The 288,358-nt window shown below is 38.2% G+C and overlaps 1 protein-coding gene and 1 long non-coding RNA gene across 2 annotated transcripts; one reads left to right on the top strand and one right to left on the bottom strand.

The window, feature by feature from the left end:
* Positions 1-51,959: 51,959 nt before the first annotated feature.
* PDZRN3 (PDZ domain containing ring finger 3) lies at positions 51,960-200,873 on the bottom strand. The gene is made up of 10 exons (XM_085300053.1): positions 199,902-200,873; positions 193,658-193,744; positions 192,320-192,427; positions 69,215-69,468; positions 66,645-66,732; positions 58,902-59,000; positions 57,244-57,306; positions 56,260-56,361; positions 55,322-55,438; positions 51,960-54,402 (listed from the first exon to the last, which is right to left on the bottom strand). Exons 1-10 carry the CDS (start codon positions 200,610-200,612, stop codon positions 52,852-52,854), a joined length of 3,180 nt encoding a protein of 1,059 aa, XP_085156179.1. The 5' UTR covers positions 200,613-200,873; the 3' UTR covers positions 51,960-52,851.
* Positions 200,874-201,639: 766 nt separating this feature from the next.
* LOC146598584 (uncharacterized) lies at positions 201,640-213,087 on the top strand. The gene is made up of 3 exons (XR_014895245.1): positions 201,640-201,855; positions 209,612-209,747; positions 212,232-213,087. It is a non-coding gene; the product is annotated as an uncharacterized LOC146598584 (long non-coding RNA).
* Positions 213,088-288,358: the final 75,271 nt, after the last annotated feature.

Raw genomic sequence — 288,358 nt, 5'->3', positions numbered from 1 at the left:
TGAAACAGGTTTATGCTTTGCTCATATCTCCATTGTTCTCACAAGAAATAGCATCCCTTTTTTGTATGTCAGTACCATGAGTAGATCTTTTGAAGACTGTGGAGCATATGGATTAGGAATCTTCATTTTGTATAAAGCTGCCATGCCATAAATTCAGAAGGCAATACAAGATAAATCAGCTGTACCATCATATGGAAGATTTCATGATATATTTTTCCTCATACAAGATGTCTGTCATACCTACCTCTTAAAATGAAGACTGGTGAATAATGGCTTAGCCAAGCAATAAATACATAATGTAGTGCCACCTTTGAACCTTGTAGCTTGTGTGTAGGTCAAAGATTRTATGGGTTGTAATCATGATTTATGCTTTCAGTCTCATGATGTTTTTAGACCATTTCTGCTTGTCTGAGAGTATGACTTTAATTCTTTAATTAGTCTATTTATTCTTAGGAGGCCACAGTGATTCTTTTGATGCTGCTACAAAATATACTTCCTATGKATATAAAATAATTTGAACTTTGTGTATAAGAATCATTGTGTTCAATCGGGCAAGTGTATTTACAAAAATGTTAATAAATATATATCTATGGATGTTTCTATGTTAAGGTTTTTTAAAATAAATCTTTAATCTTTATCTTATTGGTGGTAATAGGCTTAGCAATTGTCTTTCTTTTACAAATAATGTAAACTTATTTCCTAGTTGCTGCAGAACAATAATTACACAAAGAAAGCTTGACAGCTTCCTAATTCGTTTATCTAGTACTAGCTGATCTGAAACTTAAGCTTAACTGATGAATGATCTCTATGTATCTCATAGCTTCCAAGCCTAATGTTATTTGATGTCAAAGCACATCAATCAACCTTTTAGCATAACTTGACAAAATAATTTGATAGTGGCAAATGTTTATTTTAATGTATCTCTGGCTTCTGTTGATTCTTTGCTGTTCCTGAGGCACAAACTTACCTAGCTTATGTTGGAGAGCTGTCTGACTTGATATGTGCAGTAAACATTCTCATTTAATGCCACACTTCCTTCTTTCMGTCTTTTGGCTTGTGTGCAATTGCTTTGTTGCCAGTAAAGGAAACTTAACAAGTACTTTGAAGTCGTTCAGTCTACTTCATACAAAGCTGTATTTTTACTGCTTTTAGGCTGAGCAGCTAGATTTAGTGGAGTGAGTAAATCCTCCCTTCTGCTGCAAACCAGCTCCATAACTTCTATTCAAACACTGCAAATAAATGACCAAAATAGAAGTCAGTCTTCTTTATTCTGAAATTTGAAGCTATAGGTTCTATGTAGCAATAGAGTGCTCTTGCCGTAACTGATTCCTTGAAGGACCCTTCAGTGTGTAGCTTTCACAGTGTGCCTTATGCTGGCTGATTGGGCAGTTGAGATTCTTGCTCTTTGTCGAGTCCCTGGGAATATCTGAGGTTGGCTGAATGGTAAAAATAAACAGTGAGGCAGCAGCCAAGAGGATCAGTGTATACTTTCTTTACTGTTATGCTCTTGTAGATGCATCACTCCAGAGGCGAATGACAGATGCRTTCTCTTCCTTCCTCTTAAAGTTTGTGCTTGTTGATATATTTCCACAAATGTATATTCATCTTGTGCAATTGCAGTAGGTAACTAAAAGCCTAAGGCTTCATCTCATTAGACTTTTCTATCTGAGTTGCTAGGGTGAAGGAGGAGGATGCTGTCTGAGAGGGATGGTGTAGTATGTGCAGCCTTCCTCTGAATGCACCAAGGGGCTGGATGGCACAGAAGGAAGCTAGACTGTTAGCCTCACCCTGCCATACTGTGGTTGTATTGACGCACAGTATCTGGCGTACGAGTTAAGTTTCTAACCTGCTACCTTTAAAATACATGAACAAAAGGTTTCAAAGCTATGCTGTTGTCTATTACTGTTGATATTTCAATCCAGTAGGAACTATATTAATTAAATTCATTTCCACTTTGTGTTTCAGTTTTAATTGTCTGCATAATGCCATTAACCGTCTGGGAGCTAAAGTGTGGCCCATCKGAAGGAAAACCTCAGAACAACAACGATCAAATGTAAGTGGTGCTGAACATATACAGTTAACAATCAAGCATAATTGCAAGGCATAGTAGTAGGATTAGATGACTATATTCCAGCCCCAGGGCATTGTGGCAGATGTAACATAAAGTCTAATAAACTATAAGTCCTTGTTGCCACTATTACTATATAAAAGTAATAATAACGCTGTGAGAGTGAAAACATCCATCAAAAGCTGACAAATCTGACACAGATTATACATACACACATGCGTATACTAAGGATGCTAGTTAAATCTGATGGAACTGCTAATAAAAATTCTTTGATGGTCTTAATGGAACATCATTTTGTGCTTATTAAACCTTTCACATGAGATTATTTGTAAGAAAAAAATCATTTGAGCATTGCTGGAAAAGGTGGTTGTAATTGCAAAAGTTAATAGCAACATGTTGCCTGATAAATCATAGGTACAATAGCTGTATTCAGAGAGGAGCTTATATGCTGAAACTTTAAACGTAGTGAATATACATGCTTATTTTTAGTAAGAAAAGCGCAGCCTCTGTGTTATGTATTGCACAAAGAAACCCTGCTAGACAAATGAAGTGACTCTTGTTTCAGACTGTGGGTGGCCCAGTTGCAATTGTGTGGGTTTTTTTTTTTCTTCTTAAGCACCATAAAAAGAACACATGTATGGGTTATAAAGAGTTTGTGTATGTGCATGTTTTTTTTTTTTTTTTTTTTTTTTTTTTTTTATAAAAAGCCGCAAAACAAATACCAAGAGTATGTTACTTTGAGCTGACCTGACTATCACTGCTGTTACAGTCCCATGAGTGCCTCATTCAGGGGGCTGACTTCTTTACAGGATAGAGCACTGCCTTATGATTTAGGAAGACATGACAGCTCTGGCTGTAGCCTCATGAGCCTTGTTATCTTTCTCCCTCCTCTAAAATACCTACTGATGTTAAATGTTCTAAGATACTGGTGACAACAAGTATTTGGGGAAGAAAAAGCTGTGTGCATAATTCATTTTCTACAGCAAGACTCAGCAAATGCCAGATATCCTACTTACATAAGAAAAGCAATGATGTCAGCAAGTTGCGTGTTACATATGAATTTAAAATAYTAGTGTGAATTTCAGCAAGCCCGTGATTCAACTGTGTACATGTAGCTATTCTTCAGCTGCATGTATCCTCCACTTAAACTGAACACAGCTTTGGGATTCAGCTTGCAGGTCAGTGTCTAATGCCACATGTATATTCCTGGCTTGAATTTTGGAACTGTGAAATGTAAATGCAGTGGAAACTGAAAGTGGATTAGTTCAGTTGGGCTTTTATTGGGGCCTACTACATTAAAAAAATGCTCAATTTTCAAAGATTCTATGCAAGAAACTTACTTTCTTTTCTCTCTCTTCCGCCCCTCCCCCCCCGCCCCGTATATAAAATGAAGATGGCTATTGGAGCATTCATTCTGTGACTACCTATATTAATTAGGTAGTCACCTTGCAGAATATTCTTTAATGTTATACATCCCGTTTGGGAGGTGGAGTCAGAGAGAGAGCCGAGTCCTTCTGAAACTGATCTCTGGTTATAACTCAAGGCTTCTCTACTGAAAGTGTTCAGAATTCTGGGTCTGTGTTTGAGTCTGTCCTTTGTGCCTAACACTAGGAACTATGGAGAAATGCATATTAGTTGGTATTACTTAAATTTCTGACAACATCCAAAATATACAAATGTGCTTCCCAACTCTACAAGGTGATATACAGCCAAAGCAAAGATTGTGGTTGTTCATGTTCTTTCTTAAGTGTTCCATATTTATCTTACTAGACATATGTTTTTATTGGTCATTTGGCTACAAATACAAGTGTCAAGTTCTGTTCTTTTTTCCTCCCAAATGTGTGATATACTCACAATTTCCAAAGAGGGAGGGTTTGTTTATGTTGCACTGTTCAGCTGGAAGAGCTAATATATTAAACATTTTCCCCAAGGATAACTGGTCTTTAATTAACTTTTTTCCCATAGGTCTATAATATAGCATTATACAATATTTGGTCAGTACCCTGCTCTTCTACTCCTGTGTAGGGCTTATTGGTTCTCATTTCCTGGGGGAGAATTATGAGTGCAGACAGGAAGAATACATCAAATGAAAAGTTAATTGTGTTTAGGCTGGGGGTGGGAGAGAAACAAGAATGAGACTTCCATTCTGTTCCTCTGTAGTAAGATAAGCTAAATACAGTTTTGTAGGCCACTGACCTAGGAAAACAGGAAGAAAATTAGCCCATTCACAGAAAGGAAAAAATATTACAACAATATGCAAGCACTCACAGAAAAGTTCATAATTGAGCTTGAAAGCAGGCTTATGGAGCTAAGAACATGCTAGTGATTTCTTCCTCAGGAAGGACTAAAATGCTGGCTACTTCCCTAAGGCTGCAGTGATTTGTGCTATGATATCCCAATTCTGCTGTACACAAAAGTAGAGGTGATAGGTGGTGTAAAGGAACTTAGTGCCTTGTGGGTTTATCAGAAATTATTGCAGTGTTCTTGATGCTCAGGCTGTGTGCAGCTTCATGACAAACCCTTGGCTGGCATGAATTCTTTTGGGAGAAACCAAGTGGGGTACATTTGAGACTAGATTGCAAGCCACTTCTCACTGTTACGAGTGCTCCAGACCCAGCTACATGGCTTACTTGTGCAAAATCTGTTTTGTGCAAGGACATGAGTTCCCAAGTGGATGATAACATGAGAAACAGCAGCTGTTTCATAGCAGGTTTTCCAATATCCTTCTCATTTGAGATGTCCTCATTGCTTATAAGATATTTTTGTTGGAAAATCTCCAACTGTCAGCAGCAATTTACCTAGAAAGGGTCTGTTCTTTTCTTCCCTAATATGGTTAATTAGGCTTTTTGAAACCTGGTCTTCACATATCTGCTTGACTTGTGGAAGGTTATTACTCCCCTGGTTTCAGTGAGATAGTTCTAGACTTTCCTTTAGGTTTAAGGATTTGTATGATCCAAAATGTTGTGAAACTTAACGGGATTAAAAAAAATGCATGGCTTCTGCTTAGTTCTGTGCTTTCTATCCAAAACGCCTGAAATCTTCCCTACCACTAGAATTTCAGGACAGCTGTAGTCCAGGTTTATCTGAAACTTGACCATAGTTTCCTCAAAGATTCACAAACCAGAATGAACCTGACTTGAGTGTTAGGTTTGTCTAGATCTTATCACACACATTTTACTTAGCTGTTTTTGAGACCTGAACAGTAGAGAGGCCAGCTCTGAAGAGGCAGAGCTTCATTAGCTTCTAATAAACAGAGCATGGAACAAGACAAAAGAGAGTAGGGAGAGAGACAGAACCAAAATGCTACTGCATGATAATTCACTTAAAAAATTTTGATTTAAATGCTACCACAGTCTGTAAAGTGCACAGACTAGTATTCATTGAATAAGACCTGCTCAAGACCCTTCACAGTAGTGAGCATGTGTGTGCGCTTGTAAATCAAAATAATTAACTGATGTGCTGGGATCTAATGTGCCAACTGCACATGGCAAGCTACATCACCATTGTGACTTTATTATTATTTGGATGGCTGTAGCCTCTAGAGATCCTAATTGATGTTTCATTGCACTGTTCACACTTAATTAAAAAAAAATCAACTCCTTTCCCATGAGTTCAGTCTGCTGTCCAGATTTTACAAATACCTGCATGTGCTTACTGAGAGTAACCTTGCTGGAAAATTGGTGAGATAAGTTATACAAAAAAATTTCAACGTATCATAAACTCAGACTGAGGAGTATTTCTGTGACCACATTGCCATTGCTGTAAGGCTGGTATTGCTGCTGTTTAACCAAGACAGGCTGTTAGTAAATGTGTGTTAGCATTGTTAGTGTATAACATTCCTTGTCATAGAAAATCTGAGAAGCCGTGCCCTATATTCCCTTTATATTTGGGTACACTGTTCACATGGCATTCTGTTAACACTGTAAAATGACAGGATGTGGCTGACACTAGTTAACACAATGAAAGTGATCCTTGCCCAGGAGTTTTGATWTACAATCCAGATAAATAAAAATAGCTTTCTTCAAATAGCCTGTTAGTGCTCTTTGAAGAAGTAAAAACTTTTTCTTATTTTTTTAAGTACAGAAATTTTCATGTCCCTTAGTAGTTTTTGTTCCTAGCATGCACAGATGAAGTACTAAAATCCATTAAATTTTCTTCCAAGTCAATGGAATTATTGAGATTCAGGTACACAGATACTGCTGTGCCTCACTTTGACAGCTATGTCAATAATACCAAGACAAGATTTTGACTGAGACACCCGGACTTCTTGTACAGAACACATTTAAGTTCACTTAGAAATAATATTTTTCATTGGAGTGAATGAAGTTAGCAGTTTTCTTGGGTATTTGTTATAGGACAGTGCTTTTCTCTGAAGTCAGGCATTACAGAGGGTGCCATTTTATACTTTTCTTTGCAAATTGCTTTTTTCCAAAGCCTAAACAAGAATGTAAAATTGCTGTTACAATTCTAATCTCTCTAACAGTGCATTATAACAATCTCCCCTGATAGCAGATCATTAACCATAATTAAAATAACTGGCAATGGTTTGATGATGAGCTATAAAGGGGTGTCTGTAACTACCTTCTCAGCCTTCAGTTCTTTCAACAGGGCACTGTTAGAATTCAATATCACTGTATAAAATTCAATATCAGCACAACTGAAGTGTCCACTTTGAGTAAAACGAAATAAAGATGTTYGTAGCTTATCTTCATTTATGAAGAGATCTTGAAAGTCGTTGTATATTTTTTGCTGATATTTCATTTTTTATTTTTTAAACAGTTTTTTTTAGTGTAGCTGGAGAAGATATATTTGAGTACAGATCTACATGAGTGATGAGAAAAGTCTTACACATTCTTTGATTCATGATGACCCATAATTTACCATGTTGATGATTCTATTACCATACATATACATTTCTTACAGGGTAAGCGTGGGATACAGATAGTGGAGATACAGTACAGTAGTACCTAGACTTTTATCTTTCTTCCAGTTGTTGGATGTYGTGGGTGCCATAAAAACTATCCCTGAAAGAGATCTAGTTAGAATGTGATGTCTTCTTGCACCAGGCTATGTAAAAAAACATTTGGCAATATCAATGATTGGTGCTAGGTGGTCATTTGGTTTATCTACATGTCATAGGTGTAATCATAAAGTAAGGATTGCATGGAAGGAATAAATAAATAAAATGTTGTTCTTGTGTGTGTACTTTCTAGGGAATGGAATGAACTACTTCAGTTACTTTCATTAGCAGTGGTGGGAAGGCAAAGATACAGTTGCGTATTTTTGATTGTCACTGCTGCAGAACTCATCCAAACCAAAGGAAATTTGTTTAGGTCATAGAAGAATCTTGAGCTGTGTTACATGGGATATTGTTGCTTGGGCTAACAACAGGGCAAATCCACCTTTCAACAAGATAGTTTTATTGATCAGTCTTAATGCTTTGTAGAATTTGCTAGTGGCCAATGTTAAAATCCTGGTGAACACTAATTATTAAATATGTTCCTTCTCTTACTGGAGATTTAAAGCTCCTAATAAGAGAGCACCTAAGTCTTTGGTGAAATGTATGATGCCAAGCGTCAGTTCTACAGAAATCCATTATAGGATGAAGATTCATGCTGTGGTGCAAATGGTACTTGAAGTCTCTCACTATATATGCGCCCATCTGTAGCTAAATATCCCTCTGGAAACTGGCAGTTCAATTTTTACTCTTGTGTTGCAGCTTATTCCATCTGTCACTGATGCTTCAGTAGTTACTGAGCGATACATCCAAAATAGTAAGGACCTGAATCTTTTCTGCCTGGTTTAGAACTTGTCACAACTCTTCTGACTTCTAAATTTGGGACCTACCTGAAAATAATGGTAACTGAGGAGAGAGGGGTTGCCCTCTGCTAGGAATCTTCATGGGTCCTAAACTTGATTCAGTGAAATAGTTCTCTGAAAGCAGTAGAGCTATTGTTAGTACGTAAAGGAGTTCATATGTGGGTCCATGTAAGCTCCCCCACTCCCTGCCCCCAAAGATTTTGAATATTAAGAATTTAAAACATCTGAATCTCTCCTTCTCTCAGATCTAGTAAAATGTGAAGACTTTTATGTTGTGGCACACTGCTGTTTTAATAAAACTTCTTCTTCAGAAGACCTCAGGAAGCAGAAGAAATACTTTCAGTCTAATTTATGTTCTATTAGGTATAGTATTTGTGCATGCATTGAATTTCYTTTTAAAGAATAATAATTTAAATCTGAAGGAAACACTGGAGTTTCACCCATTCCAAATTGGTTTTGTTTTTTAAAGTAAGCTGTCAGTGACACTTATTCCTGTACATGTAAGACAATGAAGAAATCTGTGTTTCTTTGATAGATATAGAAGAGCACTTTTCTAATGTTAGTAGCTACCACGTTCCACAGCAATGCTTACATTCTCAATCCTTTAACAACGTTAAGTTATATAGTTAGAAAAACTGGCTGTGACTGAGTTCAGAATTACTTAAATCTTGCCTTGTCAAATTTCTTCTTCTGACTTAGAAAATCCGCACAGCTCTTTCTTTGGTTGTTTTCTAAAATCTAGACTTGACAGGCTTTTCTTTAAAATAGCAAAATAGGAGCAACTTGTGCTTCTAAAGAAACTCTTGAAGAGCAAGAAAAGTAGGATGAGCTGGGAATGAGAAGGACAATTTTTGCTGAAGAGATGTGTGGMAAAAACTTTGGATGAATCCTGACACATCAAGGCATTCATAAGTAACGATATTTGCCAATGCAACACGCCACGCATTAAGGAAGCAGGAAAACCAGTAATAGGTCCACAGATTGGGAATGAAGAGTCAATCTGTTAGGAGGAGACAGAGAAAATTTTTGTTAACATACTGGAAAACACCAGGGAAGTCATGCACTATAATCTTTTGAGAAGGTTAAAAGGAGTACTAATAGCTAATGAAGAAAGGGTTTATGTGGTCAAACTCTCATTGCTCAGCCCTGGAGGGCAGGACAGACAAACCAAAGAATATTCTTTGCCATCACAGAGCATAGAATGTGCCTGTGCTACCATTTTTCTTCTTTAGTGGCTAGACGTCATTCAAAATATTTCTGTGACAGGAAACTATGAACAGGTACACTGTATGAAGAGGTTATCAGTAGAAGAGAAAAGAAGGGACTGAGCAAGTTTAAGATTCTTTATCTAGTGTCTCAAGTCTTTCTCAAGGATCTGTCTAAATCTAGGTGTGGAAGTCATTCAGAGATGGATGAGTTTTAGTGATTTCAGATTAGGAAAGCATTTGAGATTTTTAATGGTCTTCTGTGTGTAAAATCATTAAAGGGAAAATTCAGGAGCACTTGATTTTTGCATGAGTAAAATTTCTCCCAAAATTAAAATTCTTCCCTCTTGATCACTTTTGTGAAGGATGCTGCTTAGCTCCTGCACTGACAGATGTCATTACTGTGACCACATACTGAAATGTGGAGAGTGGAGCTCCACAAGCAATTAAACAAAATTACTGGATAGAATAATGAGTGATTTAACTGTCTCAAGATCTTTGGTGTGGTCCAGTTACAGAAAGTGGAGCAAGCATGGCCAGCAATTATTTGCAAGTAATTACTATTCAGTTTGTTAGAATAATGCAATGCCAGTGGCTGAGTTGGGTCAAGAACCATTTTATTATCCCTCACACTCCCTTTTAATTCCTCAGAGAGGAAGGGAATATAGTCAAAAGAAGATATTTTCTGAATTTGGTATGTTGTACCATCAATGAATACCACTTTTCTATATTATTAATTTCTGTATCACATGCTATTGGGCTTCTACCCTTTGAATGGAGAAGGAGCCGCTGAAGTACTTCCAGCTTGTGCTTGAAAAAAATCCTTGATAATATTGTGTGTAATGAACACAAGACAAAATCTTTGTCTTGCTGAAATTAAAATTAGTGTCTTAATAGCTTACTCTTAAATGCTTGTTCTTTTAGCTTTGCTTTAATATTGCTCTTTGCCTTCTAGAAGTTTTCAGATCCACTTTTTGTCCCTTCTTCCAYAAAAAGGTAGCTCCTAGAAACACAACTCTGTCTGACTAAAGAGGATTGAGAAACGTCTTTTAACTGTGCCATATACTTTTASATTGCACAGCAGAATTCATTGTAATGAAAGCTGAGTTACTCATATTCTTTATTTCAGTTTCAATATTACCCAAAAGACAGAAAATACTTTGTGTCCACCAATGTTCATTTCAGTTTCTGATTTATAAACTGTCACATCAGCAATTCGTTTTTTGTTTTCTGTTTACACTTAAAATACATTTTTTGTTTGTTTGTTTTCTGTTTCAGCGATAGGCACATCAAAGAGGTTTCGTATTTTTTGTTTGGTCTTTTCTATAAGAGCTTCTAGTAACATGGCTCTTACTCTGAGTTATCTCAAGTTGACAAGTCTTGAAGTTATGCATTTTGTGTTTTTTTTTCTTTCTCCTCTCCTTTTCTTTCTCTTGAATAGAAGATCTCCAGTCATTCAAGTGATAGACATCTTGTCCACCTGCAAACAAACCTTCACTTCCCGCCTATTCCCCTAATGCAAAGCTGTTCTTCCCTGTAGCAACTCCTTTAGCAGTGSTTATGGCCTTCCATTAGGCAGATGGGCAGGATGCCTCTGTGCCTTTCCCAAATGYGCTACTGGCAGGAGTAAAGCCATGAGGTGTCAGGATGGTCTACTTGAGCTCCCCAGAGACAAAGAATGTCCTTTTCATTATGTCATGTCTGTAGAAAGATGCTACTTCTAAAGTGTTTATAGGTTTTCAACCCTGAATATTTTCAGTTCCTGCTGTGAAAATTGATTACTTTGGATGACCAAATGCCATTCTTCCGGTAAGAATTTCTGAAAGATTTTTCTGTTTGGTATGAGATCATTCTAAGTTGTGTCACTGTGCTAGTACTGTGTATTGCAGTGCCAGAGGGTGGCTAAATTTCCCAGAGTCTTTTCCACTGTTAATGATACAGTCGTTCCTTGGTTGGACTTGGCAGAGAGGCATCAACACTGGTGATATATAAAAACAAATAAAGTAGGATGAGGAAATATGTGGATTTTAAGGCGAGACTGATAATTGTCGTATTTGGTAAGATTATGAAGACTGGTGATGTTTCATCTCTGCTTTGTGTGGCACTCACAAGCTACAAGGGTCTYCTTTCTGTTACCCACAGAGTGCTGATGAATGCATAATTACATATGAAGGGTGTTCCTCCTATGGGCATGTGAGAAAACAGTTTTAGCTGCTSTTACTTAATGTTGGGTAGAGCTTTACTCTCCAAGAGATTTCTTATTAGCACATTTTACTTAATTTGCTCTTCATTGCCAATTTGTTCTCCTGCAATTACTCCAGCAAATTGTAGCTTGAAATTTGCTAAAAGCATTTGCTGTAAGCATCTCTATACTGAGTGTTGCACAATTAACACAGAAACAACACAAAAGCTGATGTGAACGCAGGGCAATTTTATTGCAAGATAGTGTCTGCTGGATTGCATGTTTTCTTTACTGATCACATTATCTTAATTCACATCTTTAATATATTTTAGCTAATTTTAGTAATGTCTTGAATGAAAACTTAGCAAATATCTTCAATATGTGAGTATGAAATCGAAGGTCACTGAGTTCCAAATCCAATCTGTGGATGAAAAATTCAAGAGTACTTAAATTATATTGACTTTTAAGTAGATTTAGGCTTTTAAATACAAAATCACTTCTCAAAACAGTTGAAGTTCCCAAGCCACTCAAATGATTTGGAAAATTATGTTTGTAATAGGTCAGCTCAAAACTCCTCATCTAAGTAGTGTAAAAAAATTTAAATCTGGACAGTACTGTCGGTGAAGACATATTCCCTTTTATGACTTTAAAGCAGAATGAGGACTGATATTTTCAAAAATGTTTGAGATGATCAAATCCCTCTGAAATTCTGTAGAAGTTGAGTACACTAAGCTCTCAGGTATCTGGAAAAACGTGATCTACTGGTAACTATTGCTTTATTGCTGTTCATAATTCAGTTGCTATTTTAACAAATTCAGCCATGTTAGAAGACACACTGATGTTGAAGAAGCTTTGCCTCGGTAAAATGATTGTCACATTGTACTTCAATGTCACTGACAGTGAGGTAGGAAAGAGAGGTCTGACATGGAGTGGATGKTAGTGCTGTGTTTTAATAGTGTTTTCAAACCTTTCAGGTGATTTAGTTTCTGTGTGGCAGAGTAGAGTGTGGGAATGGAGCCAATGTAATTAAGAAGCTCCAATGTTGTATTTTTTACCTAATCATCTGATTCAGCTGTCATTTCAGAGCTGTTATAGCCTACAAACTTACTTCATCATTGCTTTTTTTTTTTTTGAATGTCACTTGCAACTGTATCATCTTTTTCTGTTATCTTCTGACCTGTTTGTGGAAAAAATGCTTTTTTTATGCTGGCTTTCAATATCAGTCTTCGATGTGATCGCTATAGTACAGCTGCCATGGATGGCTTTCATGCTAGCAGTCTCTGAAAAGCACAGAATTTCAAAAGGCATGAATATCTGTCTCTGTACCTTCACATCAGGCTCAGCAAAGCTGCTTGTTTAGGTACAGAGAAGAATGAATTTTAGAAAAAGATTGAATTATTGCTATTTTTTTTTTCTGTAATGGTAATGACAACGTGAACTACATTATCCATCTGTCTTCTATCTAGGGTCATTTTTCCTCTATTAATAAGGAGTAAATAAACAATTAGTCTTACATCCCTCTTCTAGATTCTGACTACACTCTATTTTGAGGCTACGCATCCATGCAGATGGATCATTCAGACAATTCAGTCTTTCATAATTTTTCCCATTAGTTACACTCTGTGCAACTAGCATGATGTTGGATGTTGTTTCCTCCATCAAAAAAGAATTACGGAAGTGTAAAATTCAAACAAGGGGAAAAGGAGATGCTGAGAACTTTTCATGGAGAGAATATTGCAGGCATGTTTTACTGAGAGGTGTCAAATGCAGTAGCATGTTCTGGTTCAATGCATAGTCTTAACTTCATGAATAAAGTGTCTCTAAAATCTGACCTGACTGTAGATCCCACATGCTCATAATTCTGGCCTTAGCTCATCCCTAGGAGATGCTCAGTGCAAGGCCTTGTGGTTACACTACCTTGGAGATGACTGTTTAGATTGTGGTTCTATGGGAGGATGTATATGAGATTCTTGTYTGATGGAGCACTTCAGAGAAAAGAAACTAGAACTGAAAAGGGGGTTCAGAAATAAACTGTTTCCTTGAAACTGACTGGCTGGTGGCTTGCTGGGTAGCCTCTGTTCTTGCAGCTGCATTCACCTAACAATCTTCCATGATCTCATCGAGGAAGAGTTTGCATGAGAAAGCAAACCATACAATGCTAGGTTTGCATCCAGAGGAGCACACACGCGTTGGTTTGATATGTAAAGGCTATTCGTTGTCCAACTGCAGTGTGTTGCAGTAAAGGAGGTAATCTAAAAAGAGAAGCAGGAATTCTGCAGGGAAGAGGGGGGAAAGAAAAAAGAAAGAAAAAAAAAATTGAAGCCTCTTAAAGCCTTGACCAAAGTGCATTTTTAAAACGAAAGAATTTTAAAATGAAAGGGCTGCAGGTAGTTTGGGAGGTTGTTACTTTTTGTCAAATATTTTGTTTTGCTGTTCACTAGTTAGGTTCCTTTCCTCCTAGGAGGATTTCTATTCCTCTTGAAGAGAAATGACAGATGTGCCCTCCTTGTCTCTGCAACAGTATCTTCAAGCCTTGGAGAGATTTTTTTGATTACAGCAGCTACTACAAAGTAGCCAAATCTTTACTCCTCAGCTTTCTATTCCCTTATGTTCTTTCCTGTGTCTTCCTGTGCTAGTACTGTGTGTTTTGCAATAGAGTATTCCTGATTTTACTGGTGTCTGACCCATGTAGAACTTGCTGTTTCCTGGAGCTATGTGGCATATTTTGCCTTTTCATAGACATACTCTACTCTGCATTTTTTTTTTTTTTTAAAAAAAAGGACCAAGGTTGTGCACCCTGTGTTTGAAGCAAACGATGTGGTCATACTTGGTTTTGTGAACATTCATTCCATAGTGAAGTGCAGAGCAAATTAGATGACTGCTTGTCTTAGAAGGGCTATGTCTTGGCAACAAAATGTACAGAGTTACGAACAGGTATGGGAAAAATTACAACCTTCTAGAAATACGAAAATATATGTTTGCATCTCATCCAAAAGGATGGATTTACACAGGGGGAAAAATACATGGCTTCTCTTCAGTCTATACTTGTAAGCTTCTAATATAGCCTATCATGGGGAAACACATTTATAATAGTGCAGGTAATTAAACACTGAAACAATTAAGCAGTGTAGTCACTTGAGGGCTTTAAATCAAGACTGGAAGTTTTTTTTTTTGAATAATGTGCCATGGCTTGACTGGGGATTATGGGCTTGGAACAGAAATTATTGGAAGTTCTCTGAATTAGTCTGAATTAGACTAATAAGTGGCAATAGCAATCCCATCAGTTTTTGGCTATGTGACTATAATGTTGTGATGTAGCTACAGAGGTATAAAATGTGCATGTGTAACATCTTGTATTTAAAAAAAAATAGCAATGCACATTTGATTCCAGAATGGATATGTCATATGGGCGGTGWTATTTTTTCCAAGTCAGATATATTATCTTTGTGACTCAGCAATATGAGATGTTCATGGAAAATATAGCTAAAGAATACAGAGAATATAGCGCATCTCGATGGGGAATTAGGTCAGAATTTTCCCTTGTTTGTCTTAGATAATGTATAATATGACCATTCAGTTGATGGATGAATGTAGAGTGAGCAGAGTTTGAGTAACTTAACAGTCAAGGAGCAATGATGGCACTGCAATGATCCATGAGTATTAAATCTTTCATTTAATTGTGCTATGAGTTGCAGGGGAAAAACACAAACAAAGAAGCCAGATAAGGTATGAGAGTCATTGTKTTTGTGTTAGTAGTAAAGGAGGGCCTTTGCGCTATGTTCGTGAGATGTGCAAGAGTGCTTACCTGCACATGTGTGTAGATAGATGTTTTGCTGTCTGTATGTAAAGAGTATCTTCGTATTTCATGTGACTTGTGGAATGCTGAGAGCAGAAATCCTGTGGCCTGTGAAGTACAGAGAGGTTGCATCTGATGAACCTGAGCTGTGGTTAGTGGTAAACAGAAGTAATGCTACATATACCTCCTGCTTCCCCCTCCCCCCTTTCCTAGGTGTCTATTACTGGCAGTTGTAGCAAACTAAGTGGATTCTTGGTCTGACCCATTATGGCCATTCCTATGTAACACTGATATCCTTTGTTCATTTTAAACCAAAGTTTTGGAAGGTCCTCAGTCAGTCACAGGATTAGACCACACTAGCAGAATATGCCAAGACCTTATTTGTAATAAAGAACAACTTTTCCTTCTCTTTCTCAAAGTAACAAAGGCATTGCTGAGCCTAGTCAAAGAGATTGTCTGCCTTTCCTTCTTTCATTGTGCTTTGTCATTGCCAAATAACCTTGGGCAGTGCGATTTCTCTGGGGAGAGCAAGATAATACATGTAATCAAAGCCCCAGGGATGCAACAGAAGAACAGATATAGTGCAATTAAATGGCTGTAATGTGTCTGTCCAGGCTTTTACTTGCAAAAGGGGTTTGTTTATCTTTTCTAGGTGTTAAACTAGCCAGCCTTAGACTCTGCATTGGGTTTCTGTATCTGATTGCTTTTCCCTGAAATTCCTGGGGAAGGCTCAGATCCAGAGCCTTCAGACCTCAGGGTCAGCTTTAGCTGAGCATTGCAGCGGAGGTCTGATGTGCAGAATGCAGAAAATGTGCAGCTTTGTAAGCACCACATACACCTGTATAGGGTCTACACCAAAATAATTCCAACTAGTAGCCTTATGCCAGTTATACGGAAGACTACAGAAACATAAATTGAATGACTCGTGGTTAATTCAGTAAGTAGGATGGCACTGAATCAAGCAATCAACCTCTTGTGAGGAATTAGTGCAACTGAACAGTGTTCTCTGCTTGAATTTGGCTGAAGGACACTGGCCTTTTTATTTATTTAATCAAAGATTTTCTGGCTGGGTATTTGGCAAAGACAGAATGGAAGTGCTGTGAGCCAGATATGTGTCACAGTCCATCTGCAGAACTTTGTGTGCCAGTTGCTTTTCTTAGGCTGGGTTGTTGGAAGAGATGAGACATGAACATAAGCCTCCCTTTACTTCCTCTCATTGATCTTTCATCTGCTCTGGTTGTTCCAAGGGATTTCTCTGTAAGGTTCAGACCTTCAGGCCCTGCCTCAGACTGTTGTAGGTGTTGTTTCAAACATTTGTGACCATTTGTTTTTCAAATAATCACATTTTCATGCTGAAAGAGAGTTTGCAAACTTAGAGCTCTAATACTGGCATCTTATTTGCAAGTCTCTCCTGCAGATGAAGTTGGCCTTTTTCACTATAACCTAATGTTGAAAAGCATGGTAGAGGTGGGAAAAATGCACAAAAATTGCCATATTTTAAAATTGGTTAATTAAATGTAAGTTGAAAAACAGAATACATCTGTTATATGTGACAAAGAAGCAAAGAACTTGGAAGTTAAATGCTTTATCATTCTGCCCTCACTGGAGATGGTAGAACTGTGCTTTAGGTTGCATATGAAACGTGTGATCAGACCCTGATGTAATGGGATGATACTTCTTTGTAAAATATCCATGTCTTTTTGTTCTATGAGAAAGCTGCTCCAAAATAATGGTGCAAAATGTGTGAAGTAGGCTGATTGAGGGGGTTGGGGATTTAGCTAATTTCTCCTAGCACCATCACTGTGTTGTCTGCTACCCTTGTTTCTTAGTTACCGGGTGAAATAAGGACTGTTCCTGATCCTGTATTTCTGGAGCCATTAATTAAAATTTGGTGATTTCAATGTCTATAAAATGTAATAAAACAAATAAAACATCTCTGCAAGTTATTTTTGTTCAAATGCATTATGGGCAATCTAGTGTCCTCTAGATTATTACAGTTGGAAATATTTAAGTGATCWAATTTCCTTTTCATTAGTTATGCTGCTTACTTCCCAATTTAAATGAGAAGSAAAACTAAGCTGTTTCACCTTTGTTTTTATTAGTTTACTGATACCTTCTTGYCCTTAGAAATTTATGAAAGTGAATGTTATGCAGGGCAGTGTTTAATCCAATAAAAAATTTTGCGTTGGTCTTTGGGAAAGAAGTTTGAAAATGTGTCTGTTAGAATTAGGTCTTGTGGTTTGTTTACTTTTACAGTCCTGAATGCTAAGCTGTAATGATAATTTTATAGAATATTTCATGTATTTTTTAATTCTCTTGGCTAAAAAATAAGCTCGAAAAGAGAGCTTGTAACATTTAAAATATTCATTGTAGCTGAATGGATGTCTTGCATAAACTTTTCTGGGGGGGGGGGGAGTGTAATTTTTAAATGAAAAATTTATATGATTGTTAAAGAACAAAGCCTGTAAATTGTTAGTGTTTTTTTTCTAATAAGCCACTTTTATTTTTTAGAATTGTCATGATTTCAAAGAGATGTCTCTTGCTTAACATAGAGCAGTCAATTACTGATCGGCAAAATTCAGTGGGGTGTGTAATGAGGGGTGAAGACAATACGGATGCAGATCTACYGAACAGTTGCTTTGTCACAGTTGGTAGGCTGTGTTGCAGGTGCATTTTATTAATGAGGGTTAATTTGTCTCATATTTTAATCTGACAGTAGCTGGCATTGTTGTTATGTAGGGTTTTTTAAAAAAGGTAAAAATGTAAATTTTCTATGTAAGATTGAGTATTTGGTTTCAAGTAACCTGTTAGTGCTAGGTATTAACTGAAGTTACTCAGAGCTATTCTGTTGCTCAGATTTTTATGAAAGAAAAGACATTTTGGTTGTTTTGACAAATCAAAGCAAGAGGGGAGCACTGAGAGAGAGCTAGAAACAGACCTGGGCTTGAATCCTATAGAAAATAGTAAAATGGTCTTGTAGTAATGTTCTGCTCTAGCATGTGTTCTGCAATGTTAAAACATGCTGTTCAGTTCAAGAAAATGTCAGGTTGGGACACAACTTTCCTACAATTTCTCCGGTTGTGAGGTGTGGAAAGTATTCTGCTCTTTAATGAACATATTTCAAACAAAACAGGTACAGCTGCTCCCAAAGGAGGAAGCTGTCAAACTGACCAAACTTCTTGAATTGGCAAAAACAAGCTTTACAGATTTTTCACTTGGATACCACTTATTTGTTGCTGGTTAATAAGATACACTTGTGAGAAGAAATACACGGTCCTGCTAGGTAGCCTACTGTCTCACTAAAACCAGAAGTGTTTGCATGAATATGAGCTAATAGCCTGCCTTAGATTTAAGGAGATTGCCCTATAAAAGTTACTTTGTAAAGGAAAAGAAGAACTATACTGAGCACAGGANAAAAAAAAAAAAAAAAAAAAAAAAAAAAAAAAAAAAGCTGGGTTTTCTGTAGTTGCTCATTAAACATCATGTGTAAATTATCCATTGTTAACCTACTGTACTTCATAGCCTTTCAGATCTCATATGCCTTTTGTATTGATTTGTTTTCATCCAGTATCAGCTCTCATGAATGCAAGATGCTGAAGAACAGGGTTGGAAATCAATTCCATCCTCCTAAAATATTACCTCTATGCCAGAGACTTCTGCTTCAGGGAATCTAGTTCAATATCCTATCTTACACTCATATAGATTACTTCTTTAGCTTCCTTTTATCTGGAATGTGCAAAAGGGATATTCCTATTGTTGTAAAGTAAATAACACCAAAAATCAATCTATGAAAAGGAGTCTTGATATCTCTGGCAAYTGGCAAAGGAATTTAAAGCTTTTTCTCTCGCTTGATATCTGAGTCTGATGAATAATAACTAAAACTCACCATTGCTATGATATTTATACAACAGGCTGATGACTTTAGTTTAGTCCCTAGTAGATACTCATGGAGTAAATGGCAGCATAACCTCTGGCATCTGAGTTGAAGTCAGCGAAGAAGCCCAAAAAAAAAAAAAAAAAAAATCAATGAAGATATATTAAGCTGTTTCTCACACTTCAGATGCAGCTCCTCTAGTTCAGCAAATTGATGGCACAGAATGGTATGTTTCCACTGGCATTTCTCATGTTAATACAATTGCATGGATACAGAATTGCTCAGGATTTCCATGTTAAAAAGCCACTTATCTCATTCAATTGCTAAGTTCACTTTAGAAATAAATATTAGTAATAAAGTTGCTTAGGTAATAGAATAAAGCTAGGTTAGAATGACAGTTTATCAAGAGATTGCTTGTTATGTGTCTCTGCTGGTGAGGTAGTTTTACAGAAGGATAACATTCTGGGAAATTGCAAATATCCACTGCATCTTGCTAAGGGGTGCACTGAATTCATTTGGCAGGCTTTTTGAAATTTTGTTTTACTTAAGAGCTGTTACTGAAAAATATCCTACAGTTATCTTAGTGGTCTGGTTTGTACAATACCTTTACTGTATATATCCATACCTGCATGTGTGCGTGCTTTCCGTCAGTCAGATTTATGGTTAGTCTTACTTAGGGGCTTGTGCGCCAGTCTGAATTAGCCAGCTAACTCCTCAGTTCTGCAGAAGAATCCAAAAAGATTCCTTAGCAGAGTCGGAACTTGTATGACGGCTAGGTATAAAGGGAGTTTTGATCACGGTGAAGGGACTATGGTAAAGGAAATAGGTTTAACAGTAGTGAGATTTTGAAAATTAAAGTATTTCAGTACCACTATTTTTCAAGGAGGTTCATGCCTCTGGCTTTAGAGCTCCACTTCCTCCCCACATACACTGTTTCCCACAGTGATTCTATGGCCTGTAAGGCCACAGTTTTAAAATTTAGAAACATTTGAGGAAGGCAAGTATAAAGATACTTGATTTTAAGCAAGAAGTACTGGTCAATCCAAACTTAATTTAAAAACACAGTAGAACAAGATAGCCATGCAGCAGTAATATTTATAATGAGTTAAGAACAATAAATTATTATAGCTGTGATTGTAGCTGTGATGTGCCAGATATAAATGAGGAGATGAGAGTTGTCGGTAACACACACTGGAGTGGGCTGCAGAGACCAGCAGTAAGAAAGCAAAGTCTGGGCTCAGAGCAGCTCAGGGCTTGGCAGCAGTGTGACTGCGTTTTGTGACAGCTCTCTAGCTTGAGTACTTTCTTGTGATTATGCTGCTTCTAGTTCAAGARTTAGGTGATGTGGGTTTTTCATAACTTGCTTTTCTTTGGGATAAGCATGCCTAGGTTTCACATGAAGAATCAGCAACTTTACAGAAGCTAGTTTTGTAGAATCACAAGTATAGTGTTAGGTTTCTTTATATCTGTCTAGTAAGAGTAATGATAAACCCAGATCTCACTTCTGACTGAAATCAGATATCAACCACTACTCCCCTGCAGCACTGGGGATGCTGACAGTAATTTTAAAAAGCTTATCTATAGAAGTTGGAGCATAGCACAGGTTATGGTGAGGTTGCTGCTCAAGGTGGTACTGGTCTTCTAAATAAAATACAAATGCTATGCTTCTGAGTGTAAACAGTTCTCAAACATAAGTGGGGTAACTCAAGTTTCTCACTTAATTTCACCTGATTTTGAGGAAAGAGGTTTACTTCATAGTCTGAGATACATCTCCTGTCTTTCATTTTTGGATGTAAAACCTCACTTCAGTGTAGCTGTATTTTTAAGAGGGATGCTCTTGAAGCATTGTTGAATATGTGTATATATAAAAGTTGATGCTTTAGATACTATGTTTAGCCTTAGTGTGTTATGTAACTCATTTTTGAGCTRCATATTCTTTATTTTGATCAAACTTCTGTTAAACTTGCTTATAAATAGTGATTTTAGTGGAAAGTTTCCAGCGCTTATTTGATGCATGCTTAGTAGAAGCTATTGCACACTGGACTGCCGTACTGCTCATATTCTAGCTTATTTTGATTAAATGTAGAGTCCAGATTTATCTTTAAACAAAGCTCTGTCTTTTTGAATTACAACCTACTTAGCAGTTTTCTTTACCTCCTCATTTGTTGGAAGCGCAGATGTAGTTTAGTAAATAATGGCAATATTTTCTGTAATCAGACACCTGTCTATCCCATTACAGCTGTCAGTTGTCACATTTTTCATCCCTTATAGGGAAAGTGTTGGCACGGCAATGCAAGAAAATATAAAAAAAGCAAACCCTAATCCTTTTGTTAACTCTTTAGTGGAAAGTGTGCTAACTAGCTGATCAAACTGCACTTTGAAAATTTTCATAAACATAAGGTTACAGTGTAAGATACTTCAATTATGTTTGGAAGTACCTTCAAATTTAATTTCACATGCTTATACAAAATTAAATTTCTAAAGGCTCGTGACCCTTCTGTGAAATAAAGCACAGTAGCTGCTGTTCTGCAGCAGAGTTGGAATCCACAGATTTGTGCATGCACAGAGCATGTCATCTGGCCTGTCAGTTATGGGTTGGCCAGTGGCGAGCAATCAGTGCGAGAACACAACAAGATTGCATTGCTGTCCGAGATCAGTGGTGCTGTGCTSCTTCCCACAGCCAAGATATTACTCTGGTTCTTACAAAAGTAAAAGAAAAAAGGGAGGGGGAAGCCCACCCAAAACAATAATAAACCAGGCTCTAATTTTACTTCCTTAGAAAAAAAGAGGGAAGGGTAGAGAGGCAATCTTATAGATGTGTTCATTTATATGTTTTTTTTTCCCAGACTTTATTATGCATTCAAAAAATAGACTATAGCTCTGGTGTAAATGAAGGTTAATAGGGCTTTGTGCTTTGGTGTTTGTTAAAGCTCTTATARTCACCGTATTCATAAATGGATCATCATCTGTAGTAGCCTGTTTCCCCTCCTACCTCCTCTCCCCTTTTTATCTGCTTAGAGAAAGGGAGTATGTGATTTTTAACCCAATCATTTTTATTGTTGAGAATAGAATTTTATATACCAATCTGAGGCTTATGCTCCTTCCTGTAAACAATATGCTTCTGTAACACTTTATTCCCAGCGCTTTTGAGGACTTTAACATGCGAGGTACTCAGCRACTACTGTTCCTATTTGAGTTGAAGGGCTGAGCACCATATGATGGGTTTACATTAAAATGATATTTAAACTGAAAATGATTGGTTTTTTAATGTTTGAAGGTGCTTGTTTTGAATCATGCCAGCCTGAATTATAAATAGACCATTTTTGTAGGGTTGTTTGTCCTAAACGATAACTGTTATTATGGCTAACATATCAAGATTTCCTTGGACAACCTCTTCATCCATTCAGAAGTTTTCTCTGACTGGAATTAGAGTACGTATTTCTACCTGGCCCAGGATTTGTGGGTATCTGGAAGCCCAGTCAGAATTTCTGGAGATGTCTGCAGGAGCTGTGCAGTGGGTATGAAATTCTGGAGTTACTTCACGTGTGCTATATAGCTCATGTGCAAATAAGTCTGTGTAGATAAAACCAAATAGAAATACAGCAGTCCTTACTGATCTCCAGTGGCCCACCAGTATCTACTATGCAAAAAAACTGCTTCAGAAGGAGTGACTGACTAAATAGGAGTCTGCCTTATGGTTATGGCAGTCATCTGACATAGAAGACCTGTTCAAGTCCTTCGAAATAGGATTAGAGAGATCTGGGGGTTTTATTACAACAAATAAAAAAAAATCCACAACAACCTTCTCACCTCCTGTCCCCAGCTTCATTCCCATCCAAACTGCAGAAATTGTCACATGGCAAGAAAATAACTTCCTTTTGAGTTCCAGGCAATCCTGCATTGTAGTTTACTTACCTCAGACCCCCTCTGCATTTGTACTCTTGCTCAGACATAAACTGTAAGCTGTTGAGCAACAAAGACTGTCCTTTGTTGTTCACCTGTACAGTGTGAATGCAGTAGGAATTGGTATTTAGTTGGAATATTCCTGACTAGCTATTCTCAGGGTAGTCATAGGTCCATTTGAGCCTTGCTGTTGTAATGTGACTCTTTTTGTCTTTTGAATTTCTGTAAACAAGAGCTGTATTTTGGTTGATGTGGATTTTGGTGATGTGGTGATGTGGTGGATTGTACACAATGTTTTTCAGAAGTGTAGTACTCTGCAGTTTCATGCATTGTAAGAGGACAACTCTTACCTAGCTTTACYTCATTGAATGCAGTAGGTGCAACTAAGATCATAAATCTCTTAGATGGCAAAACATAAAATTTACATGGAAGATCTATCTATCCTGTTCTAACTGATTAAAAAAAAAATAAAGGAAAAAGAAAAGGGCCACTGGTGGGTAGTAAATTAAGATGCAGCATAAAAGTTTTACCTGGAGGTGCTAAATCATTTGACCATATCAGGCTTATAGGACAGTCTTTGTTAATAACTACAGTGCTGGGTAATAACTACAGTGCTGGGTTGTCTGCCATTGCATTAGTGAAGAACACAAGGGAAAGTCAGTATTTGCTGAGCCTTTCCTGTATAAGTAATGGCTTTTGCAGATCCTCGTGGATTGTGCTACTTTTGTCATTTTTGTGATTACACTGTTTCATCAGGATGTTATCAAAGTGTTGGGCAGTAAGGCAGTGTTTAACAGCAAGGCAGTATAGGAGATGAGTGGGCAAAGAAGGGCTTTCTTCATGTTGGAGAGAGGTGGAGTGCTTTTTGATTAGATTTCCATATGTAAGAAATCACTGAACTGCATAAATGGATAGTTTACCTGTGTATCTGAGCCTTTATGATAAAGGCTATTCTGAACTCTGTGCTGGGTATCTTCTGGATGATTTTTGTTTTGTTTTGTTTTGTTAGGTTCTCTAACTTTGCAGACATATGTTAAAGAGGGGAGTATTAGTGCCTAATAGGCTCTTTTCCTTCAGTTATAACCAGTGTCACAAGGCAAGTCCCTAATCTCTTGCTGTATGTGTAAATGCACAGGTGCATGTGTATACAACACACTGTTAATGACTGCAAGTTTGACTGTCAGTAATTTGGTTATATTTATCTCTGTTCATTTTTAAAATTGAGTTGTAGCATTTCCCCATGTGGCTCTGTTGAAATCCTCACTGCAACACACACTTTTTCTGTTGAGCCCAGGCTGTGTGTGTGAAAATAAAGCAGGTGGTGAGCATGCTGTGAGTTGGAGGGTTTAGGCAAAGGATAGATGATATGTCTATCCTTTGCCTAATGTCATCGACATTTTAAGCTTTCTCCCTTATTTTCTTTCAGTGGAAAACCAGATGAACCCTAAAAGTAATATGGCTGAAAATCTCTTTACATCAGTTCATTGATGCACTTTTTCTAATATTTTACACAGGAGTTCTTGTTAGAACTAAAGTACAGGTTTCCTCTGTRAAACAGTACTGTGTATTTGGAGATTATCTAACTACTATATATAGAGACCAAATGTTTTAAGGTGCAGTTGGACTATAGAAATTGAAAAGGGTTAAGCCGGGTATTTGTTGAAATGTAATGCAGAATGGCCCATGCAGAATAGAAGAGCTCTTCTGCATAGCATTACACTGTGACTAAAAAGCTGTACAAGAAGCTGACTGGAAGTCCAGACTTCTACTGAGTTAGCTACTGTTTGCTGAGCTAATTTAATCCTGATTATCAAAATAACCCACAGCACTGAAATCAAAAGGGGGTGGGATTAGGCCAGATCTTGAGTACCTTTTGCAAAGCACCTCACTGCTGAACTCTCAGTGCCTTCATYCACCTGTGACAAGAGAAGCATTGTGCTATTTGACATACTGGTTTCTTTGAAACATATATTTGGATAGTGTGTTTCAGAGCAGTAACATGTAGAGRAGACATGGCAGATTCATTCCAGTCATCACAGTAGACAAATTATTCCAATTTTGGTGCATATGAGTCTTCAAGGTAACTTGTGCAGGTTATTTTAATTGATTCAGAAAGTAATGGAGCAAATCAGGCCTTTGAATAATTATCTGCCAAAGGAAAGAAGACTGGAAATCAATGGAATGGCTGGGTCCCGTGCCATATTCTGTCTCTACGAAGTACCAAAATGACATTAATAACGAATGCTGTTTTGGGATCATAGGATGAAACTCTGGTCCAGCAATAAGAGAAACTGCACCAACAGTGCAGAGTGTCATAGTTGTCTGTAAGACTCTGTTAGATGCTGCTCCTGAGGAGGAATCAGGCAGCCAGCTGCCATTAGGAGCTTTCTTGTTGTTGCAAGTGTGAAGAAATAGTGAGATCCCTTTGCTGCTGATCAGAGAGGTGAGAGCTATTGGAGCACTGCATGGGAGATGTTAGGAATGGAGCAGGAGGGTGATCCTTCTGGGGTTGCAACTTGGGCTACATCCAAACATGGGCTAAAGTGAGACATAAACATAGTTTGTCAAAAATATGGCTGAGGTTCTAGCACACAAATTTCCGCTTAATTTGAGATTGGCAGCAGATTCTACCAGGAGGAGAGTTTCACTTGAGATCAATATGAAAGAGTCAGATTGCTTTGAAGGCCTCTTACTGCAGAGGAGGTAACTTCAAGAAAGCATCTGCTTGAAATGTCTTATTCAAAAAAAATTACAGCACAGGTAGATTTTATATATATACATATATAAAGTAGTGTATCCAGAGTTTCCGTTTTTTAGATCAAATTTTATTTTTTAAAGAAAAATATTATAAAAGTTTGACTTTTAAGAAATGCTAACTTTTTCCTTGCTTGTGTGGAAGGGGAAGATGAGAGATACAGAGAATGAAATTGTTCCAGCAGTACAAGATTTTCTCTTCCCCTTTCTTAAGATCCTACATGCTCCTGTTTTTCTCAGGAAAGGTAATGCCTCATGTTGGCTGCTTTTGTGATGCAAAATCAAGGGGAAAGAAATAAACACAAAGTAACCAGTCAGTGCCAGATCGGGATRATCATGTCACTCTGTGTTATCACCTTTCCTGGAAAACAAAAACAGTCAAGGTAAGATTGTCCTTGGCAGRCTAATTCATCTGTGGCATCCAGTTGAATTCTTACTGACATCTCCAGCAGCAAGGTCAGCGTTTCAGATCAGACACAGACATAAAGTAGCAATGCCAAGTGATGGCAGGTATTTTTCAAGCAGTGGCAGCTGGAGGGCTCTTTGCCCTCCTTTGGCAGTTGAGCTGGTCCCCCTAGAGAGTTTTGTAGGGCTGGAAAGTGGACAGGCTGCTTTAAGGCTGGCTGACTGGTGTTAACACCTGGAGCTCTATTTTGCTTTGCTTCCCTCTTTAAATAGACTAATATTAGTGTTGTAGCTGCATTTTTGTGTCTGCTAGCATGATTACAAAGAATGATCTGTCAACATTTTCAGGAGAAGGTGTTATTTTTGTGCATTTACTACTCAGCAATAAAACCTTGCTTCAAGCAGGAACGTGAAATACTAGTGCTTAGTAGTGGTGTTAATATTTATATGTGGTCTTTTGTAACAATGGCTTAACAATTTAAAAGTGATTTCGTGTTAACTCCCTTCTAACTGCAGTTTAGGAGGTTGCTTTTCTTACAGACTATACAGCTAACTGGTATATTTTGTTGCAAGCATGATAGTATATGTACAGAGAACAGTCTTCTCTGAATAATCAAAAATTATGGATACCAGCAATCATGGGAACAACTAACAATTCAGTGCTAAAACTTCTTACAGTTTTCATTATTTCCTGGTTGTGGCTAAATGACGATCCTTTGTGAAAAGAAATTAAAGACATGCTCCATGGAATAAATCCCTTGCCACTCTCTTGTATTACTGCAGTGAGAAATTTGGCTGAGGCTTCTATTGCAGTTGCTTCTTCTGAGAACTTAACAAAAGGTCTGTGTACTTAAAGCCTTCAGTTTGCATCAGGTTCTCCAAGTTGGTAATATTGATTGTGTGTCTTTTCATGTCAAAACTGGAGACTTATTAAAAAAAACAAACTGATTTTTCTACGACTTCTGCTGTTTTGAAGAAAATGGCAGCAGTCAATCTTTAAAGAGAGTCTTCTTTTGTACAAGATTACTGATTGTACAGAGATCTGTCAGGCAGAATCTTAGCTGTTCTCCACTGCAGCTGTGAGAATTCAAACCAGCAAAGGAGTGCCCTGGAAGATGCTTTCTGCAGCCAAGGGAGTCTTGCAAGCATAAGGAGTTTCTCCAAGCATGACCATTATTTCAGATGATTACTAGTCATGCCTGAATTTCAAGTACAGTAAGATTTGGGCGAGATGGTGACTGGTTAATACTAGTGCTATGGTTGAAACTGAGACCTATGATACTGGGTAATACATGTTTAGAGGAAAAGCTCAACTCATAAGTTGTCTCACTGACCAATTGCAGTCAATGGATATTTTAAGATTTTTGAACTGTGATGAGGCAGTATATTTCCAATAACCCATAACCAAAGATGCTTTGGAGAACCATGAAGTTAGGCAGTGGTCTCTCTTTGCTCTCCCTGGGCAGTAATGCTGAATAACAACACACTGCTAATGACTTGCTTTACSTAGACCATCCTGGTAGTACTTCCAGTGGTTGCAGCAACACTGGGAAAACTTGTTCATCTCCTAGAAATCTGAAGGGTTAACACAATTTCTTGAAAAGGGGGTGTCTCTTAGGTTACAATTATAGATAACCTCAGAACTGTACAGAAACCTGTTTCTGTGGTCATACATTTTCTAATAGAGAAGTGGCTTCTAAAGAGATGCGCAACTTGCAGGTTGATTTTGATGGGAACACCTGTACAGACACACACCTGGAGTAAGTTGGGCTTTTGGAGGCTACTCTGCAGTTATATGGCCTTCACCAAATTTAGGGCAGCAGAAAGTGTCTTGCATCCCTGTTTTTTATTTTTATTATATATATTTTTTTTCTGTACTGCTTGGCTCATCCCTTTCTCTTTACCCTTTTCTTGTAGTAAATCYTGCTCTTGGTGACAGCCATGGTAATTGCTTTATGTAGGATAAAAGTCTTCCATTCTCTTGCTCTATTTTTATAGTATGCAACCTTCTACAGCTAAGTTTAAAAGGACAGAAAAATTCATGGTGTTTGCAATAAGAGCATGTTTTATGCTTGCCTGGTGCTAAAGCAGAGAGGATACTGCCCTGTTATGGAAATGTCAGGGGCATAGGCCTGCATCTAAGACAATAAATGTTTCTTTTATTTCTTGCTCCATTTTATGCTGGTTGCTATTAATTTTAAACTTTCTTTGGCATTTGCAGCAATAAAAAGGGCAAAAATCCTGAGGCTTTATTCTTCTGCGAATGAGACAAGTCGTCAAACTTCAAATGAGACTTATGCCCATCCTGCTCTCAGAAATGTCTGGGAGCACTTACAAATAYATGTCTTCAGGCTGAAAATATCATCTGTTAGTGATGAACTCTTATGGATCGTATCCCATAAAGATTTTTGTATAATGAATTTAGACATTTGCCTCTATTCATCTGTCTTTCAAACTCCTGTTTGATACTGGCTAACTGATCATAGTGCTGCTTTGCAATTTTTACCCACAGTCCCCTGTGATGTGCAGCAGTTAGAGTGGGTCTGTGGCCACAGCCCCGGTGATTTTGTGTAACCTGGTGCAGAGGATGTGCCTTCAACATGTAATCTGATATGGGAGGGACATGTTCTTTGTGTCTTGTAACTTGCAACGTCCTGATTTTCCCATTTCTGCCAGAGCTGTGGACTCTCCATGTTACAGGAAATGTGATGATGCAGGATTCAGCTCCATTCTGCGTTTTGATGAAGTAAAGTTTTTCACTTTAAACTTGGCCCGACTGACACAGCAACCTCAGAATGGGTGGGGAAGTCTTTGTTTTGAATTTTGCTCRCTTCTACGTTGTTGTGGAGGCATTTTCCAAACTCATAGTGGCTTTGGTGTTCATATCACAAGAAATGTGATCCAAAAAAAATGAACTGTGACTTCAATCTCTGCATTATAATTTGGAGATAAGCAGTTCTGTAACACTATTTCCTGTGATAAAGCTCCTCTCAAGGACATTTTTCGTCTACTGCTCCTGGTTATGTGTCATACAAAGACAAATGAGTGAAGCTGAAATTTTAGTTTGTCATGTGTCTTCATAGTATTCATTCATGTGTTCTCTGTAGGATTGGTTCCACAACATTTTTGGTGTGGATTGACTCTTGTATGCCTGGATTCCAAAGATTTTACAATTTGAGGTCAAACTAAGGAATATGCAGTGCTTGGCAGTGACACATAGGGCTGGAAAGATAAATCCGATTGTATTCTACTACAAGACAATTTTCAGTCTTTAATCACTGGAATATTGATCGGAAGATTTGGCCCAATATTTCCCTATTTAGCTGTACTGTTTGGTTACTAGACTGCAGCAGCAAGCCACAGTTTTGTCATGTTAATGAAAGACATCTCACAGCAAATTCTGCTATAGGATACAGTCTAAACAATGAAGAAATAACAGTTTCTTGGCTGAGCAAAGGCTGTTCATGAAATTGGGCTTCCTGGAATGAAAGGGGCTTTGTATTCATCTCCCACGAGTACATGATAGACTGTTCTTTTCGCTGAGTGAATCCCTGTACTCCTCAGGGCTTGGCACAGTTTAGGTTTTCCATGAACCCACTCTTTCACCTGCAATGTAGGCACAGTTTCAAATGCTGTAAGTCTCTAAAGAACACCACCTTCAGTAACTGCGAGTGAGACCCAATTCCATGTTCTTCATCCTCTACTACTGTAGTAATTGCAACCCTGTATAAGTAAGTAATAACACTACAATTATAGCAGTGCCAAAGAGCATGATTTTATTGTAGAAATTTTCAGGAGACATTTAAGCAAGATGCTGCTATATTACATAGGGGAAAGGGGGAGTGAAACATTTCCATTCTGTTCTGTATAAATAATCCAAAGAAATGCACGTCTTCTTTGCTGTAATATCAGAAAGAAGATTTATATGTGAAATAAATATTCGTAAATCTCTTTAAGGATGCCTAAATTATTTATGGTTGTTTTAGTTTGGTTTGCATGCCATATTGCTCTCTTCTGTTAAGCAGTTTTTACACCATCAGGCTTTTCACATTAATCACTGCAGTGTGTGCTCAGTTAACCCAGCTGAAGAGCCATCTATTACTTTCCAGCAGCTACAGCCAAATGATCTAATTTCTCTTGGTTGTTTTATCTAATGGTTTATAAACCTGTGGCTGTTGTTACACTAGCAAAGATACGTTTTGATATATCACATTCTGTTTGCCATTTTCCCTTCTCCTTTCTTGGAAAAAGTCATGATTAAAATGGGATTTTCTTTCATGGGAGCATACTACATGGCAATTACTCCATGAAATTGAATTTAAACTCATGAACTTAAAATTCATAAATATTGGAGTACAAAAGCTGGCTTGATTAAAGTAGATGTGATTACTCTTTGTCTTCAAAATATGCAGAATATTAGCAGGATTCTGCTTAAAAATAAGCTGTTTGCTGGGACACAACTTTAACCACCATATAAAGAGTTTAATTAGTGCTGGGAAAGTATAGATATCAATGCAGATGATTCTTTTTCAGGTACCTTGACTTTTCACTATTGTGATTTTTAGCATCAATGGAATTAAGAGGAGAGTCAAGTCCATGAGATTTGACTGTCTCAAATTATTAGGATAGAATTCTCTTTGGCTTTAAGGAAATACAATGTGCCAAACTTTGTAAGTTACAACTCCAAGAAGATACTTTGCCATGATCAGTTGGAGCAGACTTTCCATCCATCTCTATTTTAAAGAACAGATTTCTGTTATTAGGAGGAAATGCTGGTTGGTCTTTCACATTTTTTGAAGATAAATGAGTTGTGTTCATTTAACCTAAAAAATAGTAGGCCCAAAGCAACTGGGACTGTTGAAGTCACTGGGAGACCAACAGCATCTCTATCCTTCCCCTTTTCCATTCCTTCAAACTTTGAAGGCATTCTGTATTCATTTATTTCCCGTGACAAAGATGTAATGTGACTGTGAGAAAATAAAGATTTCAAGTATACTAACACTAATAATTAACAGTGAACCAAAATGACACTTTTGACATGAAAATCTTTATCTAACGTATAGATTAAAATGTGGATTATCCGAATGAAATCATCCTTAAGCCTGCTTCACTAAATGGAATTAGGCTCTGTCTTGAATTTATTTTTATTTACGTGTGAATAGATCTCTCTTGTATTGGAGTTTGGATCATAATCCAGACCAGACGAGGCCTGCTTTCTTGGGAGAGAGTCTAAAATCTTACAGAAGTTGCAACCTTTTCTCATTCTAATTGGAAAAAAATCTTGGAAGAGCAATGGCATGGAGTATATTATCAGCACTGAAGTGTGGAGAATGGCATATATGACCTAAGTGGTCTGGGATGAGCTGTGTGGGTTACGTTTCTTAATGTAACCAGTTCAATCACAGCTTCTCTTTTTTTTGTTGTTGTTGCATGAGACCTAGAGGAGGTTTAGTATAACCACAGTGAAGCAGCTGCCAGGGCAGCTATTTGCATGAGGGAGCCTTTCCCTTTTGGCCAGCTGTAACAATTATATGTCTTTCTCTTGACTCAGTCAAGCTTTCTGTGTTTGTTAAGAAAACAGGCTCTGAGATAAAGGCTTTCATTTCTGTAGCTCAGTATTAGCCTTGGCCTTGTTGCAGTGCTACTGCACTCTTCCATGTACACAAACTGTGAGATTTCGGTGCTGCTGACTATGAATCCTAGGTTAGGCTTGGCCTCAGTCCCTAAATCTGATCCTGTCTCACTCAGGCCTTTTCACTGTGCCATTGAAGACTTACAGTATTCTTGCAGCTCTGTTTCTGGCTCTGTGAGACTGTTTTAATATCTTACTGTACTGTATAACTTTTTCCAATATTTTAGATAATGCCTTCTATGAGCTTTCAAGTGCTATGATATCTAGTTTTGGTTTATTACAGTCAATAAATAATGCAGTAATTTATCTATCCGCACACACAACGAGGTACGTAAGATTCCTGTGTATGTGATCTCCTAGAGATGATTAATGGCATAAGACGTGGAAGCAATGTGGATTTAGAATTGTATTTATCTCACAAGTGAAAATGAGTCTATTTTTTGATGATCCCTTGGGGATTTGGGTTACTCGTCTCTGTGAAACAAAACTGTTGGAAAGGATACTGCAGCTGTGGAAGTCCTGTCACTCTTCCCGCAGAAGACAGTACCGATACTCCTTTTTGCCTGTGAAATACAGTTCATAAATGCTACAGTAAAGCTCCTGTGGTGTTAGTTTCTCTCTCACTGTTGAATGGGTTGACTGATAATGAGGTAATCTACAAATACCAAATACCAAATCAAATGCAACTTTTGTTTGAATGAACAACCAAAATGGTCTATTAAAAACACATGAATGCAAAGGTCTGTAAAGTAGGAAAGTCACAGCTCTTCGTTCTCTTACCATTCTTACAAACACATTTTTAGCTTAGGTGCCTTAACTTTCTTCTAAAGGACAGGAACCTTTCTACCTTTAAGGGAAGAAAAAAAAAAAGCACAACAGGAGATGTTCTTCTATAATCTTTGTGGGGAGTTGCTCTAATCCATGAAACACTGCCAAGTGCTCATATACCAAAAGGGCCTAATTATTTCGTGATAGCAGCTCTCCCTAGAGTGGCCTTACTGGTGTTACAAAAAGCACTTATTGTGGAGAAAACCTGTATTTTTGGTTCTGGCAGTTAAGAACGTTGAACAACAGTTGCAACTGAGGTAATGATTCACGGTGGTTAATGCAGATCTTCAGACTTCTCGTTAGCCAGACACAGTTCCTTCTCAAGCCACAGGAWGAGGAAAGGAAATTCTTCAGATAAATACAGGTAAAAGTATAGAGTTTCTTCTAGCACCTCCATGCAAAGAGCAATGTTTGTGCCAGTTCCAAAGAGATATGGTTCATATTTTTCTTCTTGGAGACCAGATTCTGGAGTTCTTTGATCAAAATAGCTGCATCAGTGATCTCTCAGGTTTTTCCAGGCACTCTGAGAATCCTATGCAGGCAGTGAGCATATGGTATGAGGCTGTATAGAGACTGTGTCTTCATCTTGCTAACTGAGAGATCGTGTTGAAAGTCTACATGTGGTAACTGGTGGTGAGCTTGCTGTTTTCTAAAAAGCACACACATAATTACAGTGTTGGATGTTGGATTTGCACAGTCTTCTGCACAGTGCTTTCAGAAATGTATCCTCAGATRTTTATAATACATTATACAAAACTGGGTTCAGCTGTTATTATGCTAGGGGAAAGTTCTACTTTGACAGGCTTGAAAGCACATTTCAAAGCTTCTATTACTCTTCTGGTCAAAGAATTTATATGCATGTTTCCTCAAGTCATTTTGTGTTAATTTCTCAACTATCACTTAAGCAGCARCATGTCATAGTGACTGTCTTTTAACTGTCATCAGAGGAATCACTGTAGTTAAAATTTATTTTTTTAAATATTCTTCAATACAAGGCATAATTAAAAATGAAGAGAAACTAGCAAGCTATGCATGTTTCCATTTTAGTACTGGTATTCCAACCTCCAGAAGGAGAACAAAATATACTTAAATTAAAACAGTGTCTGTCAAAACTAGCGTTAGTGGTAACATCAGAGAGCTGACACTGCTGGAATTAGTGTAACCATTATTAAGAATGCAGTTAGTAGTGGTACTGAGTGGGAATTCTGTAGTTGTGGTGCAAGAGTACACACTGTTTGTCTGAAAGATTTATAATACATATGAAATATAAATAAAAACAGATTTATAGCATGTAGTAGCATAGATGTGATAAGCCTGTTGAAATACTGTTTAAACAGTCAAAACTTAATCAAAGTCAGTCTGGAAGAAACTACTGGAAAGTCCAAACCCTTTTCCTTTTATTCAGCTGAACATTTCCTCTCAGTGCTGTAATGAGGAAGATGGATCATTGCCCATTTAAAAACTTTTCTTTTGAAATAAGCATCTGAATCTGAATATCTTATTTCCTGTTCATTTGTCTCCCAAGATGAATCTCAAAACTTTCACAAATTGGAAAACCTGTTTCATGTAAAATTTGAATTATAACCACAAAGCTGAATGTAATATATAATTGAGGCATAAGTGTAAAATTCAGTTTCAACTTGCGTAATTGCTTTCTGTCAATAGTAATGAAGAAAACTAAAAAACAAAACAAAACCAGTGACCATAAGCAGAAAATAAAACAAACTTTGGTGTTTTGTCTCTTCCAGTCCCAACCATTCTGTGGTCTTAACTATTTTGAGAGTATAAGTGCATTTTTTCCTCTGGTGGCATTAAGGTAGTTTAAGCAGGCTAATGATACCCTCTTCGGCTAAGCCAGGGAAGCGGCAAGTGGCAGTGTGAACACCCGTATGCTTATGCCTTGTTGCATGTGGAACTGTGCCCCCTTCTAGTTTTCAGTAGAAGTAAAATGTCAATATATATCCTAAAATCTATGATGTCATTTATTCTGAATGATTTCAAGTGCCCATTTTTTTACTGAAGAACACTGGGATGAAAAAACTTTGACAGTCTCTAGTGTTCTTTCATTATAATGAAGAGATACRGTGTTGTAATGGAATTAGGCAGAAGTGTTAAGGGATCACTTTCTCTTTTCCCATCTCTACCTTTTGGTAGTTTGCCTGGTGCACTGGGTGCTCTGTAGCATGGGATRTGTATCATCCTGTGTCCACCCTGAGGCTGCATTTAGAGCAGTGCATTGGTCTGCTTCGTTGCTTTTTGTGTTATATAATTCACATGTGTTGGATATTCAGCATTGTGGTTATACTGAATAGTAAATGTTGAATCCGTGAACACTCAAGAACCAAATAAATCTGTACAGGTTTTTTGAGGACCTCATTTTGAATACTCGTGGCAATGAGAACTACATCCCACCACCTGTTTACAGTAGTAGTTTGATCATACACTGGCTTTCCTATTCCTAGTACCAGATCAAAGTCCTTGTGGCTGCGTGAAGCAAAGTGCTTACCTGGTGCAAACTTGCTCTGCTGAGTTGCTCCCAAAGGATGGACAATTCTGTTCAAAATATTTTGTATATTTCATCTTGTTACCCACTCACTGTGCTGGATCAGATCTGTCTGAGAGTAATATCTCCCCAAATGTTTATTTTTTTTTTTCCCAAAAATACAAAGGCCAGCTGCATCCTTCCAAAATTTGCAAACACTTAGGGGGAAAAAAAGGGGGGGGGAGAGAGTGAGAAAATCCATTTATCTCCAGACACCAACTCTCTGTAGTCCATTAATTTATAGGATTGTCCATTAAATGGCTGATTAGCTTTGTGTCCTTTATATAGGCTTCAAGAGTAGCAATCTCTTTAAAGTCTGCAGAGATTTGTGTTTGCTTGTTGTTATCCTTAGTACTTCACTTGATTATTGTTTGTTTGCTTCATTTACTGCCAGCCTAACCATATTGCGTGCTCAGGGATTTGCTAGTCTTCAAAGTATTTAAGAATGACTGCATGCTTGATTTCTTTGTATAAGTGAGATAATGGCTTCATTTCCACCTTTTAAATTCCTCTTCTCCTCCTCCATGTCTCTCTCACTCTCCCTAATTTTTTTAGCTTTGCTCCCTTTCAGGAAGCACTGTGGAGCACTGGTGGCCACCAATGAGGTAGTTGTTTATCAGCGTAATTCTTCTAAAATGATCAGCAAAATCATACACATGCTGACGTGGCCAGGACTTTGTAGGTAGACATTTCCAATAGGCTTCACTTACAGTGAGCTTTCCAGGGAAAAATGAAAGGCTTTTATATTCAGAGACGTTCAGGTACCTATTGGAATAAAATTTAAGGTAAGAAATTTCTTGATATAGACTCCCTGCAGTTTGTCCAACCTTTTCTCTGGTAAGCATCTTCAATTGTTCACAGAGGAAGGATAGATTTTCCCTGCTTTTTGGAGGTTTTCATTGGACCTGGTTGGCTCTTCTGAAATTGTGGACAGTCATGTGCCTCTATGTGAGGCTGGCTCTGTATGTCATTGATGCTTTTGTGCTTTGGCATGTTGTACAAATAGAGAACAGAGCTTTGCCCCATGACCAGGGTACTAGATGCTACGGCAACATGGGTAATAGTGTTGAATGGAAATAAAGAAATTTTGAGTGGAAGTACCTGAATAAGAACCCAGAGCTTTTTGTCTGCTGATCACTACTACCTGCAAAACTATGAGACTTTAGAAAAAAAYGTATGCAGGCTGCATCACCATTGAGTTTCAGCAGAACACTAAGTTTTTTTTTTTAACCCCAATCACCCAAAGTCACAGAGATATCCCACTGTCTGTCAATCATCTTTTCCACTAGAAAAGCAACTTGCAAGACTTTGGACAACTGCTGCCTCTCAGTGCTGATAGCACAGCAATACACTGGTGTTAGAAGCAAATGATTCTATTTGTTTATGGAAAGCTTTCACTGAAGGAATTCTTGGAACTTTTTAACCTTTGCAAAGACAAAAATCAGTGATATACCGTTTTCAGTGGTGGCGGTGGGGGAGACAGAGCTACTTAAGCAAACAAAATTCTCTTCTGCTGGATATTTATTTCCAGATCAAAGAGATTAGGATATAATTGCACATGGTGGTCTTGGTTTGCCTGAGTCATTGTGAAACTGTGGAGGAAGCCAGAGTCCTGTGTGCATCTTTCACTACTATACCTCTGAAGGAGATGGAATTTGGTGTGATGCAGTGATTGTTGATGTTGTTTTTAATAACTAGCTTTAAGGCAGTAACAGGCAGTCAGTGTCAGGCTGATGTATTCTGGTTTGATTTCACAGGCATTACACAGGGGAACAGACTATTTCCCCATCTACCCCTAGAGCTCTTTAGCAACAACAGTAGCAATAATAATAACAATCCGGGTTATTACAAGGAAGAAAAGAAAGAAGAAAACACACCAGCTCTCCTAAAGAGTAGCACAAAGCCATGGCCAAATTCCATAGGGCTGGATGTCTTTGCTCCCAAAGTAAGAGTAGTGTGTGTAGATAACAATATACAACAGTGTTGCATGATGAACGTTTCAGATGTTTAGGAGAAGTAAGTTTACCTTCATTGAAAGAAAAGCAGACTTTTGACCAAAAAGGTCTTCATTTATCCCCTGCCTCATGTAGGAAAATTCATTCTTGCCTGAGCTTCTCATTAGAAGAAATGTTGAGAGAACTTGGATTGCAGTGAGTCACTAATGTACGGGGTTACTACCTGCAAAGAAAGAATGAGTTATTCCATGAAGGGTAGATAAGTCTAACCCTAAGTGATGGGTTGGAGGCTTGATAAAGAGGAATGGAAAATGTTAGTAGAGGGGACTGCTGATGGCTTTTTAATGGGAGAAGGGTCAGTGGCTTGGCAGGAGAATTGATGAACTGCCAGTGCACTGTGCTGCATGTAACACTGAGGCAATGCCATGTACTGTATTTTAAGAGTGTACTGCCTCTCTTTGTGAAATAGCGCAGACTTGCATTTTTAGTTAGGCAAGTCTCAGACTTGCAATCTTATATGGGTTTAGGTCTTTTATTTTCTTTCTTTGTGTTTCTTTTTTTAATCTAAAATGATTAAAAAGGGAACCTTTAGGCTCTTTTTTTTGCTGGAAACCTCAAGAGACCACAGTTTTGGATTTGCTGGGTGGTAATAAGGTATTGTGTTGGTGTGGTGTAAAAAAGAGGAGATTAAAAGAGGAATTCAACAGAGAATAGTGCTTGAGGGAAGAATTGTGCAAATCTTTTGTGCTCTCTTACATATATTTGTGTGAACATTTCATCAGAGCATAAACAGCCGAAATGAAATCTCTCTCTCATCAGATTGGAGGAGGGTGGTAGCATTACAGAAATGTTCAGAAACATTTAGAGTATGTGACCTTATCTTCTCCATTCAGAACCAGATATGAGGATAAGGCTTGTACTGCGGGTATGTAATCCAATGAGTGCTTAGATAGGGGGAAAGAGAGGGAGCCATGGTATTAGAGTGGAGGGAACCAGATGCAGAGCCGTACTTCAAGATTATGGCAGATATGGCAAGTTCTTCTGATTAAGTTCTACAGATATCATCTGCATCTATATCCTGTCATAGGCACAAGATATTTTTATGTTGGTAGTTATTTTTATGCATTGATCTAATTGCAAACTTTTTACCTTAATTTGTCAGGAAGGTGGTTGGCTTGCTTTCTTCAAGGTCTTTCAGGTAATAATTACTGAAAAGTTAAAAGAAACCATATTTTGTGATGAATATGTAGTGGGTATAGCTACACTGTCATCTTGCTTAATGCAGAGGGTGTAAGAAACCATTTGAAGTGTACATACTATTGAGCATGGTCGTTGGTTAGTTAGTGTGTTAACATGTGGACTGTAGTATGATCCAAAGCCCCTAGAAAATCTCTCTGACCATATTTCCACTGCTAGATATTTGCATAGTATGAAATGCAGGTTCTGCCTAAAATAGCCAAAGGAATTTTTCAGAGTAACGGGGGGAGGATCTTTATTTCTTTCTCGTCTTAACCATCTTCATATTCTTCAAAACAGGGCATTAATCAATGAAAACAGAAATTGTTACTCTTAGTGCTGTCAATGTTTATAGTTTTGGGTTTAATAGCAAGGACATAAATATATATATTTTTATTACATTTTCACTATTATTTGTTCATCAACCAGAGTATCTCATGTTATTCTAACTTGTCGGTTGAAGCTATTGAGGTTATGGTTTGTAGTTCACATTGGCATCAAGCAGACAGAGAGCCATAAAAGCGAAAAACCTCTGAGACTGTGATTCAACTGTTAGTCAGTATTGGTCACTTTCTCACTATCCCTATAACAGCAAGTCATGTCTTGGTAAATTGTATTTTTATCCTTCCTTCCTTGTTCTCCCTCCATCCAATTTCTCCTCTTCAGCTTAAGCTAAAGTCATGTTTGCCTTAGCAAGTGCACAAGGATGGCRAAGTAGTATTAAGCAAAGAAAGTCTGCTCATCTGTCAAACAGAAGGAGTGATGTGGTAAAGGCTTAAAGAGATGACTTCAAGCTGTGGTTGCAGTGGTATGTTGTGCTGCCCATCCCAGTGCTGTCTGTGGTAATAAAACTCTGGGGCAGGTATTTATTAGGCCATTTTGCAATGGGAACTCTTAAGAGAGAAACTTGTCACCTCTGTAGATTCAGCACTTTAGGCTGTAGCTCTGTAGATTTCAGGCCTTCAAGGCAAGTGTCCCTGGTTTTCTGCTTATGGACATCTCTCCTAGCTTCACTACTGTCTTGAAAGTGAAAATAGCATGGAGAAAAAGTTTCTTCAAAGTAAAAAATCCTCAAATTTCCTCGAAATAAAACCTCAAAATATTTTGCTAATACAGCTCTGCAGATACAGATGCTAAGTTTCTCCAATGTTTAGAAGACTTTGCTGCTTTGTCTTTGTTATCTGTTGTTACAGAAAGTTTACTGTTAATATGGTGGTTTTGCTCCAAAAATTTGGGTGTCTGTGAATTAGTTAAAATAATGTTAGTGTGAAAACAAAAATCTATTCATAGAGAATATTGAGGTTTCAACAGATTATTTGACTCTTGAAATTGTTTAATGAAATTGCCAGAGGCTTCACTTGAAGTGTCCTATATCCCAGGTAAGTGTCTTAACCATAAACAGTCAGCTCTTTTAAGGTACAAACATTATCTTTTTTCTTATTTTAATCAGAAATGGCACCTTTGACTTGAGAGTGGGCCAATGACTCTCTGTGGGCCAAATTCAGCCACTGCTGCCAACTRTACTGATCCTTGTGGCATTGCTAGGATCTGAAAGGAGTATGTCCTGATGTTTCTACTATAGTGGAAAGAATCTGTATTTAAATGGGCCTGATCCAAAACCCACCAACTCTCATAGGTTTTGAACTAACGTTTAGGAACTTCTAGCTATTTCATACTTCATCTCAGTTTAAATTTCTGTTTAAACACACTATATTCCAGGATATAAATTTACTGAAAAGTAAGAATACTCTTTCATCTTTGTCCATTCAGAACTATTTGGCAGCTGTTAGCAGAGATTTTTTGCTATTTTTTTCCCCCCAGCATTCTGCAAGTAATCCAAGTTTATCTTTGAATAGCCTAATTCTGTGTCAGTGGGTTTGGGATTTATTTCAGTCTCCAGAATTTGTTGTGATTATCAAACACAATAATAATAAAAAAAAAACTTTAAAGAAGAAAGTCTTTCTACAGATCTAATTATATTCTTCTCCAGAGGAGTGGCAGATTTATCCTCGGAACAAGTTTTATTTATATTTCAAATAGAGTGTTATTCTCTCTGAGCTGCTAAGTGTTTGTAATCTCTGCACTTTGGAAGACATGGAACCAGCAGTGAACGTATTTCCTGGTTTTGCTCTCTAGCATTTCACTTTCTTCTTAGTCATCTGAATTGATTCTTTAAGACTCTGACTGCCTTTAGGGACCTTTTTGTATTTGTCCTATTTGCCAGTGCCATCATGATGTGATGACTCTCTTCTGGGTCATACTCCAAGTACATATAGTCCAATCTTTTCTCTCTAATGGTACCATTTTAGGAGATTTTTCTGAAAAGCATATACAAAATAATGCTCTGTCCTTAATTAGCCCTCCCAAGTTCTGACAAATGATAGTTTGGGAACTTCCTGAGCTGACAGACCTGTCTCCTTCATTTGTCTTGTAGTCTTCATTCAGACTTGGATTGTAATTCCCAAGTAATAGTTGTCATCTGGGTGCTTCAGATGTTCAGCATTATTCTGTTTTGTCTTGGTCAAAACTTCTCTCCATCTGTCTGCCTTTCTACAATTTTTGTCTCACTTTCTTGTTAGCCCAACAGCCCTCGTGTTGGTTTTTTGTCATCTTGTTACTGCTCTCTTCCGTGACTAGCTTTTTCTGGGCTTTCAATCAGATACCCTGTAAGCAAACCAAAATTGCTGTAATATAGTAAATAATGCTGTGATGATAGGAAGGTGCACTGTGCTGTGAGGGTAGAAGCTGATGTTTCATCTTATTTTTCTAATAACTGCCCTCTGAAACCTGTTTTTGATTCTGGATTCTCACAGTTGAAGTCTGTGGAAATGTGTCTCTATATAACAATATCAACAGCAGTTTTCAGCAAGATGTTTTTCTATCATAAGGTGTTGATTCCTTAAAACTGAAACTCTGGGTGGGGAAGGGAGGAACAGCTGTTTCACCTTAGCTTTCACTGAATGTTTTTCAGATACAGGAAGGACTTTACACTAGAGAGAGATACTGAGAACTACCTGCCACTAGCCTATGGCTTATGAAGGCAGAAGTTTGAGACTCTGAGTAAGGCACGTGCTACACATCTCAGGCGTGTGCTGCAATCACTCCTCCAGACTGAGGCTTGGTCTGGCTTGTTTTAATTCCTCTATTTTGTATAAATAATTAGATATTATTTGGGCTGAGGGAAGGTGTACAACAGTCCTATGGAGAAGAGGTTCCCAGAACAACTGTTTTAAATCCTTGCTCAGCCCAGCTCTCTCTCTTGTCATATCCTGACTTTGTCTTGACAAGAAAAACACATTCCCTGACATCAGAGGTTGAGTGTGTGTGTGAAATAGTAGCTGTTTCTAGATGGCCCTAAATGGTTACAGCCATCTTCCCAGTACCTATTTGCAACCATTCTTTTGCATGTAATTTAAAGTACATTTTGGAAAAGGTTCTATTATCATGGAGTGTCTTCTGCTAATGATCTACCAAATTGGTTATTTTCAAAGCAAGACCCGAGCTATAATAGTTTCCCCCCATACACACACACCTCTGAAGGGTGCTCAGGACTGTGATGCCATACCCAGCTACTGGGGAAAGGTTCTTCCTGCTGCTGTGGTTTGGCCTTCAGTTCTTTTCTTCCTAATTCTCACCAGTGGTGTTGCTGTGGAATTTGCATTTCGGTACTGTACAGAGTACCATTTGCTTCAAAAGAAACTAGAAACGTCTCAGAAGAGGGATGAAACACCTCTTTGTGTGTCCTGCTATGTGTGATATGTGTCTGGGTCTGATCTGTCAGCAATTCCCTTCTCTTTGCTCCTATCTTAATTGCTGAGAAAAAAGATGGGACCTGAAGTGACTTTGTGAATAACCTGCTGTGGTGCTTCCATATGCATGGTGGTCTATATGAGTAAAAGCCTTTGTGTCAATGTTTGAACAAGCTTGCTTTTGTGGCCCTATGTGTGATGGAGAAGTTTGATTATCTGTGTAGAGAGAMGCAAACAGACATTGACTGGAGCTCTGTAGTCATCCACTGAATGAGAGGACTACAGATATTTTATTCAGCACTAATGTTTTTTTAGCTGGCTGCCTCCTGTCCTGGCTAAATTCCTCTTGACATCTGACCACTAGCTGATAGTCCTGAAGATTTGCTCATCTGCAGTGAGACCTCCCAGAAGACTGTCACTCCTGAGAAAGGACTAACTTTACATTGGCCGAAGATGAGGCTGAATCACTAGTTAAAATGTAGGCCTCATGAAAGACTTACAGGTGCTACCTYTTGCAAATGTCATTATCTTCAGTGGTGTCCCCTGCCAGTGATGGACAGGGATTTTCACATCCTCATGGAACAATGTTCTCTGCTTCTCCCTGGGTGGTCACTTAAAATCTTTTAGCTCTACCACATGATATAGCTTCCCCGGGCATAAACTGCTTTGGAACAGTTCCTCTACTTCGCTGGAAACTGCTTATGACAGATGCTGAACTACATGCCCCCATTTCAGTACATGATCCCGGGCATCTGTAGCTGTGAACATTACAAGTATGGAAGGGTACCTGGTAAAATTCCATTTTTCGGTGCTAATGAGCCCTGAGAAGTAGCCAGCCTTCTCTTAATTCCATAGAATCATAGAATCAGTAGGGTTGGAAGGGACCTTTGGAGATCATCTAGTCCAACCTCCCTGCTCAGCAGGGTCACTCAGAGCATGGTAGACAGGGTTGCATCCAGGCGAGCCTTGAAGATCTCCAGAGAAGGAGACTCCACAAGCTCTCTGGGCAACCTGGTCCAGTGCTACGTCACTCTCACAGGGAAGAAATTCCTCCTCACGGTCAGGCGGAACTTCGGGTGGTTCAATTTCTGCCCATTGCCTCTTGTCCTGTCGCATGGAACAACCAAAAAGAGTTTGGCCCYGTCCCCTTGACACTCTCCCTTCAGGTGCTTAGACACATTGGTAAGATCCCCCCTCAGTCTTCTCCTCCCCAGGCTGAAGAGGCCCAGCTCTCGCAGCCGTTCCTCATAGGGCAGGTGCTCCAGCCCTCTGATCATCTTCTTAGCCCTASGCTGGACTCTCTTCAGCAGCTCCATGTCTCTCTTGTACTGGGGAGCCCAGAGCTGGACACAGTACTTGAGATGAGGCCTCCCTAGGGCTGAGTAGAGGGGCARGATCACTTCCCTCGACCTGCTGGCAACAGTCTTCCCGATGATGTATTTGAAGAAGCCCTTCCTRTTGTCCTTGACATCCCTTGCCAGACTCAATTCCAACAGGCCCTTAGCCTTCCTCGCYGCATTTCTACATACTCTGTCTGCATTCCTATAATTCTYCCAAGTAGCCTGTCCCCTCTTCCACATTCTGTGTATTTTCTTCTTGTGTCTGAATTTGGCCAAGAGCTCCTTGCTCACCCATGCAGGTCTCCTGCCCCTTTTGCTGCACTTCTTACTCACAGAGATGCACTGCTCTTGAGCTTGGAGGAAGTGATGTTTGAATACTAGCCAGAAGTTATGTAAACAGATTTGTTTCAAAGCGGAAGCATTCTAGGGTGTTCTGTGGAAATTGTCACAAAATCAGAGAAAAGGGATTGGAAGAAATCAAAAACATCCTGAGGCAGAATCTAGCAATAGCATTCAAAATCAGATGTCTGTCTAACCATCCCCTATGCCAGATGCTCCACAGCCACCTCAAGTGGGCAGTCTCTTCCAGACCCTCTTTATCTCTCYTGTTAGAAAGATTTTCCTGGTATGCAGCCTAGGTCTTGCTTAAATTTTAAGCCAAGTCCTGGGGAATAGATCATTCTCTTTTGTATTTGAGTATCATAAGCATGTTTCTCTGTTGATTCTCTATCTCTCACTCTCTCTTTCAGATCAAACTTCCTTTTCTGTATTTTTTTGTGGCAATTATAATTATTAGAGTCAGAATTAAGATAACTAATGTGTGGATAGGAAGGAGAAGCTGAATTTGGGTGTTTTTGCTTTCATTGYGAGTAACTTCAAATTGGCCTGTGACGATGCTTCCAACAACAGTGCCCAAGCTCTGCTGGATGTGGCCTTACAGCTCAGTAGTGTCACCAGCTAGTAACTGTCTTTGCATCAGGTAAAGGCTGTCATTGCTGGTAGGGAAAAGAACTACCTCTTTTTTATTTTCTTTTTTATTTAATTATTTTTCTTTTTAATTTATTTTTTTTTAATTAAAAGGCTCTTTTAAGAGCACTCTGGTTTTATCAGTCTTCAGAGGACGAACTCGCATATGCAAGTGCTGTCTGAAGTTGTGAATGTAGTTGGAGTGAAGTTTTTAAATTTGGTTTAAGTGGCTTTTTTTTTTTTTTTTTAAGTATTTTTCAGATGATTTATATGCTTGGTTGCTGACCTTGTAAATATAACTCATGTTGCTGTTTATTTGTAACCAAGGACTGATGTTACTTAAATTGATCATCCAAGAAAGTTTGTGATATGTTTAGAGGGGGTAATCAGAATGCTCAAAGCAAAAAGGAGACTATTATGAGCTAATTTGCTGAGGTCTATTGCCACTGTTGGTGGGTGTSCAGAAAGGGGAACCTGGGTTCAGACTGTGTCTCTTCTTACAGTGGAGAGGAGAAAAATCTAAACTGTATTTCTAAGGCAACCTTGTTGCCTCAGATGTTGGTGATGACTTGAAGTTTAAAGCTGTGCAGGGAACATATAAACCCTTTGGCAGGCACTTCTTATTTCACAGATTTACTGCATTTTGGGCTCCCGTGCCCCTGCTTATGGTGCTAATCTCCATGTTAGGAGACAAAGTGCCAGCTGTGCCGTCTTATTTGTGCTATTTTAGCCACATGGATGTTCACCCATTTAATTTGGAAATATTTCTCTGCAGTCATCAACAGCCACATGCAGGCAACTGAAATTGCCACATTTATTCTGACTTAGTTTTGAAAACGACAGATGCTACATTAGTGTAAAACATAGTGAAAGGGTTTTCTAGCTTTGGTTTTGTTTCCCATTTCTGTAGGACAGTTTGACGTATAAGCTATTAATGCTGATGAGTGAAGCTACTTTTCTCCAACAAGGTCTGCTCCTGCTCCCATAAAGTCAAGCAAAGCTTCCACTAGGGGACTGGTGCCCTTTATGCTTAGGCAAAGGACTTAGAAACTGTACTGGGACCCAGCGAGTAGATGAGTTGGCACATGTGTAAGTAACAAATACACACAGATGTGCTACGTGGTTATTATTACTTTTTCTTAATAATATGACTTTTTCCCCAGCCTGAGTAATGCAAATGAGCAATGCTATTGTGAGCGAGCCCAAAGGTGTTTACCTTTTCTGTCCTCTAGGTACAGCAGGTATTCTGCTTTCAACGTAGATATTTTAAGAAAGCAATAGAAGAACATCTGTCAAGTCTTGCACGTTGTGTGAGCCTGGCTCAGTTGTCTCTCTTCTCATGCTTCCTTGCATTTAGGGCTGTGTTGCAGTATTTTGCAGCATGGTGCTAGAGCCTGGCTTCTGCTTGTGAAGCAGCTGCAGCTGGAGATGTGCTGACCAGCTGTGCTGGGTGCTCAGGGTCATGAGGGAGGAAGGCTGTGCTGCAGCAGCAAGGGCCACTTACCAGCACCCCAGCTCCTAGAGGAGCCTCCAGTACAAGCACTGGCCTGTCACACACCCTGAGGGTCACTTGCATCACCTTTCACAGGACCTGAGATGCTGCCGTCTTTGCATTTGGAAAGACTGTACTTAAGGTGCCTGCATAGAGTACTTGCTTAAGCAGTGCAAGACTAGGACATGAAGGGAAAATAGCTTTGGCTGTTGTGCAGAAGAGAGGTGAAGACTGTGGTGAAGCTGTTGACCCTCCCCTCCCCCCTTTAGTGTTTGCTTCACTGCCGCTTTAGGCTTTGCCCTGAACCAGCATTCTGTGAGACCTTGTTTGTTTGCTTATATAGTGTTTATATAGTGTTTAGCAATTCTAGACAATGTTGTATGTGAGCAGGGGGGTTGGACTAGTTGATCTCCAGGGGTGCCTTTCAACTTGCACTGTTCTGTAATACAGAGACATGACTACAAAGACTTCTGGAAAGAGTAAAGGAAGCAAAACTTTTAGTTGCGTTGTAAAACACTGACAGAAGGAGACTTAGAGGTTATATACGTWTAGCGTCTGTCTTTCRTTATTGCAGAAACCTTTTTGACTTTAGAATTGAAATACTGGAAAAGACTCATTGGATTAGTACCAAACAAACATGCTTGCCTTCTATCTTGAGTTCAGTTTATAGTGAGAAGCCCGTGGAGTTTCTTCTAATGAGAGTTCAAATATAGCAGAGCAGAGAAGCTTTTTCTGGAACAGGTTTGTAAAGTTGGCTTTGATTTTTGTTACATTTGGCATCTGTGCTTGCTGGACCTTATGGCATAACTGAGACTTGTTTCTTGTGGAAATTATTTGGATGTGACCTTGCTACTTTTATTTTGGCTGTTTACCTCAAGCCTTAGRGACTAGTAAATGCTGGATGCTCACATTTAAGTGGAGCTAAGCAGAAATTTGACAAACCTTGGGTCCCTTCAGCTTGCAGCCTTTTGATTCACTTTTTATAAAACGATTAYAGTTGGATTTGCCTTTTTGGGGAGTCTTTGTTTATGGCATTCTAAGCTAACAAAGACCAGCTAAGCCGAGGGATGGATTATCGAAAATCAAAGCTAGCTCCCCTAATAGGGACAATGGAATYCCGCTCGGTCCGAGCCTTGCTGTGACACCTGGGAGGCCCACACTCCAATATGATAAAGTATTTTCTTTGAGGGAAGGTCACCAAAGTTCACTTTTACAGAGGCGTTCTTATTCTCAGTTAATGGGGCTCCCTGTTGCATGGTCTTGCAGTTGCTTAACATAAAAAGGATGGATTGTCAAAGAAATTACTTTTTAAAGTTCCTCCCTGGCAAATTTATCTGAAAGGACAGACCAAGTGTTCTCTCCTGGCCAAATGGAGCAGTCCACAACTCAGCCATCCAAGCTTTCATGCCAATTTGCACTTCCAGTTTAGGATTTGTCAGCATTTTGATTTCACATCTTTGTTTCTGGTCACGTGCTGGCCTTTAGGATTGCATTTTGTGATAGAATCTCATACCTGGATTTCAGAGCAAACTATTTAATCTTTTTATGCTATAGAAATGAAGACATTTCCAATCTCTGAAAGATTTTTTGTAGTCTCAAAAAGCAGATTTATAATTTTAAATGAAATATTATATGCTTATCATATCACACCTGAGGTAATCTAAGTCCTTTTTTGGTCCTCAAGAACTAGATACAAAATCTAAACATTAAAGCAGAGCCAGATTTGGCTTTCTTTTGTGTGCATATGTATGTAATTTCCTGCAAATGTAAGTGATCCCTAGTCATAGCTGGGCCCAGATYCAATTGGAAGACTGGCGATTATTCTTTCTGCTCCCTTTCAGACAGAACTGACTCATTTTCCCCAGAAAGGCGAAAGGTGGGAGTAGAGTGAAAGAATGTTTAACCTAAAGCCAGCATCATCTGCTGGGAGAATTAGGTATGGGCTGTTTGGGCATGTTTGAATTTGATTTTTCGTGTATCAATACAAGTGTTTGGAGAAGATACTGTAGGAATTTAGTTATCTTTTTTCTGATAATTTGATTTGGATTTGGGAGGAGGAGATAAAAATACCAGATGAGATTTTTATTTGTGCTTTAACTCCAGTGGAGCTATAATGATGTTTACARTACTGGCATTGTATTTTTGAAAATTAAAACACTAATTGTAGCTTTATTACCAAGTTATTTTCATCATTAATTGGTTTGATTTAATCTTATCTAAAAAACGTGTATTTAGTAAAATAGACTTGCCTTACTAAGAAAGTACGTGGCAGCTATGTGTGTGCACTAGATGACGGTGTTCAATGGGCAGCCGACTCAAAGAAGTTGATCCCCTATAGGACCACCTCTTGGGCCTGTCCTTGACTCTACCTGCTTTGAGAACCCAGATGCTGAGCATTCTTGAATGCAGCTGAAGGCAGAGACCGTTTTTCAGTGGTGCTTGTCCTGTCACAAGATCTTCCCTTGAATTCCCTGAGATTGCTTGGAGTCTTTCAGCTTATGTCAGTGGGCTTTGGGTCAGGTCTGTGTAATAAAGCCCTTATGCCTGAGCATGAGATCAGCCTAGCTGAACATAATATGTGGCCTCCTTTTTTTTTTTTTTTTTTTTTTAAATAATATATACCAGTATCTTGACTAAACATAGACAGAGTCTCTGCAGTGACCCATTCTGTGTTTTAGATGATATGAAACAGAAATGAGAAGCTTTGTATGTAGAAGCCCCTGAATCTAAGATGACTTTCTTTCATGACAGATGCCTGTTTAAGAAAGCCATCACTCTTCCAGATTAACTCTGGATGGAAGCTCACAGAAGCTGTTCTGATAGAGAAATGAAGCTGTTGGGATGAAACTCTGAGAAGAATCTTTGCTACTTTGTCACAAAAAAAGAATTTACATTTAATAAAATCAGAGGCCTCAGGTTGGCAGTGCAGCATCTGCTATGACATTTTTTGTCTTACCTTTGTTTTTTTGACTTCTCTCTAATTAGTTTATGTTCCAATAAATCCTTAATACAAGGACTATTTTAAAAACAATTGAAAACAAAACAAAAAGAGGACTTTAAATTGCTTGTGGCTTGCTTTTTATGACTTCCAGCCATTTGAGCAATTTTGCTAACAAGTATCCTGTACCCTATTTCCAAAGGCCACTAGCAGATAATTATATTTGGTTAATTTACATTCTTTCAGTTTATAATCCTAATTAGTTCTCCAACCAGTAGTCCCTAGGCGATATGTAGTCTTACCTCATTTTATTTGCCATCCCTAGTGTGCAAGTTTTCTTCTTTTAATTTACAGAAAAATGCTGTTAGGTTTGGTTCAGGGCTTTCCCATTTCGTTGCATATCTAAACTGGGTGATTCCACACTGATTTAAGCCCTGTTTGTAAATCAGTATTTTACATTCTTATAGATCATTCTTTATGTTATGTCTAGGGGATGTTCTGCACTTTAAGGAACTGACCTGGGTTTGACACAGAACCTATTTATATTATAATATCAGGCCACATTCTGCACTAATCTGTGTCCAGGGGGATCCTGTTTAAATCCTTGTTACCCAAAGGTATGCACTGGCATTGGCTGGGCACTGAAGGGTGGGTCTATGTCAGTGTCATACTGCTACATGGCAAAGCCCAAGACAGGGCTGTGTGGCAGTAAGAGTAAATAAAGGCTGTGTGAGGATGTCTGGTGAACTGGAGATAGTCTCTGTAAGGAGACTTGTAAAATTTCCTGGCTGCTTGGCAATAGCTTGTTCCCCCTTCATGTATCTAAGATTCTCTCTTGTACATCCTATTCTGGGCTCACATCACCCACGCCTGACATCACATTTAATAAAGTGGCTAAGGAGGAAGGGAAAAGGAGGAGGATGAATATGAGGACTGCTACTTTTCAGGTTTAAATGAGAAACACTCCTTTTAGCTCCTTCCAGGTTCAAGTGTGCTTCAAAAAAATGCTTGGAATGAGCTTTGTTGTTGGAAGGAGTAGATCTGTAAGTGCTGATACCTGCAGGAGTCTGAGTAACTGGGATTGAAGAGAAGGGTCAGCATCTTGCTGCAGGATAGGACCATGTGCCCAGGCTCTGTGGATGGCTCTGGTGCGCTGAGATGGTGCTCAGCAGCTCAGAGGCCTCAGGTTTCAGGTAAAGCTTGAAGTGAGACAGGAGACAGTCTCCATTGCTGCATGGAGATTTCTTGCATGAGATATCTGTAGGCAACTAGAATAATAATTTCAGTTGTTACTTTATATGCACTGTAGGCACTATAATACAATTTATAGAAAAGCTGTTGGATGAAACGTTTCTTCCTAGGCATCAAAGGCTACCTTTTGGTCTGTTTCATTCCACTGTAATGAGGTCAGTTTGGACTCACACTATGGTAATTTCCAATATTTTATGCAAACGATAAAAGAACAGAAATCTCACCTTTCACCGCTGCATTAAGTATTTTGATAAAGCAATGAAAATAGGATGTGTGATAAGATAGCTAACTGAGAAATGAGAAGCAAAATCTGTAGTTTGCATAACTTTTGCCTGAATTTATGAGATAACCGACGGGTTCTGTGAGCTGATCTTAGTTCACAAATCGTAATATTAAAAGAGACAAGTGATTTTTTTTAAAATGAAAAAATAACAACAAATATTTAGTGACGAAAAACTCAAAAGTGAGAGAATAATTCTTGGCCAATAATTTTATTTCAAAATCTTTAAAAAATAYGAGTTTTATACTGTTGATGCTTTGGTGTAACTTCTACACTTCACACTTTAGTTCCCAGATTATGTTTATGCTGCTATAAACATGCGTATGATGCTATAAGTATTTATATTATTGAACTCTTAAGGAACCATTATCTGTGACGTTATTCTAAAGAAGTCTGTCTTTGAGGTACACCTTGATTATAGTTTTTCCTCATTAGAGCATTTCAAATCCTACTCTAGAATTTCCAGGTGGAATAAAAGATAGCTTAAATGTCTTTTCATGGCTGGTTTATGGATTGCAATGCCACTCTAGTTATTTGCCTATGCGCTGCCTGTATATCTAGATTTCTGAACTTTATCAGAGCCAATAGTATGACATGGCTCAATGTGCCTGTAACTGGGATGAACACAACACAAAATCAAAGTAAAGCAGCTCTGAGACAGAGATAACAAGCATGTTAGTTGAAGGCAAAGTGTTGAGAAAATCATACATTATATTTTTCCTACTTGTACCACTGTGAAGATGGTAATTGTTAGTAATATGTCAGGTGAAATCCTGGCTCTATCAATCAGTAGAAAATCTCTCAAAGACTACAGTAGGGCTAGTATTTTATCCCAGGGAAAAATACTTCTTGAAGATAAATTTACAGAGGTTTATTGACTGAGTGTCCAATTTCAAGGGACAGTGACAATCTGCATCAGCTGAAGATGCGTTTCCGACTATGTAACATGGTTTTCTGTGGAATGTGGCAGGTGTGCTAAATACCAGTTCAGTGCTAATCCACAAATGGATGAGAAGAAATGAAAAATGTTTGCTTCTTGCTAACAGGCAGAATAGGCACTGAGATGCCTTTTAATCTTTCCCCTTCTAGTTTTTCACTTTTACTGGTATTAAGATTATAACTTTTTCTATTCTAGAAGGAAAACTTAGAAGGATTTGGCAGTGAGTCTTTTGTGGGGGTAAGGAAGAAGGGAGAGGGAATGAAGAATTTGGGAACTATTCATAGTGAGTCTACTTCACTATTTATCCAGCATAGTATTCCAGTTTATACCTGAGTGCTTAATTTGAAATAGAAAATAAGAAAATGAGTGAGATAGCTCTTTGACATTCACTTTTTGTCCTTTTCGCCATCTATTTTGTTTTATTTATTTATTGGAATGTAAGACAACACTGAGCTTGAAGTCAAATTTATGTATCACAAAGAAACTATAAACCAGAAAAAAAAAATGTAAGGCCTGTTTCTTTCTCATTTACGGGTTATCTTAAATGTATTGTGAGTTGAAGTAAGATATTCATTGTTTGATTCTGCTTGTCATACTTTTGGTACTTTTCTCTTGCCTATTCTCTCCATGTCTCCTCCTCCCCCCAAAACCTCAGTCCAGAATATTCCCAGAGTCATGATGCGGATTTTCATGTTAATTTTGCTCTCCAATAGACTGTCCAGTCATTCCTTCAGCAAGTGAACTATGCTCTAGAATGAATATGCTAAGTAGTGAAACCAGAAGGAAGTCAAAAGAACTTAAAATAGTGTGAAATATAAAACAATAATTTATTTTACTTCCTTTTACTTGTTAATGTTTGTAGCTAATGATGATTTCATGACACTGCTTTTATAATTCAGTACATTCAAATCTATAAAGCAAACAGTTACTACCATGGGTATTTCAAGTTACACAAACTGTCTTGTATAAACAAATTAACTGTACATGCACATTTTTTCAATAGGTTGCAACATTTGCAAACATGCTTTAAAATCCTTTAAAATTGCAGTATACTGTACTTTGCTTCAGGCTTTTGAGATGAAACCTACATACGTTCTTTAAAAACCTTAAAAAGAAAAATGTTTAAATGTTGATCATAACTCTAAAGACTGCTGTTCTATAAGGTAAAGTAGTATAAGAGAATGGCTCTATCAGGAATTCAATAATTCTGAACTTAAACCTTGAGCTAAATATTGATAAACAGCATTCTGTGTAGAAGTGAACAACAACAAAATAATATCACAAAATACGGTTTCACAAAAAATACATATGTGCAGTTGCTCCTGGTGGGTTTTTTGCTTCTTTTAGGCAAAGAAAAGCATGTGTACTTTTTTGTATGAATATAGATTAAGCAAGTTACCTGTGTAAGTATGATTAATACATTTCTGATATTTAAACACTTTATGTAAAAGGTAAGAAGTAAAAAAGTACAATCAATATTCCAAAAAGTTTTGCTAATATTGCCTTTGAAGGAGATGTGCCGGCTTTCTCTCCACTTTATAATGGAGATCCTGGCACCCATAGTTGTGGAGTTCAGTATTTGAACTATAAACTTGATGACTGTATCTTATATACAAAAAAGCTTGCCACATTGAACGAGGCATTGATTTCTACCCCAATGGTAGTGTTTTATGTACATAATTTAGCAGTGGGTGATTATACAGTAGTCACTGACAGGAAAGAATTGTACACTCGTGTGCCGTCTGGTGACTTTGTTCCGTGGGTTAACAGTTCTTGGATTGTCATCCAATTGTCAAGTATTTTTTTATTCCTTTTCTTCATCATTTTTTTGTGGCTCAGTTCAATGATATTCATCTCTTTCTTTTCTTCTGCACCTTGCTGTTCCTTTAAACAATCTAACCTGCTCTGCATCATAAACTCACGCCTTCTCCTCTGCTCCTTTGCTTTCACTAAATGCTGCTTCCGCTCTTCCTTGCTCCAGTAACGGCCCATCTTCATTTCACTTATGGCATCATCATCAGTTGTCATACCGCTTCGCTCCTCCTTAATCTTTATGGCACGTTCTCTCAGCAACCTGTCCCTGACTGGCCTCTTTGTAATGTAGCGAGTCCCATCGCTTCTGACCTTGACTTTCCATTCCATCCTCGGTTCGCTCTGGCTTGAGTTAAAGTCTTTGCACATGCTCACCAGGCTCATTTGGCTCTGTGCGTATTCCACAGCTGATTTCTGTTGAATCAGCTGCATGTAGCTCTGATAGTGCTGTGCATGGGCAGGGATGTGAGCATGTTTATAGGGAGAATGATGGTATGGGGAGACATATGAGCCAGAAGTTTTTTGACCATGAGTTGGGCTTCTGTTTCCATCACTGCCTTTTCTGTCTTTGCTTTCTAGCTGCTTGCTGAGGTCAGGATCTTTAGGAGAGGAATGGCACTTACCAACACCAGATTCGTGACTCTCTGAGCTAGGAAATAAATTCTTTTGGGAGACATTATGTGCCACTACCCCCTCATTACCTTGACTGTTAATGCCTTCTGCAGTTCTGCGCAGTGAATTGTCAGGGGAAATCTCTAGTGTGAGTGGTGTACTTCGGCAGCTTTCTCCCGTGTTATATGCACTAGAGCTATCCTTGTCAGACTTCTCGGGAAGCTCTGTAATGTCTGAGAGCTCATGTCTGCGAACATCGATGCTTGTATTATAGTTGCGGAACCCGCTGTTATGTAGCATCCAAGGCTCCCGGTACTGCTCTTTCAGCTGCTGCATTTTATGAGCTCTCACAATATTCAGGCACTCGAGTTCGATATTGCGAAGCTCCTCATTTAGCATCTCCAGCTCTCTGTCAACACTTTCTTGGTCACTTTTACTCATATCTAGAGTGCTGTTATGATAATACAGATTGTAAGGGTTAGCAGACTTCACTTGGCACTTCAGTTCCAGAAGTTCCCGGAACCGCTCGCATTCGTCTACAGGGATTCCGAGGAAATCGACGTCTGTGCAGTCGGCTGAGATGAACGACTCATTGCTGAACTGCATATCACCACTTCCTAGGGTGTCGTGGCTGTATGTCAGCTTGTTTTGACTCCCTAAAGTGTTAGAGGAAGTAGTGTGATCATCTGCATTGTTTTCCTGTTCTGAGCTTTCATCGTTCCGAGTGCTATCATCTGTGCGCCCTACACCACTGTCCTTCTCATGTTGGTTAGATAAAATAGTGGCTGTATCTGTGGTACCTCCATCTTCCTCATGCTTCTTCTAACAGCAAAAATAAAATAGAGAAATAGAAATTATTGCAAGGATATAAAATAGCTCAGGGCATTTATTTAAAAGTTTTCTTAATCTGTTACCTATTACATTGTCTGCACCTTTGTCTTGTACTTACATAGAAAGAAAGCTGTATACAAGCATGATTACTGAAAACACAGCACACTATGGATGATCTTTTCAGAAGAACTTGGAGTCTGCTTTTCTGTTATATAGCAACAATGTTAGAAGTCAAACTTTCAGAATGTTTCTTTTCCCATTTCTAAGTGAAAATATATCTTTTCAAAACATGTGGCTCCCACAGAGCAACTTAAACTCTAGACAAAAATCAAAAAACTATTCATGAATTTATGTGATTGCATTGATTGTGGCAGCACAATAGGGAAACCTAGTTGGTATTTGTGTCTCTACATACATTTCACCGTTCAAAAACATTTTTGTCTTTGTCCTCATATACAAATCTTATTTCCCTCAGTTTCCTGACTTGTCCATTTACATTTTGATGTTTTGGAAGGCAGGCTGTTTTCACTATGTGTGTGCGTGTGTGCATACCAAGTAGGATATTTTAGAAGCTAGCCTCCTGCCTGCCTTATCTGCCATATACCTCCCTCATACTTCTCTCAGAGACCACATCAAGAGTGATGGATTTCTAAGAACTCATATTGTAATGGGGTATCAGGGGGCAGGGAGAGAGGAAATTAAAAAGTTAACATTTTAAAATGTTTTAATCCCTGAGATGAAGTTTTCTGTGTGGTCTGTGGACAGAGTCTTGTAGTATCTTGATTTTTTTCATAAAGTCTTTTTGCCTTAATCATTGCTCAGGACACTAAGCTTATTCAGTCAAGCTCAATATTGGAATATTGAGTGCAATGTGATGTTTTGACACCATTGCACAATGGTATGGCAGTACCTGCTGAAGCATGCTGGCAGTAAATTGCATTGCCTGGTGGTGCTGTTCCTCTAACATGTCCATGTGCAAGTCATCCAGAAAATCATTTCTGTCATCATCCATCCATCCTTCATCCAGCTATGTGAAAAGGGAGGGAAAAATAAACAAAATGAAGACTGACGTAAATTGTACTCCTTTGTCGGAAGTAATCAGGAGATCTTAGGAGGTTCCTTCCTCCATGGCAGTGCTGCAGTGTCCTGGGAAGAAGCACAGATCTCCTCTAGGAGTCAATATTGATTGTTTTATTGCCTCGTTTCCCTCTCCATACAGATGCAGATCTCCAATAGCACAGTTAGAAATCCTTTTAAACAAAACTTTTAGCTTCTGTAGTCCTTCATATGAACGAGAAATAGCACTTTCACCCATGGAAGTACCTCTAAGAGTAGAAGCTGGTTTTGTTTGTGTGTATTTTTATTAGTATATATAAAAATACTCCAGAGTATTTCTTCTACAAGAAAATGTTGGGATCTAGTTTAACCTTCTGTTATAGCTGGAAAAGCTTCTTGATAGTATTAATCATGTTTAGAGATGGTATGTAAAAGCCTAAATAATAGGTGTTTCTATGAATGATTAATCAATAGTTATAGGAATTAGAGTTCAGTATGTTGTTTATAGCTATGGCTTGAAACCATTCATAATACCTTGCACTGATGTTTGTTATGGGATTGCAGAATATATTAATCAGTGAGTTTCTTATAAATTGAGCTTTAACTTAAAATGTAATAGAAGTATCGTGATTGCTGAATTCGTTATTTCAGACCGCATATATGTCCTGTCAAACCGTGTAATATGTTTTTAGGTAGATAAAGTTCTTCAAAATGTAGTTATTATTTCCTAGAAAACAGCAACTCTATCTTAATTTAAACTGAAGAGTCTTTTTATTGCTGTTGCTACACTACCTGAATTTCTGGCCTTGCAACAAGTAAGGAGATATTCTTGCTGTCTTCACTGGTGAGAAGGGCCACAGCTTCTTCTCTGTTCTGTACTTCTATGCCATTGATCTTTAAGGAAAAGAGCAACAAAATGAAATCCATTAATGTGGATACTTCTCTCTTAATGGGCTCTACAGAATTGCATGGCTGGATAAATCCCAGTGCACTACAGGCCAGGCACAGTCCCCATTCAAAATTACAGCAGTAGTGTTTAGTTTAGTGTTGGACACATTTGTGGGTTTGGAGATGTGAAACTGTTCTCTATCTGTGGTGGTGATATGCAGGGTTATATAAGAAGAACCTTATTACGAGAACAGAAACTAAAGATGGAGAGTTCTGTAAGAGCAGTATCGAAACAGCTCTGGTGGCTAGGAAGGAACATCCTTGTATGGGGCAGGTGATAACGGGAGCACTCTTCCCAAAGTCTAAATGGGATGGGAACCTCTGCTCATGTTTGTCTCTGCAGTGGATAGGCACTTCTAACAACAACAAAAACCCTGCAGTGTAGTGTTGCATGTGGTAGACTATTTATCCTGGCATACAGGAAAGCTTATTCAGCCTGCTGAACAAGTGTTAACACACTTGTTAATAGAACTGCCTGGAGAGACTTTGCAAACAGAGATAAGTGCTTGGGCCACAATGGAGGGGTCCTGTGGTAGAAGGAAGACTGTATCAAGTTATGTGCTGAAAATCCGTGTGGTCCACCGGTAAAATGCTTAGCCTGCAAGGGTAGGACTAGTACTGCACTTTACCTGGCCACATGTACCAAAGTCTGACTAATGGATACATGGCAGAGGAAAGGGAAATGTCTTCAGAAAGTTAAAAGGAGGTGTATAAGTACCAGTCTGAAGGAATGATTTGTAAGAATGATACCAAAATAAAGACAGTGAATTAAAATGGTTGCAGTGGACTTTGATGTGTTAACAGATTTTCAGACACTTATACACGTACTTGAATAATTCGATCCCCCTCTCGGAGTCGACCGTCTTTTGCAGCAATACTGTTGGGGTCAATCTACAAAATAAGAGAACAGCAAGTGCTTTGCAGGTTTTATGGCTCAGTCTTTTACTTCCTATTGTGAACCCAAAATTTGTAGTATGACCAGTCTTGCAAGTCAGTGTGTCTATCATGGCTGCTAGATCTGTCATTGTTGCTTCTTGCTTGGTGATTAGAGCACTTTTCCTGGTTTATGTAAGAGAATGTGAAATGCAGGTTAAAATGGCTAAGTCAAAGCCAAAACATTTCTTCCTGACATGTGTTTTCAGCAAATACAGGTTTATTATAAAAAAATTATAGTTTAGTATCTTGCTTTAGAACATTGTATTCTAATTGGAGCCTGCAGTTTTCACATAGAACACGGAAAGGATTGTGTCATAAATGATGTATTTTGATGGAAGATTTTAGATATAAGGTTTTCCCCCTAAATTACTATTGCTAAGTTTGAAATGGATCCAAGTGATAAAAAGATTATGTATAAAAAGCTGCATATTTCATGCAAGGAAGCAAAGAGGCAAATGTGCCCCAAATCTTTGCCAAAAAAAAAAAAAAAGTTGACCTTTTTTCATGTATATGGTTTTTGGAATCAATTGAGAACAAAAGTTCAAGGCAGAGTGCATTAAAAATCCTTTGAAAACTTCATCTGAAATTGAATGCCAATAATGTGTTAGGGGAAAAAAAGAACACTAAGTGTTAATACAATGAATGCTATTATCTGTAGAAAAAAWTTTTTTTAAAAAAAAGAGATACTCAAACATTGCAAAATACATACATTTCTTTTACGTGATGAAAAAGAAGCAACATTTCATGTGCCCTTACAAATGAGAAATGAAGTATTTTTGAGTTAAGGCTAAAGGACAACACATACCTTTTGTGTTTGTGTAGACTGAAATAGGTAGTGTAACACTCTAGACTTACGAACAACGAATAAGCACAGAAGTTACAAAGATAAGCTTTTGTGCTGGGTAGTTGTTCACATTCAATACTGGAGAAGATTTTGATTTAACACTGTACTGCCCAGCAGAATAAGGAGCAGGTACTAAGCCTTCTGAAGACTGTGTACTTGAACATATTTTTTTTTCTCCTAAACCGTATTTCTGAAGAAATAAAGAGAACTTTTATTCTTTTCTTTGCCTCTAGCATTGAGAACTGGCACAGTATTTCTTAATGCTGCTGGGAGAGAGTTTTTGATTATGGAAAAATCATGCTGATATGCATCATAACATACTTAAATCACACTTAAATCTGTCAAACTGTAATTATTGAAGAAGAGATATACATGGGAAACACTAGAGGAGAATGATTTATTTCAGAGGTCAGACTTGTCGTTTGATGTGTCCTCCACTGAAATCTAGGAAAGGTTCTGTATACTCCCGTCTGTCTCTGCTCTATCCACCTCCTCATTGAAGTCAGTAAGAACTTGACTTGGATGGATGCAGGATTTCACTCAGTTTGAAGGAAAGGAAAAACAATGAATTTCTCCCAGTTACTGCATTCTGGCTGGTTTGGGAATGTGGTACAAACAGGCAAGGATTTTTTTTTTTTTTTTTTTAATGCCTGATTCTCCTGTTTAAAAGACAAATTATATCCTATGGAAATCAACTCGATCTTACCTCACTCACGTAAATACCAATGTCATCTTCATCATCCGTTCTATAACATACAGTAAGGCCAAGCTTGTCCTGGCTGTTCACTCTGTGTAAATCTACTTCCTGAGGTTAGGAGAGAAGGGGGGGGGGGAAAGGACATTCTCAGTGAGACACTGGTGACTGATGGAAGCAATTTTTCAAATACAATGAAAATATTTTGCTTAAGTGATATACTAGATCTCTTTTCATTTTCCTGCGTAGACTAGGTTAACTTACTGAGCAAAACATGATTATATGCAGACAATCAATAATTGGGGCATTTTTGAGCCTTCAGTCAATATAAAGTCATTTTGAAAATAGACCTTTTATTGATCTTAAGAAGAAAAATTACCTATATTTCATGTAGCGGCAAGACTTCAAATGCTAAAATACTTATAAAGTATGATTTCAGTATTTGCCACAGCTGGTATGTATTTTTCTTTTTTCTGTAAGGAGGAAAAAGTTTGGGATTTTTTTTTTTTTGGGGGGGGAACCCTCTATTACCTGCACTTGTGTAAATTTTGTGAAGAAATGAATTCAGTAATCTAGAAGTGTGACTGAAGATTAATATGTTGTCAGCATAGCATTTGATATTCATAAAATAGAATTTGTACTTCAATATCTTGCAAGGATTTGGTTTGAGCAAGTCATGGTTTATCCTTCTAGTGTCTTTGGTGATCTTATTAGCCTTGAAGCCATTCAAGCTATCTTAAAAATGTGCTCTTTGCCAAAAAGACATGACTTGGGTTGATTTTTTTCTACGTGTGTTGTCCGTTTGTGATAGCAATTGGTATAAAAGAGTTGTAAAATCCATGGAGGTGTCCAGCTGCAGTGCAGAAAGTTCCTGACTGGGACATGGTCGGCATGGCTGTCTCAGCTCTGCCTTGTGGCCTCCCCCGTGGTACCCTGGCAGAGGAGAGCCCCATGCCCCAGAAAGCTCAAAGCCTGCATTCAGCTTCTCACAACTTCGCTGCTCGGTCCTGAGGAGCCTCCCGCAGGGAGAAGGGAGGTTTCTTATAGCTGGACAGAAGAACAGTGGGGTGTTTTACTCCTCTGAAGAGCAGGCTTGGCAGTGAGAGAGTCTTTGCGGCAGTCCCGCTGCTCTGCAGCTAATGGCCAGCAGGATGCAGAGGGGGGCTGCTGCCGCCGAGGGGAATGGGGAGGGTGGGCAAGCGGGGCAGGAGGAGGCATGCTGAGGAGGGGGACGCAGGCCACCTGGGACTCCTCGAGCCCCTGCGCCCCAGGGCAGCCCTGGCTGCGGGCTGGACAAACAGGGCCCCTCTGCTCACAACTGTCCGTTCCCATGTAGAAGTCCTGATAATGTAATTCATTATTTCTCTGTCTCCCTGTTTTGACCTGCACTGTGCCATTTGCAAGGGGCAAGACAATAAAACAAGTGGATATGAATAATTTATTGACATGTCTAGATGACAGCTGCCAAGATCAGCAATGTCTTGTTATTTACTAGTCAACATGTGTAATTTCTTCTTTTTTAAAGAAATTTAGCTGTAAATGTCAGTGACATTTCAGATGGTATTTAAATGGTTTCAATCAATAGTATCCACGGTGAACTGCTGCTTTTTTTTTTCCTCCCCCTTTTGTTACTTAAAGGTTGAACACAGTGATTTAATAGTAGGATTTTAAAAAAGATTTTAAAAGCTTTATGGGCTGTTTAGAGAGGAAATAAGCTCTTCAGTAGAGAAGAAGAGAGAATGTGGACCTGATTTTGATCTCAGTTAACATGGTTAGTCCTTGGGAATGCCACTGAAATCAATGTTTTTATTCTGTATTTAATTGTAGTGGGAAGTGGGGAAAAGGTGGGAATATGTGAATCAGGAGCATAACTTAGACATGGAATGATTCCCCGATTTCCTACGTACTTCAACAAAATGACTTTATGTCCTGAAAAAGGTTTTATATGGTTTACTTATTTGAGAACATGACAGAAAAACAACTTGAAGAAATGATTACCCTAGGTGCTATACCTCATTATATTGTTTGTATCATACTGGCAGTGAAAGCATGGTGGYTTTGGTTGTTATTTAAGTGGATCCTATTTAAGAATAAACACTTGCCAACACCTTTTGGAGGGAAAGGAGGGAGCAAGCGATTAGTTTCATTCTTACCTGTAGCATGTTTTGAATAACAATAGGTATTTTTTTCAACAGTGTACAAGAATGAAGAGCATTATTATGATTAAAAAGAAAAACTATGGGTTTACATTTAGAATGCAGCATCCAAGACATCATCTGTGATATACTGGAAAGTAATCACCTAGTGAATTAAACAGTATATATTTTTAAAGAAAAACAGATATGTATTATTTAACAACACATACACACAAATAAAGCAGAAAAAAGATAAAGCAGACAAAAAAATTTCTGAGCAGGTGTTTAGAACCTGAATTTTTATGAGCAATTAGTTGATGAACTTACCCTTGGGTACCATCCCTCTAGTCCTTGGTAAGAATAGAAGAACTGGGTTTGATGCTATCAAAATATGGTAATTTTGTGTCCTTAAAGATAGGAACAGCTGCTTTCTATGGATCTTTGCATCAATAAAGTTTTAATATTATCATAAAGGTTTGAAATATTTGAGAGAAAAGTGCACAATTCCAGTTGGAGTTGAAGAATCAACTCCAGAATCTTCAAAGCAAAGGTTATTTCCTATGTTCACTGTCGAGTCTGTATGAAGCACAGATACATTAAAAGGAAAAATGCAACAAAAAAGTGGCATCTGCAGGTACAGTTGTTATGGTAACTTGTGTAATTGTACCAAGAATTAAAGTCTAGGAATTAATATTGGCCCAAAGAACTTTGATGGGGTAAGCTAAAGTGCTTACAAAGTCATTGAACTTGCCATTTCTTCCTCCTCTGTCTGGAGCATTATACTTCTGGGTGGCCTGAGGGCACAATCCTGCAAATCAGCGGTGTTTTACATTCCCACTGCAGACAACAGCCACTGCATGCACTACAGTGGCTGGATGGCCTCAAAAGTCCCTGCTAGATGCATATTCTTTCAGACTAGTGTAATATACTATACAATCTTGAGATGAAAGAATATTTAATGCTCATCAGGAGCTCAGATTCTATGGTAATGAACTCTGTATACAATCTTAAGTACGTCCTAAAAGCTATCAGCCACCTCTATTGCAGAAGGGGGATACATTGAAGTTATTCAACACCTGGTCTAGATGTGCAGAAATTAGGTAGGATACCATGGTGGTATCTGTCAAGTGTGGTAATATCAGGGACTGAATCGATACGATAATTGTAAAAATTACCTGTATGATACAATTTTTGCGCACACAAACACTTAGAATCTACTGCTTATTTAGATCAGGTAGAAGTGGCATTTGGGGAGATGTTCAAGAGAAATATATGTTTACTATTACAAAGCAGGGTCAGCACAGGAAAATTGCATGCAAGATTTTTGGCTCCATGCCAAATGGGTAGAGCCAAAGGGAGCTCAAAGAGCAGTTGCTGAAATCCATATGGCATTTGTAGCAACACAACAAGAAATGGATGTGCATTCTGACATTATATCTGCAACCACTCATAATCACAGATTTAGGAGTAAGTGGTAATAGTAAATTAACATCTATAAGCTCAAAAGCTCATTTATTTGCAACAGATCATTGAATTATTCTACTGGTGATTTAAAATCATGGATGCCTGCAAATTTTAAAAATCTGAGTGCTTTCTCTAACAAGAAACAAATGAGCAAGAGAAATCCAAAATGAGCACGTAATTATGAGCAAAAAAGTTCAAACGTTCAGAAAGGATTATACAGAAATGATAGTAAGTGTTCTGTCCTTCTGTTTCTTTCTCTAAAAAGTTGGCGGGTGGAGCGTTCTATGCTGGATTTTGAGATACCTGACCAGTAGATTTTACTTTTCTGCTACTCTCTTAATCATTTCAGCCAGAAAAGAATGTCAGGGAAGTAGATAAAGAAACATTTCCTTTTATGCTGTGTGAGAACTACATTTTTTTTTTGCATAGGTAAAAACAAAACCACCACCTCTCCACATTTTATGGAATARAAGTTTAGGTTTTCTTTCAAAAATTGTTTGCCCTAAAAAATCTCTCTGCAGGTTTCTGTGCCATTCTAGCTCTATGGTGATAATTCTCAGGTGGACCACAGAGACTGGAACTCAGCTTAAGTCGTCAGTGGTGCAGGGAAAGGCTGAGGAAAGCCACCTTTCATCCTGATGAAGACAGACTTAGGATGCCTAAACAAGATAATGTTTACTGATTGCTCCTGATTGAGCCTATTGATTTCCATGTCCCTACCCTTCTTYCAAACAGATTCTTGGAGTAGTAAGTGGGAGTTCTAACCAGGGTAGCAAAGTACTGTAAGTGGGAGAGCTGGAAACTTTCAGTACTGAGATTTTAGTGATGGCTTCCTAAAAGTAGTCCTTTCAAGCTTTGAAGCACAAATTTTGTTGCTTTAYCGTGTTTATTTCCTGCTGATCAGAGGTTGTGGTTTCTTACTAAGGAGCCAGTGAGCACTGTGCCCTGATAGAAGTGGAAGAATTTAGAAAAAGGGGTGGGTTTTTCTTCAAGGGAGATGTCACCTGAAAAGAGCCTCTGGAGGAATATACACACATCCTTTTAAARGGGAGAATAAGTCAAATATTGTTGTATTTAAGAGTGCTTCCCTAGATAGGTAAGTAAATGCTTAATGGGCTAGCACAGATGTGGCTATAGTAAAAAAGGAAATGTTAATAATGATTTCCAGTTTTGAAAATGGAATGAATAGTTAGAGGATAAATTTGAGGTCTTCATTGCAGTTTAGTAACTTAAATGTTTTTTATTGTATGGTTGGAACAGACTAGAAGTATGCACATTCAGTTACCCTGGCTCCGATAAACAGTAACTCTTCGTGTTGAGTGACCCCTTAGGTGTTGTCTATACATATCCTTTCCATCAGTGTTTTGCTAACTGTCCCAGTTGTGAAGCTTTGTTAGCCACCTGCCCAAAGCCAGGGCAAGCTCAGCCTTCAGTGTGTTGGAACTGGCCCTTGCGTGGCAAGGGATGTAATTCAGTCACTTGGAAAATGTTTAGATTTAAAACTGGAGATGGCATGAACTATACCTGATTTCATATCTGAAAGGATAAAAGTAACTAAAAAATGGAAGAAGGGCAAGATATTCAAGTGAAGGCTTCACTCATGTCCAGGTTTGAGGGAGAGTATCGAAAGGGGGATTTTATAGCAATTAACAAACATTTCATTTTGGTTTTCATCTCCAAGCTGTACTTTGTCTCAATTAGTCATTCAGTTCAGCTGACTTCAGTTTAACCCTCTTCTCAGAAAACCAAATCTATATAATGTTTGGGTATGAAATGGTAAGGGCAGAAAGTCAAATGTGAGATAACAAGGCCTCATTTTTGATTCAGAGTTTCCTCCTTTGTAATCTGAGAGAATTAATATACTAAGAAAGCCCTCATTTAGTCTCCATGTCTGACAGCTGGACAGACTTGTTTTTGAATAAACATGTTAATGCATAACACTGCAAGGAGATCCTGGAGTGGCATTCTTCTTCTTTTTTGAACCGGAAATGACTTCTGGCTGGGCCTTTGTGAATAATGAATGTGCTTTTAATTTATAATGAAATAGTGATTCAGGATTTGGCCTCTCTCTCCTTGTGGCATGTAAACTTCAAAAGAAAACTTTTTTTTGGTGGTGATAGTAGTAGTAGTAGTAGGGAATGCATGGTTGCTATCTCTGAGTCATCAATTCTAAGAGAAATGTTGGGAGATGAAGCTGGAAACACAATTTTGATGTCTTGGCAATACTGCCAGCAAAAATTCCTTCCTACAGATATTTACATTAGGAGCTTGTTGTGAACTTGGATATTTCACTGTTTTTTGTATTGTTTACTTGTTACAAGTCACCAGTCAGTCATGGATTATTAAAGTTTAGATGCAGAGCTTCTGATTTAAATTCAAAGCACATTTTCTGGACATGGAAACTCAGAAGGCTGACTTGATGATTTTCGTACTTTGGACATCCCTGCTACAGTCAGTGAAACGGTGCCTTTGTGGTCTTTTAAAATGTATCTATCAAAAGGCAAAGAAAAAAAGCAACTAGTCAGTTGAGTCCCTGTTAGCACTTTGACCTTAGTCTCTACAATTTGAACAAGAATCTTGAGTGGTTTTGAAGAAATACTATTGGGCTACAGAGACTTAGAAATAATGTTCATCTCCCTGCATTACTGAGCTGATCGCCTCTTGCCGTGAAGTACTATATCAATGCCAAAATTATTAATGTTGTGGTTTAAGCCATATTAACGTCCAGCTACTGAAGTGCATGTGCTTAAACCGTTTTCAGCTCAACTAGTTGACCTCCTAATGGAAGCAATATAATTTATCCACAATATTAGATTTCTTAAAAGACAGATTTTGAAAAGACACTGGCAGAAAATACTAATATGCTCTACATCTTCCCTTAAACTGAAATCTGTGTTGTGTGTGTTTTTATTTAGTAAAAAAWAGATGGTCACTCAAGGCCTTGAAGTCTGCTAAACAGCATTTGTTTTACTGGTATTTTGATTCTCTTCTGACTTCAATTTGAGTTTTCTATATGGAAATGAATTATTACCAGATCTACAGAATCTGAAGACAGTTTGCAAACTTTTTAATGGGGATTGAGGCCTTAATCCTGCAACCACTATTATACAAGGGAGCAACTTCATGCTTATTGATGATCAAACTGTGTTCCCATTGAAGATGATGATAAATCTCCCAGTGATTTAAGCAGGGCTACGGACAGGTCAGCAATGCTCCGTTTGACAAATGAAATGTTAGCAGGACCAAGATCTAAGAAATCAGGAGTGTGGGCAAGCTGAAAAGAAACTATTTACTTACTGGTCATCATGARTAGATTGTCTGGATCAGACATCACTGACAACATAATATTGAGATACTTTACTACTATTTATCATAAGCAGTTAAAAATACTTCAGTGGGACTTCTGTTCAGTACTTGCTTAACTATTTTGTAGAACTAAGGCTCACAATTTATATATTATACTCTGAAAGATTGGGAGCAAGTTAATAAAATTAAGAAAGATAAAACTGAAAATGAACTTCTAATAGGATATGAAAGTAGTAAAAACACCCACAGTGTTTAATCATTAGGCAGGAAAACAGACTTACGTGCACTCATGATTGTTTAAACTTTTTTTTATAATCTATAATTTTGTATGCATACATATGTAACTTTTCAGTTATGAAAAAGTGCGGAAGAGCTTAGTATAACACTCGACCTATTTTGATGTTTTCTTGTAAACTTAAAATAGTTCTAAATGATATGATCTAGAATATTTGTTTCTCAGTTGGGGAATATTTAACAGAAAATACAAATTTAAATGCTGACATTTAGTTTTCTACAGCAATTGCATGAAACAGGCCCTGCCACTGACAAAACTGAAAAATTTTTTCAGACTTTCAGAAAATCTAAATCAGGTTAGTTATACTGAATTTAATTGATGAGATTAATAGATTTATTATTTTGTTTGCTGAAGATCTGGCTTGTCACTTCATGGTATGTAGTTATATATATTATTAAAGATATTAGTAATGTTTGTAACCTGCAAAATAACTAAGAAGCAGTATTATTACACATAACTGCTTGAAATGTCTTTTCACATTATACATAGTATAAAGCTTATGACATGTACATGCTAAATTTTGAGTAAATGAAATTATTACTAAACATTAAGTACCTCTAATTCTAACTCATCTCGGTCCATTTCTTGATGAATTCCTCCCATGTAGTCATTTGAGTCATAGTATTCATGCACTGATGGATGACTGGAGGGAAAAAAAAAAGTATGTTTTAGGGTGGCACTCTGTCATATTAATCTATTCCAAGCTTGTAGCAATGCATGATGAAATTATAGATGAACAACCAGACAAAGATATTGCAGGTGGTAAATAATATACAGTATACTGTTTATATCATTAAATGCACTAGGGAAAAAAAATACATGTATTATAAGAACAATCTTAAACATTTGGCATGTGATGATGGATGAGGGACTTATAACGAATCTTAATATTTTAAGATGTAGTGATTTTTTCCAAATGTAAAGCTGACTTGGGGAAAAAGTATATAGAGTGGCAGAGTAGGATAAGGGGTACCAAGTAACGGAGGCTAAGTGGGCAGATGTTTACCAAGGAGCAAGATGAGAGGGAATACTAGACCTGCATTTATTTGTGAGCTCAGATTATTTGCAGGCAAGCAGGCAAAATCACCTTTGTCTACCTGCTTGTTATTTGTTCTTTGCCTTAAAGATAAAAAAAAGTATATCAAATTGCCCCCAAATACTTGGATTTAAATCAACAATATTTTATTGATTGATTTGGTTACAACTGGCTGTGCTTAATGATTTAAATACAGTTTAAAATGCACCACTTTTTAAAATTGCCACTCACTATTGCCATGTTGCTTTCTACACCTTGAGCTCTTGCCCAACTTTATTGCCTATACTTCAGAAGTTCAAGCAGTATAATTCTTTTGTGATCACTCATGTGTATCCTGCAGCTTTGTTTACTTCTGTGGTGAAAGTGAATTCTGTTAACTAGGTACATGTTGCTGTGTAAGTAATAGACTGTTTAAGTAACAACATCTGCTAACTGGCCAAGCTTTCCAAGTTGTTATATGCAGGCTGCATTAAATTGAATGGGATTTGGAGCAGTCACAGGAAGCATTAAGGAAAAAATGAGCTGCACCCAGTAAACCTGCATCATTCTTTGCTTACACGTGCTGAGTAACAGGATACTTAAATACCTGTTTGACTGCCCTTCTATATAGGGATTGTGATTTAGCAAACCATGTCGTTAAGGCCAGCGTCTGCTGCTTCAAAATAAGGCCACTGATGATGTCAGCAGTGGGAATCTATCTAAGGATTTAGGGGCAATATTAAGCCATTTGATAGGACTGAGCTTGCATTACACAGGCATGATGTAACCTAAACAGTTGTTGTCATGAATTAATCTTCTTTGCCACATTTTTCATGTGTTTGATTTCGCAGTTGAAGAGTAGCAGGTAGTTTTTGTCTTAGATATATTGAAAAAGCATCCTGCAGTTGTTGGAGGATATGTAGGACATGCTGTAATGCCTACTGCCTTTTCACTGCCAACAAGACCAAAGTTAGCTTTTTGTCAGGTATATCCACTAAAATGTGTAGCTGTGCTTGAGTTTTGAATGGACTGTGAATAGATGGCAATGCAGTAACATCTGATAGAACTTTTTTTCAAGTAATCGGTATGGAGAGTTGTGAAAGGAGTAGACATTGTACACAGAAACCTGATTCCTTGCCAGATGTGCGAATGCTAATGTGCTAAAGAAGTCACTGAGGAGCCCTACAGAATTAGTGCCTGTTTGTAGTCAAGTTCTATTTCCTCAAGCCGCTGAGAGACACGTCTGGGTACACTGGGAGCATTTGGGTGCTGCCACTCGCAGCTCAGGCTCTCTGGAGAGTCTGTTCCAGAGCTGTGGTGCACAGCCAGGATAGATGCATATCAGCACTGCTTCTCAGCACCTACAGGATCATCTCAAAAATGTGGATTGCTGTGGATAGACCAGGTTTATGGTCTGTCATACACAACAATTGAGACCCTTAGAATCTTTTCTATCCTTTTTCTACTTTGTGAAGATGTGCAGTGAGATTATAGGCAATTTGTATGGATTTCTTGAGGAACTATTTTCCTCTTTAACGGTATGTTAGGGTGTGGGGGAGTGCTAGGAGATAATTGTCATTTCTATTTGTCAGTACAAAAGCATCAAACTACCATTAACAATAATTAAAATCTGTTTCTAAAATATCCATGACAGCACTGGTAAGTAATTTTAGTCCTAGAAAATAATTTATTTGAGTAACATTGCTGCAGGGTTATAATAAAGTAATTAATACACTGGAGCAGAATGTAGCAGCTCTTTAGCATTACACAATTTATGGCAGCCATAAAAAATAAAGTTAAAACATAAGCAACCTAAAGAGGCAGTGAGAGGAATTACAAGCAGTAGTAACTTTATCTATCAAACACCACCAACAAATGAGCTTTATGAGGCCATGTTGTGACTCAGTGGAATAACTCATGTGAGTAATGGCTTGCTGAAGTGAAGAAAAAGTGAAAATAACCTTTTGAGTTATGACTTCAAGACATACAAATAGTGGCAACTTCTGTAAGTACACATTCACCAGACAGTAAGGTAAGTTTATGAGCTACTTCTAACATCCCACACTAAGGAATACGAAGATTTGCAAATGCTCCGTAAACTATTACTTACTCTTCTGATAGGAGGTATGGGTCTAGCACAGAGACGGGTGGAGTAGGTGAACCCATCTTGCTTAGAGCCATGATGTGCTCAAAAGTGATATCTGTCTGTGTGCCCACATCTACCAGCTGAGACTCATGAGAAGGACTGAAGATCTTGGTGCGTGGAGTTCTTCTCAGGACCTGCACCACAATGGGTTCCTTGGCTGTTTTGAAAGCTTCCACTGCCTGCTCATGTGTTGCTTTAGATAAATCCTTCCCATTGACCTGTGTGGAAAAAGAAAGCAAAGCAATGAGAGAAAGTTAATGTAGAGATCATCTGTGTAATTTATCTGCTCATTTACAAGTCTCAACTTCCATCTAAATGTGCATACAGCAAGCCCTAGGAGTTATTTATGCAGTATTATTTATCTGTTTCCTCTTTCACTAGGCTGACATAACAAATCCTGTGTCCTCCTTTTTATTTTAATTGTGAGATTTTACTAGGCTTGTTCTTTGATCTAAAGCACAAATCAGCATCCCATTTGCTTTTTGAAGGTTAGAGATCCCTCAGCCCTTGTACAAACAAATAAAAGTTTTGATTCTTCTATTATTTTCCTATGTTTTCTAAGATTTTTTTTTAATCATTTAACTGTAATACTGATTTCAAGACTATTGGGACAAGATCTGTGAATATACAATGTTGTATTAGTATCTGGTAAATACATTTTCAGCTGAAACATGATGATTGTGCTCAGTCGCTGAAATAAAAAATCGTATCATCAGAATGGACATGGATATCATACAGAGATAGGGACTAGAAATAATGAAGAACCAATTATAGATCTTTCTTCAAAACCACTTTTTGACTATTCCATCCCAAAAATCTAATCACCATTATCTTCCAGTTGAAAGAACATTCATGCAAAACAGAATACCTTTAGTAAACATCAGACGGAGACCCAACCCAGAATTACCAATGCTAGACATGAGAGACTGGGAGATGTGAATCTGACTGATGTGCAGTAGAAGGATTTGAACCCAGATCCCGTATATTCCAAAGGAGCAGTGCAACAGCTCATAGCAGTGAAACAGAAATTAAGCATTCAATTCTAGTGCAAGGTTCATAGTTTCAAATCTTTGGCAAGCAGAGGTGTCTCTCCCTGTCTACARAGTACTTCCAGCCCACTGTGGCTTTACATTTTCACTCCTGATTAACTTCTCTGCTCACAGGATTTCAGAAGAATTCTTCCTTAAGTATCTAATTCAACCCACGGTTTGTGACAGAGATGAGCTAGGACGTTTAGATCTGTGTTCTGTTGCTTATGTTCCTTCAAGTAACTTACCCTTAGCTTACTCAGATAACAAAAAAAAATGTATCTTCAAAGAAATTGTGCATTGTAAAATACTGATGAGTAGTCCTGTACATATATTTATAAATTGAAAGGGCCTTGCTCAATCATTCCCCTCAAGTGTACTGGCAGTATTCTTAGAACTGAAGTGTAAATACTTTCTGTTGTTAAATATCTATAAAACCAAATTTTGAGAGGACCTTTACCAATGGAAGCATCATGCTACTGTTACCATTATCATAATCTTGAGGCAAGTGTTGACTCACATGCTGTGATAAACTCCAAGTCAGGTTTTGAAAGTGCTACTAGCAATGACTCTAAGGGACCATTAGGGGTCCTGATTAAGAATATATTTCTTTTTTATTTACTTTATGAATGATGTCTTATATTGTTCTCTTTCTAGTCAGACAGCTATACAGTTGCAAACCATGTTACTGAATCTATAATCAGAGGTATGAGCTGCACAGTGGAGCACAGTAATGTGGTAACTCCACCACGTTAGCTTCTTGACAATGATTGAAAACTCTAAAATATATCCAGATTATGACGTCTTTACTCTTATTAGATGAACTTAGTTCATGTTGTGATATACCATGTTTAGTAAGTGGAGCATACATATGCTAAAGTAAGAGGAGCAACTTACTTTCTAAAGAGTAGCGTTACTCAGTGCAGTAATGATACCTGAATTTGGCCCTTGGTTAACGTATTGCCCACAGCAAAAAGCAATAAGATGAGTTAACTTGAGTGCAGAATTGACTGAAAACACTAAATTCCTTTTGAATTACCTTGTGCACATAACGCTTATTACACTGTCATCTTAGGTTTATCTTAGAGAGGTGATGACACTGGGGTTTTTTTGATAAGCCAGCTGAGAAAGGAAGGTATTAGCATGACATTTACATTACACAAACAATTGTATTCACTGCAGTTGCTCACAATAATGCACAGTATGTAAAGTTTGGCCTGGTCAAATTAAATATCATTAACTCGCCCAATTGAGCAGATTACTTTAAAACAATTTGTACAGCTGTAAAATTAAGTTCAGTATAATGTTTTATGTGGAAGAAGGAAGTGCTGATTATGTTTCCAGTTTTATTATTTACTACAAATTAAATGTTGCACATTTTACTGTGCGCATCCTATTTTTTTGTGTACAATTAAACTGAGCAAGCAATCAGAATAAAAGAATCCAAATTGCAGCAAGTGTAGTGTTTTCCAGAAATGTACTAAGAATAACTCTTGGGCAACACACTTTTCATATGAACTACTCTCCATACCTTCACACTAAAAAACCTGCTCAGATCATGCAAAGAATACCTTTCCAGTTTATTCCCTAGTGTTACAACTAACTGCCTTTTGGTTTAATTCCCTAAGATGCTTGCTTTCTGCAAAACGCAGGACTGATACCCTCTTTGTGCTTTCATTGTTAATTGTTATAGAAATAATGATAACTTCAAAGTCAGGTGCTACCATGTAGGGAACAGGCAGTAGTTCGAGTGTGTCATAAATCGTCCCTACATTTGCTGTTATTTCTAAGTAGTATCTTGACTAAGGTTTCTACAAGCTGATAATGCAGAAAGAAAAAAAAAAAAAAGGTGTTGTCTAAGATGGCAGAAAGATGTGAGATCAGATTTTAAGATTTGGGAGAAGAATTGGACACAATTTTTTAAAATACCCTTTAAAGCAGGAGAAGTTTTAAATCAAAAAATTCTAGAAGTTCTGGCATTCAAATTTTTGAGACTGGTTGAGACACAGGATTTTTTTGTACTTTTCTATTGCAGTATGAGGCTGTGCCTGCTCAAGTTACCTCTCTGGTGGTAGTGGCAGCAGAACTAGTATGTGTAGGTTTTCAGAAATACACGTTCTTCAGTGGCTTAACTCTGGATGCTGGATAGTGAATTAGATTGTTGAGGAGCAGCTACTCATCTTATTCTGCTTCACTTGTCACAAGAACAGTAACTACAAGGAGAGGGGCAGGAGAACATCTGGGGACAGAGATGTTAAAGTATTGTATGTAACTATATCAGGGCTTGTTTGGTAGAACCTTTCATTTTATGCTGCTGGATCCAAGTCAAAATTGTTCATTTAATTAAGTATTTGTATTAAAATTCTCAACCTGGATGTTTCAGCATACTAGCACTGAGCAAAGCATATTAAGTGAGTAACTCTGGAGGGGAGTTTATATCCGATATGTATAAAGCTTTACATTATGGGTTTGGTAATATGGCAATACTATAGTAAAACAAAAGCATAACTCCCTGTACTATTTTTAGATTGGGGATTTTTTCCTCAGAAGCTTATAATTCTATAAAAGATGGCAGCATCCTCGTAAATCATGTCAGGCGTATAATTCTCTAGATAGCCATTCATACAGTGAATGATCTCGGGGTCTGTCTGTCAGTCTCTTATAGGGGTCTAATTCCTTCACTCAAACTAGTTAGAATCCTTTTAGCTCTGCAGCTTTCTGTCTTGATCCTTAGTCTTGGCCAATGGGGTGGCARTGACTGTAAGACAGCCAGGCCAATTTGAGCTTTTAAGAATTGCACTAACAAGAAAATAACAGAGTTGCACAAAGCTATTAGTATTAACTGTTGAGATTCTGGATGTGGAATCATGAAAGAGTATGCAGTGATGGGAAAACATACTTAGAAATGATTTACAGTAGCTAATATCTGGGCATGCTTATGGAATTACATGCATATAACTGACACCTTTTTCTTCTGGTGAATTGGGATAGCATAATTGGTTACACTCTCCATATGTCAACTAGAGAATTATGAACAAATGTGCACCAGATGATCTGCAATTAGACAGTTTTCCTGTTCTAGAAAACATAGTTACATTGGTGATTCAGAAGAAATGTTGCAAATTATTTTAGAATAAGAATTCAACTTTTTCTAATGATTTGTACTGAGGAATAAAATTAAGATCAATGAAAACATCACTTTAAAACACACTTTAACCAGACAAAAATAATTAGGGGCCATTTTATACTGTTGATTTCAAGAAGGAGCTCCTAAACTGAAGAGAATATATGGATTATATTGTCTAGAAAAAGTTAGATTTTCTTGCTCCATTTTTCAAATGTAAAAAACATGAACATTACAACTGAAAATGGAGAATGCCATTTCAGTGGCTAATCTTGTATCTTGTGCATAGGTGCTGATTAGAAAGTAATTTGTAAAAATTCATGCCATCTTTTTGATAGAAATTAACCCTTCTTGCATTACAGTAATGCAAACCTGAGTCCTAAAGCCACTGCAGTCAGCCTTTAGGATATCATCCTTCCTGCTTTACTCTCTCCCTATTGGTAAGATTTTGTCTAATCAAATGAAGGACTTGAGGCATAAAGGAGCATCCCAAAATTGGATATCTGAAAGTGGAGAATATAAAGAATTTCTTTATTATGGAATTATAATTTATGCTCAGAACTCAAGTGTAGCAATTTGGACTGATTAGAAAAGCCATCTTTAGTCTCACTTTTACTGCTGTAGCTAAAGCTTGTGGAATAGAAATTCATGCAGGTCTCTTCTAGTAGCAGTGATTGTGTTGCAGTAACTGATCTTTTCTTTTTGAAATCTCAAATACTGTGAGTGCTTGGTTAGTTCAAATTATCAAGAACGATTGGACTAGATTGTTTTCAAGTATTTTCTTTTGCCATGTTTAATTCAATTTTAAATAGAAGAAAAAACACATTTCATGTGGACTTCAAATATTTCAGTTCCACATTATTTTCAGCTAGGGGAAGAAAAACTGTTTACTGAATCTTAGACAAAAAGAACATTTCAGAATGATCTGAAACGAAAATAGTGAAAATAYTGTCTGCTCTTCCATTTTAGGTGCTTAGCCACCTAGGGAAATTATACTTTCTTGTCCTCATTCTGTTAAAACTTGCGGTAATTGCTACATTGTTGTGTGTTAAATTCTGAGCACTGACTTGGTTGAATTTCCTTCATGTAGTGTTTTCTATCAGAGCACATCAATATTGTTATTTTCTCTTGTAAAGACATGAGAAAGAGAATGCTACAACATTTGGATAATGAAAAATAGTAAATTTCAAGACTGCTTATGTATAGCAGAACCTATTTGCTTTCTTGTCTAGAAAAGCTAGCCGATATTGGTATTTTATTTCTAAGTAGTAAAAAAAAATCATGCAGAGAAAAAATACATTGGGATGACCTCAGTGGCTTGCTTTTAGTATCCATTAGCACTTTACTTTTGACTCCTTATGAAACTTCAGCAAATAGATTATATTGATAGAGATGCTGTATTGTTATCTGGAAAAGTTACCATAATTGATGAACAGTATTTCCAATGATTAAAAGCCAATAAATATTAGTTTCACATTAAGTAAAAAAAAAAAAAAAAGTTCTCTGTAATCATATGTTTTATTCTAATGCTTCTAATTTGTATTCAGCAAAATTCTTACTTACAGTTACATCTGAAATAACACAGAATAAAAAAATCCATGCATATGAATGCTTCAGAAGACTGCCAAAAATCTGCAAGTATGCATAACTTCTTAAGAACCTTACATGCCATGTGACAGAGACAATAGGATCTTTCATAGGAAAAAAGATGGATAAGTTAGCCTGACCAAAACGTTAAAATGCCTAGCTTTTGGACCTTCTTTTTTTTTATTGGGGATACATTGAATATGGAGAAAGCTGTGGTCAAATTCAAGTTTAAAGAATGAAACCTGACAAAATTTTTGGTGTAGCTAGGCATTAGGCTTAACAAGTGCTTGAGACAGAGGTGAATACTCTTAATTAGGATCTTACAGTAAATAAGCAATGCTTGAATTATTTTTTAACAAAATTTTTGTAATGGTCATGCAGTAGAATAGAACATATATACTGTATGGCACATGTTGTAGTATGTTATACAAAAATAGGCTGCAGAGCACTGTTACATTGTAATTACATCCTGAAATCTATAGAAATGCATGGCACGATACTATCTGGGAGGTCAGTGAATTTTATTTTATTTTTTATTGATTTTTAAGAAGTTTTAAAAAAAGATTTTGAATGAAAACAAAATAGTTGTTTGAGCTTGATTTGATACTCACTGAAGTCACTGGGCATTTTGTCTTTGCAATGCCTTAGTTCAGGTACTGACTGATTAGTGCAATAGTTGAAAACCGAAGCAAAATGTTATGGAGCCAAATCTGCCGTCAGTATTCAATAGACACTGTCAAAGTCTGACAACAGAAAGCAGAATGCTGTCATGGTCCATTAAGGTAAGACATGATAGATGTTTGTAATTGAGAAGAAGAGAGATGAGGCAGTAAGATACAGCAAGGGAGGCCAAGACACAAATCCAAAAGGAGGGCTCCTCCAACATGAAAATGATGTGTTTAAACTCTCACTTTTATCATGTATCATTCATTGATCCTTATTTTGAAAATAAAAATTGTGAGAAAACAAGAGGATTTAATAAAAAAGATGGAAATATGCTATGCTTGGCCAAAAATGGAATCAGCAGATAAACTTCACTCTTTTGAGCTTTAAGTATCAGGTGAAATCTCTACAGGACAGCCTGTGAGGTTTAGTACGCACAGAAGTGACTGGTATAATGTGACAATACCTTAAGATCGGAATGTGAGGGCCATGAGAAAGGCCGGAAAGGTCTGAATACAACCTTGGCAACAGAAAAGCAATAGCATACAATGGGATCTTACTGAATGCAGTTTTGGTAAGACCCAGGGGGATTTTTTAGTTTGTTTTCAGATATTTCTCGCTTTGGTAACTACTTATTAAGTAGGTGGTCATCTTCCACTATTCTGAACCTACATCATCTGGTGTAGGATGCAAGTTTGTTATTCTTACGGTGTATGGGATTCTGCAGTATGAATGGCTGTTAGGGGAAGAGAATGAATGGATGGGTGAATCAGCAAGGTGGAAATGAAGAGAGATAGAAAAGAACTGACGCATTTGGTAGGGTTGTGAAGAATTTGCTCTAATTAGGACAGAGTTTTCCTTATTACTTTATAACGCATGCAAATGTGTAGGATATTGGATGTCCAAAGGCTTTTGTTTCTGTCACAGTTATGTGAAGTGTTTGGCATCCCTCCTTTTGAAGTTATCCTTCCTCTATTAATTCACGATGAGTGTTATCATGAAATTCCTCTTGTGAGGACAGATTTTCTTGTGTTGTTTTATATTGGACCTAATGCTTTTAATTTAAGAATTATTTTACTGAGAGGTGTAGTATCCTTCAACCATTTCTGAGCCAAATGCCACTGTTTAAGATGCCAGTTTTAAGCCAAATCTTCTTGGGCTAAAAGTCAGTATAACTTCACAAGCCTGAGAGTCCTCCAACTACAATGTAAGGGCAAGGGCTGGAACTGCTAAAATCAGTGGGAGCTGCAGCCATGATTGAGATGACAGGTTTATACTGTTTTACTAGAAGACAACTTTGTGTGAGGTATGAAAAAGATATTTTGATAGGATAACAGATAATGTTGTACTACTGCGTATATGTCTTTTTATCATTAGTTGTTGCTTAATCTTTCCTCAAGATAAGCTATAACATGTTGTATTTTTTCTGGGTAGATAGTGAAGTGTAATTAATTGCTACTTGGCTGATGGCAGACACAATTGAGGGTTTTCAGGTATATCAAACTGTGACTCTGGTTTGTGTAGATGAAATTTACTCCTGGCTATCTCCAATCCTTGTTTCCTTTTCCTTCTGATATAAGGTTTGCAGAAAACCCAATATTTGTTCTTCCTGTGATGACAGAATTTACACACCTGGGTTATTTACACAAGAGAGAAGCTTACAGCAACCCATTTCTCAAATGATTCTCTATTTCCCTTGTGCAGTGCCAAGGACTGCATGTATATGGGTCCTGGAGGCCCTGCAGAGGCAATGCAAGAACACTCCAAGAGCGTACGTGAGGAGTATGCACCTATGCGTGTGCAAACAGCGTCTGCAGCAGTACAGATAAAGTAAATCTGGGCATTAACAGCAGTAGTTAACTGGAAAGTTGAGAAAGCAAGAATGACCTGGAACATTAGTGTTTGTTATGTGGGCTTATAATTATTTTGTGTCTTATTTTGCCTAAAGAGTATGTAACAATGTTCATTAAGTTTTGATGATATATTACGAAACTAGAAGGGTTTTTTAGAAGAAAATGATTTTTTCAACTGTCAGATTGGACTGGTTTATTTGAGTTTGCTATCATGAATGGTAAACATTTGTATGCATTGTATAGCTTGTTAGTTCTTCTATGGTTCACAAATCTTGCAGAGGAAAACTTTTTTGCTTAAGAATGAGTAAGAAGCTTTTCTTTGTAGAAAATAATGCAAATCCTTGGGAGTGCACTATAAAAATGCTAGTTCTATTAGACTACAGATGTCTTTATTTAAAACACTCTTTATGGTCTGATACACTTCTTTAGCAAGTTCTTAAGAAATCTGCATATTAAGAAAAAGCAGCGCAACTTTAAAGATTTTATAGAAACTAGAGCAGCAAAAAGCCTATTTAAAGCCTATTTTCTAAACCTCCTTTTCCTCAGGAATTGGGGAAAAGAGGTTCAAAATACACAATTCWTTTTTTCAGTTCTGTCTAATCCCTCTTTTATTTCTGTATGGGCAGTCTCTCTCTTTTTCAAAAACCAGAATTATATTGTTTAGTAATAGACTTTTTCCATGTGTATGCATTTCCCTCTGTCTTGTGAGCCATCTACGACAAAATAGTTAAGACCAAAGAAAAATTCTTTACTTAAGAGCAGCCAATACGTTTGTTCTCTAAAACATTAACTTCTAAACAGAAAATCTTGGGAGAAAGAGCCTTGAAATACAGGAATTTTTATTCTCTTAGTAATTAACACAGTTAGGTATTAACAAAACAGCATCAATACTGTATATAGCATATTGAAAGTTGCCTTCTTTGGGGTGGGTTCTCAGGCACCGCTCTAGTGTATCACAACTCAAAGTGAAACCACAGGGGAATTTTATTAGCTGCTTCAGTGAAAATAGAATTGCACCAATGTAACTGTAAATAATCATGAATTACTAATGAGCAGAGTTTAGTGGGTGAAGTTACCCACTTTCTTTTGTTCTCTGAATTTGCCTGTATGTACAAGTGTGCTTCCTGTATGGCTTCTTAGCCCGCTTCCACCGTGATGTCGCAATGACATGCCGTGCTGTTGCAGAGAGGCAAAAGCTGCATCTGTGTACTGGTCTAGTACAGCAAGTTAGAGCTTTTCCGTGAATAAAAGTTTACTTTTTAAATACTGTGTATTTCTAGATTTATCTTTAAATGCAGAATCCTGTAACAAAGGGTTCTTAGGCAGATAGATGTCTAAATCACTGATGTATTGATGTCCTGAGTTTTCTTTCCTTTTATCATTCTAGCACAACTTAATTGCAGTCAACAGAGCTGTGTACTAATACTCTGTTTCATTTATATCATACGATCACAGGCATAGTATGCAATGAGAGTAAATAGCATCGGAAGATTAAATCTATTTAGCTGAGGTTGTAATATTACATATGTAGGCTCAATTGAAGCAATGTTAAGAAATCAGTTGGTTGCTGAGTCAGGTGAAAGTCCCTGTAGACCAGTAACCTTTCTTCAGCAGTGGTGCTTTGGGAATGGTGTAAGAGGCACACTTGGAGTGAGCTTTCTCCTAGTAACCTGGCTCCAGCAGCTATTCAGCAGCTACTCAAGCAGTTGATAGTCCACACCACACGATAATTAAAGTCAGCATAGTGCAAGTTAGTGTATAGTTCAGGCCTTATAATAACACTGATATTAGTAGTGTATCAGGACCACACTATGCAAAAAAAAAAAAAAAAAAAAAAAAACCCCAAAAAACAACAAAAAAACCCACATTGCAAGGCACCACATTCCCATTTCTGCACTACTGCTCACCTTTTCTAGGTTCTGATTACATCCTCCCACTCCACTCCCTTCTTCCACAAACTGACTCAGTGATGTAAGAGAGGGAAACAGTAATTGTGGACAGCTCTGAAGAAAACTATATTGAGGAGGGTTATTGAAGCTGTTATCGGGAAGGGGTGGAGCAGCTCAGTGCTCTGGAACCCCTCAGCAGTGACAGATTCAGCTGGGATCACTAGCAAGAGGGCCTGCTCCTTCAATGGCTAGCTACCTGGTATCTGTGGAACAGGCTTTGTAATCTTGTGTCAYCTGCTCCTAGGAGAGCAGTAGTGCTTTTCGCTTGAGAACAGAAACTGATCATCTTGGAAGCTGGAGTGTTAGGTAGAAGTCCTGCCACCACCACCTCATTCTGCCCTTCCAGTCCATACTGCTCTATCTAGAATTACCTAGAATTATCTGGAATTTCTGTAATACTTACTTATAGAAGCACCTTAATTTTCCTTTTTTGACTAAAATAGATCGCAGTTATACCAATATGGTCAAGTCTAGTGCAAAGAGCAACTTCTATTGCATGCCTGCAAGCAAGTCTGCCAAATGTAAAAAGACCTTTGTATCAGCTGTGATCTTTAAAGAATGTGAAGATTCGTGTTAAAAGTGATGCTGTATGAGCTAATTCACAAAATCCATGAAAATGTATAGACAAAATATTGTTTTAGTCTACTTGTACAATCCTTAGTCTTTTGGTGAAGCATCTTATTTCTTAAATGTTTCTAAGGAGTCTGATGGTAGGGTTTGAAAAGTATGGTGCTACTGAATGCAATTAAAATTGTGCCTAAGCAGAAAGCCAAGAGGAATTTCAACAATTAGAAATCAAATCAAGAAGCCTCTAGTTCCTGTGCCAGTGGAGAATGTGTCTGATCACCTACAAAATTTTAGTTTCAGATGTATCATCTGATTGAAACAAGTAAGAAAACACTGGCATGATTTTTATCATCTTTCTTTTGAATTAAAGCTTCTAGCTTTTTGCTGAATGATACATTAATAGGAAGGCTTGGCTTCAATAGCCACTGTTTAAAGTAGTGAATACTGTAGTGTGTATGTATGTACATTTTGCATTACTTATTCTCTCATCCTCCTGTGAAATCCTTAACCGACTAGCTGGGTCAGGAGGGCTAGCTGGATCTGTTTACGCTTGCCTACCTAGTCCCTGTAAGAAATGATCCCAGCGTATGTATGAATGCAGAGTTCTCTTGTCCTCATGAAACTGAAGCATGACCTTTTGTTTCATTATTAATGAACACAACAAAACACATTTATTAAATCTGCACTTTTTCATTACTCCATATGTTTCCTTTTTCCCTGCCCATGTCTGACGTGTGACTAAACCACAGAGTGATTGTCCCTCGTGCCTTCTCCCTTGTGACTCCTTGCCACCTGCTTCATAGCATTAAACAGATGTGTAAGTGTAAAGCATTACAAAACCCATCTTTTCAATCATTTATCACTTAAGAATAAAGAAACATATCTAAACAAAGCTGTGCCATGCTTAAGCATTTTATTTGTTCAAAGTAAAGAAGAAAAGCACTATGAATTCTAGGAAGATTATGAAACAGTAAGATATTTCAGCTACACAGTAGGTCAAGTTTTTCATTTATGTTGCAACTGACCATTAGGGATTTTGTTTATTTCGTGTCATATCTTGTTTATGTTCCTTTAACAACCAAAATATTCCTCTAACATGCAATAAAGAGTATCTTCCAGAGAAATTCTAACAGAGGCATTGCATTATTCATTGTCAAGTGAAGAGGAAAATTTCAATTGCCAGTTTTTGGTAAATGTCTAATTAAGAAAGGAGACTTCTGAGCCACAGACAGGCGCCACAATCATTAAAGGGCAGTTTTCTGAAGATTATGAGTCTCCAGTCTGTCAAGCAGAGTTTTTCTACAGCTAAACTAATTCGGCGATAGAAAACTCTGTCTAGAACAAAGCCTTTGGAATTAACATCTTGTTTAAGCAAACACATGCCTACTTTGAAGTGGGTGTGATAGGTTCACAACTGTTATTGAGGTCAAGTTTAATGGTAGCTAAGTGACAGAATATAACTTCAATACTATTCTTAATTCAGCTGCAGTTCAGAAGCTGTGTGGAAACTGTACATACAGGATATTTAAAGTCATACAATGAATTTTACTATACTATAGTTTACTGTACTATATAGTTTACTATAATTGGCACAACCATTTCAGTCTTAGCATTGAAAAATACTGAAATGTAAGCAATTAACTGTATGGTTGCCCAATTAAATTTGAGGGTATGGAAAGCATATATAGAGAGGCAATTATTTTTGTTCCCAAATCTTACAGTTTTGATTAAATTTGTCTTTTAGTTTCATCTGTCCTGAAAGAGGATAAAATAATTGCTCAGTACAGTTTAAGTCTAAAGTCAAACTGTTAAACAGGAGCCTAAATGTTTCCTTGAATCAGTCTTACTATCTGATTACTTTAGCTAGTCTAATTGCTCCAACTGTAAATATGTGAATGGAATTCTATTTGGGAATTTGTGAACAATTTAGTGCAACTGTTTTGTATGTTAGTTCTGGTGAAGGAAGTCTTCAAAACTGCTGCTACTGGAAGTTGTCAATGAAATATAGTATTGGTTAGTTCCCCATCACTACCATTTTCTTGTTATCACACTAATTTGTGTTCTGACCTTGGTGTTTATATAACTTTGCCCACTTAGTAGCTTTTTCTAGTTTAAAGCACAAAACTAGTTTGAACAATATTGTTTTTACCAACACTATCATTTTTACTCCTCTCAGAGGTGTGCCAGGCCACATGTGAGCAGAGCTTTCAGGTTACTAAAATTCTAAAAGGTCATTACATCTACTGTTTATCTATATGTGAACTTCAGTATTTGTGCAAGTTGCCAACTCAACATTCATGGAGGCAGAAAGCTTCTGACCTCAGATCATCTTAAGCAAGGGCAGTGTAAGGAGAGCTTGTTTCTATCCCTATTCTGGAGGGACAATGTGAAGAGGAGAATTAGTCTGTGCTCACTCATCCCATGATCTCTCAGCTGGAAGTGCCAGTTTTGATGGGCTGTTTTTATGATATCTTCCCACTATGAGACTTGGATGAACTCCATCATCTCCACTTGTGTCCCARGCAACAGCTTTGGTCATTGTCCATCCAGTTCAGTGCCACCTGTGATTTAAAATTCTATGTTCTTATTGCCAGAAATATTTAGGAAATCATTTCAGCATGTGCTTACCTCCTGAATTGTATGTAAATATCTGCTTAAAGTAAAATGAGTACTTAGAAAATTTCTTAAATTGAGGTGCTAATCTTTATTTTTTATTTTATAAACCCTAAAAAGCTCCATCTCAGATGACTCATTCTTCTATCACATTCCTTCTATAGACATTACTCTTTATTCCATCAGGAATTTCCCTGCAAGGGGAAAAGCCCTCATTTCTGCTGCTGTTTTTTTCTTTTGAGAGCTGATGATGTAGAAAAAAGCAATACTGGAAAAATGGTCTAAAACACCTTCCCAACTTTGTGGCTTTACCCTTAAGAAAATTCTTCTCCCTCCTCTGTTCACTTCAGAAACTTTAAAATCTTTTGAAGAAAACTTCTGTTTAACTAGGAAAAATCAAATAGCATATAATTATTTATACGCCTCATGAAATTGGGAAATAAACTTCAGGGTGTATTTAGGATGTTATATGCACATGAGGAGTGTGCTGAATACAATTTGTTGTCACAGGTACTACAGAACAAGAATCATGTTGCTGCCACAAGTGCAGTTATCACCAGTGGCACTGTTCTGCATGGAGATTTCAAGTTTCAGTCCTCTTTGTATTTGTAATACAAAGCATTGATATGCACAGCTACAGTACACTTTAATGACTAGGTGTCTTAATTTGCTTTTTATTATGTGATTAAAGGTACAATGAGGTATGTGTTCAACAAGAGGGAAGACCATTGTTCTGCATCATTAAGCTCACAGCAGCGCAAAAAGAAATTGTGGGCAATGTGCCAAAGCCCTTAATGAAGAGGATCTCTTTGAATTATCTATGGATGAGGAAGGGATAAAGCCTGAGCCCTGGTATATTTGATCCTCTTTGTGCTCTCCGTTAGAAGGACTTATGGAGCCAGACGTATCGGACCTTCTGGAACTGTATTTTATTGAAGCATTAATTTCCCAGCCACATTAAAGCTCTTGGTCTAATAGAGCAAGCGCAGTTATGTATTATTATTAACTCTTGCAAGTGCTTTTTGAATTCCTGCATGTTAGAGTCAAGAACTTTTTAAAAATATATATATATTTAATTTTTTTTCCTATTACTTGAAAAGAAAATGGTACTTCATCTCTTTGACTGTTAAATTCTTCCCGATGGCTCTCGATTTATGTAAGGATGCAATTTAATTGTTAAAGCGAGATTTAAATATCTGGACATACTCTGCAGATAATAAGCTACAGAATTCCATCCAACTATCTTCTGAAACAGAGAAATCAAAGTAGTAAGCTGTTAAAATAATTATGCACAATAATTTGTATTTTAGAAAAATTAGAGATCATGGTTGTAAATAACACAGTTTTACTATGTTAGAAATCCCAATTTTATAGGATTACATGCACCTTTTACTTTCATGAAAGTTAAGGGTGTTCCGACTGTGTTTCCTCCAAAGGACTCGCATGCTTGAAACTCATGCGTGATCCTGTGCTCTACACTGTACACATTGCTGAAACAAGGTTGCAGCACTTCCCAGGATGATTTCTAAATCCCATCTACTGCCAGCGATCTGCACCTGCAGTCAGCATTGGAGAATCTAGTAATCTCAGATATCAGTAGGACTGTTCCTGTGACTAATTTTAAGGATATATATTTCAAGAATGGTGTCTTGCATCTGTTAAGAGATGTCAGTGACTTGCAAAGTTTCTCAGTCCTCTTCATTTCACAAGCATTATGCAAGCTTCCTAAACAATTAAAATATTCAGGATTTGTTGCTGTCTCAGTTTGTTCTGGATGTTGCCTTTCTGAATTGATTCACTGATAGGCATCAATCCCAGACTGCATGGAAACTTGGCGACCTGAGGGGCTCAGTAACTATTACAACAGACACTGCTTGATCTGAACAGAGGATTCACTCAGACAATAACCAACACCGAGTCTACTGCTATAGGCAGCATCAGAACCTAGTTCTCAATACAGAGTAACATCCAAGAAGTCTTGTTATCTTTCTCTAATATTCTTCCCATCATGACATACATAGTGCTTAATAAGTGGATAAGAGTTAGTATAAATAGAGTTAGTATAAATAGAGTTAGTATAAATAGAAATGACAGCAAACATGTTGTCCTATTAGTTCTCACAATTTTTTTTTCTTCTACAAAGCAAGAGTGTCCTCAAGGTGAGTGAGAATTAGAAAAACTATGTGATTAAAATTTAATCACCTCCCTATTGGCATAACTAACAAAACACATATTTTATTCACTGTGTTGTCAGCAACATCAGTATCTGAGTTCAAATACAGGTAGTAGCATAACAAACACTGCATGATTTCACTCTTCTGCAATGTTACACAATACCCTCTGCTGGTGAGTGTAAAACATGACAGCGTTCGAATATATCAGTGCATTCAATATCTGTGACACTTTGTGTTACCAGTTCTAAAACATGTTAAGAATGGCAAGCATATATATGTACAGTTGAAAAGCTCTAAATATTTTCTGTTTATCTGCAATGTTAGTACAGTACAATCCCCTTCACGTTTCAGAGGTTAAGCATAAGATATTTTCCTGTGTTTATTTCAAAAGAAGAACAAGTGTATAGCGTAAATATCTGGCCACTACTTTGCATAGTACTTTCCGTCATCCTCTTTTGGTTGAAATCATGTTTTACATGAGACATAGGAGTAAGAAATTCAGAGAGATGTACAACACAGAAGCAAATGCAGAAACGTGGAAATGACATTTTTGTAGTAGAAGTTAGCATTATCACATTTTTAGGAAAATTATCGGGCGATATGAATAGTTAGATGCATAAGTATATGTGAAGTGCTAGTTTTAACCTGCTATCAATTGTAACTATTTGTTACCTGATATGTTTCCACACACAGAGTGCAAAAACTGCCAGAACTAGACATAAACTTACACTGGCAGCAGCAGTCACTTGAGGAGAGCAGTCAAGCTAAATGAATGAACTGCACAGAGAGAACTGTCTATATGTACTTGTAAACAGAGAAAAAACCTGAGCATTAATCATTGCATGTGTCTTTCCTAACTTGTTCAGAGTGTGTGACCAAGCTATGACCCTTGTCAAGAGATTTTTTCTAATACAGACTGGAGAAAATAACCTCCTGTTTCATGACACAAAGGTTTGTAAAAGATTTGACATATAATAACATACGTTTAAATATTTGGTGTTCTGTAAGTGCAAAGGAGTAGGTACATCATTACAACAAAATCATTATGATACACATATCAAATAAGGATATCATATGAAAATTATATGAAAACACTTTCATTTCCAGTTTAAAGCAATTTGTGCTATTTCATTTTCCTTGTCAGTAACAGTGGTCACCAGCCTAAAAGAGAACATTTACTTTTAGAAATGAAATCTAATTGTTTACCTGACAAACTTCATATAGTAATTTGTACTGTTCTTCTTGCTTCTGTAGAGTGCACAAACTGCATCCCATGTTTAAATAACTGGCAGAAATAGTCCTCCTTATTCACCAGTGCAGCCACAGAAATATCTATTAACAAGCATGCATTCAGATATCCTTTGAAATACCTAGGTGAGTCAGCTGAACTGAAACAATTCACGTTAGTGTTGCATGGAGTGTTGCAAAGCAACTGTGCTCTTGTCTTTCGTGCTTTCCCTCTTTCACTCGCAGTACACAACACTCCCTCTACTGCTTTACCCAAGCTGCTGTACTGTGGTCCAGTGTGCACACTATATACTGCTACTCATGCATATTAATCAGTGCTCATTGACTATTCATAACAGACAGCGATACAGAAGCTATAATTGCCAACTATGACAGCTGAAATTCCTCTAATTAACAGGCAAGTGCTTCAGTGGCAGGCATAATAAAAGACACTAACAATTTTGTAAACCATTTTGTAGCAATTACAAATAAACATGGCTACATGTTACTGTGGTCCCTGAGGATAATTCTTAACATATTTAAGCAGCCTAGAAGTACATTTTAAATGTAAGTCATAATAGAATGAATCTACTGGTACAAAGCTCAGCAGTGGCTGTTGCAAAGCTGAGTATGCTGAGTGGCTTTTATTTTTCCCTCATACTATGGTGGCATCTAGGAGCCTTAGTTTTACAGTAGGAGGTGACTACCAGGCACATAAACACAATGTAGAAAGTCCGCCTCTATCCCTGAAAGCCTATGTACAGCCTTAGGACTTGGCTACAAAGCAAAAGAGATGTTAATGGTGAACACATGTGGATTTAGAAAACAACAGTAAAAGAGAGGCCTTGGATTGATATTTATTGATAAGTTTTTAATTAATTTTGCAGCACCTGAAAAATGACCATTTATGCTATTGACTTTCATTGTTTTGTGAAAACTGAGACAGAATTGCATATTACTTGCAAACATCATTTGAAAAATACAAATTTTACCAGATTGCAAAAAAACATAGCATAAGTATGGCATTTATGACTGTTCAATACTTGAGTACCTATATCCACATTGAACCTGTGTTACAAATAAAAGAGTTAAAACATCTGTGAACTGTCCAAACAAACTAGAAAAATACTAGAGTTGTAAGCTTTATGGATATTTTCTGTAGGAAAATATGTGTGGGAATTATTAACTGGCATTAGAGTTTGCATTTAGGATGCTATTTCTAATTGTTGAAGTATCCAGAAAGTGTGCATTTTTATACTTATTTTAATTCATCCTGCTATATAGAAGAGAAGAAATCAGAAGAGCATAAGAATGAGAGAAAAGGTATGATTTTAATATAGGTGTTTCATGGCAGAAGGCCTGTATCTCCTGTTGTGGTTATCTAACTGCTTTCTGACTACTAGCTTAGCAGATTTCTGTGGATGACAATGGAAATTTTGTGCAAGGACCGTGTACAACTTTTATGTTCAAACTCTATTCCAGATATAGGTATCTTGCTGTGGGATAGTCAGCTATTACTACAATTGTACTTGCAATTTGCATTAAAATGATCAGCTATTAAAATACAGCTCAGGCTCTGCAAGTGTTTTAGTATTAGACTTTACTAAATAGAGACCTAAACAGACACTGTGACAAGTAGGGATCCTACTTTCCTGTAATATCTTTATGGGGATTTTTTTAATGGTGAATGCAGTGTCTGTATGGCATTTCTCAGCTGTGCCTAGAGAAGAAAACTTAACTTTAGAGATAGAGCATTTTGATAGAGCAAGCTACCCATTTACAGAAAAGAGAGGGAACCTCTTCAAATTGCTGCTGAATATCCACAAGAGCTGAAAGCAGGTCAGGACTCCAACCCTGCAGCGTGATTGTGATGCTTCCCTGACTAGGAGGTTACCACTGAGATGGTGGAAGAGGAGCTTTTAAGGTTAGAGCAGATCAAAAGTACCTGGTAGCCTGATATCATACTCTTGGCCTCCTACTTTAAAAAACCATCCAGTCTATCTTTCTTTAGATATACCTGTGTTCAACAGCATTCTAAGCACTTCTCCAAAACTGGCTGATAGCCAGTGGCCCTGGATCTTGAGCAATTTGAAAGCTCTAGTGTTCCTTAAAAACAGAAAAGATGATGATGATAATCAATGATAACCAGTAAAATTGTGGAAGAGTTTATGGCTTTGATTAAATGCTTTTTGGTTATGAAATTTGATCAAGYAAATAAATTAAAAAGGCAAATTTTTCAAAGATGTCTGGTTTTTTTTTCATGGAATTAAGTTTATTCTTAAATAGTAGGTGCTGTTTATGCTATATATTATGTATTTACATGATTAATGTAGTTCAATTTTAATCTTAGGATTTTTTTTCAGAAATAGTATGTAGCCAAAAATAATAAAAAATAAAACATAAACATGTGATAGTCTAGTTGCTATTTTAATAGCAATGCACCTTTTTRTTATTTTTCTATATTGATGTAATAGACTATGTGAGCTAATGTTCAATTATACCCAGTAAATGCCACCAAAGCCATAATAATACGGAATATAAGAATGTAAATCTGGCCAGGAGAGTAACTCCAGCAGAACACTGTTGTTTTCATGTAAGAGTGGAGTTCTCCTGTAAATATGATGTTTAAGATTCTTAGCTAATGAAGATTAAGCATATTCCACAGCAAAAAGTGTGGCTTACTGGTGCAGTTGGCTTTGTGGTGATGTTGCTCTAGTGAATAARCTAGCCTGATAGTCAAACGACCATTTATTTCTATGGAGATGTTTTTCATTATTGAAATCCAATTTATATTTCTCTATCCTTTTTATAGGGAGAAATGGTAGCACTATCTCGTGTTAATACAGTCCAGTTTTTTAAGATGCTTTGCCATACTTTTAACATTTGGTATGAAAATATCTATTCTTGGCATTGTCCAAGGCTAATTTTTGGTTTTAGTGGCATATTTCAGCCAGAGTGTTTYAGTCCTTTCCAAGAGCGAGATTAGAGGAAAAAATGCATTGTTTGCCCATGTTAAGAATTTCTGGATATGTTTTCTTTGGAAAGTCTTTAGCATCAACATAATTTGAATCAAGAATTTGAAGTTTGGCACCAGGATGATATGTTTTATCCCTGTGAAATCTGCTAAATTTTTTAGACTTTTAAGCTGTTGTAGTTTGCCTTTTTTCAGTAGTAAGTTGCTACAACTTTTCAGTCTAATTCTTATGAGACTCCTTCTGTGATGAACAAATTCTTCAAAACAGAAAGTATGAAGAGGACCTGCTACTGCAATTGTGTTTCCTAATTGCTGTTTGTGAGATTCAGGAAGTGACATGAAAAACCAAGAGATTTTTTTCATTGTCTTCTCTGTTGGACCCAGACAACATGAAAGAGCCACCTGCAGCTTATAGGATGGGACTGATGTTAACTATGTGATTTTACAGTTGCATTATAATACAAAGACATACTGGGTTAAGCTTTAAGAGACAAGACTAACGTAATACAGGAGTCCTGGAAAACRTGTGGTGTGCACAGTGGAGGGAGAACTGACTTTTTTGGTTTGTCCAGATAAGGCAGCTTGCTACTGCATCTGTCATTTACATTAACCATGTGTAATGCATGGTGTCTATACTATGCCAGAGATAATGAACATAGATGAACAGAGATAATGTGTGTTTAGTGAATGCCTTATATCATGTGCAGTACGAATACAATAGCAGTCCCAGCTGGATGTGGGGAGTACCCAGTGAGCAATCCAAACTGAATGGGAACAGATAGCAAGCCAGCTGACTAGGGGCAATAATAAATAGCTTTTGACTACACAAGGTGCCAGGAAAAGTTTTCATTAGCATTTTTCTAGATTACTTGCCCCTGACTTATTATATGTGACAAGTGTGCAAAAGTCCCTTTCATTGGAGATACTTGGCTGCAACTACTAAGCACTCCCTTTTGTGTCCAAAAGCTAATTTCCAGGGAGTACAAGATGGAATGCATCCCAACCCAGGGCCACCGTCTTGCTCCATCTCTGAGAAGTAGAATGCGCTGGACAGATCCTAGATGATGGCTGGGGGGAAATCTTGTCATAGAGTACAGCTAGTTCAGTTCTGTCTTTGAATTTGTTTTAGTTGCTACTTATGATCTCTCTGCTTTTAACTGTTAGCCTAGCTAAATTTTGCTACTTAAACGTTTGATTTATTTTACCATTAAGCCTAACAGGTGTTGGCAGGTAAGGTACGATGAGACCAACACACTTTGTGCCCTATATATATAGGGGATGCTGAGTCAGAATAAAGAGGGAAGCAAAGCACTTGGGATCATGCGCCCTGGATCACRATTAACGATTAAGGAACTCCTTTGAGAAGTGCTCAGAAGTGCTCTCTGCCAGCTTTGCAAGGGTCAGACTTAAACTGCCAAGCGCTTACTCTTAGACAGCAGTTCCCAACAACAAAAATAAACTCCTGGCCTTTGTGCAAGGAGCAGATGGCATATAGCTACTTCACAGACCTGGGCAAACACCAGACCCTCACACTCAGTGAAGTTTCTAAAGCTTGACTGCTTGACTTTGCAATATTAGTAATGGTTTGGCATTGTTTATTTTGTTTCTTTAAATGTAAGTTGGCTTTCTTAGTATATAATAACTATTTAACACTATTTTTTTTGTACATATACTTAGCAAGTTCTGTTTAAACAAATGATTGCCATTTAAGCAGTGTGATTGTGGAAATGTTTGCTTAATGTATCAGAACTTTGATTACTTTTCCTATTTTTACAAATATTTAAGACTTGAGAGAAACAAAGGCAAGGAAAGAGAACAGCTGTGACTTTGTAAATAATTCTTGCATTTCTGTGTTATATAAACAGGAGTCAGGAAACTGTACAGAGTATGATTACATAGAATGGTGTGAAAGAAAATTGTTTGTGCTATACAACTGTACTTTAAAGTTAGTATTTGGAATTTTTCAAAATGTGTTAGGGAGCTTTTTAATTATAGCTGTTGGGTCTGCTCTATTAAAGCTGGAGTGCCTTTGTGTTGAGAAAGCGTTCGGACTGAGTTCTCTCTCCCTGTTTTTATTTGCAAATTTCCAATGCTACAATCCGTCAAGAGCTATGAAATGTTTGATTGTTAATAATACATTTAATTAGTGTGGATCTACTTTAGAAATACCCTTGTAAAAAGTCCTCTGTCAAATACTTGAAAGCAAACSAGTATTTTGTATGGCAGTGTGCAGGCACAACAATTAAATACATATTTTAAAAATGACAGCAAAGATCCCAATTCTGCAGTTTTTTGTGTAGGGGCATAGCAGTCTGCCTGTATCTTGGAAGCTTCAAGATTAGAGCCAAAATATTTAAACTAAAACATACCACAAGAGAGGATGTGAAAGCAAATGTAAAATGTTGGCTTTATTCCCATCAGTTAATGTTGAAGTCTTGAGATCCTTATTTGCTCCACTTAGCTTCTCTGAAAGAGTTCCAATTCTCAGTAGTAACTTAAATGAAATGATATTTATTGTTAAACCAAGGAAGGAACTGCTCTGTCCTCTAAGCTCTTTAAGGAGTCAGATATCTCTTTAATTTATGCTGCTTGAGAAAGACAGTAATATTATAGGAATATTAGAGCAGCATTATTGTAAGCACTGCAAGACCAGTGCATAGGAGAACTCTATTGTGTTAATTCAGTCTTTTATGAAGCAGAAATGATAAGGTCAGAATAGGGTAAATAATTGTTTAATATGTCACCGAGACCTTCTGATGGAGAGAATTAGGATAAGAGCTGACCCATGGACTACAAAACTCCTCGTGCTGTGGGCTGCYCATCTGGGTGTGTTATAGAAGTGCCAAGAGGTCTTGGTCAAAGAGCAAGACAAAGGGTAATCCCTGAACCAGAGAATCGACATGCTGCATTGCAGTGACATAGTGATGGGAGTGGGTGAAACAGGGTTTTAGCTACTGCGAAAAGCGAATGCACTAATAAAAAAGGAAGGATGCTCTTTCACCTAATGATAAACTCAGTTCTGAAATCACCACCTGCTAGCTGCTATGCTTCAGGCCTACCAATGCCTAAGTGAGGGACCTGAAGGCAGATAGCATTTTAAATGTTGCTCTTTAGCTCAAATCCTTAACGTGCTGTATCCATCCCTTTTCCAATTGGTGACACAGTTGGCCACTAAGAGTCACCTGTGTAAAGATATAAGAGACTGGTAAGGAGATCTGGTAATAAGCTGGCTTTGTGCTCAAAAAGCTTCTTCCATGATAGAAGGAACCTCAGTTTTCTGTCAAGAATGGTCTTTGATTTCTCGATTTTGATTCTGAAACAGCTGAGCTTGTCTCTATAATTTCTTATAGATGATTTAACTAGCTGGTTTCTATTTAAGAAGAGTGCCAAATTTAAGCAAAAGGCACTGTGGTTATTGTTACCACAGTTACAAGAATATAGAATAGAAAATTAGGAATATATAAAGGAAGAAAGTGAATTATGAAAAAGTAAAGACTATGGAGTTGTAYGTTAGTTATGCACTTTTGTCTATAAGATTCATGTGCTCTCAAATCCAAAATTACTTACRGAGCATCTATCCCCATTTTGCTTTTGCTGTGAAATATCACTTGAGAGGGATAAAAACGGTAAGCAAAGACTGCTATGAGTGATGGTTCATTTTAGAATAAAAATGTTTTCTGTAAAAACAATAATACTCTTTTAACAATCTCAGGGCAAGCAAAATGATTCACCATACTTGAATGCTGCATTAAAACTATTGACATAATACTTAATCTTTAAAACTGATAGGCATGTGCCCAAAAGCTAATAAAGTTTGTTCTAATACAAATGAGCAAATAAAATAGTATATCATACTCTGTGATAGCTTTGGATCTGATCATATAACTGTAGCCCAAGGACAAAGAAAATTGAAGTGATTTAGAAAGGTACCCAACAGGATATATCTGTTATTAGCCAGTTTGCTGAAGCAAAACAGTAATGTCAGAAAGATACAGTGGTGTAAAATCCATTTGACTGTGTCCAAATGCTTCTGCTCTTTGACCTTAATGTCTCCAAGATGAACTCCCCTTAGGGTCAGCAGAATAGTACTGAATAATAGATGGCCAGGAACTGCCAAGACCTGCTAAGAAGCACAGTCTTCACTTAGTTTGTATTTCAGCTACTGTATTCTACTATGAATTTTAAGACACTTCTGTTTGAAAAGATACTAACTTTCATTTCATAGWTTTTACTACTCCACATTTAATTTGAAACAGCAAAACATGAATGCTATCTATTTTTCATTAGGTTTTGTATTAACCATCTGATGAAAAGAATGCAAGAGAATATTAAGTATTAATGATAAATGTTTGCCAATGTGGGGAAAAAAGTGATTTATGTGAGTGCCTTTGTATTCATTTCTAGGTTCAGGTGGACAATGGGGAATCTGCTTTCTAATTCTTACCCAGAGCTCCTAAGCAAAAAGTCCCAGATGAGCAGACCTTGAATGAAGTAGGATTTTAAGGCTGTTATGAACAAAGGAAATGTAAGTGTGCATTTTTGTCTTTGAATTTGGGAAAGATATATTCCCACTGAAGATGATTGGCATTAGTTCCAGAACTGTTCTGTGTGTATAATTCTCTGATGGCCTAAAAGAGGCTCCAGCAGTTACTGCAGTACTGTGATAGGCACTGTACACATGAAGCAAGAAGCCACTCTGTTTCAGCAAAAGTACAATCAAAATAGATTAGACATATGGGGAAGAAGAAAACAGCAACAGAGGCACAGGGTGATTCTGACCCTCAGAGGGAGGTGGTGGCTGTGCTGTGAGCTTCATCCATATTTTCCTAGTGTTAATCAAGAAGTAATCTTGAAACTATGTTCTTTCAAATATGTAGGAATACAGAAGACAGCTAAGGTTTTATTGAGTTTTCTAGTGTACTCCTAGATGTCTGTTGTTTGGTGTATAAAATACACTAATGATACAGTGTGGTATTTAGTTTCTATCATATTTACAATATAATCTTATCAGTATTTGAAATTGCAGCTGCACTGGGTTGCTTTCTTGTTTCATTATGAAATCAATACTATTGTGATAACATTGATTTGATAAAAGACAGTCTAAGTGCAGAATCTGTTTCTTAATATAGGAAGGACACTTTTCATGTCTAACTTAGTTCCTTTTGAACAAGGAATTCTAGTTCATTGAGCAAAGTCCACTTTGGAGATCACACAACTCTTATAACCTTGTTTTTTCTACAGTTAATGTTATCTAGCTCTATCTTAAATGGCTTTGGAAGCCACTTCTGCTTGTTTTTAGCACTGGTATTTTTGTGAGGTCCTGTGAATCAATGGTAGGTTACATATTTTACTGGGAAGAAAAAAAGAATTACCTATATAGGTTATTGTATTGGTTAATTACACAGAGTTATTACATATAATTTTGCAATTTCTTCTTTTAAAATACACATTCTGGTAACCAGTACTGATTAAGTAGGTTTGAAATAAATACAGAAGTACAAACTTTCGATACAAGAAATAGGAAAGTACACAGGCAATCAAACACATAGCCTACAAGTGAACATTCCTATTGGAACATACATTTACCCACTAATCTTATTATTTACAGTGAAGCCCCATAACTGCAAGCTTACCATAATGCATAAATTGGATTCAGATTTTCATGCAGACTTTTCTTTTTGTGGCATGGAAGCAGTCTAAGGAAGTTAGTAGTGTATGTATTTCTTCTACTTTCTCTACATATATAGGCCAATATAAGAATTTCACAGAGAGAGTAAAAGTTAGAAGACAAGTATTAATTAATGAGATTATCTATTCATTCACAAAGTAAGTGGTTTGGTACTTTGAAAATATTATTGCATGTCCAGGATTTTTGTCCCAGTGGCAAACTGCAGTAAGACACTGGATTGTAAGAGGCGAAAGCTTTTATGATTTATGGTTTGATTGTAGCTTTGCAGTTTCCTTTCTTTGTGTGTGTTTATTTTAATGCTTTTGCATTGTGGCTTGGCTGTTTTGGGGATGTCAGGTGTAGTTGAGAAATACGTCAATGTCTGAATGAAATTTGTTATCCACTGTGCATCTTTGTTATCCTTTGTTGTTCCCTGAAATGAGAGGGCTGCTGCGGAGTACCATGGTTTCTGTTCAAATTATTTTTGTCTGTTCTGACTATGATGATGATAGATAACTCGTACTTTTTTGTGCATAGTACAGTGCAATGAGTGTACTGGATTGAATGCACAGGTCTAGAGACACAGTCAGTTCATAGCTGGAGAGAAAGAGACTAGATTACTGAGAAATGCACATACAAAAGCATTAAATAATACTTGCACAAATACAGCACTGAAGACAGGGGGTACCTACTTAAAATGTTAACTTGGTTATCAATATGATGATCAACAAAATTTTCAGTTTTATTTATAATCCTTTAATTTTATGGTTATTGCCTGTATTTAGTAAGTTTAAAAACTATCAAGATTAAATTCAAAAGTCTTTGAAATTCAGCTTTCTCTATGCTTTCTTTTTGAGTTCATGTTCATAGCAGAGGACAGAAATCAATATAATTAAAACTTAAAATATTCTCATTTCATGGTGTGGGTAACAAGTGAAACTACAAGTAATGATGTAATCTAACATGTCAAAAAAGAAAATGAAAAGAGGAGACAGAAGGCAGGATGGAGCCAAGGGATGCGATGTGCCATGTCATCTTCTAATTAACTAACTGATCCTTTAAACTGTCAAAATCAGCAAGGAACTCCATGGCCCAATGTCTCATTAATATTCATATTAGGTCACTAGAAGCTATGATTTCAGTCCCAGTGGTTATAGTTAAACATAAAAAAAAAAAAAAAATGGTTAACCAAGGTTTCAGCAGCTTCACATGCATAGGGAAATGAAGGCAGGCCACCCTGCTTTCTGCAGACCTCTGCTGGGGAAAATTCTCTGAGGATGCATATTGATTTCTGAATTATTATAGGGGTTGTATATTGAAAAAACAATTATTTTTCTTCTTGCTATGAGCTTGCCACATTGTTAATCACATTGAGCTCCATGTTGTCAAATGAAAGAAAGATGCATAACATTGTAATACAAGCCCATTTTTAATTTTGTGCAGACCAAATGAATATACAGTTAATAAAACCCTGTCATTTAGAGGAATGGGTGAATTCATTTTGCGTTGTAGGATGCAATTCAGGATGGTTTGTACAAAAATCTGGGGCTCACAAGAAAAATAATCTTTCATAATCTTCTTGTAATACAATTACTCTCTTACGTTTCAGCCTGCCAGTCTTTTCCCACTCCCCCTAAGTAGAGTTTCCTGAAGCTTGGAGTCAAAGCGAGCAGCTGACATTTGGTTTCTCCATTCATTTTCTATTTAATTCTTCATGGCAGGGCAATGCTTTGAGAAACAGTGACCCTCTCCTCTGTGTTACATGTATTCATCTAGGGCCCAGGACAAGTCTGCGACTGGCAGGGATGTGCCAGTGTGCAGTAGAAGATGGGGATAAGGGCATAATTCTGCACCCTGTGAAGTCAAAGTGAGTTTCAGCACTGGCCTTGTAGCAATAACTTCAATCCTATACTATTTTGAGGACAGTTAATCCCATTTTATACTTGCCATTTCTATCTGCACATGGCACAGTGGAAAGCAATATATTATGTAGCACTTTATAGCACTATGATCAGTAAAGGAGTAGTTGAGCTATAAATCATGTGCTGTATACTCGATGAAAAAATAATTAACTGGTTTGACTCTCATTAACATCTTTAATTGATATACTAAAGAAAAAATACCCTGCGTTACCACCCCCCTCTTCTCCACTTTACCCCTCCCTTTACCAGTTTCCTTTGAGATAACTTTTATTTAACAGTTTGACACAAATTTCTCTCCTAGAAAAAATAAGAATTTTAAATAAAAGAAAAAATAATCATCCATTTCAAAAGCTCAGTATAGCTCTGTGCCCTGTGTGTAAGAAGAGGGAGGGGAGGGGATGCTCCTTTTGAAGAGTGAAGGAAGCAGCCGTGCTCCTCCTGCTGTCATACGTTAGCTGTTGCTCTCCTGCGTCCTGCACCTTTCTCCCTGATCATCTCAGCAGATTTATCTTGCTACAAAGTCATGGGACTCTTAAGCATATGTCACTGCAGGGCAGTTTTTAGTAACTTTTTAACTGTCTGCATGGCCTTTCCAAGGGCTTGTGGGCAGGGCCACCTTCCTGAAGTGCCACCACTCAGCTCATCGCAGTATCAGCAGAGAGGGGCAAGGCCCTTGACAGGCCGCTGGCCCCTTTAGAGTGGTGGTGGGGAACTCTTCTTCTCTTCCATAAGGGCAAACTTCATTGAGAAATGAAGGCAGAAACTCTAAAATGCGCATAAAAATGCATGTGATCCACCTATGGAGATCTGTTACTTGCCTGGGCAACTTCTCAGTGCCTGTCCATCCAGAGGAAAATGAATCTCTTTGCAAAGATAGTAACCTAAATATACAGCATTTCATATTTTTTCTGTTGCTTAAGCTCTATTATGTATGAAAGAGAAGCTTAAATAACAAAAAATTAAATATTTTAAACTGTCTAGGTTTAGATTAACAAGCACTGAATTGCCAGATCACAAATCTTGAATATGTTGACTATAAATGTCTACTAGGAGCATATGTTATGGATCAAAGAACACACTGATTAATCCGGCAGAGACAGAAGTCTGTCACTTTGGTCATGGTGGCATGATACCGTGGAAGAGAGTACTAAAGAAGCAAATGAACAGAAACAAATGCTAATGAAAAAAAATAGCTGTAAAAGAAGGCTACCTTCCAAAATACAGTTTTATTAGCTGAAATATTTTCACCCATACATGTATTTTTAATTTAACATTTCCTGTTCTATTTCAAAATCACGGATTTTTAAAAGATAGTTACTAATGCATATCTCTTTGCCAAATTATCCTTAATGTTAAATCTGTTCATCTAAAGGTTTCTAATTTTTCATGTGAAATCTGACTATGTGCAACTATGTACATTGATATATCATTAGGAAAAAAGATCTGGAATCATAGCAATGCTGTATTCAGATCTAGATTGTTTTTCTTGAGTAGTTTTGTGTCATTGYTTTATTTTACATTTCTATCAAACATTCTGGCAGAGCGGTATGTTTTTCACATGCAATTCTACAGAGATTATTCACACCACAATGTTAAAGTAGTAGTTAAAGTTGTAAGTATCTCTTAAATGGTGTCTAAAAATCACTGCGGAAAACAGCTGCTAAATATTTTTTTAGTATTTTACAATATTTTTCCATAAAGTATTGTGCATATAGCCTTTCCTAATGTCTGATAGGTCTTCCCCAATTAAYGTAACCTTCAGAAAACCTTCCACATAGGAACATTTATGCTTCGAATGCTTTCCATTTATTTTAAGCTATCTCTACACTCACGTTTTCTTCCCTTCTGTAGCCGTACTTTAATTTGGTTTTGAATCAGGAAAAAGAAATGACTAGTAAGACTTTACTGAAATCAAGCTTTAATATTGAAAATACTTCTTGTGCATGAGGTACCAAGGCCAATACTCTGTGGGGATCCTCTGCTCATAAACCAGGGGAGTTGTACGCAGATTACGTTCGGATTCTTTGTAGAGACTTGGGTTTCCCATCACTTGCCATTTTGGTTTCCAGAGAGTTTCTGATAAAAGACAGATTCCCAGCTCCGCTCGTCATTCAACAGTGTTTTAGTGCGTGCATTGTGCACGTTGCAAAGATAACTTTCTTTTTCATAATATCCTGTCAATGCATGCAGGTATAGTTGCTGGCTTTATGTATAATTTGTGAATTTGATTTTTAGAAGTTATTCAGTGAATGAGTTTATTAACTTCACGTGTTTTGTACATTTTCTGTCTCACTGGTAAAGTTTCTAAGAAATCTCAGAGGAAGAGTGTATGTGTATTTTATGTTTAGTAATATGCATTGCTAGTATGGAGTGTAGTAAACGTTATCAGAAAATACATGCTTCTACAATTTGACCTGATTTTATTGCAAAATGAGATTATATTTCTGTTTTCTAGAGGAATAAACAATGCTGTGTTAGGTAGATTCCTTTCACAAGCCACTGCTCAGTTATATTTGTCCTCAGCTTGTTCTTCTGCATAATTTAAAAGACAGCTGTCATAGCTACATGCTATCCTGTCTGAAATTTGACATTTGTACAGTGGTAAATAAACCGCCTACTGTGCTCAATACTATAAATGTGAGTGCTCCCAGTTCCCATTAATATCAGTCATAGCTGTGAATAGCCTTGCCAGTGGTGCTCAAAACCTTGCAAGTTCAGTATAAACCAAATACGGCCATGCTTTGAGAAGGGGTTAGAAATGGCAGGTGAGAAAACATGAGACACTGTCATACTGTTTGCAGTGCCTGCTGCTTTGCTCGTTCAGACAGTATCCTGCCTGCCAGGAAACACAGCCCATGAGGCCTCGGCAGCAAATTCCCCGGCCATTGCTGGGTGATCGGGTAACATAACATGCCAGTTGCCTGAGACTAACCCTGGGGAAGCAGTATTTTGCTAATCACATCCTGAAAATGGTTTAGAGGAACATCATTAAGGCAAGAGCTTGAATGGAACAAAATACAATCATGTTATATTAACACATTGAACTGTGACTTCCTTAAGTGAAAGAGTTAAAATTAATTGCATACTAAAGGCTAAGATCGGAGTCCATGTGAATCAGGATCAGGATCACGAGTGACTTATGTTCTGCAAATATACGTATCATTTTGAGAAAAGGCTAACTCTTCCTGTTTAAAAACTTAAAAATACTTTATTAGACTCTGTGATTACAAAACCACATTACATTTTTTAGTCCATTAAAACTGTGAAAGCCTGTTACTTATCATACAATCATGTATTGATTTTAGTTAATCTTTCCTCCGTATGATGATGTTTTCATTTCCTGTGAACATTGCACACTACCAGTAACCAAACACAGAACAGAGAGTGCGCACTGGCCCAACAGTGGAGCTCATTATGAAAATCTATTGTCACTTGGACAGTATTTAGAAGAAAATACCAACATTTTATGAACTCACTATTATTGTAACAGACACGTGAAAGCTGGAGCCAAATAATGATAAGGATGCCTATATAAAAGCTGGAGACGAAGATAATAAGGATAACTGAGCAAACTCTACTGAAAAATTTTTATCTTTTGCAATTAAGTTAGTATCATAGAATTTGATACATCCAAATGTTTTATACAGGACATTGCTTTATGAAAACCACTTCTAAATTGAAGCTAAAAAGACAGTAAACGTTTATTAAAGAAAAAAAGAATGAAAATAAAAGTGGGCCTTGCCCTCCAATAATAATTTGTTATTTGCTAAGTAACAAAGGTAAATACTGTTATTATTCTAACTTTSCCTGCTGTGATTAAAGATGCACAGAGGCAATGATGCATTCGGGCCTTTTCTAATGCACACTTAACTCACAAACGTTTATACAGCTGAGGCTRTCTTAGAAGTGGTTGTAAGACCAGTTATAGGGATTTATGAAATGGAAACTCTTAAGTTGGAACACAGTGCAAAGCCCTAGTATACGTGCTTGACATCATAGGTAATGAATTCCCATAAAGATGAAATTCAGAAATATTTTTGTGGAGTTTGTCAGTCAGGGCTCATTTCATATTCTGGGTTTCTGTTTATTATCACCTGATTGATGAAAATATACAACTTTCTTAAGGCTATTTTCCAAGCCTCTGCATATAAATGATTTTCCTTTCCCTCTGACATTCATGCATTTGAAGATACAAAGCTGTAACAGCAAAAAGATGTTAATCTGCAGAATTCATGAGTTTATCTATTGTTAAGATCATGGAATAATTTTTGCAAAATTTTACAGATTTTTGCAATCTGTGTTCTAAAAAATAATATAATGTAGAATAAAGAATATATATATATTATATAATATAGAATAAGGAATATATATATAAAACAGCTCACTTGTACTTATAGATGGTTTTATACTGAGAAGTGAATCTATTTGCTTTTAGATTGGGTTTTCATTTACATGTAATAGTTCTGAYAGGTTTCCTCCGTAATTTTCCTGTTACCATCCTGTGTATAAATCCTGTTGGGAAATTTCTGCAAGAATTTTAAGCAAAATAGTGTTGGAGAACTATTGACTTCATAATCTATGGAATATAAGTTTGGTGGTTTTCCTTTTGTTTTAATAACAGAGATTTATCTAAAACTCGAGAATGGCAGCATTAGTGTTTTTTCAGCTTACTGTGGTGATTCAGCTTAAAGATGATTTTCATATCCGTGGTCAGAATTAAAGAGATGACTTCTCAGTTCTTCTGCAGAATCTGAATTTGACCTCTTTTAGTTCAGACATCAAGAGGAGCAGTAGAGATATAAGGGAAGACTTACTGGTTCTTGCAACAAACACATCAGCTCTGAACAGTGGGAGGCAAGGATTGCTGTTATAAAGTATATCATAGCCAGAAACTTCCAAAAGGTGGCATGTCAGGTTTTTAAATACCCAGCATGAACACTGCGCCAACAGAATGGGGTTACTATCTCTGTTAAAATATGTCTTGAGGAACCTAAAAAGCCTTTCGCTCATCAGCTATAGTTAATATTGCATCTTTTAGTTGTTAAGTCATTTTTAAAATATGTCCATTTGATTGTGTGCCTTTTAAAATTGACCATTTGTTGCAGAAAGTGTATCAGCAGGAAGAAATAATGTCAATTTTTTTTTCATGCTACTGTGGATATAGCCTTTTGCTTGCTCTAGCAATTACTTGGATCAGACTGCAGSACTTTTATGATTAGCCTGCAAACTTTGCTCCTAGTTGGAAGAGAAAGGATTAATCTTTTCAACTGTCACAGCACATAGCTAGCATTGTACTCTTGGCCATGATGGTAATTTCTTAAATCGCATACTTTGAGTTAAAATCTTGCTCTTGAGTTGCAATATGTGACAAGGATTTAAGTATCTGTTTTGTGTGATTAAGAGTAATTTTGAGCAATTAAAGAAAACAGTTCATTTGTGGCAGGTGGTGGAAAGCTAAAGAAGATAATTACTCTTTTTAGCCATCTGTGTTAACTGCTTTTAGCAGAGTTAAACTGAGATTSACCGCTTTGAAATATGAGGCAAAGTTCCTTTCCCTTAACTACATAATATAATACTGTCTGAAGTCTAATCAGAAAAAAAYGTCATCTCACCCTACTTGCTATGAGGTACCTATTTATTAATTTTATTAAAAATATTAGCGCTCCATGATACAAATTAAAAACTGCTTGTATTAAATACCTTTGAATTATGGTCTCTGAAAAACTATTCACCTTTGATAAATGAGAAGTTTGTCCTGGAAAATCCTGATATATAACGTCAACAACTTCATGATATATACTGTCAACAACTTCGGGATTAAATTTCTATTGGGAAGAAGAAATGTGTCTATACCTTCCATCAAGTGTTACAGCTATGAAATAATCCGGCACCCCTCCCTGAATCTGCTGACAAGCATTAGTGCCTGCACTGCTGCTCCTAACTTAATTAAACGATCAGGAATAATATCACTGTCGTGGTCCCTATACTGTGGAAGTGCTATGAGCAGCTCTAGAAATACTTATTGAGACAAGTGGAAAACACACAACATCAAAGCAAAACAGCAGGCAGGGGAGATCTTTCCTTGTAACAGTAGCTGGAAGAGTGAAGGTACAGCAGTAGATATTCTTCCCTCTTGAAGCAGCTGAAAGCCTTCTTGGGAGCAGAAAAACAATTTTCTTTTCTCTTAGCAGTATAAAGCGTATAATAGAGCACCAACCAGTTAAAGACTGATGCAGGTGGAAAATAACAAGTAAGGTTCTGGCAAAGCACTCATGTCTGAAATAATAACATTTTCCCCCTTTTCTCTATTTTCTGGAAATTGTAAGGAAGCTGGGCCTCATGAATGTAGTCCTTAGCTCAAGTTATACCTTCTCATGTTTTTCACTGTATGTAGTCTGTACTTTCACTTTGAATATTAGGATTTTGGTAAAATTAATGCTTCCTCATGCTACAATCATACAAAGCCATGAACGTTGTATTAGCTGGGTTAGTGTGGAACTACTGTGAAATTTCCCAAATACTCATCATACTTTTGAGCAGTGAAGTATTGGGGCTTGGGCCTTTTATGGTAAACATTATGCTTAATCACCAGTAGGAGTTCTCATGTTCATAGGATGATTCCAGCTAATTATTGCACCTTCCTTACTTTTCAGTGTCAACTACAATTCCTTTAAAAATGAGTAGATTATGTTAAAGAAATTACATTGGACTTTAATGGCTGGAATGATCAATTATAAATTTGAGAATAATATTATGATTTCCTCTCTTACTGGTAATTTTCAAAACCTGAATTTGCATTTAATAGCAGCTCTTGTGTAACGCTGTACTGTAATTATTCTTTAGCAAGGAAAGAAATAGGGCACCCACAAAAATGTTACACAACTGACTCAGGTACAGTTTTGAAGGCACCATGCTGTAAAGGTAGAACAATACTATGATCTGGGGTGGTCTTTAGATAAAACGAATGTTCRAAGTCAGATCTTCAGCAAATAAAACAGACATTATAAATGAGGAACTGAGGATGGGGCTGAGAATGTGATCCACAAAGCTTTAGTTCTTACAAGTTCTTAACAATATTGTTTGTGATGGGTTTTCTGATTGCAGAGAAGTATGGGCTTCTACTCTTGAAACAGCAGCTTTTATTTTGCCAGATATTTTGTCCTTTTCCAGATAGAATTTCTCATCATTTTTGTGACTGCTGATGAGGAAGCAAATGCTCACATGGCTGCTCTGCAGAAATACAGGACTCAGCATCAACTGAGTTGTATTTTCAAGAAGAAAACCCTGAGTTTTCATTCCCTTGCCTTCATTCCTGTGCCTTGTGAGTGACTTTCACAAGTAAAAGGCATGTTCTGTGTTTTTGCCACACTAGAAATAAAATCAGCAAATTCACTGTTAATCTGGAAGTGCAGGATTCATTTACCCAACTGGAGCTACTTAGTGCTATCTGAGATGCCTAAGACACCTACACAACTGGGAAATGGGATTCAGGGCTTAGGAGAGCCTACAGTCCTTTGAAGCAGTATCTGGAAGCCAGTCAAGATACTCCACAGTGCCTAAAATGACAATAAGCTTCCACTTTCAGGCAGCTGAATCTCTGTTTAGGTGCTGTCACTTCTTTGTGATTGAATGGTAGAGCACAATATTTTGTTGTAAAACACTAGTGCCAGGCTCATCAGGCAGTTTGAGTATAAAGTTGAGCAGTGGCCAAATCTAGAGAAATTAAATACACATTTACACATATTAGATATGATTCTGTGTAAAGTTTCTTAATAGGTTTATTTTGCTATGATCCGTAAATTGTTGCAACATTCCGTTAGCTAGTGAGTTGAASTTGTTTGAAACAAAGAAAATATTTGTTACGGAGAAAACATAAATAAKTTGAATTCAAATGAATAGCTTTATGTTTAAATATATAGGACRGTTATTTAAATCTCCTAAGTACACTAGAAATACTGGAACTGGTGTTATGAATTTGTTTTACTGTGCAGCTGTATGTCCTTTCTTGAGCAGAAGATACCTTTYACCTCCTTATTCCCCCTTTGAGCTGTATTCTGGGAGTTTGGTGCAAATGAAAGAAGGGAGTAGGAGGCAGAAATTGTGTAGGAGATCAAAACCCTTCAAATAACTCTTCTAGACACATTTCACACTTTAATTGAATAAATTGTACAGAAAATCCTATGTCTGTAGAATACAACTCCCTAGGTGGTCACAGATACTATATCTGCAGCTGTTTATATCCAAACTAGATAATTTAATGCACTTATATCTTTATATATTAGACAGTGTATTTTAAAATCAAATGGCTATGAATTTTGATTTGGAACAAAGCAGACACCTATGAAGAGACACTCTCTCTCTCCTTGAACCTTACTGTTAATCTCTGAACATTTAAGCAGTATTAAAAATAATGCATTATACTGAGATATAAGCACTGTTTTCAATGAGTGCATAATGTCACTAACATGCCATACATGTACAAAAAAAAAGTGTGTATCATGTCAGTTGGCAAATCAGCTACTGCCTGGTGTTCCCCAAGGGGAGGGATTCATGCACAGGGCTGCCAAAAGAAGGGTCATGATTCAGTTTGGCAGAGCAATAGCCTAGACACATTTTCCTTTAATTGCTTCTTGTCATGTGAGATGAGGTCCTGGGTGACACTGTGGCTAGAATAATACAGAAAATAAATACACTGAATCTCACATATGCCAGAATCCCTAAATGCTCTGTTTATTTTATCGGTGATCATTAAAGATAAAAATAATTAGTGTTTCATTTTATCCCACTTTTTTGCATGATTTCTGCCTGTGTAATCCGCAGTTCGACATGTTAGAGCTACAATATATTAAATCAGGATTAGTTTCCTGGCTAATTTCTAATCTTATAGTCAAGCTGCTTGCACCTCACTTGCAACTTCATCAACACAGGGAAGAAAGGCTAAAGATACTTCTTAAGTCTCTCTGTAAAGCTTGATGGCTAGGTATGTCCTACAGTTTATTCACAGCAGGAAGCAGTGTAATTGTCAGCTCTGTGTTTCTCTCCTAAAGAGCTGTCCTCTGGTGAAGGGAGAGAAAAAAATGCAAACAAGATTTTACAAATTTGGCATATGACAGCTTAACTGCAGTGGCTGAAAATGACTCAGCAGCTACAAAACATCAGACAATATCATTCTGCAGGTAATGAAAGCTCTGTCTTTGAATCTGTTTGTGCAGTGTATAAAGCAGGTGTGCTTTGTCGGTGTATGCTCACAGGTAATGCGGTAATGTGTGATGCTGCCAGCAGGCAGTCTGGGGGTCTGTATATTATTACGGTGATCATGTGGTCTGTTTACTGCACTCAGATCACAGAAAGTGATCTAAGCTGGCTGTTAATGACCTTGGAGGATTCTACTGTCATTAGGGTACCACTGGGTACAGATGTGCCGTGGCCTTTTTTATTTGTCCTCCTCGCACAGAGGAGTGCTGCTTTACCATGGCAATCCTCTTCTGGCCTACAGTTAGTTAAAGACTTTATGGCCAGAGGCAGAATTTATAGCTACTGGACAGCACCGAAGAGAGCAGCCTGGCACTGGGCAGGAACTGGGACTGGGGCAGCAGAAGCAGCTCYTTCACTCAGTTGCTGCTGCATGGTTCACAGAGGATTGCTGTGGGGCAGTAACCTTGGCAGACAGGCAATGTAGGCAAGCAGATGGGATACTTCAGATACAACATGAGTGGAGACCCCAAAATTTGCGTGGGGCCTGGCCATGGTGATCCTGTTCTCCTGAGGACTCCCGGTGAAACAGCACAGAAAGCCCAAGTGCACTAGCTTTCAAGCCGAGCATTTACTAGCAATGAGGGAAAYGTCTTTGTTTCATTTGTTCACAATAAGCTTTCTGATTCCTGTGCAGTTATCATTAAGTGTGTGTCCAGTTTGAAGGCGTCAGCCATTTAATTGTATAAAAGCAAAGGTTTAACCACAAAAGTGCCAGGCACTCCTGCAATTATCATTTATCAGCCAAACAAAATGTCCTCAGGCTATGTATTCATCAAATGTTTATTGATTTAAACTTAGGACATTTTACAGGATTAGGAATTATTCCTTCTGATTTAAATAGTGTTTAGAGGACAGAAATCAAATACAAAATGGTGTATTTATAAAACAACAGATTTTTAAAGAATTGCACAATGAAGGGATTGAAACATGAGCATTTCAAGCAGTTCAGGACTAAAAATTGCGCTTGAGATATAACAACTAAGTATTAAAAATAGTATTGGTCATTTTTCACTTGAAGTGAGATTTTGGACTTCCCAATGATTCTGTTTAGAGTAGAGGATACCAAATTCTCTGAAAATCTTTGTAAGTGTATAAGAATGCAGAAACATGGAGGGCTGCTTTTTCTGCATGTTATTGTTATCTGGTTTTAGCAGTCAAGCTGGTCATAAACATCTGAAAAGGGGAAACTCTTTAGCTTTTAATCCTACAGTGTTTCCAAGTGCAGGCAACAATCATGGATTGGGTATCTGAGCTCTCCTGAAAGTGATACTCGCTACTCAGGAAAGGTGCTGTCTAACTATGAGGAGAATCTTTCTATTCTGGTGAAAACTAATCAGCACAAATATACGTTTGTCAGCATATATTCTTAAATAGAAATGACATACTCTTTTGGGAGAAGAAAGCATTTAAAAACTCTATGTCCATTGTATAGATATAAATATGGATCTGTTTAAATGTATCTGTTTAAATGTATCTCTGAAAGAGCTTAATTACTTCTAACTGATAATCCCCTAAATGTGGAGGTCTGTGATGTGATCTTTGTAAAATGCTCAACACCTGCAAAGTGTGAGCAACTTAACCAAGCCAAGAAGTTCCCTACTTCCAAATACATGTCTAAAGAATTTGATGTTCACTGAAACAGCCTGGGTACATTTGGATGTCCAACCTGCAGCCTTGATCTTCACTGAAGGAAGATTATTTAAGGGGATGTGTTTAGATACTTCTCCTAGAGAAGTATTTTGTTCTCAGGGAATAGAATTATGATAGATGATATAATCATCACATCCCGTAACTTTATGTGCATCCTCAGGAAAGGTCTGTTGATAGTGGTCAAAGTYTGCAAAATGTATACGTTCATACAGTAAAGATATCCCAATGACCAATAATGGTCTTATTAAACCTGAAAAGATATTTAATGTTTTACCTTGGCCTTTGTAGGCTTGTCCTATGAGTAGCTTATAAGAGTGTAACATTTGTTTATAGCTGAAACTTGTGTTGAGAGAAGGGCATCTTGCAACATAATTTGTCAGTGGCTAAAGAGCCTGGGGCTAGGAGTAGACATTTACTTACAGAATCTTTAGACTGTTCTAAACAGGCCTTTGGGACCTTCCTACTGACCAGCCTATAACATGCCCTTCTGTAGCATCTCACTGTGCTATTTCTTTTAATTGACTAACCTCAACACTGGCTGTTCAAAATCACTTTAACCCAAACATGCCCCCGGTCTGAAGCTCCTAATGACCTTCCCCTGGCCCTAAACACATATGGCTGAGACAATGCAAACATCATTTGGAAGATGAGTAAATTCAATAACTCAATTACCACTGCACCAAAATAACGTTTATCAAACTCTGGCCACAGCAGTTTGTATCTTTAGCTCTCTGTTTCAATGGCATGGCATTTGGGGGAAAGTAACTAATCGATTTAGGAATGATTAAATAGAAATTTGTAACACTTGGCATTATTAAACCTTCAATCTTCATTACAACTGCCTGACGATTACATCATGGGCTGTGTAAAATAAATTAACGGTAGCTGGAAACAATTTCATCATAAATAAAGAAAGCAAAGGTATTAGTCTAGTGTTCAATATAAAGCCTAATAAAAATACATATATTGTGAGATGATTAGTAGGCTTGTAAATACTGAGATTTGGAAGAGTTTCAAGACTGAAAAATTTAAAAACCTTAAGCAAAAGGTTGTTTCTAAGATTGAAATGGTTTGCAAAGTCTAATCTATTAGTAGAACTGGGAGGTTGAGGGCTAGAGATGAGAAAGAGGTCATTCTCTGAATCCTCCCCTAAAACAGAAAAAACACTTACTTTACAGAGTGCCTAAAGCCCAAGTTCTTCTCCTGAATGTTCCACACTTTCAACCTTTGCCTGAAGTTCAGTTAGTTTCTAGTTTTGCCTGCTCCCTCAGAGATGTAGGAGATCCTTTCCTTTTCCTTGCTCAGGACCAAAATACTCAACATTTTAAATAAGTTAATTTTTAACTAAAGAAGAGCTTGTAAAAATCTTTCAGCTCTTTTCCTACCAGCTTTATTCAAGCCCTAATCTTTCCACAATCTTCCAGTTGCCCTAAGTCACACTCATCTTCTCTTGCCATCCCAAAACAAATTCAAGTTTTCAACTGTTCTGGTAGTTACTTCTCTGCCATTACTTGCTATTGTACGTGAGGCCCTGGCTTCAACAGACTTTAGCTAGCTTATATTCAGGAACTGCAGGGTCATCTAGGACGCAACTGACTGAACAGATTAAATTTGTATTCTACATCAGCCATGGCATGAAGGATCACATGASAATGCACTGCAGAGCGATTAGGGGCAAGTAAGCCAGAATCTCCTGATGGCACATTGTCTGGTCTTGCGTGGTCATTAGCACTCAGAGACAGAAACAATCTGTAGCTAGCAGAAATTGCCTGCACACTGGAATTCTGTATTTTCATTCTGTTCCTTCTTCTGCACAAGCTTCCCTGTTCTTTTGTTTAATCTTTCTCCTTTTTTGCTGAGTGTCTTTTCTGTTTTTTCCAAAATAGGAAACTTGAAAGATCAATCTAGAAATAAAAATCTGGRGTTCTTCTTGTTTTTTGTTTTAAGATTACAGTTCCATAAGGTTTGTGGATTCAACACTGGGAATGCAAACCATTCTGTGTATAAGATAGTTACGTTTGAAGGATCACTTACTGTTGTTAAATGAAGTCAAAGCATTCTTTAAAAATTTCACTGGCTAGGCTATTAAATAGATACTTTTTGTTTTTGTATCACTACAGTTATGTACTTATTTATAAAGTGCTAAAATGAAGAATTAATTTCATCTATTCTAGAAAGAATGGTGATATGGGGAGAGAGGCATTTAGATGGTTTGGCAGCCATCTCAGAGAATGAAGCTTCCTGGAGACTGTTCAGTTTTGCTGTTTTCAGCAAGATCCCTCTGAGGTATGAAAGGACTTTCTAGGTAGCTGTAAGTCTTATTTGCTCCTCCCTCTCTGGACTGGGCTTGCTTGGTATTAGACAATGCAAGCCAGACAGTTCCAGCATCAAAACTTTAAACTCCAGTGATAAAGATTAGCTCTCTACCTTTATATGCTGGTTCCAAAACTAAAATAGCCTTTTCTTTCCTTTCTTACTACCATCTCTTTCAGGAATTGAAAGTTTACAGTAGAGAAACAGCCACTGAACCTGAGTGTAATTAWAAAGAGTTAACAAATATTTATCTATTTATCAAATAATATTGAGCTATTTAGAAAGGGTTATACAACACAGGAATATTTTCCAAAACATCAAACATTGCCACATCAATGAAAAACAATTTATACCACAATGCTGTTCCTATTAAAACTGCAATGTAAATTTAAGTCACCAAAACCCATTTCTATACCATGACATATAAGAAGTAATAAATCAAAGGTTATTGACAATAATAAATATACTCCATTGCTTAATTTTCAAAATTTGATCAAGAGAACAGATGACTGCCTTAAAATGGCTTAGCCCTATAATTTTATTCTAGTCACAAATATATAGCAAATAYGGCTATTATCTTTGAAATTGTGCTTTTTTAAAGCTGAGAAAATAGGCCATTAAGCAAAAGCAATTAGCATGGGCCATAACCATCCAAGACCCTTTATATATTTTATTATTTGAATAAATTATTGCTAAGTGAATATGGAAGGCAAAAAAAAAAAAAAAAAAGACTCTAGGTATACAGGCAGCATGCTATGGAATGAACCATAGAGTGAATAGCATGACTCTTATTCCTATAAAGTTACAGCACCCATGCCTGCTGCTCCAGGAGGATTCATGAAGATGCATATTTAAGGCTTGAATGCAAAGTGCAGCGTTATTAAACCAAAAGTCGTAAGGTTAAAATCACAATTATGAACTGATTAGTTGTTTTATCCTTGTACAGCACTTGATTATAGTTCTCGCTTGGATTAAAGCTCAAGTTGTTTACTTCCATCAAACCTTGCACACACATGTAGTCAACTCCATGCAAATACATGAAATTAGAGTCCTCAACATAAGCAGTGGGCTTTTTTGTATGAGCTGTTAATGTTTTTCACAAGTGAAATAAGTTGAAATAAGTGAAATTTTACTGACACTAGTCACTATGAGGTTATTTTCTGTCATTATCTTATCCTTTAAAAAACATCTTTAGTATGAAGATAAATAATCTGGAGAGACGGTAGAATGGAAAACTGAAAAAAGCAGAAGTATTAACTTGAATTGTCAAGGAAACATGCAGTGCGCCAAGTGAATACTATTTCACTATCATTAACAGGCTTGTAGTTAAATACACCTTTCCCACTACATAAACAAGTTGTACCATGCCTAACAGCATATATATACAGAAATTTGATGTATACTGAAAAACAGATCTTGAATAATATACCAGGATACTAAATAAAAGTAATGAAAAATCAGGCACTGTACTTTATTAAGTGTAATGTGACAGTAACCTCTAGCTCCCTAGAGTTAGAATTTAACAGTTAACATCTTTAAAATATTTTAAAATGAATGTCTGTCACAGATTTAATATAAAAATATATTTTATGTGCTAAAAATCCTATGCTAATAGAGCAAATCTCAAAGTGAAATCTTTGCCTCATTGAAATCAATGTAAGTATTTTCATTGACTTTTGTGTGTACTGAATTAGCCATAAAATACCTGTTTTCGTAAACTTGATGGGCATGTAATTACAAGAAAATGTCTGAGTGCTTTCTAGAATATTTCCAAAGTGTATTTTAAAAAAATATGGCATATTTGGGTGAAAGTTTGTATAAAGTGTTGCTGACTCTAGTGCAGTTATTACCATGATATACCTTAGAGCATTCACCAGGTGTCCAAAACTCATTTAGATGGGGCACGTGTGTGTGTATGTAGTTCCTTTAGGGAACTAGAGGGCTATATTATAAAACCTCATGCAGATGAATTTGGAAAGTTCTGTCCCCCACGAGTGAGTTTTGATAATCAGCTGTGAAGTTGCATATGTTAAGTACAGCTGTACTGAAAGCCATGAATTGATTGGTAGGTTGGGAACTGGAAAAGATGTTTTGTCTCAAGTTAGTAGTTTGATTTATCCCGGGTCACTGGTTGCTGAAATTTATTCCAGCTGACCGAGCTAGTCAGTGTCCCATGAGAAGTTCATGGGTGGGCCTAGATCAGTGTCTGAGGAAAGTCATTAAAATCCTATAGCAATTAATATCCTTAAAACATATCTAAGATGCTAAATAATTACGAAAGTATTAGCCTGTCTCTCTAAAGCAACAGGTTTCCAAGTTCTATTGAAATAACTTTGGTGAAAGTTTGTTCTATTTCTGGCTGTTTTGTTCTGTACTGTGGCCAAAAACATAGGTTTTGTTTGATAGGAGAGGAAAGTTTATGGCATTTGTCCAGAGATCGGAAGCACATTTCTACACCCATCTCTAGGAGCTTAATCCAAGGCTTTATGAAGTCAATAGAAAGATTTCCATGGACTTCAAATGCCCTGACATCCGGCTCTGGGGAACTCATGTCCGATGAGAACCTGAAGAAAATGAGTCTAAAAACTCTAGAAACTTCCCGTTAGGACATTGTGGTCATAAACGAAACTACATCATGGATTATCTCTACGGCTGATAGGAAGCTAATCTGTGTAATGCAGAGGTTAAGTTACAGAACAAAACATGATCAGTGCCACAGCCTAAGCAGAGTGCTTCCCACTTTATTTCATCAAACCCTATGAGAGAGATCCTTTCTTTCTTTCATTTCCCAGGCAATATTACCTTGACCAGAAACTGTGAAATACACCTTTATCTTCGACAGCCTAGTGAGATGTATTTGCATTAACTGCCCAAGCTAGAATATAAATTTAGAATTCAGTTGGTGGACTGACCGAATTCCCACTTTGCTGTCTATGGTTCTCAGAGTGTGAATATTAGTGATGCAAACAAGAAATATTTCCATGTCCATTGGCTAAGGTTGATCCTATATTCCATTTATATGGGCTGTACCAATATATCATTTATACTGTTTACCTGTGCTACAGGAAAAGTGGATTTTGTATCTGAATCTCTGAATCTTCATTTGACCAACATATTTGCAAGACTTATCCCATGATAACATGGCATCTACTCAGTAATTCAGGCATTGAAAATAACCATTGAGAAGCAAACATCTGTTTTTTAGCTAAGATTGCAAAAGTGCTACAACCAAGACTGAGGGATCAGTAATTGAGCTCAGCTCATAAGCTGTATTCATTTGCATTATTTTAGCTCTCTACCTGGAAGGTGATATAACACTGAGTCCACTCTGACTTTGTAGTTCAGTCCCGTGAAGCTTGAGCTTGGTTATCAGTGACAATAACTGGACATCTTTTCAAATGTTTGACTTTGTTAAGCTTTGTTTAGYTTTTGCAGACATACTAAGACTAGCTACTGATGTACATCCTGCTAGTTTTTCACTAAATTAACTGCAGAATAATTGAGAGCAGATGTAGGGTAATAATGCAACAAACATGATTGTCTTGTTATCAGTTCGCAAGGTAGCCGATCRTCCTTCTATCTTCTTTGTAGAAAGACTTTGAAATGATTATGGCAACAGCAACATATCCCTCAGGCTAAGGCTGCAACAATCTACAGCCATAGGGTAAAGTACACAATATTTAAGATAACAAGAGTTAGGACTCAAACACAGTAAAGATGTTTGAGTTCAGCTCTCTAGACTTCCCAGTTGTACTTTTTATTTTTGTTTATTTTATGGGGAAATAATGTGATGTACAACAGTTAAGCTAATCTAAGATGTTGCAGCTAGATGTGTTTCAGTTGGCAGGATAATAGTAACTTAGTAATAACCTGATACAGCAGAGAATAAAGGCAACCTATGCTCATAAATGTCCAAGTATTTATGGAGGAGGATAAATTTATTCCCAGATTTCACCAGCTGCTACTGAGCAAGTTATCACTATTCTGTTTCAAGTTTTCTCTAGGTATTTGTTGCTGGGGAACTGTGCCTAGAAAGGCTCTTAATCATCTGGGTGCACCATCGTGCTGGGATTAGGATACTGTGTGTTGGTTGCACAGCATCATCCAGTTGTCAGCCATCTGGCTAGCTGACACTATTTTCATTTGATACAAAATGGCCACACCTAATTGTGTCAGTCTAGTGTACGTACGGAAGATGTTAGCACAGTTATTCTGATTATATTTGAGTTCTAAAGATAATATAGTTAAGGGATACCTGTAATCAAAAGTAATCCTTGGGAAAGTGGTAGTGCAGTGTGTTCTCTCTCTCCTTGTACAATTGTTATCCTTTAATGTCTATTGAGAGGGATGTTTGAAGATACAGCATGTGGCAGATGAAGGCAGCACCACAGATACACATTGCATGGGGTATCCCAATCAGTAAAACAGTAAAATTAGAAAAAGAAAATTAGAAAGAGATACAGAAGTAATGACTTTTCTTTGAGTTTCATGTTTCTTCTTCTTTCTGAGCTCTTGTTAAGGTTCTCTCTCAAACGGGAGAAAGGAGAAAAACAGGTCAATCTAGATGTGATGGTGTCAATCCAACTCATTAGGTTGCTACAGTCTACATGCTGATTGTTCATAAGGAACTGATAGCTCAAATGCACCTGCAACTTCACTCTTTCTTTTTAATGTATGTTTACATACGTTACATTACAGGTCTGAGGGCTTCATCTAATGTTGTAATTAAGTGGAGAAAAGCCTAGAGAAACTAGGTGAACTTAATTTTTAAAAAGGAAAAACAAGGGGTTTTAAATGTAATTTTTGTTTTGATGTCTTTGGATTTCTTAAGTGAAAATTTTAAAAGCTGAATTACAAATCTATGAAAAATAGAATTACAGTTTAGTTTAGGTACTAAAACAGCCATACTTGTATGGGTGCAAATGATACCATTCTAACACAATAATCAAATGAGTTTCTCATAAACTGTTCTGTAATCCAATAAAGCAACAGCCTTTTTTTTAAACCTTTATCAATCTCAATCTGTAATATTTACATACATATCACAGATAGGGATGAAAGGGAACTGGAAAAACTGACAAGCAAACTGAGATAAATGAGAAATAACTCATCATTATGGCAAAAAAGCAAAAGGCAGCATTATGTAGAAACTTTTATCAAGTAATTAATGATCTATCTGGGAATAATTACATGTGACTCACTGCTCCCATTTTCTTAAATGAATTTAAAAGCTATTAAATATCCCCTTAACAATAAACAGCATATGAGATACTGCTTTGTAGCTTTTGTCCACAAAATTTTATCTTAATCAGTGAATATGGATAGTCTTGAGGAAGAGCGGGTGAGCAGATACAGCTGCCAGGTAATGAACAATGTGCATGCTTATAAGAAAAAGGCTGAGATAGCAGATAAGAAGATACAACTTTGCATGTTAACAGTATTACTTATATTGTACGATTATAACTAGCAGATGATGTTTTATTACGACTTATATGAGTGAGATGGTCTGTGAAAGCATATCACAAACAATTTGTAGTTGGCATTTCTGACATTGTGAGAATATACAACTTAAACAGGACAGATAAAAAGTATATTTTCTTTCCCTTTTCCTATTCAAACGGATAAAGCATTAATCTGGTGTGTGCATAGTGTGGGTTTAAGGACAGTACTGCATGTAGGYTTTTTACTGAGTGCCCTAAAGACTAAATTATTATGAAAGTGTTAGCTGCAGTTTAAAAATAAAACAGTTCAACTACTACTTTCTGAAGAGCCCAACACCATCAGTACATGCAGGGTATGGAATCAGCCTACTGAACAGATTAAACTGTTCTGGTTATGCAATTCAAGCAGGAAACACTTGGCTTTTGCAGGTTGGCTTAGGTAGTAGGAAAGCATTAAATTGCTTGGGACATCTATAGGCCACCCCCACACACACCCCCCAAAAAAACTCCTGGGAATTTTAAATTTGAACTAATGAAATGAACCATTTTAAGTTTGACTTAATTCATGTTTTTAGTACCAAGTCCTGTATCAGTTGTGTTTCTTCGTGTTTTAGAAAGAGTTTATTCCCATTTTATTTTAAGATTTCGTCCTACTTATCTGTTTAGACCGTGATTGTTCTGGGCCAAAATCTGGATCTTATTCTGTGTTTGCAAAGGCTTGCCTGATAGAGCTATGTTTCAGCTGCATGCTGTAATCATCCATAAAGAATGTAGCAGTCCAGAAGCAGAGTAGCAACAAAAAAAGTCATCCCCGTGGAGCAAAATGAACTCTTAGCGTATACAGTTGTTTCATTTAATGGCTTCAGTTGTTTACTTAACAACTTTAAGTTTTAAGTTGCTAACAACTTTACAGAAATTTCACTTATGCGTCTATTTTTATAAAATTCGTTTACAAGCTAAACATCCCACAGAAAGTAATTCTATCAAAAATTTAAATATTCTATTTCAAACAATACGGCCGTTGCAATGAGATTCCTTTTTTTTTTTTCACCCAAAATACAATTTCACAGTAATATGATAAATGTTACGTGAAATGGTCTAGTGTCATTATTGGTGTTCTGTATGAGAGCTAATGACCTTGCATAAAGCAGACATGAATTATTTTCACATGTCATCCCTGGAGCAGCCTTATGAAAATGCACAGAGTGATTGTATTCTTAGTTCTTCAATTAAACACCACAGAAAAAGTGACTTTGTAGAGTTCTGCCACTTGATTTCATGGGATGATCCCATTCCCAAAAGTGATAGTAACCTACTTTATGCTAAAGGGCAGTATGTGTATCTGTTGTATTTAGCATTTAATTTCAGCTTAGTTAAATTGCCTTTTGATTGGAAAGACTTTTCTTTTACATATCTGAACAAGAACATTCAAAGACATTATTTCATCAAAAAGGAATGAAAAAGACTATTTTTCATCTAAAAATTTACCTCCTCCTTTGTCAGAGGCCACATTCAGGTTTGACTTTTACTAGCACATGTGAAGTATATGAGAGACACAGAAAATTTATGTTTAAAAATGTAAATAAGTAGATCTTGACATGTGAGAAGAAATGTAGCACAGTCTTACTCAATTTTGCAGTTTATTCTGAAACCAACGCATATAATGAAGAAAAGACAGTTTCGGATAGTTAGGCACTTTGAGTTCTACAAATTAAAATTGARGTACCTGTAAACATATCTGTTGTGTAGAGATGCGCTTTAATTGCCATATTTGGATCCAAATCTCATTTTCTAAAGTTATGATGTTCACAGATGTAGTAGTGCTGGTTCAGATCATTTGCTAACATTTCGCTTGAGTTATTAGCTTTATGTAGTAGCTTAAATAACACCCCTGATCTTCCTCAGAAAAGCTATCTGGAACTAGCATGCTGCAGTTAAAGTATTCTCAGCCAATTGAACAGAAACACGGCACAATGGAAGAACATAAACGTAACCCTGTTTGTAAAACTTAGTATTCCCCAGATGCTAGTGTATAAAATTCTCCAATCTTTTTTTTTCCTTCAAAATGAAGATATCTTACACTGAGTAATAAATAAACAACAATTTCATAGTTATTGTTTTAAATGTTTCATATCCTAGAATCTACAAGAGCATGCTAATAAGGAAATTGTTGTATTAAACTTCTTGGGCTTGCTTAATTTGAATGAGAACAGCCATGCTAGGCTGAGTTGATGAAAAGTACTGTGACTGTCATCAGCTTGTGAGATTCTCTGACTCTAGCTGCTGCCTAGGACAACACTCAGTTAAAAACTGTGCTACACTTGAGTTAAGAATTTATGTGGGGATGAATTTGAGATAGGACATTTAAACTGCAGTTAGTATTGAGCAGGCAAGGTCTAAGTGACATGTCACATGTGAGGTTGTGCATGAGTAGTGCAATTCACCTAACCCAACTAACCTTGCCTAAGTCTCCCATCTTCATCTTGAATGCACTTACCCAGTTCTCAGCTGATACAGATCACTGTTTCCAGTGACTTTGAAAATACTCTGCCAGGTTTTGCTAGCCAAGAATTGTATGTTGAATTGCAGTATAAATAAGATAGAAAAAGGATTATTTGATTTTATTTGTACGTTTTTTGTATACATAGCTTAGGAATTATATAGTGCAATTAATGAGTACTTCCTGAGTGCGCGTGCGTGTGTGTATGCGTAAGTATATGTAAGTAATAAAGTAACAATCTTGTGGAATGGTCTCGCCTTTTCTTCCTTCCCAGCATATATGGGAAATACTGTTATGTTTGTATGTTTGTTATATCTGGCTTCAATGTGACTATATAAAAGAGATGCATGTAAAATATGTGTTGACCAAAAGTTAAAGTACCCTGCTCTTTTTTTTTCTTTTTGATCATCTCAACTTTAAATAGCTTTGACTCTGTGTAGTTCTTCCTTTTCATGTAATTTATGGGCTGAAGAAGTGAAAACAACTGTTTTTAGAGAAAAAACTAAAGAATTAAAATTATATTCTCCTTTAGTTTCTTGCTCTTATGCTAGTACATTAATTCCTAAATGGGAGTGTTAATACTTACGATGAACATGCATCCTATAATTGCCCTGCTAAAATAGATAAAGGCTCAAGAGCTTTCAAGACAAAGCAATAAAATGAACTTGAAAATTAGTGTTTTCATTTTGAATGCGAAGTTTTGAGTTGCAAATGAAGATGAGAAGATGAACTCTATTTCCYATTTATGTTACCAGGATTCTCATTAAGTTGCCTCTTCTCTGACCTGTGCAGTTATGATAAAGAAACTCAGGCAAGCAGAGGAAGAACATCCTTGCCTTTTCACAACTAGAACAAGTGTACTGGGGAGCCAGATGGGACCTTTAAAAATTGCCACAATTATATACCTTCCACAGATAGTGGCAAAGACTTTGCAATGGCTTCTTTAAAGTAACACATAAATGAACAGGTTAGCAGACCTTTCTTTTTTATTTTTATTTTTTCTCCTTGCTTGTATTTTGATGTTTGGTGAGTTCTAGGGAAGGGGTAAGGATGGGAAAGAGGTGATGTACTGGAATGTTTTCATTTAAAATGATAAATTTCATACAGCCTAACTAGAAACAGGTTTTTGCTTGATGAAAGGAGTGCTGAATGAATTTTCTTTAAATGCCTATGGTGGCTTTGCTAAGAAGCAACTAATTCTGTCAACTTTATCTAATTAAAACACCAATGTCCTTGCTTATACCACAACCCACRTTATTGCTTCTCTGTTTATAATCCCCTCTTCTTTCCTCATGTGTCTTTCATGTCTCGTAAGCATCTGCCATGCCATCTCCTCCAAATGTATCATTCCTGTTTTTTAGGTCTTCCTCTGCATTGACTCTTCTGTATGTGTAAATGTGATTTTGTATGTCTGCTTCTTAATAGATCAAARAATACCCTTTTCTTTGTTCAGAACAGACATTTCCTGAATTGTTTTACTAGCAATTTTTTCAAAATGTCAGGAAAAGAATGACAAAAATGGACCAAGTGCTTGTGCTCAGTACAGTCTTTTAGATCAGGGACTTAAGAGGGACGTGTTCATGTACATTAGATACTAGCAAGCTGGACATTACCATGTGAAGTGAAAAGACAGTTTAATCTATAGAGATTGACTGAGAATCTTTTAAATCTGGAGTCTRGTGTAGTTTAAATAGGTACTTCCAACCCTCCTCCCCTCCCAATGCCTTCCCCAAAGACCTAGCTTGCTCTTGTATCGGAGAGAGCCTGTGCCAAAAAAAGGTGGTTATTTGAGCAAATCTGGATGACCATGAGAAGGAGAAAGCCTCTTACAGGGAGTCTATCTGAGTATGAGTACAAAAGAAAGGTGGTAAAAGCTGCTTAAAGTAGTGAAAACCACTGTGCTTTACTTGCTTCAAATCCAAAGATAATGCAGGAAGCAAATAACCAATACCAATTTTTAATTTCTCTACAGTATTTTGGACCAAAGCTTTACTTAACTGCACTGGCTGCTGAAAATAGTCATTCAGGAAAACACATTTTGGCACTATAAACRAAGCCTAATTATTTTATTTTACTATGGCATTTAACAAAATTGCCAATGAATAAAACAACTGGCAAAGCTTTAAGATCCATGAGAGTATCCTGCAGAGTAGCAAACAAAACAACGTAGTCACTACTGTGTTATAAAGTACATAATAGACACAGTGGGCCCAATTTTCCAAACTTCATAATAAATTTGAAAAGCCCTGCAGAGTACTTGCTTTTTACTTGTTCCTCTTACTCCTTAACTGAGGCTCATAATTAATTTAAATGGTATAATTCAAGAACAGTTTTTTCATAGTATAGTCAACTTTGTAGACCCTTTTAGATTATGGAAAAGCTTGTTGGAAAATATTTTGCGGTTGTATCTGCCTTGGTCACTTGCACTAAATTTATTATTGCTTACGATATATGTGTTCCACTCATGGATAATCATCGCTCTGTAAACTAGCTTTAAAGCTAGTGCCCTTGCATATAGGGAAGGAGACTACTAATTGTAACACAAAGCCTAGCTTGAGCTGATTTACTTTGATTTTCAGTAGGTTAAATTAGCCTACAGTAAAGGCTAGATTGCTACCTATATAGGTATACCTCTAAACTAACTCGGTTAAATCTATCGCTGTTAACCTCTACGTTGCCCTGTAGTCCCTGTATGACTGCACTGCAGGCGTACACTGAGATCTCACCTAGCAGTTCTTTCCTTGAGATCGTAGATGCACGTTCACAGAGCTATGGGGAAAAGAGAATCTTAGGAGACTGCGTAACTGACAGAGGTGCAGTTCTGGAGCTCCCAGGTATGCAGGAACAAGTTCTCCAAGCATCCAATATAGTATAAGCTGTCCCAAATGGCACAAGAGCAGGCTGGCTTTCTGGGGAGCAGAGCTGTTAAGAAATGATACCCTAATAAGGCCCTTTTCTCTCTCTCCACCACACCCAAATACATGAAGCTTCTATAGGCTTCACTCATGAATTGGCATAGAAATAGATGCTCTGCCCATCTCTCAGGAGAAATGCTGTTTGCCTGGAACAGTGTTTCCTGGCAGCAGTCCTGATTTTGAAAAATGGCTGTTTGCATACAAATCCACACTAGAATGCTAAATGAAAGTTAGGGCTTGTCTAAACTTAAGAAAAATAAGGTATGGTTTCAAGGCAATCAAGATTAAAAGATTTCTGCCTATCAGCTTAACTGTCTTCCCGGACCATGTACAGGCTGTCAATCTGTAACAATTGCAAGCCCAAACCCTGCAAGTGTGGTGGAACAGGAGCTTATAGACAAGAAGTTATTGAAGACCAGCTGATGAATGGTAACTCATTAAGCTGGGGTAATATTATTGCTTTCAGTGCTCTACGTATACAGTTAATCAATTTTCTAGGTGAATGAAACTGAATTAAGGCTGTTTTAATTCCAAATGAGAATGTTGACACAAGCATTTAGTGAAGTTTAACTAATCTATTGAAAGCAAACTTAGATTTGTTTCTCTCAGTAACCATATGTAGATAACTCTGGGAAAGGTTCAGCACAGCTGCTTCAGGCTTAGTACATCTAACTGCACAACTTAACCCAGTCCCCATTCTGTAGAAGTGGAAATCCTGTACCACAAGGCAAGGCTGTAAAACTGAATATCTTAGCTCTTTATTTTCTCAGCTGTGATTGGGTATGTGTTACATATGGCGAATATTTAGGTACTTTTGATCAAGTGGATGATGAACAGAATGAGATAAAACGTCAAATGTATAAAAAGTATATAAGTCATTGTGAATGAAATCAACTTACACATCTACTCTTCAAGTATCRTCAGCATTTTACCCCAGGCTTGTAAGTATGAACAAAACCAAGCTGTTTATAAGAACAGAGCAGACTACATTAAAGAATAGAGCTGCTAAAGATGCCAGAAAACTACATATAGAAAAAAAAACAYCTTCAAATGGAAGTTTTTTATCAGTACTTCGGAAGGCATGTTAGTTTCTAAGTGTTCATCCGTGACCACCCACAGTAATATATGCAGCTTGTCTCTTTTATACAGCAATGAAGCTTATTTCTGAAAGCTTATTTCACCTTGTCTCTTAGATATGGCTTCAAGCTCCTGCCCTTCAATTTATATGTTGAAGATTTACTTCATATCCAAAGGGACTACAGAATTGTTTTATCTTGATAGTAAATGCTTTATTTCTTAACAGAGAGGTAGATGGAAGTAAACCTGAAGTGAAATAATAATAATAAAAAAAAAGTGTAATGTAGAATAGTTGTTGCGTCAAAGAATCGTGTCAAAGAATCCTCAGGAAACAAGGGACAAACCAAGCACTAACATAGCACGCTAGACAGAAGAATATCACACTCAGCCTGGAGACTTAAAAGTAATCCTAGTCTTCTTGAAGTTGATGGGAATTTTGCCACTGACTTAGTGGAGACGGATTTACGCCCACACTGTCTTAAAAGTGAATGCTTAGATGCTGAAGCACATGATGGCAGCCACCCCAGAAAAACACCAACCTGCTGAACCATGTCATGCTCCCTCAATCCAAGACTTGTTCTTAGCTCAAGGACTAAGTTTTTGGCATGATTTTGTACCCACTTTTATTTTATTAGCCTTATGCAGGGATTGCAAATAAGCTAAGTGAGAGAAGTCTTCTAACAAACATGAAATGGAGAGGAGTGAAAGCAATGGCTAAAGGAAATAAAGATCTATTCTGTGCCCTGAAAAATTCAGAACAAAACCAATTAATTAAAACTTTAGTTAATCCCATGAAAAGATACATTTTTGAAAAAATAATAGTATAGTAATAAAATGTAGCTGAACATACTTATCAGCATCTTGATCAAAATATTTTGACTACAGACTGAATTGTTTTTCTCCATCCAGTTCCTTTCTATAGAACCAATTATTTAATTCATCTATACTCTAGTGCACAGAAAAATCTGTTTGGGAATAAATACATTTTTACTGCACTGGCTGTTAAAGAGCTCTGCAAAAAGTGATGGGGCTTAGCCCTGTGACTCACTAATGCATAAGTTATCCCCTCAAATTACATGGTCTTTCTGGTTGGTTAGTATGGATTTGTGCAACAAAAGTATCAAATTATTCTAAGTACTGACCTGCCTCCAGGTAGCAATTATAGTAACAAAAGAAGCAAGCGCCTGAACACAATTGGGTATTTATTTGTGTTATCTCTTACTGTTCATCAATATATCCTGAAATAAACCAAAGAGCAAAGTCCCTAATTAGTTCTAAGCACTGCGCTCTTTCAAATAATAATATATATTTTAAACCACCCACAACAGCTTTAGTGCAGCAGGAGTAAGACTTCTTCATACACACCTATCCTGGCATAGTAGAAGCCCAGGTTTTAAACAGTTTCATAACAATTTTTAAACAAAGTAGACAGATTTTATTAAATAAAAGATCGTATTGTTCTGTGTGAACTGCAAGGCTCTAACTGTGGCCGAAGGAAAGGTTTTCCTGAGAGGAATCCCTTAGCGGATGGGTTGTAGTAAGAAAATCTGGTAAATGCCTTTCAATGCATTTTCTTTAACGCAGTCTCCAAAGATTATGTTTCAAGCAACCTTGTCATTGCTCAGTGTGAAATGGGCCCAAAGGTGAAAGACTAGTACTTCTTTCATCCTCATGGGGTTGCCAACCACTTAGAAAGACTATTCAAGTGATCTCATTAACTAACAACCCTACTTCTAAAGTTCTTTTCAGGTGCCCAGAGAAAGACAGCAATTCCTATTAAACCGTCATAATTTTCTTCTGATATTTTTTTCTTAAAAATAATTCTGCACATTTGGTTGAAAGGTTTTCATGCTTATCTAGTGGCCTGAATTCTGAATATTATAAATTTGGGACTCAGCAACATTTTTGCTATCTATTGATGCTCATTATGCCTATTACTCAGATAAGAAAAGATACTTAATTCAAGAAGATACCTGGAATTTATCTGAAAATGTGTATGAAATAAGCTTACATGTAACTCAACACGGTCATGAGAGGGAGTCATATACTATTGAAGAAAATACTTATTTTTAGATGATACATTACTTTTGGACTTAGTTGTTCCAACTGTGTTCCCTTCTTGCTGTTTTGGATGCTGAAGAATTATCAGTCCTTGTACCTCTCTAGAGCCTTTTGCTGGGAAGCAATGGCATTGATTAAGAAGAGAACTGCTAGTTAGCTACCTGGTCATTCTCTGGCTGGAGAGACTTGACCTTCTGTTGTATCCTAATCTCTAATGTTGCAAACAGGTCCTGATTTTCCTAGAATTAATGGTTACAGACATATTGATCTGGGTGTGAGAAAGGCCACGCTCCCAAAAGCCAGACACACAAAAAAGAAAAATGGAGGAAGTGAAAGGGTTTTACTCTTCCAACTGTTTGTTATGGCTGCTGAACTGCAAAGCGCTAATTCATCATGTCTTTCTAAATTATGTTTCCTATATATAGGGTTGAGGTGGCGACTTAAAATTTGCCTTAGCTACAGTATTCCAGTTTGCAACACCCTAGGTTTTACAAGGCTTGCTATCCTTATAACAATGATAGGATTTAATCACAGAGAATGTCACCTTCATGTTAAAGTGAACCAGATAGTTTTCAGTGTATGTGAGTCAGCAAAGTCCTCTGAGGATAAAGTATGCCCATGGTACTATTCATTGTTTCATACAGAATAAAAAGAAATTAATTCACTGTCCTTTTATACTGGGAATACAATAATGCATGTGATTTCCCGCTTTGAAAATATATTTAATAATCCCATTTAATATTGAGTAAAATATTTCATTGTTTGCCATGACTAATCCATAGATCTGAAAGGAAAATTCCACTTTAAAGTGTAATAGAGCTTCTCTGTTCCTTCACTTTTGAACTAGTACTAACACAATTTTGAAATTAAGTACCAATTTGTGGAGATATTTTGCAGCATGTGTTCCTAGACACTTATCCTGAGTACAGTGAAATAGAGGGTGCTTTGGATAACAAATGCAAATTCTGTTAGCCTAGTAAGACCAGTGCAATCTTCGCTTAGAGAAACCTTCTAATTAAATGAATAAACTTATTCTGAAAGAAGTTCAGTGAAGGATGCAGAATAGGATTATTCTACTCCATCAAGCAGCCTTTTGATGTTTAATGAATCTGCAACACCAGGTAAATTATGGTTTTGTGTTCACTGCATACTTTTTAATGAGATTATAAAGAAAAATCCAATACACATGGGTCAGATATATTTTTATATTTCTGTCTGGAGAGACAACCTCCAGAATGATCATTGAGAAATGCGCAGCTGACTACAGAAAGAACATTTGAATAGACACACTGCTATTAAATCATGTAAACCACATAACTGTTGCTATTTATCGACACCTTTCTGAATCAAACTGCTCATAAAAATAAGAAATATTCATAGTAAAGGATTTTAATAACAAATTCTATTATAATATCTTTAAGGAAACACAATTGTCCCAACCATTTTGATATTTCAGTAAAAATTTTTAAAATAAAATGCTGTATATCAGTGCAACGGGGAAACAGACACGGACGCTCTAGTCTCACGTGACATGGAGCATGTGCCACACCACATGGGGCTACCGGCCCTGCTAGTGTCTCARAATAAATCAGGCATAGTATTTGAATGTCTCAGTTATACCAGTTCTTTCTCAACTTTAAGTCATGTCATACTTTTGTGTATGAAGGTGATATCAGTACAAAAGTGTTTACTGTTTATCTATGACTGCTCTCGGTGACAGCAATAATCAAGCTCTCTTTGACTTAAGTAGGAACCCMGTTAGGCTAAATGGTAAATGTTGTGGAAACGCCCTCCTTGAACAAGCTATGGCACCATTTAGTTTTATGTCTCCCTTGCTCACTAAAGCAGCTCTAAAGGCATTCCAGACCTCCAAGCTACTTCAGGGAAGGTTGCAAAGATTCCTTCTTTCTTCTGAGCAAAAGTTACATTGGCCCATTGTCCAAAATGCTGGTCGATATTCCATCTTAGGCTAGAAATGAACATAAAAATTTCATCACTTTTAATTTTACTTTAAGTAGGAACTGCAATACCTGCAATGCTCAAAGTGGAAGCTTTCATCGTCCCAGAAATGTCAGGCAGAAATGGGCCCCATGAACCATGCTGTATTTAAATCCTTGCCAATGGCAAAATTACTCCTCCACTTTAACAATGTTTCTGGTTGTAAAAAGACAAGTTGTTTGGGGAAGCCTAGATGCACGTCTCAGCTGTCTCCATTATACATTTTAAACAAACTAATACAGCACATGCTCTGTACAAGCCAGGCATCATCTTTAAGTTGATTGCATTAAAGTTCAAAGGAGGGCCAGATTGTATGGAATCATCTTAACACTACAAAAGTCATGTAGCATTTTCTCCTGAGATGATGGCATCTGATGACTCCAACTCTTCAGATGTTTCAGGACATACTGGGAGTTGGGATTGGAGATAGACAAACATAATATTCTCAGGCTCAGATTTTCGGAATTTGAGAAGACTTTCATTTTCATTTCCCTCCAGATCCTCCAGTACTAAAATCAAGACTTGCATGACTGCCACATAACAAAAATTAAGCATTTGTATTCAATAGCTACACTTTTGATAAAAGTTTTGTTATTGAGAAACAGTTCAAATGGTAAAAGCATGTATCATGTAATGAAACTTGAATCCCAGGGAGAAGATTTAACACTCCTTTTCACTGAGACAACAGGAAAACGTGATTACTGAGTTAGGGAATATTGAGTAAGAACCTTTTTTCTAAAAAGAACAAGATTATTATTCAAATGTCTTTCAGACCCCTCTACAGCCCACTCTATCGATTCCTTTGTTGTCAGTGCAGGAGAAAAGCGTTCACAAGATAGGTCTTTACAGTTAGCTAATGTAAATTAATATTACTGTATTAAGGAATTTGACATACTGCAATATTGTCAGAGACACACAGAATTGCAAACAATTTTAAGAAGGAAATGGAAGAAAAATATTTTTATCTCTTATTTTAGAATTGATCAAAAATCAGTTGATGAGTTTTTATTGGCTTTGGTTTGGGCATTAAGAGCTGTGAAGTCATTGAGATTGAGAGCGTGCTCAAGTGTTTTGTTAACAGGGATGGACTGAAGTGTGTATTTTTGTAGTTCAGCTGATGCCTTTGGCTCTCATTATCAAACTCTGACAGATTTAGTTGTGGCAGTTGTTCCTACCCTCATCTATCTGCTTTTCCTTGATGATGATTGCTGCCCTTGTAGTAGGGAGTAGGTGTCTTCACACCAGTCTAGTTCACTCTTGTATTTCATACAAACCTACCCTCATCAGTGCTTTGGGCTCAAATGCCAGACTGTGAACTGAAGCATTTGAAGTGTTGACACATGTCCCATTCTGTCACTCTTCCTAGAGGACCGTGCTGCTGGAAGGCAGTGGTATTAGGTGAACAGCTGGAGGTGGTCACATCTTAAGCCACTGCAGCTAAATCTGCCAAAGCTATCTGTCTGAGCACACGGTGTATATGTATTTAACTTCATGTGTATGGGACCATAGGATTACCAAATTACTGCTTTGAATATATTGCATTAGCCTGCATTTAAAATAAATTAAAAAAATGCAAGTAGCAGCTGGAATATCTGATAAAATAAACTTCAATAAAAAGTTTATTCAATAAAAACATATTGTTAAATGCAATTTAAAGAAAATACAGGGTGCCTAAACTTTGCACATAATTTAATACAATTCTTTGGGAAAAAAATTTAATAGTAGATGTTATCTGCTTACTTGATAAATGGCTCTAACATACAGAGATCTGATATTCATCTGCTTTAAGTCACAGTGATTTCACTGAAGAAAGGGCAGCCATGAAATTCAACAGCAGATGGAAGAGCTGGTTTGCTGTTCACTATTTTTCAGGAAAGTCATAAGATTATGGACAGACTACTTTCTCTCTCCAGGATGCGGAAATATAATATCTCTAGAGATACCGTATTTGCTAACCTGTTATCTACCTTCAAATTCAGTCTGGAAAGTCTTTCCTCTTTTCTAAACTTTTGGTAGAATTTCTGTTCTATAAGCATAGCCTTTCCAAGATTATTGGCATTCTTTAATGTGTTAAATCTGTCCTTCCATGCTTGGCCACAGTTCCTTCCTTTCCAGATTCCTTTTAAACATTTGAAACTTTCTTTTGCTGCTCTTTTCACTCCTCATAGAAATTTCTTTTCCTCTTTTCTTTTGTGAACTAAAACATTTCCTCTACTTTAAATTACCCTTAAGTCTTTCCATTGTGTTTCGACTTTTGACCTTCTCAGTGTAGTGTGTGTGTCTGTGTCCATGTGTGGGAGAGAGAAAACCTATGGGTATGAGTTCAGATCTCAGCAGTGTTTGCTGTATGGTAATATTCATCACCATTGCACATAATATATATTATAAAAGTAAACTGAATTACAGGCAAACTCTTATATGCTAGAACTGAACTGGACTACTACAAGGCAACATGTTCTTCTCATGTTTGTGGTACTCTAATGCCATCTAGTGAAATATATGTAGTAAATATCTCTCACATTTTTGCAGTATTAAAGTGAACTTATTTTAAAATATAATACTGAATATATGTACTGCTGTTCTCTGAGTATAAAAATTCAGTGACAAACTGTTGAGTATAAGATCATATTAAAAAAAATTTTGACTAGTATATTTTCTTAAAATATCCTAGAGCATTGCATTTCCAAGGCACTCAGGTTGCACGTGATTTAACATTCCATTGCAAGTATAAAACCTGATTCTTAAATCTTTGATAAATCCATTCCAAGTAGAAACAAAGGAGCTTTAGTTAACTGTACCTAGTTCGTAGACTAAACATACAACGTGTATAATTGGTCTAAAAAAGCTATTTACACTCTTTGCCATATTTGCAAAGGAATGTGTAAAAGCCTGTTATTTACCTAAAATATTTTCCTGAAATCTTAAATCCCGCACAGCATCTCATTTGTAGCACATGCTCAAAACAGCCTGGAAAAGCAGCTCAGGACCTAATTTCTTCAAATGGGAAATTTCACATTTGACTGACGCGAATGCCCCCCAATACGATACTTTTCTTTRCAGGCTTTTGAAACCAGGTTCATCTGAGTGGTAGTTTGAATTAGGAATTAACTTGCACAGCATGGGCAACCTAATTGTCACTTCATGCCCCAAACTGTACATCTCATGGAGTGGTGGGGTCTGAGGCCATGCAGGGACTGGCATGATGGGAAAGGGCTTTAGACATTACAGTGCAGCAACTGCACGTCCCTTCTCGCAGGGCTCCTTTTGAGTCCGGGTCCAGCCTCACATAATCAAAAGTGTTTTATTTTGTCTTAATACCTGTTTCCATCTTGCTTATATCTCTACCTTTTATGATACGGTACAAAAGTTAAGATTGCAAACCAGCCATACTGTGTAATGTACTATCACAGACGGAGACAACCTCTGCTCAAATCAAGGATTAGATCCAGAATCTTTTGTAGTTAATGAACATATTTTCACTGATCTCAGTGAGGTCTGGAGCAGGTCTGAAAGCAAACATGTTGTATATTAAGTCAAATTTTCTTTTGGATGAAATTTTGGAACTGTTAGTATAGTTCACATTTCAGTTTCCATTGTCCACAACCATATGAACTTAATATTTTACCACAGTTTTTTGTGTAGATTGGAAATCTGATTTTAGTTATTCCTGCTGCTGCCTTATTTCATTTAAGGAAATCCATATTAAATTGTTGGATATATTTACTTGTCCACATTTGTTACTACTTTAGCCTGTCTGCAGTACTATGCAACCTACAATACTTCATTCTCACCATTAATTAAAACTCTTACAAGGTTAACACACCCAGGAAATAGGATTGGTGAGCAAGTATTTTGTAACAGATGAACTCATATAAAATCAAAATGTGATTTAATTAGTTGATAATGGAGCATTAATTACAAAGCTAGTGAAATGAAACACATTGTTATGGGAACACATAATGGAACTATTGAGAAAGAATAGATTTGTTTTTACTAAGTACTTGTCTGCTAAGAAAACCACCTGTGCAAATAACTGGCTCAAATCAGATGACAAGCAGATTTTTTATTGCACAAGAAAGATTTCAGTTTCCATGACAACGCACCTAGGTCAAAACAGCAAATTGTATATTTTTCTACAATAAACATTTCATTCACTCTAACAGGTTTAACATCCAGGTTTATAATGTGTCTAAAATATATTTATTAGCTAGCAATTATTTAATACAGCAGCTTCTGCCCAGTAATTACTGTTCAGTGACTGGGGATTCAGCTCGGAGTGTACGGGATCTGTCCTAAGACTTTTGGCATTTTAAACAAATTCTGTAATGCTGTTTGGCTCGCAGTAACCTACTGTGAGCTCTGGGGAAAACTAAGCACACAGTTTTAATATTATACAAAAGTTTTTATTTAATTGAATTCAAGCATTTATAAAATTATATTAAATTAGGTCATATTCATAAGTTACACACTATTTAACGTTTTACCGGTAATTCCCTGTACCTCTAATTTAATTTTTAATGACATTATTTAAGAAAAAGGTTTCTTGATCTGAGGGCAAATAAGCTTTATTTATAGGGCCTTTTCTCAGGCACAGAATGGAAAGTACAAATGTGTTACTTATTAAGTCCCACGTTGTTACGTGATTGGATGACTAAATCACTGCTTCCCTAGGGTGCCTAAGCCAAAAAGAACTGGAGTCAGCGAAAAGAGAAAAATAGGTGTTCTCATTTCCAATGTTCCAAATCAAAAAAACAATTAGTAAATCTCAGAAATAATGAGGGTTTTTATTCACGAGAGCTGCCTGGAAGCAGYTCTGAACTTCAGCGCTGACCACTTGCGTGAGGTTTGATGGAATTACATCTTACAGCACTGAGCCAAAAAACCAGCATAGCAGTCACACAGCAACTCCTGCTTCCTCTCCATATGGTACCTCCGTATAAGGAGTCTGATCCAAACCCCAATATAGGCAACTTTCTGTAGACTTGACAGGGCCTTGAATCATGCTCTGTTGTCTCCTTGCCTTTTAGGATAATTCCTTTTGATTTGGAATGGAACAATTCTGTGGCAGCTAGCTCCACGCATGCAGACAGGGGGTTTGCCAGCGCTCATGGTCAGTTTGTTCCTGAAGGGAGTCACTCGGCCCCTCCTTGCTGCCACCCAGCTCGCATCTCAGACTCAGTGGCGGGGCAGCTCTGCTGCTCACAAAAGCACGGTACAGGACAGTGCTCRAAACAAAAGCCGAGAGACAAGTCACGTGCTGAAGCAGCCGTTTGCATGCACTCTGCCATTTTGCCATATGAGCAGTGCACAACAAAGCGTGTCAAATCACGCTGACTGAAAATTTCCTATATTGTGTGTAACTCCCCTTCTCCTGGAAATGCACTGCGTTCAGCAGGGCAGGAGGAGGAGGCGCCTCTTCAGAGTCTGACACAAACTCTTCCAGGAGGTTTTTAGCCTGGTTTCCCAGGGAAAGGCAGCTTGTATCCATGTGCTGTCTTCAGCTCCCTCACAATAACTTTTGAACTTGTTGGCTAATTTCTGCCAACCTTGACAGATGGTGAGAAGCCGAAAAGATGCTGGAGTTGTCATGAAAGCTGGCAGGGGGTAGATCCCCACCGAAGGAAAGGAAGGTGGGAACCAGGTGGCCAAGGAGCAGAGGTACCACACTGGGCTAGCCACGGCACATTTTTTTTAATTCTGGGTGGATGTATCATAGGGGCATAAGGCTTGAGGCATTTGTCGTAGAGGGAAACAAAGGATTTAGTGGAAAAGGGGCTTTAATTTATAGAACGCTGGCTTCATTASCTTTTCTGACTATACAACATTTTTTTTTCTTTAATGTCGTTAGCCCAGACTACATTTTAGACCTTCTCCTAGTTCTGATTGTATTTACATTGACATTCTTTGCATCCATTATCAAGAGATCAGATTTTGAAAACAATTATTTCTTTTCATGAAGATTTCTTTCCCTTATTTCAGTTCCAGAAGGGTTCAACATAGATGTAAGACAGAGGTAGGTGCTACAGTCACAGCTTTGGTCTGGAGCTCCAGACAGCACCAGAACAGTGTGAGCCTTGGGGCCAGCTGATTTCTAGTGGCAGTTCTTCATGTAAAATGATTCACTGGATCTTTTCCTACATTATGTAAGCTGGAACTAACAATGCGTTCGTACAAAGCAGAATTGTTTTAACAGCAGTGGACTGGGCAGAGAGGGCTGGACTGTAGTGATAGTTCTAAAAGCGCTGGGCTGAAAAAGCAGGAAGTTGCCTAACAGTATTTTATCTTTGCTTTGGATACTAAAGTGAAATGATTGCCTTCCAATCCATACTTAAAAGGTAAACTGTTGTGTTGTGAGTGAAAAAAATGCAGCTGTATCAAACATCTTTAGTAAGTCTAATTTTTTTGAAATCTCTGAAGATAGTCTGTGTAAGCTGTTTCTTTTTCCTAWACTTTCAGACAACAGACCTTTAGAAAGACCTTCTCTTTTTTCAGTAACAGTAAATACATGAGTACACCTCACACTTTCCTGGGACTTAGGACAAAATCTGAATATAAAATTCTTGGTAAAAGGAATATGTTTTACCTAATACTGCTCCCAATGTTCACTATTCCTAAATGAAGAGCAAACAAGAAATTAAAGCTGGTAAGGTGAGACTGAGAAGGAAGTGGTAAGAGGGGAAAAGATTTCAGATGTGTGATCCAATGCAGTAAAGGGAAACCAGTACAAAACCCCTTTTATCTTGTAAAATAAAAGGTTATCCCTACTGCTTTTATCCACCTATGAGGAGTCCCACTGGCCATTCATATTAGCAGGTTAGGCAACATGAGGTTTCAACCGTTTCTGAGTATTTCAGTTCTTTGCTATTTTAAATAGGAAAAAACCCCTTTCCTTTTATGTCATATCTCAAGATAGTAATGTTCTACTTGAATGAGACACACATTGCCATGACTATTTTAAACAAATCAACTTTAACCTGTAAGTATCTATGAAGACAAAACATTTTTGTGTCCCCACCTCACTGATGGTGTCAACACAAGTACAGAGCAAGGGCCAGCTTATGTTCAGCAAGTAGAAGGCATTGAAGCTTTCCTGCTTTCAGGATCCCCATGCAGTCAGCTGCCTGTTGGAAGCTGGTGGGATGCTGGAATAACTCCAGCACGTTTAAACTTCAGACATGTTGCTTCCCATCCTCAGAGCACATCTTTTCTTTCTTTTTTTTTTTTTTTTTTAGTTTGAACACCCCTTGCACACAGTAAATGACAATAAATGGGGAACTAGTTCATAGAATTAGGTATGCCCTACCCCTACTTCCAATCTCACCCATTTAAACATTGCAGAAACCAAAGCAGAAAGCATGTTCTCTGTCTTTAATTAAAATATATGTACAATATGTTAATTACTGATCAGATATTTTGCAAACCATGTGTCAAATTCTTTGAACATTGACGCATGCAAGTAATCAAAAAAAACCATACGAATATAGGCTTCTGGGACTGGACATCAAATCTTGTAAGAGTCCACTTCACACATTATGGGTCCCTTTATTTAGTTATATTTGCCAAATCTAAAAGAAAGTTGTGATCTACAAGCACGACATATTCTTTTTGTCCTAGAAAACAACTCGCCACTAGATGGCTTCCTAGCAATGAACTTAAACTACAGCTGGTCCTATCACTGCTTTCTACAGTGACCTCAAATCAATAAGGATAAACTGAATCCTGTAGACATGCATTGATAGTTTCAAATAAAAAGTGGTTCTTCCACCTACTGAAAATCTTTCAGATTTTCTTCTGGACACTGGAGCTATATTCAGAGGAAATGTAGTATATAATGTTGACTCAAACACCAGTGAAGGCATCTTTAGGCTAGGAATAATATTGAAAATACAATTTAATACTCTTTTAGAATGATTAGTTATCAAAATTCACTGGACTAACACCATATAAAAGATAACACACTGGATGCGTTGTGCAATTCTGAAAGAAATTAAAAGCCCTCTGAAGAATTGTATTCTAAGAGCCTCAAACTTTTCTTATCTCCATGTGATAGGGACGTTGTAGAATACTTGCAGTTAGTCTATCCTATCCATCTTTGCAATCTCAGTTTTTTTTTTTAGGAATGGAGCTTCCCAATAATTAAATAAACTTCCTGGCTTAGGACTTTGTCAAAGCTTTTTGTACCCTCCTATTCATAGTATGTTTTTTAAAAGATTTGTCTCTGCCTTGGCTTTACCATTGCAGTTTGCWACTGTATTTTGTTGTTTCTTAACGTAGATGGGAGAAACGTAGAACTGTGCCATGCTCTGGGTGGAGCACTTAAGAGGAACTACCTGAAACAGCCAGAGTAGTTGTAGTCAGCAGACATAGCTGTGGAGAAAGGAAGCTTTTCCTGACTTCCACCAAAGTATTCAGGAAGACTCGCAGAACAGAATTTAGCTGGGAACACTATTTCCCTCGAGTGGTCGTGTCTCTCTGAAATGGATCTTCATGTTATTTTTCATGGAGAAGGACTTACATCTCCTTCGGAGACAGTGATAGCAATCTTATAGATAGCCAGCATTTATTTAGGAACATAGACTATTTGCTACTCAGGTAGCTGCTGTGACCACCTCTGTCCTTCCTGCCTCTCTACCTCCAATCCATCGGTAGTGTCCTTTCCTTCAGGATGCAGATTTCACTGTGGCTAATTATACCTCAAAAATAGACTACTGCAATGTGTTTTTCATATACTCCTTTTTTTTGACTATTTGGATGTTACCAGATTGTACCAGAATGTAATCGACAGTTTTCTAAGAAGCAAATCATTTAGTGGTATGCAGATGTTTTGGTAAGGTTTGGTTATTGGTAAATTTTAGTGGAGAGGAGATTAACCKGTATAGCCTTATCTGGAAATGTGAAACAAAGGGAACCAACTTGTCTTCTATACAACAACATAAACGTTCAGGTTGGTGGATGTCTGGTCAGAAGAGAGAGGCTACTGCTTGGCCATGAGTATTCAGCTGGAGAATGTGCTTCCTGGCTGACGTTGCTGTGCCCTGGCAAAGCTCCTTGCTTGCTTCAGACCTTTGAAAGGAGTCAGGTCAATGAAGATACATTGATATTCTTTTCTTTTTATTATAGTGAATTTAGAGTGATGGCCAATGTGTTTTAAAATGGTGCTGTTATACCGCATAAACAAAGCAATATACTCACTCACTAAGTTAAGCAGAAAAGGGCTATCAAGTCATAATTCAGTATTTCCCTGCTGATGCTCATTTCCCGAAGTGGTAAAGGAAACCATTCCTTTGGCTTACTAGTCACCTCAGCCAGCATTTTCAGAAGGTAAACAACTGTCATCAAGGTTGTATTTTCAAAAGAAATGGAATTTGCAAGCAATTAAATGCTCATGAAATCTCCCTGTTGTGATGTGATCACTGAAAGTACAACCCAGTTCTTTTGGAAATCTACAGATTGAGTGATTTACTAGCCCATCTACAGTACCCAGAAATGAGCAAAAACCTGGTTTCCTCTCTGTAAACTAGCTGATAGAAGAGCACACTTTCTAAACATGGCACGCATGTATAATCTTATGGTAAAGCTTTCCATCTGGGGAACATGTCATAGAAGAGTGGATTGTGTCCTTAGATATGTGTCCAGTGGCTTGGCAGACACGCTAGTAATGAAGAAATGTTGCTGCAAAATACTCTAGAGTTCAAGCTCTATAATGACAGGTTTCAGATGTAAGTAAAATTTAATGAAGCTCACAATCACTGTAAACACTGAAGTTTCTAACCTGTGTAACTATGACTGTGTGCGCCCTGGGGAGTTTTTCTGCTCCTGGAGTATGGATGTTCCCACAGCTGAATCTCAAAACAGTGTGTGTGTTGTTTCAGTGCATATTTCTCTATTCCTACTTCCCCTAGTTTCTCCTGGAAGGAGAACTGTGTGTGTGGGCAGAGAGGGGGCCTCAGGACACTRGGGCATTGGCATAGCCTGTTAAGGTTCATCTCTGCTATCAGGAATTGATCTATTGCAATTTCACAGTTCCCTGGGTAAGGAGAAGTATGTAGCTGAAATCTCCTACAAGTATAATGGTAACTAAAATTCTTTCTGGATATGCGGGAAGGGTGTATTTTCCAGCTCACACAGGCTGCCTTAATAGTGTTGAAACACTTTGTTAAGTTGCAACCTACTGAACAGTCCAATACATCCAGCTGGACAGCTTAAAAAAGAACAAACTGAGAGCCAATATATTACCAGAAATCTGCTGTGGAATTACCATCAATATAAATSTCATACAGAAGCACTATATAGAAAAACTCAGTTTCTACTGAGCTCTTCACTTTCCCATTCCATGTTAGTGAAATTTTTTAGAAAACTACGGTGGAGATATTGAAATAAATAAGGGACAACAACAGTTCCTTGTGCATATTAAATTTTCCCAAGTCCATCTTACATATTACATTAGGCAATATCAGCATTTAACAATTTTAACCACTTGCATTTTGAGGGATAAGGCAGAGTAAAAATGTTGCATTGCTACACTTTAAACATATAAAAGCACTCCTCAGTAAACCTATCGTAAGCTAACAGCCATTCCAAACTTCAGACAGGAAACACCTGGTCTACTGTGGTAAAACATCACTGTGAGTGTACTGTACATTTTGGAACAGATCATTTTGAATTGTTAATAAATATTCATCTTATTGCAGTAAAACACTGTATGTCTAGTGCTATAAACATTGGTGGAGCTAAGCTAAATATATGCAATGTTAGTCATCTCGATTTTTCCCCAGAATGAATACTTGACTTCTCCTCCAAGAACATCTAAAATTTTTAAATCTTAAAACCCAAGAAGATAATTCTAATGGATACACAAGTTAAATATCTCATTTTCTGTTATGTTCGTTCCTTTTTAACACATTCTCACGTATTTTTTAAATGGCTCCCCGTAAGATTAACTAAAACATAGTCTTTGTTTTCTTCCTTGGGAAAGGACTCCCAGGATGGCCAACATGCCCCTATAGGTTCATATAGGAATTCATTGTCATTCCTCTACTGGTCTCAATTGGAAAAACAAATCTAGAGATGTCCCTAATTATGTGAAAGCCAAGGGGCAAAATGCAAATTCCATACAAAATCCAAACAGGCCGTTCCTCAAGAGACTGCACGCAACAAACATGGATACAGGATACTTTTGTGATAAAGGATTTCAGACTCGTGCCCTGAATTAGGAAGGATTTTTGAATTTCAGGAACAGAAATTTAGTTGTTGCAAATTAGTCCTGAACTGAGTGAGTCCCCAACCTTCTGCTACAGTATTACTATCTAGCTTGGCAAAAACAAGACAGGTAATATTGGTTGGCCAAACTTGAATATAGGGAATTTTAGTGAAGACCATTAATTAGTTTCTAAAAACAGCTAAAGAACAAACACAGCATTACAGACTTGCAATTAAAATAGCATTCTGAAAGGATCCAAATGTTGAGATACCCGTGACCAGAATATCTGCGTGTTTTGTTCCTTTTTTAGGCAAATTTATTGAAAGCATGCAACACGAATGTGCCTACAATCATTATGTGTGCTTGGGGTTACTTATCTGAAGGAGTTCTGCACTGGAAAATGCTGATACTTCTGAGCTAATGCACAAGGAGGTCTTGGACCCTGCAGAAGACCTTGTACTATCTTGTGGAAGTGCTGGTGCCATGGCCACAGGCACCGTGGCTCACAGACGTGTGAGCCTGGTTGCGCAGGCAGGCAGGCTGTCTGGAGCCGCACGGAGCTGGCCACGGGACCGAGCCGTGGCAGCTCATCCCATGGGGGCCACGGYGGTTTTGGCTGCCAGCTGGGCCCCTGAGGAGGGGCAAGGCTCCTCTGTGTTGGTTGACAAAGCCTTTCAGAAGCTCCTACATTGGAGGCATGTGTGTGAATGGCACAAAGAAGCAAGAAATCTGTAAAACTGTGTAAGCTTTTCTTCTTTCTTAGAAAATTAGGGCTCAGACAGACACGTTCTGGTGGATTTGGCTGTGGTGTAAGATTTTACAGCCACAGCTGCCTGACCCAGCCCTCAGGCAGTTTACAGCCTCAGCTCACAGTGGAGTGCAGTAATTTAAGAGCTGCTTATGGTGGATTTGTGCAGACGTCAGAGCCCAAAGCGCACATGCCCCTTTCGGTGCCCCTGCGGTAGGGGCAGTAACCTTCAACAGAGCAGCAGGTATGGGGAGGGGCGGCTGGGTCTTGAACATCTATGGCTCAGTCTGTTAAGGCTTATCTGTAAGAAGCTTTTTGGAGTTTCAGGGTGAAAGATTATTCCATTGGCTCCTGTGCAGTGACTGGGGACTCCTTCCAGTACATGGTCACTCATGTGCTTTGGTGTCACTCATGTTTGATGGGGGAGGAAGGTGCAGTTCAGACTGGGTTCCAAATCATAAAATGTGTTTGTTAAAGGCAATGAAAAACAAATCTTGTATGCATCCTGCTGTGTATGCTTGCAAGTAAGGTTAATTTTTTACAGATAGCTTGCTCAGGCTTGGGAGCTCTTTCCACGTTTCTCTTGCCTACCTATCTTTATCAAAGCACACTTGCTCATACTATATTTCCATGCCCATAACAGCTTTCATGGTTTAGCTTTAAACATTAAACATTTAGCATTCACCGTTTTTCTGCTAAAATGTATTACCACAGAAAATYAGTATTTTTTCAAGGCATTTTAATACTCAGAAAAACAAGATATCATAAATCTAAAGAAAGAAAAGCTGCTTTCAGTTGAGCAAAAAAATAAATAAAAGGCCAAGTCTGTTGTGCATGTGTGTCAACAGCTTTCAAAGCTGTGATCTGAGCACAAAAAAGCAATCAGAAAAATCATACTGCTCATACAAGAAAAATTTCCCTTGGTGAGAATTCCATAAATACTCAAGCAGCCCTAAAACTTGGCTTCTTGCGTCTGTCTGTAGCTCTATAAAGAAGACTGCTTGTTTCTATTTTCTGAACGTGTTGAAAACTAAAACATGGCAGCTGTAACTCTGCTGTAAAGCTCCCCCAAACAAACACCAAAACAGCTCAGAGCACCTGTTTTGAGCAGACACCAGCTGGGGGAAATACCTCTCCAAAGGGAAGCTATTGGATAATATTTATGAGAACCTAGAAGCAATATCTTATGCTTCTCTGTCCCTTTTACCATAGGTAGGTTATTTATTTTATGCTATTATCACTGTTGTAAAGAGGAGTATTTCCTACTGGTGAGATAAACGATGTAAGCAGAAACAGAAATTTCAGCCTCGGTAGTTACTGCTGTTATGTAGGAACAGCAACAGGAGAAGCCCCAGACCCCTCTGGAGCAGGAGATCCCTGTGCCGGTGACAGTTTGGCTGCACGGTGAGCTTATGCCAGTGCGGTGCGTGTTTTAGGCTGAGCAGACTCCAGTTCTATCAGTTTCCATGCCATGCCACAAAACATGATGTTAAGTGGGCAGAGGTTAGTTCAAGAGGAGGCAGGAATCCACTGCTAAGAATCAGTTCTTTTAGGATCTATCGCTTTGGCTGGACACTGTAGATTTCTTCACTTGGTCTAGATAAGTAGCCTAGCTTATTTTATTTGTGTTTGCCTCTAGAGGGTATGGTACCTGGAATAACCAACATTTCAGGGAGAACTAGGCAGTTGTTCATAGACTCCTAACCCTGGAGGCAAACAAGGTAGATTTTTAAATAACAATCATTCACACTACAGAAAATACCGTGGTAGAGGAGAATACAAAACTAGAAATTGTGTATGTTGAGCTGAACTGGTTGCTATGACGGTCAGAATAGCCAATAATATAATACCTTTAATAACTGGAATCGTACTTCAAGTACATCTGTTTCAAAAATGGCCTTTGAACCATCTTATTCTTTTGTGATGTATAGTAGTGATTCTTTTTCTAACTACTGAAGTGGTACAGGTAAGTAATGTCATAAACTCCTCTTGCCCATCTCTATCTGTTGGCAGTGCCGGAGGAAAGCCACCTGGTTGGTGTACACAAAACTCCCTATCTACTTGTCCTCCATACAGTCTTTTAGCTGTTGCCGGATTAAACTTCCTGTTTTGAGTTGACACAAATAAACTTCCAAAATTGCAGACACTTTGAAAGATAATTATGTTCAATAGATACTAATATTTCCATGAGTAATCAGGCAGCCAGGTATTAAATTAATAAAGAATATAAACAGTGTCAGATACTGAAAGTCTTCAAATAAATTGTTATAATGATGGTTCACTATCTTGAAAAGGTGCATGTAAAGCATACTCRGGAAGCTTCTAAAATATTTTTTATCAGCATTGCCTATGAACTAGTAGAGTAGAATAACTAAAGCAGATATCAAGCAAACTGAAAGGGACACTCAGATTAAAGATGAATGCAGAAGGATAGAAGGGCTTCTCAAATGGATGAGATCCTGTTCCCCAAGCCATCTGAACTGAAGCAATTTTCATGAAATAAGCAGATTGTAGGCTGACATGAAGATTATTTTGGAACGGAAGATTAGCTTAATCCCTTTTGAATTGATGATAATCTTCATTATCATTTTGGTCAGCTCCAGCCTCTAACCAGTAAAGAAAGAGAAGCTTCTGCAAATATAAGACCACTTAACTCCCCAGTTCACTATTGCTGACTGTCACCAGTGTTGAGTATTCCTGTTTCTAATCTGCTGTATAAAAATCCTTCCATGGGCATTAAGGTGACTCCACCACACTACAGACGTTCATGCAGAGACTGATCTTTTTCTCTGTAATGTTCAAAACACTAGTGGTCTTACTTGATATCTTGAGACCTTTCATTTTAGAATTTATTCCAGCTGGACTGCAGAGCTAGATTCGTATTTCCTTCATAGGCTTTCCCCACACTGCAGTGTTGAGAAAAAGCTCAGACTGTTCAAAAGCTCTTCTGGTCTCATGAATGGCTTGTTTGTATGGGTGGTTTTGCCACCAGTCTTGGTACTATGAACAGTCTCACTGTTACTGTTTAACTACAGTAAATCAGTTAAAGACTAACTGTGGTGTTCCAGAGAAATATTTTATTTCAAGCAATGAGACTGGCCTACAGTAATGTATCTGACTTCCAGACTGGAAAGACTAAAAGGAACAATAATTTTGAACATAACAGCATTTTTGGTGATTTATATGTTCACAGAGTAAGGAGGATGAAGACTTTATGCTTTAATCAAGCTAAGATGCCAATATATCTTACTTTTCAAATACTCAGCTGGCAGTGGGTCTAAAAAATTCAGTAAAATGGTATTTTTAATGAAAGATTTCACTGTTTATTTCTCTAGCTAAATAGTTACACATAAAACAACTAAAAGCATGCATTATTAAGGGAACTCCTAAATGACCAGTTCAAACAGGCAAAACATGATAACTGCACTGGAAACCAGATCCCGCTTGGCGGATGTTAGGGTAAAGCCTTTCCAGTAAGCTCTCCAGATTCTAAACTACAACATTTCATTTTCCTGAAGCCTCTCAAGTATGACCATGTGGATTTTCAGTGGCAGAAATACCCTGCTCACAGCTGATGTTTTGTCAAGCTGTTTTCTTCCCAAAGCCAAGTCAGGAGAAAATGCATAAATATTCTTAGAAACAGGTCACTTATTTTCCAACTGACATACTTTTTTATTCAATGATTTTCCCTCTATTTTCCCCACAATACAGAGCCAATACTGTTATATGGAAAGCAGTTTACATGAGAAAATTGAACTGGTTAAAATTTTTTTAGCAAAACTTAAGCAAAAACCTATGTGGACATTCTTTTGTTTGAAGATTGGATCTAATGTAAAAAGAATGAGGAAAGGATTAAATTGAACCAAAGGAGAAAGTTGAATTTTTAAGTTGGAGTTTGGCACCAGTTATCTGAACTTCTTTAAAATCAGATTCAAATTATGTCGAGGTGTCTTCTTCATGTAGATAAACCCTTAAATTCTTTAACATTTTTGGATTCTACACTGCCTGCGACCAGTCTGACTAGTTGTATGTATAGAGAGGTGGTAACTTTGTTTTGCGTTATGCTCCATGTGAATAATTCCAGAAAACACATAGACATAAACCAGTGTGAAATGAAAATGAATCCAGTCTGATACATAGTATGTAAGAGGAAAAGGAAAATTATTGATGCAAAATATCAGAGAAAATTAGATTTAAATCCCTATATGAACAGAACAAATTTCTAAGTCTGATTTAATATATGTTAATGCATATATGTTAATGCATTTTCTGTTTTAGAAAAGCATATGACAATTTTGTACAGAATTTTGTTTTAATTATTAGTGTGTGAAAACAGAATCCAGGAGGTGATCACAGTAAGTTTGAAGCTTTGCTCTGATTAACAAATTAGCCAGTTCTAAACAGATCAAGTAACAGTCAGAAAAACCAATGACCCTTGAAAGCAGGCTTAAACTTTCATTGGGCCACTTATTACAGACCAGTTGCTTTGGATGCAAACAATGTCAGGTGTGCCTCCGTGGACCAGAAAATCTCTTTATTAAAAAATGAAAGAGCATTTGGTTTTCACTAGTCACTTTGAAGTAATGGCAGTTATTCTTAATAAGAGGGATTTTCAAGACCCAAAGAGTCTGTATTTAAAAAGAGATTGCTTTCACTGGCTTAGTCCAATTTAATTAATTCAGATTTATAAGTACAAGATCTACATTAGTGGCATTTGTAATAGGAAATGCAAAACTAAAAAAGAGTTTGTAATCAACTGAAATTTATAGAAAGGGGCCAGTATTTTAAAAAGCCAACATATCAGAAAATATGCTGTTGTTAAATGCTGAATAATTCATTTTTCGTAGTAGGTGAGACCTTCCCAAAATTTTTGCCAACTGCCATCTGGCTCTAAACTGATTTTCGTGTGAACCTTCTTGCACTCCAGTGGTCATTGAGTTGGGCAAAGGCAGCAAAGGCACTCTGAATACTAAATAAGATTTTTTTTTTCCTTCTTTGGTTTAAATGTGTTCCTTTTCATCTCAAATTTTCAAATGCCAAATACTTCAGCTTCTATTCTGTATCAACATGTGCTATATGTCAGAAAGAGGAATGATTCTGGTGTAAATTAATATAATTGAGGACCCGTGTGGTGTATTTTCTGCTCAAAGGTGTGTTTTGCTTGACACATTGAGAGAGTAATTTTTTCATCTAAACAAATATATTGCCGTATAGCTCTGGAAGTCCAGAATGCCCTTCTCCAAGAATTTGAAAGTGACCAGTAAATATCATAACTGGGGAAGGGCATCATCTAACAGATCTACCAACATTAAAGCTGAAAACGTATCCAGTGTTCATTTTTAGGGCTCACCAATTACCCTATAATAGGTAACATGGTAAAATCTGTAAATTTATCAATGGTACTGCTTAGAGACAAGGTTATAGAACATATTTTCTCAACCTACAGGTTTAAAGCTGCTACAGAATTTCAGTTCCAAAGTATGATCTAGTCTAGCTTGGGAATTTTCATATGGAGGCTGTTAATGCATCTGGTTGATTTGTTTCTAATCAGCCAATGTGGATTTTAAAAATTTATTTCCTTGGAAAGTTTAGCTGATATTTTCAAGGAAAACAATAAAGAAAATTCAGCTTTGACATRCACATTTTTTTGCTTATACAACAAAAAATGTTGCTTTCAAGTCTGTGGTGTTCCAGAGACACTGGGGAACAGAACTATCTTTTCATGCCAAAATATGCATTTCTGCCCTAAGTGGATTATTTAAAGAACTCTGTCCTGTTAAATTAAATCTTCAGTTCATCAGTTCATAAATGGAAATTGTCAGTATCAATTAAAAACATTAGAAATAAACACAAAATTTTCTTGCAGATCTATTTGTTTTTATCAGCTACGGAAATGACCTAAGGGAATCTAAATTTTCAGTGAGTCAGATCTCTACCCAAGCAGGGAGAGAGAGGCGAGGAAGCAGGTTTCCCAACCTCGCTGCAGCAGACAGCTGCTTAAAATTCATCTTACTGCGTAGGCTGTGGCCCACTTTGGTGGGACCCAGTTCTCTGGCTTCTCCTTCTGTGTTTTCCTTTGGCTTCAGCGTCAGAGTCTGTTGGTTTCCTGGCCTGTGTCAAATCCCAAATCCCATTCTTGTCTGGATATTTGTCTTTCTACTGGTTGCCCTCCAGTCTCAGCTTACGGCTGTAATTAATGGATTTGATACCCATCTTACTTCATCCCTAACATTTTCTGGACTGTTGAAATACAGTCCTTAGAAACTTTTCTTAACATAAATTTGTTCAATACCTGGCTGCAAAATATGTGTTAAGTAGAACTTCCATCCCTTTTACATGTAACATGAAATAAATAGAGAGGTTCCCAAATCAAAAGTGTTTCTAAGACTGCATGTAGGGGAAAATATGATGTTTTGCACACTGTAAGTATTAGAACTTCAAACATCTCACTTCACATGTGGGTTGTGGTGGCCTATTGCTTTGGGAGGTAAGGTCACCAGAAGTTCCTGCTGGGCTTGGCAGTCTGCACCCCAGAGGTGTTGCAGCTGAAGAGCTCACAGTCTCTCTTATGAACTGGAGATTGCTCTGTTAGGGGACAGTGACTGCAATAAGAAAGAAAGAAGCAGGCTGGCTAGAACCATGCTGCAAAGGTTTACCTGTCATATGTGGTGTGCCAATAACTGAAAGCTCTGTTTGCAGGAGCCTGGGACTGGCTAGGCCAGGAACAGGAGGAGTGAACAAAGGGATGCAAGAATCATTGGAAAAGCAGCTATAGGGAAACGAACTCCTTGAGATCCCAGAGAGACAGAAGGCAATGGTGGGAGAGATTTGGGGGAACATATGGCTCCTTTTTCAAGCAGTCCATCATTGCTGTACTTCTGCCATGAAGATCTGATGTGCTGCTTAGCAAATCATTCAGAATGAACTTTTCACGAGTGGCCACAAGCTGAACACTCATTAGTTTGTTAATGCCCCGTTTGAGACACCTGTTCTGACTGGTTGGCCGAAGTGCTGGAGTCCCACAACTTCATCTTCCGTTAGTGTCCCTGCTCTAAATATTCAAAGTGATTATATAACACTAAATACTCTGGAAGATCAGGTCGGAGGCTTAAGACCTGTCAAATCTGGCCTGTTACCCAACAAGGATGACCTTTCTTTTTGTAGTTCAGATTCCTGCCTCTTAATATCATCTCACCTTGGACTGAGGAAGATTAATTAATGCTTGTGTAAAAGACACAAAAGGGATAACCATGACAAAGTTAGTAATTCTGTATTGAAAGCAGAGTTCAAACTGAGTCAACAAGTAAATCATGCAAAACACTAACTGAACAGTAAGGACAACACAAAGTATTGAATAGCCRCGCTTTCTAGTCAGCACTGTCAATCCTGTGCATTAACTGGAGATTTGGGGGCAAGTACTCTGTGATTGTAGGTATAAAGACAAGAATATGCAGCTACGCTGAGTGTTGAGCCTTGAAATCTACAATTTAACAATCTTTCARTGTGATTTGTGTGTGTAATGTGCAATATATAAATGTATATGCGAAGATCCTTGGTACATAGCACATTGTGTAGCTTCTTGCTGTTTGCTTTAGAAATTCCTGACTGCCCAACTGATTCAGACCCGTACACACAATCACCCTTAACAAATTGCTCTTGCTGATAATCAAGGTTGCAAGGGCCAAAGTCAAAGTTCAGCTCTTTCTGTGGCAGGGGCCTCCCCCAAGCCCCAGAGCAGCGTGTGATGCAGGAGGGCTCTGCACTGCCGGCTGCTGTTAAAGGCTGCGTTAGGTCATGCTTCGCTGGAAGTCAACTGGGACACTTGCTTATGTGAGGGGCTAGTTTAAAGCTCCTGTTAGTTAATCCCTCAAATGGCCCTAGTGACTGCTTGCATGAAAACTACCTAATATTTTTTTCTGCAGTTCACAGGAAACTGCCCATGTAATTGTAAAAGCCTGCAAGAGCATACAAAAATGAAATTGAAATGGAAACACACATAGGAAGAATATGGACATTTTAGTTCCATGATTTCCAGACAAGCTTCAAGTGACTATTTAACAAGAACTATACAAAGCATTAGGACAGTATAGATTATATCTGTATTATAGTTGGGGTAGTGCTACAAAGCTAGGGGAAAAGGCTAATCTGATTTTCAAAGCTTTTTTTTTTTTTTTCCTTAGTGAAGTTTTTATATTCCCTAAGGAAAGCTGTCATGCCTAAGCAGATTATAGGGTAGTACCTGATACTTTTATTATTGTCTTTTCAGGAAGAAGCTAATATTCAACATGAAACAATACTTTCTCCTTCAAGCTTTTTAAAATTGCATGTTAAATGCGACATTTGTAATTCCCACCTCAGCAGTGATGGTCACATTTGCATGTATTAAAGGGTAAAATATTTGGTAGCTTGGAAACAGCTTTCCCATCAGTGTACTAGCCTTTGCTGATGTTTTAGGTGTTTATGCTGCCTGGAAAGGTAGGTTAGGTGCCTTAACTTGGGGATCTGGATTTCATTAGACAGCAAGGAGCTTCATTAGCTCAGTTTTGCAGCATCTGAGATCTGGTTTTAGATCTGAAGTAGAATTGGCCATAGCCATGATGATACCCCTTTTCTTCTAAAAAGTATCAGAGTTTTCTGTACTTTGTCTCCTCTGAAGCAGCACTCCACATGATTGGGTGTTTTTCTGCTTTTAACATCAGTAATTTCGGATATTTTTTTTTCTGTACAGATAAGCTTGTTCTTTGTGTCACCATTTCTTAAAATGACCAGGAACAAGCACACTCTATTCTCATATTTCAATCCTCTAGTTAATCCAATCACTTTTCACTGCTAAACTTGAAGTTACAAGTGATTACAGGATAAATATGCTGCTGTACTTTACATTCTTTGAAATTCTCTCTCTGCTTTCTTATTATTTCAATCAGTGGAACTATGCAGCGAGTGAGTAAAGTAGTACAAACCAAGAGGCGTGATTATCTGCTTCATAAGCTTCAAAATAGTGGTCTGTCCACTTTTCATCTCTTGTTTCTTAATTCTTACACAGGCTTGCTTCTATTGTGGGGATCTTCCATCAGATCTGACACAGAATGTCAGAAAAATATGTGTTTTGAAGTGATATATGCTGCAATTATTCTCCTCACCGAGATTTTAAGATTTAATGCTAAAGCACTACCACCAATGTAAGTCACACATGCCTGTTCAGGGTTGCTGTGCAGGCTGGTGTACTTTACAGTTTTTAGGCAAGCAGATTCTCTTGATTTCAGCAGAACTCTGATGTACGTTGATGTTTTAATCCCAAAACCTTTTCACAGACACTATAGTGCAGTTTTTGAATGTTGCTGTACTCCTTCACAGTGGAATGAATGGTTGGCTTAGCGACATGGGGATATTTGAAATTCGCTTAGAATCTGTGCCCTTAAACTGTTTCTGGTATTTTGATGCAAGCTTGGAAAATTTACAACTTGCTTATTCATACTTATTTGTAAATGGTCCAGAGAAACAAGCCAACCTCTTACCAACACATTGGCCATTATTTTTAAAGTGTGAAAATATGACAGCGTGTTTTTGCAACTTAAAATATTTTTATATCTTAGTAGAAAATGACTTTGACAATGGAAATATTTGTTGATGAAATGCAATTCTTACTTTCTATGCTAGCAGTATTTTTTCCTTCAAAGTGCAACCTAAGAGTGTATAAAATCTGTGCAGATTAGAAATAGCATTTTTTTGTTCTAAGGAAATTTTCTTACTACCGCTCAGATGCTTTGTACTACATGACTGCATTTACCTATTGCATAAATAACTATAAATGAAGACTTCTGAAAGCATACAGGCACATTACTGTGATTAGAAGGTAAAATAATGGTACTTTTYGTTATTTTTTCTTTATAATCAGTTCTTCAAACAAAATCGTATGGAAAGCAAATCTGATCCACATTTTGTTTATCCAGAACTGTTTATGATATTTGATTACTCTTCAAGAAGTCCAAACTGTGAATTTATATTTTCTCTTTCACCCGGACAAGGCTACAAGTAAATATTAGATGACTTCAGAGGAACTTAGCATGTAATAATAAAGTGGACCAAAAATGTAGCCAGTTGACTAACTAGACAAATAAACARTACCCATAACTTCACAGATCTTTAATTGGAATAAGAAAGTAAACAGTCAAGCAGCTTTCAAACAAATTAAACTAAATAATGTGAAAAATGAGAAGTCTCATTTAGTTTAATTATGAAGGAAAAGAGAAAACCAAACAAAAGCAATTGGACAGATCTTATGGTGTCAGTGTTCTTATTCTATTGAACAAAAATATATAAGGATTTACAATAAATAAAACTGTACTGCATAATTTTTTTTAACTGACCATATTTTTTCAGCGTACTGATGACATGATGATAGCTTTTCAAGGCTTTGCTGTAAATGACGTTCTTCTGCATTTTACTAACGAAATGGTAAATAGTTGTAGTATTTCATCTCTATAAATGAATCTCTATGAATTTACATTTTGGCTGTGTTTTATTCTTTACCATTACTTACATGGAAATACATCCATGACTACTTGTTGTAAAGGAATAGGTTTACATTTCTACGTAAATATGTACTCTTTATGTATCTCATGATTTACTCTCATTAGCTATATACTAAATCACGTTAGATGTGAGACTAAGAATGTTGATTCTGGAATGCAACAGTTACACATGGTTGACTGGCCTCTTTACTAAGGTTTATAGTGTAGTTTTGTAGTCCATAATATAGGCAATTTTTGCGATATAACACCACTGCTAATAAAATTGTTACATAAGGCCACTACTAAATAATGAAATCACTACTACATTTGATTTCCCTATTAAATTCTGTGTAGCACTAAATGTTGTTATAGAGTTTGTTATTAATGTGACTAACCTCAAAATTGCTGCCAACACCTGAAACACAGAATTTCTTTGAAGAAGTTGGAATCAAATGACATAATGCTTTGCACCTTAATACACATTACAAAATCAGGGTAAGACTCCTAATAATTATGTGAGATTCCCAGTAAAGCACGTACTGCACTGGAATGGCGCAGAGGACGGAAGAGTGGGCCCACTTGCCAAATGAACTCAGGCACCTCTTTCATGGGGTTCCACCGCGCAGAGAAAGACGTTAGACTGCCACGTGTTTCTGGATTAACTCAGTTAAGCAATTTATTTTTACCTTTCAAGTGTGTGTGAAATGCAAGGAAGTACCCTGATTGTGAAGATTTATTTTTAAACTTTCATTTATTTCCATTAAGGATAGTGTAGGAGCTCCATAAAAAATGCCAGAGACACTGCCAGTGTTCCCAAATGCAAAGATGCCGTGACGTTTGGGGGACAGCCGATTCACACCACATTACTGCTTCTAGCCCCAGACCGAATGCATGAAGGATGACAAATAAATTTTTAGTTATAAGCAAAACAAAAGCTAACTGTAGAAATACAGTTACTCTCCARCATCATAATAAGGGAACTCTGAAAAAAAATAGAAGCTTATTGGAGTAATAAACTCCATAAACAACTGCTTTTGTTTTTCTAAAAGAAAACATAGTAACTTTAGTACAGTTCTGCCTTAATGAATCTTCACTGTGACCTCAGGTTTCAATTTTAACAATTTGATGTTAATCTTATTAGTTTAAGATCAAAGAAAAATGATTCACTGGCAGGGTTAAATGGAGCAACATTGAAGGATTTATAAAAGTAAGGCCAATACCCACATCAGTCCTTCTATTTTAATTAAATTTATGTTTTTTCTAAGTATTGCTGGCAGGAATTCATGCACAGAGGCCTAAGTCAAAGTAGCTTACTTTAACTCAAGGCCATTTTTTCACTTACTCTGACTGCATTTTAAGGTTGCCATTTTAAAGTATTTAGCTTAATTTCCTACTTTTGAAAGTGAGAGCCTTTTCAGCARCTCTTTAAGTAATTACTATATTCCTTTTATATGACTAAAGTCAAGGAGTTCTCATTACTGTGGTTGACAATAACGTATTTTGACCTTCTGAATAGTTCATTCTGGTAGAAGACATCTGTGATAGCATGTATGTGCAGCAAATCTATATGGAGCTTCTTTCTGGGAATTCCCAGGCCTTCATTTAAAGGCACGAACCAATCTACAGTATAAAGGACAATAACCCAAGTTCTCATAAAAACTTTGTTTCCGTTTCTGTGGTTGCTTTATCAGTGTCCAGAAAAGGTTGATAATGCAACTGCTGTTCAGATTTGTGTCTGACTGAAAACATTTGAGCTACTGGCACTGGTAAACCTTGTAGAGGCTTGCACACAGAAGTCGAGTCCTCCACAGAAAACATTCCTCAAGAAAAGATCACCCATAGAATTTTACCTTGTTCTTGCAGACACTCTGTGGGGGAGGCAGCTATTATAGGAAAATCAGGCTGCACTCAGGCTGGGTGGGGAAAGCAAACAGGGGAACCAAATTTGGAAATATCTGAAAGATACCTGAGTATATAAAGCCATCACTGGTGTCTCCAATTAAGTTTACTCACCTTCTACTCCTTGCAAATTTACACTGCCTGGCCCTGACAAATATCTGTTCTTTTGAATTCACAAGATATGCACCTGCCTAAGTGCAAGTTATGCACTTGCAAGTTCTTGCTATTTCTGTAATTTTTTTTCCACTTTTGGATATCTAAAAACTTCAATCTCATTCTATACAATGGCTTGAATAAATGCTGAAGGACCTCTTTTGCAATTTTTATTGTGTCTTTGATCACCTTGAGATGAAGGACAGTTTCCGTTGCTCTTACATGAGTCTCCTTAACTTTTATGCAGTATAGTACATGATGTAAGATTGTCCTAAGACAAAAAGAAGAGAGCTCCAGTGRTAAAATACCCAATCAATGTCAGTTCTTCCACCTTTGTGGAAATCATGGGATAAACAGTTAACTTAGGCCATTCATTTGTGTGTCTGTATGTGTATATGTAATATATAAAGTTAATTAAAAACAGCTGTGACTGCTAAAGTGTAACATTACTGAACATGACAAGTATTTGTCATGACTTCAAAATGCAAATGTGCTTTTTGACTTGTTATGGAAGTATTGCTTGCCAGACATTTCTAAATACAGCCCAGGAGACTGGATTTACATCTTCCTCCTCTTAACCCTTCTGTTAATCACTTCCCTTCTAATTCCACCTTTTTTCAATGTGTGTGGCTTGAGCAAAGCCTCTTCTCTAATTGTTTTCTAAATTGGCAAGAGGACAGTACAGGGTGTGACCCTCCTCCAGCTCTTTACACAGAATTGTATTCTCTTGTGCCCCATTTTCCTGTGAGCTCTCCCACATCTCTGCTGAAGTAGCCAAGCTTCATATAAATCATATAAGCAGTCAGATTCCTATTTCACATCTGTCTCTTCCTACAGCAATCAGATCCATAAAATGAGTTGTCATCATGGTATTTGATAATATTTGAAGCCAGAGGTACTGTATCTTCAAGTCTGGAAGTGAATGGGTTCCCTCCTTTTAGCTACAAATGATCGAGTAATTCAGTGCACTACACTAGCAATAGCAGTAAGAGGAGCTGATGAGAATTTCAGAGGAGCAGAAATAGCACCAGGCAAAAAGAAGGCAAGGTAATTATAGCAGAAATACTGGAATAAAAGGTTCCTCAAAATGTTTCTCTTTGTTAGGGATTTGTCTTTGCTGAATTCACTGATTGAAGGTGTATCACAGTTTACCTAAGCAGCTAAAAATGCTTTCTAGCACACCAGTGCACAATGGGATGTGTACGTTCACACAGCACACGTGCACATTACTGTTACTTAGGAGATACACTGCATCATACTGTTGTATGAGAATGCTGCCCCTATGCAATATTATCTTGTGTGCTTAGAAGAGACTCTGGAAAAAAAGTGTGCTTAAACTACAGTCAATAATTGTGTTCTTCAAGACCAGTTTTGTAAAATAAAACTTACATTATATATTAGCCTGACATTATTACTTTTGCCTTAATTCTTTTCTGTTTGTTAAACACAAATGTTTATGCCGCTCCTTATTTGACAGTAAGCTAGTCTGACAGCTTTTGGCGTACACTGATTTTTTAATAACTACCATCCATTGGCATACATTTACTTCTTTAATAAGTACCATCCACTGAGAACACATACCATAGATATAAAACAATTTTATTAAATTAAGCAGAGGCACAAATCATTAAAATTATTTTCTTACTAATAAAAGGCAAATGTTTACATTTATTAACACTATATTGAGTTCAAACTATACAAACTAATAGGCTATTTTGTAATACCTCCCCCAACCAGTGTTTATGGTTATGCAGAGTATGAGTTTAAAACACAGCATTTTCATACCAAGCGTAGCATTTTCCACATTTTGATGGTTCCTAACTGTACTGGTCTTAATGCGATTCAGCAGCAGCTGCCTATTCTACATCACTTGCTCCGTGTCCCACTGGGGTTCTGGGGAGAGATGTCAGCCTAAACATCTGTCCCTTACCAGTTCCATGGACATGCTCTGCTTCTGACCATGGGTATCACRTTTTACCTACAGCGAGGTGTACGCGCTCAGCAGCACCAGGTCCTGACGGTGCTCTGCTGCCTGTACTCCTGCTTATGTCTCCAGATAATGCAGTTCATTGTCTCAGGGGCTGAAATGAACTGCCAGCAGCAGCAAACCAGCATGAGCTGTGCTGTGCTGCAAGCCTAACTGCCTGGGAACGAGTCTCTGACCTACCAAGAACTGCTGACTGCTTTCCCCAAAACTAATTCAGCTTCTCTGGCCAATCCTTTGTTCCTCTTTGCCACCATCAGCCAAGAGGCCAACTGCTGATTGCTAGGTTTAACTGCTTTCTGACTGTGTTAGTCTAGTTTTACTAGACTACTCTGGTAAACGTGTTTGTTGTAATCTAGCTCCATGTAGGAAAAAAAAAGTGARTTCTACCTCGTGTCATATAAACACAGATAAGCACAAAGGCCGTGCAACATCTCAGATCTTTTAGCGTAAGTGTTTTGCTACATTTCCCCACTGTAGGTTTTCTGTAGCTGTATTGCAGTGACCACATAGACAGCTCTTATTTGTTAGGTATGGGAAGCAGAGACTTCAAATTCCCTTGTCGTCTATGCGCACACACTGGACAGGCTTCATTCATACCATGGTTGTCTGGTCTTTTGCACATATACGATTATTTCTTACTGGCACATCCCAGTACCTTCAGAAATCAGGCATCATGCTGCGAAACAGCTGTGTGCTCTGAATCATAATATATGTGGTCATTCAAAATATGTCCAGTGTGTAGCACTCACGTATGCTGCTGATGGTACTCCAATATGGGAGATGTTTTACAAAAGTCCTAAGTATTTTTAGTATCTCCTACTGCATTTTTCTTCTGCTGTGTGTGTATTTCTTTTGGGTAACAAAGTATCCAGTTAGTATATACATATATATATATAGTTTGAGGTAATCAGAATATCAGATTTATCTGTATGCTCTTGTGCAATTGCAATATTATGTCAACTATCTATTTGGTGTATCTGGAAATCTTTCTGACTTCTCAGATGGCTTTAATTTTCTGGAGTAATTTTGATAAGGTGAAATGCAAAGCCTGGAAAATAAACTACTGACATTGCAATGACACAGATAGATAGATACGAAATTTTTGCTTATTATTCTGATGTGAAAAGTTACAAAATGTGGGTTTATTATCTCTCGGAAGTCCTGTATGATGTGAAACTTCAGCACTGCACATATATCTTCTGCAAGATACATTTATTCTGGAAATGATGGTCTTTTAGCAAGAGCCACTTAGTTCTCTCRAAAGATGTAGCATTCCCAGGACTGTGTACGCATGCCTCCGTATACATACAGGCAGAGCTCTCAGGTTGTAGTGTAAAAAACACCTTGAACTTCTTGCCTTATTCCTTTGCAAAGATGTCACAATATAGCCTTGTTCTGAGACAGTATCTCTTGCAGTTGATTTCCCTTTACCATAGATTTGGCGATGAGGGGGAATAGCAAAAGGAGTGGGTTCCTGTCTTCACCTGTGTATTGTGAATTTACAAAAATGTTGGGCTAGATTCTTAGTTGGTGCCAGTTTCCACAGTCCTTGATATCAGTGGATCTATGCCAAAGAACTGCAAACTTGACTGTATTTAGATTACATGTGATTCCTTTATGTTTCTGCAGATACGACAGATTTTTTTGTTGAGTTCCAAGTGCTCTCTCACTTTCATATTTCTTGGATCCTCAACTAGTGTAAAATCAAGGAAGACTCTGCCAAATCAAGACTATGCCAGTTTACAGAATCTAACAATTTAGCTCCATGAAACTTGTGGTGTGAATGTAAAAGGTGTAGTGTTAAGGTGTAAAATGTAAAACAAACAAACAAACAAACAAACAAAAAAAAACAAAACAATAAACCCCACAGATATTCTGATGTTGAAAATGTCTGGAATGAGCTGAAACATGTAGATGGCCGACTAGAGGAGTCTGTGGAGTCTGCAGAGTGCTTGGTCTGTCTGTGATTTATGTTTGCTTCCAGGTACATGTAAATTTTCCATCCCCCATATAGACTCAAGCACTGTATTACGCAGTAATGAGAGATAAAAATTCCTGCAAACTTTCTAGAAATGTCAGCCAGGCTGACAAAGAAGCGCAGAAAATCTGACTTGTTTTATGCTTTTAGGAGTCCCTTRTAGATACATATATTTTCTTCTATATCACCATGAATTAAAATATTCCATTTGGATAAAACGTTATTTTAATTAATTTCCTACAGACTGTTTTCAGCACATTTATAAGTGAATGGTGAATAAGTCTTCAGTTGAAAACAGCACTTTCAGATCCTGCTGCTTAGAATAGCTCCCCACTTCTCCAATATTAATTGTATCTGGTTATGTTTAAATGTCATTAAAATATGCAGCAAGTGATCTACAGGGATTCATATTTCTACCAAAAATTGAGTCTGCACCTTAATTTCCCCATGCAGGAATCCTGGATGGGTTTTTCCCACCATGCCTATTATAAACATCTGCCATTTGAACACTTGAAAGAGTACTTCTGAATTCAAATTTTAAGATTGTAACAATGTTTTTAAGAGAGAATATTACTATTTTATTCATAAACTTTTTCAAGAAAGTAAAGGGGGAGAAGAGGCTAGGAAGTAAGCCAAAAGTGCCTTGACTTGCTTTCTGTTTTAAAGTGTCTTAGAGAGGAGTGTGCCAAGAAAAACAAAAGTCCAGAGCAGTGAGCAGCAGGGAGATCTTATTACAGCAGTTGAGCATGTCAAGAGACACTGTTGCCTCCGGCAGGGGGAAGGGAAAGAAAGCGAGAAATAGGGACTAGGACAGTATGTACTTTAGAACAGTTGCATTCTTTTATAGGTTGATGACAAGGACCCCATTCTGCCGTCTTCTTTCAGGTGATTTGAAATCAGTGGGATCATTCATATAAGCAAGACAAGGGAAATCTGGGCCTAGCTGGAGAGCAGCCTAAAGAAATGGGTAAATGGGAAAAGTGAGAACTGTAAGCTATCACTGTAAGTGAACATGCAGACTTCAAGAATACAAACTACTACACAGCCGGGGTGGCCAACTTTTAGACTATTAGAATGAGCTTAAAATAAGAGAAGGGAAAACAACCCCCTAGCATTTTTGTATATTTTCTGCATATATTTGTTAGTCTTATTTGAGAAAGCAAGTATTGTGTCTGGTATATGGCATATATTGTAGTATATATGGTAGCAAATTTACTTACTAAGGACAAGACAGTGACTTTCTTGTCCTGTACATTTGTACAGGGAACTGGGCAAGCCTGCAAAGCTCCTATTTATCACCTTTTAAGAAGAAAGCAGGGTTGCTAGTCCTTCCAAACAGGCAAAAAGGGAAAGGGAGAAATGCATGGAGCACATACCAATCAGCATAAAGACAGAAAGAACCTCTTACTGCTGTGGGTCCATGCCAGGCTACTTCTGTGCCATGCTCTTCTCAGACAAGGAAGTAACCTTACTCAAGCTACGCAAGGTCTGACTCTGAGATACAGCAGCACGAGGAGAAAACTTAACCAGCAAGACCTGTGAATTTGTAACCAATTGCACTAGACCTGCTTTTGCCACTCAGTGTCGTTGAAATAGGGCTAGAGCTGCCTGTAATACACCTCTGTAGCTGAGCCAAATCTTACATGTTTCTGAAGTAACATTTCATTATGTTGAAACCAGCAGGGCTATAGCAGGTGGAGTGTGAATGTTGACAGTGCTGCCAGTGACCTACAGCAACCCTGCTATTTCTGCCCTTTGCTTCCTTTCAGTGGGAACTGCCAGTCTCCTGGTGACCCTGAAACTGGAAAGGTTGTTAATGCCATCGATGGCACAGCTCACTTTCACAAAGATGGATACTTTTAAGCAGTGCTGAGGAAAGAGAGAGAGAGCTAGCGGAGTAAAGTTGTGCTCTTTCTTGTCATGGAGAAGACACGTGGGACCTTAAGGGGTATATGACTACAACAAATTCACTCCAGATTTATACTGCTGTACGTGTGAGAGCACAATATGGCTCTCACATAAAGTCATCCTGCTCAAAACACAGGACATATTTGTCCTGCCTAGGAGAAGTTAATAGCCAGGGAGTGACGGGGATGAACTTGGTATTGTGGCCAACCTCTGCTCCCGGGTACCTTTGGGGCACAGCCCTGCTCTCTCTGCTCCTGTGTGACATGGGGTAGAGCTCTCTTGGGAGCAATGAGAGCTTTAGCACTAGCATTTTTATGTATAGTGGAGTGTTTAACATTGCCATCAAAATGTATTAGGTCAAGAATCACTGTCTTTCACTGATTGTATTTCTCCGTGTAATGGCACTTTGCATGTACGTTAACTTGGATGCTAGTGAGTCTCCTCATTGAGGARGACAAGCAGGAGGCATAAAACTGAATTTGGAAAGGTGGCATTTCAGTGCAGGTGAAAAGGCTTACCTCTTTGACTCAGTTCAAGGAGTATAGCTGAATTAGGAGTCCTTCTTACCAAATTCTTCCTGGTAGAACATTATTCCTAGGCTTCATAAGCTGAAGAGTGGTCGTAGAGGTGGAGGCTAAACAAACTGTTCACCTGAGATGACTGCTTTAGCTCTTGACAAAAATTTGGAGCAATTCAGATTTGCTCTAATTTGTGCCTAGCTTCCCACAGCCCTAAGAAGCTGTTCAGGTTGCCAGCGATTACTGTGGAAGAATGAGTGATAATTTGCTTAAGGCATTTCCATGAGGTTTCAGTCTTTCAGCTACCCCTTTGAAACTTCTAGCACTAAAATCTTTCTCTTTCTCTCCTCCACTTGAACAAGGATAACCATTATATGGCCATTGCCACTGATTTACAGACGAGCAGTTTGTGGATGTTAAAATTACTGTCAGCATTGCCAGATACTCCCCAGAGTACTTAACTAGCATAACCCACTCTGAATGCACAAGAATCTTTATTGTGGGTTCCATGTCATTACATTGTTAAATGTTGCTACTTATTTCTGAACGTGGCAGAAATTACCAGTATAACTTGAATATATTTTCTAAAACTGACCTAGTTTACAGCTAATCCTTTAAATCCATGTGGAGACAGTAGAATCCAGTGGATGGACTTTGGAAATGACAGCCAAGAAACTAGCTTTAGTGCTGTCTTCTGCCTCCTATATATCCCCTCTGTACCTATAGATTTCCATCTGTAAAAACACGGGTAACAGCACTTACACATCTTTCTTTATAAATGGTTGTGATGGTCTGGTGAAAAGGATACTTTACACATGCAACACCTTCATACAGTAACGTAGACAGTAAAAGAAATCAGCCCGATACAGAGCCTACAGCATGGCTCATTCTGAAATACAGTAAGCTCAGTACTAGCCTTCTCACATAGTACTTTCCAAGACAAATGTACAAAACACCAAGAAAAACAATTCAGAACCTAACTGTGAACATTTAGTAGCAAGGGAGAGTCAGTTATTTGGAAATACATAACTTGCTACACTTCATGGTCGAATAAGCAAAAGACTATTCTGATAGAAATGTGTGATTGAAAATGCAAGTTTTATTATTCAAAGGATCTTTTCTTCTTCTAAAACTCTTTTATACAGTGGTGTGAGGAAAGCTTATTATATATGTGTGTGCGTGCATGCAATTACACTGATACGAATCTAGAGCAACTCCAGTGATATTTACATATGTCTAAATTAGAACAGACTGTGGGTTGTTAATGCTGTATATACTTCCCAATGCTGTATACTGTTCTTAGAAAGCAAGGATTCATTTTCTGCTCTGTAACAATGGGTACGATTGTAGTAAATCTCTATTTACTATTATTTAAAATGACCACCTATAATCACTCTTCAGTTATTTAAATATGATATGGTGAATAAGAGCAAAGGACCAAAACATGCTACGCCCCTTGTATAAATATAATTTAGTGAACTGTGTCAGAATTACTAATTTTGTATTGATGTTCCCCTTATATCAGTATTTTCAACCTGTTTCTTAGCCAATGATCCAAGTTACTCTTCATGGCTTTCCATAGTAAAACATTGCCTCACACAGGAATTGCTTCTGAATGGCTGTGTTAAAGATATTCTATGCTATATATTGTTCAGTAAGGTAAGTTTTAAAAACTGAATGATATGCATTTGGAAACACTGATATCTGTATTTTCAGAATCCTCACTGAGTTACAAAACCACCATACATACCTTACTTAGAAGTAAATATTGATGGATTTTTGCATAAGGAGAAAGGAAGGCTTCCTACACCTATTAAATGCCTAAAAATCGTTTTTATATTATTAAAATTAATACCAGCAGTACTTCTGTATCTATTCATACCTTTCATTCAACTAATGCCTGCCATGCTTTACTGCATTCCAGTGGCATTTTTCCTACTACTAAAATATGGTTGGCAACCACATAACAAATTACAGTGTGGTAACACTGTGACTGTGCAGCCATTTAGATCAGTAAACAAAAAATAAAACGTCATATAAATAACTCATTACAAAAGCTCTTAGAGGTGAGGGGAAAGGCAGCAATAAAGGCTTTGGGGTTTTGGAGGGAGCTATAAAATACTATTGATTGTTCAAACACGTTATTAAGAAAATGGAAAGACAGATTGGGTTGAAATCTTCCACCGGTATGAAAACAGATCTACATTTCAACTGTCTAATGATGAGGCTGATTGCTCTAGTTCTTAAAACTCTTGCAAATGCATAACCTAATAAGAAAGTTTAGTGCTGTCTTTGGAACTCAGGAATGGAACAGACTAAATTTAAGTCAATGTAAATGGGTTAGTATTTTCACACATTGGCTCTACATCAAATTTTTCTATTAAAAATGTTTCCTGTTTCGCTGAGATCTTTGTTAGTTTGGAGTAAGGGCTGAAAGCCAATTTGGGTTTTTCCTAACCTACTTAGCACTACAGAGGTGGGAAAATGACTTTAAGTTAGTCCTTGTGGACTATCTTTTGCCATTGTTGCTGATATATGGACCAGAAAAGGGTAAGAAAATTTGAAACCGTATGACACTTCCTTTGCTTTTCGGTTTGGTTGTAATTTCCAAGCTCCACCAACTTTTGCAGAGTAGATCATAAGTATTTATATGTGAATCTGGGCCTAGTTTTGGTCAAATCTCATTCAGTGTGTATCTCCAACAATAAAGCCATGCGTATTCTGTTGTTTAACATTGTTTTGACACAGAATCTGGTGAACGTCAGAAGGTTTTAAGTGACCTTCACTTTGTGTGCTCAGACACAAAGTAAAGTATTTAGGGGCTCATTCATACTTCTTATGAACTCTCTGTGGATGGAGTCAATGAACTTTCACACGGATGAAGCCACCTGTTTATCCAGCCCTCACACCTCACAGAAAAAGCACAAAATAGAAATGAAAACACAACAAACTGCATTATGAAAACTCTATGTGCCTAAGCCTCTAGTGCTGGAATAGGATTTAAGAGATCTGGGCTTACTTTGAGTCTACCACAGATTTCTTCTATCACTCTGAAAAAGTCTATATACCTCAATTCTAAATCTCTTGAAATATTATTGTAATAATTCCCTTCCTCCCATTAAGACCCAATGGAAACACAAAAAGAGCTTTGGCTGGAGTCTGTGTGTGGTATCTGGCATAAGGGAAATTCAAGGAACTATGCCATAGCTACAAATCTGACTCAAATGGATAGTAAACCAAAATTAATACCAACTTGACTATTTGGCCTAAGTCAGATAAGACACAGGCTTTAATTACAAACAGTATCTTCCCTCAGAAGTTTTATCTCCCAGTACCAGCAGTGGAAAAGCCAAGGGTTGAATAGAAAGCTGAATGCAGTTCTCCTAATCATGCGGGCAAGCAGGTGGTCCCAGCAGAGCAGGACAGGGGTTCACAGCTTCACTGCTGCTATCTAGACTGAAGATGGAATAGAAGGCCTCTTTCTTTAGGGATGTGGACCTGGCCACATAAGTAAGAAATTCAGAGGACAAACTGATGCAGGAAAGACCATTAGCTGTGATTTTAATAGAAATAAATGCATTTTTGGACTAACTTATGCAGTCTGTACCCAGAAATCATAAGAGGAAGCTTAGAAATCATGTTATGTTTAACATCCATAATTACATTCTCTAACAACCTTATTTGTATGATTTAGGTATTGAAAACAAAATAATTGAGATGTCAAGGATGTGTTAATGGCTTTTGTTAGAACATACACAACTACATGTGCAAGATTCAGGAGAGCACACAGTAACATTTACGTGGAGCTTTTAAAGTGTAATTTCAGAAGACTTTAACTAAGCCCCCATTGTTCCTTTTACATAACATCGGTTCACTATAGATAGATGATAATTGTTTCAAAACTAACAATGTGAACAGTTATTTCTGAAAGCAAACATTATGCTGATTTAGAGAAAGCATCTGTTTTGAGTTTATGAAATTTGCATTATCATTTCTTGGAAACAGATCATCAGCCTTGGGTTAGGAAATCTGGAAATATTTCACTGGATATTTCTGAATTGATTTCCATCAGCATGTTTCCTTATTCTGACTTCAGTAATAAAATTGACCATGTGGTCACAATTTATCCTTGATTTCCATTAGCAGAGGTGAATACTGAAAGCAGTACTTAATCTGAAGAGCTTCAAGATAGTTTTCAAATACTAACTACAGTAGAAGTGCTCAAATCATCTTAGATGTCTTGTATCACTATTATTTATGAAAACATTCAAGTACCATGAGACAGAAGGATTATAGACTATAATGTTTTATTCACTTGAATTTTCTCTAGATTTTTCCTTGCTGTTTACAATTCTAACTTTAAAAATTCTGGTGAAAGGGTCTCTTTGCTCTCTTAAGAATTCCTAATATGAAGTCATAAAACAAATCCTAATTGCCCCATTCATTCTCCAACTGATATAGATTAATCATTAAAAATATCAGTTGTTACCAGGGAAAATACACTGCGATCTCATCAAGCTGGAGGTGTAGGCCAAATCGTCACCTAGTACACATCAGCCATGGACTTCCACTGAAATCAGAGCTACTCCACTTATTTTCATCAGAAGAGAATTGGTCTCATGAGATAGATACACAACTTGGCAGGCATTGCAGACAGATTTAACAATTGCAATGGGTAAATATGCTTCTTCTGTACACATTTTCTTTTCTTATTTTGCCATYGGGCCGCCTCAAAATAAAGGTAAACAAGCAACCCTTTGTAAAATGGAATGACCAAAAATCAAGAGATTAAGGCTGAAACTGGGTATTTATATATCATTGCCATACCAAGGTAAGCATGGTCTACTGCTTTGAGCCACGAGCTGAAAGGGCTTTTGTATGAAAACAAGACTCAGTTCTTCTGACTCTTCTATGACCTTGCGCAAGTCAYAGAGTTTAGTCTTCTCTAGGCTTATGAAGGTTAGAAGCAAAAATCTTTATAAGGAGACATCAGAAACACAGATCAGGGTTAGCATTCTTCCTGGATCACTGTTTTGTGCAAAAACCTAGCATGATAGTTAACATCCATACCTAACAACAACTTCATCAAGGCCAAGATGGTGTTTATTGCAGTCTAAGGTTATGCTCATGCCCAGGCTTATCTTTAACTATGTCAGTGGTCATTAAAAATGGGCAGGACCGTTAAAAGCAGTAGTCGCATAAAGTGAAGAACAGAACTGGATTCTTCTAAAAATTCTCTGGAACTGCCTAAACAGCTGAAATTGTGCACTGGTAGAAAATATGTGAACTATCAGGACTTTAATGAACTACTGTGATCAGCAAAACTGACAGTCGTGTAAACACCATCTTACATGCTGAAGCTGATGAGTTCACTTGTGAGATTTAGCCTGCAAAACTATTCCTCAAACGTAAGTTTTGAAGGTTGTTGTTCTGATACCACAAGTATGCTGCAACCGAATCTTACAATGTACATGATGTAAGAACCAAAGCAGTGCTCCCAAGATGATTCTCTACTGGCACAACTAAATGAACTTACAAAAAGCATCTGTGAGAGGTTTTTATGCTCAAAGTCCCAGACAGATGGTTAACAAGTGATTATTATTGTCATCATCAATAATGTTTGAAAATTTCATAGCTGTTGTCTCAGAGAGATAGGCCATATAGTTGCTCTGAAAGCAAATAACTTGAAATGAGATGAAGTCCTGATACACATTACGTGACTATTAGATCTTCATATATTAGAAAGGATTAAGTACTCAGAATTTCTCCAAATCTCAAAATTTTACAAATCTGAATGAATAAAATTATACAAATTGTGTCTATACCTTAAATTAATGTTTTGAAATTAATGTAATGCATTATATGTCAACACATATAGAGGAGTATGTTTAGCGAACAGGAGGATGGAATTCTTCTATAAAAGGGGTGATAAAAGTTAAATTGAAACTATGTTGGGCAGTTAATGAACGGTAAGATGGAAATATGGCCTTCTTTGCTGATAAATTGCTATTACAATTGGTAACTTTTTTTGTTTAACACTGTTAATGAACAATTGTTACCTGAGCCAGGTATTGCAATGGGGAATTGAGTCCAAGCCCAGTTTAAACAGATGATGCCCTTTCCATTTACTTTCACAAAAGTTGGATAAAAGCCATAATTTTTATTTCTAAAARCATTCTCATTGTGTGTCTTAATTGAGTCAAATGGAATGTTCTTACAGCAACAAACTCCCTTTAATATTTCAGCACAATTGGATTACAATAATTTCAATGTGCTTGGCCCTGGAGACACTGGTATCTCCATAACAAACTTGAGTGCAATAAGATCCCAGGATAGGAAAGACTTTTTCTCAAAAATATGGCATGTTTATGTGTATTTTTTAAAACTCCTAAGGGTAAGGTATTTCAAGTCTGCAGTTCTGTGCATCTATCTTTGGGAAAGTAGTAAATCATAAACACATTGTTCTGAAATGTATATTCAAGGTTTGTGTGTTTGTATATATGCGTATATATATAAAAAAGATAATGTAATATATTTAGTGGTCAATTGCTGGCTCATCTAGGGACTGTCAGGCAAGTATGTGTTTGAGGGGCTCGGAAATTTTGGCAGCAACCAGAATAATCTTTAACTGTACAGACCTGGACTTGGCTCGTGTCATGGCCTGCTGTGAGAGGTGCAGAGCATAAGCTTTAGAGCAATCATTGCTGTGTATGTCATATTTCCATCGAGTATTTTGGGTGCTCATTATTTCTTGTCTTGGGGATATTTCTCCAACTGGCCAATATTAAAGATTAAAACATCTGATGGCTTTGCTTAAAYGGAATAGTAACTAACTTCATCTGATATGTGTTAGTGAGACATCACATCCCTTGATGGTTTGAATAATTTTAGCATGCACCTATCTGGGATGAATTTTGTTTTCTGATATCCCATTTTCTTTAATGTTTTAATCATTCAGTATTTGTTTCCAGATTTGGACAATAATCATTATAATTTACATCACGTAACAGTATTGCCAGAGAAATTTCGGTTTTGTTATTTTATATTCTTTCTGCTCCCAATACTTACTATTGCACTACTCCCCATAACAGAGGTGCAGCTATAAAAAATAGTGTGTATATATATATTTTTTTTGTCAATACAGTTCTAAAATCTGAAGCATGACCTCTATACCTGGGCATCAACCAAAAGTCGTAGCGCTGTTCAATTTAAAATGACTTTCCTGAAATGCTCTATAATCATTCCCTGTGTTAAGTCTGAGAGCTTGGCACCACCTGCCTGTTGACTTTCAAGGTGTAGATACCCTAGTCAAATATTGGTCTCAAACACAAGTGTGGTTTTCATGAATAAGTATGCTGCAGTGAACCAAATTATATTTTTGGATTTATATCAGTATTGCTTAGGGCAAACTGTTGCTCAGAGAATACAGTTGCTTGTGTTGTTTACAATCTTTAGTAATACTGTATTACTTCTTCACAGCTCCAACTTTGTACCTAACATTTTTTATATCTTTTTKTTTGTTTGGTAATACTTGAGATGTAAAGAGAAGAAAAATAATTAAAACAGACTATGAATGTTCTGGATCATTAACAAAAGTATTCATGGCATTAGTCTAGCATATTGTAAGAAAATATCATGCTGTTATTCATTCACTATAATATACTGCAGTCAGCAAATGGATAAAGAGAGTGACTGCAGATTGAGCTGAATATCAGATCATGTAGGCTCACAAAGTTTCACTGACTTCAGCTGAACATGCTTTCAGTCCCTGCTTGTTGAAAGTCAGAGGGTTTGTAGTTTCCAGTTCAGTGCACTTATTGTAAATAAGGAATATTACTGTTCACGCAGGACTTTAAAGAATCTTCTAAACTTCAGAGCAGGGCTTGCCATATGGATTTTCTCATGGATCTTCCTMTTCTTCCCTCTACTCTGTTGTACCACAGTGTATTATATTTTGGGGGGCTCCAAAACCAAAACAAACAGTGTAGCTATTTCTGAGAAAATCTAAATTTCTCAGGGGCAAGATACAGTATCATTTCCTGCCTTGATACCTTCCTTTGGGTGCCTATGTGAAAGTCCTGGTGGCTCTGTTACGTTCTGTATCTCTTGGTAGATGTCACCTGCCAGCCCAAGGACATGCGCTGAGCCTCTGCCTGCTGCCCACCGTGACAGCGACAGCCGTCCTGTAACATTACTCTGTGGGGCTTTACAGCTCTGCACGCGGCATTGCGCTCTGCCTTGCAGGCTTCCCATCGAGAGGATTAGCAGGTGACACTGGCAGAGACAACAGAGTACAACTCTGCTCTTAGAACGGCAGGGAGTTGCCATAATATTCTCTGTTGAGGGGAAGAGGGGATCTAGCAATAACTAATTATCTTCTTTGCCAGAGAAAGAGATGTATTTTTACCCTGTTGTTCATCACATTGCTGGAAGCTGCCCATCAGTTAATTTTCCAGTAGTTCAAGGGAAAGATCACTTCTCTGTCTAGTAAGAGCCTTTATATAATTGCTGGGTGACTGGGGCCTTCATAGACTAGACTGTTGCCTGTTAAAAATCCACTGGGCCAGATTTTCTGTCTTTGACTTCAGTGTATGCATTATGTCTATCTCCAACCTAATCAAAATCAGTGGGACTAATCATAGGATAAGAAACTGCTCGACACCAGTATGGGCAGCACAAAATCGGGCCTGTGTATTTCCCAGCAGACATGGAGCTGTTTTTTTTTCCTCTGAGTCATGCCTTCCACGTGGAACCCCCCCCCCCGACCACTATTTTTAGCAACAGTAACTTAGAATCACAAGTGGGATATGGTTTATATTTTATAACAATATTCAGGAAAGGATCTTATGCACTCAGAATGTCTACTTACAGACAGTTTTTCTTCTGAGAGTACATAAACAATTGTAATCATTCATAAATGTGATCAAAGTAATTATTTTCATTAGGAATACTTTCATTCTTTAAGGGCACATGATGTATTTGTATACATGCATTTAAGAACACAGACATGCATCTTTTATTTGGGGATTGTTTCTGTATTATTACTGAGTTTTCTAGCAGACACTTCTTTCATAAAGCACAAACACAACGTTTAATTATAGAGGCTCCAGCAAGACATGTGCTGATAAAAAATAAAACCTAAATCGTCTCCTTTGTACATTAGTTTTATATTGTCATATATCTCCAGAAGCTTGGAGTTGCACTAGCTTAAAACTTACGCAATTAATAGAAAATCATCACTAAATATTTGTAATTAACTCAGTAGTAGTGTTGTGACCTATTGTACCAATCAAAGTCATGATTTGTAGAACTTGCTGCAGAGATTTACACTAGCTCTGCCTATAAAAGGCTGCATAGATGCCTCAGTGCCGTTTGAGGATAGCAAAAACAATATATGAGGCTGCCTTGTATTCTGTCTTACAACTGGAAAAGATTACACTGATCTTTACAAAAAGGAGAAGATATCATTCTGGTGCACAGCATTTGATAGTTACCACTCATTTTTGTCTTGAAGAAGAAAGGTGCTAATTGTCCATATGCTTTTAAATAGTACTGTCAACATACTGTATTTCTAAATCAGCTTAATCCGTTTTGCTATAAATGGAAACCATGCTTTCTGTATTTCTGGTGTAGTTAACTAAGTGCTAAAACTTGACAAACTGCATTTTATATTAAAAAGAGAGAGAGAGAGAGAGAGAGAGAAGGAGCTTCATGAATCAAAAGCAGTGTTCAGCTGCATATAAATAGGCTTCCAGAAAAATGTATGCCTTGTAATCACGTCTTTATACCTTGTATAAAAACCAGAAACTATTTTCTGCATCTGACAGTGTTTACAATATGGAGCCTGAAGTCTGCCCTCCTATAGTTACTATTTCATACAACTGTATTTATGGCCTAAAACAGAACTGGCTTCATATTTACAGCTTTGAGGATATTTATTTATCAGGTGAGTACTAAGTAGCTAACTCCATTCATCCTGCCTATGTAAAACAGGATGCAAGAAAAATGTAATCCAAAGCAGAATGTAAATTGTATCCTATCAAATGTATCTAAACTTGCGTCTGGCTTAGCAACCAGTGAGTACTGTTCTGCAGGGTCTGGATGTTCTGTGCAAGGAAAAATCTATGTTTATTACAGTGTTGCAAAAGTGGCTTCCTGGTTTGTGGAAGAAATCTGCCCAAAAGAAGAGCAAAAATCTCTGCTGTATTTAAGACAGACATATGGGATAGATATTTCACCGTATGACCTTCTTGGCAAAGTGATTGTAGGGAAAAAAGTAAGTTTTAAGAGACAGGATAAACAATTCCCACTTGAGGAGAACTTGAGATGTGCGAGAAGGAGAACTCAGTTGAACTGGATTTGACTGGACAGAGTACTGGACAGTGTTTCAATCCTCTGATTCCCTATGGTTATTTTGACCTGATACACTGCAGGTATATTTATATCCCACAAGGTTTCCAGTGGATCTTCAGGTGCTTGTTTTGCTTTCAGCTGGAGAGGCCCTATAGAGGGGAAGATACATTTTACTACTTACTTGATGGATGTGATTTATGAAGGGGGGAAAATGGAATAAGTGCTTAGAAATGATTGACAGATGCAGTAAATCTAACCCAGTCTTTGAAGATGAATAACTAATGGTGTTGCAGACACAGCATTATCCTTGCTCTCTCCGTTAAGGCCTTTCTGCCCTTACTTTTCATGTGTTGTTGAAAACAGAACATATGGTTACGTTCAATCAAAATGAGGCAGAATCACTGTCAGATGAACACAGATTAAAACCATAACAGAAATCTGACCCCCTTAGATGCTGTGGCGTTAGTGTCCCCCCACTCAACTACAAGCTCCTTTGTCACAAAACGTCTAGTTCCTTCTTGCAGGCTTCGCTAGAATAGTGCACTGGCAGGAGAATATAATAAAACATTCATGTTAATGGTATTATATGATTTCTGAACATTTTCCACAAGAAAGAATTAAGTATTAACGTGATTATTGGCTGAGAATAACACACTATCATCATATGGCTAGATGCCTTTGTTAGGAAGGCATGGTTCTGGCATAGACCCTATATTCTCATTTACAATTCAGTACCTTGGATTCTGTGGCACTTGTGATAAACAAGTAAACCCTATGCAGTGTATTTTATTGGCTTTCCTCTTTCTTACATCCCTAAGATGGGAACAAGTCCTTCTCTAGGGGGTATAGCTGGCCTTTCTTATAATTCAGAGCTCTTCCTGCCAAACACATTCTTCATATTAGAGGGGAAAGTTGTCTTTCTGCAATATTCATATTCCAATTCCATTGCCAAAAATGGAATTCAGGTGTTTTACAGGACAAAGGAAAGTTTGCCAACAAACAGTGAGTCCCCTGAATCCTAGAAACCTTGTATTCAGCAAGGATTATTTTAAATAATAGAATACATAGATCCTATGTATGATACGTGGTATTGTCCAATCCAGTGACTACAGGTTTTGTCTAGGTGCTTGGCTTTTATAGACACACTTCGAATTTGCTGGAAAAGCTGTTACTGCTAACTCCCATAGGAAGGCCATCTATGGGTTTCAGGAGGAGTTGAGAACAGCCTCTAACAGGCAGCTGACCCTGTTCTCATGAGACCAACTCCTTTACAAAATGAAACTTGTCTGTAACAATGTAGGAGATGACTGCCTTACAATCAGAAGCACTTAAATTTGCAGTGCATTTAAAGGATTCCCTTAAATTATTCATAAAAAAAATCTTGATCTGTACAAGTGCAGTATATGATGGATCCAAACCTATTTTCTAATTCTGTGCTCCATTTGTTATCAAACATTAATGAGACAGATACTAGGTAGTGGCCAAGATTATTATTATACCAGTACTATGCCAGGATGGGGATTGATGTTACCATCTGATACATCTTTCCTGTCTCTGGTTTCGATGAGTCTGTGATATGTAATATGCATCGTGCTTTATTATGTTAGATCATATGTTAGAGGCCTGCTGCAACATTTGTCATTTTTTTTTTATAGAGCAGAACGAAACCCTAGGAAATGGTACTTATTCTGCGCCTACCGTTTTGCCAGAYGTACAAAGCCGATAATATTTAGCAAGCACCACTCTAAAACCCAAAGGAAAGCAACAAAGTTGGTAGAAAATATGATCTGAAAGCTTATTTTTACAGAGAAATTGCATTTCAAACCAAATCTTACTGTTTTCCTGTTTGTCCAGGGATTTAGGATTTTTTTGTCACAAGAGTAATGATACTATCTAAGAACAACAATTAACATGATTTAACAGAAAAAAAAGCAGAAATGCAACTATTAAAAAAAAAGTTCTAGGAAGAGTTGAAAAGCATGATTTTCAACACATAACTTTACTTAGGAGTTATTGAGAGAAACAGTTTAAATCCTTTGAGTAAAAGTAGGTAGTGCTGCTCTGTGCAAAACTCTTAAAGGTTAAGTTGTTAGCTGTCATTGTTCAGTTATACATCACATTACTGCTGGGAGAACGGAGCACTAACTACTCTATTTTTCCAGCTCTGCAGCCAGACTCTCTTTAAACAATTTCCTGTACTACGTGCACGTAAGAGACTAAATTGTTTCTAATACAAGGAATGTAGTTAACCACAACCGATAGACAAATACCTTTTCTTATCACTAATGGATTACAACACTTGACTGCAAAAGCAATTTAAGCCTTACAAATGGCTTGTTCTACCCTGAAACAGCAGTTATGTAGGGAGAATTGTTGTTACAGCAGCTTTTCATTACATCTTTGAACATTTGCACTGAAAATTGATTAGGTGTTTTTTTCATTCAGCAATATAGCTTTGTTTTTATCTGGTATATCTCTGAAAATGATAGAATTTCATAAGATTTTGTAGATCTTCAAGATGTGGGCATATTTGGTGCTTACCAGTTCATATTGACACTCAGTAGCAATGCCTGGTGTGAGTTGCTCAGGCTTATGTACCAGCCTCCTTGTACTTTGTGTTTCTCTTTCAAAGCCTTATTCCTAGAAATCATGGTCGTAAATGGGAACATCAGCTTTCATCACAAAATTTTTAGCCCTCATGACAAGGAGGTGTCAAACTGTGAATTTAGGGAAAACAGATTAAATTCTCACATTATTATTTTTAGAAAATTTCTGCTCTTGAGTCAACCTCACGATATTTTTCCCATGCTGCTTTAACACCAAGGGCTAGAAATTTTGTGATGCTCGTTTTTTAAAAAACCTAACTGCTTTGAAGTTATATATTTGATACTCCTATTTAACAGAATACAAATACAAATCAASTGGTAGATTTAATATAAAACACAATATTTCATTCAGACATACTAATTCAGAGTAGTTATTAATTTATACATGGCTGAAACTAAATATTTGACAATGATTCTTCATGCATTTCAAATACTGTCCTGGAAAACAGCACTCCTCAGTTACACTCGGAAGACTCACATCTATGCTGTTGGGTATTTTTAGTTTCCCAGTTACGTTGAGAATTCTGTGTGGGAGAGGAATGAAGGGGTGATCCTGTGGTGAGTAAAGAGAATACCCGGTGTCTATGGGCATGACAGTCACAGCACCTACGGGCTGTTTGCTCTGGGCATGTGGAATTCAGGGAGAATCAACAGATAGAGCAGCATGCGGTAGGCTTGTGGAATATTCTGAATTTAATTAACTTCTATTTCTATGTTCTTCTGTATGTGTCCTCCTCAAAATCCTAACTATTAACAGGTTATATGAGCCACATAATTGCATCAGTATTACAGTAAATATGCAATAGTATATACACAGAAATAATACTTCCTCCTTTTTTAATGCAATCTTGGTTGTACAGAGGTAACGTAACACAATAACATCTCTTTTCCATGTGTCATAATACTCACAATACATATATTTTCTACAAAGTGATACCTGGCATGACAGAGAACTTTCTAAGTTAAAGCATGTTCTTTCAAGCTTGTGAACAGTTGCCCTATCTTCTCTTCTCACAAACCAGGGAAACCAAGTGGCATGGTCTTTGCTAAGCCTATGCTTGAAGCACTGAAGGCAGGACTTGTGCCTACTGTAACRCTTCTCACTGAAGGTTAAGCTGTTGAGATACGATTGAAAATCATTACATTACCAGAAGTTGCTTAACAAATATCTGTATCAAAGCAGAGCCCTGGCAACTTCTGGCATGTGCCCTCTTTGCATATGCCAAGTACCATGTGAAGTACATTAGCTGAAATCATCCTGGAAGTGCTATTTTCAGAACATTGCTCTTTCAATTGCCTGCTTAATGACTGCCTAATAATTGTGGGTGAAATGAATCAGAAAATTGTGACTATAATGATACTTCTTACAATATTAATTATTTAAACAGAAAATATTTTGAGTTTATCAGAAAGGAGAGTATCTGAGATCCTTGAAGAGGTTTGATCTTGTGATGAAACGACTAAATGGGGAGTCAGAAGAACGGAGGTTAGTTTCCGTCTTCATTTCTGATTTCYTTTTGTGGATTAGGGACCGCTCCTATTTGGCTGCCCAGATTCACTGTATATCTGACAAGAGTGTTTCTAGGACTGCTCTTCCAGCCCCAGCCCCAGCTCTTCGTCCTCTCCCTGAAACCAGCCTGAACTCAACTCAAACCGGCTGCCTGCAAATTCTGTTTGGTCTGGCAGATGATGTCTGCTCCTTTGATGTTGATGGACTTTGTCACTCTGTAAGGAGAACTCCCAGGTCACCATTTCTGCCTGCTGTTGTACTGTAAAGGCAGATGGCATAGCCACAGCCTAGGACTGGTCTGCACGGCAGGTGAGAGGGCCTTTAAGGACTGAGCATGTGTAAGGTTTTGATTTCTGTAAGACTGCTGCAGAGTTAGCCCCAGGGGGTCTCCTAACAGTAGGCCAGGTAAAACAGCTAAACCGACCTTAGAGATTGCTCTAAGGTTGCCACCCATAACTAACACAGCAGAAAGCAAAAATAGCAGAATTTTAAAAAGTCAAAATCAAGTGAAGTGAAAGATGTGACTGTATGGCTCTGTTTAAAACAGCAGGTCTAGCTGTCATGAAGGGATGGTAATAACTCCTTATAACTTAGATTTCTGCTATTTATACAGATCTTTGAAGATAGGATGTCTAGCCATAGTAGTGTTATTATTAGTAGGCAGACTGGAGTTATGAGTCAGCCCCTAGGTTTTCTAGTAACACAAGTCAAAACACTCTTCAACAATGTTTTCTTCCATGTTGCAAAACAGCATGGGTGTGAATCATGTTTTTCTTAGTGGAGAGACAAGGAAGGCGAAGTGAACAGAGCACCTGGGGCACAAGTTAGCACATCCACAAGGATCTTTTCTCTGCAGTTTCTAGCTACGCTGAGTCTCTTTCCCTGCTCCCCTGTACCATGTGCAGTCATTTAAATTACAGTGAGTGTGAAACAGTAGCAATGAAAACAATTGTGGTTTACATGCTTTTCACATTAAATAAAATGACCACACAAGGGGCAAGGTAATGGGAAATAAGGCCCCTGGGAAAATTCATCTGAATTAATGGTTTCTTCTAAGTTTGAAAGTCACTGAGATTATTTTGTGTCCAGCACTGAGATGGTCTGCGAGTTAAACTTTGATTTAATGACTCCCAGACTTCTAGAAGTGTCTGATCTGGATCACAATTTCTCAGCTTGATTCTATTGTCAAGTAGTAATATCAAAATGTCCCAGAATGAGAGGACTAGCTATGAGCTTCAGGTCCGAGATTCATCTGTGTTTTAGCTATCATCTTATCACACTTCTGTAAGTCATCTTTTCCAGTGTAAATAAAACATACTCAGTAACTCCCCTCTCTCTGGTTAAAAGAAACAATAATGTGTCAGTGCTATAGATCACGTATGCCAACAGATCCTCACTGGGTAATGTTTTATTGTTTATTATACATCTCTAAATGTATTTTCTAAAAACATTTTAATGTTATTTCGTACTCTAAAAACTCAGATTTCAACACAAATGTCAGACATAACAATACTGAAATTCTTAAATAAACAGTCTTTTGGGGGTAGTTCTGTTAGAAGTACATTTTTCCGAAGCTGGTGCCATTTGTTGAAGCTTGCCCTGCTCTGTCAGCATACCTTTTCAATCAAAGCAACAGCTGCCAGACTGATACAGTCCTGCACCAGAATGAGAACTCTTCAGTGGTTACATGCCCTTGTCTTATCTCTGAGGAGTTTGTAGCTGCTGATACCAAATCACTAAAAATGGCAGCAGAAACAGTTTTTCTGGGCTAATCTAATATATGCTGGAGTGAAGTCACAGTCCACCACACCCTAAATTCCTTGAACACCCAAATCTCCCTCTGAGAATCTTTATACAAGAAATAAATGCTCTGTCTGTAAATTGATGCGTTTGGGGCCTTTTTTAACCAAAAAAAAAAAAAAAAGGGCTATTTCAAATACCCAACTGTGATAACAAGCTGCAGTTAAGTATAGAAATTCATAGATAAAAACATTTTCATTAACATTGGCATTTTGAGTAATTGTTCTCACAATTATGGATGCTTCTTGTTCATCATGAAAGTGTAAGTAATGCTTGTTTATACAGTATATWACTGCAGGCATTGCAGTTATGGCTTAAGAAGCATTTTAACAGTTTAATTCTTTGTTTTCTGGAAAAATCCTATCTCAGCTCAAATTTCTCATGTTAGTCTCAAGGTAAGTAGCTGATTTCTATACTAAGCATTATTAAAATCCTATAGAATATTTTGTTATTTAATAACAAATGGTATTTTTGATAATTTTACCTACTGAGAAAATACAGTTTTTGAAAATTGTTTAAATATATTTGAGCATATAAGTCTACAGTTCTATTCTGCAGTGTTAACATGATTTACTTTCCGCCATATGTGTTGTTCTGTGTATCCTAACAAAGAATATCCTTTTTGATTCGTCAAGAACATTTAGTAAATGCGAGAAAAAAACTAACTTGAAAATTTAATGGTTTTTTTCTTACTAAATGGAGGTTCATTTTTCTTTCACTTTTTGCTGCAGATGCAACATCACTGACTTGAAGTTTATTAGAATTTATTAGCTAATCACCTCTTGCACAAGCAAAAAAATCTAGTGTAGACATAGCTATGTACACTTTAATATAGGCTCAGCTGGTCACATTAAAACTGATGCTTCCCTAATCTCTACTCTGACCAGTTCAGCAGATGCATGCATTGTCTTGTTTACACCCCTTTAAAATGTGTCTTTATGTAAGTGTTTAAATCTTCTAATACCATCTATCTAACTCATATTCTAGACAAACGTAGTGTGAAGCAATCCCAAATTTCTACTAGTACATGTAAGAGTGAAGCCTTAAAGCAATCTGGAGTTGAGGATTGTAACTGTCTGGGTTTATTCTCTCTCCCTCCCCTCCTCCCCCCCGGGGAAGTAGGTTGCTTCTGTGATTAAGTAACTTGATGGACTAGAAGGTCTGGGTCCCATACCTGGCTTAGCTGTGAAATGCCTCTGTGGCCCTGGATAAAGTAACCTTTCTGTGCCTCAGTTCCCTGGTGACAATGATGATATAACCTTTCTTTTCTCCATCTGTTTGTACATTTTGAATATTTATACTCTACCTTTTGTGAGACAGGGATTTTTGAATCTCAACGGGGATTCAATTTCAGTGAGCACCCCCGGGCATTACTATAATAATAACAGATGACCCACAGCCTTGGATCTCATGTAATTTTTATAGTGTGGGTTGGAGGTTAAGTAGGGCAGAAGCTCCCTGTCCTTTCCTGTGCAAGCAGAAAAAATACTAGACATGTGACATGTGAAATGAGCCTACTGCAATCAGTATGACCCCATACCTTAACTGGCAGCTGCATTTTATTTCTGGTGAACTACTTAAATAAACCTTTGGGTTTTATTGTGACAGATGAATAAGTAAATAACCCTTCTGATGCCCTAATGGAATTAATATAAAGCTACAGTTTGTTAGCAGGCATACTCCAGGCATGAGTAGTTTCAAGGATGTGAGAAGGCCAGAAATGGAAAGAGCAAGTGCTCTTTATCCTTATGCAGCAGTTGTCGGAAATAACAAGCCAGTTGTAAAACTGTCAAATATTTGATGCTTATGTAAAACAAAATGTCTTGTGCTATTTACCTTCTGTTGCTAAAGTCTGTTCTGTTCCATTCATGCCACTCGACTGATTTCTCCATTTAGTACTGGTAGTAGTAAAAAAAAAATAATTTTAGTGGGTTCTTGTCATCAGCAGTGTTTGATCATTTTCCTTGGGCCTCCTACCACTAGAAAAAAAAGTGTTGGTATCACTCCATGCTAACTGCAACAGAGAAAATTTGTAACTGCTGAAAATATTCCATGAAGGCGTTGTACGAACAATTACTTATGTAAGTACAACTCTTTCCTGATAAAGATTTCAGACTTGTCCTTTATGGAGTTCAGAACTGACAGTAGACAGACGCTGCACATAAATCAGAGCCAAGAAGCCTTCATACTTGAGAATTTCTGGCTTCTGCTTGTTACATTTAACAAATAGGAATGGAAATGCTTGTGAGAGCAGAGCCGAGAAGCCTGCTAAGTTCACTTTCTGTGCAATAGTAGTGCTCTTACTGCATCTCGGGGCCCAAATTCTGGTGCCATTCGAAGGAACAGCGAAGTCAACAGGCACAGGAGCTGACCTTTGATAGTTGCAGAGCATCGCATTCAGCCGCGAAAAAAATTGATTCTGATTTGTGTTCAATGCAAATGTAACAGTCCATGTAAGATCTTGATAACAGAGTTAATAACTGTCTATGTGACATGACAGCTCATCCAGCACTATCATTAGCAATCCTTGTCAACTTGTCTAAGTGCAAGTTGAACATACTTTTAAGGTGAAAGAACCTATAGGCTTCAACAAAAATACTTTAAAGCATAAACAAGACATCTGGCTAATGTGCTGCTGTTTCACATTAGATTATACATTTTTGTTTGCTCACATACATTTTGAAGCTCAAATGACAAAAATAATGTTTCCCCACAGTTGCTTATGTTAAAAAGCCCACTATGAATCCAACTTACTGAAACTCCTATCTAGTTAAATTGGACATAATTCATGCAGCTAAAATGGAAACCTTGGAAAGATTACAACTTTTATGTAGTGCAGTTTGACTCTAACCACCTGTTGCAAGGATCCAGAATAGTTTCCAATGTCTTTCCACAGTGCAGGGCTCCATGAAATAGGTCTCTAAAAGGGGCATTCCAAACAGTAATACTCCCCACCTGGAAAAAAAAGCTCGTGGCAGCTTTCTCAAAGGCCTTGCGTACCTCAAAGGCTAACGTACCTTAAAGTAATTGCAATAATGTTTTGCTGTATGAGTTCACTAGTCCAACCTGTAAAGTTGCAATCACATTTTTCTATTTTGAGAAAATTTCTTTGTCACTATTTAAAGTCCCATAGAGAGCAGAGGAAGTTAACTGAATGGGTGGTCATTCACAGAAATTAATCAGATATGTATATAAACTACTGAGCAATGCCCCGAGGTAAACTGATTTATTTCAGGGTGATAGTAAATAAAGTAAAACAAATATTTTTAACCCAAAATTGAATCCTAAATTTACTTCATTCCTTTCAATAACACATCAACTGCCTTTAACTAATTTGTCACTAACAATATTAGCTGGGAAAATCAGATAGTGAAAGTTATATATCTGTCTATTCTGTGTAGCTAACTTCCTTGTTTTAGCCAAGATGGATACTTTATAGATAAATTACATCCTGTTGAGGTCTGCAAAGAACTACAAAAATCTTGCCTTGTGCCTTCTTCTTTAAAAGAGACTCTGCTTGGGATGTGTGTTTTTTTCTTTTATTCCACTTCCTGATATATTTACTATATGCTTTTCTCCTCTTTTTATCTGTACACAGAAGTAAGCCATTATGTAAAGCAACATACAATATACATAGCTTTCATCACAACATGACTATATTACATGTCTATAATTAATTATATTAGCTCTGTCTCTAGAATCTTTACATCTATATTATTTTAGAAATGCTCAATGATTAGCATTATAGTGAGAGCTGACAGGATGTGGAATGGACTTAACCACTTTTCTCTAGGCTTTTGCTATATATTTTCTTACATATAAAACAATTAGGAATACCAAGTTGCTAATAAAATGCAGTCTTACTATTTTCTTACTCTTCTGCATTTCCACCAAGTTTTACCTATTTGTTGCTGGTCTACATAGCTATTGTATTCTTTAGAATTAGAATTTGACTCAAACTCTCAGCATTCTCAGAGTAGGTGGTCTGTAACATTAAACCATCAAACAATTAGTTTTATGCTTTCCTTTGTAATTCCAGGCCCAGTTTTCTTTTCACTAGCAATGGTAGGAAATCCTGTCTGACATAGTAAATTATAAAGCAAAACAAAAATCAGGTCCATTTGCGATTTAGAGATACACTTCAGTGCTCTTAATCACTAAAATGACGCTTATTTARTATAATAGCAAGCTTTAATCTAAAGGCTATTTAAATGGTAGATAAAATAATGTATGGGACACAACAACAACAATAAAAGCTTCCAACATACTGTAGTTTTAGAGTTGATCTTGATCTGGAATTTGCCTAGTTGTACATCTAACCAAAAGGAAACTTTTAACTGTGAAGCTGAACTATAAAGTCTTATGTGATTACTAGATTAATATAGTTAGATTGTAAACCACACAAAAAATGACATTCCAAGAAGGAAAGCTATTTTAAAGAAATCAGAGTCTGAGCAATAATGGGTGGTTACAAAATGAAAGACAACTAAAAATCTGTCAAATTGTTTTTCATAAGATTCTTCCCAGACTATCATAAATAATATATGATTTGGATTCTCCAGTAACTAGTTAAGCTTTTACATGTTAAAAGAAAATGTAAAATGAATTTGTATCTCACACATTTCAATGGATATGCCATTTGTGAATTATTTAGATATTCTTATAGATAGATTCTAATAAGTTCTAAAGTACTATTTAAGACCCCAGTTTTTCTTATTCTTATGCATATTTCCATATTAAAGTTAAGCATAATTATATATGTTCACATGTTCAGGCTTTTTTCCTCAATGGATAGATTATGGTAAAACTACTTTCATTATGGACAGCTTTATCCCAAGGGATTCGTATTCATTTACAGATTGTATTATGCAGTTGCATAGAACTTACAATGAGAGGTGACTGAGTAACTCTAAACTTATTTTTCATCATTAGATTAGAAAATATTTTAAAATGATGCCATCAATTCTCCTAAATTCTCTCAGAGCAAGAGGGCAAAACCTCTTCAGCTAGCCGAGATTGCTGCCTTAGCAGATATCAAATTAGTAGGACACTATGCTCATTACTTCAGGTCAAGTTTTGTCTTTTGATTTTGTCAGCTTTTAAAATACTTTCCTACTGTCTTTAACTCCTTGTTTAACTTTATTTAAGGGCAATTTCCATTGAGAGAGGATTTACATTTATGATTTATAGCTAACAATTCACTCACTAACACATCAAAGATAGGTATAAGGAGAGACATTTATTCCTTTTGCATCTGACAGTAWAAACATATACTTATTATTATAGTCCTTTTTTTCCCTGCAGAAGATGATATACATCATCTGATTCCCGGAGAATATAAAGTCTGATGGTGAAAAGCAGTCAAGACCTTTCCCAAGACCTCCATTTATAGCCTTAATTTGCATTCTGCTACAAAGATAGCTGAAGTAAATTCTACCACGGTTTATCACTTCATTGACAACTCACTCCAATTAAGCAACCGTGATAACTGAATTTCTTCCTGAAACTACAGGGAACCATTTTCTAAGCAGTTAAAAGCTTTCAGCTTTAGTTTTTTTTTCAATGTTTTCTARAAGCAGGGAATTAAATGGTTGCAGTCTGACACAACCAAGTAGTAGGGACCAGATTCTGCAATCCTTGTTCACACTGAACAGAACTTTAGGCTATGGAGTAACACAACAGAAAACAAATTATTTTTAGGGTAAATTATTATTTGTGATAAAAGGGACAGTTTGGGATAAGTGTATCATCTTAGTTCTAGCGGGGAGCTTTTGGTCCATTTTTTTCTATAAATCTATTCATGTTATAGCACAGTATTCAAAAGCAAGTATAAAGTCCAAGCACCAAGAGAACAGTGACTAACATTGTGTCATGCAAATATGGACAACTGTCAGGCACATTACTTTCCCAATTCCTTAGCTTATGCATGAAATTCATTTCATCCCAAAAGAAACTTCATACAATCTCCTAAACCCCTTAACTCCTCCCTATTTCAGCCTGAGATACATTACTGAAATATTTTTGTTAATCTAGTGAATTCAGAGATCTAACATAAGAACCACAGCTGGGTGTTTAGGGAAGGCAAACTGGGAATACTGTAACTGAAATGCACAGTGTCAGCCCAATGAAAGTAACCTTTAATAAATTATAAAACTTGGATGTTTGCTAGACCCTGCAAAAGGCTAATATATTAGCTGTCACTCTTTCGGACACTCTGGCTCATTCCTGTGTTTATTACTTGCTTCAACTCAGCTGCTCTGAAAGTTTGCAAATGTCTTCTGCAATTTGCAGTCCACAAAGAAGGCAAACAAACTTGCTTTTTGGCAAAGAGAGAGAGAGAGAGAAAGAGAACTTTTTTAATTCATCAGCAGGGGGTAAACGTGGCTAACAGAAAAAGTTCTCATTGCTAGAGAAAGGCTTGTAATAGAAACAGTCAGCAATTCCCCTGCTGCAGAGGAAACTTTGCCTACAAAGCTTTAGAAAGGAAGAGGGAGGCCAAAATGAAGGAAAAACAATGAAAGGTTACATATTTATTTTTAAAAAGGTATTGGTGTGAGTAGGTCCTTCAGATACAGGAAGGAGTCAGAGCTGGCTGTGTGAACTTTTAAATTAAAACAAGAACTGCTAGCAGGGCAGTTATAAACTCTGACTGTGTCTCAAGACTGTTCATTTCTTTATGTTCCAAATTAGTTGACAGATTACAACTGCTAAATGAACAGTTTTAGAAGCTAAATTTTCTTTAGCCTACATTATAACAGGTGCCAAAAAGATTAGTTTGAAATGACAGCTGTGGATTCATGACTAGCTAGCAGGAAGAGAAATATATTACCAGCAGAGAAAACAAGAAARTGCAAAAGTGAAAATTACATAAATTTGAATTTTTTTGCAAACTGAGATTAAGACAGCTGCTTCAACCCAAGTGAATTAAGTGAATCTAATTTAGTCCAACCCAGTGATGGTGCCCCTGTGAACTGCAGATCCCGCAGCTTCAGGAGCAAACACTATGAACCGTAGACGCAGAGATGCCAAAGGAGATTTGGGAACCAGTGGCTGAAGAAGAGCTAATGCTTCTCTGAAGATGGATCAAGGTTCTGTTGGATCTTAAAAGATGTACAAAAACAACTTCCTTCCTAGATTAAAGCATCTTAAAACATTGATAAAATCATCAGTTGTAAAGTCTCAGCTTGCAGCACTTACAGCGTCTTTAATCATTTCGGGCTGTGACAACTGCCATGGCTATTCAGATTGAAGACTTTGAGCCTAATGCAAACTCTAGGCCTCTGAGTTTTCCCATGTGAGAACTTGATCATTATCTCTGGTCATTATTTTTAGCAACATTTCATATTCTAGAACATTGTCATTACTTTGCTTTTGTTTGTTCACACATGGGATGAACTAAGCTTTAAAGAGTCTGATACACATTTCTGAAGACCATTGAATGATTTAAGGCTTCTTTGTAAATATAACAGTGAACTTCAGTTATTTTAAAAAGTCAGAAAATTTATTAAAGTTTGTAATTGTAGTTGTTAGAAATATAATTGTTACAGTTTTGACATTGTTTCCTAACTGTTTTCAGTTTTGAATCTCATTACCTCATTTTAAATGTATGCATTGTCCCACCCCTCTATGAGATTTCCTTAAGACTTTCAGTACATGAATGTTAGCCTCAATTCTGAATGAACTATGAGGGAGAAACAACTAAATATACAGTCAGTGATATCTTCTCATTAAACAGATCTTTTTCGTTGTTTTGCGAGAAGTCTGCATCAGGAATAACACTGTGCAATAAAAGAGGTTATTTTTTCTTAGGTCTTGGCAAATGATAAACTTCCACACACTGTCTAGATTTACATACCTACATAGGTTCATCAAACATTTATTTCAAAAGAAATACAAAACTTTTAAGTGAGAATTCCAATAATAGGAATAATTCTAAAAATGTAACATAACTGCACTCACCTGTCTCTGACCTATCACCTAGTATGACCAGCGGAAAGGCTGCTTTGCGCAGGGTTCCTAACAGCTCTCATTTTAAGCCGTGCATTTAGCCATATTTAAATCAACAAGCTAGACTGCATCTTCATGTAGAACTACATGTCATCTGCTTACAGATCAATCCCGTCTTTTTCTTTTACACTAGGTTGTACTTACATACTAGGTACATAGACAGTATGTAGTAGGTAGTACTAGATACATAGACAGTATCAGGCTGTTGCATAGACTCGGCATTTAGAATGAAAAAGAACAAGTTTTGCTAGAGGGAGAGATTATTAAGTAGGAAAAAAGGTTCATCTCTGCATGCCACATAGAAGAAATAGTTAAGACTTTCAACTGCTCTGTGTCTCTTGATCAGACTGGATACTCTGGGATCTCCAGTGAATTAAACGGAACCTGAACTCAGCCAAGTTTACATGTGTTATGACCAGAGGAGTCTTTTCTTTCTATTACCTCACTCTCCTTGTCAAACCGCAATGTATCTCTGTCCAAAAGCATACTCTCAGAAATACTATCATCCCTAAAAGCCAAGATTTCAGCAATAAAATATCTCTCTGAGTGATTTCAGGCTGTCATTAGCTTTTGTCCATGACAAAAGAATCTCTTACAGATAAATAGTAAAAGAGTTTGAGTAGCAAGAAAAATTTCACTCTATCCATTCTTGGGCTTAACCCATGAAAGCACTATATAGGATCCATTACTATGTACAGTTAGATTTTAGTCTTAAAAAGAGTGGATTCTTTAAAAAGAATTCTTTCAGAAATCAAGTCAGAGAAGTGTACTTCGGAGAGCATTGCAAGGGTGGAGATCAGATGATCTCTTTGTATGGTTCTTTGGAGGAAGAAAGAAGTTACGCAATTCCAAGCAGTCATGTGGTAAGGCAGCTGCTAAAGTTGCTGCTAATTTTTATTAGAGCTGCCCAGAGCCAGAAAAAAGTAGTTTAGTTTAAGAAATAAACTGAATCTTCCTGCAGAACTGAGAGAGAAGAAAAAAATAGCACTTAAAAGATATTTTTATGAATAATTCAGGAAACCTCCCTTCCTGTTACTGGTTTCTTTCTCATATTCATCCAATGAATCAAACATATATAATATTTACCAGTTTTCAGCTCAAATTCCTGCTAAACCCTATGACCCAAAAGGACTACTCACATGCACAAAGTGTACGTGCTTTTATCCACAAAAGGAGGGAACATAGCCCTGGGCAATATGCTTTAGCTGACACTGCTTTGAGCGAGGGGTTGGACTAGATGGTCTCCAGAGGTCCTTCCAACCTGCACAATTCTGTGGTTCTATGAATCATGTACTGATTTTACTCTCTTTGTTAGACTTTACCTTGAGATTTCAAAATTACCCAAAATCCCACAGGTACAGAGTACCTGTTGTTCATGTCTCTGAAAATGTGTGCATAAATTAAACTGGATCCTGGGCCAAACTTGGACACCAAAACTTTTATGTGCTTTCAGTGTTGCACACTTTCATGCACTTCAAACTATTTGGATCTCAGCAAGAAACAGAGCAAACCCAAAAGAATAAAGGCAAGTATTTCCAGATAAAATTATTTCAATAAAGATATCAGTCATAAGTTTTTCTACATCCCCTAATCCCAGTTTAAACAGGATAAATTCTTTACTGCTGGTAAATGGACCAATAAATAAGCTGTGTATGATATGCTGGGGTTATGCATGATGGTAACTGTGGATAAAATTTTTTCARTGTGAAAGAGTGTGCAAGAAGAGCCTGCTGCAAAGTATACGCAAGATTCAGGGGCCAAGTCCTGCAATACAAGCTGCATACATTGACTTTTCTCAAAGATTATTTTAACATGAAACTTGGTAGCCTATTAAAAAGGGGCTTGTACCAGCCAAAGGGGAAGGTACTGCCTTCCAGATTTGGACTTTCTTTCCACCTGCTTCACACAACTGAAGCACATTTCACCTTAATGCACAATTTAAATCACAGACAAGTTGCTTACCCCATGTGGGTTATTTGGGAGCTGTAGTGGTCTGGAGTGTGGTAATAATTTGCTCTTCCTTGAAAGGATGCTTTCTCTGTTATGGGTGTAAGGATGGTATGTGTTTCCATGTGCATCTAGTGACCTGCCCACGCAGCAGGTTTGTGCCAGCCTTTCTTTCATGTGTAACAAATTCTCAACTTTTCTTTTCTGAAATATCCCCCCTGCCCTGTATTTTTTGTTGAGCAGAGGAGAGAGATCTTATAGAGTTAAGTTTTCTTTACAGATACAAGATTTTGCAGATATAAGCTTTTTTAAAAATGTGACACTGTTATAAGAAACCTAACATAACAAAATTAAATTTACTATGGGTACTAAATTGTATAGTAAGATTTTAAAAGCAGCAATTATTATAATATTATGCTCATTTTAAAGCCCCAGTGCTGAAGCAAAAAGTTCTGAAGTACTAATGTTGTCAACCCAGTGCCATTTGTATTTATGAGGGTTTAACAACTTTACAAGTCCTGTGATTGCTCTTTGTAGTGCAACATAAAATAGTAAAGTTATATTGTTTAAAAATTATGAAAACACTGTGCATAAATTACAGAAGCAGTTGACAATGCTGCAATTAATTTCATGGTGCTGATAAGTGTCACCTCTTAGTGTTTAAAGCATAGAACTGCAGTTAATTGTGAACAGCTTTCAATTTTCTGTGGTGTAAAGAATGAATTAGGCACAGAAGAGAACCATATGAATAAAAGGGAATATGAATTGAATGCCATTACTGCTATAAAACTTAATACAGAAGGTCTGAGCAATCACCTTGAATCAAGCACCTTCATTTTCCATGCCTTCCTGTTTGTCTGTAATGTTTCATGTCTTACCACTTACCATAAGCTAACACTGAGTAATTAAAAAACCACAACCCTATACCCTATTTGGGAATATATTTATACTGATGATGTATGCTAGAAAGCAATAGGACTAGTGACATTGTAATGTATTTGYTACTAGGATAGATTCCAGGATTTTATTTCAGTTTCCTTATTTTGTATGGCGGGGGAGGAACGAAATCCACAACTGTGGAAAACGCACGAGCATGGTGCTCATATGGCAAACAGGTTTGCATGCCATGCCCTTGCTCTGAAGAAGAATCCCAAATACACTAACCAGGTTCCAACTGCAGGGTCGGATCAGGATTCAGGCTTCTCTGGATGATCCGGTTACCCTGACAAATTCAATATATTAACATTTGCTAGATAAATTTCATTTTTCATTTAATTCCAAATGAAAGAAGTTAYGCAAATTTTACTTAAGTGCATTTTGAATAGCAAGGGTCTGAGCTTAGGTTTTTTTGTTGTTAATTTGCACTTTTTGCATATCTTTTAGTACAATTGACATGGTAATTTATTGCATATGTACTAAATTAAGGATGATTGCATCTGATTGCTCAATTATTGTGATACAAACAAAATGTGCAAAAATAGTTGATATGATACTCTGTGTTTTCTCTAAAAAGCCTCAGAGCATTCAAAAAATCTAAAAATAAAATCTGACGGTTAATCAAAATAGCTTGGCTTCAAATGTGGAAAACTGAACAGTAGATGATTTAAAATGCAAGAAATTTTACCRTATGTGAAAAGAAGATTAAACCATCTCATTGTTAGATGTTCAATATGCCTCATTTAAAAAAAATGATTTTTTTGTTGGAGTTTGACACAATTCTTTGTTTAGTTGAAAAGAATATGAAACAGCTATTCATGACTTCTTTGAAAGAGTAATAATAACAATTCATAAAACTGAAACCCAGACTTATCAGGTTGTTTGAATTTTCTCTTTGGTGCATGTGTCAAGCAGCACAGCTATAGCCTCAACAGCAGTATCCTCCTATAGACTGTGACTTGACACAGCAGGTATRTCCCCAGCACAGGACGGCACCAGGTGATTCAAATAAGGAAGGACTCCCCCCCGCCCCCAGTACGAAGTAGCCTGGCTGTGCTGGAGCTCAGTAGGCTCTGCACAGACTGCTTGCTTTATGAAGATAATTAGCATGGACTGGTTTACTGGAAGATAGTAAACACAACTGAGGAGAGTGCACGAGTTATTTGACAAGCTATGTGATCACGCAATACATGAATCAACAGCGTGAGTCCCACACTTAATGTGAGATTTGACAGGCCTGGAAATCATAAAAGCAGTTTGCATTCCCTTTCCCAGTCCTGTTCCTTGCAGTATTGAGCAGGTTAATAACCACACCATATTAAAAAATGGGGGTGGAGAGAGGGCATTTGCTATACAACCTGTGATGTACACTGTTTGTTTCTTAATGTTATCAAATGCTATCATATCACTGGCATTTTTCTCCTACTTTTACGTTCCTATGAATAGAGGTATGACAAAGTTGGATGCAAAAGAGAATCTGACCTAGAAAGTATATTCTTCACAGTCACTTCTGCTTTTTCTCAAGTTTTCGCATGTAACTGTGCAATTCCAGTGCAGCCATAAACAAAACTCTTCAATTCCTCTGAAAAGATTTTGGAAACWAGGTCCCAGCTAGCCTCAGCTGCAGGGTAGGACAGTTTCATTCTCTGTAGCTATTTCTGCATGGATTGGCCATCAAGGGGTTTCTGCGGGGTACAGCTCTCTACCRAGAATACTGTGTGAGAGGAACAGGGATTGTAAGTCACTTCTGGAGGAAAAAGGGAGAATGGGGCTGTCAGGGGAAAATGTTGATGAGGTGAAGAAGTGCCACAGAGCAGCAGCAAAGTCACGGGTGAAATGCGTGCTCTGAAAAGCAGAGCAGCTCTTGGAAACGCGGGCAGGCAGGGCGCAGGTGTCCCTTTCTGTGGCTYGGGGATCCCTTTCTGAATGAGCCTCTGAACAGAGACTGATTTAACACAAGGGGTCTAGGCTTATCTCACAAGTCTGAGTTGCTCTTAAGTAATTTGTGTAAAACTGGAATGACTGCACCYGTTCTGCACACATTTGAGGAACAAGAACAAATTTCTACAACTAAACTGTCCCCCTGCCTGGACTTCACCGTAAACAAGGCAGAGCAGCATGTGGTAATCCTGGTGTATCATGCCTCTGTACTTGCCCTGAGAGCAGTTGTCCTCTGGCTTGAGCTAAAGATTTGAGCTGTAAAGAGGTAGCTTTTTCACAAATGTAACATATTTGAAGAAAAATTGTATACCTTGTAATTTCAGTAATARCAATTATTTTCTCTGCTGTCTGCATTGTTCCTACTGCTATCTCGAGAGTAGTCAAGGTTAGTCCTCAGTTACTGTGCTCCCATGGACTGATGCATTTTTATATCRCCTGAAGATGGATACTAGCTTGGTTTTTAAGCACATGGTATTAGCAAGAAAAAAGGGAGGGAGAAGGAGAAAAGGATGTTATAATCCCATTAATTTAGAAAGAGTTACTCATAAGGGATTTATTCTTCAGTTGAGAGAGGTTCTTTGGATAATTTCATTACTTCTTTTTCACTTGACATAGCCATRAAAGCAATATTCTAAGCTTCCACAGGTTCAAAATGCCAGTATTATACTTGAAGTCAATGTGCTGTGGACTTCTATTAGGAAAGAGAAAGAATACAATGTTGCAGAGAAAGAATGCAACRTTGCAGATTATTTAAGGTAAACGCATATACAACCGTTTAAAAAGTTACATATAAAATAGGCTTTTAACTTGAGCACTACTGTCCACTTTACCTAAATAGAGATAGAAGATCCATAATACTGCAAACCAACAAAACAGCACTGTTTTGTTTGTTTGCCACACTTTTATTTTTCTCTCATCCAACTGATTTTCTTTTTTGCTCAAGGACAATAGTATGACATTTAACATATAAGATTATGTTATACCCTTTGATTTATTCCCTTTTTGGTGCCTGCCAGGGTTGAGCCTGGCTCCCCTCCTTCTTTCCTCACCTCCATGCCACAGCATTGACTGGTAGGGAWTCAAGGAACTAAATTTATGGGGGGAGGAGAGGGAGGAAAATGCGGTGATAACCAAGGCCTTCCGTTTTATTAGCACTTTCCTCTTAAAACTATTTCCCTTTTAAGATTCAGCAAGCTGTAGTATCCATACTTTAGCACAAATATGATGTCACTTTGTAAGGTATTGCTAACAGATAAGGACAAAAGGCTTGGAAAGTTTTCTAGAAGTGTATTCTCCATTCCCCCCCCCCCCCATGGCTGCACTCATTGCCCCTTTGTGTTCAATCTCCACAAATATTCTAATATGCTTGCATGTCCTGGCAGGAACTTAAGCAGTCAATTTTAAATGACTGTCTGAAAACCTTTTCTTCCAGAAAATTAATTCCTAAGCATATGTATCTGCACAGTAAATCTTGTTTGCATAGCAGAACTCTTCTGTTCATGACAGTGAAAAAAATCTGTTTAACCTATATACCTATCAGAGTCCAACTAGTACTTACTTGCAGTAAGTTTCTTGCAAGCTTATAGCCTTAGGTTTATCATATTAAAATTGAAGTAATTTTATAAACTATCCACTGGTAAAGTATAAATTGAAGGTCATGTTCAGTTAATAATTTTATTTACTGATTATTTGTGGAATGCTTACGTGAGCTGGATAAGGCCACATGAGTTGTCTGTAATTAGTGATAGGTTGACTACAGCACGCAGCTTATGGACGAGTGCGTTCTGACGAGCCGATTTGACCGGCAGTACACTGAACCCTTTCAGTCTAGGGCTCAGGCTGGTGGTAAAACTAGACTCCATCTCGTACCAGTAGACCAGGAAAATCTTTCATCATTCATTCAATTTTAAAGCAGCCCTTGCCTCAGCAGCAGATCTTTCTGAACATAAACATTTCATTGACAGAAAATACACGCCATGCTCTTGTAAGCAGTCCTTTCATTGATTGCTCTGTTCCTGAGTAGCTGATGCATTTCCTCCTTGGTAACCTGACTTCTAGAGACAACGGTGTTAACACAGATACCAGGTTGTGTTTGCTCTGCAAACCACCTCATCGGAGCAAAGGGCGGCTCTGCTAACATCACACATGTACTATGGGGTGGGGACCCCACAGCAAATTGTAAATTCTCTTTTTAAGCATGCAGTACAAGATTTGTTTAAAAAGTTCCACTGTTCTTATGTATAACCTATGAAGAAATCCATGCAATAGAAAAGCAGTCTACAATTGGTAGCAAATGAGTGGGCTTTGGGGAAAATCAATCAAATGTACTAAGATGTTCTCAGCTTCTGAACTAATGATCCTTCCTGTGAGCAGCATGATACACTGGGCAAGTCCCAGGTGGCATAAATCCTCATGGTTTCAGTGAGGCCGATGGAGCTATGGGTTTATGCTACTTCAACAGTACCCTGATTGTGCTTAGAACTTTTTAAGGTGGCAGTCAGCATTTCAAAAGTCTCCTYCTTTCTAAACAGTACTGTAGCTAAGTAAACAAGTTTTCTAGTCGGAAAAGAATGTCATATTTAATTTATAATTTTTAAGAACTGGTGTGCTTGAAAGTTTTTTTTTAAAAAAAAAAATCTGAAATTAATTTTGTCTTGAGAAATGCCAGGCTGCTGAGTAAAGGATGTATTCACAGCTAGAACCTGAACCAAATTCTGTGAAGAGAGGAAATTGGCACTATTTTGCTGCCCTGATAAAATGAAATCTATGAGAATTGTAATTCTGTTGCATAAAAATCAAGAGTTTCAGCATATATTTAACACGACAATTTKCTATGGAGTATCTTAACACTAATACAGTAGATCACTAGTTCTGCATTAAATCAGCTGGTTTTCTTGCTTGCTTAAGTCACAGCAGTATATGAAAAACCACTAGTCAAATCAAAGAAAATCTCATTAACGTTGTTAATTCCTCASTTCTAAAATAACTCTGAAGATCTGGAAACTGATACAGGTAAGAAGCACTGCTCTCCATAGAGCAGCTATGAACAGACCAGGGTCCAAGCCTTTAGCCCTGATCTGACAAGAACTTCTTGGAGTTATTTCCCTGTACACCTCATACTACTCATTTGCAAAATACAGGTAATATGATAAAAATAGTATGAAATTAGTAATCAGTTAACAGCCGTAACACAATCTTCATGGTCTTACATAAGCACTAAATATCATTACTATTCAACAGATTCTGTAAAATAAAATAACAAGGGAAAAGGATATATCTTTATATTTCTGTTATGTGCCAGTTTGAAGATAGAGTAGCACARAACATGCAAAATTCATATTGATGATATATGTCATTTAGTAGTAGAAACACACACTTCATAGTGGCATTGCTTATGTCAGTGATATGCAAGGGAAAAAAAGCATGTTAACTGAAAATACAAGACTTTTTACTTTTCTGCATTTAACCTTTTAAAAGTTGTAAAACAGGAAATCTATTCCCAAATTAGAGAAGGAGAACATGTTTTAAAATGATCCCAAACATAATTCAAAGTTTATCAGTTTGTCAAGGGACAGAATTTGCAAATACAAATATTGTTACACTTGCTACCAGCTAAAAGTGCTATATATGTTTATACATTTTGCACTAATTCCTGCTTAGCAACTAGAAGTGTTTTGATAGTTCTGAAAATGAGAAATGACACTTGTGTTCCAGAATGTGTCTACAAGAAGATCCACAGTAAAGAAACATTTTCCAAAAGGCAATAAAATAATTTGATTTTATTCTAAGTTCACTATGATGGTCACTGGAATTAATTTTGGAAATGCTGTGCTTAGTGGCTTATATTGGAATGAGTTCTTTATGGAAGATTCAGTTTAAAATCATGCTGGTGATGCATAACACCATAGTATTAAATTAATATATCAAAGTAAACATACAATGTACTCAGTTCTAGATAATCGTTACTATCTTTCCTTCATGTTAAGATGCTCTATTCTCTATGCTGCTGTTCCATCAAAGTCTTGCTGCTGTGTCCTGCCAGTTTTCAGCTATCTCAGTAACTGATTTTTCAATTGAACTGCCAGACTAAAATTTAGGCCAAAAAAAAAAAAAAAGAAGAATTTACCTCTAGAAGGGCACCATCATTGTATTTTACCTAATTTTCATCTAGACCATTTATAGGATATTTAGATTTATATATTTATATAAGATATTGGAATTTAGTGTGATATTAATATGCCTTCATATATGTCTTGATTAATATGCAGGTAACCCCTGTTTCCTTACGTGAACTAGGGTTAAATATAATGCCCTAAATATAAATTGCACAGGATACAGAATGAAGCAGTTGTTTCCAGGAGCCGATATCTCCATTATGTATATTTCAAGGGCTTTGTATTAGACCACCTCTAATCYAGCTCTGTGAATGACAGGTAGTGGCTGGGGTGCATTAAATGAGTTGGTTTCATCTGAAGGGAATACAGTTAGCACACACAGACTACTCCACAGTGTGAATCAAAATGCATTAGCTGGGGACCATTGGCAGATTTGCTTCAGAAGGGTGGTTCCTAATCCAAATGGAAATGCTAATRTGGATGCACCCAAAGGCAACAATTTTGGGACAGTGTGCTAAATTTTCACCATCATTTTGACAATATTTAAAGGTGAGAAAAGTGAATATGAAAATGAACTTGCAGTCAGCACAGAAAGAGTTGTTGACACCCTGCATTCAGTTGAGTTGTTATGGTGTGTTATAAGGAATTGCCCTTCTGCCTTTATTTTACAGTTTTCTCTGTCCAACAATGTAAGTTGAAATTGTGGGAAAGACCCTGTATAAATGGATGCGTTTAGCCTGGTGCCATACTACTCACATGGGCTTTCAAAAGAAGAGAAATACCGCCAAAAAGTATCACATAAAATTTCACCCTACCTGTCTTCTGCTGTATTCTTTCTAGGTTCTTACTGTATGTGCAGTGTAGTGTAGTCAGTTACTTAGCCTCACCACTGCCAAATGCTAAACTTGTGAAGAAATGGGACAGAGAAAGGCGGTAGAGAGAAGGAGAGCAGACACTGCACCCCTTGGAGGCAAGCTACTCTCCTGTGCTGTGAGCAAGGCAGAGTTGGACAGGAAAAAATGCCATATCACTGTGTAACTGCAGACTGTATTATGGCGCTTATGCTCAAGAAGAACTGAATTAAGTTTGCATAGAAAAGCTAGGACATTTCTGAACTTCGGAATATTTGAGGGTTTTTTCATATAGTTGCTTGGTTTCTATGACCCGATACTACTCAAAAATGGATGACAGCTTTTCAAATATGCTTTTATAGAAAAATTTTTAGTTCAAACAAATTGCACAGTTCTCTCAAAATTGTCCACACGTTTTCGCAAGTGTACTATGTTGTCTGTAGAGTTTAAGCAATTCATGTTGTCTGTAGAGTTTAAGCAATTCTAGATCATTTTGTATCTCAACTTATCTTTTCATGGTGCAGCTACTGTAGGTCCGTTTTTTTCCATGTGAAGAAACTTAATTAATAATTTATATCCTTTCTAAATTGTGAATACAATTTATCGTAACAGTACAGCAAATACCAAATACACATTGTCCCCTGCCAACAGAAAATCCTTAACAGCTGTTTATTGCTCATTTGCAAAACATAAGAGCAATGGAATTCCATTACTTAGAGAAACTGGCTGCTCCATGATATCCTTGGCAACAAACACTGCACTTATCTTTTTGAACAATAGACTCAAAGTTTCTCCAGTCTACAAAAATCAGACAGCAAAGAATACTTTTTCTTAACTGCAAAATGCTAAACAATGGAGACTGACTCACATCAGCTGCATTTGGTTTCGTGAAAACTAACCTAACCTTTCTGCCTCCTTCCTTCCCCCCCCCCTCGCCGCCCCCTAAAAAAAATTGCTCACTGCAACTTACGAAAAACATGTCAAGCAACCATCACAGGAAGGACTTTTTATTGAGGTCAAGACTTTAGCAAAATGAGAAAAAATTCAGACTGCAGTCTGAACAACACAAGGAATTACAAACAACATTAAGGGAGTTACTTAGACAGGTTTATAGTAAACCATACAAAAATACATAGCAGAAATTTTTCTGTTCAAAACATTTTTTTTTATTATTGGTCTTAGAAATGAAGATAAAACCATATGTGAAATATCTGTAGTGTAAACCATGATTGGATTTAACTAACTTACAAGTTTCCAATAGCTTTAAAAAGAAATAACTACAGCATACCGATAGATGCTAGCTCCTCAGAAAGTCAGGACATGCACATACCATCCATAATCTGGTTTCTATATTTAGGTAAGAACTATACCTAAAGCCAGAAAGGTCAGCACTGAATCAAGTCAAGCATATTTTAACAGACATGTCTTCTAGACAGTGTTTACCATGGTACATTTCTCCTAAAACCACACTAAACATCATGCCATTTGCAGACTTGACAKGGAACTCGCACTATTAAGAGACTGGATAGTGTATTCACATACCTCAATAATCCTGTCATGAATCTGTAGCCCTCCTTCCTTAGCAGCAGGYCCAGTGTCAACTATTTTCGATACAAAAATTCCTTCACTAGACAAACCATCTTGATTGTCCTTTAAGGGTGAAAAGAAAAATGTGTTATTGTATCTTGAACTAACTCTAATTTGCCCTAAGCTAAATCTTGTCCATGTCACAACAGTGCATGTAATTTGAAAGAAATATTCCTARTGATGTCTTAATGTTACTGGTTTCTATGGGATTTCTATGTGCTTGTGAGAGTACCCAAAACTCCCATTTTAAAAATTTATACCACCATGAACAGACTTTAATTAGCTATATTAATTGCATAGTAATCATTTTTCCCAGACTTAGGCAAGCTCAGTCGTAATTGTCATTATAATTATTCTTAATGTAAAATTCAGTGAGATGGCAGCCTGCTTGCATATCAAACATAAGACTACAATACATTTTTACTTTTAGCTGCACAGTTCTTCCTCTAGAGATTTAAAAATAAAACTGTGGCGAACAACTTAKAGCTAACAAGGTATCTTCATATGCCTGTCTTTCGTCTAATAAGCGTCTGTCAGTGCATAACAATGCCTCAGAAGTGTAACTGAAAAACTGGTTAATTAAAAGAAAAGTATAACCTTCAAGCCAATTTACTAGGAACAGATCATAATTAATGTCACATCTCTGAGAGCCCCAGAACTAGTTCTGAATACTTTCTAATTTACTAGAACAAGTTAAAATCTACTGCTTGATCTAATTAAAGTCATATGCAACAAGCTCCAGCCAACAACCATCAAGAAAAAATATATTAGTAAGTATATGGTGCAGGAAACATCTGCTGAAATCATAGAATTCAGAAGTGTTTGAGGGGGGGAAGTTTTTTTTTTTTTTTTTTTTTTTTTTTTTTTTTTTTTAAGTTACGTCCCTTCAGCTGCACAGAGAGCTGCTTAACCTCTGGTGGAAAGAAGAGTAAGTGACGTTTTCTTAATGAACTGTAAAGGACCCAAAGCTGTGTGCTCTGAGCTCCTGAGCTCACACAACATCTTCAAAGCAGTATGGTTTAAGAAACAGATACCATGGGTTTTACCATTTTGGAAGTGACACTGCACCTATGTAACATTAGTTTGCTAGCTATGATCATGTGTGAAAATAAATATATGGAGAGAGAAAAGACAATATAGTTAATAGATATCTGATACAAARCTGAATATAATACTTGCTCTGAAAGATCCCAACAGAACCAAGTGCTTGTCAGCAGCATTTTTTCCTCTAAGTGTTGACCTGCATACTTTTCCCAACTGGAAAGGGCAAACATATTTTAACAATTAACATACCATGCATGGTCGGCCACCAATAATATTAAATCCAAGCGAGCCAGAGTCACGATGAAGGACAAGAGTCAGTGCTTTAGTTTCTTCACCCTACARAGAACAGATAAAAGTATTCAAAACATTTGCATGTTGGTAAGTGATAAGTGAGGATATATAATACTTTTATCCAGGTTTGAGGAGTTGGTTTGTTGGTGTTTTTTCATGAAGCTTAGAGAAAAATGTTTACAACAAATTTGCTCGAATGCTCAGAACTCARCAGCTCTGGTTTGTCACATCCCAGCTGCCCTGTTGTTCTCCAGCAGTGCTGCTCTGAAAAATCCAGTCTCTAAGATTTATGTATATTTTTATCAAGATCTACAGTGACAGAGTTAACAGCAACAGAAGATATTTATATGTAATACAGTTCCTGCAACTACTTGATCTAGTCATATGTGATGTGTTACGTAAAATACTTTGTCTTTCCAATAGTCAAATTGTTGACTTTCRCAGTGCTCAAGGGTAACTGATTCTTAGGACTGCATTTTTATGTTATTTCTCTCTATTGCAAACTACGTTATATTGTTCTAAGCAGTATCAAACATGAAGTGTTATGAAACAGCAATTGTCTTGTGAGTTTTAGAAACCAGCATTGAACAAAATTGCTACATATTTTGCAAAAGGCYTAGGAAGCTAATTGCTCTACAGAGTATCTGTTGTAAAGGAATTCTAAACAATTTTGTTCTTCAGAATCTTAACTCTAGCAAAAACTCTCTGATTAGAGAAAGAAGCGTACAACAGAGAAAGACGAGAAAGACATCTTGTAATATTGAGGGACTGTGCAAACATGATCTGTTATCCTGTCCTCTTACTCAGGCTTGTTGCCAAGTACAGTTAGGCCATGAGCTTTATAAAAACGTCCTTTGTGACACCGTGATGGTACTTGTCCTTAATCATGATTGTACTTAAGTTTGTCTCAATGTAAATTAAGAGAACTAAATCCTCACAATATGCTAATTTCAGTCTCGACCAAGTGGCTGTTATTGATACCACAACACTACAAAAAGGCATTTGAGTGACACATCTTTTTAGAAATAAGAATAATAGGATAGTCAGAACTGTGTTGTACATCTGCAGATAAATATGAACATGGCTATCACCAAGATCTTTTTTTTGTTTTTGTTTTATCCAAAGGGTAAAAAAGTTATGAACACAAAAAAGTTAGAGGAAGTTATCTTACAAGTTTGGTTTTCATAACCAATTAAAGACAAAAATTACAACAGTTACATTGTAATTTGATGCAGATGTTTTTAGTTTCTATATTTTTCTTCAAACATGTCAATTTGAAGTTGTCAATCAAATATTAATGTCTATTAAACTTGTAAAAAATGTCAAAATAATCCTATATTACTTAACTACTCTTACAGATTCAGGGATGATAACACAGCCAAATTCCCTGCCAGTGTAAACTGGCAGAACTCCATGGACYACATGCTCCACCAACACACTCCACCTGAAAATTGGCTTTATAATTTTCTTGTCAGTTTGTGATCATTATCTTTCCTGCAGGTCCCATAATTAGTAGGCTTGGACCTGATACAGAAGAACATGAATCAGCTCCCACTGGTTTTATTTGAACTTGCCTATGCTCAGCATCTGTAAGAATCAGGTGCCCAGAGGAAGACTGGAAAACTAAGTAAAAGCTATTTCCCTGCAAATCTTCAAATCTGTACCTCAGAGAGTATTTCAAGGAGCAGATTTCCAGCCCTGTGAGACCACTTTCACGGGCTGATAATTCAGCATTTGAAAGATAAGCACATGCTGCTGTCACTGTTTACTTCCCCTGATATACCTTTTTAAGATGGCAGATCAATTAGAACAATCAAGAACCAATTACTACATTGCTCTCAAGACACTTTTGGTAGTTAAAGTTGAATATTTTCATTAAAACCTCCTTATGTGGGTAAAAGTTTGTGTTTATGTCAGCAGAATCAGTTTTAACCAGGTGAGTTTGGAAGATTCAAAAGTTGTGGAAAAAGAACCCTAATGCAGTGTTTTTTTTAAGTATTCCTGAAAAATATCCATGAGGAATTTAAAGAAACCCTCMATCAGTTCTGATGGATTTGTGTATTTTCTCCATCTTGTCTGTGGCAACAGAGTACAACTTCAAATGACATTGCAGTGATAGTTCCACCACATGTGCTAGAATACCTAGGCACAAGGGAGGCAGTAGTGTGTTGCTTTAATACTTTTGTTACTTTTGCAGATTCACATCTCAGTCTTAGCAATTTCTTTTACAGCCGTCTTTGCTTCTTATGTAAGCCACACTGAAAATGATTCTTGCAGGGCTCTGTCTCTCTTTTCTCTTACATGTCTAACGTTCCAGTGAAACAATCATTAAACGGTGAGGTAACCCTGGAAATGCTGTGGCCACCATCCAGCCCTGCCCCGTCATCTGGTTCTGCAGCAGACCTGATGGTTACTGGCATGCTGTATTCCCACAGCTGAATAAAACACTTAAACATAATGCTTGAAATTACTGTACTTCCCAGCTGAGTAATGTGGAGCTAATAGATTGGCTTTTGCTTTATATTTTGGAAGACTCCAATTTCTTTGGTAATACTGTGGCTGAGAAGGTTTGTCTTAGTTACAGGAAGCATTTCCACATCTTACTGACTAGAAGGCTGCCAGGATGAACACTCATCTTGTTTGGGGGATAGTGAAAGAAAAAATATAATCTTGTTTTAAAGAACTTCATTGGGCTTTTATAAAATGAAAATTTGAATGTTAGCCCCTATAGAGATACTAAATTTAAAGTCCTAAATACCAGATCATCAACCGGTTTCCCTATCTTTCGGATGTTTACTGGAAATCCATCACTGTCTTTGGTAGTCAGTATAGCAAAAGGCCATAAGACTTTAAAGTTCTAAAGGTCCTGTTTCAGCATGTCGTAAAGCCTTTATTTGCCTTTTAGAGACTGACGTGTACAGTCTAAAATGTCATTCTCAAAGCTGATGTTACCATGCATGGCTTTCAGACTGGATTCTGTAGCAGCTCAGACTGTTCTGCTATCTCTAGCGCCACAGGGTAGGTTTATAAATTGATCTTCATACCTCCTTGCTCATTTCTTCCCAAAGGACTTTGATGGCTGGGTACGTAAAGGGATGACCAGAGGAGCTTATCAATAGGTGTGAACAGGGGTATGTTTCTGCAAGGATTAAGCATTGTTTGAATAGTATGAGGTTTTTCTTGTTTATTCAGACTTTGATGTTTCAGGATTGACATGTCTGATCACGGAAAATACTAATTTCGAATACAACACGGTGCCTTCCCTACCACTCCTTCCAAAAGCTTGCCACAATAAGCCTCATCTCTCCCACCAAGGAATAAATAGTCATTCTGTGAATGCACTTTCAAACTTGTCTTTTGGACTAAGCACAAAGCAGACATCCAATAAATACATGATAAAATGAAAATGTTCCCTCAGTGACAAAGTGAATGGGGAAGAACATACGTGGAAAACACAGCTGAAATCATTTAATGCACATCTATCTGTTGAAGAGACTTAGAAAATTGTGAGATATTTAGAGGTGACTCTGTGTGTGTATGCATGTATAAAATATATGTATTTGTGTATATCTTCCTTCAACCTAGTTATGGCAGTGTTATGAAACTCACTTCAGAAATGGAAGGTCAAGCCACAGAAAGGCTGTATGATTCATCCAGTGTCACAAAGGAAGTTTATGCTAAGGCAAAGCCAGACCTGGGTCTCCAAAGTTGCTGAATCAGTGCCCTAGCAAAAAGATCATGAATTCTGGTCTTTGAACAGCTTTAGTGATGMAAATGGCCTAATGTCCATCACCATCATATTTCCCCTTTAACTAAGCATTTAAAYAGAAATGTGAGTGAACATTTCTTCCATTATGACTACAGGATATGTTATCTCATTTATTCTAGATTGGTTCTCCATCTGTAGTGACAAGCAGCCATCAGGCAAAGAAGTTAGAAGACCTTTTCTCTTAACCTACAGAGAACCCACAGAACATCCCACAGTAAGTTTTGGAATCACCACATTTAACCTATGAACCCAGTTCGCTAGTGCTAGGCCTATTTGTGCTTTAACATAGACTAAACAATTACAGCTTCTAACAAAATATTTAAAGTATGAATAATGTTTATAATAATGATARCAATGACACAGCATGCTTTGAATAAGCAATTAATTCTGAAATTGAAGTCAAACTGAAAAATCAGTTGTTTTGTATTATTATGCGTGTAATCCAGGTGTTTAGGGACCTAATCTTTAGCCAAGTATGTATGCCCTGCTGAGTGCTCATAATCTGCATCCTGTCTATACTAGCATCTCTGAGAAAATAACCCCAGAGTAAAAACTTGGATGGAAGCCACATTCCCAAATTGGTAAAGCATCCCCTGCTCTAGGTGATTACCAAGAGTCTTTTACAGAACTGGTGCACAAAGATGCAAGTTTCCTGATTGTACTACTTTGGGAGCTGGGCAGACTAAAGCTGTTAGCATTGGAAAGCTGCCCAAAATTCTGTGAAAGACATGTAATTGACTGACCGCTGGACCACAAGTCTGTGGTGACATGACACCTTTCAGCTTTCTTCAGATTAGGTGCTGCTTCAGAAGATTGTATAACAGTTTTTTGTAATAAGGCTGAAAATGAACAGAGTCATCTTGGCCAGCTGTATCCATATATTTGATAAAAGGTATTGCTGGAACTATGTACCATGGATATTTATAATGATTTGTAGTAGCACCTTTCATACTAATAGCAGTTCACAACATTTTACAGAGTTAAATAATGAAAAAACAACATTATCAACATTAGCCAAAAGGAAATGAAGGAGGAGCAATATGAGAATAAAGGTGTGCTTTTTGGATCCAGTCAGAGATGAGGAGGTTGAGATACAGTGAGATTATTTCAGATAGCAAGAGGGCTTTCCTATCAGACATGACGTGAGAGGAGAGTAGAGGCAGCTCTGTGCCAAGCAAGTTGTGGGAGCAGTAAGCTCTGCTATACACTGCTGGAAAGTCAAGGGAGCTGCAGGGAAGGGGGAGAACTGACCTGAATCATCACATGAATGTAAAGTCTGTGATTTAAGTTTTACTGGATTATTAACTTGCATCACTAGCAAATAGTATTGCCAGAAGTTAAAAAGCTACATCCAGTATTGAAATACTACTTTTGTTCTTTTGTTTTGAGTCAGCAAAGCAGTGGGATATTTTGCCCTGAAATCCCCCCCTCCAAAAAAAAAAAAAAAAAAGAAAAAAAGAAAAAAGAGAGAGAAAGAGAAGATGGGAAAGAGAATTTAACATGAAGTTTTGTTTTCTTTACACAGCTTTCTGAACTTCAGTATTACCAAAGGTATCAATACAGATGTCTGTATTGAATAGTTTTGAATAGTTTAATACCACTCTGTCTGTGGATGTGGTAGCACATTCCGTCATGGGGAAGACTTGAATGTCTTCATTTAAAAGATAATTGGCTTCTAGTGCTTCCCTCGCTGGGGAGCCTCATTCCAATTAAAATTTTGGGATTGTTGTTGCTCTGGCTTTTGATTCTGGCCATTTTATAAATAGCCTATTTCTGACTGGCTGAAATCAAGTTAAATTTTCTTCTTCTATGTGGAACYTTTAAAGAATCCAGTATAATTGGCTCTGGAAAATGCAAGCGCACAGTAGATGTCTTATTTTTGGATCTCAACGTTACAAAAAGAGATGGCTGAGTTAATGAAATAGATGGTGAGGTGTCCAGTTGCATACCAGTTAACACCAAAGACTGCGCTTCACGGGAAGCCATCTTCTCGGGCGGCTAGAGCGAGCTAAGGGCCTGGAAAGCATCGGGTCGCAACCCCTGCCGCAGGTCACTGTGCAGTGTCACTCTGGGAGCCCACTTCTGGAGGCTTAATACCCCTCCCAGTCCTGGAAGTTCCCATTCTGCTGTCTAGAGGTTTCTTCAGGGAAGTGAACCGGGACAAAAAAATACGGTGACCTGGGCGTTTTGATTTGCGAGTTGCCATAGGGGACCCAGCCGTCAGAGCGACGGTCACTTTAGAACGGGCATGCACTGAAGCCAGTAAAGCCTGGCGATGAGAGGGCAGAGCTCAGGTGTTTTCGGCGGTTTTGGGGGCCCCTGGGCACAAGCCCCGCTCCGAGGCCTGCGGGAGGCTGCCGGCCGGGAAGGGCCGCCGAGCCTCACAGACCGCCGGCGGCCGCGCCGAGCGGGCCGGCCGCGGGCCGCCCTTACCTTGCCGGGGGAGGCGGCGCGGGCGAGGGCGTCGAGGCGGGCGCTGTACTGCGTGAAGCGCTTCTGGTAGCGCAGCGCCGTCACCTGCAGCTCCAGCTGCGCCGCCGCCAGCCGCGACAGCAGCGACTGCTCCCGCTTGCCGGCGCGCAGCGCCTCCTTCTTCAGCGCCTTCTCCAGCGCCGCCGCCCGCGCCTGCAGCGCGGCGCCGTGGGCGCGCAGGGCGCGCAGGCAGCCGTGGCCGCCGGCGCGGCGCTCGCCGTGCGTGAGCACCAAGCCGCAGCCCTGCTCGCAGAGCCCCGCGGGCCGCGCTTCGCAGCGCTCCCGCATGTGCGCCTCCACGTCGCGCAGGTTGAGCACCTGGCGGCAGCCGCGGTTGCGGCACTTGGCCGGGGAGAAGTCGCAGGTCTCGGCGTGCTCGCCCAGGTGCTGCAGCGGCACCACCGCCTCGCAGCCCCGCGCGTGGTTGTCGCACTTGATGTCCAGCTTGAGGATGAGGCTCTTCAAGGGCAGGACGTGGTTGAGCTCCTTGGTGGAGATCCGCTGGCAGTTCACCGGGCAGCTGCCCTGCTGCACCACCCAGGGCAGCACGCAGCCGGCGCAGAACACATGGCCGCAAGGGGTGGTGAGCGGGTCCTCCAGAACTTTGTTGCACAGATTGCATTTGAAGTCGGGATCCACGTCCCCGCTGAAGCGATCCAGCTCGAATCCCATTCTTCTCCCGCTTGGCCAAGAAAAGAAACAAAAAAGAAGAAAAGCCCAGCCAAAGTAACCAAAATGAGGGCCCGGGGAGTAAAAAACAAAAGTAGCGAGCGCTCCCAGCTACCCCCACCTCCCGGAACAAAGTTTCGGCAAGAAGCCCGAGCGGCGGCGGTCGTGGGAGCCGGCTGCAGCCGCTCGCTCTTCGCTAGTCATCGGGAGCAGCGCGGAGCGGCCGGCGGCAGGCTGCCTGCGGACGGCGCTGGCTGCCGGAGCCGCGGCTCCTCCGCCCCCGGCGGCGGGGAGTGCGCAGAGCGGCGGCGCCCGCCCCCGGCCCCGGCCCCTGCCCGGCCCCGCTCCGCCGCGCCGGGGCCGCCCGGCGGGGACTTCCCGGGGGTGCCCCAGCTGTCAGCCCCGGCCGACAAGGGCGCCTTTGTTCCGGGGGCCGCGCAGGGGTCGGGGTCGGCCCCGGCTCTGCCCTCCCGCCGTGCTGCGGCAGGTAGCGCGGAGCCGGGGGAAGGGGCGAGGGAGATTCCCGCGGGGGCGGGGGAGGATCCTGTGAGGAAAAGGGCGGGATTTTGCAGGGCGATGACGATGGGCAGCGGGGAGCAAAGCCAGACGTCGAGGAAGGGGAGATTTGGGGAAGGGGCCGGCCGAGGGAGAGGAGCTCTGCCCAGCGCGGGCCTGGGGGGACGCGGGGGTCGGTGCCAGGAGGGGGGACGTGGCCACGGCTGGGGGCGAGGCAGGGAAGAGGTGAGATGGTGTCGGGCAAGGACAGGGGGGACCGCGGTGGGGGAGGGGAAAACTGTGGAGAAGCCCAGAGGAAAGAGGGGGGAGGGCTTGAGAGGGGGAGCGGGAGGGACAGAACCGGGCGGGAAGAGGTTCGGGGGAGGTGGAAGGTTCTTGGGAAAATGCTGGGAAAGGTCCCAACTGGAAAAGGCGCAAAGAGGGCGTGGAGGAGACGAGGGACTGGAGGAGTGTGGGAGGTAGCCGGCAGGCAGATGGGAGTCGGGAGGGTGCGAGCACACGCTGGTAAAACAAGGCAAGGAATGAGGAATATAAACTCCTGTCAAGTTAAACTTTAAAGTTCATAACAAATGGGATAGCTTGCTAAAGGTGCAGTGTTAGGGCACATTGTTTGGGCACACACAGAGCTCAGTGACTTCTGGAAAGTGCTACGTGAAGCAGTCCTCCAGAAGGAGGTCCTCTGCCAGCTGCTGGTGAATTGAACTGTTCAATATGTGGAAAATCTGTTTTGGTGAGACATCCTTACACTACCAGTGAGAAAAAGTGCACACAGAACTGCCAGTGTCAGTCCTATCTTTATGAAAAAAGGAGTATGTTTTCTATGTTTGTATAGACTATTAATGTCCTATTAATGCCACTTGGATACAAGTGAGGGAGATGATTAGAAAAAGTTAGAACTTCTGATGTCTTTTCCTGCCTTGAGACGATTTAAAAGCATTTCAGAATATGCTATAAAAATATGCTATATAAAGCTGGACCACACCTGAAGTACCAGACATAACATTAGGCAAAAACAATTTTTCTTACAAGACAGATATTCAAGTACTGAAAAAGCTATAAATGGGAACAGCTTTGTTCGTTGTGGATGATGAAGCACAATTCTGACATGCCAAAAAGCCACATACCAGCTCAGTTGTTCTTCTAGAGTGTCTTGCTTTATGGCAAAATAGAAGCCCAACTAGAAACCTTGGTTTCAAATGACCTTTAGTATCTGCCTATTATATCATGGTAAAATGATTTTGCAAACATCTGGGATGACTGTTTGTCTGTAACTGACCTTTAGGAGGTTATGGACTAGTGGTTACACAAATATGTTCTCAATTCAGTCAAAAGCAAGCAGTCTGTAGTATTAAGAGTTTTCATTTTTCAAACACAAATTTAATCTGCAGTGCTCATTTCATTCTAATTATTAATGTTCCACAAAACTTAAGTCTGCTTTTAACTGTATTTATCATCCCACTGAAGAAAGTGTGCAACTCATTTATAGTTATATACATAAGTAAGGATTTTTTTGCAGGTCTAGGACCTTTTCTTTTGAATCATGATGGGGTACGGGATTCTGCATGTAGGTTTTTTGTCGTCTGGTGCCATGCATAGTCCAGGGCCATGATGATAAAGTTTAATACATGTGTGTCACTGACTTTCTGATTATTCTATGATATTTGATCTACAATAGTGATTCCCATACTTCCTTGTTGTGCTTCACTACCTCTTCCCTCTTCCTCCTCTTTCCCATCTCCTGCTCCTCTGTATTCCCTTTTCTCACCAGTCTCTGTTACCATTTCCCCTGCTGCAGGACTGCATCTCTTTTTGTCCTCCCACTGCCTGGCCCCACAGCACTACGCTCTGCTGCTTCTGCGAGCATCATCTCTAATCACTTCTCTTGTAGGACACTGTTATTTTGCAGTTTGTCATACAATTCRGATATCCATTACTAGGCAAGACATCTATTATTTTACATTAGCATTTTACCTAAAGTAAAATTTGTCCCTGTTAGATTAGGTCTGAGGATGCGCATAGTACAAATGAGTGACTTCAGCTTTTCTGCTCATTTCAATGGCTACTCTATCAGGCCTTGTCAGTATAGGGAAGCTTAGCAATACGATCATTTCAGAATAGACTGTTTTGAGATAACAGCTCTAGATTAGTGCCCTGTGTGACCACAGTCTTCTGTTTCTTTACATGTGTTTGTACAATGCCTCATGCATTCAAGACTATAAGGGAGTAAATAGAAATAACAATACATTGCTTCCATCAGCAATAGCTATAGCAGGTTAGGTTTAGTATTTCAAAGATGTCAATACAGGATGCTTAAGGCTCTTTGTATTGATGCCAGAGGCAGAACTTTTATTGATTTCAACGGGAATGATGTCAGTACTAGGTTCCTTAAGCTATTTGAAACTATACAAATATTTGGATGGAAAATATGAGCAAGAGCTTGAATAATATTTTCATTTGGAGTCATGGCTGGGCAGATGCTGTGCTGAATTTTGTGGTATGCTTTAGCATGACGTTTATGTAGGAATAGAAACTTCACTTATAAATTAAATTTGATGGCAACTTTTGAAGGCTACTGCAGCTTTTCATTTAGACGACAGTTTGAAGTGCTGACAGGGATTTGAAGTTCCCCTCTTCTTGCTGCCGTTATCCACAGTAGAAGGCACAAATGGAACTTCACCAACTGGAGACACATTTCAGTTTTCCCTCAAAAAAAAGGAGGGGGGGGGGAGCCTCTCAACATTAGCATTTAATGTTATTTTCAAAGGCTGAGGTTTGAAACTGAAAGGAGGTTTGGCTTCTGCAGTATTGCCAGCAGGGCTGAAATTACATTGCCACAGCTAAGAAAGGTCATTTTTATTTAGTCAGTTCTCTCATCATCACAGCTAGCATACTGGGTTGGACTGCTTACTGAACCGTTAGGGCTCTATCATTTTACTTTGCTATCCTGTTGTAAGAAGGATGAGGGCATGTTGTTTTGTACTTCTGGCTGCAGCACTGCCATAAAGCCGACTCTGGAAGGACTGCAAAACTTTACAGGTTACATTCAGCCTAGTTTTCTCTGCTGCTGTGAAGTTACCAGTCTCACAGAAAATCAAGTACAATTTGATTAGTGATGCTCACTTAGCTTCATGTGCCTTTTGTACATAAATATTAGCATGATTTTACACTCGGTTATGAGGTCTTTGCAAGCAAATTGATTTTTTTTACACTTTAAAAAAGGAGAAACCATTAGATAGTGCACATAATGGATCAAATTCTGCTCTGTAAGAGGCATTTATGTCATTCTTTTACTTTACTTGACTCTGACAAAACGCTTAAGGTTGATAGGATATGTCCAGTGGAACGTGGTCTTCTTTGTACACTTAATTCATGAGCTGGAGTCTTTCAGAAACTGAAATGCACAGTGGTTCAGGGCATATTTAAAATATGCTTAGTGTATTTAAAATATGTGAAGCGTATTTAAAACATATCTGAAATGGCAAGATCTCATCAACATTCTGTTCTTTGCCAAACACTGAAGCACTGTACAGAATTATGAAAGATTCTGTATTTTATAATGAGATTTTGTGAATTTTGTGAACTTTGTTTTATCACATTTTTTTACATATGTCAACTGTCTGTGTAGTTACTATCATTTTAATGAAAAAAACTTGCCATAATATTTTATTTTTACTAATGGTAGAATATAAGTTTGCATTAAAAGAAGATATGCAAAAGAGCTGGTGAGAGTGGACCAAATAAAATGTCAAGTCCTTTAATGGTGTTATGTAGTATCAACCAGAATATAGATGGTTCATAATGATAATGATTTGTATGATATTTATATTAAGTAAGGGTTAACAAAGGGTTAAACTCTGGCTTGGCAGTTGAGCTACTATTTCAGGCTTTATGTGTACGGGTTGAGAGCTGATAGAATGGTAAAATGGATAGTAGAAGTTAATTGTATATTAACAACGGAACAAGCTGCATCAAAAATTTGAATAAATCCCTCTCTTACAGAAAGAATGTTCAAGCAAGAAGAAAAAGATAGCACTCAGCAGTAACATGGACACCCTTTCTTGACGTTCCATACATATTTTTGTGTAGTTGATTAACAGCTATTTCAATGCCTTGGAAATCTAGCTGTTTTCAGACATGTACTTGAAAGACTAGCGTCATTTGAGCCTATTTCATAACTTGCTTTCTCCTCCTGATCTCTGCATGTAACTGAAGTAATTTTTTTTAATTGAATAATTCAAAGGCAAGGCCCAGAAAAATTTTGACTGTAAGTGCACCTTCTTACATTAATATAAATAGAGATAAATATAAAATAATGCTCTTTCTTATTTGTTTGCTTTTTGTTTTAGGAAATGTGTTTAATCAGCAATATGCAATGCTCTCTGTTTGAGTAATTATATTAATTCAACACTACAATATCTGAGAGTCTTGAAATGATTTGCACATTTTATTATGAAAATTCTTCTATGTGGTGTGGGAGAATTAGCCCTGTTTTAAGGCTTGGTTTAATGAAATGCAGGATAATATAAGTGTCCATTGTAATTCAGTAAGTCTTTAGCTGAGTGCTAGAAATTGAATCCCACTTTTCCTGAACCATTCTTCAGTTGATGTTGGAGCTAGTTTTGGTGAGCAATTGCTTTTTATGCTCTAAGTGTGTGATTTGAGTATGTGATGAGGCTCAATTGCTTGCCTGAATCTACACAAGAATTCTACATTTCTGTGGAAATTAAATCACAGGAAACATCCTGTGTCCTGTGCTCTGGCCTATGACCACAAGTGCAGTGTCTTTGAATTCCCTTAGTAATGCGAAAATATGTGGTAAGTATCAATTATAATACAGATATAATACAGGTATCAATTGTAGTACATTCTGTACTATATAATTTGTCTTTTCATCCCTTATTTAAACAATTTTGAGAAAGACGACTGACATTGCGTATGGCTAATTCCCCTTCACACATCTTACATATTGTAACTAATGATAATGTTTAAATCCAGACTGTAATGAACTCAATGGCAATAGGTGGAACATAAAATGCAAGCCCTAATTAAGAGTCATTCTGCACGAGTTTGTACAGTGAATTCAGTAATAGTGGAGGTCATTCAGCATCTCAGAGAACAGGGCCTCTTACACAGTTGTACAAAGATCAAGTAAAATTTGTTTGAGCAAATACATAGCCTATGYCTGTGCTGAAAGAGCAACTCCTAGAGAGCTAGTAAACACATATTACTCAGCATATTTTCACCGTTTTCCGTGCAAATGGATGTCCTGTAGTGTGTGAACCTGTCAGACGGTACTAACACATGAGGCATTTTGCATGGCTAGGTGTGTTTTGGGACTGTATTTAGCTGACAAATCTGAGAGTGGCCTTTGGATTGCCCTTACCTGACAGTCTGGACACACACAAAAAGGATGAGTGTTACCACAGGATGTTAACACTCCTATATATACTGGAGTAGTATATATATACACTGGTTCAAGGAGGGTGTAGAGCATCTTTAGACAGTAAGTGTACCTGTTGCTACTGACCTTTGTCTCAAAGAGTTGCTGAACTGCTGATTGCAAGATGCTAAGAGAGAGCCCCCACAAACAGGCCCTGTTTTTATTGGCARGATAAGTATCTGCAGCTGAGCACTCACAGAGACAGGATTCTGGGCTTGATGACCTTTAGTTGGATCCTAATGGAGCTTTTGGCATTTTCTTTGGTAGCCAAAGTATTTTGGAAAGTGGTGGTCGTGTGAGGAAGCCTTTTCATGTCAGAGCTCTTGGATTTTCTGTGTAATTTATATCAACTGCTTAATGGTTGCTTTAGAACATGAGTTTTTTTAAATGGAGGTTCCAGTACTTATCAATACTAAGCACAGATGGCAGAGAGCTTCTTCCTTAGCTCTTGTTGGGAAGAGAGCTGGGATAAAATGAAGCCATGGGTGAAGAGGCGCAACAGACCTTTGTGAAGTTACAGCAAAGGCGTGAGGCAATTCACCCAGCAAAAAGGAGCTAATGGAGTGTATCCCATTCATAGTAGTCAGCACAACTGTAATAAAAGTATGTTTAATCCTTTTTAAAATAAACTCTGTATAGTTAGGTGAGGATAAGCATTGAACTGGATAAACAGGTCAAAATTGTCTTGCTGTGTTCTGGAGTTCCAAAGGGAAGGTGTTTGGGAACTGTTCTTTATAATATGTACCCCTAATTCAACTTTATTTGGGAGCTGAGCAGGAGCTCGGAAAAGTTATATACTTAAAATGTTAGAAGATTTCTTATGAAAGGATCTTACACCAGTGTTTTGCTTGCCTTGTTGCCACTGTTTATCTCTGCCTATAAAAATATACACAATAACTTCGCAGTGACGTTTTGGAGAAAGAGTGAGCTTGAAAGATCACACATTTTGTGTATGATATAAACTGAAGACGTCTGTAGGAATTTTCCCACACCATAAAACCTGAAGCATGCATATAGCTTGCTTCCCAAGTATCCCATTCCCAAAACTGATCTATGTATTTTAGGGATCTTAAATCAGTGCAATCCTTGCTAGGGAGGTGCTAGAGAACTGTTAAGCCAGGATGAAAACCTTTTGATGCAAGTTAAGATTGAAAATTTTAAAGTTTTCCCAGCTGATTTTCATAGGGACATGATTCCATATTGCAAGAACTAGCTGGAACTTTCCAGGAGTTGTGAATCTTTACATTCCAAGGGCGTGATAACTAAACTTATTTTAATGAAAAAATAGCCTCCAGGAATGTGAAGTGTATTGCATTGTTTCATATGTAAGTAAATACTCTCACAAAACCTAGGCTTGATCTAAATTTGGCTAGTGGAAAGCYGACTAATCACAGTGTATAAGAAGTAGTACTTCAGGGCTAAAGTTTCTAATCTAGATCCAAAATACGGAGCGTAGATCACTGATAATCAAATATGTAGATGCCTACACGTGTCTAGCTGCATCTCTGTATTGATTACTATCAGTAATCAAAGATCTTAAGCATTTAGCCTCACTGCTTTAGTCAGTCAGTGGATTAAGAAGTCATATGTAAGAAGCTTAAATTAGTTCAAGTGATGGTGTTTCTCATCAATCTGATTCAACAGTTATTATTAATTAAAAATGGTACAAGTGAAGGGATTTGTGGGTATTTTGGAGACCAATCACTCAGTTTAGAAAAAGAAAACAGGGGTACATGAAGATAATAAACAAACCCCATTTTGCTTTGCAGGACAGGATCTGTTTTTTCAAGCATGAGGATTGAAAAAAGGATAAGGCTTGCTTATTTAAGGATAGGAAGACTCTTTCTTTCTGAATGAGCAGAGGCCTTTGAGGGCTCTAAAATTCTGTAGGAGCCATGGCTGAGTAGGTATGCAGACCCCGTGGCCTCCGCACCAGGGCTGTTCTATGTGGCTTTCTAATTGTGCAAAACTCTGGAGATTTAGAAATATTTTTAGTCTGTGTTTGTGTTCTGAACACCACAGAACTTGAGTGTACTGCAGAAGATTCTGCACAAGAGCCATTCAAATCAGCTTGTTAAATATTAATATTCACTGCTATCTTGCTTTAATGAGAAACATTTTTCACAAGTCTCATAACTGTTTCAGTTTCAACATTATTTTTCTTTWCCAAATGTCTTGCTCTAGGCAGCTTCCAAAGTATTTTTTTCTTTCTTTTTTTCCTTGTGGTTTTACAGTATTAAGTATGCTCTGAAATGACATTAAGATTTTTGACTGAGAGTAGGTTAAATGTGTAGTTGATGTTTCAAAGTTTCTTCTGAACTTTGAGAACAGTYCCAAAATGAAGAAAAATAGTACCTTTTAATTTTGCCAGTCTCTGGTTTGTTTATTACTGACAGAATGTTAGCCTCTTAGCRAAACAGTTGTTAATATAAATAGTAGATCAGATCTGCAAAATAAAAGCAGAATTTTGTGAAAGCCCCATTGAAACATCAAATTTATTCTCATTATTACAAGTTTGGAGATCATTATGAGGAAATATTGCCCAGCATTTTTACAATTTCCRGATGTGTTGATGTGCATTTTTTTCTAAATTGTATTGAAATAGTTACTTATGGTTTTTGTTTCTGAAATAATTTATTTTGGAAAACAAAGTTTTGATAACCAGTATGCCACATAAAATATAAGGAAAATGTAACTGCAAAAGTGTTATTTGTAAAATTAACAAAATAATGATAATAGTACAACTAATAGTATATTTTAATTAAAATAAGGACAATTTTCTAAGACATTGAGATAAAAATTGGTCTAAGTACTTTCAACCTGATCTCATAAATTTATAGGAAAATGTCAAGTCACCAAGGATATTAATGAACAAGATTTTCTTATTTGTTTGGCTTTTTTAGGAAGACTTACTGATGAGGTTGAAACGTGAGATCTCAAGAGAAGATGATTTGGGGCAGGGGACTGGAGTGGGTATAGAAATAAGTAAAGTTTGAAATAAGGGCTATGCTGTACAGTCAGCATTTGGCTAATTTTCTCTCCCCAGGGCATATGTTTGTGAGCTGTGAGTATCATCATACAGAAAACAGAAGGAAACAAATGGCAGGTCCGGAGGAAGCGGGTGACACGTTCTAAGARGTGAAGAGACTCCTACGGAGAACAAAGCTGATTCCGTGGAAGCTGTGAGTTGTTTGTGTCCTAGGAGATCCTTATTTGTGTCTGGGTTAAACAGTTTCAGGGACACCCTGAGGTCATAAACTCCACTATTTAAGGTCATTCTTTCTCACTTGGTTTTCATACTTTTGCTAGTTAATGTCCTACAGTTTGTTCGCAAATCACGCACATGCGTAAGGAGTAGACACATGCCTGAAGAGGGATAAAATACCTAACAGTTGTTGGTAGCTCAGCTAGCCATGCTCCAGGAATAAAGTTGAGATCCATGGTCCAAAAGTGCCAGTCTCCTAGCCCCTTGTACGGCTTTGGATCAAGCTGTGAGCCAGGATGGAAGGYGGAGGGATTTTAGTCTTGTATCCCTTGGTTTTCCATAAAACGTCTTTGCATGGTTATCTCCAGAGTTAATCCAAATTCTCAGTTTTTTACTACTATGAAAATCTTCATTGACATTACAACGGGAATAAAATTTTGAAAACAGTTTGAATACCATTTTCRCAGCTATTCCTTCTCTTCTGCATTCAGCTTTGTTCCAGCTAATGTTCTTCACTGTATAGCTAAGCTGGGAGGCTGAAAACTTGGCAATTTATTTGGGATCAAGGCTGTTTCCCAAACTGCAAAGCTGAGAATCCTGCTAAATATCAGGAGAAGAACTGACCAGTAACTCATACAGAGTGTTATGTGATTGATAATAAATCCCTTTCTATAGTTGTTTGCTGCTGCAGGCTATTTTAGGAAGATCATCGTTTTCAATATAGTGGCTTACACTGTGTATTTGTACATTGCTCTGTAATAATGAGGACATTATGAGATTGCTCACACACCTACTCTTTGTGTTCTGCTAATTGATTTTCCATTAGAGAGCATTTATAAAGACTACTACAAGATTTTTCCATACTCTAGTTAAAATAACTTGTGTGAGGAACTTATGCCATAAAGTAAGGGAGACCTCACCTATGTTACTTAAGACCAGTACCAAAACTTCTTATGATTTACAAGCTTTGCCAAGTGACTTTGCCAAGCGTCCTGCGTATTCAGAAATTTGCTGCAGGGACTCTCTTGACGTTTGCTACTTCTTAAATAGCTGTATAAACTACTTGACTGAGGAAGAGAAATGCTTTTCCCACCCAGTCTGTGTKATTGTTAGAACCATAGCTAAGAGACATTTAACCTCCACTCAAACCATCTTCCTACTTAGCAATATGAGCAGAGCGGACTGGTCGTGTCTTCCTGAAACATATTTGACCTGAAACACTGGTTGCTCCACACTGTATATTTCTGGCTATATGCAGACCTAGTAGATGTATACTGTTACAGCCTCGAGTGACACAAGCTCCAGAACCTGTCCCCATCTTTAATGACTGACTTAGTTGGTTCTAAAGGGAGATAATACCTAAAGATGGGTTTCTATTGTTCCGTAATTTTATGTCTTCCAATCTATTTTCATCCACTTTCAGCCACTGTGGAAATGGTCTTTCTCTTCTCTTCTCTTCTCTTCTCTTCTCTTCTCTTCTCTTCTCTTCTCTTCTCTTCTCTTCTCTTCTCTTCTCTTCTCTCTTTTCTTCTCTCTTTTCTTCTCTCTTTTCTTCTCTCTTTTCTTCTCTCTTCTCTTTTCTTCTCTTTTCCTAATGTAAAGAGAAATTCAGTGATGTTGGTAAAGAAAATTGGGCTGACTGGAAACAAAATTTATGAGCTAGTGATAAAAATGGTTGCTTTATAGATTATTGAAGCCTGATGAAGTGGGCTCTAGTGACTGATTTAAGTCATTGAATAACAAGATGCAAAGTAATGGAAACAGCCAAAGGGAGCAACCTTGGTGATACAGTTAAATGATTTATCTGACTGTAGCTATTCTAAAGGCAAAGGTTAGTGTACTGAACTGGTGCTAGGAATTGTTTCAGGAGGCATGCAAAGCTCTTTCACATTACTGAAATTTGTTTAAGTGACCTGTACSTTTGCCATTCCCTTACAGTTAACCTCAGTCATCATATAAAAGTACAGTGTTTACCTCCATTGTGTAATGTTAGTGGGTATGCATATCCAATTATCACAAAGTTATTGAAGAAAGACAAATTGAAATAGGATGACACCATTCGTGTCAACAGCAAAAGTACGGGGAAAGAAGTAGATAATCATATAGGTACGGGTTTATTTTTTGTGTAGTCACATACGGTGAGTCATACTTCTGTGTTTTTCCAAACGCTTGATAAGGCGTAAATGTGCTTTTCTGAGGTCATTCATTCTTGTCTCACAGAACTTAACTGCTAAATTGACCTCTGATGCGGGCAACAGTATTGCAGTTAACAGTAGTTCAGACGTATATGTCTAAAGCTGTTTTTTCTATCTTTTATATTAATGTCTGCCTTCCTTCATTTTCATACACAGCCTGCCTTTACTATATTTTTTCATACTTTCRATGTCAGTTCTTTTCACTGCTCTTTTATCTCTTCTTTCATTTATCCCCTCATTTTCTTGTCCTCCTTTTATTTTCTCAGCTCACTCCATCTACCAGTGCATTCTGTATCTTTCCAACCCACGGCATCTGGTTTTACTTGGCTGTCCTTGGCAGGCCTTTTATATTGCTCAAGGAGTTGGCCTCTTACTGGAATATACACCCTTCTGGGACCTTGGATGGTAAATGTTAATGCTCAAACTGTGTTGCCATGCTGTTGGTGGCATTTTGAAGAACTTCTAGGTCTGTAGAGCTACTTCAATCACAGTGGCAAAGAATTTCTGCTCTCAAACACTGAGGCTTCTGCACAGGAGAACAAAATGAAAGTGACTTGGAAAGAAAAGTAAAACAGAAGAGGTTGCAAGATGTGGCCTATGTGCCATTAAAGTGGTGAACCTGTAGAGGAAACTTTAAAAATAATAAAGCAGCAGTGGAGGCAGGTGCTGTCCTGAGAAAGCTGCTTCTCCGCTTCACTTGGGAAGTGTCCCACACTGGGTGGTACCATGGGGAGAGGGGCGTATATTCCCACCTAAAGAAGATATCCATCTCAAGTGGCAGGATCTGAAGAGGAAACTACAACTCTAGTAAGTAAAAAAGTGCTGCTCAGTTCTGCACAGCAAAATGCAAGCCATTTTCATAAAAACAGTGAATGCATTCTTGAAAATTCACAAGAGCTGAGTTACTTTAATGAGAGGCTGAGAAGGAGGAAGGTGGGACACTGGCAGATTTCTCGAGATGTGTGGGCACATTGATGCCTCCCTCTTTCATCTGCTGTTGGAAGCTAGCCACTTGATGAGAGCAGTAATGAGGGGACTGATCATAGAAATAACATAAGACTTAGTCTTGTGCTATCCTAGCAAGAAATAGTATTACAGAGTTATTCTGCTTTAGCATTGATTTATTTAGGGAAATAAATTAGCTTCTTGCATTATTATTTGTTGTTGATTTTTTTCATATGGCCCTACTAATTGACTGTTATTTTCCCATAACATTTTCCCAGCATGTCTTCAGAAATATCAGAAAATGCTCACAAACACTCCAGAAAAGTGCCAACTAAATATTCCAGAAAGTGCTTGCAGATCTTGTGCAATGCTTCCTCTGGTCTCTCCCAGCTGTTTTTTTATCATTAATCTAATTTTCCCCCATGAGCAGTTAGCATTTTTATGACATTAAACTTAGGGGGCGTTTGTGTGTCTACAGATGAATAAAGTGACTACTTAGATTTTTCAGAAGAAAATAAGTGTTCAGTATTCCTCTTCACCAAAAATTGCTCTTCCAAGATGCTTCTTAAAGACTTCAGTTCTTTGGGACTTCTAGGTTCTTCTGTGGTTTCTCCAAAGGATATTAGGTACTTTAAATTCTACAATTCAAACTTCAGAAAATACATAGCATGTGATATTTTGGTTTTCCACTGACAATGATGGGATTTGGATCAAGTCCTTAATATTCTACATAACATTTAAACAGATTACCTGCAGTACTTTTCAATATACACATGTGCTAAAGAAGATAAATCTATGCTAGTTTCTACAGTGTTTGGAACTTAGGTTATATAGATCTACAGTCATACAAATCTTACCTGTCTCTTGAAATTTAGTTAGCACTCCATTCACCAACAGTGCTTTACTCTTTCCTTCCTAAGAAGTTGTTTTTAAACAACATGATCTGAAGAAGGACTAGTAAGACCAAATTCTGTGGTGTTCATTATCTTGTACAGTAGTACTGCMTTCGTGAAGCTCATCACCTGTTTATCTAAAACCTGTAACTTTGGGAACTAAAGGGAGCGTTATGAAGAATCTAGCCTCTAATTAGATTGATAAAATCTTGGTAATGCATAGTCACTTTAGCAGGGCAGGCAAAATGCACAGTTCAACTTGCAAAGCTTGTCATTTTTTGAGGACAAACATGTCTGGAAAGCATTGCAGAAATGTGCTAGAGGCTCTTTGTGCTAATCTGGATCAAAAAGCTGATCAGAGAAACGACAGACTCCTTGCTTTCCTGTGTGTATTCTTTGACCAGGTTGTAAGCAACGTGCTGTAGGTCAGTCCAGTTTATAGCAACAGGACGTGCAGATAACCAGCAGTTAGATGAATTGTGCTTGGCAGAGACCTTCAGGTTATCTAACATCCTACAAGTGGATGCAATGAGTTCTTGTCAGACGATGGTGCGGCCTTATGGCAGGGGAAGAAAATAACTGTTAYGGTGTGTACTGTATATATTGCGTACCAAGAAACTTTTTGTGCCACCAGTAAATTCAGCAATAGACTTCTTAACATCACTAAGCCCTGTACTGGGCAAATACACTACATGACACTATGTAGTAGAATATAGTAGAAGTTGCTTTACACATATCCAATTGCAATTTATTCATGGTTTCCAAAGGTCTGTATATGTACATCAGTACTCAAATTCAGAAACTGGTGCTGAAACAATAATGCACCACCAAAATTAGCAGAGTAACAGGTTTCTCTTCAGATAACTAGTGAACTATTTATTTTCTAGCTCATTTTCAACAGTTCTGGAAAAAAATAGGAAATCTGATGCACTGATTCTCAAAGCAGAACTTTGATGGAAATATGTATACAAATGATCATGTTTTTTCTTGCAGAAAACATGTTTTAGGATTTATGAGTTTTTATGWGATCAAGACATAATAAACAAAGGAAATTTTATACTCCAGCCATGATTTAGCAACTGAAACSTCTTGCTTCTGTTATTGGTGTTAGTGGAAGGCTGGTGTTGCTCTTGACCCCTTTTCACTGTACTTCTGCTGTTGCTTSTGCCTGTAACAAGTTTTCATGTTCATGGGTATTTTGAGGAGCACTATGTGAAGTTGAACTTATATTAGCACTGCATCATATAAATACAATGATGTGATTGCTTAGCCATATGCCTGTGGTAATATGCATTCAGTTAGCTATCCCTCTTTGCTAGCTGTTTCTGAGGAGAAACCCCTACTCATCTGTTTATTACTGTTCAAAACATCTAGAATATGARCATTTTGCAACTCCAAATTACATTTTACTCCAAGACATTATTTCATAGAAAGTGCTTTCATGAACATTTATTATATTTCTTTTACTTGGGAGCCCACTGATGAAATCAAGCTCCTTGGCAGACTCATTGTAGTTGCCTCTGGGTTTGTTATGTAGCTTGGTTCAGGTGGAATGCCCAATTTACACTGTCATTTAACTTTGCTTTCAGCCACCAATATGTTCACTTTATCTGTCCTGAAAAGAGGATCCTCYTCCCTGCTAGAATTATACAGCTTGTGAAAACTTTTCCTTTGCAAAAAGCAAACAAACAGGTGCTTGACTCATTCAACAACACATATGTCTGTTTAGAAGACAGGTTACCCTCACTCTATGCCATATATATGGTGTTGCATTTGTGCTTAGTTAGAAAAGCAAGGCAAAAAAAGTCAGCATTTCTTTTCTGTAATCTTGAACTGTAATATTTTTCATAAATGTATTTTCATCATGAAAAATTGTATTGAAAAAGACATGAATGGCCTAGAATACCTCAGAAGACAAGATATCATAGGAATTTCTTCTCTGCTGCAGCAGTTATTTCTATAACTGATACACCTATCAAAAATAATAACAAAGGAGTGTCTGGAATTTTAAAAATACAATTATTGGTTTAATTTTACATTTTTTCTCCTAAGAAGTTTGAAATCAATAATCATGCTTTTCTATTTTTTTTCATTATTTATGCAGTGAGGAACAGATTTTGGGAATCAGCTCTTACAGATTTCCAYTAGAAAGCACAATTTTTGCACAGAATGACTGATGCTACTTTTCCAGAATCATATAGCAGTTGACTGGAACAGCTCAGTTAAACCTAAAATTACTCACTTCTGGTCTTGTACTTCAGTGTTTATCAGTGTTATCCCTAACCCTACWGAGAAAATGTAGACCTAGTAGATAACAAAAAACAAAAGGCAGAAGCAGTAGTACAGACAGCAGTTTCTACAACATGTGCTCACAAATACTCAGTTGCACTAAGCTGAAGTAGCACTAAGAGGTGTTGCTATTATTATTTTCAGCAACGTGAGTACAACAGGAATAAACATGGAGATTGATTTAATCTCTTATACGTTAGGTGCATTAACTCTAGAGCAGGACTATGATGGTCACTTTGCATAATGATGAATAAATGTTCCTGAGTGAGTAAGAATATATGTATATATATGTTCATACTAGAAAACAAGACTAAGTAGGAAAAAGGTAGCCAGAAAACAGAGTTAATAAATACAGACTGAACAGTTATACAAAACCATTGCAACTGTATGCAGTATCTAAATGAAATGATAGGTCATGGTGGAATCCCTGGCCGTGAGTAGTATCTGCAAACTCATACAAAATCTTCATGATGAAGAATTACTGTTGACTCTAAAAATGACTAGTGACAATCCATGCTCTGCTTTGCAGTCATCTTTTTTTGGGTGATTTGTTTTCTGTACTGTGGTGGTGTTCTGCTCACTAGAGAGGAACAATAATAAAAGAAGTTTGAACTTTTGAGTTCTCCAAACCAATCTAAAAAGATTGTTGTTCTGAATAAAATTAGTTGTATAAATATATTGCTGCATAAATGTTTGGGAGGTACTAGTGGACTAGAACACTATCTCAGACATTACTTCAAGATTTGTTGTCTGGGAATCTGAATAATATTCTGTAGAATCTCTACTATGAGTATCAGTCCGTGATCCACTTTAATTGGCTGACAACATACACTGCAGCATGTTATTCTTGCTATCTACTTAATCCTAGCAAGAATAAACCAGTCTCTGGAAATGGCAGTCTTATGAAAGAAAACATTAGTCTTTATATAAACCAGATTTAGGGTTCATAGAAAGGGGCACTGTTGTCCTCACTAGACCAAGTAGTTGTTGCATGAGTAACTCATGCCGGCGTATGGAGCACCTTTGTTGTCTTTGTTCTGTGATGAGCTGAAATGAGATGCCAAAGTTCATTTGTCTCCTGCTGTGCAAAAACTAAGGAAAGAAATACCTTTTTGTGCTACTGACAATATTTGAATGTCTCTGGGCCTTGAGAAGCACAATGTATTCTGCAGCAGTCGCTTGGCATTTTGTGTTCAAGGTTGGTTTAGTTCCATTTAGTTTACTGTTCGYGTGTTTTGACTTTTTATTTTATTCATTTTGAATATACAGCTGAGAAAAAGATCCAGGTTGCAGATGGTATTGGGATGCCTAAATAAGAAGGCAGACTGTTCTCTACTGCTAAAGGGGCGTGGCAACTTTGTGAGTTCACAGTTAGTTTTCACATTTCACATAAATGAGTTTCCATTTAGAGCCTCTCTTAGGGAGCTGTTTGGCATCCTTATATAAATAACAAGACCTGCCTAGCCCAGAATAGACTTCTCCCCCAACCTCAGCAGGCGTCTCTTAAGATCCACAGAAGTCGGCAACATCCGCGTGAAGGACCTGTGTCCCTATATAGCACTATGTTGCCTTGCCTGGAGCAGTACAGCTTTCCTATCATTTATGTTGTTGCCACCACATCTGAAAGGATTCTGTGCCAGAATTCCCCCCAAAGAGGGCAGAGGAGTAACTGCTACTTTCAGGCAGGCTCCCATCTGGAAATACATTCAGATTGGTAGAGAGCATGCTTCAGAAAATTGCCAATCCTGCTGTCTTGTTAGCAGCAGCCGGGCAGAACTTGGGATAGGCATGCTGCGGCACAGCCACGTTTATCGTCTGCAGTCACTTTGGAAATGGTTTGTGTTGTGCTGCTCTCCCTTGTGGGTGGCAACTAGTTATATCTTCCCACTATTCATCATTTGCTATGGTACTGCAAACCAAATGATGGCTGGTGATGGGTCAGAGTTCTTGTAACTGGTTAAGCAATTCAGTTATTTAATAATTAACTGGCTAGACTTGCCCTAAGGAAAAAAAGCTCTATAGCTTTTTTTTTTTTTTTTTTTTTTTTTTTTTTTAATGGAAAAACAGTTGCCAGGAAACAATAGCATTAGTTTGAGGGGGTCGCCTTTAGCTGATGCATTTTTGGTGGATTGATAAGTAGGAGATGAGAAGAAGGATACAAAATTAATATAAATTCACAGTGCAGAAATGATGTTATTTCAGAATCAGAACAGGCGTCTGCAGGGTTTTAGTGCTGCATAGCGCTTGCCATCAAAACTCAAGGAACTGTTCTTACCTGTGTGAAGCCCTAGTACTTTTATTATAAACTCCAAGTAGGACAGGCCCTGGCAAGATGTATCTTATTCTTGATACCAATCAAATAAGAATTTTGTGGTGACAAATGCAGAGTGTTTTCGTGATTTAAAATATATGTATATATGTTTTGTTTCTAACATAGCTAAAATACTGTTCTTTCAGAGATAACTGTGCTCATACCACAGCTTGTGCTGTTGCTCACTGGAATCAAGGTTAACACACCCACACAGGCTGAGAGCTCAGCTGGGCGTAGGAACAGCACTTTAACACAGCTAGTCCAAAAGCACCTTCCTGAGAGTCTAGAGCTATTCCTAATGGACATGGCTTGCAGGAGTGGGAGAGTAGCTCTCTTTTGAAGTGAGAGCATTGAAAAACGATTTTGTTCACCAAACTGGATAGCGAGTGATGATGAATGCTTAAATAGTTCAGTAAAAAATTCTCATTAAAGTTATCTGACAAATATTTTTGAACCAGAAATACATTTGATTGCTATAAATGCACCAACTGTGCTTAGATGTATGTAATGCAGTTTAAGTCCTTCTTTTGTCAAAGAAAATGAAGGTATTATCAAGAGTAACAGTCAATATAATCAGTCTTACTGAGTACACTCACTGAGATATCCTATGACTAGTGAAAACATTTGAAAACCACACGTATTCTGTTTATGTTGTTCAGTGGTCAAGCATTGACCATCTTACATGCTACACAATACAGTGCAGGCATTGTATAAAAATTTATGTATTCTTTCCTGAAGTGTTTGCTGTGTGGCAGGGGGTTATTTTAAATTGAGTTAAATGTTGAATTGTTGCCCAAATGACTAATTTGTTTAAAGTGGCAAAATCTTTTAAGGCACAGTATTTTTTCATCTTTTGTTACACCAGCTATTTAGTTAGAACAAATGGAGTTTTCTGGCACACAAGCTCTTTTTTAGAAGATTTTTTATGATTCTTCAGTGGTTCTTCAATGACATAAAAAATGACTTCCGTGACCCAAATTTGTGCATCTATTTRCTATATTATTTAGTTTGATAAAAGTTCTTACAACCTGCAGACCTTGCCTTCCTTCTAGTCTTGGACAGCCACAGCTGCAATGACTTTTTTAACTTACTCAGAAACATTGAAGTTTAAACTTCTAAAGCTTTCCTTGGGAATTACAGAAACTCATACTTAGTATCTTATTCTTTGCATAGTTTTTTAAAAAAATGTCCATATCTGTTTCTTTGTTTCTTTCTTTCTTCTTCTTTTTTTTTTTTTTTTTTTTTTTTTTTTTTTTTTTTTTTTTTTTTTTTTTTTTTTTTTTTTTTAAAATTAGCTAGACTCTGACTAGGGTTTTATTTTTAAATACATCCTAGCAGTTGCTATATTCCCTCATAAGAAAAGCAGAAAATTTTGATTGAATGTGAACCAAATCTTTCAAAAATGGTTCCGTCAGCTGAATCAGATAATAAAATTCTAAGCTGGTGTTCAGAGACCAAGATGATTTTTTTTTGGCCAATCATTCTTTGAATTCCCCATTTAACATTTAAAATATGTCTTGGAATAACAGATTTTATGCTTTTGACTCTTTTCCAGTAACTTGAACCTTTTTAACTCACAAAATTACTCTGAAGGTGTCTGGGATATCATGGGTGTTGGGGTTCATGCTTATTGGTTAAATTATTGCATAAGCCTGACCTACTTGAAAAGCTGATTAATCTCTAGAAGAACCCTCCCCCATTTGAAAATTATATTTAAAACAGAATCAACTTCCCCAAATGATCTTTGTCAAAAAATTGATTCAATGATGTTATTTTCCAAGTAAAAGTATTTAGATATTTAAAAATGATATTTGAACATAATATTGTTGTTAGGAGAAATTCTTTTGACAGTTTAGAATGTTGGGGCTGTTTTCTTAAAAAAAATTGAAACATAACATTTGACTCAAAACATTTTATCATATTTTTTCCTCTGAAAACACTGACATTTTGCTATTTTACTTGTTTTCTAAGTAGAAAAAAACAGAAACTGTCAAATATCCCAGAAATGAAAAAATAAAATTCTTGCCCATCTCATGGGTACGTGGAGAAGTTCTGTTCTGAGGATCTTGGTGGAAGTCTCTAGCGACATCACTGAAATCATAACATTAGACAGAGGTTGCACAGAAAACAGCTGTTAGCCCCTAATTTCACATTAATGTATCAGAGAAAAGCATTTATGGCCACTATTGCTTCACAGAAGGAGCAGCCATGGAGGTCAAATTCAGTCACAGGGTCTCAGTAATGATGAGGTCTGTACGTGAGTGTTACCTGGATTTTTAAAAACAATTAATTGTATTATTTTCCTTAGTCTCACGATCTACCTTTAGATAAGGTTGTAGCCAGGCCTCCTCCGCTGGGCGAATATGCACAAGTGTGGTTCTTCCAGTGCACGCTGCTCGCTGGAAGCTCTGATACCGTGATCGTGACTGCTCGCAGTAATGAGCAGATCCATCTCACTCTGCACTCTGTCTGGAAAGGGGTCAGTTAAACAGTTGAGGAAAACGCAGTTTTTCTGTTAAGCTGGATCTGGTTGTGAGGACAAAGTAACTATGCTCAGAAATTTTCCCTTCCAAGTAAGCAGGACAATAGGTAAATCCTGGGATACAGCATATGGTTGCAAAGAGCAGCAAATGTTGTATAGAAGTTTATCGAATTTTATGTTGATTATATAGTAATTTGCAGCATTAAAGCATTCTTGTTGCTTTTCCTTTATTATTTATTATTTCCTTTATTATTTATTATTTCCTTTTATTATTATTACTTCCTTTAGTTTTTAACTGAGGCAAATGAGTGTGCCATACTGCTGTGACCTCTCAAGTCACAGAAAGTTGGCAGCCATTTCCTAAGCTAGTTAATGCTAGAGGAAGCTAGAATTGCAGGGATATTTAAGGATGCTCCCTTTTTGAAAAAATAAGAAACTACGTAGAATTGATCTGCATAGATAACATACCAATTCTTAAAGAACTTTCCTCACATCGAAAAATCAAATACATATATATATATGTGTGCGCTAAACTATATAGTCAGGTAGTTTGCATCCAATGTTCATGTATTTTTTAATGACTTTTTCTTGAGCTATGTCTAATATTCTAAACCTCACAGGGAGATCAAAATACAGTAATAATTTCAAAAAGCTTCCATTTCTATTCTTCTTTGTTGCTTGGCAACAAWAGTTTTAGCTTAAACAAAACCAGAAAATTAAAAATTAAAAAAAATCAGAAAATAGAATTCAGACTTGAAATAATCCAAACCTCCTTGCATAGCTTTGTAGGTTTTTCCCAAACGCCACCCTGGCTTATTCCAGTGGAAAATGTTTGTGGAGTTTGCATGGGAAGTGAATTACAGCAGGCGAAAGTCCTAGGAAAGCTGACAGCAACTTGGTCTGTTTTAYGGAAAACAAAGTGAAAGTCCGTTGGTGTCTGGCCGCAGTGGAACGCCTGCCCCAGTCGTGAACCGCAGAACGCAGCTGGCGGCCGCCGGCGGGCCGGAGCGCGGCCCCGCTCCGCCGTCACCCTACCTGCGGCCGGAGCGCCCCGCTCTTCGGGAGGGCCCTCTCCTGCCCTGCGGCCCCCACCGAACCACGGCAGCTGAGCGCCCCGGCCGGGTTTGAGCCTCCCAGCGTTACAGTAATGCGAATCAGAAGTGACAGCGACCCGGCCTCTCCCTCGCAGGGAGGAAGAGAAGTGTTAGAGAGCAGCTGTATTCTTTGGCACACGCAGATAGCACATTGCTGCATGTGTCCCAGAAATACGGGCTGCCGCTATGCAACATGATTGCATTGATTCYCCCACATTAAAACCCTTCCAAGAGCATATTATTGACTAGGAAAAAGAAGCAGTTTTAAAACCCTGCCCTTTTATGAAAATTTACTTTGAGAAACTGATGCTAGAGGGTCATTCAGGGCACTGGGAGCTAACTGAAGTCAGCAGAGGGTCTTCCGCTGATATTTAGAACTAGCCTTCAGAACAGATCCTGAACATACATTTTTAAATTTAGTAAATATACACAACAATATGTCACTTTAGACAGTTTGTGTCAATACAGATCTTTGCTGAAAACAATCTTGTAGGCTACATATTGTGGATTACTTGCTTAGCCAATTTGCAGTTAGCAAAACCAAATAAATCCCTAAATGAAGTTTAAATCCAAACAAAATGAACTAGCTCATGGTTGAGGTCAGACTGGTTTTAACCTACTTTTAGGACAAGTATTTTTTGAAAGATAATGTCTTAATGAAATTTTTGATAAGCCTTGCAACTGAGAATGAAAGCTGTTTAACATAAAGTTGTTTATTAGGGATCATCAAGAACATTTGCAATGCAGGCATTGCAAACATAGCTTATCTCTTCTGTGGTATTTTTATTTCTCTCTCTCTCTCTCTTTTTTTTTTTTAGTGCATTCTAATGTACTCTTCCTCTAAATTAAATAGTCTTTTTATGATATGTGGTATAGGAATACTGTATCAGAAGTATATGTTGAACTCCATTTTTTAAAATGTAAAAGTAGAAGCCCTGAAATATTCCAGATATTTAATGCATGCAAATGTCCCATATTTAGCTCTGCAAAAGGCTATTTCAATTCAGTGGCTATATAGGCTTTCCTGTATTGCCAGTCTAATTAAGGATGCTTGGACATAACATCTAAAGGGAGATGATTCAGACTTCTGCAGTGTCAGTAGCTGAATAATAATCACTTTGTTTACTTTGGGTCAGACTAAGCCAACATCACTCAAATAGCAGAATCTGTTTACTAGAATCACTGAATTCAGAGGGTTGAGGGGCAGATTTTAACTTTGCGCCTGTTGTCCAGACTGATGACTTGTTAGCAGTGTGCTGCACATATGGATTTCTTAATCTATAGTTGCAAACTACACTTGTAATTAGGAAATAAATGTTTTCAGACACAAGTTAAATCTAAATATATCCCCTTTTTGCTGAGAGGAGGTGGGAGAACAGAAAGCAGCCACCTAATTTCAGAGCCCTCTGAAATACTGATTATACTCATATCATAAATAAAGATTAAAGAACATAATCAGAGGACTCACTGGCTGCTGCAGCTGCCATGTATTGCAGTACTGCAAGGTCACATCTGATGCTGGAGAATCTCCGGTATTCTTTCTCAGGTGTTGATGKTAATCAGCTTTCAAGGGCTGGGTGGCATGTTTAATGATAATGGGAATGTCTAATACTATTTCTTTCACTAGCTGTCTCTTGCGTGCYTTACTTCTAGCCCATCCATCAAGATTAACTAGAATTTATTATATTCAGCTTCCTTGCAGGAGGTGTCCTTAGATGCATATAACCATTTGTGAGATTTATTCATTCACCTTAAGGATCTTGGAGAAGTGTGCAAGCTCAAAGAATGCACATATAGCTTGATTTGGGATGTGATGAAGCCTCAGCTTATCAGAAACACTGCTTAATGGAGAATAAGTTTTAGCCCAGAGAGTCATTCCACCCAACATCAGTCTTTTTCCAAGGCAGATTCTATCTGGTCCTCATGTAGCTGTGTTTACACAACTGCTTTTAAAGTAAATCTGGTTGCCACTATGGTGCTCGGAATACCTCCAGTGCAGCCAGCAGCGCTCCTTTAGTTTCTCTCTGATGAATCTCTTGAAAAAACATGGTCTGTAGTCTTCCTGACATGATTAGCTTGCACTCTGGCAGCATCCACTCTTGGGAATCCCAGAGACATCTCTGGCTCATTTCTGTAGCGAACGTGTACCAGAACTGATGCTTCTGTAAATGTTAGACTTATGATATACAGTGTGCCATAGAGATGATTTGCACATGCTTGATAAATCCGTCAGCATCCATTTATCCATGCGTACATCATAGGCCTCRCTGTCCTAGAGGCACTGGACTCATTACAGGTGCATAGTAGAGTCAATCCATATGTGGTCAGACAGGGCTGCTCGACATCTGGAAATGCAAGACAAATTTACAAAATCCTTAGTATTTTCCCCAATGACATTTGTGGGTGGGAAAATGGGATGCTGTCTCATTCTTACATGCGTACCTACACTTGTGAATAGACCTGAGGAGGCAAATACATTAGAATATGACAGATTTTAGCTGTAATTTCTGAAGTATTTCATATTACTTTGAAGGGGGCTAAGGAAATGGAGTATTAGCAGCTGCTTCCTTTGATTTAAAAAACTTCATAGAGGACTGAATTTAATATAAGATGCTTAACTGATGTAGTGACTTCTTAACTCTGTTAGAAAACGCTGCAAATAAAATGTCGGGAAGTTGTAGAGTGCTTAACATCAGCATGATCAATTTGAACATTCTCCCRTAAAATACTGGTTCATTAAACCAGGTCATGGAATTGGGAAAATTATGTCAGGCCTGTAATGATGATATGATAGTCTCAGGTTTGAGAATCCATGTACCTGAGAAAAATTTTGGAAAACTTAAGAGTGTCTGCATCAAGACCTCTAGGTGGTCGCCTGGAGCCCATATGAAAATTATTAAATACTGCTTATAATGGAACCTAATATTCTTGGAACATGAAACAGCAGCTAAATGGAAACTTTGGCAATTACCATATTCATGCTTCATGCTAAAATATTTTTGAGATCAAAGTTTCTGTTATTAAAACAATGGTTATAAAAATAACAAAATTACTTTTTGTAAAACAAACAGATTCTTTGTATCTGAGAAGTTTTTCATAGAAATCTTTATTTTGAAATGATAATATGTTGCAGATTTCTTTGCTATACTATTTTGATTCATTCATTAAAATATTTTTAATTTTGGCATATGGCAAAGGTCTAAATAAAAGCATTTTAGTTACATAAATACAGACTCTGTGGACTCAACAGTAATATAGTACGTTTGGAAAACTGTCATTTATTCTGAAAATATACAAAGACCAAACCACAGACAGAATTTTCTGTATATTGTAAACATTCTCACAGTATGGGTATAAATATCCCTTCTTTGATTCATTGCATGCCGTATTTTCAAGTGAAGAGATAGAAAAAGAAGCTAAAGTTAAGGGATTATAAATTTAGCAAGAAGTTTAAAGGCAGAGAAAGCCAGACATGAAAAGAGCTTACAAAGTTTTAAGACACTGTGTACTGACAGGACCATAAAATCATGATAACAATACTAGATAGTATAATCTTATATTTACATCATTTTCATCTGCAGAGTTTCCCTCAAACTCTGCCATATTTAAAAAATTGTTCTAGTGGCTATGTGCAGAGATCGCTTTATCTAGTGGTTTCTGAGCAAAGTAGGGCAACGCTTCAAGATCACAAAGTAAAGTTTTATAGTTAAACAGGGTCAGTGAAGAAGCTTTTCCAAGGCAGTGCATGGAAAATATATATGCAGAGTCTGAAATGTTTCAAGACCAGGTTACTAATGCAAGTCTTCTCATTATTTCCATAGCAAAGGTTTCCCCCCTCCCCTTTCCTTTTAAGCTTTTTACTGCATTGATTTACATTAAGTCCTAAGGACCATCTTTTCTGAAATCCTTCCTCCAACGGTGTCGTGTCACTTGCTTTGCAGAGAAAGAAATCAGCCAGTTGGCAATGATATAGTATCTTTCCCAGGCAGAAGATTTTCCTAACTTCTATTGCGTAGTGAATAGCAGAAAGCAGGAGCATTTATAACATGATTATGTTAAGCCTATCTAACGCAGCAGCAGATGGTCTCATTATCTATACCCGTATCCCGTTGCTGATTTGCAGTACCATTAAGGTATCTAATTCTTGCAGATAGCTTGCAGCGGAGTTTGAGGTTTGGTGCACAAAAGTGCACCAGTTTCTTATACTGGTCAAGGGTTAACAAGCATATGTAATTTCYCACCCTGGTTTTGTACATCTCTGTCCCCTCTCCTAGAAACCAACCCTCTTTTTTAAGGTGATGGTAAAGATTTGGGAGATTTTGGCAATTGCCCCTTTTCCTCAGGCCACACAACCTACTGAAGCAGGCTGGGTCCTGCCTCAGTCCTGAGGAAGAAGAGGAAGGAGGGTGCCTGAAGTTTTCCCTTGGCCTCAGGAGCCTCTGGGGCTGAGCAGGGTGCCCTCCCTGCAGGATGAGCGGGGCTGTGCAGAGCCCCCGGTGGTAGCTCCTGCTGGCCCTGGGCAGACAGGGKAGCTGAATGACGCTTACTTTCAGTGTAAATTTATGCAAATTCTGGTGAGTCTCAAGTAAACTTAGGCATCAGAAAATAATGATTTTTGGTCTCTTTTTTTTTTCTCCTTTTAAAAACATGTTTTCATTGTCCTTTTAAACCAGATGAAATACACACTTTTTTGCTCAGTAAAGCAAATCCTGAAGCCTTTCTCAAGCTGAATTCCTTTTAGGAGACTTGCTTGCTCTTTTTCTGGCAGAGCTCCCAGTGTCTTGATAGCAGTTTTATCTGAGTAAAGCCCTGAGTATTTGTATGACGCTGAAGAGCTAAAATTATCTTTAAATGGAGCACAAAAATTGCCAAAATGTATTGTTCTAAAAAGGATTGCTCTTTGCTTGGCCCAGAGGGGACATATTGTAAATATGATTTAAACATGCCTCTGCTACTACTGTCTGATCTTATCATCAGATGTTGCTGTGGAATTTGTCTATGCAGACCTTAGAAAGGAAAAACAGATTGAGAACATTAGCTTACGCTGTGAGAAAATATCTCCAACTTGCTTTGTCTGGCACAAAGAAAACACATTATAAATATACTATGAAATGGGAAACAAACATTAAAAAGCTGTCTATCTTCTTTTATCACTCTGGACTTCAGTGTTGCTTATTGATTCTTTGATGTCAGGAAGGCAACATTTTTCTCAGTCCTGTCTGACTGACTGTTCTGATGAACTTCAAGTTTTGATCTGTCTTTCTGACACTAACTTTACAACATGCCTCTGAGCAGAATCACTGTGTAAAATTTGATTACAATAGAAAAGAAGCAAGCACTTTTCAGGGTTCTCTATGTTAAAAATCTTGTATTTGTTCAGTAAACCATTTATCATCTCATAGATTGGTCTAGAAAGAGACTGACTTTCTTTTGTCAGTAGAATTTTCTTCAAGCTAAGCAGAAGCACATCACACTGTATATGTGCTGTTACTATATTTTGGTTAATTTGTTTGTTTGTTCGGAACATTAAACCCAGTAATACACACTATATAATAGTATAAAATATAATATAATCAGGCAGAGGTCACAATTTGTTCTGCAGGGCCAAAGCTTTTTTACATTTGTGCACTTTCTAAGCAGTAAAACACGAGGAAGTCCTAGAAAATGCTATATTGCAAAGAACATTTGTATTTTAAAGTTGTTTTAAATGGACCTAGAAAAGAGAGGTTGATAGTTAGTAATTAGGGTATGAAGAAATCTTTAAAATCATCTAGTAAGATTACAAGTATGTCTGTAACTTACTTCTTACCTTAAGGTATCTCTTTATATGTACCAACGATTTCTTAGGTAAAATACCTATGACAGTCAATATATTTACTGTGGGCAGCAGCAGCATCGAAGGCAGAGTGGTGAGAATTACAGTGCAGAAGTGCTGTGGGTCTGTGGATGTGCTCAGCGAGCCAGTATGCACCGAAGTCCACGCTGCCATGTCCTCGTGTTACATGGTCTAGCCATGGATCAGTGCTAACGTAAGTTTGCTGCTGCTTGTCTGCAATCAAACTTTCTGCTGGAACAAGGCCATCCTACTAGGGGAAGTAAGCTGGGATCCTCCTTGAAAGCCAATTATTAAACAGTGAATGAAGATGAACGGAGAGAAGTTAGGACCATTCTGATTTTTTTTGCCTTGTAGGATGTTTGGTATGTGGCCATGTTCATCCACAGCCTGTATGTTGTGCAACAAACTGTACCAGAAAAAACTCCTTGCTGCTCAAAACATGCTAACCAGGCAAATACTGTGCTTAGAGTAGGGCCTAGTGACCCTAAAAAATAAATATGAGACCCCAGATTTGGATATATTCCCAACTTTGCCACTTGTCTGCTAGATGACTACTGAGATTAATGAGGTTAGGCCTACATACTCTTCAAGCTCACTTCCTAACTGTAGTGTAGACAGAGCAGAGACAACCAAAATAAAAACAAATAACCTGATCTTGTGTTCCTCATAGGAAGTTTATGTATTCCACATATATCAGCATAATGAAAAGTGTTACCTCTCCATGTCCTTGTCATTAATTACATGGACAGCTCTTATGATTGCATAGTTCTATTCAAACAAACCTAATTGGCCAAATCATTAACCAAAAATAGTATCAGTGTATATTTTGTACCAAAAAGAGGCAGAACTGAGGACCGCATGAAGTCTGCAGACCCATGGTTACTGCTTTGCCAGGCAACCAAACAGCATGGTGGTAGGTGCAATATGTAAGCCTCAGATAGATGTGGGTACAGACAAAAACACAACTTGGAGTGTGTGATACACTTTAGATTTCAAACTGTGAGACAGGAGAAGTTACATGGAGCTTCTATTACCAGAACTGTGGAATTTAGGAAAATCCTTAGCTGATGTTGGCATGGTTAGAAAAAATAAATTATGCCTACAGGAGCTGTAAGAGTGTAATTAAAAGTAGATCTGAAGGTACATGACTATGTGAAGAACAATAAATGAATGAATGATATGTCCCTACAGATTCTATGTAGTCCTTATATTTTTACAGAAAAATATTTATGGTAGAAGGAGTCTTGCACTTGTGTAAATAGAAGCTTCCATATGGTAAGAATACTTAAAAAGGAATGAGGTTTGTCTATTTGGTATTATCTCAGCTGCTTTTCTGGCTTCTGTAGCTGCTGCTGATGCATTCTGTAACTCATTTTTTTCTGTAACTTTGCTCAAAGGCAAACGTGAGAAGCAGCCCATCCATTATAAGGCAAAAAACATTTTTTTGGAATACTTTTCAAAAATTCTAACACTTTAAGGAGAATTTGTATGATTAAATACTTAGAAAAAAATCTATTACCCTAAATGAAAACACTTTGTTGTTAATGTGTATAATCTGCTTCTTTTTTTTCATTTTCCACTGCTTTATATCAGGAAAAATGACAGAAATCAATGAAGTTGTTATTCTTTCCTCTCAAAGAGAATAATCAATCAATAATCAATGAAAACTAAATGGCTATGGTAGGAAAATTTTATATACAACAAGAGTTGGTATAAGGACATTTAAAAATTTGTCTTCCATAAATTTTTATTCAAAGTTCTATTATTTTGTTTCTGTAAAGGAATCGTAAGGAAAGAAAATTAAGTTTATCACCAGTGACAGAAGTAGTACTTTTAAGGGCAGTCACAGTCATAGTCAGTAGCTGTGTATATGCACTCTCTTTTATTCAGATTAGTCCATATATTTCAGAATGCAGATCTTATATTTAATATAGCTCAATAAATACTATTAGAAATCCTCCTTTTTTTTTTTACCCTTGTGCCTGTTTTGGAGCAGACTGAGAATACCATTGGTGGAGATGTGTCTTTTTGCCTTTTATTTTTCTGGCTATTTGAATTCCAGATAGAACATGACAAGGGCAAACTACACTTTTGAACTCTGACCTCTACTTTAAATTGAATGTGAAGTCTAAATATCTTCCTCTTTGACTGTATCCAAAGAGAGGTTTGTCAGAGACATCTTACAATCTTGTGGCTGCAAGGGTATCCTCTATTAATTAAAAAAGTTTTCTGAAGAAGTTCTGACTCAGTAGAATAGTCAAGGAACAAATGTGGAAAAGAAAGGCACATTGTTCCAGTAGACAAAGACAGGGTATCAATTTTCATAAATCTGCATTCCCAAGACAACTGTTCAAATCTGGTAAAGGGTCCGTTTCTTTGAACTTACATACCAGAAAGCTTTTATTCCTCCGCTCCACAGCAGACAAGAATACAGGTTAACTGTGTCTCATCAATGTTGCGCTTTAGATGATTCGGTGAAAAACTCTTTAGCTTAATGATGGGAGGTACTATCTAATTCAAGAAAAAATAAAAAGGAGAAAGAATCAAAGGGTTACCTGTGGTGCCAGACAACATTTTAGAAGATCCAATTTCCCTAAGTTTTCAAAGCTCAGCTCTTAAGCTTCATTGTTTTACATTCCTAGAGGTTATAATTAGGGACTTATATTACTGAAAAAAATGCTTATTTACTCCTGAAATAGCATATAACAAGATTCTAAGCATCACTGTCCTGTCCAGCCTAAGATCTTTCATTTTTCATTTTTTTTCTGCTATTTCTTCTCTTTTGCTGCATTTTCTCAGTGTATAAAACTGGAAATACTTAACCACATTTGAAAACAGATATGAAGTCTCAACTTCTGTTATTCCATACTACAGTATGGAACTGTCTTTCGTTCCTAACAGAGAATCCATACTAGTTTGCAAGTTCTCAACAGCATGTGAATTAAGTGCTTGGCCACTCTTGTAGAATGAGTATATTTCACCAATATTCCCAGTGCTTGTGAAGTCTAAACACTTAGCTCAGTATTTTCTCCCATAATTTTCATTATAGTTGCTCCTAGGCACCCTGAGTGAAAAGAGGCATTACGTACMTATGTTCACATAAGAACAAGCAGTGCATAATCCAATCTGAAAGAAAAAGTGCAAGAAGAGTTATTTCAGCACTATAAATTCTATTTGGCTCATATTATGTTTGTTCTGTGTTTGTGTAGCACTTAGTACCTTCTATTTTCATCTGGGACAAAATACTCCTTGGATAAATAGATAATAGGTTAAAGTTTTAAATAATGGCATTAATATATCACATGTAGGATTATGAAGATAGAAATTAGGTAGGGACAAGTAATAGTTGGCTGGAGAGAGAGCAGTGTTTTATTCCTCTTACATGAATCTGTAGTCAACATGCCACTCTTGGGAGAGTTATTTTCATATTGCAGTATTTTCTCAGACATGCAACATTTGTTTCCCTCTGGAATTCTGTTCCCTAATCGCAGTCCCTCTGCTGTGGTTTCCACTTACGCTGTGTATCRTGCTTGCTCATAGCGTTTTGAATGCCTGTGACTTTTGAAGGAGGATGAATCTGTAGCTGTTCAACTTGAGTTACACTGAGTCCAGGCTGCTGTGAGAAGGTAAATAAAACAATAAATATATATTTTGATTAAAATGCAAAATGTAGTGATGGTCTGCTTTATGGTTGTAACGCATGGCTAATCTACAGCTGTTCTACGCATGGCTCTTTTGTTGATAGCTAGTCATAGTTTTCAACTGAAATAGTTAATAACTACACGGCCTTGAAAGTGGACTTTATTATATCAGTAGGAAGGTGACTATACCTTGACTTACTCCCGTTTCTATATGAGAATAGCTACATGAAAGTAAAGCCCTCATTCTATGTATAATAGCTTTGTGTCTCTTCAACTATACTGGTATAACTGAAGTGGTCTAATTTCTCTGTGTTGAATAGATTGTGAATTCTGATGAGTCTGTCATATAGCTGTCTACATTCAGCAGATAAATTAAACCACATTGAGTCCATGCTGGAGTGAATAAATTTTCAATAGCTGTTGGTAGTATCCTCAAAATCTAGCTCAACCATATCCTCACTACACTTATTACAGAACATAGACATAGCTAGAATGAATTCAAGCACTCTACATTTTCGGTTGTGTCATGCGACCTGGATGCTCCCACTGACCTGGTTTACTAGAATCTGGGAAGCCTTAGCTATGGGGAAAGAAAACAACATCTTTTTCATCTTATTTTACTTTCTGAGTTCTCTTTGCTTTCACTACTTTAAACACTTAATATGTTTGMTCATTTTAAATCCATTTTCTGTTTGACCCCTCTGTTCTTGTCCCATGTGATTGCACTTAAAGTCTGCTTAGTGCCTGGCCTGAACAGCTGAAACAGACATGAGAAAATGGGAGGATTTGTAGAGATCATCACATCCTGATGGAAATACTTTTCCAAAAGAGTAAGAAAAAGCTTGCTTGATTGATAGGAGATCTGGAAGACTTGCTTAAAAGTAAAGGATTTAAGTATCACAGTCTCRTAGGATATTAAAGTCAAGGCTCAGAGGTGTCTTGCATGAGGTTGAAAGTATCCATGTAAGTAGAAGACTGAATAGATGATGGCTTTTTTAGTCTATATGATAGATAGACAATGAGGTCTGATGGTCAGTGACTGGAATCTCTCAGTAATGAAGACAGGTATCTTCCAAAGAGTTGTGCTCTAATCAGCTGGAAGTTTTATGCACCTCTAGAGTGTTAAGTATAAACTCTATATAAACTCTATAAATTGTTATAATAATGTACAATGAAACTCAATTTAATTTATGTTCTCTGTTAACAATATGTTTTATATGTGTGTGAGTGTGTGTGTGTGTGTGTATATATATATATATATATATATACACATACACATACATATATACACAATAATAACAATATGTTTTTTATATATATGTATGTTAACATATTGTTAACAAATTGGTTTTATATGTATATATATAATTCTATTCCATCCCTTTCCAGACTGCTTAGAGATGTTTATTTGAGTTGGAGAATGAGGATAATGAGAAAGCAAAAAGCATCAACTGTATGCAGGTATTATACTTGGTACATGGCTTTTTTTCCAACAGTGTTATGTTGCAGAGGGAAGAGAACTGTTTGTGCGTGCATTCTGTTGCTTCTTATTTTTCTCTCTTCTGTACAGTTTAGAAAATGTGGGAGATGGACACTGAGAATTACCTTTACRTTTAGCATGATAGGGTTAAAAAAAATCCCCAGCAACCTGCAATGCAGATAATCTTAATGTTGATGAACATGAATATCCCAAAATTATGAGTCATGCTTTAAAAATGTAAACCTAGCAAGACTTACTAAAGCCCTTGTGCTTGTTTAACCAACCTTCCTTCCTTCTTTCCTTCTCTCCCTCTCTCCCTCATTACAGGAGTTTTGCAGAAGAAAATCCACCAAGGTTAGAGCTAAAATTAGTATCTCTGGATACAGGTTTGTTAGAGTGTCAGAGCAGGAAAAAGGATCCTTTGTGCACATCTGCCAGGACTTAAAGTCAGGTTCTTGGAATGAAAAGGTAGACAGAGTCTAACTAGAAGTTAGAACACAGAGAGCTTTATAAATTTCTGAGTCTTTAACAGAGTTTAGACATTGCTGAAAAAGTTACTTGAAGGGCATGCAGCAAATCAATTCAGGGAATGCAACTTGTAAAAAACAAACAAACAAACAAAAAGACCCTGAAAAAAAAAATTAAAAACCAACCAGTTCCTTCCCTCCTTGCCTTCTCCTCTTTCCTAGCTACATGCTCCCAGTGACCTTTCTCTTCAGCTGTTCAAGTGATGGTTTTGCCATACCATAATAATGCCTGTCTCTGGAGTTTGAAAGATAGGTTTATGTACCTAAAAGTGACATCTTCTGGGGTTAGCTACAGGCAATTGTGCAGAGTAAATTGCTTCACTAGTGTTTTTGATAGATGTTTAAAATGAGGACAAAATGATACCTAGCTTCCTTAGAAATACATCTGTGTGTGTACAAGTATGTGTGTATGTATATACAGGCATATGTTATTTAAAGACATTTTTGATATGTAGAGGTAGCTGATCACACAGAATTTTTAGTGCTGTGAATGGAAGAAGCTTCTTTGAATTAAATTATGACCAATTTCACAAACAACTAATTAAAACCAGTATCCCTAAAGTGATTTGCTATCGGTAGTAGTTCCACTCTGAATGTGTATTCCTGTATACCTGTCCCACTGTGCCGATAATTGGAGATGCTCTTTGTTGTAAGGATAAAAGGGCACATTAGTTAAGTGTAGCTTAAATTACACTTCTCACCACTTCAGCCATTTGTCCTTTGATCCTTGTATCAGTACAAGCTTTTGCACAGCACTTCWAGGAATCATCTTAATTCTCAGAACTTATTCTTGGCACTTATCCTTCTGCTGTTTCATATACATTTTAAATTTTCTTTAATCATACCTTGTCACTGTCTTACAGCCTTAGCTTATCTAAAAAAGCTAAAGAAACTTTGAGGGATAAATTCTATTCCTTGTGGTGCTCTCATGCTCTCTGCGCACTGGTGCTAATGTAGGGCCAATTCCCGTGCTGCTGCTCCCATTGACTTTGGTGAGAACTAAGCGATTCAACCTTTTGCATGGGATACTCAGCATGATCAAAACCTAAGCAGACTGTCAGTTCAAAAGGATTATCATTTCCTTGAAAAGAATTTAAATTTAAAAATCAACAAAACTATAACCTAGGTAATGTCTGGATCATAGAAAAGATTTGAAATATTTCACAGGGGATAAGAAACTCCAAAGCAGAGAATTTGTATTGTCTGACCCAACTATTTGTATGTGGACTATTATAAGTGGGTTTCATCAATAGGAAGAGTTGAAATATGGAATTAACTCTTAATGATTTGGAGAAAGGTATGCATTCCCAACTGGAGAATATAAGCTAAGCCACTGTAGCCCTTTAATCTTCAAGTTCACAGAATCAGTAATACATTCCTGACTTCACATACTAGGTCATCTGAAAGGCAATGATTATTATGTTTTTCATTAGAAAAGACTAAGGGAGATAAAGACTAAGTGAGATAAAGGAGATTCATAGGCCTTATAGGCTTTAAACAAACACATGACTGATTTGTTAAGGGAATATTTTTAGTTTCTGGACAAACCAATAAAACTGCAGTGTGGGGAAGGGAGTATAAGATGTGTGAAATGGGAAGATTTCCAATATAAGAAGGTGAAAGATRAGAGTGTGCATGGTTGCCAATTATTTTAATGTACTATTGGATTTCATTATGTGTTATGCTATATATAATAGGTAATGATGGGTTATTAAAGTAGCAGGGGGCTTGTTGGCAGACTAGACTATATTTATGGTGTGATTTTCATAGAGAAGGCACTAGATAAGGTGCAGTAAATAACAGATAAATTAGATTGGGAGAAAGAAAGGTCATTCATGTCATTTATTGCCGAAGGACTTAGTATCAATTGGTGACTGGGGCTGGCACTGATCAAAAAGCAAAAGGAATAGCTGGAAGGAAGTTAGAGATAGGCACCAGGCTGCTCGAAGAGTGTGGGAAAGCCAGCAGTCTGGAACAAAGGATTTTATAATAGTAACTGTTTCTGCAGTTTGTGCTAACTGTATTTGGTGGGTTGCACCGTTTGGGCTGGCATAACTGGTTACAGATATTATAGTTGACACGTACACAATGTCTTCTGGGCAGAAACGCCAAGTGCTTTGTCAAAACTGACATTTTTAGCTTTTACCTATTCCTCAGTGAAGTCTGAGCATGCAGATTGAAGAGAGTGCAAGGCTCAGAGGGCAACATGATGGTAACTATACCTGTCTTCGTGGGCTGGTGTGAGACTAGGAGGGTCATTTCTGATGCACGTTTTGCTGTTTCTTTCACCAATCCCTGCTGCTCCATCTGATGTAGTTTCGTTCTGAGTATGATAAGCACCTTGCAAAAACAACCATTGTGCACRAGAGCCAATACATCACAAATTTTTTGAGTGGGTCAGGGAGGGGACTTTACTTCAAGACAGACCTGGGCACAATTGAAACATTGCAGCCTTGTAAGATAACCTCTTGGATCTCTAGTACAGCCTTCTTTGTTGGGATAGGAGTGATTATAAATATGGGCCAGTGTTTGATATCCAAGCCATGTTAGAACGGCAGCTATAAACAGGCACGTGAAGTTTGATTTAAAGAAAAACTCTGTCCTGAGGGATCTGCCAGAATCCTGCTGAACCAATGGTCAGCACAGAGCAGAAACCCTAAAAAAAGGATGATCTGAAATTCGAGAAACACTAACATAAAGAAGAACTTGAGGGAGCCTTTTTATCTTTTGCCTTTGAAAATTAAAATCACAGTTTTTGGTGTCAACTTGTGCTTCCAGCTGTTGCTGCAGAAAAGAAACTGAGGCACAGTGAACCTTAGTGTGAACTGAAGCCATGAGAGATGCAGGTGGTTCACATCTCTCAAGCTGAGCATCCAAATTAAAAGTCCGTAGTGAAGGTATAGCTCTGATCCCTGAACACTCAACAGCATGACTGGTTGAGAAAGCAAAAAAATAACTGGTAGTAAAGAGATTTGAAAGAGGAGAGTTAGCACGTGGGCAAAAGAAGAGAGAGACTGAGCAGTAATGTAAAAATGTCGATTTAGATATTTACATGAGGGCTAATTCACAGGTTGGTCATGCCTCTGAGTTCAAAACTGATTAAGTAAAATGAGARTATGTGTCGACAGTGGAGTCCACTTTGTTCCAGTAAACTGAACTACAGCTATAACTGTGCTGGCTGTTGGAAAAGATACATTCAAATTCCAATATCTTAAACTATTTCTTTAACATTTACATTTACAGAATTGAATTATGAGAAGATTCAGGTTGTCATAGCCTCATTAAAAAAGAAAGGTTTGACTGACCTACCATAGTAATCAGTATTCACAGAATGAAAGAGTTATGAAAATCTAAGCAACTTCAAGTGGTGTTTACTTTAYGTGATTTTGGAGATGCACGTTCCTTGTTTACAGAAAACTGAAGTTTTAGAAAGTGATTTCRTAATGCTCAAGGGGTTCAACAACATCACACTTCTGTCCAAAGGGAAATGGATCAAAGGGGGTTTGTTTAGAGAGAAGCTACATTTCTCCACACCACTTCCAGTTGTTGCGTGGCTGTTGTTGCCACATCATCAGTCCTAGATGTGCATCAGGCTTGGAATGTCRTTAAACTTTGTGTTGTGGCTTGCAGAAATGCATTTTGTCTTCTGCTCTGTGCGTAGGGGAGGGGCAGGTTTTCCGACTCTCTTAAAAATATGCTTGAAATGATATGAAGAGGTTTTCAAAATGAAGTGTTTATACAGAAGTGAAAAGCATGATCAGAGTGGCGTCTTTATGTCTTTTGTCTTTTGGTCTGTTTTCCTCAAATATTAGGAGTTTTACATTTCCCTGAAATAGGGCAACTCTTACTGTTACATGAAATTTATCCTACTCATTTGAGGTACACGCTTTTTTTGCAGAGGTGTTAGAGAAATCTTGAAAGAAATACTAACCATGTAGTACTCCTCTTCTGCCCCAGCTCCAAACTGTTAGTCACAGAAGTGGTATGCAGCTTGCACAGGGGGTCAGACTGACTGGATCTGCGTAGCCACAGATTCTTGGCCTGCCTGTGCCTTTTCTGTCTCAAGTACATTTTGGCAGTTTCTGCCAGCCTATTCTAGAGCCAGCTTGGAGTCCCAGCTGTGTGATGTGGAGACCTCTTCAATTGGTGTGAAGCTGTGCTGGAACAAGAGTGGTAGGAAGGCCTTGGACTAGCTTTTGCCTGTGCAATTTGTTCCAAAGACCAATTTAGTCAAACAAAAATGCTGCCAAGGCTGCAGGACTACCTAATTTGCTTGCTTTGTACAAATTCCACAGTGGCAGCATTGCTGGCTTTTGCTTCTTTTATTTCACAAAACATACTTTACAAGACTGTATCTCCAGTTATGCAGGGTCTTTGGCTTGAGGTGAGGTTGAGCAGAACTTATCTGTAGAGGGACTGGAGACTCCTGGTACCCTTCCAGATGCAACCAGATAGCCAAAGCGAAAGTAGTATTTATCGTGTGAGAGCTGGGAGTAGGATTAATGAAAGTTGCAAGGAACGTTCAGATTACGTGAAACAGGATAACTCTTGAGGTCATGCATTGGCCCAAGTTTTGCTGTGAGTGCACTGAAAGCATGTTTTTTAAAATTAGATGGTGGTGAATTCTACCTTTATCATCAATGGAAAATCTTTTTAAAAAATGGACAATAGGTTTTGTTTGCTGCTTCTTTCACAAAACCTTAGACTATTTTGGGAGGCCAATAAAGATTCACTGACGTCAAAATGGAATATTAAAGGCAGATGTTTGTAGTTAGCTTATTTATCCCTAACCACTTTTCCTGATTTTTTTAAGAGATAAGTCTAGAGCAGACATAGCACATTTCTAAAATGTACTTATTAACTGATTAGTTGTTTATTCAACAGTTTCCAGAGTAGAACTATCAATTTTCTTTCTTCTCCTTAGTATCCTTATTAATTAAATTACCATGTGGAATTTTGATAAGTCCAACAATGCCCCTTCATAACAGCAATGATCAACAACTTTATTAGATACAGATGCAATGTGCTGCTGATAGGAAGAATCAAACATCTGGAGAAGACAGATGTTCAGGTAAGTGATATGAAAGAGTCTGAAGATTTAGATAAAGCAACAAGATTAATGTATGTGAAGTAGTTTGTCTCTGTGAACTGTTTTTGGTTCATTCTCTGCCATAACCCCTAATACRTTGTACACAGATTAGTTTCTCTGAGGAGGCAAAATCTGGGCTGGATGTAACAACAATAAGGATTTCAGATGAGAGGAAGGAAAACTATGTAGCAGCATGACACTGCTCTATCATAGGACCCAGACTTTGCAGCAGGCAAAGCTGATAAGAGAAGAAATATTGCTCCATTAGCTCATGGTAAATATGCTTCAGAGTGGGAAAGCAATAAATATAAATAGAGACATTCGTTGCTGGAAGCAGTCTGGTCTGCTTGCAGAAGTAAAAACACTCCTAAAATTGCTTTCAGTTATGCCACACTTTTATGTAACTGGTATGGTCCTGTCTACATTTTTCCATCAGAAAACGGATGTTGCCTCCAAGAGAGGTTACAAGAGATTAAGGCAGCAGAGGCATGATAGACTGGCTGCTTTGCCTTTGCTTGAGGAGATGGGGATCAGCTGCTGTAGGCTGAATGCTGTGCCACTGTCTCTACTGTCCTGCTACACATCCATTCCCCATGGTGGGGACACAATTGCAGAGGCCCCACAATGGTTGTGGGTAGCAGGAAGAGTTTTCCCTGACATCAAGGGAGTGTGAGAGAAGGAGGGAGCTGAAGGATAGGAAAGAAAGAGCAAATGGGATATACACATCCTCATCATGCTCTTACCTCAGCCTTCCTGAAACTCCTCTGATCCTTTATGGGCTTCTTCCCAACCTTTAGTGCCCGTTCATTCCCCCTCACTGCCTGTCCTCATCCACATCCCTAAACCCTTCATCTACTTCAAGTCACACTGACCTCTCCCAGGCTTTCTTACCCTCTTTACCTTCCCAGCAGAACAATACTGTCAATTAGTCTTTCTGATCCCTCACCTCAGTCCCATTGTACCCATCATCCACCCTGAAATTCGGTGACACTTTTGCCTATACTGCTGAGCAGCCTTAACACTGCTTCTGTCCTCAAAAACCTATTGCCTAATTGCAGCCTTCTTCACTCATAATCTCTTGACACTTCTCACTTTTCAGCTGTTCCTACCCATCTTCACCTCCTSTGATTCCTGCTGACTCTTTGCAGTCGGTTCTTGTTTCCACTGTCCCCAGACCTGCTCTGTGACCAGCACAAAATTAAATTTAACCAATATTTCTGGGAAGCCTTTAATTAGCTCTGAGAGTAGAAACTACAGTTTCAACCTCATACTAGCCAAGGATCCTTCTGCAGYTGGCTTTGGGGCTGCTTGTCTTGCCAGAGAGTTGCAACAGTACCCAGAATTTGACTGAGGATCTGGCTTGGTCACAACATTTTTGACCTTTTATTCTGTCTAATTTGATGTGATTTTTCAAACTCAGCCAGGATTTTTTCTTCCCATGACAGCTGGATTAGGCTTACTATTTTCATATGATTCTGTAACATCTTTTTACAGTATTATCGTATTACTTATTTTCATTTTTAGCCTGAGGCTTCATTGGAGGGCGCTGAAGGAGTTATTGTAATAACTAACATTCCACCAGATGTGTAGCACAATAGCCAATAGCTTCAGACAAATCTTTTTATGGTTTTTCTATAATAATAAAACAATAAACTTTCAGTTTATATAAAGACACATTAATGTAACTTTCCACATGTAATACAGCTTATAGGAATCTTAAATCTTCCAGAAAATAATGCTTCAGTAGATTACTATGAGCCTTACTAGACATTTAAGGGAATATATTTATTAAAATGCACTTTGGTCATGAGAATATGTTTGACTTTAAACAGATAATTGAAACCATATTGGACCTGAACCCTGCCAGTCTTGTAATGCCGGACTTTGCCTTATTCTAACTGAAATGAATAGGTGACTTCTGGAGTCAGTAATTATTTTACCTGAATTAAGGTGTCAGAATTGGATCTGTTAGTTAGGCAACTCCTTATTAAGGATTATTTGACTAGGTTTAATGTAAGGAGTTGTGGCTAGATATGATCTACATAATTCAAGTGATATGTTCTCACAGGACTTACTCATTGATTTACTCCAAGTTAGTTACTGTTTGAGGGCTCTGCTACCCCAGCAGCAAACAGGGAATCAGACTGTGACTCTTAGTCATGAACTCTTGCCGTTTTTCCCCAGTTCCAGAGTGCATCTGCTGTTTTAGACATACGCTCAGTCTTATCGAGGTATCCCTAAAACCAGCTAGGAGGGAGTTTCCCCTAGACAGGGATTCAGATCTCCTGCCCTGGATTCTTTGACGAGGCCTGGCTTTCCACTGACTGTACAGGAGTAGAGACTAGTCTTTTTGGGTGCCTAAAGAAAGTGCAGACATGCTTCTCCTTTCATCTTCCCTTGCTGCCTTGCCATTCTCTGTTGGATTTTTATCCTTAAATATCAGGAAATCTCCAATCATAACCTGGTACTTTACAGCCCTAGACATCCTCTGCCACTTACCATTCTTGCTTAGTCTGCTCAGGGTTCAGATTTGGCAGTGGCCATTTGGCATGCTCCTGCTGGTGCTGTTGCCTCCTTTTTGTAATCTTTTTCTCTCTGCATGCAGGGGGTGAGAGGAAGGAAGGGCCTCACAGAGTTCACTCTTTCCTTGGCAGTAAGAAAGCACTGTATTACTCTACTGTGGCCTTGCCCCACTTAAGTAAAACTAATGCAGATTTTTGACCTCTGGAACTGAGAGCTGTTGAAGAAGGTAGAATTTATAAATCTGACAGACAAATTTTCATACCTAGATTTGGCTTCAAGATCAACTGGAATGCTAACATTAAATAATAGATTTCTTTTTTCTAGGATCTGTGAGTGCTGGCTATTATTAATCCCATACAAACAGCCACATTAACAGCATATTCCAACTTCACATCTAAATACTGGAAAATAGAGAAAGAGAAAAGTTAAAGTTTTCCATTTGACCAGTGTTTCTCTATTCTGTTTGTATGCACAGCTTAGAGTTTGGGTCCATATTAGAAAAAGGCAGATTGATTTAGGTCTACAGCTCCTGCTAAAATACTCTGCAAATCTTACACAGTAACTGAAGGGAGAAACCCTATTGATTAGCCTCACTATCTTTTGGCAGTCTAAATCTTCCTGAATTAAAGTTTTCTTTTTAACTCATTTAGAGTGCATTTGCATCGGGCCAGGGTAAACAGGTGCAGACTTATCTTTAATTTAACAGCTGGCCTGAACACAGAACAGCCCATTTTCTTTCTTTCATCATGCTGTTAACTGACTATTGTCTTTTTTTTTTTTTTTTTTTTTTTTTTTTTCTTAATGATGTAGCAAACATAGACAGTACATATATAGTCATATTAATTTACAGGCTTATGTTTTACTTATGTATTATCTGTAGATGAGAAAAAATGTTGACTTCAAGCTCTGTATAGATGCTTGATACTTTTCTGGAATCTTTGATTAAACCATTTCCATTTCTCGGTACAAAGGGGCTAATTTTAATTATACAGCAGGCTGGATTGTGGTTCTGCATGCAGAAGCAGCAAGACCAGACTTTCRCTGAGTCTATGGAAAGGGCATGCAGGCTCTCCAGTGTTTCCAGGAGAAAGACCTTTGTGTTTAGCTGTGATCTCAAAGCCCTTTYTGGAATAAGCAAATTAACAAGCCTTTCTTGGTGCTTGGGCTGCAACTCTTGTGTGCTGGAAAATTTCTTAGTTCCATGTGAAGGCAAGCCAGTATGACACACCGCACTGTTTGTGAGAATATCCTCACCTTGCCATTCATCTGCAGTCTGTGCAAAACACCGTGTGCAGCTTTACATGCCTGCCTTTTACTTGTCTCAGCATTTTATTGGGTTGGTCACCAAATGAGGAGTATTTTCTGTGAATTACCATTTTAGAAAGGTTGTTATATTTAATACCACTTTTTCAACTTTTCCAGATTTTATCATAGTCTAGGATGTCAGCTGGTGGCTTACCTCATACGTGCCTGTTCTCATCAATGGAATGAGCTGATGGAAATTACTTTCTGTTGGGATCTTTTTGAGCACGGTGCCCCCACTGCAGTGTAGATAACACATACCTGAGTTGCAGTAGGGCTAGGAACATTCCATTCTAACACCTCTATGACTTTTCCTTCTCTTAATTCTCCAGTCAAAGAGATTACCTCTGCTCTAGCAGTACCCTCCTTTCAGTATTACTCCAGTTTTGTAGCTCTTTATCTCTATATTGGGAATGCCAGAATCTGGAAGCAGTCTAGGGCTAATTAGAGCAACAAAGAAGCTTTGATTGCAGTAAAGCTTGGGTAAAACATAGAGATAGAAATTGTGGAATGGTCCAGATAAGTGGGAATTTTGCCATTGGCTCCAATAAAGCAAAGATTTCATGCCTGGCTAAGTTCAAAGTCTGAAAAGCAGAAGAAAGTGAAAATGCCATGGAAGCTACTGAAGAGAGAGGGAATAAGAAAACACTTAAAAGAGTCCAATTTTCTTTGAAGCTTGTTTCTTGCTAGCTAGACTGAGTCTTGGATGAACATCAGGATCTCTAAATAAGTCAAAGATGGGCTTGATATAGGAAGCTTCTTCCAACAAATGCGAAGGAGCTTAGATAGCAGAATATGGAAGTTTTCCACTGTTCTCTTTGTTGGTCATTTAAGATTTCAATTATCTTCCCCCTCCTCCTCCATTTTTCTTATTGTGATCTCTTCCAAAAGGACCAAGTGTCAAAGTTCAGTGCTTGTGAAAAATTAATGTGAATGCAGTTGCTTCATTGAAATCCAGTACATTCTTGCAGATTTCTGGTGATTTCCTTGAGAGCAGAATTTGGCTGTGCTTTCTAATCCATCATGTCAAATTCTCTGGCACTCGCAAATAAATAATCACTCCCAGGCAGCTGTTAAAAGTGGGCACTGCACAAAATATTTGCTTATCCAGTACTTCCACAGAACCTTCCATTCAGCTGTAAATTATTAGGGAAGAAGAATGGATGCAATTAGCTATGATAGCACATTTCAGCTCAGTTGCTGCTGTTATTTCATATAGTTTTGCTCACCCTCCAAATCTACAGGACCTTCAGCTTCTTGGCTGCTTTGTGCAATTTGCTCTCTTGATTTTTTCATCAATGGCCCATATTTCTTACTACTAGTAATGCRGATTAGGAAAGCGCAATATGTTCTCACTGTTATCTGTACAATGCTTCATTAGCCCTGGAAGACCTTAGAAAAAGCCTCTCAAAGGCTATTGTATTAGTTTGTACACCAGTCTAACCCATAGTCTTCCAGGCTCTTATTTAGTGTGGGAGCAAAGGCCAGTTCAGGGTAAGTCATGTTGTCTTGCTATTAAGGAATATACTGTGTCCTGCTATTAAGGGAACTCTGCACCGTGTTTGCAGTGTGGGGCTTTGCTGAGGCCCTGCATTGCAAATCAAGTTGCTCGACTGGAGCTGCAAACTGAGTGATATTTCTGCTGTCTGACCGTCTCATTTCAGTGTGTGCATAATGCAGCTTATGCTCAGCACTTACTCTGCTGTCACTGATACCTTCTGTGAAAACTGATTTTCATATAAGCCRCTGTTTAATAAGCTAGTGGTAGAATACAGCAGTTTTGACCTTATGATATAAAATCTGGGAGAAGTTTAATGCCTCCTTTGCGCACCTTCAATTATGCAATTTTTAAAGAGGAAGTTTTAGGGTCTACTCTCTGGATAACTTTTTAAATTCRTCTTCCACATGCCTCTGTCCTTTTCAGTGTGGGTATGAGTCAATGTTGTCTACTCACAGATGTATTAAGAAAAATAATTCTCTCTCTTTAGCATGCTTGGAGAGTATTTTTTATCCCCAAATTAGCCTGTTTCTTTCCTCTTCCTCAAAATTCCTTCCTATTCCCTCTGYTTTCTCCCTTCCTATCAGGTCTACCTATTCTTATTTCCACTGTAGACTTCATCACCATTCASTCTGTCCCTATAGCATCAGCTTTGCTCTTTCTCTCTCCAGATCAGCAAAGAGGGATATGCACCTACATCCCRGTTACCTTCTTATTCTTTTAAGCCAGTCAGGATGGACATGAGAAAGAAACTGAGAGCTGAGGCTGGAGTCCAGATGAGTTGCTCCCTTTCCTTGGAATTTGATACTCTTTATTTGCTGATCTCTCGTCATCTCTCAATTCCCTCTCCTTTCTTGTCAGTCTGGTTTTGGGTTACTGAAAGGAGTGAAGAGAGCACTGCCTGCTTTTGGAATCATTGCAATCACTTCAATCCTGGGAAGCAGACACTAAGATAAACAGCCTGTCAGAAAGGYTGCCTGAATTATAAGTATTTCCTTTAGCATGGCTAAAATTTCTGAGGAAACTGGAGGTTCTCATGTATTTGGGAGAGTACCTCTAGCACTTGCCAAGATCTACCACCGGCCAGATATTTGAAAGACCTGACAGCATGGAGAATGGGACACTAGTGTTAAAAGAAGGAATACTGATCCTGTGTTACCCAGGTGCGGAGTCTCTGCGAAGCCTTCTGGCTTTGAAATCAGGCAGTCACTGGTAATTACAACTACATAGCCATTTATTTGGAAGCACGGCTAGTACTGTTGGTGCTTCTGAGTCAGAGCCAAGAGTATGAACAGCAAGAACTGGGGAAGAAATGTCTCAATATGCTTTCAGACCTCTAGAGTGGTCTTAAGACTGTTGTTTGCGGTGGTGTTTAGAATGTCATCCATACCTTGCCCTCTAACTCTCCTGTAGATACTATATCCAAAATTCTTCAGACCAGCTGACCTGCTCACAACTGTACATTTTACTCCACTCAAGTTGTGAGTTTGACCTGTGGTGATAAAGTTGGGCAGGGACAGAGGGTTCCATTTCACAGAATTTTACTGTGATTTCAAATAATTTTCTATTCCAAAATGAAAATGTGACACAGGTTTGAATTGCTGTGAAGTGAGCTTCTGGAAGTGTGAAGGGGATTATTTTAAGACAACAGAAACATTTCAGTTCAATATAATTTTGTTCTGAATTTGATTTTTCTGTTTTATATTGCATAACATAAAGCTTGAAAAAATGCATTTCAAAACAGAAAAGTTCCACCATAAGACAGTTTGAATGTTCAGTTTCAACTTAGTCTCTGTTCCAGATCTTTTCAAAATGCAGTGTCATTGAAACTAACACATTTCTTCAAACATTTTGAATTCAAGGAAATTAATTTTCCTCCTGGAAGAATGTCCTACTGGAAAACGTCTCACCATCTCCATCTAACATTGCTTCACAGATTTCACATTGGACATTGCTTATTTCCTTAGCTGTATTTAATGCTTTTCTTGGAAGTATTGCCAATTTTACAACCCAAATGTGGAAAACTGTAACATGTGATGAAATCCACATCAATACTGCCCTCCTGAATCTGTCTGTCACAAGTTACAGCTGAAAGATTAGAGCCATATATTCAGGTTGGTGAAGGCAGAAGGCGTGTGTTTTATGGTGCAACATGCTTTGTTTTCCGTGCATATCTTTCAAACGTGTCCTTGCAATGGGATTTGTAGGACATTCAGGATAACATTCAACACTCAAAATTAATTAGAAAATGTTTCAGTCATATGGGTACTTCACCATAAACCAGTGACTAAAATCCAAATGCAGTCTCTCCATAATTGCAACAGCCCCAGTGTTCTTGCAGGTGGTCTGTTGGTTGTTCCTCTTCACCTCTGTTCTTCTCTAGTCCTTTAACTATCATCTACCTTACAGAACAAGTAATCTTTTTCCTTCCCAGTAAGCCACACTTGACAAGCTAAAATTGATCCCTGTCAGCGCAGTAAAAACTACACTCTCTGCAAAGATACCTATGCTTAAGAAAGAAAGTCTCTCTCTGGTCTCCAGGCACGTTGGAGATGTGGAATCAGCAGAGCTGAACAGGAAAACTTGCGCTTCCATAGTGAGGGACTTAGGTCTGCAGGTCTTTCAGTTAGCTCCCTCTGCGATGGTCTCAGCTCGGCGTCCCTTTYCAGATCTACTGGCTTAAACAGGACCCTGGGCTCAATCCTTCTGCGTTCACTAGAGTCACCTCTGGCCTGAGCCCTGCAGCTGCGCTCTCATCGTGAAGGCAGGCCTTCTTTGACTTTGGTGGTCCCTGCTTATCCCTTGCAAAATTCAAATCAGCTGGCACTCTTTAAGCATGCAGTTAACACACACGAGTTACGAAAGATTAAAGGGAACTCACGTTCCTCCTCTCCACATGAAAAGGATTTGTAAACTCTTTCAGTGCCTATTTTTTTATACTTGTGGTAAGGAAATAAAGCTGAGGCAAATAGTTTTCCAAGATCTAAGAAAGAGGGCTCAGTGTTATTTTGCACCCTACCTTGGCTAACATAGCTAGTAACTCTGATTTCATGATATACAGTGTTGTGAGAGAGCCACAGAGAGTTGTCATAGAAGTGCAAAGAAATACAGGAGACTTCAACAGACACCATGGAGCAGAGCTGGGAGCCTCTCAGCCGCTTCTTAGCAGCACTGGAAGTGAAATTCTGCTGTGAGTGTTAATGTCATCACCTCCACAGACTTCACGTATTGTAAAGTGACACTTCCTGGAGCATTGGATATAGTCGTCTGCCTCCATTTGGGCTTTTAGATGTTTGTTTTCTCTCTGTTTTTTGTTTTTTTTTCAGCTTTGAAGTTAGGTATTTGATAGATGATATATTTTGGAGGCCTTTGGGTGAGCAAGACCAAGCAGGAAGAAGAACAGACCTTGCGAGGGCTCTCTAAAATGCCTGAAGTGCAGGCCAGAAGGTCTACAGTGCTGTATCCAAGCCCTGATAGGTTTCAGACGAGCACAAGGAAGGTCTCAGTTTGCTTCCTGTGCTTGGGGGGAGGCTGCAGTGGTGCAGGACGTGGCTGCGCTGCCTGTGTTGCTGTGAGTCCTCGCACCGCTGCCTCCTTCCCTGTTCTTCGCTGTTACCGTTCCTCACAGAGCTTCCCAGGGCAGGCATACGGGAGGTCTGCACTTGCTCGCAGTTTGAGGTAGTCCTGTTTGCCTGAYCTGAGTCGCAGCATCCTGCCCAAAGAGGAGCGTGTCTGTGTGCGTGAGCGGGGAGCCCGTCTCCGTGGCAGACGCTGAGCAGCGTCCTCGGCACCTGTGGTCAAATGACCTTTGGCTCCATCAGCACCGCCTGCACTAGCAAGTGCTTCACTACAAATTAACGTGCTGCCATGTGCCGAGCCATTAGCCTGCATGGAAGCAAATGCAGTGTCAGGAGTTATATAAACATTAGCAGCAGCTTTGGTGGATATCGGTAGCTTGAGAACGTTTTTTGTGATTTTGCTTATGGGCCATGGTACACACCAGGATTTGTGGCTAAAGTTCCACTGCATAAATTCTCCTCTACAGGCAGAACCTAGCTGCAAATGTGTTCTTCAAAATCCTCTTGAAACTTGGATTCCAACTGGAGCTAACATCTGAACTTCAAAGCTTCAGTGTGGTGTATTTTGTTTAAAGGAAACTTTGCAAGTTGATTGTTAAGCAAAATGAATCCCCCCACTGTGTCTTTTTATGGGTTGAAACCAAAGGCTCTTGCAACAATATGGCCAATAGAAGTGTTTCAGCCCTTTTCAGAAAAGTAACATTTTTAGAGTAAAAAAAAAAAAAAAGGAGGAAATGTTACATGATTAAACAGAATTCTACTGTTTTCCCCTAGAGATCAACATTTGCTGTTTCTTTTAGATCATCAGCCACCATGAAACCAACATTTAACTTACAGACTGATTGCAGCAGCTGCCTAAAGCCCAGCTCATAACCTCAAAACCAAACTAGAAAAAAAAAATCCAGATGAACAYAGTTTAATTTGCTCAATATATTTGTAATGGAACACGGTATTGCAGATAGGCATTGAAGTTCAAGATTTCATCTGCATTAGATAACGGAAGAAAGTGCTACTTTATACAACAGTAACTATTCTGGGTTTAATTCAATTGTAATCATGTGCAGTATACTTGTGTTCACAACAAATGTCGCAGATATCCTGGGGAGAAAAACATAAAAGGCTTCATGTCTCTTAGTTTTAAAGTCATTAATCTTTTTGAATTCATTTATTTGGTTTCACTTAGTGTAGCACTTAGTGTATTTGGAGCATAACAGTTGGTTCACTGAGCATGACTTTGTTAGGTCATAGCACATGGTGTTTTTCTACTTTTAAGAAAAATCCCATCTGTCCCTGGAATATAGATTCTGTCCAGCGAAAGAGGAAAAAAGCTCTCTTGTAGCTGGTGTCATTGCAAAATGTTAAATTTTTATATGTCTGCAGTTGGGCCGTTCTGTTACTGCTTTTTCTGAGCACCTCTGTTTGTGTTTGTTTTATTAAGACTTTGAAGTGGAGTGAATGCTGGAGCAAGGGGGAATGAGGTGTCAAGGGATGCTGCAGGAGTGTGTATGTGGTCCATCAAAGATTTAAATCCTGGGCCTGAACTACTGATGTAACCACTGGACCATTTTGTCCCTTCGTGAGCTGGGGTGAATCAGCYGGTTATCTGTAATTATTCATCTTGGAAGAGAGATGTAGGAGGCAGATGGGAGCTTTTCTCTGTATTACGTCAGGAGAGTGAATATATTCAAGCTCTTTTCCTGTGTGCTGGCTGTTGGACAGAGGCCACAAGGACAGAGGCTGCTTGCTTAGCAAGTCCTTAAAAGGGGTCCCCATCTTACTGATACTTTCCGGGAGACTCATCTGGTGAAATTATCCCTTGCCACTCATCCTTGCAAATTRTGAAGTAGCATGGCCTCAAGACAGGGAATTCTCCCGGGGCAGAACTACTGTGTGTGCAAGCTACTTTGCATCAGCAGAGAAATGCTCAGGTTTTGTGTGCATGTGGGTGTTGGTAGCGGATTTGCAGGGCCAGGTTGCTAAAGCCAGTCGTGTCCTGACTGCATGGTGAACAGCAGAATCTGAAGGAAAATTTCTCTCCCTGCAGAGCCTGTTACCTCATCCAGGCTGAGGCCGAATGGGCACTGATGTGTATGCAGTATGGGTGAGGAGGGAGAATGGATCAGARTGCATGGGAAGAGATCATCCATGCTCTGCTAACAAGGCTCAGCATCCAGCAGCTACCACTGAAAGACTTGCTGCATACTGAATACCCTTGAATGTCTGACAAAGAATTGTAAGAGCTAAACTGTCTTGTAAATCTTCTGCTAAGACTCTTCCTGCCCTAGCTGTGTTAGAGTGAGGTCAGTGCGGGGCTTCTGGACTCYGTGACTCTTTCCTTAAAGTGGAGATTTCTGTAATTTGGATGATTCTGAATATTTCTATTTGCCTCATGTGCTTTTCATTATTTGTTGTTTATTTGTCTGCATGAAACACATTGATATTGTTAAGCTGTTCATGGCAGGAAACATTTGCATGAACAAATATTTTGCTAGTTGTGCTCCAATCAGGAAATCACCCAGCAGGGGTATTGATTTTAGTCTCTCCCACTCTTTCTTTTTTTAAAACTAATTTGGAGCTCTGTTAGCCAGCATGGGGCAACACTCATTGGCATTTCAGTGAGAAATGTCTAATGATAACTGAGTAGCAGTTGGSTTTCTATTGAAAGTCATTGAAACAGCCCACCTGTCACAGCAAATTTACACATTCATATGCTAAAGAGCTCTGAATCAGCTGGTGTTATGTTTCCTTTCTGAGCCAGATTGTTTGCCTCTTACTTTCACTGAGTAGCAGATACTTCCTCCAGTATTTCCACTGGGTAAATAGGACTGGGTGAGTGAGTGCTCACAAGCTGGTGCTCTGAGGTTTGGTCTTTCAGATGTGACATGAGACCTATTTTCAGCACCTGGATGTGATGTTCTATGTATGGTAGAGAACAAAATTGTTGTGTTTCTGTGTAAAATCTGAACCTGAATATTGATTTTGGGGTTGATCATGCCATATAAGGAGGTCTCTGGCCTAATGCTGAGGCTCAGGTTCTCAAAGATATCTAGACATGGCTCCATTTGGAAACACAAGGCTTAAGTGACGTAGGCACACGCAGGTAATATTCAAAAGGAGTTAATGAGTCTGAGGGGCTAAAACACAGTGTACTCTCACCTTGTGCAAAGGCACCTGGAAAGACAGCTCCTGCATCAGCTCCACTCACCTCCTGAAGCAGCCAGAGCAGCCAGATGCTGTGCCCAGGGTAGCAGACCTTCACCCTGAGCAGGGCTTACTGATTTCGGCCAGGCAACTTTTAGTGTGGTCACAGCTTCCCAGACTAGGGCTCGCCCCTGTCTGACAAGGCTGGGCTATGGGCAGAGGAAATAGCTGTCTCTGTTCCCCTCAGTGTAGACAAGCCCTTTGAGAGCTGGGTCTGAGCATCTAAACCTCTGAGAGGCTCTTGTGCCTTTACTGTGACTAAACTTGCACATTTCTTTAAGCATGTCAGCTTTTTGCTTGAGTCAGACTGCTCGGCACTTTGCAGGATCAGTTGCTGCACAGCCCTGCGGGCAGCGTTCCTGCATTTCGTGTGTTTGCTGTGACACAGCGGAGGCTGAATCTGTCCTGTCGGGCACAATCTGGGATTGCTGTTCTGTAATTCATCTCCTTCAGTCTGTAGCTGAGTCTAAATGACAGGCACACAGGGACCCAGCGCGTTCCTCCCAGACCCCTTCTGAAAAATCTCAGCCCACAGAGCGGGATGCCCAGTATCAGTGACTCTGCCAGGGCATACGCTTTGGGACATGCCAGTTAGTCTCTAGCTCCTCAGTACAGTATTAGTGAGACTTTTTTCCTCCCCCAACAAAACAGTTAATTTGATATTGAGGATTTTGACTGTAGCCACCTGACGGACGACAGGATCACAATATGAATGATGACTAATTGAGCAGCTGATGTGTAATTTGTCATTATTAAGGCTACATTTTGTGCCTACAGCTGCTGTGTATGGTGGCTCAGCCGAGGCTCAAGGAGATGGTGGATCCAACACTGCCATCTTCTGATTGTACAGCGGAAAGGTATGGATAGGTTAAAGTTTTTATGTGATTGCAAGAGCCTGCAGATTATATGAGCTGCTCTGGGTAATGTCATGGGACTTCAAATTCCTGCACTTCTGCAAATCAGACACTAGTTTTCTTAAGTTGTTTGCTGCAGCATGTCAGTACGCTCACATTTTCACAAATTGTTAACTTGTGAAAAACAAAAATATCATTAGTTTTAGGCCTTTATGTGACAGAAATACGCATGCTTTTCAAATGCATCTGTTGAAGAAATGTATTAAACCAGAGGATACAGAAGAACTAGTTTAACAGATATAAATCAGGTTGGCTTGCATCAGGAAGTCACTGAATAGAGCAAGCAATTGCAATGAAAAGCGAAAGTGGCTTAAACTGAGAAATTTACATCAATTTAAATGCATTTTTGAGATAAACTACATTATTGTTCTAGAACAGACTGGGCAGGGACTGATATTTCTTAGAGCTAAATTTTAGCATCAGATGAAAAGACCAAGCGAGAAATGTTTGGACCTTCCTGGGTAGCACAGCCTGGAAAACATGCTTGTTGCATTCTGTAGGATGTACTTTGATAAACTTCACAGCTTGGTCATGTCAGTGCTGATGGTCCTCAAAGGAGCTGGCCCCTGAGTAACTGTGACAGTATGGAAGAAGGAGCTTCTGATGTGATGCAGGCTTGAAGAATGCTGAAATGCGAAGCACTTGCTCACATTGGCTTCCACATGTGTGAGGCCTCTGAAGAGGTGGCTCTACACACGTGCTTCCGCACAGGGCTCTGCTAATCTAAAGATCCCTATGCAAACATTAGCACTTGAGAGTGTATGTAAATTTATGACATTCCCCAAAGGATTTGGGTTCTATAAATTTAAGATACTGGCAGTCTGGGAAAAATATAATCCAGCCTCCATATGTTTCTTACTATATAAAAAAGAAAATGAGCATATTTTCTTTATCCCCACACAATGAAAATTCAAGCCACTAAAATGTCTCTTTTCCATTTGAAGAACGGCAATTCATTTGGTATCTTCTGTTAACCTCAGGCTTCTGGGATGAGCAGAGCTAGTACAGTGTTAATGGGTCCTTAAGACTACAAACCAGAATCAGAACAGTGTGTGAAACAGGAAAGAGAGTGGAGTGCTTATCTCTGTGTTGCATTTGTGTCTTTCCACCCCTCTCCTTGCTCTAACTCAAAGGATAATGCTCCCTTTCTTCCTGACAAGAGTCCTCTCTTTAATTCCTCTCCTCACCTTCCCACTCTGTTGGCTTCTGACCTCATCTGATCACACAGTGAGTTTGTGCAGCCTTTTCTGCTGTTTCAAATGATGCTTAATGTTTTTGGCTGGAAGTGAGGAGGAAGAGAAGAATGTGAGTGACGGCAGGACATTCCCCTTTCAGCCAAAATAAGCTATTAGTTCATTTATAACTCTGAAATGAAAATGCACCCTCAGCAGTTTTTCATTACTGTCACATCTTACTTATATTTGCTTGACCTTCTGGTACCACCCTTTGCTCTTCTATCGATGTCCATTCATTGGCTTCCCTTTCTCTATCACATCACCATAAACATCTTGGTTTTGCTTACAAGGTTTTATGGAGGCGTGTTGTAGCCTGTCCAGTCTGTCATTTCACAGTCGTTACTGATAGGTTGACTCCTACATTCAGATGTCCCACCTCTATCCCATCCTAATTAGATTTTCATTTACTTAGTTCTCCATGCTAATGAMTGGGAGGAACTTCACATTCACAAATCACATATTTTGTTTCCTTCCGGACTTCTTAGATCTCCGTGTGGTTGTTTGATACCTATTAGTGATGTAAACAGCAGAGGATGCTGAGGCATGGCCTGGCAGGGCGACCAGCGCGTTGGCTCTCGGGTACCTGACTGCCCCTGTTGGCCTGCCTATATCCCTAGATCGTCTCTTGTCTTGGTTTAATCGCAGGTTGCCTAGGGGTGGATTGTAGGTTCGTGTTTTTGTACAGCAGGGTCAGAGTACTTGACCAGAGCTTGCAGGTCCTGTGCTAGTAGGAATAGCAAGAACATTCCAGAGGTCTGACAATATTTGAAAAAGTATCTTTGGACAGGAAAAGTCTCTAAAWTTGTTTTCAGAACAGCAGGCTTTTACTTTTCTTGTTTGCTTTTACATCATTAAACTCTTTTGAAATATTTACTGTGTTTTTGAGTGATTAAACAGTAGGGTTTTGTTTGCATCTCTTTTTCCCTCCAGAGCACTCTGTTATTAAGGCTGCTTATATAAGGCCAGAAGTTTTCATTGGGGAAGGCAGTACAGAGCTCAGTTAGCAAAGCAGAGCCGTTATGCCTATACCTCCTCCCTGAATTCTTTAAGAGGTAAGACAAGGCTGAATAGCTGGCTGTTGCGTGCTTTAAAAGACATCAGATGGTTCAATTTTGTAGTTTAAAAAGAGTTCAGCTACATTTTTGACCACTCTGGAAAGGAATGCTGCAATGGCTTTCCATAACTATAGCCTTCAAAGTTTATATAATGTGAAGCAATATCAGCAAAGCCAATGTGATTTTAAACACTGTAATCTTGTTGGGATTAAAATTTTCATATTTTCTGGTATTCTGCTGATTGAAAATAGGCACTCAGTGACTCTGTGGGACTGTGAGGAGACTGTAGGACTGAGAGGACTAAATGCTTATTCTAATTTGACTACTTTATGATATCTGTGACATAAGTTGTCCAAGCACAAGGGATCACTCTGGTTTCTACCCACTAGGATAGAAATGAGCTGACTGTCTGTCACTCTGAACTCGGACCACCCGCTCTTTTACATCTTTGTGCCCTAGCATGCTTCCCAATGCAACAATCATGAAAAGAATCCGAGTGCACTGATCTGCTGGAACTGATCAACACTGGAAATGCCTGTTGCTTTCTATCGAGCTTCACTTTGGGTAGTAAGGGGCACTGCTGGCTGTGTGTGTGTGTGTGTGTGTGTGTGTGTGTGTGTGTTTCCCTCGGGCATTAGTAATGTGAAAGGCTCATAAAAAGTTACCTGTGTGTGTATGTGTTTATGTGACTCAGACACGCACAGTCCTTGTAAATATTATATAAATACAGAATGTGTATTTATATACAAAACTCATTCTTAGCAAAACATTTGTTCTTTTAACACAGGATTTTCAAGGTCTGCAGTGAAAGTACAAAAAAGATTTTACTGCATTCTGTTTTGCTAAATAAGATTTGTCTATTGCTGAGCAAAATGTAGTTAAAAAGTGAATACATGATAGTATTTGCTGCACAGACATTTATGGCCAACCATCCACGAAGGGCTGCCCTCCAGCTCCTCCACAGATTTGAAATTCAAATCATTTGGATAGCCCTTACTAGTGTTATTCATCCAAAAACCTCAAAACCCCCAATCTGCATCTRTCCATCTTTGAAATTCTGAAGGGTATATTGGTATAGAGAGGAGAAAGAAAAAGCCTGAAATAGCATTGAAGGGAGTTGTTACGTGCAGTGAGTAGAGCCAGAATATTTGTTGCCCATTCTCTGTCCTCAGCTCACCTACTGCGGAGGTTCTCGCACATCAGTGGTAGGCAGTGGCAGTGTATTTTTGAACTGATTGGTTTTTGCCGTGTTGCAGCTCCAAGGTTAAATTACAGCCACTCGTCTGATGATGCTGAGGCCTGAGAAGATGTGTAGTTTCTCTTCTCATCCTCTTCTTCTAATTTCTTAAAAACTGACCTGTGTGAGTTGGTAGCACTGCAGGAACTGGAGCACTCCAAGAGGTTGTGGCAGAGTTAGCTAGGGATGGAGTTTGTTATTAAATGACATTTCAATCCAAGGTGATTAAGACTACCTCTGTAAAATGCACTTATTGTTTGCAGTCATCTTCATAATTTAGCTCTGAAATATGGCCAGAGCTTTTTCTCTGCTGAGTTCTGTTTAAACAGGTTTAAAAGATGCTTAAAAGACACTCAAAGGGAACAATGTTTGGTGTGTTCAGGTAGCCTTGGAAAGCACAAGCTCCTTATTTTAAGCTCTATCCTATGGCTTGTCTAACTCATTTTACATTATCAATTACTTCCTCTTTTTAAAGTTGGGCTAGTAATTCCTATCTTGGATATCTTGGGTGTGTGTGCCTACAGAATATGCAAGAGGAAATGTTTCGAAGAGCTCTACACCCACTTGACTCTACCTTTAGCAAATTCAGGATTTAATGGGACCAGAATTAGATCAAAAAGAGCACTTTAGAAGAATAATAACTCCCATTTCATTGAAAACCTGGGATTGAAGGGATGTCACAGAGAACTAGGTAAAACATTACAAAATGTCTAAATCTTAACCAAAGTCTCCTTTTCAAAAGTGACTTGCACATAAATTACACAAACAGTCTCGGTGGTGGCAAAGGTGATGTAAGAAGTTCTGCTCTCCCCAACTGTTAGCAGCTGCCTCTGCTCATGTGCCCTGGCCATCGCCCCACTGAGTGGATGCTGTGAAGCATGTTACTACACTGAAGGTGGAGTAAGGAGTCACATGGAGGGGGTGAGGAAGATGGCAGGGAATGGGAAATTCCTTACATCAGCTTTGCTGTAAAAAAATAATAAAAGCTTGTGTAACTACAGCTCAAAGCACTTGCTGACCAAAGCCAGACTGAAAAACATATTTAAGGGCAGGTGACTTAAGTACTAAAATTGGGATTAAATGCTGCTTTGGGTGTTGGAAATTTTGACTTAAATTTCTAAGTCACTTGGGCATTACTGAACACATTCTCTTGGAGCTTTATGGATTCTGTTTCTGTCCAGCTTTGTATTTCATTTTCGGAAGGCAGTTGGAACATGTATTGCTATGACCTGAAAAAAGAGAATTGCATTAGGTAGCGATGGGGGCAGTGGGGCTATATTTCTTGCTATAAGCCAAAATGTGTTTGAATAAATTGACAAMCTATTTTCTTATTGTTCTTCATTTTGATTTATTTCCATTCTTGAACTTTCCTACTTTGGATAACCCAGTTACAGTTTTTCTTCCTGAGCTGTACACAGAGCCAGCCTTCTCTAAGTGGTCTCCAAACATATGTAAGCAGATTGAATAACAATTTGATTCCATTTGTGTGGAACGGTTATACCAAATAGAGGGTACCCTGGAAGTGGAAGGAGGAGGGGAGCAAATTTAAGGCTCTCCAAAATACTTTCAGGTTTAAGATTTCAGTGAAAAACAAACACAATAACAAAAATGATGTGCTTCTGATTACTTACGTAAATTAGCTGGTATTGTTCCTCTTTCCAGGCCAAATGATTTATTGGATTATCCCACACAATGTTAAATACAACTTGGAAATGTGTAAAATTATATTTGACTGCAGAGTGCACAATATGTACTTGGTAAGCAAAGTTAGCTCCATATGTTCTATACACTACAGTTATATAGTTACAGTGTTATGGCATGAAATGCCAGCTGTTAGGCCATGATATGAATAATCTGCAGATTGAGAGCTATCAAATGTATGGATTTGTGACAACTCAATAATGAACATACTGAAAAGTATATGACCTTAATAAACCAGCTGTAGAGTGCCCAGTTCTTCATTTTTCCTTTTTGCTGTATTGAAAAAGCAACTATCATTCCTGGCTCCAGAAAGAATAGGGCCAGATCTGCAAAGAAAAGAAGATCTCTGGACGCTTAGGTACCAAAATCCAGGAGTGGGACCCTCATGTCTCCACCTGCGCACGCTCCTGCCCACTTCAACTACCCAAATTTATACTGCTACTCCTGACTCTGAGCTCCTGGCTGGAAGACGACACAGCTTCCTCCTGCTCACAACTGTGTGTATCAGGAAGGGGAGAGGGGGAGCTCTGCGAACAGCTTGGCCGAGAAGCGCATTTCTGTGCTTAGTCTGTGAATCCCGACTGGCCTCAGCTTTTAGGAAACTTTGCCTCTGGAGGGTCTAGCTTAGTTCATGAGAGGCTTGAGCCAGCTCCCAGTGGAGGGAAGGGGGGGCTCTGGTGTTTGAAACAGACCTTCACACACTACTTGAAGGTGTTGAAATGCGGGGGGCATATAGAAAAGTGAAATTCATGGGTTGGTATGCAGCTGTCACATCATGTGCCTTTAGTTTAGCTTGTATTTCTTTCTTATTTTTACACAAAATGCTGTCATTATGATGGAGGGGATTTATTATTCTCTTTGTTTTATATGAAACATTAGGAATTCATGGTCTGGTGTTTTATGTGTGTGTGTGTGTGTATGTATATGCATACGTATATATGTGTGTGTACATTTGTCAGCAGTAGCTGAGTTGTACTGTTATAACRCTACTGCACAACACCTGCATTTATACAAAAGAATGTTTGCTGATTGATGACAGTTTTCAAAACATTGAATTTATGCCATGTTTATTTATTTAATTTATAATTTGTGCCTCTTCCAGTTCATTCTGTTTCATGTTTTCCTTATCGGTGTCAATTGTAGTCAATTACTTGTGCAAAAAGATTGAGGACCTAATTTATGGCATGATGACATACAGTAGATACACTGCTCCCATTAGAACCTGATGAAACCTCTCTATTAATTTTTTTAGTGTGCCAAGTCAAGTCATAGAGGATAGAGCTTTGATGAATAAAGCATATTTTCTTACTTAGCTCTGTTCCTAACTAGCTCAGCTTCTAGAAATAACATTGGCTGGCCAGTGAAAACACTTCTTTGATAGTGGTAGGAATTTAAGATAAAAAACAGCTGGGTAAGTTCTTTTTAGACGAAAGGAAACAACTTTGAACTCTGCAGACAATGTAGTTTAAACCCAAACAGATGTGGTTTAATCTTGTTTTTGATCCTCTTGTAGATTTGCTTTTAAAATGCATGCATGTGTACAGAAATGATGACTTTCAGATGTCTTGACATAATTTGTTAGAGTGTCACCTTGGTCCATAAATCTCGTGTGCCAAATGTTTATCTTTGAACATGGACCGAAAGGTACCACATAGAATTTATGTTGTTCTTTTGGTGCTATGTTGCCACTGTGTAAAAGCAACAATACAGTCATATTAATCTAAAGTCTCAACAATGAGAAACTCAGATGTGTTTTTCTGGTTCTCAGTAAATCTTTTTACTGTGAGGGCCTCAGTAACTCTAAGGCAAAAAAGACAATATCAGACTTATTCCAAATTAACAGACGCATTTGATCTGCGCCCAACCCTATCTTACTGCTCATAGCTATTAGTCACATCTGGCATTTTCATATGTTAATTTCCATCTCCTTTCCCCATGTATTAACAGAGTGGAAGTAAATACATAAGCAGACTTCCTTTCAGTAGATAATCATCTTCTCTTTTGGTATAAATGTGGTAGTGACACTGTCTTTCAGCACATGTTCAAATCACCATTAAACTTCAAAGTTCTGTGCAATCAAGGYCTACTTCTTCCCTATGGCCAAATCAGAGGGTTGAATACAGGAGGCTTGGCTACAGATGTGACTTTACACAGATGTGAGCATCKCTTTCTCCCAGTCTCCTTTCCTCACTGAAATGAGGGAGGAGGGTTGCAAAAGGTTCAAAGCTGCATGAGGAAAAGATCAGGAGGCAACTAGCATAAAGACCCACCTCTCTTCTGCCTGCCAGAGGTGAAGAGCACTCAGAAAAAGCAATGGTGATACGGTGCTGCCTTGAACAGCGGTAGGAGTAGCTGGACAGAAGAGTGACTCCTAGACATTTTGATCAACACTTTTGTATTTTTAGTGAGTCTCATGTTTGGCTCCAGATCTCAAAGTTATTTAAACCTTTCCCACACGTTGAAACCAAGGGGGATTACTCATTCAAATACCTTTTGAGTATTTGAGCCTGTGTTTTCTTAAAGTTTCAATTTCYGGGATGAAGATAATGTATGAGATTTAGCAAAGGAAACATTTCTTCTCTAATCTGCAGAGGGACAGGAAAAGTCTTGAAAATGTTTTGCAAATGGGAGAGCAAAGAGAAACCAAATGAATTCTATTAAAAAAAAACCCAAAAGATAGACCAATTTTCTGGTTTTTGGTCATTCTTTCTGGTGAATGAATTTGCAATGTGAGAGCATGTAGGGTTGAAAATACTGTGCGTTTCCCGTGTCTCCGATATATACTCATATAAATGATCTTCCTGAGTGAGAGCTCTCAGCTTGGCCTGTAGCTGGAATGTGTTAGTGCTCTTGAGCATGTAGAGCAGCCTTCTGAAATTAGCCAGGCTTTTCCTGCTTCATCTCTCTTCTGACGTAGCCACTCCAAACATGGGGATGTAGGAGCTAGGTCTTTTTAAAGCTGTAGATAAAGCAGCCACGACCTCTTACAAGATTAAAAACAAAGCTTGCGACAGAATAAATATAGCCAGATATCCTGGGCTTTTTTTACTGTGATTTAAGCCATTGTTGGTTTGGCAGATAGCAGAAAGCTATTACTAACCCATYCTTGGTGCTTGATGGAAAAGTGAGTAAAGTTGTTGTAGATCTAGTTTGTGAAGCCCACTTGGACTCGTATGCTTTTATCTATCTTGCCAGCGTCACCTGCTACTGCTCCATTTCCTTCCAAATCTTTAGGGTGGCACTTTTTTGTCATTTTTTTCCTCCATCAACAACAGGAATTTCCCCTATACAACCAGATTTATTTTTAGCAACTTTTTTAAAGGAAGCTATTTTCATAGTCCTTTACTGTAAAGATCTTTGCTCTATTTGCTAGATAAGGTAGAGATAACAAGAAGATAAACTTGTTTTATGGAGCTGAAAACTGAGCAACCAAGTGGTACCCGTTGCTTTCTCTTAAAAGAGATGAAAGTGCATAGTGGGTGTATGGGATCTTGGGAATAAGGCGCTCCAGATTCCTATAACAAGGCAATATTATAGCTGTACTTCGTAAAGCATGGCCCTGCCTTGCATGTGCCAGGCTGCCAAAATACCTTAGTATTAGCAAATGTGAGGTCTCAAAAAAAAAAAAAAAAAAAAAAAAAAAAAAAAAGACATGTCCCTCTGTGACTATTACACATGAAAAGCATCATGCTTACTAATCCTGTATCTCCATAGATCCAACCACTCTTTATTTATGTACCTGCAAACGAGAGTAAATGCACAAAGCACTTGAGATTTATTCTGCTTCCTGACTTCTCATTTACAGTTGCTGCTTGTGCTGCACAGGAGCAGTGTTTTGTGTTGTGTGCTTTTCACAAGGTCTTCCAAAAGTGCCAAAAAGCCAGTGAACATTATGCATCTCAAATGTCAGCATCACATATTTGAAGGGCTCTGTATCTGTTGCGTGAGTACATCCATTAATTCTTTCATTACAGCTCCTGATTTCCAAAAACAATACAAGAGTGAAATGTAATTTTGGCATCACTAAGAAGAGATGATTGATAGGCACATGGAAGAGGAGGCTGTGATGAGCAGCAAGAGCAGTCATTTATCCAAATGACTGGAAAACTGCAACCAATTAATAGTTTGGATATTCAGAGTAAAGAAGGGTTGAGCAGTGAATTATTAACTGCAGTCTAATAGTTTCAGCTAGGTGATCACATATAATTTGTAATGCTTATCTTAGCAAATAACTGAGGTAGTCAAGATACATCAACATCCAACATTATTGCTGTGGAATATGTGCAAGAATATAATGTGCATATTTGACTTTAATAAACTGTATTGGCATGCCATTTTGGAGAAAAGACAGTTAAAGACATTAAAGACAAATTTTAAGAAATGTTTGTCTTTTGCAAAAAGTTCTGTTTTTTCAGAAGAGGAAAGCAAGCCAGAAACCATCAGATTGGGATTGGAACTGAGTCACATATTTTCTAATAACGAGTATTTATTCTGCATTCTGATCTTTGCTTTTAATCCAGCTCTTCCATGCTGGCAAATCAGAGCCAATATAACATGTTCTCTGTGATACAAAGTGTATCATGAAATGTATTTCGCAGGTGCAAATTTCTCTAGCAGAACTTTTCAGTCCCTGCTGTGCTCTGGAGGAGCTTGGCTGTTGCAACATGGAGTCCGCACATCCTACTGAAGTCACGTTAAGATAATTCTCCTTGGCTTCAGTGAGAGCTGAAGTAGCCCTTACACATTATAATGGATTAAAAATTACATATATCTGCATTCCTATATTTGGCTGGATGATTATATTACTGAGCCAGAATTCAAGCTTCATCCATTTCCTAGCTTCCGTCTTTTTAAAAGACACAAAATTAAACTCCYCTCACTATATATTGTTTACAGATTGTGTTGTCTCACAGGGATCTTTCTGGGAAATGTTGACACAGGAAATCTTGTTGCAATCTCATGGACGCAATCCATAGCAGGTCTGGATACTTTGGAAGGTAGTTAGTTACCATATGTGTGTAAATATAGAGGGGAGCTGAATTCTGTAATTTTTATGGAATTGCTCTTGCCTTGTGTCACTGTTAGTTAAATGAGTGAGTTCGGTGTCTCACATCACCTTGTCTTGCTGTTAMAATTCACATTGCCTTGTGTTATGTATTTGGCCTGGGCATCATTCCTACTTCTGGCTGATAGTACATAGCATCTGGAAAATTGTCTTGTTGTGAGCTCCKCTGTCCCTGGGTGACACAATATTGGCTCTGAAAACTGCAGTCCCCTGCTGATCATCCCCAAACATGAGGAATATAATGGGCCATGCCAGGGGCGTGATTTGACTGGTGTCCTGGTTCCTGGAAATCTGGTCTGCTTTACATTCTACATGAATAGCTGCATTTGAGTCTTGAATATTTGTGTTTATCCAAACACAGATCCAACATTCTCAAAATGTGAGAAAATGAACAGTTACAGAAGCAGTGTTTTCTGTATTTAGGAGTCAGATTGAAGTTGCATGAATCTTTAAATTCAGTCAGAAGCCTTTAATGATAGTGGTATTGAGTGCTGTGTTCTTAGAGTCCAAGTCTGATATATGTGCTTGATAATGGCTGTGTTACTGCGATCTTTCATTTGGATACATTTTATGCTACATTCTTAAATGTTATTTCTCTCTCCTTTATTTCCTATTCATTGAGAGAGATTTTTTAACAGGAAGTTTAAGAAGTCATGAAAGAGGTTTGAGATGTGTAATTTGGTTTTAACTCAGAACTTCAGTAAGATTCAAGCAAGTTTGGATTGGGGCAAATTTTTAAGCTCCTAGATGTCTTAGGAGACAAATAGTGTTACAATAGTGATTTGCCAGTACTATTATTTTTAGGGTGCTGGCTTGTTTCATGTGTTCGCTTTGCAGTCATAAATGCAGCTAGTATAAAACAACCATCTTTCCTCATGGGTGCTCTATCTATCTGTATGTGTAAGATACATTTCCCTGCTCAGTAATACTTAGTTTTTAATGGTCTATTAGCTTACCAAATTGTCAAGAAAAATGTCATTCTCTGGAAATGTTTACTTCAGAAGCTAAAGCAGCTAAATTGTATTGTTTCACTTTTACTGATAATTTGACAATTTTATGTTGAACTAAGCGATGCCAAGTAATTACTTATTGTCATGGAGACAGTATTTGTGAAATTTCTAATAATATTGTGGGATAAATAATCCAATAGGCTTAGTAACATCTCTTTTTCTCTGTGGAAACTTTGGGATGTTTTTCTGTATTCAAATAGGTTTTTCTTCTATATATGTAGTCCGAATTGTTTGTCTGTATATATCCCCTTTTAAAAAATACAGCAGTTCTTCCTAGTTAATGTGGCAAATATTCAAGCACATCTCTGGAGATATAGGTATAAACCTACTTCATCTCTGCAGTAATGCAGTTGTATCTGAGACAACTGCACAGATCCATTCTGCTGTTGGAAACTTTAAACCCAAGACATACTTTGAATGTAAAAGTGCTTAGTGATAAAGGTCTGTATTCYCACTAAGAACGATGGAGAAATACCCTGCTGACCACATTCACTTTCCAGTTAGAAGAGGCACGTGGATCTGGAAAGACTCTGGGATGACTAAGATATAAAGACAAATGAAGAGGTGGCCTTAGTTAGACGCTCACTATAGGCTTACTGATTTCCACTGGGAGGTGTGGAGCAGCTCAGGGTCAAGAGTTAACTGAAAATCAATTTAACTACTTTTTCTTTGGCTATGACATTTGAGATGCAACCTTACAGCACTGATCTCAGTTTCTGGATGTCCAGTATTATGCCATAACCACTGGAAACCGTACTTCTTAACACTGGGTAAGTTAATTCAGGTGGTCACGGTCAGAATATTTTTAAGGGGAAGCAAAATACTAAATCATAAATTGTTGGGAGGTCATCAAAGCTAATCTTGGAGGACACAGAGGAGACTAAGTGCCAACAAGGGAGAGTCAGTGAGAACTCTAAACCGAATTTCTCTGCTGAACATGTGCGCTCAACAAGCCTGCTTTCTGTGTGTGCCTCTCACCAGAGCCCTGTCTCGCGCGCAGCTGCTTGCGTGGAAGCTGTCATTTAGTCTGATGGAACATCAAATCATATTCATTAAGCTAGACCAGGAACGTGGAGAGGCACTCTTCCACCTAAAAGGCTTTTATTACTCTTGTGATTAGTGACTGTAATTAGAAAGGCTGTGTTCACTGGAAGAAAACTGCTTTAGTCTATGCTGTGGTATGAATTAAACTGAAAACCAAAATTTCATCAGGTTTTGACTAATTGCTGTTGAAATTTTTCAGCAAAACATCAAAACTTGAAGTGGCCACATCAGAAAATTAAAATACAGTAAGTTCATGGCTGGTATTAAAAAAAAAAAAAAAAAATCCAAACAATCAGACAGACAGATCTAAGGAAAAAGAAATTACTGAACACAGTTACTTGAGTTCTGTAAAATGAAATTTGAGTTCAGTATGTTAGACTACATGTGGACTGTATTTGAAAATACTTTATACAAAGGCCTGAGAGCAAAAATAGGGAAGATGTAGCTGAAGATAAGCTCTGATGTTCAGAAGAGAATATAGATCCTGGATCRAGCAGCAGAAGGAAAACTAAAGGCAGGATCCCAGTGTAGTAAGTGAGTATTTTGYTATGGTCTTGAAGAGGTTTCAGAGAACTCCCAAAGTACTTGCTCCCAAATCTGCTGAAGGAAATGCTCTGATCAGCCACAGCAGACTTGAGTGCAGGACTACAGCAAGTGAAGTTTATGGAGAGGCAGTGATAATTCTCAGACTCTGGTTTCTGTGAAAATTCAGAGAGGAATTGAAATTCCAGAGACAACTATCAGTAAAAATTACCTCAGTAATATTTTGTGGTTTTCTTAGTGAGACATAAGCTAAATCAACAATAGCTATAATTACCTGCTACACAATAAAGTGGTGTTGACCTGGATGGTAGTTTGTCTAAGGAAATAATAATCCTTTCAATTTTCACTTCATATAAAAGCAAAGGCCATGAATTTTCACTTGAGCTAGAAAGGAGCTTCATGTGCACGGCCTGAACTGGCCTTGAGAAAGGATTTCTGAAAGAGAGCTATTTAATGAATGGGACATTAAACTTCTGCTCCTGACAGTCGAGGTGAGTGTTTTTGATGCTTCACTTGAACCAAGGAGACGTGATGGCAGCTCTGACTCCCCGAAGCGTGCATCTTCCATCAAGACATAGTCCTGAGCAAAGAGGCTGGTGACTTCTGTAGCCAGAGCTTGTGGYGCTTGTGATTTCCCGAGGCTCATGGGAGAGGCACCTTGCAGTTGAATTTTGGCTGCCTCCTGTGCTCAGGTGGATGCAAACTGAAGCCACTGTCTGTAAATAAGAGTGTTGAGGATGGGGTGATAGCTAACTGTAATGTTTCAATATATCTAAATTTATCATGACCCTTAGTAACACTAAACTTTGAGCATAGACTAGGAAGCAGCAGTTAGCTGGTGATAAGTATTTAAAAGTTAAGTTCTTATTTTTCCATAGTTATGCCCTAAGTCCTTATCTGGAAAGTAGAAGGAACTCCCTGTGAAAAGTACCAAAGATRAGTGATCAAATACATAGTATGGTTATTTTGTTAAGCAAAATTTTAAAATATGTACAAAATATCTATTGCTAAGAAAATTTAAATGCTTCATCTTAAAAATAATGAGACAATGCTGGTTGTACTGCACCTGACTGGAAATCAGATGACTGGGGATTTCATTTCTCTGCCATTTTGCAAGTTACTTAAAACTCTTGACATTCTGGTGCCTAGCTCTAGTGGGGAGATGATATTTTCTGTCTTGTTCGTCTGTGTAGATGGTATAGGCTGGATCACTGGTAAAACCTCTGGTTTTGAAAAAAATACAAACCTCCAATTTTGACTGATACCTATGCAGGCCAAATTGTCAAAGCTAGTCAGGAGTCCAGAAGTGAAAGCAGAAACCTAACATTTTTGAAAGTAGATATCCYATTTCCATACCAGGTGGAACTTAATTAAATAAATAATAAAAAAGTACAACTTTAAGGACCCGAGCAACTTTGTGACTCTGACTGTAGTTGCTACAGTAATACAAATAATCTTGCTCATGTGCCTTCATAGAGTTGTGGATGGGGAAAAGTTTATTCTGTGCTGTTTTCTTACTACTTGTTTAAGAATAACACAGCCCAGCTCTCAGTATAACCTAGCTAACAATTTGACGTGCAACAACTGGAGGGAATTACCCTTGGACGGACTGTCTGCTGGAGACGGTGCAGGGCAYTGCAGACGGTCTTTTCTGTCGAATGCAGGTCTCTGGGGATCCTTTCTGTCAGCCCTTTGTTCACAGTCGTCTTCTCCAATGTCTGTCACGATGGCTGGTATTTTTTATTCCTTTACACCTGTTTTGTGTTAACAACCAGCAAAAGCTGAAGCATGACCAAGAGAATTTGTCATATTACCGTGATTCTGACACACCTGAGGTGGGATGCAGATCAATCACATACCAGTGGCTGGCTTGTCAGATCATACAGTTTATGCACACATATCTTGTTGCTGAAAGCAAGTTAAGATCATCATCAATTTGCAGGTGGATTAAGGAGTGTAATAACATTCCCTTGCTGAAAGCAATAAAGTGGCCCATTAGTAAATGTGGTTGGATTGTTTCACTAAGCTGCTTTCAAAGTCTCCATTCTTTTAGTTTTTATAGCTCAAGGAAAGGAAGATGGAGTAAGATAGCTTCAGGTGCTATCCAGAAGCTCACTTACATTTGGGTCAGGAAATGGTCACTGCAGTAAACGCTGTTTGCAGTGATCACAGTATTTCCAGAGGAAGAACCTTCTAGACAAATGGAACCAAATCCTGACTGCTTAATGGTTTTCTCCTTGCAAGAAGTGTGTCTTCCTGCAAAACTTCATTCAGTCACTTTTCAAAGTAGAACTGATCCAGTTCATGCTGATGAGGATAATATCCGGAAATTAAAATAATTTTAATAATACTTCCAGTTTATCTCACAGATGAGCTATTGTCTACTGGTAACTGAAAAGTCAATCAGGAAGTGTAACAGTAAGGGTAGGACTCAGTGCAACTTTATTTTTAAAAAAGCTATTGTAATTCCCATCTGATGTAAATTACTTTGTAAGCTTCATACATTTTTGTTCTAAACCAGCAGCACTAAAAAAAGTTTGATTCTAGCAGATTCTTATCTTATTTTTTCCACATGCATTATAGTCTCCAATTTAGCTGAAGAAACCTGGAAGATTTTAAAGAAAGTTGCTTAAGAGAAGGCATATATACTATTCATGAGTTACCTTCTATCCTGTAGGATACTCAGAGCCTGCCAAGATTCTGGGCTAATTTTTAGAAATAACTGATCGGCTTCATGATCTGTTTTCTGGATGATTTCTCCTGAGGTAAAACCAGAATAATGAGTGGGAGCAAAAAGAATGGGAAACTGTTGTAGCGTGAGAACGGATATTTGGAGTTTTTGCTTTGGCAGTAGTGGGCCGCACTGAACTGTGTTGCTGAACTTAATTAAGTTACAGTCAGATATTTTGTTGCATCATTTAAACTGCGTCGTTGGTGCTCACCAGATTTCAGTGTGTTTACCAATCTAAATGAACACGTGYACTTTGCCAAGCTGTGTAGGTAATTTTTTTCAAGTGGTGCAATTCTGAAACCTTGCTGTTGTTGCATACCTCGAATACTCGGTATGTGTGCTGGTACAAAGGCAGAAGTTAACATGTTCAAAACTCTAAGCTTTCTGATTGCTAAGAGCATGATATTTCAGCATTTCACACTGAATTGGGACAAAAAGTTCAAATGTTAACATTTTTTTCACAGAACAAAAGGTCCTGAAAACGTAGATCGGAGTTGCCACGATGCTGCAGAGGAGGGGGGGTGCGGAGACTTGCAGTGTTGCGGGCGGGGGGCAGGTTCCTCGGTGGGTAAGTTCGCAGGGGGCCGCGCAGCCGCCTGACACGGGGGAGCTGGCGCCACCGGCGCGGGCAGGCCGCGAGCTGGCTGTTYGGGCAGGCACAGGCTAAAGACGCCCTAGAACAAGCAAAACGTTCCCGGTAATCTCAGCAAACCGGACTCTTGCACGAGATGTCGTGTCAGAAAACAAAACGTTTTGTTTTGCTTTTCTTGGCAGAACACGGAGAGGTTTGATTAGTTGTTTTGAAGGGGCGGTRTGCGGGGCTGCCGCAGCGCCGCCGGGCGCAGGTGTGGGCCGTGCACAGCTGCGGGGGATCATTGGGGGCTGGCCTGGCCCCGGCCCCAGCCCTTCCTGCAGCCTCCTGCTGAGTGCTGCTAAAGCTTGATCTTGGCTTTTGTCTCCAGCATGGTTGGAGCTGCTGATTGCTGATCTAGGTTGTGATCTTGCTAAAAGAGACCTGCAACCAAATTCCTGTTACGCAAAGGAAAAGCTGGTGTCTGGCCTCTGTGCTTAGAGGGAAAAGCGGCCGCAGGCAGGAGTTGCTGTGCCGAGGAAGGACCTGAGAAACTGCCAGGGGTTATGAGATGTCCTCCCGGGAGCCTGTGGCCTGCACTGGCCCTGCTGAAGGCAGGGGACCTTGCTGGGTCCAGCATTCGCTYGCTGAGGGCTTCTGCCGTGACCTCGTGGACTGAAACGCCAGTGAGGGGCTGCCGGCAAGTCGCGCCCTGGGCCGGGTGAGTGCGAGGCTTGGGTGTGCTGCCGGGACGCTGTGCGAGCAGGTGCCCTGGGGCGGTGCACAGCTCTGAGAGTGAAAACCAGAAGCATCTGTAAGACTTCTTGTGTTCGTTCTTCTGCTAGCCTGGCTTTGGTTCTGGTTGTGCAGAACGTGTTGCTACAGACGTAAAAGAGCGAGAAAGAAACTTGCTGATTAATGTTTTAGAAACCCTACTGCTGCAAAAACTGAGAAATAGCCCTTTTAGCTATTTCTTTTTAGCTATTACCGTATAATTCTAAGGCTTGATGTGTGAAGGTTTTTTGGCCCTAGAATTAATTTGAATAGGAGCTCTTTCCTTTCTTCCAGAGGTATTTAAAATGGTGATATCTGAATTCAGAGTTGAGAATCTGGCATTGGTACAGGCCTGAAATCTGCTTGTTCTTGGTCTCAAACCAATGCAATATTGAGGAGGGGGGAACACTTCTCAAAAATTCTTTGGAAACTAACATTTTTCTCTGGAGAAAATGGGAACAATCTTTTTCTGCTGAACTGTACTGGAATGCTTAAGTCTGGGCACTGCATGTCCCTAGAAAACTCTTAACATCTAATCTCTATAAAAACATCAGTATCAACTTTATATTAGTGCTTCATTTCTGGGTGGGTGAGGATGTAAATGAAAAGAACTGATCCAGAAGGAGGTGATTTATTTAAGAAAGATTTAGACTTAACACTGCTAAGTGTCTGTGGCTTCTCTCCGCCACCGAGAGTCTCTGCAGTGCTCGCAGGCGGCTGGCTTGAAGGATGTGAGCAGTACAGGCAGGAGCATCACACGTTCGCTCTTGAAAGGTGAATTTTATTTACAAGAAAAAATTACTTGGATGTGCAAGGGAAGCGATTTTGTGCGAAGGGCCAGACGATGGGAAATGCCAGAACAGGTGGCATGTGCCATCAGAGCACCGATGTTTGCTGGAACAGCCAGAAAATTGAAATGCTCAGTCTCCACTATGCGGCTTACAGTTACTGCGAGACATCCCATGAGAGAAGGAGGGTAAAATGGGGGATAGAAATAAGCAGGTGACTTATTACAGAAGCCAAGAAAGATGCATGGCTCTGTGTGTGAGAAAGGAGAGGTGGCAGGGGTGGGAAAGCAGGAGAGTCCAGTGTTTACAGCCCTCTTGCTGCTTTCTGCTAAAGCAGAGAGATTATTACTTGAGGCTCTTCTGCCACAAATGTGAACTGGGGGAGCAAAGAGAGGAGCTGTAACCTGCTTCTATTTCCTGGAAAATTAACTTATATAGCTGAAGATGATGCAAAAGGGAGCTATGGAATAACTTCCTTCCAAACCAAATGGCTTTCTCATCCTGTTCCACCCACTGTCTCAGTTCATCTCTTCTGTTCCCTGTGGAGTGCTGGTGCATGTAATCCTGTAAACAGCCTTTCTCCCACCAGCCCTCTCTGGCTCCATGAAACACGAGCACCTGAAACTGCAGTTGAAACTGCAAGCAGCTCTCATTTCCTGGTATGTCCCATTCACTCCCTGTGTATCCTTCCACATGCTTTCATGTGTGTCTACAGAGGAGCCTGCCTATGGGATGAAGCTTTAGTCCTTCTGGGCAGTCAGTCTGAAGCTGAAGGACCCAGAGGCTCTTGCTCTGCATGGAGAATTTAGGATCAGTGTTGTTGCAGTTGATTAAAACCTAAGGGAAAAAACCCTTAAAGTCAGGTCTTGGTTCACAAGTCTGGAATTCTGTTTGCAGTGAACAATATTTGAGGGTCTGTTACAATAACTAGTGTTGCTTGCTAAGATGAATTTGTATCTGCATTCAGGCTATGGAGTGTTGGGAGGCTGCAGAATTCACCAAGGAATGATCCTCCTCTTAAAGACATGCCTGGGTTTAGGCCTAAAAGAGTAATGTAAGTGTAAATATTTAACTTGAATGTGTTCTGTAGAAGAGTGTGGGAGAATGATAGTATTGTGGCCCACTGCCTTAAATTTTGCTATTACTGTATGCTTAACAGTATATGGGCATCATAACCCTTTGTCAATCTTGAGCTGATTAAGCTTGGTGAAAATATTATTGGGCTGATGAAAGCTCCAGATGTCTTCCTTGGAATGACTTACAATCTCTCTAACACCTCTTGTACCTTATTTAGGAGAGATGTGAAGAGCCACTTCTGAAAATCTGCAGAGGGTATATCTGTCAGTGGAYAAAAACTTAACTCTTTGCTCATACTTATCTGATTTGATCACTGCAAGAAGAGGTGCGAAAACTGCTTCAACTTTTCTTGTCTTAGCAAAGAAGCTAGAGCCGTGGCGTGCAAAGATCAGAGCATGCAAGGGTTGAAATGGGAAAGATGGTTTTGTGCAGATCCGGAGAGGCATTTGGCTGCATCTAGCAATTCTTGCTTAGCATAACCACACGAGCTATTCTGTCGCTTAAAGATTCAGTATGGAGTTGGGATCCTCCTGCTGCTGTAGCAGAAACAGAAGGTGTTGTGCAAGGTAAAACGCTCTTCTGCAATTTCTTGTAGTTAACATCACCTTATGTGAGAGGTGAATGAGAAGGAAACAAGGTACCAAGAAACTTTTTCAAATAGAAATGCCAAGCAAGACTCCTGCCTGTTAGCTATGTTCTGCACAGAGCTGATGAGATGAGTCATACATACTTTCAGCCTAATCAGTAAGACTAGTATTGTCAAGATGATTAGAGAGCTCAGGTGTACCAGATACACAGAGCAAGTGAGCAGAGGAGAGCTAGAGCAAGGCTTGCAGAGGGCGGTGTTAGGCACTGATGGCGTCCAAGATAAGTGGCTGGATGTGGGTAAACGAGTGGGGTGCCTATTGTGGGTGTCAGGGCTCTGGAGGACTATCAAGTTTGGGAGGAGACTTCTGATTTGTAGCTTGACTTAACAGCTTGCTGTAATGCACAGTTCCAGGTGCTCTGCTCTGAACAGAGCACAAGCAATATTTGAGAATAACATTTGCCCTTGCTAAGAGCTTCTCAGTTTGCTGTTACTCTCTTTCTTCCCGAAGGTCTGTGACAGCTTTCTTCTATCTCACAGCTCATCAGTGCAGGAACCGTCTTCTTGCCTAGAGCAGTAGGGAGGGATGGGTGCAGTGCTGGCACAGCAGGGTCTCRCTGTTTGGCTGTAATATCTTGGCAGCGCAATCTGTGACATATAAGAGGCTATGAAGAGCTTAGTAAAGATAGAGAAGAGCTGGACTTCTGCTATGCTCTCAGCATTCAAATATTCACTGTAGTTGTGCCTCCCTTGGGATGTGTGTGGATCTCCCCTTCTGTTACTGCTGACCTGTCCTGGGTAACTCACAACTGTCCCAGAGTCAGGCTGGCTCTCTGGTAGCTGCTATKCAAGCCATGGCTCTTCCTCCAGACTGCTCCCACCTGAAATGTGCTCTCTGGGGGTCTGCTGCTTGCCTTCCTTCCATTTTAAGGTGCCAGCTCTTCATAGTGTTTCTATTGCTCTTCTCTTGCTTTTTCTTTTTAGTGCAAGAATCCTCACAGTGCTGAYGGAGTTAATTGCAGTATTGTGCAACTGCAAGGGATTTGGGTTTCTTATGTCCTTGTTCAAGGAGGAGACAGGCTTGTAAATATTAATTTGAGGTTTGATTATACCATAGACCACAGTGGCTACAGACGTCTTCCTGTAATATACTTTGGCAAGACTAGCTTCATTGATTAATGAAGCTAGAAGCATGAGGATGAAAACTCTGAGAAACTCTGATGCTACACTAAAACCTCATTTAAATTAGTATCTCCAAATTATGCAGTATGCTTTAAATTTAGATCCAGAGGAGAAAATATGCTGATACTTGTACATGTGAGTTGTCTGATTTACTTTGCAAACTGAGCAAGACACTGCCAGTGGCAAGCAGCAAGAACCTTTGAACAGAGCAGCTAGGAGCTTAACGTTTCCAGCTGTTGTATGAAAGAATCAGGCCAATAAGGAAATGACTGTGAAGGACAGAATATCAGCATTTTGAAAGCCTGTCAACATTGCCCAATGCGATCCCTTTAAGAAATGCTGTGTTGATGTAATGAGTTCTTGAAGTAATGACTTTTTAATGTATTTAAGGGAAACAAGACCACCCTGATTAGCTGTAGTTTTATTTTCAAAAGCAGTTATAATTACTGAAATATAGTCACATGCTATGAATCACTCAGTTCTGTGGCCAAGGTATCACAGGCTTGCTACAAAGCCATTAATTTTAGTGGTTATGCCTCAAATGTTCTTTCCCATTTTGAAACAGTTTGGCAGCTAAACTGAGTGTAAACATATCAGTGCATATTTTCCTACTGGAATCAATGTCCTAATAGTTTCAATGTAAAGACTGTAAGATCCTACATGATAGTGCCTATAAGGTTGGGAAAGGGGATGCTGTAAGCACTGAGCAGTCTGCCACTGCGCAGTAACCCGGTTTGAGGTGCTGACCAGAGAAAAACTGCTTTTTCTAGTTGGATCAATTTGGGGATCCCATTCATGATAAAAACATGTCAACATTTAGAGCAGCACAGCCTGCAGTGTAGAACCTAACTGCTAGGCAAGAAAGTAAGGAGACTGACTCTTACTCCATCAATAACATGAACTTAAATATGTATTAAATAAATGACTCTGCCAGTCAGGCAAGCGGCAGTACCTCTCACTAGCCTGCACTTCGTCCCAGTTAACTTAAGAATTGTTTGTGCCTCATCGTACTTCGAGGATCTTGAGCCTCGTACTGTTTTGTGCATTGCTTGCTGTAACATCTCCCTGCTGTAGTTGTACGTCATGAACTGTGAAGTGCTTGGTGTGAAGGTAACTGCACTGCGTAGTCCGTAAGGAGATCAGCACAGGATCTGATCGCTAGAAAGTGCACCAAGAACTGAAGAAGTGAAATGGGCCAAGGATTTCTTTTTTTTTTTTTTTAAACCCAAAGTTGAAAGCATTTCAGAACTCTCTTGGGAGGACTCAGGACTCTGCTTGGAGCTGGGTAGTACACTTCTGGGCATGCATGGAGCTGGGTAGTACACTTCTGGGCATGCATGTGGAGCAATGTCTACCACAGTGAAGTCCACTCTGATAATTCTCTCAAGCACAAATCTGTGTAACTTGTCACAAAAACCTGTCATTGAACATAGGCATTCCAGGAGCCACGCTGTGCCTTGAAAAAGTTGCTGTTGAACTTAACTGCCAGTGGAAATCCTTTGTGGTTGCTTTGTGGTTTGTGTAGCTTTACAGGACTGGCATCTAGAAAAGCTCTTTGCTTATTATCCTGTATTTATTCCTTTTTTTTAATGTACATAAATAGCTGAAATTCTGCTTCAGTGAGAGTCAGACTGAAGAGACAAAGTGGAAGTCTGCTAGATATGTTGTCAACAAACAGAAGCTGTAGCATAGGAACACAAATGAATAAAGTTCTCTGGTGCTTGAATGTTCTCTTTGCAAATGGGTTCTTTGCTCAAGAATCTTGAAGTCTCAAGCTCATTTTTCGTGTTCAAAATCAGTACGGGATGGTGAGCTGCCACAAGCTGGAAGTGTGTGGATTGCCCTGCGTCACAAAGGTTCTCTGGTGTCTGGGAAATGCCACTAAAAGCATTTCGCTTCTTAGCTGAAATAGGTGCCTGAATGCAGAATAGCTGGCCTYGTTTGCAAGTGATCCAGCTCACCTCTCTCCTCCGCCAAGAGCATCTGCATCCTGCCGGAGACTTCTGTTCCTCTTCGGTGTTCTGGGGTTCCTGGGTGTTCGATGGGCAGTAGGAGTGGAGATGTGCACTGAGGAAGTACACTCAAATGTTGTGAAATCTCTGATAGCTTCTCTCCTATTTTGTGCTGGCTCTTATAAAGATGTTACTGTGGTGACCTTTTGCAGGCAGCAGTGGGTCTGTCCTGTCCGTTCTTTGTGTTGGCTTATACAGCAATGGTCGTCTTTGCTAGACCTGAATTATCAGATACACGTCAGCAATCTCCCATGTCCTGATAGCTAGTACAAACCCATTTCCTCGTTTTCTTTTCAACTTTTTCTTGAAATTCTCTGTGAGTTTTCTAATACTTCATCTAGGGTAGTTAGCTAACTATGTTTGGGTGGGCCTGGCTTTTCCTAAGCAAAGCACTTAGGAATGTGTCTAAAGTTAAACACAAATTTAACAGCTCAGTGTGAAGGAATTCTTAATACTGTCAGCACACTGTCTAATATTTCATACATCGCTACRTGTCAGATTAGATTTTCTGAAGTGATTAGTGCCTGAAAAAAAGCTGATAAAGGTTCTGATTTTTTGAAGGTGAGTACTTTTCTTAAAATGTTTCAGGCTGAACCTGCAAGATCTAAGCCATTTGAAATATTCCTTTTCAATTTCTTCTGGCTCGAAAAGGGTGTTTGGGGGCAGGGGGAGGTAGCTTGAGGGACTCTACTCCAGAACTGCTCAAAAACCTGGCGTTTTATTGTAAGCTGCAGCAAGACTAGACAAGTCTCTCTGCAGAAACTTTACAGCAAAATACTCTTGGTAGAAATAGCAGCTGAATTTTAATTCCAAGTTGATTTAATTCCATGCTTTTCGTGAGTCTTCATATTCTGCAAGGCTGAGCTCAGTGTGATGTGTGTGTTTCACTATCAGTCTCCTTTAGCTCATTTTATGTTCTCCAACATTAACCTTTTCTTGTTAACGTTTTTTAAATCTAATCCAACAGAATCTGTGGAAAATAAAGGAATATTTAAGCTGATAGTTTTGAACAAAGTAAATCATTAATTAATACTAAATTTCTGAAACCTCTTTTCACATAGCAAGCTGTTTTGGAAGCTGGAATGTGGTTAGCCTTGTTCAGAAATGAAATGTGCAAGAAAACCATGCCACCTGCAGGTAATGAAGAGATTGAGCATTCCTCAGTAAATTTTCCAGCTCTGGCAAAACTGCTGAACTGCTTATTATGCTCCTTCGCAGGTGATCAAAATACATGTGCTCAGTAKTCTTTCAAGCTTCCAGCAGGTGAAGGGCATGAAACCTAATAGAGATTGATTGACATGAAGGTTCTGGAAGAACAGTCTTGGTCAGATGTAAGTGAGAATGGCCCAGCTGAGTGAGGCTTGGTAGAGTATAGTTTTTCTGTTGCTGTCACAGAAAGAAGTGTCTGTAGGCCAAAGGCTAGAATTTAGCTGCTTTTGATGTATTGGTGTGCATATTAGCCTAGTCCCCTCTCAATATGAGGCTGAAGTCTTACAGTATATCAGAGAGGTTAAAAAGACAGGGCTCTACTTCTGCTAAGGGTGCCTTGGTACATAGGTCAGTCTATATAYTCAGATTTTTGCTCATTGTCAAGTTTTTAAGCTATCAGTCAGACCATGCTGTCTGAACCCCAGAACGGTCAGGTTGCAAAAACACTGTAGTAGCATTGCTAGAAGCAAAGCTGCTCATCAAATTTGAAAATATTTACATGGATGGGAGATGATTTAAGGAGAACACAACAGAATAACGAAAGAAAGCGTGTGTTGCTAATTACCTGCCAGTCTGATTTCTGAAGTAATTTTTCATCTGCAAGCTATGTGGTCAAATATAGCTGCAAATCTAGAGTGTACGTTCTAGCTTGTGGGCATGTTAAATACAGGGAATTGACATTATGTCACTGCTGCTGCCGGTTTTCCATTTATAATCATTGTTCATTAGTTCGGTAACGAATGCTGCTGGAGCTGCGTAGTTCATCATAAATCATAATTGCACAAAGATGATCTGCTGCAGCTCCCCAGACCCTATTTCCACTTGTAATTGGCAGAAGAAAGAAGACTTGGTACAATTATCTGGTATTAATTATGTCAAAGATTTTYTTGGATTCTCCTCTACTTTTAAAAGCTCAGCTCTTGATGTCACTAGAGAGCTTCGTGCGGAGAAAGAAGGGGGAGCAGTTCTAGTCAAAGGCTGATCTGTCTCTTGCAAGGTAGAACTTTCTTCAGCAGCTCTAGCTGTTGTCTAACCTTCTCCAAAAATCAGTGCTACATCAGCAGTTGGGCCCGGAGCTTGGAGCTGGACTTTCTGGAGAGGAAAGCACAAGGCTCTGAAAGTTAAGCATGTAATACCATGCTAGGYATTCACAGGATCTAATGCAGTCCTGCTTTTTGTTCCTTCAAGAAAATCTTATTTTTTTTATTTAAGTATTTGTGTGTACTGGGCTGAAAACTAGTAGCAGGTGCTCAAGACTTAAGCTTTGAAATGAAGTAGTTGTACGATACCCACCTCGAAGAAAGGTACGTTCCACAGCTAAGACTTCTGCCAGATAACTTATGCTATGAGAAAGAGAGATTAATTCTGAGTGTATATTTAATGTGGTATGGGCACCTCATCTASTATAGCAAAGCCCTGAGTTCTGACTGTGTCTTTAAGGAGTAGTTACTCCTTGCAGGAGATACTGGAAAATAACGCAAACCCTTGTTTCGGCAGGATGTTTTCATAATGTGCTGAGACTGTTTAGAACATCAAGTAGGAGATGGCCTGATGACACATTTCCTCTCCCTTGCACTCTTGTACAGTTACAGTGTTGTGTGTGGTGGGAGGCAGTGGGATCAAGAGTGTCCTGCTAATTCCGGAAAAATCCTGCATCAGAGAGAGCTCTTCCAGAGTTATTCCTCATGCATGGGGATGTATGGTTTATCCTTTGGGCTGGTGCAAACTGTTCTCTGTATTCCAATTGCTCTGCTTTTTCCTTGCGCTCTCTGAAGTCTGGCTTGTGGCAGCTGTAGTGCAGAACAGCAAGGGTAATTAGRAATTAATAGTGTCTGCACATAAAGGAATTAATCTACAGCCTATTGGGGTGACAGGATTCTTTCTCTCCTCTTCTCATGTGTGTAAACTCATTGTAGGATTTCTGTTGTCTGGTGTAAAGAAGCCAGAGCAAGCCTGTAGCCAAAAATTGACATAAATAATAACAGGCACTGCCAGAAATAACAAAACTGCCTTGGATTTTGCACCTGGTCRTTCGGCCTGTAGTGGGCATAAGGACAGGGCTCATGGTTCAGCCTCCCAGCATGCAGCAGCATCGCGTTTAGTTACTCTCATTTCTTGACGCCTGTTTTCATGAATCCTGTCAGCATAAAGTATCTTTGCATCCTCTACGTGTCCCCCAGGTTTACTGGAAACTAGACAAAGGCTTCCAGACTAATAGAAAAAGATAGATATATGCACGAAGTGATCAGGTATAAACCTTATTTTTGTATGAATACAGGCTGAGAAAATGGAAGTAGTCAAGTATAAATACACATCTCCCTCATATTGCTCCTATTTTATCAAGCATCACAGCGTCTGTGGGCCTGTTCTCTAAGAGTAACATGAGTAATGGCAGTCATGCTAGTCCAAAGCAGGGTGATAATATGCAATATTTATTGTATTTGCTTGAATGCTCAAAAATTTTGACTGAAAACTGTACTCGGCTTGGCCCCTGGAGGGCACCAACAGCCAACRTTACATTTTCCACCTACCTTTTAGCTATTACCCACTGACATACAGCGCTATGAAGATGGCAAATATATCCTCTTGCATAGATTAAATTGAACTTGCCTTGCATAATTTGGAAATTCAAAAGACCAATTTGTTAGTATAATTGAAAACCACTACATTTCAGGCTTATTCATTGAATCAGTATTTCCAGTTAGAATTCAAATTAATCTTTCTACATTTAAACAAGATAACGAAGGTGTAGTTATATTTACACTGAACCTGACTGTTAAAAGGCTGAGTATGATTAACTACACATACACAATTRCAAAAGGTTAGTACAGACATGACTCAAGTCATAAGGGAAATTCATCTCTCACGGCTGAAAATCTGAACTGACAGTTCAGCACTCAGCCTAATGCTGGAGCCCCTCTGGAAGGGAGAAGTAGAAAGCAGGAGGAGACAAGAGAAATGACCAGCACAACATGAGGGCCATGTCAATTTGTATATGCTTCGCTTTTTAATGCTGGATGCTTTTTGATGCTTGCTTGCTTTAATATAACTTCACTGAATTATTCCACTACATGTCAAAAATAGACATGACACCTGGGTGCATTTGTAGCTCACATCTGTGCGCCTGGGTTCTGTGTTTGCTAGTCAACTGTAAACRTAAGCATGAGATTTGCACATAGAAACATCTATCTGGAGCACACTGTGTTTTGTGTCACAGACATCTGATGTGGTGGTGGGTCAACTGGGTAGTAAAATCCCTAATTCTGTGCAATATGAATAGAAGGGTTTTAAGAGCTCCCTTTTATAAAAAGAAGTATAAGGGAAGACTTGGCTTGTATTACCCTAAATTTAGGCACCTAACTGAGACTTTTTGGATTGAGTTGGTCTTTGGAGGGGCCTGAACTGGCGCTTATGTTCACAGATGGTGTAAGGAGACAGAGCTCTGAAAGTTCAAGAGAATTAAAYTGGACCTACAAGGTTAATTAAATTTTAATAGGCTTTTCAGTCTCACTAGTACAAGGCTCGGCTGAATGTTGAAATGCGTCAAATGAATCCTCAATAATGAACTAATGGAGCAACTAACCACAGACTTTGAACTGCCTATGACTTATAACTTGCAAACGGAGCTCAGGTACCTTTTTACAAGCTCTGCTCTAATTCCAACACAAGTTAATTCTGGGAAGTCTTTCTGACCTGTGTTATACAGGAGCTCAATGTGAAGAATCAGTTCTTTTTCTATATCTGCTGTTGTAAAAGGGAGGTTGCATGAGGTCATAGCAGACAAGTTTGAGAACGGAAGCTGTTCTGCTACGCTGTCTTTCTGAGAGAAGGTGCYGAATAAGTTCGTGTACCCAGCTGTCTGTGGCCGTTTCGTCAGCTATTGAACGGTGCTTCRAGAGACCTGGGATTCCTAATGCTGAAAACTTGCAGTTGTTTGCCCATTAACAGGGAGGTCTGGTGGATAAATGGCTGCCATGGTTTTCACCAGAGACTTACCCCCAGGAAAGCAGATGACTCATACCACAGCTCAGCTGGCAATGGCCTTTGTGGCAAGATCCAGGGAATCTGTAAATCTTTCTGGGGATYGAAGGGAGTAAAAAGGCTGTCAATAGGCATAGTTGACAACCAAACTAGCACAACTTAACTGCAGTGGGCTGTGTTTTTTTGCCCATAACCTAACCTAAGTGAGCTGGTCCTTTCTCATTGCAGATGAGGCTGTCATGTTTTCTCACATTTGCAATAGGCTAAGAAAGTGCAYGAATACAGCTGGTGCACAGTAACTGCTTAAGCTGTGATTACTTGCTTTGTRTTTAAGCATGAGACTGCACACAGAAGGCAACCTTCAAAATTAGTGTTTAAAAACTAGTCATTACACAGCAACAGCTATACGTAGATACTTGGAGGTGGGGTTGGTGGTGCATATTTGGGTTGCACTATCATAACTTAGCTTTACCTAACCTGTGGACTACATTGAGCAAACAGGCAAGAGGCTGTTCTCTAACAGGACCCTGCTTCATGCTTTATCAAGCAACCTATGGCCTCATTTTCCATTAACTGAAATTTGTTCTCATTTATATTTGTGCAAAATGTGAGTGGATGTTAAATTTTATGGGTGTGTTCATATTTAAACACCAATGTAATATAACACCCTAAAGAAGGTTGAAGTACTTTGTTATTAGATGCTATACAAATTGTCCTCCCTGTGGTTCATTTCCAGGTTTGGACTGGGTTATCTCTTCATCGGTCTTGGTGGTAATGCTGTTGTCAGCGAGCACAAGCAGAACAGCATGCAGATTGTTTGTGTTTGGCTCTATGAATAAGGATGCATCTTCAAACACTCCCTTCCTCTACTGAGCTGACTGCTCCTGGTTTGCAGTTCTACARTATGAGTATGCACTTAACAAGCAGGATCAGAGCTGGGCTTACAAGGTAAGTACAGGTGTATTTATAATAGTCATTAAGACATCATAAATCATATAAATTGTTCTGGCATCTCAAATTGGACTACAAATTTGGTATTTCAAATAGCAAACTCGCTCTGCTGTTTGAGTAGTATGGCAACGTTGGGTGGGCATCGCTAGGTCTTCTGGCGTTTTCACTGTAAGCCATGAGTTTGTCAAGGGAAGTCAGAGTGTTTTGGATATGAGAAGAGACAGGGATAGAATTTGCTTGGGCAAACCTACAAATAGTTTTCATGCTACTTTTGACTTGTAGGGACTAAGTAGAGTRTCACCTATCCCTAATCTGTTTCCTGAGCTACTCTGCTGTGCTTAGCATATACTGGAAAGAGAAGAGAATCTATCCTAAAATATTTTTCTTGAAAGATTAGCCATTGTACTTGCTAGGTGAAATCCTCCCCTTGAGTTACCAAGGGGKTTTTGATCTGGAAGGCATCCTGCATATGTTTTTCAGTGACAGGCTGGAATGATTCCAAGGAAGCTCCTCTGTTCTGTTGCCTAATTAATAATACATCTCTTGAAGGGGAGGGGAATCAATGCATATTTAACTGATAAGCTAGAGTAGCTTCAAAAGCACAATTATCAGTCCATGAGCTGCATAAAGCAGCGCTGACTTATTCTGAAAATCCTAACTAGAACAAAACTTTGAATGTATGAGTATGCATTATGTTTCTAAAGTACTTGGATGGTTATTGCTATGACTTATCATTTTGTATTTTCCATTCTTTCTCTCCAAGAGAAGTCATGGAGTAGCTTAGTGAGCTAAGCGAACTAGATGAAGTAAAAAGCTCCCTCATTCCCTTCCTGAAAGGGATTTGTTACTAAGATGAAACCTGCACCAGTGTGCTTAAATTGTAAAGCCACTACCCAGCATTATCTCATGCTTAAACGGCTGTTAGTCAACAAACCGCTCTGGAAAGCGGCTTACGTGACTATTGCCCTCTGAGAAATGCAGGGCAAAATTGGGAGAGAATATTTTCTACCTCAATGACTTTCACTGTACAACACAGACCAGTAGTTCCTACTTTGCAGTTTCTTGTAATGAGATTAAAAACTGAGGTTTTAACATGAACTTTTGCCATTGTCTTTTCAGCTGTTTCTCATAAAGGCTATTACACCTTGTTGTGCACCCTTTTKTACCTTCCTTTATCAGAAGGGAAAGAAAATTAGTTTTTGCAAAGCCCAAATTATTATGAAAAGTCTGGCTGTGTTTTTAATTCATTGTTGGCAGTTATTTCTCACCAATATAGACTGCTGCTCTTAGGAAAGTAAATGACGTAGATAAGGAGTCCTAGAGTTAACATGCCAAAAAGACAGTTCTTGTTGACAAATCTCTTCCTGCTTCTGTGTCATGGGAAAGCTTTTTCCTTTAGTCTTGTTTTCCTCTGGAAATGCTCTTTCAATTTTGGTGGTTTCCCTTTTGTTCTCCAGAAGAGTCTTTTCCAGAGGTGCTGGAAAGACCTGGCTCTGCTTATTTCCCCCATCTCTRCTGTGCTGCAGCCTCTCTTGTTGCTGCTTTTGCTGACTGCCAGACCTGGCACTCCCTGTGCGTCTGCCACTGTTTTTTTTTTCCCCAGGTATTACTGAGAAGCTCCCAGTGCATAGGGGACCTCCCCCTCTCACAGTTTTTCATCAGTTTGTGTTTAGCAACCAGGATTAAAGAAAACAAACAAGTGATTGTCTGCTCTGATGCTGAACGGTGTATTAAAGTAGTTAACTGTAAACAGGTGAGCAAAAGCAGGCACTATTCATTGCAAAATGGCATTAGGGATTTCAGGCTTGAGCTGCTATGAAATCAAAATATACATCTTGCAACACAAATGAGGATTCCTTTGATTAAAGCTGAGACTTAAGTTTAATTTGCATGGGATCTAGATGAATGGCTTGCTTGATCAAAACAGATTACATTGTAAATAGGTTCGTAGAGAAATTGAGTAGCGCTGAGTGAAAGAGCTCAGTTCATGGCCTGGAGATAGAACTGAATCATAACCTGTTGCAGGAGTGTGCAGGACGGGATGCAGGTAACTTTTCATCCTCTAGACTTCAGTCATTGTCTTTGAAAGCTTGCAGGTGTTCCAGCTCTGTAGTATTTTGTGCTTGGGGGCAGAGGTAGTAGAGAGGCAACTGCATACTGCACAAGATGTATGTAAGATCAYATGAGATTTCTACCTGAAGCGCGCTCAAGTTCTATCATAATGTAAGTCAGTGTTAGCCACAATTAATGCTAAAAATTCAAAATCATTTTAAGGATATTCAAAATGGAATATATTCAATAGTAATGGAAACCATTGATTTAGGAAAGTCTTAAAYTCTTCCTAGTATCAGAAGGATTTGTTAATAGAGTGCAAATTGCGGATACACAGGAGCACGGGTGTTCAAAATATACATGGGTCTAGAGTCATAAGAAGTAAATATTCTTTAAAGTCATTGCAAGCATTTTTTTAAAATTACTTCTCTCAAAAATAACTCCCACAAGTTGCGATAAGAAAATTGAGAATCTTTTCAGTAAGGATTATCACAATGAACTAAATTTTAGGGAGGCTGAAGATTCTGCTTATCAGTAATCTAGTTCATGGAAGCCTTCTGACTACATTAAATGTGAGAATTAATGTATTCAGTTATTAAACAAGAATGACTTGATAGTCTTGCCAGTAAATGGCTAGGAGGAGTTCTTGCCTTTATGGTGGTTAAACTATTTGTTTGTTGCTCCATATCTCCCAGGTTATGTATCAAGCTGTGTTAGTTAAATGTTTATCACCTCTGCAAAAACAAAATCTTTGAAGTGGATACCTTGAAAGATTTAAAGATCTCTGCATTTCAAGGACATTTAACAGATGTATCTTTGCTAAAATGCTATTTAGCCCTTTTGCAATATACTTAGTCTACTGATCTTTAAATCTGCTTGGAATCCAGTTGTAAAGGGGAGAGGGCAGGGAATCCCAACTTCTGTGTAGATTCCYAGTTAGTTAGAAATGGTTATTACTACAGGAGGAAGCCAATAGCTCTGTTGTACATAAAATGAGATTTATTGTGTATCAGTCCTAGACTTCTAAAGTCCTTTTTTTAAGTCATCAAATGCAGTTCCTGACTTTGAACAACTGTGTAACAGAATCATGGTAAATAACCTGGAAGGGTGTTAGAGAGGTCATGTAATTCATCCATCAGCCCCAAGGCAGGATCAGCTATATAGTAATCCTGACAGATACTTATTCAATGTATTCTGAAAGATCTCTAATGGGAGAGAAACTCATGGCTAATCTATTCTGCTTCCTCATTCCATTCTTGCTGTTAGGAGGATTCTCTTAATGTTTACTCTGAATCTYTCCTTTTGCAATTAATCAAGAAAAGCAAGTAACTTGTCCAATCCATCACAGCTACAGAAAAAAAAGATTATATTCCTCTCTTTGTATATGAAGACTTTAAGGTCCTGCCATGAGTCTTGTCTTCTTTTAGGGTATACAACTCTTAAACTTAGCTTTCCCTTATGCTGTGTTTTTGTAGAGGTCTAACTATTCTCATTGCATTTCTGTTACTCTCTGCAGTTAGTTGATATCTCTCGATCTAGAACATTTTTCTCRAGTGTCTAAAATAGCATTATCACCTATTTTTGATTCAGTAACACTGTTTGAAATATCTTTACTATCAAATTTAGAAGAAAACAAATACTGTTTTTTTGGGGGAGGGGTTCTTCTAACAAGGAGATTAGTCTTCCATAGTGACAAAAGTCCTGGATAAAATCAAAACTAATAATAAACAGTTTAGAAATGAATGTATGCTTTAAAGTAAATTTGGAGGTCTAAAGCAGACTTTAACACTGTCCCATCTTATTACTCTTCCCCAGATGATTTGGACCCAAATGGCTTCCATCTTTTCTTCTGTGTGTAGTTCAACATTTCCCCACCTCCTTTACCTGTCTGTTCTGTGAATGCCCTTCGGCTCCTATGTTCTAGTTGTGGCTGCTTTTTGTTTGCTTTGTTCTTCATAACAAGTTTCAGATCTCACAGGCAGTCTGCAAGCGCTTTCTTGTGGAAGATACTGTCATTCTCACTTGCAAATATTCCATGATAAAACCACGTATTTCATGACAAATGACATTTGTTGCTAACTTTGCCACGTGCAATTCTTGTAGAGCCTGCTTTCCTCCTGCAGTTAAAGCCTGCATCTTATTTACTGCCTTTTTCTTTTGAACTCATCAGGGGAGGAATATAATCAGATACAATTTGAAATTACTATCTTTCTTAAGACAAAACATGAAACGGTGAGGTAGTCATCACCTTAGATTAGCATTCAAAAGCTGATAAGTAGACAGGGTAAATAATCTGCACTCATTTCTGTATGACAATTTAAGATTCTGGGGAATCAGATATCACACTAAGCGGCTTTGAGGAAGTAAGATTCAGTTAATCAAGTAGGAGAGTAAAGCTGCAATAGCAGTAGCTGAGATGATTTACTAATCATTTGCAACTGAGATGTGCATGTATTCTTCCACCTCCTTAAAAAAAAAAAAAAAAGGTAGCAGCAAGGAAATTTAGGTAAAACTTAGGTAAAAATTCAGGATTAGAGGAAACTGATAGGGTCCTTGAACCTAATCCCTTAAAATCAGTCCAGAAGGCTCCACAAAACCACTGGTCCTCGCTCAGCAAGCCTCACCACATGCCTAGTGAAGGCCTGGTAACACGCTTGAAACCTTTAGCACAAAAGTGAGAAAAAAAATCATGATCGGCCAGAGGGCAAGCAAGAAATACCAAGCTATTACTGATGTCTCAARCTGCTGAATTAGCTGCAAATTTGCTAGGTCAATCAAAAGCTAGGAAACTGGTTTCTTTCCCAACTCCAAAGTCTCCACCAGTCTGTCCAGTAAGGGTAATTCCTTTCCTGAACAAGTCAGTTTAACTCTTGAGTGAGATATGCTAAGCAAGTTCCTGAAATATTTGTCTTGCATTTGAGTTTCTAGATGTTTTATGCCTTGGGTTTAAAGTGAGAGGAAACAATTTGAAAAGTTCTTGTGAAAATTGCTTCTGTCACAGGGCCAGAAATAAACTTTTCTGCACTGCAGTTGTTGAAAGGAATGACCATCTGAGTTATAGCAGGATGAAGTTTACTTTATTACCGAAGATGTAGGTTTTTCTCAGAAACTTTGCTCTTCAGGACGTGGGATGTCTGCCTGCCTCTCAGAAAAGGTTGTCACTTCCAAGCATGGCTTGATCTCTCTCGGTAAATTCCTTTCTGTTAGGGGCCTTATTAAGAGAGAMACTGGGGTTTAATTGAGTGTGTTTGAAAAGTCCTGGTTGCAATTCAGATGTTTCAAAGCAGGCAAGGGAGAGACAATTCACAGGGATACATTAGGTGCAAAATCTTACATTTACAAAACGAAGTGCACTGTWTTATCTCCTCTCTAGATATGCACACAGGCCTAAGAGGGCTGAAGTCGATAAAATGTTGGCTGACTCTTGTAGGATTATGGAGCTTCCCAAATTGCTTCATCTTTATGCAAGCTGACTCTCTGAAGCATTGAATTCTTGTGTCATTCTGTGTACCATGCTGAATTAAAGGCTAAATTCAGTAGGCTTTGTTTTTCAGGATGAAATGGAGCTATGATAATTTCTGAGGTCTGTAAATAGTTTTAGGAATTAGTTCCTTTTACAAAAAGATTATTTATAAAAAATCTTTCCTTTTTTGTATTATTAACTTTCTGGTCAGAGGGATATTCAAGCTGCAGAGACAAAGATGGATCTTTCCCTCACAGATTGGTGAACTTAGATTTGCTACTTTGACCCAGTTTGGTGTGACTGAAAGCTAATCTGTCTCCTTTATGTGGRCTTGTGGTTAACCGTGTATTTATTTTGTTTCTCTCTTCATTCTACATTGTCTTGTGAAAATATGTAACTTCAAACTGTTTTTCAAAAAAAAAAAAAAATCCTTCTATAGCAAGGAGAAAAATGGCAACTCTTAATCCAGTCCAGGGGAAGTTTTATATCTTTAATTAGCTTCTTGGATTGTGTTCATGTGTGATTGAAATAAAATGAACTATGAGCTATTAGTCATAAAGGTGCTGTGAGCTATTGCTTGTGAAGGTACTGTGGTCATCTGTGCCCTTACAGAAAAGAATGTTAAGGCCAARAAGCTTTACTGGCTCAACATCAGTGACAAACTCAGAACTAACTTTTTGCCATAAAATACACATGTAGTGCTCCCCCTGCAGTTAGCTTGCTAYCCAAGGGCAGAATTTGGCTTGTGGATCGTTAACTCCAGAGTCTGACATTTTAATAGCAATGTGCTCTGTTTTTAAATGATGTGATTGGCCCCTTCAGGGCTCTAATCCTAGATCATATGTTTTTAAACAGCTGTAAGAGTAGTTTACTGTTGTTTTTTAATRCACTTATGGGTACATGGTTTTTGTGTGTTACGCTACAACCATAAAGCTAAAATTACGGTTTATGGAGGTTGTTAATGTTCTTGCCTTACTCATGTGGATGATCTTGTGATCATTCGTAGCGTTGTTAGGCAAGAAGGGTTCCACCCTGCACGTTGTCTCGTTCTCATTTCTTCCTGAACAGTTGGATGAGCACAAGGGTTCTGTCCAGGTGTGCTGATCCTGGGTCTGGTTTTGTTAGAAGGCGTCACAGCAACTCCAGGTGGTTACTGTTCCCTTCTTCCCTGTGGACGCGGCCCTCGTGGTGTCTCTAGCAAGCTCCTGACCCCTTACAGCAGGACTAGCGCAAACGCGTGATGCCAGACTTAATGTATTGCTATTACAAAGTGTTTGCAGAGCTGCAGATGGGGAGTACCAATAAAATCTGCAGGTTTACTACCTGCAGCAGTTAAATTTACCAAGGCATTTTGCTACGTTTTCTGTTCAGTGTAGCAGTTGTCTGTTTGTTTTTTTTTTTTTTTTTGGCTTCCAATATATCAAAGTGCAAATAACTACTATAGTCACCTTTTGCTGGTCTTCAGGAATGAAATGCCACTTCATTGGCATGTAAGGTTCAGGCTCGGACCTGCTATCCACAGCAGCATTTTTCTTTCTTGTGTGAGCATACTATGGAAAACAGAAGATGTGGCTRTACGTTGCTGGTCTTGTGGCAACCTTACTGGGAAACAGAATTAAGAAAGGCTGGGTTAGTGTACATTAAAACAATCCAAAAGCTATTTTAGGTTCTGAGAGGGGGCCAGACTCTGGAAGGCTYGAGTAGAGCATGAAGTCAAGCTTTATACTGCTGAGTGCCTGGACGGAGCGATGCAGGGAACAGCCAATATTCACGGTTACCCTGCTGCTGGACACAGGGACTCTCGGGAAGAGCAACAGAACCGTAAACAACGTGGAACTAACGCTGCTAATGCAGCTGAGCCTGCCAGTTCGTGACAGAAAATCTTAGCAAGACTTCTGTTTCACAGGGATTTGGATATGCATTTTTTGAATGAAAAGTTGGGTTCAGAAAACATWTATGACAAATTTCAACATCCGAGGTTGATACCCTATGATTGCCTCAACATTCATGCAAGTGGAAACTTCAACTTTTGTAAAATGAAGGGCTAAGGAAATAAAGGAAAAAAGGAGACCTGGTGTCAGAAATGGACAACAGAAGAACATAAATAAGGATTAAAACTACAAATGTAATTTAATATTATTGGCTAAAAAATAATGGAGGATTATGGACTCTTTGGACAGAATTGGTCCAATGTGAAATAATGATGATTGTCCACATACTTTATTAGACCAAGTGTTAAGTCATTAATTTCCTCGGCCTTCGTTCAGGCAGATTACCCCCCAAATACCTATGGAAGATTTGCCTTGTTGAAAATTTGGTTCCTCTCTCCCTCCCCAATGATGTCCTAAGTAACACTACCACTCTGTGAAAATACTAAATACAGAAGTGTCTGTATTTGTTATGGTGCAAGCATGTGCAGTGTGTTTTAATGAATGTGCTAATGAGGCCACATCCGTAAGTTGACAGAGGTTATTAGGATCCCTTTATTTGGCCTACGTGGGGTTTTGAAAAGGGTCTAATATA

Source organism: Rhea americana, unplaced genomic scaffold (assembly GCF_003343005.1).
Source record: "Rhea americana isolate MKP2758 unplaced genomic scaffold, rheAme1 scaffold_16, whole genome shotgun sequence".
Taxonomy (NCBI): domain Eukaryota; kingdom Metazoa; phylum Chordata; class Aves; order Rheiformes; family Rheidae; genus Rhea; species Rhea americana.
Note: the sequence above shows the minus strand (reverse complement) of the source record. Positions and strands in the feature narration are given on the sequence as shown.